This window comes from Pseudorca crassidens, chromosome 5 (genome assembly GCF_039906515.1).
Source record: "Pseudorca crassidens isolate mPseCra1 chromosome 5, mPseCra1.hap1, whole genome shotgun sequence".
Taxonomy (NCBI): domain Eukaryota; kingdom Metazoa; phylum Chordata; class Mammalia; order Artiodactyla; family Delphinidae; genus Pseudorca; species Pseudorca crassidens.
In genome coordinates this window covers 69,091,044-69,379,401 of record NC_090300.1, presented here as the reverse complement: position 1 = coordinate 69,379,401, position 288,358 = coordinate 69,091,044, and the positions used below count along the sequence as shown (strand labels likewise).

The 288,358-nt window shown below is 42.9% G+C and overlaps 2 protein-coding genes across 5 annotated transcripts; both read right to left on the bottom strand.

Moving 5' to 3' along the window:
* Positions 1-58,295: 58,295 nt before the first annotated feature.
* ST6GAL1 (ST6 beta-galactoside alpha-2,6-sialyltransferase 1) lies at positions 58,296-192,875 on the bottom strand. Of its 2 annotated transcripts, XM_067738370.1 has the most exons (8): positions 192,333-192,875; positions 166,859-166,997; positions 100,010-100,145; positions 89,380-90,001; positions 82,285-82,382; positions 64,977-65,075; positions 63,585-63,759; positions 58,296-61,150 (listed from the first exon to the last, which is right to left on the bottom strand). In XM_067738370.1, exons 4-8 carry the CDS (start codon positions 89,960-89,962, stop codon positions 60,903-60,905), a joined length of 1,203 nt encoding a protein of 400 aa, XP_067594471.1. In that variant the 5' UTR covers positions 89,963-90,001; positions 100,010-100,145; positions 166,859-166,997; positions 192,333-192,875; the 3' UTR covers positions 58,296-60,902. The 2 variants fall into 2 exon arrangements, with proteins under 2 accessions (XP_067594471.1, XP_067594472.1); XM_067738371.1 differs by lacking the exon at positions 89,380-90,001 and having other exon boundaries at positions 192,333-192,874.
* Positions 192,876-261,792: 68,917 nt separating this feature from the next.
* On the bottom strand, positions 261,793-284,450 carry ADIPOQ (adiponectin, C1Q and collagen domain containing). 3 transcript variants are annotated; one of them, XM_067738369.1, is made up of 3 exons: positions 284,349-284,450; positions 265,017-265,250; positions 261,793-264,101 (listed from the first exon to the last, which is right to left on the bottom strand). In XM_067738369.1, exons 2-3 carry the CDS (start codon positions 265,222-265,224, stop codon positions 263,581-263,583), a joined length of 729 nt encoding a protein of 242 aa, XP_067594470.1. In that variant the 5' UTR covers positions 265,225-265,250; positions 284,349-284,450; the 3' UTR covers positions 261,793-263,580. The 3 variants fall into 3 exon arrangements, with proteins under 3 accessions (XP_067594470.1, XP_067594468.1, XP_067594469.1); XM_067738367.1 differs by lacking the exon at positions 284,349-284,450 and adding an exon at positions 273,241-273,351 and having other exon boundaries at positions 265,017-265,232; XM_067738368.1 differs by lacking the exon at positions 284,349-284,450 and adding an exon at positions 273,241-273,299.
* Positions 284,451-288,358: the final 3,908 nt, after the last annotated feature.

Here is a 288,358-nt window from a genome sequence, read left to right as displayed (position 1 = left end):
CCTTGGAGTGTTGCAGGTCAGCCCCACCATTCACATGCCAGCCCCAGGGCTGTGTGTTCAAGCCTAGGAGGCAGCTGGAAGCTCAGAGGGCTTATGGACAAGCCACGACCTCACCAGCAAGGGAAGCAGCAAGCACCTGCAGATTCCTTACTTCAAGTCATAAGCCCAGAGAACGCCCTTGTACTTCACCCCTGCCTCATTCTGTCCGCCTGTTCCATTTCAGAGATCTCAATATTTTCTATTCACTAAGACTTTTTAAATCCAGTGCCTAGGGTCTACAGATCAGCTTTAAAGTCATCATCAAAAGAATTTCATTGCTCCTCTCCAGCTCCTCCTGTTAAAGCAAATCCATTTTTTAGAGCCTAATTCAAATGCCACCTTTTCCAAAACGTTCCCTGATTCTCCCAGTCACAATTCCTCTCTCCTCTGACCCCAAGGGTCACTTTGTGGTTTTCTGAAGTACCATAGTCACTTAATGATTCTTTTTATCTTGTGGGTTATAGTTACAATGCCAACAATGAACTAAGTTTCAGGAAAACAAGGATCTTGTTTTACTCACCTTTATTATACCCACCACCTAACACACACCCTGGCACGTAGCATGCTTATAATGTGTTCAAATGAAGTGAACAAAGGCAGAGAAGGGAAGATACAGAATTCTTAGAAGCAAAGAAGATAGACATAAGGAAAGAGAAATACAGGCAAGAGAGAGACAAAGAAGCAAAGAAATAAGTTTAAAAAGACAAAAAAATAGTGGAAATGGATCAAGGTAGAGGAAGGAGACAGAAGGAGCAAAGAACTTCACCTTGGTGACACCCAGGCACCTCTGGTGAACAGCTTCTGCTCAGCAGTGAGACCTGTATCCCATGGACCTCACAGGATGTGAGCTGCTAGCCTGACGCTCCTGGATGAGATGTGAGCTGTAATGAGTGACGGGGCAGGAGGAGGATCACAGAGACGTGCTGAGGGTTGAAGAGCTCACAACCCTCTGTCACCTTTGAGGATTTAATGAAAACCCTCTTGAGCCCAGCCTGACTTCTTCAAGCTTCACCTAATTTCAGCACCTTATTCCCAAGCAATAAACACTGGTTGTCACAACCATACCACTATACTGCTGGGGCACTAGCGATCTCAGCCCATGGCTACCTTCAGCAGATTGAAATTTTAAAAGTTAGTGAGGGGTGAGTATTTATCACATTAGATAAAGAAATTTGCCTCAAGGTACAGTAGAAGTAGGTAGGATGGATAAATGAATGCATCAACCAACCAATTCCCTTACGCCCTTCCTGCTGCACACCTGAGCGTTATTTCCTCCAAAGGGATCTCTCGGGAGTCCACTGCCTTGATGAACTAAAAATCTATCTGGATAAATGGTGAATTGGCTAAAGTAGCTCATTAAAAGCAGTGAGCATGGAAAATGGGGGAAAAGTTTGGACAGAATGACTTGCTTACCCAGTAATATCAGATGGAGAGGGACCATTCTGAGTATAACTCACTGCTGAGTGGTTTGTTATATGTTTTGGGGGATGGAGATGAAGTGGAAGGTGGAATGAAAATAAAAGCACCAGTTCACTAATCATTGTGTTGAACACTGAGGCACAGCATCATGGTTGCAGTGCCCAGTGACCAAATATAAAACACAAAGAAGAAGGGTGTTCTCCCCCACGGAATGCCATGGAGCTTTGGCACATGATAGCACCACTGCATCATGATCACCAATCCAAGTGGAAGCTGTGGTACCCAGGAGAGTATCAGCAATGCCCAGTGGGACAAGGTGGTACCTTATGGGAGATGGTGGTTCCTGAGAAAAGATAGTGGTGTCCAAAAGAAAGCAAGTAGCAAAAGGGTCCAGCAATGAGGACGGTATGCAGCTGAAAAGTGACAATGCAGAATCGTGAACAGCAGAATTCAGTGAAATGAACAGAACGCGTTTCAGCAGAGCCTGTGGTTGGCAGATAGAGCAATGCCCCGCAGTAGAGTGCCAGGACAGAAGCAGGAAAACCACAGCTGCCCTGATAACTCCCAAAGATGATTGTTGGGGAAGTGGTTCCTTTATTAAACTGATACTGCAGTCCCCCAAACTGTCGGGGGAGGAAGAATCTCCTCTTCGGGAGACACCGTTGAACCCAACAGTCTCTGGTTCTCATTCCTTGAGATCCACCCTCTGTATTGGTCAGGAACTAGCAGCCAACTTGCAATCAGGAGAAAAAGGTCAAAAGCATTAGATGGTTGCTTATACTGACATTTCTGACTTATGTTAGGAAAATAAACTCCATTTTATTTAAGCCAGTGCTGGACAAGTTTATATTACAATTATACTATTTCCAACCTTAAAAATAAGGTCACTCTCAGGATTTGCCCCAAACTTACATTTAATCAAATTAGACGTCTGGTTAGAAATGGCAGCAACCTAAATGCTTGCCTTTATTTCCACTCCCTTCCCACACCACATAAAGACAAGATTAAAGAATTTTTTAATTCAAATTAATTAGGACAGACAGAATGGAAAGTGAGACTACAGACATCAGGAGAATTTAAAACAATTTTGGAAAATAGAATTGGTTGTATGAGTATTTTAAAAAAGTAAATCATTAGTAGTCAGAAAACTGGAAGTGAAGTGACTGCAGGTAAAAGCAGAATGCATCACTCACCTGAGGCATCAGCATCACCTGGAAGCTTGCTAGTACTGCAGATACTCTGGCCCACCACAGACCTAGTGAATAACAGTCTCTGGGAGGGGGTGTCCAGATATCTGTGGTTCAACCGCCTCCTCAGGTGATTTTTATACATGCTAAGTTTGAAAAGCACTGCAATAAATAAGGTGTCAAAACCCAGAATTTGGGGAATTATAAGCCTCTGGTATCTCTGAGGACAGGGGTTCTGGGTGAGGCTAAACCTCAAAAGAATTGGCTGAAAGCTTGTTTGAAGAGTAGTTAGAATCCCAGATTTCCTCTTTCACTTCAAGCAGCCAGATAGCCGTACAAACAAGTTCACTTTCAGAAAATGATGAAGTGGGTAGACTGAGGCAGAAGGACCAGAAATGGCTAAGAGTAAAAATGAGTCAACACACTCAAAACAGGAAGGTTAGAGAAAAACCTACTTGTTAAAGTGCCTTCTTTTCTCTCTTGGCCTCCAAAATGTTGAAAATCAAGTGTGTTGTTACCTCTCTCCCCAGGCAGGACTTGGGAGGACTCCTCTGTAGGTAGACTGAGTAGCCTACAAATACTGACATGATGGGGTAATCCCCCCCACACAAAAAAAGGCTGCTTCTCTTGCTATCCAGCTACCCTACAGTGAGTCCCACCAGCCTACAAGCCCCACCAATACACTTCCAATCAGCATTTAGTGCCTCTCTTAAATTGAAAAGGCAGCCAAAGGTCACAAGACATTTGAAGAAAGAATATAATGTGAAAGCCACAAAAGTAGACCAAAGGAAAAAAAATGGAACTGAAGAAAGAAAGACAATGCAAGAAGCAGAGAAAAATGACTCAAAACTATCATCAATGCCCTCTGGAAAAAAAAAAAAAAGAGATATTGCATACATAAAACAAGAACAGAAAACTCTAAAAAGAGTATTCAAATCAAAAATCGTTCTTAGAGGGCTTCCCTGGTGGCGCAGTGGTTGAGAGTCCGCCTGCCGATGCAGGGGACACGGGTTCATGCCCCGGTCTGGGAAGATCCCACGTGCCGCGGAGCGGCTGGGCCCGTGAGCCATGCCCACTGAGCCTGCGCGTCCGGAGCCAGTGCTCCGCAGTGGGAGAGGCCACGACGGTGAGAGGCTCCCGTACCGCAAAAAAACAAAACAAAACAAAAAACAAAACAAAAAAATCGTTCTTAGAAAATTTAAGAGCCTTTAGGAGAAATTAAAATTGTAAGAAAAGAATTGGAAGGTAAAGTTGATTAGATTTCTAAGAAATCAGAACAACAACAACAAAAAAGAGAAGGGAACATAGGAGAGAAGAAATAAAGAAATTAGAGGATCAATCCAAGAGATTCAACCTTTTGAGAAACCTCCATGCTACTGTTCATAGCAGCTATACCATTTTGCATTCCCACCAACAGTGTACAAGGGTTCCAATTTCTCTACATCCTCATCAACACTTGTGAGTTTTTTCACTAATAGCCATCCTGACAGGTATGAGATGATATCACATTGTCATTTTGATTTGCATTTCCCTGATGACTAATCATGTTGAGCATTTTTAAGTATATCTGTTGGCCAATTGTATGTCTTCTTTGGCAAAATATATATTCAAGTCATTAGCCCATTTTTTAATTGGGTTATTAGTTTTTATGCTAATTGAGTTGTAGGAATTCCTTATATATTTTGAAGATCAAACCCTTAACTACTATGTGATCCACCAATCCTACTTCTCGGTATTTATCCTCAAGAATTGAAATTAGAATCTCAAAGACATATTAGCACTTTCATGTTCATTGCTACACTATTCACAATAGCCAAGTTGAAGAAACAACCCAAATGTCCATTGATGAATGGATAAAGAAAATGTGGGATATACATACAAGGGAATACCATTCAGCCTTAAAAAAAGAAGGGAATTCTGCAATGTGTGACAACATGGAAGAACCTTGCGAAAATTATGCTAATGGAAATAAGTCAGTTATGGAAAATGGTGCATGATTCCACTTATTTGAGGTATCTAAAATAATCAAATTCATAAAGTTAAAGAGTAGAATGGTGGTTGCCAGGGGCTGAGAGGAGGGAGAAATGGGTAGTTACTAAGCAGCAGGCATAAAGTTTCAGTTAAGCAAGATGAATAAGCTCTAGAGATTGCTGTATAACATTGCACCTGTAGTCAACAACAATGAATTATATTCTTAACAATTTGTTAAGAGGGTTGCTCTCATGTCAAGTGTCCTGACCACAGTAAAATAATTTTTTTAATCTAGGATTCAACATTTGAATAGTAAAATTTCCAGAAAAAAAAATTACAGAAAGAAATAATTTTCCAAAACTGAAAAACACAGATTTCTTGATTTAAGGGAACCAACAGGGGTGTAGCACATTAACTACAAAAGGAACCACAATAAGACATTATTATGAAATTTCAGAATAGTAGTAATAAAGAAAATATCCTAAAATTTTCCAGAGATGGGTAAAAGAGGTTACATACACAAGTTCAAGAATCAGTTAGTCATTGAATTTTTCCACAATCCTAGAAGCTAGAAAATTGAGTAAGGCCTCCAACATTCTGAGATAATATTATTTCCAACCTAGAAGTTTATACCCAACCAATTTTTTAATTAAAATGAGGGAGGAATAGATATTTTCAGACATATGATGTCTCAAAATATTCTTCTCCTCTCATGGACTCATTCTCAGCAAGCTGTCAGAAGAAGTGTTACAACCAAGAAAAAACAACAAAACAAAGAGAGAGAGAGAGAGAGAGAAAGATTTGAGCATACAGGAAACAGAAGATCTGACTCAGCAGAAAAAGGAAGGGAATTTTTAGTGTGATGATTTGGGGAAATCTGTTACCCTAAAAAGCAACCGAGGAAGGATTCCAAAGAGGAGCAATCCCTTCATGACAAGCAGATTGTAAGGCTTTGCTTCCAATGTCACAATCTAAAGTGTCCTTGTGTGGTTTCCTTTCAGGTGTTTCCAGGAGGTAGGAAACATTGAAGTCCATTATTGAGAGAAGATATGGGGTACATCAAGTTCATTTCTGAGGGCAGGGTATTTTCAGGTGGCTCACAAATAAGATGGGAACTAGGGAGACAACAAAGATTGAGATAACATGTATCACACAGGGAACAGGGAACCTTAAAAAATCATCCTTTATGTAGGCTATGAACTAGGACCATTTCTCTGGCTAAAAAAGGCTCATTGATAAGACAAAGATCAGGGAAGATTCACCATATAGATATTCAAAAGGAAATAAGCAGTAAGATAAATATCCACCATTGGAAATTTCTCACTGGCCACATTTCCCTCACATACTCCTGTCTCTAATGCATCCAGAAAATCTCCAGCAAGTTATCATGGCTGGAAGTTTCCATGGCTGGAAACTGCAATTGACTAAACTTCAGCAAAGTAAGAATTTAGTTTGAGGACTTCTGGTTTGACGATGGGGCATAAGGTTTCCATTTTTTCCTTTCCTTGGAAATCAACCTAAAGCAACCAGTAGGATGAGAAGCAGAAATGCAAACTCTTCCTTCAAAGAAACTAGGAGGTTGCTAAAACCTCTAGTCACAAAACTAGAGGAAACAGGATGGGTTAGGGAGAACATTGGAATTCTATGAGGAGTATATGAGAAAGAGGAGAAGAGGATGCCCACAGCTACAGATCTCAGAAAGAGATCATAAAGTACATAAAGTACACTTTTTAAAAACAGGTGCATACTCTGAGTTGCAAAATCTAATTTTTTTTGTAACTGAAGGGATATAGTGTACAGACAATGTCAGGTTCCCTGGACCTGGTTTTGATGTAAAAAGTGTAGAAGACAAGGTTGAATTACACTGGCAAGACATAATTTCAGGTATCAGTCTACCTATGTGGTTGGGGGAGAAGAGAGACTTGCAAAGTGAAAACCCCCATAGTTGCCTTTTTCCGTTAGTGGGAAAAACTAAAGGCTGTAAAAACTCATTAAACCCCCTTAAAATCCAGAATCAAAAGAAAACTTCTGCTCACTTAAAATGTAGGCCTGGACCCACCTGCATATGAATCTCCTGGAACTAAATATCTGATGCAGAAAAAACACCTCTGTCAAAAATGAGGTCACCAAAAGGAACTGCAAAGATCTATACAAAGATCCTATTAAAAACAAGTGAGGAAGGGACTTCCCTGGTGGCACAGTGGTAAAGAATCTGCCTGCCAATGCAAGGGACATGGGTTTGATCCCTGGTCCGGAAAGATCCCACATGCCGCGGAGCAACTAAGCCCATGCGCCACAACTACTGAGCCTGCGCTCTAGAGCACGCAAGCCACAACTACTGAGCCCACGTGTCGCAACTACTGAAGCCCGCGCACCTAGAGCCTGTGCTCCACAACAAGAGAAGCCACCGCAATGAGAAGCCCACGCATCACAACGAAGACCCAATGCAGCCAAAAACAAATTAATAGATAAATAAATAAATTTTAAAAAGAAAGAAAACAAGTGAGGAAAAGAAAAAACAAACAGGATGTGAAAGACATCTATCAGGGAAAAAAGTTGCTTTGGACAATTTGAAAACTGTGACTATTTCACCACGAAATTTTAAAAATAAAAGAAGATTTGATTGCAAAATTGCAAGGACACACGATGTCTCAGGAAAAAGTAACGCAGAAACATACTATAAACCAATGCTACTGAACTTCAAAGACAAAAAGTTCTTTGGGGAACTGTGCAAAAATACTAAATCATTTTCAAAAGAGAAATATAAGGCTGATCTCAGATTTCCAAAGAGCAAATTTTCCACAACAGAAAATAGTGGAGCAATGCTTATAAATCCTCAAGAGAAATTGTAACCAAAGAATATTTAAAAAACTCAAAACATCACTCAAGTGCAAAGGCAAAAAATAAACATTTTGAACATCTGATGAGCCCTTCTTGTAGAAAATACTAGATGATGAACTTCCATCAGCCAACAGATAAATGAGAAAGACAACAATAAGACTGGCATTGGGACTGATCCACTTTACTGTAGGACAAAGATTAAAGCAAATGCAGGGATTATGGTAACAATGCAAAATGTAAATGTAATAATCCTGACTATATGGGAACAACATATATAACAGATTTGAGAAGAGATTTGGGAGAATAAATAGGTACTAATATTTGCTGAATTCACTCATACTTTGTAGCAAGGGGTCAAAAGATATCATTGGAAGCTGATAAATCAAGTAAAAATAATAGAAGTTTATGTAGCAATACAAAGGTAAATGCTAAGAAAAATGGCAACTAAAATTGAATGGAGGGGTGAAAGGGAAGCAAAAGGAAAATACTAACTTGTGATTTGCTCACAGTGTGGATGGAGCTAGATTCTGTCTAGACAGACATAGGATTAAAGGTTTTAAGTTACAGTTATAACAATAACCTTTAGATCAAAAAGAAATAATTTTCAAAGTATTAGAATAAACACACACATTCAAAAAAATTACAAAACACATTGCATGGTAGAAATTAAAATACTAAAACACAAACTTAAATAATATGACAGAACTACGCTAAAATGTTTGCTCTGTGAAAGACTGTAAAAGGATGAAAAGACAGCTACAGAATGAGAGAAAAATATTTGCAAAACGTGTATCTGACAAAGAGCTACTATTTAGAATATATTTTAAAAACTCTCAAAATGCAACCATAAAATAAGGACAGGTTGGTAAAAGGGAACCAACTTTCAGTTATAAGATGAATAAGGTCTGAGGATCTGATGTATAACATGGTGTCTATAGTTGATAACACTGTGTTGTATCATTGAAATTTGCTCAGAGAGTAGAACTTAAATATTCCCACCCCCTCCCCCCCAAAATGTAAATATGTGATGGATGTGTTAATTAATTCAATGAGAGGAAAACTTTCACAATGTATATGTATATTAAACCATTTTGTTGTACCCCTTAAATATCTTACAATTTCATACCTATCAGAATAACTAAAATTAAAAATTGGTGACAACACCAACTGCTGGTTAGAATTCAAAGAAACTGGATGACTCGTAATTTGCTGGTGGGAATATAAAATGGTATGGCCACTCTGAAAAGCAGTTTTTCCGTTTCTGAAAAACTGAACATGCATTTACCATGCAATTCAGCAATTGCATTTCTGGGCATTAATCACACAGAAACCTGTACACAAATGTACACAGCAATTTCATTCGTAAAGGCCAAAAACTGGAATCAGCCCAGATGTCCTTCAGCTGGTGAATAGTTAAATAAATTGTGGTATATCCATCATGGAATACTACTCCGCAACAAAAAGGCACAAACTACTGATACAGGAAACAATGGGGATGAATCTCCAGAGAATTATGCTGAGTAAAAAAATGCCAATCCCAGAAGGTTACCTACTGTTTCCGTTTATATTACAATCCTGAAATTCCATGATTATATATAGAAATGGAGAACAGATTAGTAGTTATCGTGGATTAAAGATGGAGTGGGGATAGGTGGAAAGTGGGTGTGACCATTATGGAGCAACAGAAGGGATTCTTCTGGTGATGGAAATGTTCTGTATCTTGACTACATCAATCTCAATATCCTGGTTGTGATATTATAGTATACTCTTGTAAGATGTTACCTTTGGGAAAAACTGGGTAAAGAGCACAGAAGATCTCTGTATTATTTCTTACAACTTCACATGAATGTATGTACAATTATGTCAAAATATAAAGTTTAATTGTTAAAAAGCTGATAGAAGGTATTTTTATTGCCTTCAGAATTACTGACAATGGATACAATGGAGTTGTTAACATTTGATACACAAGTTGTTTCAAGGGAACAATTGATAAAACCCCATTTTGATGGCATCATTTTCGTATCAGCTGCAGTTGGTTAGTAATATGTAGCATCAACTGGTCACATCATGTATCAACACTAAGTCACCAAGACTCAAAAAAAAAATCACAACCCATAAGCGTTATAGAATTCATTACTAAAACTAAGAGAATTACTTGGAATGGTATTTTTAAATCTCACATTAACAACAAATAAGGTTTCTTTTTTTCTAACATCTTTATTGGAGTATAATTGCTTTACAATGGTGTGTTAGTTTCTGCTTTACAACAAAGTGAACCAGCTATACATATACATATATCCCCATATCTCTTCCCTCTTGTGTCTCCCTCCTTCCCACCCCTCTAGGTGGTCACAAAGCACCAAGCTGATCTCCCTGTGCTCTGCGGCTGCTTCCCACTAGCTATCGGTTTTACATTTGGTAGTGTATATATGTCCATGGCACTCTCTCACTTCATCCCAGCTTACCCTTCCCCCTCCCCGTGTCCTCAAGTCCATTCTCTACTAGGTCTGTGTCTTTATTCCCTTCCTGCCACTAGGTTCTTCATGACCATTTTTTTTTTTTAGATTTCATATATATATGTGTTAGCATACGGTATTTGTTTTTCTCTTTCTTACTTCACTCTGTATGACAGACTCTAGGTCCATCCACCTCACTACAAATAATTCAATTTCGTTTCTTTTATGGCTGAGTAATATTCCATTGTATATATGTGCCACATCTTCTTTATCCATTCATCTGTCGATGGACACTTAGCTTGCTTCTATGTCCTGGCTATTGTAAATAGCGCTGCAATGAACATTGTAGTACATGACTCTTTTTGAAACAAATAAGGGTTTGAATGTCTTAGCGTGCATAAGGAAATCAGGTCTATAAAGAAAAAATTTAAAAAAATATTTTGTTCACTATTTGAAGTGACTGGAATGCTTTATTTCAATCAAAAAAAGTAAAAGTAGAAGATTGACATATCTTTTAAATACATTTAAAAGTTAAAGTCCTTAAACTGCAAGAAAATAATATCAATCTCGTTAAATGAAGGAAATTATGGTGAGATTTAACAACAAAGTTAAATCATGTTAATCTCATTTACTAACACCTTTCAAAATTTCCATCTTTGCATGAGTTAAATAAGGATAGGCTTTTTTTTTTTAAGCTGATGAATTCTGACAACCTAAAACAATGATCCTCAAACTGAGAATCGTCTACTCGCATGATTACTAAAATGCAGATTCTTAGGCACCCAGTCCACCCCTGAGATTCAGAGTCATGGGTTTTTTGGTTTGTTTGCTTTTTTCTTTTTAACAACTATCCTAGGGGATTTTGATTAAGTGGTGTAAACTTTTTAAAGAAATATAATTCAGTAAAATTCAACCCTTATGTATTGGATTGGGCTCACAATTCTTTTATGAGTCAGGTTGGGGGTATGTAATTATTAACCATATCTTCTTAATCAATAGGAAAGTGACTTTTTAAAAATTAATAGACTATTTATTTTAGCAGTTCTAGCTTTACAGAAAAATTGAGGGTAAAATGTCCCTATATCCCTGTTTCCTCTATTATTAACATGTTGCATTCACGTGGTACATTTGTTACAATTGATGAGCCAGTACTGGAGAGTGACTTTGAAATGACATGTCCAAGGCTGCAAGTGTCTGGGCTTCTGCTGGGAACCTAAGCCACACCCACACCCTCACTTGAACAGGCTGCCTGGTACTTTCTCTTGAAAGATGTTGTATACAGATTAACACCATAATGACTGTAATTGTTCTGTGCCAGTATCTGAACACAGGTGGCAGCAGGACTCATTCGACTAAGCACTTTGGTTGGTGCCTGGGATGGTTGGTATTTATCCTGGCTCCATCTGATATTTCCAGATTTGTATGATGATTAGATTTAAAGATCTATGTGATTAATCCACTTGTGATTATGTAAAAACAACATCAGACAACATTTGCAGGATACCTGTTCTACTGTTGTATGATGTAGTCGGTGTAATTAGGAAGGGTTTTATATCTACAGTTCAAACTTTCATATCCACTTCTTTGCAAAGAAGATACACTTCTTATAATAGCATCTTCAACTACAAATATGTTTGAAAAAGGTTTCGATGTATCATTGCAGTTACCGCAAAGATGAGCAAGAGGTAAACTGCTAACAGGTAACAGAGGAGATCGGACGTTCCTTTAAATAGAACTAAATTGGCATAGATACTGCATTAGCAGGAATCTTATTAAGTTTGTCACTATTATTTTTAAATAAAGTACGTTTAAAATTTAGTTGCCTAAGAAATCTGTGATGCGAGCCTATCATCTTGACTCCCAGCATTGTGATCGAGGAAGCGGCTGACGAGAGGAAGAGCTGATGAGAGCCTGGAGGTTGCTCAACGGACGAGAGGGCGCCTTCTCGCTGGTTGAGGGCTTGTGGCCCTCCCCTGCCAAAGTGTGAGAATCTTCTACTGGTTTATCTAACATATGGGTATTAGTCCCTGTCGTGTGCCAAGCGCCCTTGCCGGGCGGCGGACTAGCGCTGCCGCCAAACTGAGAACAAACGAAGAGGAACCCCGCCGGCTTCCAAAGCGCATGACACCCCGGAATCCCCCCACCCTCCGGCTGCTCCTCAGGGGGTCGTGGCCGAACGTGCGGGCGGGGGCGGGGCCTGTCGCCCGGGAAACCACGGGCAGAGCCTTTGTGCTCTTACAGGCCCCAGTTTTGGTTGAACTGTTGCAGGTGGTCGCCCTGGGCCGTTGCTTACCCCGAACGCCAGTGGGGGAAGAAGGGTCTCTGAGGCTCAGGTGCACCGAGGCCCCAGCCGCCCTTTGCGACGCCGCCGCGGGCTTCGGGAACAATAGATGTAGTTTGGGTTGGTTTTGCCCAGACCTGGTGGTGCCTCAGTCAGGGTGGCCCAGAGGCCCGGCCCTAATCTCCTACGTCTCGAAGTCTGCGTGCCCCTCGTCTGGAGAAGCAGAAGCGCGGACGCCGGAAAGAGCCGCTGCTGGCCGTGGGGAAGAAAGTTCTCTCTTCATCCTCGGCCTGGGCCGCCCAAGTAAGGTCGGTGGCTACAAACCACGCCACAGCTCAAACTCCCATGCTAGTGGTAGCTTCTGGAGGGCACTCATCGTCACCACCTGTTTCTGGCTTGGAGAGTTGGAAAGTTGACTATAACGTAGCTTTGAAGGGATTCCTGCTCAGGCCCACAGGTCACCTTTGTAGATGTCAGTCTGTTGTTGCCCAACTAGGGTCCACAGAAACTTGACCTTCTGAACATCCGGCATGTGAGTGACACTGATTAATCAATGGTTTAATCAACAAAGGCACGTGTATTACCTACCTACTTTACCCCCTCACTACCTCTTCCCAAGGGGTTCTCACGGGCTCAGAAACTCTTCCACAGGGGCATCAGCTCTGACCACCTAGAGGTGGGATAAGGAAGGTGGAAGGGAGACACAAGAGTATATGGGGATATACGTATGCATATAGGGGATATATTATGCATATGTATGATATACGTGTAAGGAACGGCACCAAGAAACGGGGGAGAGCTTAAACAAGCTTTATTTGGGAACGCTCCCGGGCGAGGTTCACTGGTCCGAGAGAAGTCGCGCCCGGGCGAGGGTTTGGGCAGAATTTATAGGGGAAAAAGGGAAAGGGGTGTTGCGAATCCGGGAGGGCTCGGGTTATTCCTTATTTGGTGGTCTCTTCGGGTATCGTGGCAATATCCGGTGCCGGTTGCATCAGTCTTGGGACCGTTAGTCCCGCCCCTCGAAAGGCGGGAAGGCTGGGCCGGGTGGAAAGTCCCCAGGTCAGTTTCTGGAACTGGGTGGTCCGGAAAGTCTCCAGGTCAGTTTCTGGAACTGGGTGGTCCGGAAAGTTTCGGTCTGATGCAACCTGTGAGTCTCATTGCATTCCCCTGCCTCAGGCCAGTTGGCCTTACATCCCGACATCTTTGGTGTAATGGGGCGGCGTTCTGATCTCTGGCTACTTCTTGCTGAATGGGGGCGTCGAAAGGGCCACCAGAGGTCCGAGGCTTAAGGGAGACCAGTGGGGGGTTCTGTAGGAAGCAAGGTGTAAGGGCCGAGGAGCATTTGGTTTGTGGCCACCTGAGAGACTTCCTCCATGCGCCTGCGAAGAAACCTAAGAAAACAGGGAGCAAGCATGCTACGAAGAGGGTGCGGTCCGGGTTTGAAAGAGAGATGTCAAAGAGTCCCTCTCTCGGCGGGCTGAGGGCCTCTATGACTTGGGGGCAGGAGTGGGAAGGGGAGGTCCCGGTATCGGAGATAGGCAAGAGGGAGGCCGGGTTTGGGTGGGGGGGGGGGGAGGTCGAAGGAGATAGCAGGGTTTTCAATGAACAGCAGGTGGTATTCCTGGATGTGGGAGGGGCCCAGGAGGGAGAGAGACTTGTGGCCTAGGAGGTCGACCAGCCGGTGGGAGGAAAACACGGTTAGTGGGTGGGCCAGAGTCAGTTTGAGTGTTTGTTTGGTCAGTTCGGCTGCCGCTGCTAGGGCCCGAAGGCATGGTTGCCATCCCCGAATGGCTGGGTCTAGCTGTTTGGAGAGGTAAGTCACGGGGCGGTAGGAAGGCCCTACAGGCTGGGCAAGGAGTCCTGTGGCTATTCTGGCCCGTTCATCCTCAAAAAGGTGAAAAGGTCGGTTTGGGTTGGGCAGAGAAAGGGGAGAAGATATCAGAGCATTACGGAGTGTGAGAAAGGCCTGTCGAACGGCGGAAGGAGAGGTGAGGGGTCCTTGAGGGGTTTCTTTAGCGGCTAGATATAAGGATTTAGCGAGGAGAGCAAAGTTAGGGATCCAGTGTCAGAAAAATCCTATAAGTCCCAAAAAAGAGAGAATTTGACCCGCTGTTTCTGGAGGTTGGAGCTCACGGATAATCTGGGTGCGGTCGGCCGTCAGGCTCTTTGTCGTGGGAGTGAGGTGGATTCCCAGGTAAGTTACCGAGGATACAGACAGTTGAGCTTTGGCTGGGGAGACCCGATAACCGCGAGAGCCAAGGTAATTGAGGAGATCTGCAGTGTGTTGTCTTGAGAGGCTGAGAGACGGGCTACAAAGGAGGAGGTAAGCGAGAGATTCGGGTGGGTCGGCTAGTGGAGAGGAGTCATCGTCAAAGGAAATTAGGGGCTTGGATGTAGGAGATGTCTGTTTGGAAAAAGGATCTGGGAAGTGGAACAATTGACGCAGAGAGAAGGGCGGGAGCATAAATACCGGAAGGCCTGGACATGAGGGACCTCGGACCATTTGCCCGTCCTGCGGCAGTAATTATCTAGATCACGGAGGATGTTAAAATCGAAAGTCCCTTCAGGAGGCCATTTGGATTGATTGTCTAGAGGATATTGTGGCCAGGCCACAGTGGAATAGAAAATAAGCCGTCGGCAACGTTGATCTTGGGAGAAGCCGAGGGCTGTAAAATTGACTAGGAGACACCCCAGGGGCGTCTTAGGATCTGGTTTCGATTGTGAGGTTCCCATGACCCCCAGTTTGAACCTGAGTGAATGGAGAGGGAGAGAGGCGTCCCTGGTCTCAGTCTCCAATTCACAGCAGGTCGGAGGGCGGTCAGGCGATTGGGACGTCTCCACAGTTGCCCGAGGCCCGGAGAGAGGACGGAGGAGTCCCTGACGCGGCCGCGATTAAGGACAGGGAGTCCGGTGGGCAGGGACTCTGAGGGTCGGAGGGAACAAGGGAGGGGGACTTAACCCGTTTTCTGCCGGGTCGAGTGGATGAGTAGAGGTTCCCTGGTTGTCTCCTGGGGGAGGGGAGGAGCCGCCCGCGCGGTAAACCGCGGGGCTAGGTACCCCTCCCGGGTTTCGGCACCAAATGTAAGGAACGGCACCAAGAAACGGGGGAGAGCTTAAACGAGCTTTATTTGGGAACGCTCCCGGGCAAGGTTCACTGGCCCGAGAGAAAGGGGCCAGAGAAGTCGCGCCCGGGCGAGGGTTTGGGCAGAATTTATAGGGGAAAAAGGGAAAGGGGCGTTGCGAATCCGGGAGGGCGCAGGTTATTCCTTATTTGGTGGTCTCTTCGGGTATCGTGGCAATATCCCGTGCCGGTTGCATCAGTCTTGGGACCGTTAGTCCCGCCCCTCGAAAGGCGGGAAGGCTGGGCCAGGTGGAAAGTCCCCAGGTCAGTTTCTGGAACTGAGTGGTCCGGAAAGTTTCGGTCTGATGCAACCTGTGAGTCTGATTGCGTTCCCTTGCCTCGGGCCAGTTGGCCTTACAATACGTATGCATATAGGGGATATATATACGGATGCATATGGGGATATACGGATGCATATAGCCGATTCCCTTTGTTTTACAGCAAAAACTAACACAACACTGAAAAGCAATTATACTCCAATAAAGATGTTAAAAAAAAAAAAAACTCTTCCCCAGTGAATTCCAGTAGATAATGATTTTGGAGTCCCTTGGATGTCCATTTCCTCAAGGATAGTCCAGGGAATCTCACCACTTCCCTGCTTCCTCCAAAGACATAAGCCTCAACCAGGACCAGCTTCGTAAAGGGCCAACCTGTGCAGTCACAGGGCTCCAGGCTCAGAAGGACACCATGATCAGAGGGCCCTGTGCTTGCTTTAATGCTCTGTAGTTGAAATCTTCGAATTCTTCATTTTTGAACAAAGGGCCCCCATTTTCATTTTTCACTGGGCCCAGCCAAATATGCACCAGCTCTCCTCTTTTCCCAAAGGCTTTCTTTGGTGACATTCAATTATACAAAAATATAATTTCAAGGGTTCTTCTCTAGACCTCTCAGTAGCTACTAAGACATCCAGAGACAGAGGAGGGATGATTATAGTGACTAAACTGAGAGTTGTTGAAATGTTGAGACCTTTGTGATCCAGTGCTCACCCTCCACTCCTCATATTTTAGGGTCTTTGAAGAATGTGCAAAATGTGGAAATGCTACACCTCTGAGGGCAACAACGTTTGGCTCCTTGCCTAAGGAGAGAAACAGGTAAGGAATCAGCTAATCATGTATCGATGGGTGGGTGCTCTGGGACTGTTTTTACAGGTGCCCTGGAAGGGCTGGTGCAGGTGGGTGTGGGGGAATGCAGAGAGCAGAGGCTGCATTGTTTGACATGGTTCAGAGGAAGTAAGAGACTTGGAGACGGAGATCCTAAAGCTGGACCGTCCAATTCTGTAGCCACAAACTACAGGTGCTCCTGAGCACTTGAAGGGTGGCTGTCTGAAATACGATATGCTCTAAATGTGCAAAGAACTCCAGATTTCAAAGTCTCACTTTTTATAGTAACATATTCAATTGTTTAAAATAAGTTGCATGTTGAAATGATATTTTGGATATATTAAGCATTAACATGAATTGCACTTGTTCATTTTTACTTTTTTTTTTTTTTTTTTTTTTGCTGTATGCGGGCCTCTCATTGTTGTGGCCTCTCCCGTTGCGGAGCACAGGCTCCAGACGCGCAGGCTCAGCGGTCATGGCTCACGGGCCCAGCCGCTCCGCGGCATGTGGGATCTTCCCGGACCGGGGCACGAACCCGTGTCCCCTGCATCGGCAGGCGGACTCTCAACCACTGTGCCACCAGGGAAGCCCAAAAAAGGCTCTTAAGTAACATTTTGATTTTAGGTTACATACCAAACAAAGATGTGCAGAAAACTAAAAGAGGACATGCTAAGTAAGGAAATGGATTCAGCAAATTTTACAGTGGTGCCTTGAACTTACTACAAGTCAGTGGAATATGAGTTACACAGACCAGTGTGATCAAATATTTGGTGGAAACTTCCCGTTTTGCAGATAACCTGGTAATGTGGAAAAAACAACTTGCAGGAAGATTGCTACTTCTGTGTCAAGTATTTTCTGTATAAAATAATTGAATACGGGCTTCCCTGGCAAGGGACACGGGTTCGTGCCCCGGTCCGGGAAGATCCCACATGCCGCGGAGCGGCTGGGCCCGTGAGCCATGGCCGCTGAGCCTGCGCGTCTGGAGCCTGTGCTCCGCAACGGGAGAGGCCACAACAGTGAGAGGCCCGCATACGGCAAAAAAAATAAATAAATAAAATAAAAATAAATAATTGAATACTTTCAGTTTCAAAATTGAAGATTACTCGGAAGCTACTTGCCACATAGAAAAAAATTGAGGCTGAAAAATTTTATCAGTACCATTTATGATAAAGTGAGAATAAAACGAATGAATGGTATGTATAAAGAACTTTAGTTTGAAAGTGACAAGGACATCATCAACTCACAAGAAACACTATAAGATTCACAAATGACTAGAAGATCCTGCAATCTTCCAAACCAGTTCTGGTAATCCAGAGGACACATAGAGTAGGACAGTCAATAGTTATATCCACAACTTTTGATGAGTCTGTAGCAGGGACTCTGACTTTCTTGCAAGAGTAGGATGCTTTGAGGACTTATGATTGGTTTTCAAACCAAGTGATTATTATAACAAAGAATAGTTTAAAACCGTGGATGGGATGAAGTCTTAACCTAGCCTGACAGTAATCACTGATATCCTCTTTATACCTACGGGGTGAGCTAGATGACTTTATATAGCTCTTAAGTGGCACTCATTTATATATGAACCTGATATTCTCACAAAGGCAAAAATGATTGTATTTGCATCTTTTCCTCTTTGAAGTAGGAAGTTCCCCCTTTCTTTTCACTTAGGGAAAAAAGCAGTCATTTTTTATATTGTACACTTTTTTCTTGTTAAAAGTTTGATAGTTGTTTTTTTAGTTTTGTAGGAATTTAATTTTGTGAGCTAATTACACTAGGAACTGAAGTTGAGGAATTTACATCTCACAACTTTATTAACTTTTTACACTTTATACTTTAGAAATTGATTTTAAATGAGGGTGGCAGGATGATGATGGGTAAGATTAGTGCAGTGGCATTTGACGTATGTGACTGAATGGAAGAAGGACAGCCAGTGATCTCACTGTGCATTCAAATATAAACATATAATGATTACACCGTGTAATCACCACTGACATCAAGAAATAGAAAGTTGCCAGCATTCCAGGAAATTTCTGCATGTTGCTTCCAAATTACAGCTCTTCTCCTCCCCACAGGTGACCACTATCCTGTCCTGTGTAGTAATTCCTTTTTTCTATACCAGTGGTTCTCATAGGATGGTCTGGCATCAGCATCATCTGGGAATTTGTTTGAAATGAAAATTCTTGGGCCCTTCCCCAGACCTAATACACTTATACATTTTTTTGTAGGACGCATATTTATATGATTAAAGTATAAAGCATTGATTCTCAAACTTTAGCATATATCAGAAAAACCTGGGTGGCCTATTAAGACACAGATCCTGAGCCCTACATCTAGAGTTTCTGTTGATCTCTTTCTGTTGTCTGCTTTATTCACTAATTTTAATTTTCCTATATCCTGGGTATATTTGACTCTGTGCTAGTCATTGCACTTGAAAGGTTATTTTGTAGGAATAATTGTGAGGCCTATAATGAAAATACTTTGCTCCAAAGACTGTTTGCATTTACTTCTGCCAGGCACCCAGGGGCACTACCAGTCTGGGACCACCTGTTCAGAGTTTGCTATTTCCTAGAATACTCAGGGATTGTTATTCTGTTTTACTTCTCCCCAGGTTATTCCAATTCTTGTTCACCTTCACTCTGAGATCCTGGAACCCATATTGTTGTAGGGGAAGGTCTCCTGTCAGAGTCCCCAACTTGCATGGACCCAGAGTTTTGTTTTCTATTCCCTTCTGCACCCTGAAAGGCCATCAGAATGGAGTTTCTAATTTTCTGGGATTAGCTTCAGGCGTGTCTACTTCTCTAGATTCTTGGCTTCTCTTTACTTTGTGCTGATAATTCCTTCCTCTTTTATAATCTCTTTGATGCTTTTAAAAAGATTATTTTAAATACATTTTATCCAGTTTTATAGTTGTTTTCAGCTGTAGGCCTGATGTGAACAACCTAAACGACCATTAGCAGAAACGGGAAATCTGCAAAATACATCATTAATGCACAGCAGGTTTTTAAAATACTGTGGTTTTTCAAAACATTAAAAATACATGGATGTTGATATCCTTAAAAAAAAAAAACCTTCTGTTTTTAGCTTATACCTTTATCCACACATGGGACACACAAGATGATTTTGATACAAAAACTCTCCTTGTGAAAAGATTCCCAGGGTTGCATATTTATGACATTTAATCCAAAATGTTCTTTTACTAGTGGGTTCCAAGGAATGCTTCCCACAGTTTCAGAAAGCCTCACAAAATGCAGAGATGTGCCTAGTACAGGATCCATTTCACAGTGTGTGGCACTTTCTATGAGGGTTAGTTTTTCCATAGCTTTCACAAGTCTGGAGACATGAAATTTAGGAAGCATAAATGGTTTACACTCTTATCCCTATTAAGGTTTCTGTCTGGGATAGCACATGGAGTGCCCCAAACTTTATTTGCTGTCAAGTTCTAAGCATTTGATGGATATTTTAACCACCTCTCTCCCCGACCCCCAAAGTATATCACATCCCCTTTTTTTCCTATGTCAGGTTGATCCCTTGAGGTAGGCAAGATTCTCAAAGAGGAAATACCCCTTCCCAACTTGTTCCTGACAAGTCAGAGCACATTCTTTCTGGGTAAGGATGAGTCTGTTATGTTTATCTTTAGGTATCTTTTGAAGGGGATTGGAAATAGACATACACTAATCCTGCATTTGACCATTTGGAAGGTAAACTGGTAGGCATTTTAGAGGTCAGAGATTGTAAGAATTTGGTGAGATGCTTCATCTTGAGTACTCTTAATTAGTGCCTAACAATTGGGATTTATAACAATCCCTGTAGGCTAGGCTTGGGGTAGGAATGAACACACTCTGACAGCTATTTCTAGAGAATTTTAAGGATGTTTGACAGTCACTTGATGATGTCAGGATTCCCTGAAAGGGGGAACTGTTTGTTGTGGTAAGAGCCCATGACCCCTGGAAGCTGTGGGTCAGGATACATGTCAGGATTTAACCCTGGTGGTAGCAAGAATTAGCTTATCTCAGGTGAAGGCTATAACTCAGCTAGTTAGAGCAGAGAATGCCTTAAGGTAGGACAACAGGTGCTGCTCCCAGTGCCTTTCTTTTCTCTCCCTGAGATGTGCCCTGAATCTGTGGGTTTATGGGACTAATGCAGGATGGGAGTCCCGCCAAGTTAGAGGGGCACTGAGTCTCCTCAGTCTGTTTTTTTAAATCAGTTTAGAGGGTGATGTCATTGATAGGTAAACCAGTAAATCTATACTCTAGCTACCTTATTACTGGACCTAAAGCTCATGTTTTGAATACAGACCAAACTGAAACACAGAATGTAGGAACTCTCCAGTTCAGAGCTACAAATAACAAGGGGGCTTTCCATAGAGCTTTTTGCAGCCACGGACTTTTTAAATTACAAGTCATGACCCACCACAGTCTACCCCCTAGTTGACAACTTTTGTCTAGACCAATGTGATGACTCCAGACCAACATGATGCCATCATTATTTTCATATGTCTCATCACTTAGAAATAGAAATATTTAGTTCACAAATAATAAACTTCCTTAATATAAATTCCCACTTTATCACAAGGTATGGAAAACCAGGACCACATGAAATTCACTCAGCTTAGCCACTTCCTTATGGATATATCTTATCGAATCCCATGTGTTTGGGGAATTGTCTGGGATATAGGTATTTTTTCTCTTTAATAGCACATGGTCCTCCTTCCTAGCTAGAATATAATATTAAGGACATGTGGTTTTAGACCACTATATATCTTATGACTACCATTTCTTCAGCATTACTGTTGCATATATATAGTAGCTGTATCACAGATCTCTGAGTTGCTTTGTCAATCTAAACTTTGGAAATTATAAATTCTGTCCCGGATCTCAATAAGGATTTTAGGGAGCCATGTAGTGGCTCCCAGTGCTGGTCTAGTTAGTCCCAAATAGCAGCACCTACTGTACTTTTCATGCAGCCAGCCATTGGATTGGTCCTCATATCCAATAGGTAGGAGAACTAGGAGTGGGTGTACACTTTTTGCCAAAACCCAGAGTCCAGTTTTTGGTACTTAATATGGGTGTTGTAAGATAAGATCTTTATGAGCGTCCTTGATGTTACAAGTACTGGTGCCTATTCCCTTCAGCTCAGACTCAAGAGAAGCATATATGGACAGGATTGGGGACTGTGCTTAGGACAGCAGGGTCCAGGAAGTGTCTCAGGGTTTGGGGAATGGGTCATTTCTCTGACAGCTCCAGTTAAATGGCCAGCTACAGTTAACCCTGTTCCAGCTGATAGAGATTTCATAAGTTTAATGTGCTCCCATCCCCACATGTATCTTCTCTTATAACTGCAATAGGGCCTCCATTATCACTTTTAAATTTAGCCTTTGCATAAACTATCCAGGTTCTGAAATTTACCATGATTTCGCATCCTTCAGTTGTTCTGGAATGAAGTATGTATGTTCAGTTGAGATCTGTATTATTCTATATATGCAGCCTCTAGACTAATTAGATAACTTGGCATATGGCCAAATATATGCAGTTTAGTCTTTTCTTGAGAAAAGCCAATTATTACAGGTGTTCTGAATTACCTGAAATGTCTAGTGTGATCATTCCTTCAAGATAGAACTGCTGTTATAACCAGTGCTGTTGTATTATACTAGAATGAGGACCTCTAGCTTATTGGCTGTAACCTTATTTATACTGGTATTATAGCCAGACCTTCTAGAATTTATCTTCACTATCTTCAATGCGGGTACCAGATACCTCTTTGAATTTCTTTCCAAGTTTCCATGCAGAGTTAGCTCCAGCTAACAGCTGTATGTGTTGGCATTGAAATTTTGGGCAACACTGGGTAAGAGCTCCTAGCCCAAGAGCCCCAGAGGAGAGCCCTGTACTCATTCACTTTACTGGGAACTAACACCTGGAATAGTACAATAAGTCAATAAATATTTTTGTCCTACTGCACATCTTTGTCTTACTACAGTGAAGTCTTCATTGAGAAGACTTTCAAATGAGAGTGATTTCAAGAACCCTAGCCAGTAGAACCAGTGTTCTCAAGGGAGGGGATGGTCGTCTCATTGGGTTTGGTGGCAGCCCAGTCGATTTCTTCCCTTGCATCCTTCCAAGCTTTTTCTGAGTAGAAATGGTAGAAATTGTTACAGTAGAAATGGTAAAATCATCCAAGTCAGCTAGATGCTTTCTGTAGCTGTCCAAAGTCATCATTTGGTCAACCTAGGGTGAACTTGATAGGTAGCTAAAGGTTCTTTTTTTGTATGGGGAGAAGAGGAGAAGATGGGGCAGAGATAGTAGTTATGTCTTTCCTTTCTTTATTACCCATTAGTGTTTCCAGACCTGTCCGTTGTTATGTCTGTTAGCCTATAGACTCCTGCAGAGGTCCCTGTGGCTTGGTTTCCGTGGAACATTTGTGTCTCAACCACACCCCACTCTGTACCCCACGCTATGTACGTACTAGTCTGTTACCTGTACATAAAGCCTCCTGTTCCCAAGTGTTCCCAATGAGGAAAGTGTCCTAGTCTGAGGACACTGGCCTCCCCTCTAGGGCATTTGTTTCAGGACTGTCTGAAGTTTCGGTATTAGGGTTGAAGAGCAGACAGTAAGGTTGGTAATCGCTATTAGTTTTCTTGGTATTTCCTGACCATCACATTTATGGATTGCCCATCAATCTGGGTTTTTTTTACCCTATCTTTTAGTAGCCAGACCAGTAGGTCATTCTACTGAGAACTTTTTACATTTCCCCCCATTTTGCTTTGGTTATTTTGGGAACTGAAATTCCCAGAAGTCTCCTTAAGCCATCTTTTCCAAAACTGTGTATAAGAGACTGCTAGTTAACTACCTCTTTACTCTTTTCTTCTTCTTTATTAACAGAATCCTGATTTGCATGGAGGTGGCAATGTTCTCAGCTAAAAAACTACATTGTCCAGCCTCCACTACTGATAAGGATGACAGTGTGACACAGTTCTTGTCACTGAGGTGTAAATTAAAGGTGTGGAAGGGTTTCTAGTAAAGCCCCTTAAAAGGGGATACCTCAGGGCATATGCCCTTTTGCCCTAGTTTCTTCCCCTTCTTTCTACCTGCACCTTAGAGGAGATGGTGGACATAGAATAGACATCTAGCAACAAGATTATTATGGGAGGAAAGCCAAGAGAATAGCTTGGGTCACATGTGAAAAGGCTGGGTTAACAGGCAAATAGACGCTATGTGAACTCAGACAGACTCCATAATTTTTCCACACTACCACTACCCCTGCCACCTTAGGGTTGGGGAAATGAATTTCCTCTGTCACAACACATCCATACTGCTCCCATATCTCTAGCACTGTTTGCAGTAGGACTGTGCTGCCATAATGTACTCTCACTATCTGAGACCTAGACTTTTTTTGCATCTAAATCCACTAAAAATAATTATTTGGCCTCTTAACCCTAAGTTCAGAAGTTAACATTTCTTATTAATGGGAGGTCTAAGATCCTCCAGTGGAGTGGTGGCACACAATTTGAAAGAAGTTCAGAAGACAGCAAGTTAGACAATTTTGACAATTAGATTTTTTAAAAATTAATATCCACAGGTACTGGTTCTTAAAATAGTAGTAATATAAATATACCATGAGGTGGGTTTACAACACATTACCAGTTTAAATGTATATGTTCATATTTTAAGTTTTGTGGAAGTGAATTACTTTCTTTTTAGATTCCTATTTATTTTCAACCAGCTATTTCTGTTTTGTATTATTTGTAATAGTGTAACACTGGAACAGATTTAAGATCTCCAAATATAAAGGGTTATTGTGACAACTTATAAGGTTCCAAGAAAATTTGTGTATTAAGAATAGAAGTTACAAAATTGTATCTGTAAATGTCTCAGTTTATAGGAAGGTAACTTCTATGTGTACATATGTATTTTCTAGAAGGCTTTTATATCAAGCTGTTATTTTCTTTCTAGATAAATGGGATAATAGCTTTTTAGTGTTCTTTTTTCTTTAATTTTTCTGTAATGAGTTAACTTTTTCATAAGAACAATTTTTTTAAGATTAAAAAACTTCCTCATGATGGATAGTTAACAAGAGAAGCAGAAGAGTGTTGCTGAGAAATGAATAGCAGGAAGAAGTCAGGAACTGCAGGAACCAAGGGGCGCTTACTTTTGTTGCTGAGACACCATCATAGCTGCTGGATGACTCAGATCACTGCGGCTCAAGAACTGCTCCTGAGCTGCTGTGGGATCTGAATGGCGATGAGATGAGCCCTGGCTGTAATGCCAGGGATGCTCTTTCTTGTCTGCTTTTACTTCTCACTTCCTCATGTTACCTTCCCCCATCCCATGTTAATATGTCTCTGTGATCCTTAAAAACTGTACTTTCATTTATTCAATATAACACTAGAATCCAGGTTATATGCCAAACCCCTAAGTAACGCTGAGGATATACCAGCGAGCCAAACAGACCTTCGTGGAATTACTGTCCACAGGTAGAGATAGATGCTAATCAAATCATACAGATGTATAGATTGGGACAGAATGGGATGAGAACTATGGAAGAAAAGAATTGGCTGCTAGGAAGTAGAGTTACTGGGCGAGAGGGTGGACCCACATTATATTATGCACTCAGTATGCCAATCAGAACTTGAGTTAAGCTAAGAACTGTAGGAGAGGCAAGAGTCAGGTAAGTTGCGATTGTGGTGGGGGGAAGAAGAATTTTAGACAGAGGAAACAGCATGTGTGAATGCCCTGAGCAGCAGTGAGCCTCATAGGCCTAAGGAAGTGAAAGGATGGTGGCCAGAGCATAGAAAGTAAAGAGAATGCCTTGAGATGAGCGCGCAGAGGTAAGTAGAGGCCAAATCACAGAGGGCTTTGCAAAGCAGGATAGAATTTTATCTTTTTTCCTAAGCAAGAAAGACATTGAAAGATTTTGAACTGAAAAACACATTAATCAGGTTAGTTTTCATACTGGCTGTGGTATGGCAAATGGATTGGAGGAAGACACAAGAATGGGATTAGAAAAAACAGGAGGTAACTGATAAATTGTAAATATCACAGTGGTCCGTTAAGAACCAGTCACAGATTCAGTCATTTATATTGCTACTCTAGTTGAATGAGACAGTATTCAGAAGCAATTGTAGGTGCTAGCCCAGAATTTGTTAGCTTAGCTAGCTATTACAGTTAGCAGTCTCTGCTTTTGAATTGGCTGCCCATCTTCACTCTTCTCTGTAATGGTCCCCATGTTTGCCATAGATAAACTGTTGAGCAGTGGCCATGTCTGAGTTATAAAGTAAACTTTCTGCTTTGCCCAAAGAATTGAAGCCACAGTTATAAAAGGATTGAAGAAGTAATGAGTGCTTACTATTGTACCAGGCACTGGCATATGGAGTGAGTAAAAACAGAGTTCCTACCCTCATGGAACTAATTAAGTAGACTGGGGAGAGTATTAAATCTTGCAGATGTAATTACAGACTGTGAGATGACCATGTCTACTTGGCTTGTCAGCCACTAAACAAAACCTTAAGGTATATTCTTCATGGATCCCAGACCGAGGGCTACCTGGTATGATTGTGCAATTGGGGTGTGACACAAAGATGGCTGGCCAAGGAAGTTAGTGGAGACTAAAGCTCTGTCAGAATTTCCCTTGCCAAGCCCTTGTGCAAGGCTACATCTTTGCAAAGGAAGGGTATGTTTTTCTTTGTACTAAGGTGTCAGTAGCATCTTTTCCTCTGATATTAGAAGGGAATTCCCTATTTTCAAAATTGAATGGGAGGCTCTACCTTGTAATTGTGTAGCTGACTTGAGCACAGAAATGTATCTGAGGTGAATGTAAAAGACATGAGTGGGTATAATTGTAGACTTAGAAAAAATGGAAAATAAAACTGGAAGATGAAAAGGCCGAGGACATTGATGTTTTTAGGGCATAAATTTTTGAAAAATAGATCCTACGTCTGCAGGAATTAGAGCAATATTAAAGACCTAAGACAAAGTAGATAAAGACAACCCAGTGGTGGGACAATGGAGGAAAGAGCTGGACTATGCATTACAGTAGTGGTTATACTGGGTTGAATGAACTTGTAGGCATCACGTTGGGAAAAGCTGTGGTGGAGGAAAAAGGGATCCATTTATAAAATGATGTATTTCTGTATCCTGAGCCTAGCTAATTGAACAAATGTTTACTCCCAAATTCTAAAATGTCAGACTTCGTTCTGAAATCATGGACTCTGTTTGTAGAAATGGTCTTTGCTTCTGGGAAGAATCTTTTTTTTTTTTTTTAACATCTTTATTGGAGTATAATTGCTTTACAATGCTGGGAAGAATCTTGTCAGAATAAATCCAGAAACAAAAAGGAGAGAACAAGGAGCCTGGTGTCTTGAAGTCATGGCTCTTCCCAACAGTTTTATCATATTGGACAACTGGAGCAGACCTCTCTGAGCCTTAGTATTTCATCTGAAAATTAGAGGCTACTTTCCTTGGTAGGTTATGAATCTTGAAAGGTATTGAGGAAAAAACTCTGTAAACTGTGAGGCAATAAGAAGGGTAAGTTTTTCATTAAATGCTGAGTTTCAGTGGCCTGGCTCTGCTCTGGGTTTAGCTGGCTGGTCAGCAGAATCTCTACCTTGGAACAGTCTCTTTCTGAGTGGAGGTCTGGGCTGACTTCTGGCAGCTCCAAGGGCTTTGACTACACTCTGGCACTGATAATTGAAAAAAATTTTAGTCGTACAGATTCAAGACAATAAGTTTCCTAACTCAGGTTATGTTTTGAGCACAGGCCATATGTCTTCTAATGGAATCTGTGGTCAGTTAGGATCTTCTCTCCTTTTGATGAGGCCCATATAATCGAGGTAACTGTCACGCACCAGCACCAACCGTAACAGAAACATTAGAGAGCTCCGTCCCTCTCGGCTGCTGGTTTGTTGGACATCTGCAGCCTGCACAGGACTGGTCCACTCCTCCTCAGGATCAGTCCCTCACTTGCCTTCTTCTTCTTGACAGATATTTTGAGCTAGTGAGGATCATAGAAAAGAGTGGGAAGGTAAATAAAAGTATCTATCAGCTTTTTTTTCCTCTTGTGGTCATTGCTAAAACAATAGTAGCCAAAATGAAGTTTAATCCCTGTGTAACTTCTGACTAGAGCAAGAACCCTAAAAATAAAAGGCAATTCAATGTGTCTTCCCACATTGGTAGGAAGATTGCCCTCCACACTTTCTAAGTTGCTGAGACAGAAGTACAATGTTCGATTCATGCCCATCTGAAAGGATGTTGAAGTTCAGTTTGTGTGAGGACACTGGATTGGACACGAGAAGGTCAGCAGATTGGCAAGGTGGTCCAGGTGATAGGAAGATGTGTCATCCACATTGAACATGTGCAGCAGGAGAAGGCTTATATCCGTGTTGGTATTCACCCCAGGAAGGTGGTTATCGCTAGGACAAAACTGAGCTAAAACTGCAAAAAGACCCTTGAACATAAAGCCAAATGTCACCCAATAAGAAAGTAAAAGGACAACTGTAAGGAAGAAACAATTGAAGTGATGCAGGAATAAAATAATCTTATCTACAACTTCCATTAAGAAATGCTAAAATTAGTATGTGTATGTATATATATCGATCAACAGATAGATTTGTTTAATATAATTCATTTATGTACGTAAATATAAATATATATTCATGTCTATATTCATAAACATGTCTAATATCTTTATGAAGACTCATGGGAAGATTTCCTTATATACACATTAAAAATAATTTTGCTTTGCATAAATGACAGATTTGTCTAATTTTTGGAGACCCTGATCTTGTAACAGATCAAGTTCCTCATTTTCATGGAGTGTTCTGATGCCCAGAGCACACATATGACAGAAAAATGGGCAAAAGGTTTTAACAGACTACATATATACACAAGAAAGTTATAAAAAATGGCTCTTAAAACATATAAAAAGATATCTAGCCTTACTCAGAGAAATGCAAAGTAAAATTACAATGAAATACTATTTCTCATCTATCAGATTAGGGAAAGTTGGATAATATGATACCCCTTGAGTGTTTAGCTCTGGTGACCAGAGGGGAGTGTGCTGCAGGACCCCATAGGATGTCTCCTACATAAGGCCACTTCTCCAAGATCAAGGAGATGTAACTGACCTACCTAATACATAGAAATAAACATAGAGAATTAGGCAAAACGAGGAGATAGAGAAATATGTTTCAAACAAGATCAAACCCTGGAAAAAGAACTAAGTGAAGTAGAGATACCCAATAAGAGTTCAACGTAATGATCATAAAGATAGTCACCAAACTTAAGAGAAGAATAGATAGACACAGGATTTTAATAAAGAGTTAGAAAATATAAATAAGAACCAAACCCAGCTGAAGAATACAATAACTGAAATTAAAAATACACTAGAGGGAATTCCCTGGTGGCACAGTGGTTAAGAATCTGCCTACCAATGCAGGGGACATGGGTTCGAGCCCTGGTCTGGGAAGATCCCACATGCCTCGGAGCAACTGAGCCCGTGAGCCACAAGTACTGAGCCTGCACTCTAGAGCCTGTGTGCCACAACTACTGAACCCATGTGCCACAACTACTGAAGCCTGTGCACCTAGAGCCCGTGCTCCACGAGAGAAGCCACTGCAACGAGAAGCTTGCGCACTGCAACGAAGAGTAGCCCCCGCTCACTGCAACTAGAGAAAGCCTGCACGCAGCAACAAAGACCCAATGCAGCCAAAAATAAGTAAATAAATAAATATTAATTTATTTAAATAAACAAATAAAAATACACTAGAAGGAATCAACAATAGATAAAATGATACAGAGGATGGATCAGCAAACTGGAAGGCAGAGTAGTGGATATCACCCAAGCTGAACAGAAGAAAGAAAAAATCCAATGAGATATCACATCACATCTGTAAGAAGGGCTATTATCAAAAAGACAAATAAGTGTTGATGAAGATGTGGAGAAAAGAGAACACTAATGCACTGTTGGTGGGAATGAAAATTGGTGCAGCCACTGTGGAAAACAGTATGGAATTTCCTCAAAAAATTAAAAATAGAATTACTGTATGTTTCAGCAATTCCTGCATATTTATCTGAAGAAAATAAAAATGAAAACTCTAATTTGAAATGATACCCCATTGTTCATAGCAACACTATTTACAATAGCCAAAACATGGAAGCTTTTTATTTTATACATAGTAGTTTCTACCACTTAATCCCCTGCCCCTATCTTGCCCCTCCCCCTACTGGTAACCACTAGTTTTTTCTCTGTATCTGTGAGTCTGCTGCTTTTTTGTTTTATTCACTAGTTTATTTTTTAGATTCTACATATAAGTGATATAATTCACTATTTGTCTTTCTCTGACTTATTTCACTTTGCATAATATTATCCATGTCCATCTATGTTGATGCAAATGGCAAAATTTCATTCTTTTTTATAGCTGGGTAATAATAATATATATTATTTATTCATCTGTTGATGCATACTTGGGATGCTTCCACATCTTGACTGTTGTATATAATGCTGCTATGAACATTGGGGTGCATGTATCTTTTTGAATTAGTGTTCTTGTTTTTTTCAGATATATACCCAAGAGTGGAATTGTTGGGTCATATGGTAGTTGTATTTTTAGGTTTTTTTAAAACCTCCATACTGTTTTCCACAGTGGCTGCAACAAGTTATATTCCCAACAACAGTGTAGGAGGGTTCCCTTTTCTCTGTGTCCTCTCCAATATTCATTATTTGTGTTCTTTCTGCTGACAGCCATTCTGACAGGTGTGAGGTGAATATCTCATTGTGGTTTTGATTTGCATTTCCCTGATTATTAGTGATGTCAAGCATCTTTTCATGGGGCTGTTGGCCATCTGCATTTCCTCTTCAGAAAAAATGTCTATTCAGTTCTTCTGTCCATTTTTTAATTGGGTTGTTTGTTTTATGTTGAGTTGTATGAGCTATTTATATACTTTGGATATTAACTCCTAATCAGTCATATCATTTGCAAATATTTTCTCACATTCAGTAGGTTGTCTTTTCATTTGTCAGTGGTTTCCAATGTGCAAAAGCTTTTAAGTTTAATTAGGTCCCATTTGTTCATTTTTGCTTTTAGTTCCTCTGCTTAGGAGACAGATCCAAAAAAAATATTGCTGCAATTTATGTCAAAGAGTGTCCTGCCTATGTTTTCCTCTAGGAGTTTTATGGTTTCCAGTCTCACATTTAGGTCTTTAATCCATTTTGAGTTTATTTTTGTGTATAGTGTTAAGAGAATGTTCTAACTTCATTATTTTACATGTAGCTATCCAGTTTTCCTACCACCACTTATTGAAGAGACTGTGTTTTCTCCATTGTATATTCTTGCCTCCTTTGTTGTAGATTAATTGACCATGAGTGTGTGTGCCTATTTCTGGGCTTTCTCTCCTGTTCCATTGATCTATGTGTCCATTTTTGTAACAGTACCATACTGTTTTGATTACTGTAGCTTTGTAGTATAATCTGAAGCCAGGGAGCATGATTACTCCAGCTCTGTTCTTTCTCAAGATTGTTTTGGCTATTCAGGGTCTTTTGTGTTTCCATACAAATTTAAAAATTTTTTGTTCTAGTTCTGTGAAAAATGCCATTGGCATTTTGATAGAAATTGCATTGAATCTATAGATTGCCTTGGGTAGTATGGTCATTTTAACAATATTAATTCTTCCAGCCCAAGAACATGGTATATCTTTCCATCTGTTTGTGTCATCCTCCATTTCTTTCATCAGTGTCTTAGAGTTTTCTAAGTACAGGCCTTTTACCTCCTAAGGTAGGTTTATTCCTAGGTATTTTATTCTTTTGACCTGATGGTAAGTGGAATTGTTTCCTTAATTTCTCTTTCTGATAGTTTGTTGTTAGTGCATAGAAATGAAACAGATTTCTGTATGTTAATTTGGTATCCTGCAACCTTACTGAATTCATTGATGAGGTCTAGTAGTTTTCTGGTGGTGTCTTTAGGATTTTCCAAGTATAGTATCATGTCATCTGCAAACAGTGGCAGCCTTACCTCCTCCCTTCCAGTTTGGGTTCCTTCCTTTTCTATTTCTTGTCCAACCACTGTGGCCAGGATTTCCAATACTATTTTGAATAAAAGTAGCAAGAGTGGGCATCCTTGTCCTGTTGCCAATCCTAGAGGAAATGCTTTCAGCTTTTCACTATTGAGTATGATGTTAGCTGTGGTTTCATTTAACTTTTTACCTTCCAGTGTTCCTTTTCAGTAGTACCTCTGAACTCCTACCCAGTGTCTGTGTAATAGGTAGGATCTACTTTCATCTTTATCTCTTCTTGAAACTTGCATTTTTAAATGCATCATTTCTAATTTGTCAAAACATATATTATTATTCTCAACTCAGACTTTAAGTCTTAGATCTATAATTAAATATATTAAAAACTCACAGAATTCTGGTCCCAGTTGTGTAATAATGAGCTTGGAAGTCACCACTTTGTCCCAACAATAAGCAAAAAGCTTAACATACTGAAAAATTAACAACTCCTCTTGGATCTGTAAGAGGAGGTTGGACACAGGGCAAATGTTTGGATTGGACAGACAGATGAATACAGGGAGTCATGGCTTGCCTAAGCAGAAACCTCCCACAAGTGGAAAACACCATGGCAACTAGTACAAGAGTAGGAATATATGAACTGTAATTTGACAAATTACTAGAGGCTCAGTGTGGATAACTCTGAGAGTTAAGAACACCAGAGATACCTAGTCTTGGGGGGGGCGGTGGATGGTTAGGGGCGGGCACAGTTTTGTGAGTTTACCTCTAGGAGCTTGACCAGATTTTCACAATAAATATTGGAGAAAAGTCTCCTTACTCTTCCCTCAGGGGAAGGGGAAAGAAATCATTTCAAAATATGCCAGAGCACTCTGTTCTTTGTAACAAGGCCTGCCCTCAGAAGAAACTAGTTAAGCAGAGCCTAGCCTGCTAGGGTTTTATCAGACCTAACTGTCTCAGGGGAGGGAAAGTATACTATTCCAGCCCACTCTAGCCTTCTTGTTCCACCTAAAGGGGGGAGAAGAGAAACTGAGAAACCCTGTGAAGTTCGCAGTCCAGAGGTACAGACCCACTAAACAGCTGAGACGTAATCATAGGACTATAAATGCTTCCCCTTCCCCCACACCTTATCACCACATTTCTAAAGGCCTATTTATAGCAGTTCCTTTTTTTTTTTTTTTTTTGCGGTACGTGGCCGTCTCACTGCTGTGGCCTCTCTCCTTGCGGAGCACAGGCTCTGGACACGCAGGCTCAGCGGCCACGGCTCACGGGCCCAGCCGCTGCGCGGCATGTGGGATCCTCCCGGACTGGGGCACGAACCCGTGTCCCCTGCATCGGCAGGCGGACTGTCAACCACTGCGCCACCAGGGAAGCCCTAGCAGTTCCTTTTAACCAGTATATCACATTCAGCTATTGAGAAAAATTACAAGGTATATTAAAATGCAAAAAAACACAATTTAAAGAGACAGAGCAAGCATCAGACCCAGTCATGGCAGGAATGTTGGAATTATCAGCCCAGGGAATTTAAAATAATTATGAATAATATGCTAAGGGCTCTAAAGGATAAAGTAGACAGCATGTAAGAAGAGGGGCAGGGACTTACCTGGTGGCGCAGTGGTTAAGAATCCGTCTGCCAATGCAGGGGACACGGGTTCAAGCCCTGGTCTGGGAAGATCCCACATGCTGCAGAGCAACTAAGCCTCTGCGGCACAACTACTGAGTCTGTGCTCTAGAGCCCGTGAGCCACAACTACTGAGCCCACGCACCTAGAGCCGGTGCTCTGCCTCAAGAGAAGCCACTGCAATGAGAAGTCTGCACACTGCAACAAAGACCCAACACAGCCAAAAATAAATAAATAAATTTATTTAAAAAAACAGAAACAAGTTTGGTAGCTATCTTATAAACACTGTAATTTAGAAGACAATTGCATCATGTTTTTACAAAAAAAAAAAAGATGGGCAATGTAGCAGAGTGATGGAAACCCTAAGAAATAAATGCTAACAATCAAAAACACTGTGACAGAAATGAAGAATGCTTTTGGTGGGCTTATTAGTAAACTGGACACAGCTAAGGAAAGAATCTCTAAGCTTGAGCATATGTCAAAAGAAAACTCCAAAACTGAAAAGCAAAAAGACAAAAAAAAAAAAGGTAGAACAATATCCAAGGACTGTGAGACAACTATAAAAGCTGTACATGTAATGAGAATATCAGAAGAAGAAAAACAACGAACAGAAAAAAATATATGAAATAATGATTAAGAATTTCCCCCAAATTAATGTCAGGCACCAAACCAGGAAGCCTAGGGAATACCACCAAGTAGGATAGATGCAAAAAATACTATACCTAGGCACATCATTTTCAAACTATACAAAATAAAAAATAAAGAAAATACCCTGAAAGAAGCCGGAGGAAAAAATACTTTTTAAAATTTTGGCCACAGCGTGCGGCATGTGGGATCCCTGACCAGGGATCGAACCTGCACCCCCTGCAGTGGAAGCGTAGAGTCTTAACCACTGGACTGCCAGGCAAGTCCCAAAAATACTTTATTTATAGAGGAATAAAAATAAGAATTACATGCAACTTCTCAGAAACCATGCAAGCAAGAGTATGGAGTGAAATATTTATTGTTGAGAGAAGAAAACTACCACCCTAAAATGCTGTACCCTAGAATTCTGACCCAATGGAATTATTCTTGAAAAGTAAAGGAGAAACAAAGACTCTCTCAAGCAAACAAAAATTGAGGGAATTTGTTTCCAGTAGATCTGCCTTGCAAGAAATGTTAAAAGAAGTTCTTTAGTGAGAAGGAAAATGCAGGTCAGAAACTTGGATCTATATACAGAAAGGAAGAGCACTGAAGAAGCAGTCAGTGGAGGTAAAAGAAAAACTTTCATTTTTTCTTATTCTGAATTGACCTCACAGATAACAGTTTGTTTAAAATAATAATATAGCAACAATGTAGTAAATTACGTATGCTTACAGATATATCATACATAATATATGCACACACAAATATGCTTAGTTGTGCTTATATATAAGTGAAATGAATGACAACAGTGATACAAACAATCGGAGGGAGGAATTAGGATTATTCTGCTGTTATAAGGTACTGACACTACTGTTAAGTGATATTCAAAAGTAGATTTGCATAAGTCATAAATGTATATTGCAAACCCTGAGTCAACCTCTTAAAAAGTTAAAAAAGAAGTATAACTGGAAGACAAAAATAGGAACAAAGAACAAGGGCAACAAATAGGAAACAGTAACAAATATGGTAGATATTAATCCAACTATTATCAATAATCACTCTGAATGTCAATGGTCTAAATGCACCAATTAAAAGACAGAGATTGCCAGAGTATATTATTAAAAAACAAGACCCAACTGTATGTTTTCTACAAGAAACCCACTTTAAATATAAAGACACATATAGATTAAAAGTAAATGGATGGAAAAAATATAACATGCTAACATTAATCAAAAGAAAGCAGGAGAAGCTATATTAATTTCAGACACAGACTTCAAAGCAAAGAAAACTATCAGAAATAGAGAAGGGCAATACATTTGGACAAAGGGGTCAATTCTCCAAGAAGACGTAACAGTCCTTAATGTGTACGCACCTAACAACAGAGCATCAAACTATGTAAGGCAAAAACTGATAGATGAGAAATAGATGAATCAACTATCATAGTTGGAGACTTTTAACACTCTTCCATGAGAAATGGATAGATCCAGCAGGCAGAAAATCAGTAAGAACATAGTTGAATTCAACAGCATCATCATACTGGATATAATTGACATCTATAGACGACTTCATCCAACAACAGCAGAATACTCATTTATCTCAAGCTCATATGAAACATTCACCGAGATAAACTACATCCTGGGCCATAAAATACACTTTAACAAATTTAAAATAATAAAAATCATACAATGTATGCTTTCAGACTACAATGGAATTAAACTAAAAGTCAGTAACAGATTAGCAGATATCCCAAAATATATGGAGATTAAACAACACACTTCTAAATAACACATGGGTTAAAAAAGAAATCACAAGAAAAAATTTTAAATGTTTGGAACTAAATGAATATAACAACACAGTTCATCAAAATTTGTCGGATTCAGCAAAAGCAGTGCTTAGAGGAAATTTTATAGCTTCAAATGCATATGTTAAAAAGGAAGAAATACCTAAAATCAATAATCTAAGTTTCCACCTTAGAAAACTAGAAAAAGAAGAGCAAATTAAATCCAAAGTAAGCAGAATAAAAGAAAGAATAAGATTTAGAGCAGAAATCAATGAAATTGAAAACAGAAAATCAATAGAAAAAATCAACAAAACCAAAAACTAGGAGTTTTGTTTTTAACTATTTACTGTTGTTTTGCTTTTTTAAAAAAAAATTTTATTGAAGTATAGTTGATTTACAATGTTGTGTTAGTTTCTGGTGTACAGCAAAGTGATTCAGTTATACATATATATTCTTTTTCATATTCTTTTCCATTATGGTTTATTACAGGGTATTGAATATAGTTCCCTGTGCTATACAGTAGAACCTTGTTGTTTATCTATTTTATATATAGTAGTTTGTATCTGCTAATCCCAAACTCCTAACTTATCCCTCCCCACCCCCTTTCCCCTTTGGTAACCATAAGTTTGTTTTGTTTTTATTTTTAAAATTTTTTTATTGAAGTATAGTTGATTTACAATGCTGTGTTAGTTTCAGGTGTACAGCAAAGTGATTCAGTTCTATATGTATATATTTTTTTCTTTTTCAGATTCTTTTCCCTTATAGGTTATTACAAAATATTGAGTGTAGTTCCCTGTGCTATACAGTAGATCCTGTTGGTTATCTATTTTATATACAGTAGTCTGTATATGTTAATTCCAAACTCCTAATTTATCCCTCCCACCCCTTTCCCCTTTGGTAACCATAAGTTTGTTTTGTCTGTGGGTCTATTTCTGCTTTGTAATAAGTCCATTTGTATCACTTTTGTTAGATTCCACATAGAAGAGATATCATTTAATATTTGTCTTTCTCTGTCTGACTTATTTCACTTAGTATGATAATCTCTAGGTCCATCCATGTAGCTGTAAATGGCATTATTTCATTCTTTTTTATGGCTAATATTCCATTGTGTGTGTGTATATCCCACATCTTCTTTATTCATTCATCTGTCAATGAACATTTAGGTTGTTTCCATGCCTTGGAACAATAGTCTTGGAAACTATTACTATTGTAATAGTACTGCTATGAACATTGGGGTGCATGTATCTTTTCAAATTAGAGTGTTCTCCAGATATATGCCCAGGAATGGAATTGCTAGATTATATGGCAACTCTATTTTTAGCTTTTTAAGGAACCCTCCATACTGTTAAAAACTAGGTTTTTGAAAGATCAATAGAATTGATAAGCCTTTAGCCAGGTTAACTAACAAAAAGCTTACCAACATCTGCTTAGAATATAGAAATATGAAAATAAAAATCACTTTCATTATTACAGTTAGAAAATGCAGGACAGTGTACAAAATTGCAGCTTTTCTTGAACTCATTAGATAACCAAGGTTACAGAATGACTGGTTATCTTAACTCTAAGGAAATACAGGAGTCTCTAAAGAGACACAAACACTGACTCAGTTGTGGCAAAGCACAGGAAGAAAATGAGGCCACATCATAAGTAGAGAAGAAAAATTCAGCTAACATTTTTAACTAATTGCTAAAGTCTGAATATGACTGTAGGATAATCTGAGAGGACAGTATCCCTAGGAGCCATAGAAATAAGTGAGTTTGTCCCTACTTGGAAGCTTTTCTCCGTGGACTCCCAGAAGGTATTTATTCACAAAAAATACTGATTGGCAGGGCAGGAGATTAGAGGAGACAGCATCCCTTGAGGTACAAGCCTGAAGGAAGGGAGCAGTCACTACTACAGGAAAGGCAGAAACTGCTTTTAAACTGCTAAGGGCAGGAAAACTGTGGCTGGAGGAAGGGAAGGAAAAAAAATCCTGGGCTCAGACTACTATAGGTCTTCTACCACTGGGGGAGGGCAGGATCACTGAGAAGGTCTCACCTCCAAAACCCAGGGACATAGGGCCTACCTAAGACTGAGGTGGGAGCGAGACAAGAGAGAATCATCCTGCCCCAACCAGCCTACCAAGCGCTGGTAGTAAGTAAGAAGCGAGGCAACTACTACTGAGGGTGGAGAGACCTTCTCTCTGAAATGCAGGCAAAGGCAAACAGTAAAGGCCTAAAGCTGAGAGTGGAGCAGGAACACTGAGGGAGACGCTCAAGTAAACCTGTCTCTCCATAAGAACAAAGTAACACTAGAACTGGATGCCAGTGGTGAACTGAAAGTGAACATAGAACAACCAAACCCAACCCCAGCTCAATTCCTGACTACATTGACTCAACCCCTCCTATATTTATGGCCTAGTGGAAGAAGATCACCCAATTCCAGGCATAAATATACTTACCTTAATCTCTACTGTCGTACTCACAATGTATGGCTTTCAACCAAAATACATAAAACACAAAAAGCAAAAACAAAAAGAAACAAAAATATAATTCATAGTCAAGAAACAAAGTAATCAACAGAACTGGACTCATATATGACTCAGATTTGGGAACTTGGGCTTAAATAACTATAATATACTGAAGGGCCTAGCAGACAAGGTGGACAACATGTATGAACAGAGGGAGAATTTCAGCATAAAAATGAAAACTAGAAAAAAGAGTCAAATAAAAAACATGGTAAGAGACAAAATATTATATGCATTTATGATAAAAAAATACTCAGTGTATTTCTATTCCCTCTGTGATAAAGAAGTCTACAAAAACCCTACAGTCTTATACTTAAGTGGTGAAAGATTGACTTCTTTGATGCTACGATCAGAAACAAAGCAAGGATGTCTACTCCCAAAACTCCTATTTAACATCAAACTGGAGTTCAGTAAGGCAAGAAAAAGTAATTCCATACATATTGGAAAAGAAGAAATAAAACATCTCTATTCATGGATGAAATGATTTTACATGTAGAAAATCCCAAAGATTCTATGAAATATCCTACAAAACAGATACTAGAAAGTAATAAGAGAAGTTGTCAAGATACAATTGAATATATATATTGTAGAAATGATTAGAAATTAAAAATTTTAAATAGTACCAATTATACCAAAACATGAAAAACTTACATATAAATCTCAAAATATGTGCAGGATTATATGCTGAAAGTTACAAAACACCAATGAAAGAAAGCAAAGTCCTAAATAAATGGAGATATACACTGTATTCATAGATTAGAAAATTCAATATTGTTAAATTGTCATTTTAAAATTGATCTATAATTTCAACAGAATTCCAATCAGAAACATAGTAGGCTCTCTTGTAGAAGTAGACAAGTCGATTCTAAAATTTATATGGAAATACAAAGGACCTAGAATACCCAAGACAGCTTTGAAAAAAAAAGCAATGTTGAAGAACTCTGTACTACCTGATTTTGATACTTATGATAAAGCTATAGTAATCAAGCCAGTGTGGGCTTGGTGAAAAAATAGACATGTACAATGAAGGAATGAGATTGTTTTATTAGGTTATCTTGGAGTTGACCATTTCAGATTAACTTTCTTATCTATATAGCAAATCCTTTCAATTTGTAGATTCATGTTTTATTTCTGGGACGTTTTCTTCAACTATAATTTTAAATAATAGTTCCATTGTTTTATAATTCTTCTTCAAGGCCTCCAGTTATATCTAAATTGCATTGCCTGTCTTCTGTATCAATCATTTCCTTCCTGACTCTTTTTACTTTATCTTATTTCCTTTTCTTGGCTGATTATTTGTCTTTCTTCGGTGCTGCTTATTAAATTTCTGTTTGAGTCCATTCTCCCTTGGGTGCTGTAGTGAGTTAAATGTCGGCCTCCCAAGAGATATGTCCACTTCAAACCCATTAATGTGACTTTATTTGGAAAAGGGGGTTTTGCAAATGTAATTAAGTTAAGGATCTTGAGATGAGATCATCCTAGCTTAGCTGGGTGGGCCCGAATTCCAATGGCAATTGTCCCTAGAAGAGAAGAGAAGGGAAGGGGGAGAAGACATTTAGAAAAGAGGGCAATATGAAGATGGAGGTGGAGATTAGAATAATGCATATATAAACAAAGAACATCAAGGATTTCTGGCAGTCACCAGAAGCTAGGAGAGAGGGATGAAAACTAGGAGAGCACTTCCAGGAGAAACCAGCCCTGCTGACACCTTGATTTCAGACTTCTGGCCTCCAGAACTGTGAGAGAACCAATTTCTATTGTTTTAAGTCACCCAGTTTGTGGTAATTTGTTAAGGCAGCCTTAGGAAACAAATGCTTAAAATTTACTTTTCAATTTTGAGATAATTTTTCTTCTTGTTCTATTTATTCCTTGAGTTCAAGTAACTTTTTAAAATATCTTCCTATTTTTTTCCAAATCCATTTATGTTTTTAATTTCTGATTGAAGATAGCTTTTCTTATTTCCAAATACTCGTTTTAGGGTTATTTAGAAAATTGCACGGTGTTGCAATTTTCTTTCACTTCATGGTTGTTTGGGTTTTTTGTGTGTTTTTTTTTTAACATCTTTATTGGGGTATAATTGCTTTACAATGGTGTGCTAGTTTCTGCTTTATAACAAAGTGAATCAGTTATACATATACATATGTTCCCATATCTCTTCCCTCTTGTGTCTCCCTTCCTCCCACCCTCCCTATCCCACCCTTCCAGGGGGTCACAAAGCACCGAGCTGATCTCCCTGTGCTTATGTGGCTGCTTCCCACTAGCTATCCACCTGTTGTTTTGTTTTTTATCTTTCTTGGAATGGTGGAGGAGTTTCATTGCTTGAGATGTTTGATTCTGTCTGTCTTTCTAAGTAGCTTCGCATAGATTTATTCCATTTTCTTCAGTTGTTTTTGCAGATTTGTGATAGTTTACAAGATTCTTAGTTTAGTGATGCCCTCTTCTGTCAATATGGCAAAGTACAATTTCTTTAATGCTTGTTTTTTGTATGTTCTGTATTTGAGATCTAAGCCTATTATGTGCATGGAAGAATGTAAAGATTTATCTTAAGACCCTCACCTTTCCAATTCAGTATGATTGAAGCTTATTGCTGTCTCAGGAAGAGCAGAAGCACACAGTATTCTTGCATTACCCCAGGGTGCTATCTTCACATTTCCTTATGGGGATGCTTTCTCTAAGCCATCCCCAACTTTACTCCCTACTTCCTTCTCTCCTTCCATGTGCCCTCTGCCTCTGGAAACCACTGTTTAGGTATGTCTCACAAAAGCAAGCAGGCTTAAACCAACAATAAAGCACTCATAGGGAAAAAAAGGGACAGAATTAACAGAGAAGAAAGGCAAAGGGAATTCCTGAGATGATGATGATGAAATGAAATTCTATGGCAACACCTTGTTTAGTGTAAGATTAGAGATCACCAGCTCAGGAGGGATGACTCCCTCACAACCCCTCCTCAAAAAATGAAGGTAATAGAATGTCTAATATTTATAAATAAATATACTGAGAAAAGTTTTACAGCTCTGTCAGAATTTGGGGATAAACTGGTTATACTACCAAAAAAAAAAACCCACTAAGCAAGCAAAAATGTAATCATTAACTCCTGGGAGGGGGATAGGTTTGTTTCTTTTTTCTTTGAATTTTATTTTATTATTTTTTTATACAGCAGGTTCCTATTAATTATCCATTTTATACATATTAGTGTATACGTGTCAATCCCAATCTTCCACTTCATCCCACCACCACCCCTACCCTGCCACTTTCCCCCCTTGGTGTCCATACGTTTGTTCTCTACATCTGTGTCTCTATTTCTGCCCTACAAACCAGTTCATCTGTACCATTTTTCTAGGTTCCACATACATGTGTTAATATACGATATTTGTTTTTCTCTTTCTGACTTAGTTCACTCTGTATGACAGTCTCTGGATCCATCCACATCCCTACAAATGACCCAATTTCATTCCTTTTTATGGCTGAGTAATACTCCATTGTATATATGTATCACATCTTCTTTATCCATTCCTCTGTCAGTGGGCATTTAGGTTGCTTCCATGACCTGGCTATTGTAAATAGCGCTGCAATGAACATTGGGGTCCGTGTGTCTTTTTGAATTATGGTTTTCTCTGGGTATATGCCCAGTAGTAGGATTGCTGGGTCATATGGTAGTTCTATTTTTAGTTTTTTAAGGAACCGCCATACTGTTCTCCATACTGGCTATATCAATTTACATTCCCACCAACAGTGCAAGAGGGTGCCCTTTTCTCCGCACCCTCTCCAGCATTTGTTCTTTGTAGATTTTCTGATGATTCCCATTCTAACTGGTGTGAGGTGATACCTCATTGTAGTTTTGATTTGCATTTCCCTAATAATTAGTGATGTTGAGCAGCTTTTCATGTGCTTCTGGGCCATCTGTATGTCTTCTTTGGAGAAATGTCTATTTAGGTCTTCTGCCCATCTTTTGATTGGGTTGTTTGTTTGTTTGTTTGTTTTGCGGTACATGGGCCTCTCACTGCTGTGGCCCCTCCCGCCATGGAGCACAGGCTCTGGACACACAGGCTCAGCGGCCATGGCTCACGGGCCCAGCTGCTCCGCGGCATGTGGGATCTTCCTGGACCGGGGCACGAACCCGTGTCCCCTGCATCGGCAGGCGGACTCTCAACCACTGCGCCACCAGGGAAGCCCGGTTGTTTGTTTTTTTAATGTTGAGCTGCATGATCTGTTTATATATTTTGGAGATTAATCCTTTGTCCGTTCATTCTTTTGCAAATATTTTCTCCCATTCTCAGGGTTGTCGTTGTGTCTTGTTTGTAGTTTCCTTTGCAAAAGCTTTTAAGTGTCATTAGGTCCCATTTGTTTATTTTTGTTTTAATTTCCATTACTCTAGGGGGTGGATCAAAAAATATCTTGCTGTGATTTATGTCAAAGAGTATTCTTCCTATGTTTTCTTCTAAGAGTTTTAGTGTCCAGTCTTACATTTAGGTCTCTAATCCATTTTGAGTTTATTTTTGTGTATGGTGTTAGGGAGTGTTCTAATTTCATTCTTTTCCATGTAACTATCCAGTTTTCCCAGCACCACTTATTGAAGAGACTGTCTTTTCTCCATTGTATATCTTTGCCTCCTTTGTCATAGATTAGTGCTATGACAATAGGTGCGTGGGTTTATCTCTGGGCTTTCTATCTTGTTCCACTGATCTATGTTTCTGTTTTTGTGCCAGTACCATATTGCCTTGATTACTGTAGCTTTGTAGTATAGTCTGAAGTCAGGGAGTCTGATTCCTCCAGCTCCATTTTTTTCCTTCAAGACTGCTTTGGCTATTCGGGGTCTTTTGTGTCTCCATACAAAATTTAAGATGATTTGTTCTAGTTCCGTAAAAAATGCCATTGGTAATTTGATAGGGATTGCATTGAATCTGTGGATTGCTTTGGGTAGTATAGTCATTTTCACAATATTCATTCTTCTAATCCAAGAACATGGTATATCTCTCCATCTGTTCATATCATCTTTAATTTCTTTCATCAGTATCTTATAATTTTCTGCATACAGGTCTTTTTTCTCCTTAGGTAGGTTTATTCCTAGGTGTTTTATTCTTTTTGTTGCAATGGTAAATGGGAGTGTTTCTTTAATTTCTCTTTCAGATTTTTCATCATTAGTGTACAGGGATGCAAGAGATTTCTGTGCATTAATTTTGTATCCTGCTACTTTACCAAATTCATTAATTATAATCTAGCAGTTAATCTGTTAGCATCTTTAGGATTCTGTACGTATAGTATCATGTCATCTGCAAACAGTGACAGTTTCACTTCTTTTCCGATTTGTATTCCTTTTATTTCTTTTTCTACTCTGATTTCCATGGCTAAAACTTCCAAAACTATGTTGAATAATAGCGGTGAGAGTGGGCAACCTTGTCTTGTTCCGGATCTTAGTGGAAATGGTTTCAGTTTTTCACCATTGAGAACGATGTTGGCTGTGGGTGTGTCATATATGACCTTTAATATGTTGAGGTAAGTTCCGTCTATGCCTGCTTTCTGGAGAGTTTTTATCATAAATGGGACTTGAATTTTGTCAACAGCTTTCTCTGCATCTATTGAGATTATGATCTGGTTTTTATCCTTCAGTTTGTTAATATGGTGTATCCCATTGATTGATTTGCGTATATTGAAGAATCCTCGCATTCCTGGGATAAACCCCACTTGATCATGGTGTATGATCCTTTTAATGTGCTATTGGATTCTGTTTGCTAGTATTTTGTTAAGGATTTTTAGATCTCTGTTCATCAGTGATACTGGCCTTTAGTTTTTGGGGGTTTTTTTCCGTCACATCTTTGTCTGGTTTTGGTATCGGGGTGATGGTGGCCTCGTAGAATGAGTTTGGGAGTGTTCCTCCTCTGCTATATTTTGGAAGAGTTTGAGAAGGATAGGTGTTAGCTCTTCTCTAAATGTTTGATAGAATTGGCCTGTAAAGCCATCTGGTTCTGGGCTTTTGTTTGTTGGAAGTTTTTTAATCACAGTTTCAATTTCAGTGCTTGTGATTGGTCTGTTTATATTTTCTATTTCTTCCTGGTTCAGTCTCGGGAGGTTGTGCTTTTCGAAGAATTTGTCCATTTCTTCCAGGTTGTCCATTTTATTGGCATATAGTTGCTTGTAGTAATCTCTCATGATCCTTTCTGTTTCTGCAGTGTCAGTTGTTACGTCTCCTTGTACATTAGTAGTTCTGTTGATTTGAGTCTTCTCGCTTTTTTTCTTGATGAGTCTGGCTAATGGTTTATCAATTTTGTTTATCTTCTCAAAGAACCAGCTTTTAGTTTTATTGATGTTTGCTATCGTTTCCTTCATTTCTTTTTCATTTATTTCTGATCTGATCTTTATGATTTCTTTCCTTCTGCTAACTTTAGGGTTTTTTTTTTTTGTTCTTCTTTGTCTAATTGCTTTAGTTGTAAGGTTAGGTTGTTTATTTGAGATGTTTCTTGTTTCTTGAGGTAGGATTGTATTGCTATAAACTTCCCTCTTAGAACTGCTTTTGCTGCATCCCATAGGTTTTGGGTCGTCGTGTTTTCATTATCATTTGTTTTTAGATATTTTTTGATTTCCTCTTTGATTTCTTCAGTGATCTCTTGGTTATTTAGTAGCGTATTGTTTAGCCTCCATGTGTTTGTATTTTTTATGGGTTTTTTTCCTGTAATTGATATCTAGTCTCATAACGTTGTGGTCAGAAAAGATGCTTGTTACGATTTCAGTTTTCTTAAATTTACCAAGGCTTGATTTGTGACCCAAGATATGATCTATCCTGGAGAATGTTCCATGAGCACCTGAGAAGAACGTGTATTCTGTTGTTTGTGGATGGAATGTCCTATAAATATCAATTAAATCCATTTTGTTTAATGCATTATTTAAAGCTTGTGTTGCCTTATTTTTTCATTTTCGTTGATCTGTCCATTGGTGAAAGTGGGGTGTTAAAGTCCCTTACTATTATTGTGTTGATTTCCCCTTTTATGGCTGTTAGCATTTGCCTTATGTATTGAGGTGGTCCTATGTTGGGTGCATAAATATTTACAATTATTATATCCTCTTCTTGGATTGATCCCTATGATCAATCCATATTGATCATTATGTAGTGTCCTTCTTTGTCTCTTGTAATAGTCCTTATTTTAAAGTCTATTTTGTCTGATATGAGAATTGCTACTCCAGCTTTCTTTTGATTTCCATTTGCATGGAATATCTTTTTCCATCCCCTCACTTTCAGTCTGTATGTGTCCCTAGGTCTGAAGTGGGTCTCTTGTAGACAGCATATATATGGGTCTTGTTTTTGTATCCATTCAGCCCGTCTGTGTCTTTTGGTTGGAGCATTTAATCAATTTACATTTAAGGTTATTATCGATATGTATGTTCCCATTTTCTTAATTGTTTTGGGTTTGTTTTTGTAGGTCTTTTCCTTCTCTTGTGTTTCCTGTGTAAAGAAGTTCCTTTAGCATTTGTTGTAAAGCTGGCTTGGTGGTGCTAAATTCTCTTAGCTCTTGCTTGTCTGTAAAGGTTTTAATTTCTCCGTTGAAACTGAATGAGATCCTTGCTGGGTAGAGTAATCTTGGCTGTAGGTTTTTCTGTTTCATCATTTTAAATATATCCTGCCACTCCCTTCTGGCTTGCAGAGTTTCTGGTGAAAGATCAGCCAGTAACCTTATGGGGATTCCCTTGTATGTTATTTGTTGCTTTTCCCTTGCTGCTTTTATTATTTTTTCTTTGTATTTAATTTTTGATAGTTTGATTAATATGTGTCTTGGCATGTTTCTCCTTGGATTTATCCTGTACGGGACTCTCTGCACTTCCTGGACTTGACTATTTCCTTTTCCGTATTAGGGAAGTTTCCAACTATAATCTCTTCAAATATTTTTTCAGTCCCTTTCTTTTTCTCTTCTTCTGGGACCCCTATAATTCGAATGTTGGTGCATTTAATGTTGTCCCAGAGGTCTCTGAGACTGTCCTCAATTCTTTTCATTTTTTTTTCTTTATTCTGCTCTGCGGTAGTTATTTCCACTATTTCATCTTCCAGGTCACTTATCCATTCTTCTGCCTCAGTTATTCTGCTATTGATTCCTTCTAGATAATTTTACATTTCATTTATTGTGTTGTTCATTGTTGCTTGTTTCCTCTTTAGTTCTTCTAGGTCCTTGTTAAATGTTTCTTGCATTTTGTCTATTCTATTTCCAAGATTTTGGTTCAACTTTACTATCGTTACTCTAAATTCTTTTTCAGGTAGACTGCCTATTTCCTCTTCATTTGTTTGGTTTGGTGGGTTTTTACCTTGTTCCTTCATCTGCTGTGTATTTCTCTGTCTTCTCATTTTGCTTAACTTACTGTGTTTGGGGTCTCCTTTTCACAGGCTGAGTAGTTCCTGTTGTTTTTGGTGTCTGCCCCCAGTGCGTAAGGTTGGTTCAGTGGGTTGTGTAGGCTTCCTGGAAGAAGGGACTGTGTCTGTGTTCTGGTGGGTGAGGCTGGATCTGTTTTTTCTGGTGGGCAGGACTGAGTCTGGTGGTGTGTTTTGGGGTGTCTGTGAACTTAGTATGATTTTAGGCAGCCTCTCTGTTAATGGGTGGGGTTGTGTTCCTGTCTTGCTAGTTGTTTGTCATGGGGTGTCCAGCACTGGAGCTTGCTGGTCGTTGAGTAGAGCTGGGTCTTAGCATTGAGACAGAGATCTCTGGGAGAGCTCTCGTCAACTGATATTACGTGGAGCTGGGAGGTCTCTGGTGGTCCAATGTCCTGAACTCAGCTCTCCCACCTCAGAGGCTCAGGCCTGACACCTGGCTGGAGCACTGAAACTCTGTCAGCCACATGGCTCAGAAGAAAAGAGAGAAAAAAAAAGAAATGAAGGAAGGAAGGAAGAAAAAATAAATAAGTAAAGTTATTAAATTAAATTTTAAAATTATTAAAATAAAAATATAAAAAAGTATTAAAAAAAAACAGAGCAACCGAACCAATAAACAAATCCACCAATGATAACAAGCGCTAAAAACTAAACTAAGATAAACATATAAATCAGAAACTAGTCAGTCACATACAGCAATCCCCAAGTCTACAGTTGCTCCCAAAGTCCACCGCCTCAATTTTGGGATGATTCGTTGTCTATTCATGTATTCCACAGATGCAGGGTACATCAAGTTGATTGTGGAGCTTTAATCTGCTGCTCCTGAGGCTGCTGGGAGAGATTTCCCTTTCTTTTCTTTGTTCGCACAGCTCCTGGGGTTCAGCTTTGGATTTGGACCCACCTCTGCATGTAGGTTGCCCGAGGGCATCTGTTCTTCGCTCAGACAGGATGGGGTTAAAGGAGCAGCTGATCAGGGGGCTCTGGCTCACTCAGGCTTGGGGGAGGGAGGGGTACGGATGCTGGGCGAGCCTGCGGTGGCAAAGGCCGGTGTGACGTTGCACCAGCCTGAGGCATGCCATGTGTTCTCCCAGGGAAGTTGTCCCTGGATCACAGGACCCTGGCAGTGGCGGGCTGCACAGGCTCCTGGTAGGGGAGGTGTGGATAGTGACCTGTGCTCGCACACAGGCTTCTTGGTGGTGGCAGCAGCAGCCTTAGCATCTCATGCCCATCTCTGGTGTGCACGCTGATAGGTGGGGCTCGTGCCCGACTGTGGAGCTCGTTTAGGCGGTGCTCTGAATCCCCTCTCCTCGTGCACCCCTAAACAATGGTCTCTTGCCTCTTCGGCAGGTCCAAAGTTTTTCCCAGACTCCCTCCCGGCTAGCCATGGTGCACTAGCCCCCTTTGGGCTGTGTTCACGCCACCAGTCCTCTCCCTGTGCTCTGACAGAAGCCCGAGCCTCAGCTCCCACCTCCTGCCCCGGCGGGTGAGCAGACAAGCCTCTTGGGCTGGTGAGTGCTGGTCAGCACCGATCCTCTGTGCGGGAATCTCTCCGCTTTGCCCTCCGCACCCCTGTGGCTGTGCTCTCCTCAGTGGCTCCTAAGCTCCCCCGCTCCGCCACCCGCAGTCTCTGCCCATGAAGGGGCTTCCTGGTGTGGAAACCTCTCCTCCTTCGCAGCTCCCTCCCAGAGGGGCAGGTCCCCTCCCTATTCTTTTGTCTCTGTTTTTTTCTTTTTTCTTTTGCCCTACCCAGGTACGTGGGGAGTTTCTTGCCTTTTGGGAGGTCTGAGGTCTTCTGCCAGCGTTCAGTAGGTGTGCTGTAGTAGCTGTTCCACATGTAGATGTATTTCTGATGTATTTGTGGGGAGGAAGGTGATCTCCACGTCTTACTCCTCTACCATCTTGAAGGTCCTCCCCTATCATTAAATTTTTGATCCGTGTTCTTTTGACTCGTTGAGCATCTGTAGAAATATTATTTTGAATTCTTCATCAGACAGTTCCTGGAACTCCATCTCTTTGGGGCCAGTTACTGTAGGTTTACTGTATTCCTTTGATGGAGTCATGTTTTTCTGAGTCTTCATGATTCTGGTAGCCTTGTTTAGGTGTCTGTGCATTTAAAGAAGCAGTTGCCTCTTCCAAACTTTGTGGACTGACTTCGGTAAGGAAAGACCTTCACCTGTGGGTGGGTGCACACTGGAGCATGCTGTGATGTCAGGTCTAGTGGTGCAGGGTGCCAAGTTTGGGGGCATGTGGCAGCACACAGGTCCATCAGGGGCATTATGTCTCTTCAGCTCAGGCCACTGGGGTTCCCAGCGTCAACAATGGTATGTCCTTGGCAAGGACTGTGGGGAGTCTGCAATGGTTGCAAGAGCTGCTGGGGTCCTCAGTGGTGTCTGCAGGTCCAGCAGCTAGGGACCAGGGCAGGCAGTGGCAGTAGTATGCACACACTTGGCTGTAGGGGCCAGCTGCAGGTGCCTATATCATGGCAGGTGGCAGTTGTAGGCACACACAACATGGTGGGGGCCAGTGTAGGCAGCAAGGGTCAGGGACAACTATAATCTCACTGGCAGCTACTGGAGCCCTGGCTATCAGCATGCTCTCCCGTGGCTGTACAGTCCTCCCCTGGGTGTGTGAACTTCACGGTGAAGCGGATTGGGCTGGAGGTGCACAGGTGCACAGCTGGAGGAACTCTAGCTATAGGTAAGTACAGTCGTTCAGGCCAGTGACATAAGACAGGGCCTGATCTGGGCCCACAAGGAGCTATGGGAGCCCTGGCTATCAGCATGCTCTCCCGTGGCTGTAGTCCTCCCCTGGGTGTGTGAACTTCACGGTGAAGGGGATTGGGCTGGAGGTGCACAGGTGCACAGCTGGAGGAACTCTAGCTATAGGTAAGTACAGTCGTTCAGGCCAGTGACATAAGACAGGGCCTGATCTGGGCCCACAAGGAGCTATGGGAGCCCTGGCTGTCAGCATGCTCTCCTAGTGGCTGTACAATCTCCCCCAGGTGTGCAGCTGGGTGAAGGCTAGTGATGGATGTCAGGCTGGCAGCATAAAAGTGAGCTGGGGGGGCTGGCTCTGAGTGTACGCTCAACAGTGGGGGTCATCCGCAGGGGTCTAAGCTGGTGTTTCACACTGGTGCAGCCTCAGAGGCCTGAGCTAGCTGCCAGTGCAGTTCCCAGGCTCTGGAGGAAGATGGGATATGGGGTTGGGGAAGGTGATGGATCAGGGAGGGACTCAGGCAGCTGGCATCAGCAAGCACAGATACGTATAGGGCAAAAGCTGGTGCAATCTGCAGGGGGTCTGTGGCAGCTGTGCTAGCCATTGATTCTTCAGTGGCAAAGGCTCCTTGCTGGGTTTGTCTATAGAGCAGGTCACTGTGAACTGTGATGGCTGCCCCTCTATGACCACTTTTCTTTTTGTTCCTAGCCATCTCTGTACATCTCAGCTTTTCCTGTCTGTGGGGTGAAACCTAAGCAGATCCTTTGTGTGGCACCCAGAAAGGCTGGAGAAGCTGCTCACCTGACTGTTCCTTTCCTAGAAAGGAGAATTCTTTCTATCTGGGAAGTTCCTTCTTGGCACTAAGAAGTACCAGCTTGAGGGATGGGATGATGCAGGCAAGATGAGACTAATTTTCTTCTCTTCTTGTGCATTTATTCTCAGGGTTTTTGTTCCACTATGTGCGAAAATTTCTTAAGTGGAATCCAGAGGTCTCCCAGAGCTATTTTTCTTCACGGCTAGCTGTCTAATTATTGGTCTCTGGGCAGGGATAGAGCTTGGAGGCTCCTATATTGCCATTTTGGTGCCATCTCTCTCCTTATCACTATTGTCGTCAATGTTATCTGTGTAACTCCATCAGAGAACTGGGCCCATTGTAGGCACCAGTATTCATTAGTTGAATGGATGAGTGGATGGGTGGATGGATAGATGAATGAAGGAACAAATTTACTGGTTTTTTTTTTTTAAGTTCTAAAAGAAGAGGGTGCAAAGAGATAGCTGGCGGGATTGGTGGGCACTAGGCTCATAGAGTTTTAAGTGAACTTTAGCTCCGGGCTAGAGAGTCTGTCCTAAGTGAAGCTTGCTGAGTTAGGCCATAGTAGAAACTTCAGTGTAAGGGTAGATTTAGAAAGTGTTACCACTCTTGAGTCGTGGGCTAGCACTGTTGGTGTTCTTCTAGCTGGTAAACATGAAATACTGCTGTGTGGCTTCTGATGGAATTTACCGTGGTCTGATGAGAAATAACTCACATGAGTGAAACTGAAGGGAAAAAAGCTGAGATTACTAACTGCTAGCCAAGTATGGCAGACAGTGAGATCAGCATGGTCACCACAGGCCAAACCACCAACTCCCTTCTCTTGGTGAGCGCCGCCTGGAGCATTATGGTCTACTACGGTTGGATTATTTTATTGTAAAAGCGGCTGCTCAGGGTCTCTCTAAGCTTTTCCTTTCACCTGGAGCTCTCAGCTGAATACTACCTTATTACTCAGTGCTGCCCAGGGCCACCCACTTGCGCTGTGCAATATGTTCCAAGAATGGGATATTTCCTATTTGGAAAAACGGTATTCATGTAAAGGCCTAGCACACATTTCCCTTTTGATCTACTTCCACAGACATTCAAGGTTCACAGCCTTTGTCTCAACCTAAGCTGCAGAATTTAACAGACGTTCAGCTATTTTTGTGCTGTGCCTAAGACTGGTCCTTTTCCATTTACTTAATTATGCCTTGGGATAGACCTTTGACAAGTGGGTTTCAGAGCTTCCCGATAAAGAACTCAATGTAAGTTTTTCCCACCTGTTTTAAGACTCCTTCAATCGTTTTTGGCAAGTGGTAAAAACAAACCTCTGAGGAAGCAGAGCGAGAGCTTTGGGCTTTCAGCCCTGACCCTGTTTATTCCGCTGGAGAGGCCCACCTGTAGGCTGCCCAGGGCAAGGATGTAGTCATTAGAGACAAACACAGACCTCAGCACCACAGAAAGACCAGATCTCATGTCTGGAAAGAGTGGGTCACTTTGGTAGCTAAAGTCTTTGAAAATGCAGTTACTGAAAGCAGCCACACTACCCTGCGGTTCCCACGATCGTGTTGCCCCCCACCCCTCTCCTGGTTGACCTGTGTATGTACACACACGCTTATGTGGAACTTTTCTGTCAGAGGCCATTTTTGCTTCCCCAAATCTCGCTTCATGCTTTGGCCTTGGCCCTTTAATAGAAGCTCCAGCTACCACAAATCTCTACCGAAACAGGGCTGAGAGGAAGTGGATGTCTTCATGACAGCCATCACTCTCCTCTTCTTTTTTCTTCTATGAGCACCAGTGCCAGGCACCAGCCATTCTGGCTGCCTCTCCTTACGTGCTCATGCCACACTGCGTTTTCAGTATCCCATAGATATTTTGGGGAGTATGAACTTACAAGGTCTTCTCATACTTTCACTACAGTCCTCTCTTCCTATTCCATGGGACAGGGCTATAGAACAATCAGCATCTGATCCCCTCCTACTGTGGCCCCTTGACCTTAAGCCAGGCAGGTTCACCTCAGCTCTGTCCCCTCTTCTTTGGATGAGGCCCTTTTCTGGAGGCTCTTTACCAATGAGGGAAATAGAGGCCCATAGTATCCCTACTCCAGTCTCTGAGACAGAGCCGAATGAGTCCGGATTCAGCTTAAGTATAACTCTTATAACGTTCATTCACTTCAACTTTTAATGAAGAGATACTTCAATCTCTGGCCAAGATAGAGTAAAAGAGACTTGATTTTACCCTCCTGCATGAAACAGCTAAAGAACTGCAAAAAATGTAAAATACAGTTTTGAAGACATTGGAAATCAGATAACAAAGAACAGTGATCCCTGAGAAATGAGAAACAACAGAGCTTAGGAGCAGTACCTAAAAAGAACCATTGGTTACCAGGAAGCTTACTTGCATCCCAGAACAAAACTCAAGAATATTTATTAGACTACAAAAGTATCTAACACCCAAAAAGAAAATATTTATATCTGGCATCCAATCTAAAGTTAGCAGGACATTCAAAAAAGCTGGAAAAAGCTACCCATAATGAGGAGCAAAATCTGTCAAAACTGACCCAGAAATAAAAGTTGATATTATTAGTAGATAAGAACATTAAAAGTTGCTAAAAGTATATTTTATATTTTCAAGAAAGTAGCAGAAAGATGAAAACTGCAATATCTGATGAAGAATACTCTGGATAGGATTAACGGCAGATTTGACCTTGCAGAAGAAAAGTTTAGTGATCCTGAAGATGTAACACCAGAAACTATACAAAATGAAACAGAAAAAATAAGAATTATAAAAAATGGAAAGAGCATCAGTGAGCATTAAGCAATCTGTTACTGTATTAGAGTTTCCAAAGGAGCAGAGAGAGAGGAAGTGAAAAAAGGTTTGAGGAAATAATGGCCAAAAATTTTCCAAATTTGATTAAAACTATAAACGTACATATCCAAGAAGCTCAAATAACCCCAAGCATAGGAAACATAAAGAAAACTCCTGACTACTGTTGGTAGTCTGTTAGGTGTGGCTGGTCCCCGGTCCAGTCGGTTGCCAGGCCCTACCTTGTGCCGTGGCTGCCGGCCACTGGCAGGCGGGACCAGGTCATGAGCTGGCTGGTTGCAGAACCTCAGGGGGTCCCAGGGCTAGTGCCGGCCCACTAGTGGGCAGAGCCAGGTTCTGGGGTAGGTGGTTGCAGGGCCAGGGGGTCCTGGATCTAGTGTTAATCTGCTGGTGGATGGGGCTGATTCCTGACACAGCTGGCTGCCTAAATGATCTGGAGGCATTTTTATGATATATTTTTAAATTAAAAAGAAAAGTGGGATATGGTCTTTTTTTGCATTTTCTATATGTGTGTGTGTGTGTGTATGTATGTATTTTTAAATTTTACTGGAGTATAGTTGATTTACTGTGTTAGTTTCAGATGCACAACAAAATGATTCAGTTATACATATATTAACTCCTTTTTAGATTCTTTTCTCATATAGGTTATCACAGAATATTGAGTAGAGTTCCCTGTGCTATACAGTAGGTCCTTGTTGGTTATCTATCTTATATGTAGTAGCGTATGCATGTTCATCCCAAGCTCCTGATTTATCCCTCCCCACCATGTTTCCCACTTGGTAACCATAAGTTTGTTTTAGATATCTGCAAGTCTGTTTCAGTATTGTAAGTGCATTTGTATCATTTTTTAAAATTAGATTGCACATATGAGAGATATCATATGATATTTGTCTTTCTCTGTCTGATTTACTTCACTTAGTATGATAATCTCTAGGTCCATCCATGTTGCTGCAAATGGCATTATTTCATTCCTTTTTGTGGCTGAGTAATATTCCATTGTTTATATGTACCACATCTTTATCCATTCCTCTGTTGATGGACATTTAGGTTACTTCCTTGTCTTGGCTATTGTAAATAGTACTTCAGTGAACATTGGGGTGCATGTATCTTTTTGGATTATGGTTTTCTCCAGATATATGCCCAGGAGTGGGATTGCTGGATCATATGGTAGCTCGATTTTTAGTTTTTTAAGGAACCTCCATACTGTTCTCCATCATGGTTGTACCACTTTACATTCCCACCAACAGTGTAGGGAGGGTTCCCTTTTCTCCACACCCTCTCCAGCATTTATCGTTCGTGAACTTTTTGATGATGACCATTCTGACCGGCGTGAGGTGATACCTCATTGTAGTTCTGATTTGCATTTCTCTGATAATTTGTGAGGTTGAGCATCTTTTCATGTGCTTTTTGGCCATCTATATGTCTTGTTTGGAGAGATTTCTATTTAGATCTTCTGCCCATTTTTTGATTGTTTTTTTTTTTTTTTTTTTGACATAGAACTGCATGAGCTGTTTGTATATCTGGGAGATTAAGCCCTTGTTGGTCACTTCGTTTGCAAATATTTTCTCCCATTCTGTGGGTTGTCTTTCATTTTGTTTATGGTTTCCTTTGCTGTGCAGAAGCTTTTAAGTTTAATTAGGTCCCATTTGTTTATTTTTGTTTTTATTTTCATTACTCTAGGAGGTGGGTCAAAAAAGATATTGCTGCGATTTGTGTCAAAGAGAGTTCTTCCTATGTTTTCCTCTGAGGTTTATAGTGTCCAGTCTTACATTTAGGTCTCTAATCCATTTTGAGTTTATTTTTGTATATGGTGTTATTTTTTTTTAACATCTTTATTGGAGTATAATTGCTTTACAATGGTGTGTTAGTTTCTGCTTTATAACAAAGTGAATCAGCTATACATATACATATGTTCCCATATCTCTTCCCTCTTGCGTCTCCCTCCCTCCCACCCCTCTAGGTGGTCACAAAGCACCGAGCTGATCTTCCTGTGCTATGCGGCTGCTTCCCACTAGCTATCGGTTTTACATTTGGTAGTGTATATATGTCCATGCCTCTCTCTCGCTTTGTCACAGCTCACCCTTCCCCCTCCCCATATCCTCAAGTGCGTTCTCTAGTAGGTCTGTGTCTTTATTCCTGTCTTACCCCTAGGTTCTTCATGACATTTTTTTTTCTTAAATTCCATATATATGTGTTAGCATACGGTATTTGTCTTTCTCTTTCTGACTTACTTCACTCTGTATGACAGACTCTAGGTCTATCCACCTCATTACAAATAGCTCAATTTCATTTCTTTTTATGGCTGAGTAATATTCCATTGTATATATGTGCCACATCTTCTTTATCCATTCATCCGATGATGTGCACTTAGGTTGTTTCCATCTCCGGGCTATTGTAACTAGAGCTGCAATGAACATTTTGGTACATGATTCTTTTTGAATTATGGTTTTCTCAGGGTATATGCCCAGTAGTGGGATTGCTGGGTCATATGGTAATTCTATTTGTAGTTTTTTAAGGAACCTCCATACTGTTCTCCATAGTGGCTGAACCAATTCACATTCCCACCAGCAGTGCAAGAGTGTTCCCTTTTCTCCACACCCTCTCCAGCATTTATTGTTTCTAGATTTTTTGATGATAACCATTCTGACTGGTGTGAGATGATATCTCATTGTAGTTTTGATTTGCATTTCTCTAATGATTAATGATGTTGAGCATTCTTTCATGTGTTTGTTGGCAGTCTGTATATCTTCTTTGGAGAAATGTCTGTTTAGGTCTTCTGCCCATTTTTGGATTGGGTTATTATTTTTGTATATGGTTAATTTCATTCTTTTACATGTAGCTGTCCTGTTTTCCCACCACTACTTATTGAAGAGACTGTCTTTTCTCCATTGTGTATTCTTGCTTCCTTTGTTGTAGATTAATTGACCATAGGTGTGTGGGTTTATTTCTGGGCTTTCTGTCCTGTTCCATTGATCTGTATTTCTGTTTTTGTGCCAGTACCATACTGTTTTGACTACTATAGCTTTGGGAACTGCTAGTAGGGATTATCTTTGGGTGGAGATGGACTTTTTCCTCTTCATGATTTTGTGTATTGACAGTAAATATGTGTAACTTTTATAATCAGGAAAAGCATTTTCCTTAAAGAAAAAAGGGGGAATCCTGCCTGTCCCTCAAGACTGTCACCCACTAAGACTCCCCAGATCCCAGCCAAAATGAATCTTCTATAACTTCATTATTGTGCTTTTACCTTGTATGATCATATTCCTTCATATTTGGCATTTGCATAGTATTTTTCTTCTATGCAGTTATAAATTCATGCCTAACAACAATAACCATAATTTCCAGGCTTAGCTTTTCAAAAAATGGCAGCTCTCTCACTTGAACCTGATAATACTACACACAGACAGGGCAGGTCTAGTCTCCCAGGCTCTGATTTCTTGGAGGGCAGGTGCTGGGAGTCTTTGTCACTGTCTCCCAATGCCAGCCACAGTGGGTGCTCACTGTGCACTTGCTGGACTAAATAGAATTCCTCTCCCCATTATAAACTTGTTTTCCAGTCAATCCTGAGGATGACTGGATGGCAGCATAAATGCATTGGGTGATGGGATTTCATGGGTGCACGTGAGGCCTTTTCCTCTCTCCTGAAACTGATGCCATTACCCAAGCCCATAAGGATGAATTTTCTGGGTTAGGGTGTTCCTGCCCCAGTTAGAGTGGAAAGTGTCTCTGGGGCCATAATGCACTCCCCATCACATCACAGAACATCCTCGAAGGCTGCCGTGAGAGTCACAGACGAAGTAGAAACCAAAGCCACACAGGGAGCTGGGAATAGGGTGGGGGTGGCAGTCCCAGAGGCCCAGTGCACCGCTTCTCTGCCTCCTGCTTATGACTGGAGCCATTACTGGTGTGGGTAACGCACACTTGCCAAGGTGTGAAGCGTTCTGCAAGAACACAGAGCCTGGAGTTGGGCTTCAGTCAGTAAGGGGATCTGTGGGTGGGGTGGGCATGGAGGATGCAGGTACGAATCTCTCTCTCTATTGGCCTTTCTCTTTGTGACTTGTGTCTTTCTTCTCCTTAAGCAGCTGGTGAGGAAAAGAGAAGCCAGGGTCTCATTTTTCCTCCTTCACCCCTAACATACACACCTTAAAATAACCAGCAGATAGCAAAGTAGGAACCAGGGGAAAGGCAGCCTGGGGAGGTTGCAGAAGCTCCCCCAAGACCCAAACGGGGAAGCCTAGTGCCACCCCAAGGCCCAGCTCACCAGTTGAAAGGACTTTATAGAGATTTAAGGCCACTGTAAATTTGGCAAGCACAAATCTCAATTTCCAAACTAATTGAAATCTATTTTTCTTTCACTCCTCTTTTGAGCTCCTGTTCTCCTGAGATTCAGGCAGAAACCCAATCTCAGTCGAGATGGCGTTACATCTGAGTTCCAGGGAACTTGCAACGCTAAGGCATTACGTGCAGGGGTCGGGGAGTAGTCTTCCGTGTTATCTGACCTCTCAACACTACTCAGGGGTCCCTCATTCACGATCTCATCACTCAGCTGCTTCTTTGCCTCTCCAGGCACGGGAGCTCTTCAAGGCTGCCTAAGGTCCAATCTGCCTGGACTAGAGCCCCGTGAAAGCCTTGCTCTCCAAGGATTTGCTGGTCCTTCCTAGAGCTTTGGCTGGGGACACGGCACAGGGCCCTCTCTCCAGGTCCTGAGACAGCCTGGTTCCTCTCAGTGTTCTTTCCAGCCCCACTCCAGGGGACTCTGTTATAGGTAAGGAGTTATAAGCAGGGGTGGGGAAATATTTGTTTGCTAGGGCTGCCATAACAAAGCACCACGAACCGGGTGATTTCAACAGTAAAAATTTTGGTCTCACAGTCCTGGAGACTGGAAGTCTGAGGTCAAGGTGTCAGCAGGGTTGGTTCTTTCTGAGGGCTGTGAGGGAAAATCTTCCATGCCTCTCCTCTGGTTTCTGGTGGTTCACTGGCAACCTTTGGCTTGGAGAAGCATCACCCCGACTTCTGCCTTCATCTTCACATGGCGTTCTCCCTGTGTGCACGTCTACCTCTAAATTCCCCCTTTTGTAAGCACACCAGTCATACTGGATTAGGGGCTCACCCAGCTCCAGTATGACCTCATCTTAACCAATTGTCTATTTCCAAATAAGGTCACATTCTGAGGTACTAGGGGTCAAGACTTCAACATATGAATCTAGGAGGACATATTCAGCCCGTAACAGGAGGCGGGCAGGGCAGTTCATGGGGAAGAGGAATGATTCTTTTCTCCACTTACTCCTGCGCCTCCTCAGGATTTGTATGTAAACAATTTGGCTGTTCCCTTGGGACATCATTCCTTTAAGGGTTTTAGGCTTTTGAAACCAACCTTTTTTTCATTCTGCTTTCTGCCCTACTGCAGCCCTTCCCTGAGGTGTTGGATGAACCACACTTCATCATTTGAATCCCAGCAAGAGCAAAAGGAAGAAAATAAACCAGTCACTATCTCAAAGATGCTGTCCTGCCATGTAAGTAAGCATTCCTTTTCCTGGAGTGTTGAAAAGAGAGGCTAAGAGGCCAGAGGAGCTTGTGGGGGAGGATTTGGGGGTTTGGAATTCCAGTTGTGTCCTCTTTGGAGACAAGAATTGACAATGAGCAGTTGTTCCCTTAGCAAGTAAGAAAAGAGGGACAAGCTTTTTCAAAAACATTTATTTTAAAATTTTACATAATCTTTGGGTAATTCAGAATTAGCTTAGTCATGCTTCAGAAGTTTCTGAGACTGACGTCTCAACTCCAAACCAATATCAATAGCTTATCTGATTGATGGAAGGATTTCAGGACCTCATGGTATAGAATGAACAGATGGCTACTGAAGAAAACAGAACACCTTAGAGACAGTGGCTTTCCTACAGGACTCAGTCATAATTTTTAAATTACCTGTCACAAATATTAAACATCTTATCAGACTAATGATAATATCCACATCTTATTTGCATTCTACCAGTTTCCATGTAGAGAAAGCACAGAGTGAAATTAACTTGATCCCTTAATAACAACAACTAAAAGCTAGCATCTACCCAGTGTAGTCTTAGTGTCCACACCAACATCTCTCTCCTGATGATGGAATGCCACCTTCCTCTGCACTCAGTGCTCATGATTCAGAGATTGTGAGGAATTCATGGGCCCAGAGACATGGAAAAGACTCATGTTGCACAGCAGCCAGTGGCCCCAGTGCTCTGCCCATCCCCGAGCAGATCAGGCCTAAGCTGCAGGCAGGGAGGAGGAGGGGCACGTTCTGCACCCTCCACTCCCTCGGATGGTTTCCAGGGTGTTCTAAGCAGGGTAGGTGTAGTCTCCCAATAGGACATTAACTTCCCTCAGGACAAGGCCCCCTCTCTGGCCTTCAAAGCAGGGTCATGCCCAGATGTGAGCACAGAGAAGGTCCTTAGTAAAGAAGGGAGGAATGCAGCATGTACTGAGCACCTACAATATGCCAGGTAACCGTCACAGCACCTGTGAAGCAGGCTTGTCACCCACTTTACAGATGTGGAAACAGAGGCTCAGAGAGGAGAATTTGCCCATGGTGGCATATCGAGTAATAGGGGAACATCACTTTGAAAACCCAGGGCTTCTCACTCCAGAGCTCTTTCTACTGCCTCCTCAAGCCAGTGGTTTGGCAGCGAACGAGGATTCCAGCTCCAAAACAGCTGGTCTGGAGCTCAAACATTCGAGGCCCTTGAGCACACAGGGCTAGCTTTGGGAGTCCAGAAGCCTGGTCCAGTCCAGTGTGGCTCCCCATCGGGGGAGGGGACTTAGCACAATGGTCCAGGGAGTGAGTAGACAGACCACAGTGGGTAGGCCTCTGCCTGGAGACTCTGGTGTTGCTCCCTTGCAGGGAGGGGTGGAGGGTACAGCAATCTGATACACCTGGTGAGAATCAGTCATGATCTCCAGGGTTCTGACCTCTGAGAGCTACTTTTAAGTCCTAGGAAACCCCATTCCCAGTCCCTGAGAGACCTTTCACAAAAGGCCCGTGTATGTCCAAAAAAAAAAAAAAAAAAAAAAATGGGTGAGCGTATTTTAAAGTGGAAAATGCTTAAAAGTAATTTTGGAGGAGGAAGAGTAAAGGGAAAAACAAGATTGCAGGAGGAGGTGTGGGGGTAGGCAGCCAACAGGAAGACCTGGATATGGTGTGCACGCCCAGCGGGTAGGCTAGGCTCAGAGCAGGCGAGCCTGGGGAGATAGGGCTTTTGGCATCTGGCTTGCCTGGCATCTGTCACGGGGCTGCACTTGCTGCCTCAGACATGAGGGAGGGGCTTCCTCAAAAACTTAACTTGAAGCTCATGTAAATTCAGGCAGATCTTAGCGGATAAATATGGGTAATAAAGGCAGAAAGGAAAACACATCTCAGATGACTCGGACAGAATCTGCTTGACATGTTCTTCCTCTTCTAAAATCCACTCCACAGCCCCCAGCTCCATGAAGCCCTCTATGACCCACTGACACAGGAAGTGTGTGGCCCCTGCTGGTGCAAAGATGGCAGCACAGCAAACCCACCACCCTGCAAGCCCCCAGGGCACTGAGCACGCCGAATCCATTCAGTCACTCGCACTGAGCTGTAAGCAACTTGAGGATGGAGACTGTACCTTCTTTTCTGTACTCTCATCTCCTCACACATGGAGAGGGCTGTGGGTGCATCAAGACCCTTTGCTCACCAGCACCAAGGCCAAGGGCCGCCAGACCAGCGGAGTGATAGGAACACTGCCTCTCCCAGGGCGTGGACCTTAGGAGCAGCTTAGTAGTTCTGGAGGAACTGACTGTGTTTCCTATGCCTTGTGACACTTACTTGCCCCTCAGAGGCACCTTGTAATGGGCACAATCATAATATGGGAGAGTTTGTTTAAAACATGAAATCAGTGTCTAGGTGTAGATTTCAAGCGTGACAGAGCACTGGTTTGCAAGAATAACACCATTCCAGTTGGGAAAGCAGCCCAGCTTTGGCAGCCCTGCTGGGAAAGGTGGATCTCGCATTTACCTGTGCGGGGGAGGGGCAGAGAAGACTCTGACTGGAAGGAATCCTAGGCGTGTGTACGTGAGTGTGGTGGGAAGCTCTCGATTCACACAGCCCCACGACAAAAGGGCAGGCTGGGCCTGGGTCCCTGCCCTTGGATTCCTGAAGGTTCTTGCTACCTGGGCTGCAGGCGGTGATCATTCAGGAACAGCCTTCCTGGGCCCAGGGCGGCCAGGAGACCAGCTGTAAAATGCCCGATGGAGAAGGGTGGGGGGCCTGGCCGGGCAGCTTACGCTCCGCAGCGAATGCTTCGGAAGCCAGGCAGCGTGGCTTTTCCAAGCAGGTAAATGTCGTCGTCCGTGCCCCGGTTGAGGTGCTTCACCATGTTCTTCTCGAAGAGGAGCGGGTGGTAGGCGCCCATCGTGCAGGCGCTGTCGAAGAACTTCTGATAGTAGTAGCACACGTCGGTCTTGCGCTTGGATGGAAGAAACTCGTAAATGTCCACCTGGTCACACAGCGTCATCATGATGATGATGCCTGGAGAGGCGAGCAGAGGTGAGTCCTGCCCGGCAGCCCGCCCCAGCTCCCCAGAGTGCTGCCCAGGGAGCCCAGCAGCTTACGCCCCCACATCTGGGGAGGGGTCTGGCTGGAGTTCCTGAGTGTGATTCCCAGTCTGAGCTGTTCTGGGAAGCCAGTCCAGCAGGCTGTCCCTCTGGGTGCAGGGCCCTGTGCACCTTCGTAGGGGTTCGTGCTGCCCTGCTCAGCACCCAGGTCAGGGCCTGGTGCACAGCAGGTCCTCCCTGAACACTAATGGGTTGGAGGGCTCCATCATCAATGAACTGATGACTGTCCATAAGCTATGTGAAGAGACAGGACAACGTGACTGAGGAGACGGAACCATTCCGTGCAGATATTACCTTCTAGCAGCTCTGTAGATGGTAACTTGGGAGGCGTTTCTTATATCAGTACCCGGAGGAGCAGCGTGGGGAGGGAAGGCTTCGTGCCTCAGGTGGGAGGAGGGACCGTTGGCACAGGAGCATGCCGTGGTCTGTACTGATGCGCTCTGCTCAGTCAGGCGGGAGACAAGAGCCGGGAGGGTGTGGCCAGGTTGTGCTCTCAGGGAGGGTACAGAACACTCAGGGTGCAAACCCAGCAACAGGGAGGGTACAGAACACTCAGGGTGCAAACCCAGCAAGAGGTGGGAGACGCCTGCCACCACCCACGCTTGTCCCCACCTGGCTTGCTCATCTGCTTGGGGCCTCAGGTTCTTCATCTGCCCCAAGGGGGTGATTTACCCACGCTTCCTACCACATAGGCTATCGTTAGGATGCAATAACATCATGGCTCTAGACTGCTTTTGTCAACCATAAATATAGGGAATCTTTATGATGAACAGTCCTCACTAACAGCAAAACTGTAAACTGCTAGCAGCAACTCTGTTCTAGAAGAATCAGACATGGGAAAAGCCCCACCTCTGCCCTCTGGCTGCCTCCTGGTTCAGTGGGGGAGAAAAGACACCTCTGCAACTAACTGATGAAGGCACAGCAGAAGTGCTTCTAGAGATGATGGGAGGGAGCCCTCCATGAGAGAGGGTCCTGGTGCACCTCCCGGAGCACTGCTATGGGGCCTGGCAGGGGCTCTGGCCATGAGGGCTGGGCAAGGGGGAAAGCCTGGCGGTGGCGGGAATAGCATGGGCAAAGGCAGGCAGTAGGGCAATGAGAAAGTGTCCCAGGAAGCTCTCCATCTACTTCTGCTCAAAAGGGGTCCAGGGAGAGCCCCCTAATGCACCCATCCAAAAGTAGAAGAGAAAGGCATGAAGACGATGGGATGCTGAAAGCGCTTCCATCTCTTTCTATCAGGAAATGCCTCTGATAGTAAACACTTATTTGTTCGTTTGCTCAAGGAACGTTTAGCTCAGGGCTATCCTGCACCAGACCCACAAGGATGAGGCAAACGCAGTCCCTGCCCTGAGGGACTTTGCAGTCCAGTAGGGAAGATGGGTGGGCCGGGACCGTGAGGTGGGCGGGGGGGGCGGGGAGCCGTAGGCAGCCCTGGAGGCTCGTGGAAAGTGCCCGTGGTCCAGCTGAACTCAAAGTGAACGGGAGGGAAGGGCAGACGGGCCATCAGGGTGGAGAGGTGTGGAGTAGGTCCAAGAAGAAAGTCTGTAGCCAACATGCAGGGCCCCCAGCACTCTGACCCCAGCCCACCCCCACGTCAGCACCCACAGCTCCATTCGTGGCCCCCAAACCCGGCTAAGCCTCACCGCTCAGGCTTCTCTCAGGGCCACGACTAGGGTGGTCACTAGGGTGAACAGATTTTTGAAATTCTGAATAAAATATTATTGACTCTTCCTTTTTCCACAGATTTTAATATGGCCCAGGACAATAATGACATTATTATTGATCCTGTCTTTATCTAAAATTTTGATATTTTGTCTATCAAAATTTTGCAGTAATTGTGATTTTTTTAAAAAAGATACTGTATTAAGATATCATTTGTTTCTGAATTTCTTGGCACCTCCTTAAATCGACACCTGAAGCAAGTGTTTCGCTGGCCTCATCCGAGTCTCAGCCCTGCTCCTCCTGTTTTCTTGCCGCCTGTCGTCTGTGCTTCCCGTTTCTCCATCTCCACCTGCCAAATCCTCCCCTCTCCCAGGCCTGGGCCAAGTTCTCAAACTGTCCCTCTGGAAGGGGGTCCTCTCTCCTATGGCAACGGGCTGGTCACTCTTTCCTGGCACAAACTGAACGTTGCCGCAGACACCTGACTGAACTCTCCCACTGGACACCCTGAAATTAAGGAGGCGGAGTCTATCTTACCGACCTCTGTGTCTTAGCTGGAATTTGCCTCAGCGTACAAACACAGCCAAAACCTAGCAACTGTGTGGTGAACGAACAAACGAATGAGACCCCAGTAGAAGGCTAATCTGTTCTAGAATCAAGCACAAGAGGTCCTTCCCCAGACATGGACTCACCGAGCATCCCAGAAGAGGGGGGGTTTGGCTGAATCTGCTCGGGGGAGATTTCTTGAATGACGTCCCACAGCTCCCAAGGCATCTGGGGCTTGAGGATGTAAAAGGGCTGATCAGGATGAAGCTTACGATAACTCTTGAAGCTATCGAAGAAACTGTAGTCGGGATTCTTGTACCACTGAAAAAGAAGGAAGAGGTCTTCTCAAGGAGAGCAACGTGCCAATGCCACTGCTGCCCCCAGGGGGTCATCCTCGTCTGAGGACTTGAGGGGAGGTGGGGAAGGACCAAGGCAGACTCCTGAGGCACAGACAATTCCGGACTTCAAGCTCTCACTCGATAGTGGGGGAGCCAGCACTGTGCTCACCAAGCTTTGAGCTTGTTGACCCTGGAACGGCTTCAGACTTCAGGATCCTAGAATCTGGGAAGGATATCAGAGCCGAGAGGGCCTCTTGGCCCTATCTAACCCCACCTCTCTTTTAAAGGGGTGAAAACGGGGGCACAGCTTGCCACATCTGTGGATTCACAGTCCTTGACCTGACCCAGGCAAATTTCAGTTCTAAGTGAGATCAACACAAAACTGGAAACTGAGGTAGTGAGAGGACAGTGCCAGGGATACCAGAGCCCATCAGCTATTGGTGTGTCCAGCATAAGAATTAAGTGTCCCAAGAACAGTGCTCTCTGTCCCTCCTCCCTAAAGCCATTCTCCTGTGGCCACTGCCACAGCCAGTATCAGGGACAGGCCCGTATCAGGGAGAGGCCAACTGACGTGTGTAACGGTGAGAGGGTCATTCTGGAGAAGCTAGACTCCAGCAGGACTGAGACTCTTTCTCCTTCCCTGGAAAAGCTGATGTTGCAGATCTGGGCCCTCTGCTTAGCAATCAAGTCCCAGGGAAGGTGACCCCCCGACATGCACACACATTCTGTTTTCCTCCTCTGCACAATGGGAATAACCATGCTTCTGCCTATCTACTTCTTTATGTAGCTACGAGAGTGAAATGAGAAGCATCTGGAAATTGGAAGTGTGGGAAGAGTGTGGTAATATTACGTATAGAAGTGATAGTAACCACTGTCTATTCCTGCTGGTGCCCGTCAGGAATAATAATTGTATTACATGAACACAATCCACCCCAGATGGTGGGAAATCCAGCCACTGTTACAGCTGGTACAGACCATAATTGGGAGACAAATACATGGCAGTGCAGGGTGGGCATGGCGAGCACTGGTACAGGACAGGAATCCTTCTGAACTGCTAGTCCAGAAGCGGGGTGCCCTAAAATGGAAATAGCCAGCCCTCAGTGTGGTCCAGGTCAGCCGTGACTTTAAAACCCAGGACCTCAGGGAAATCTATAGACAAACAGGTGACTCAATCCCAATTTCCCATGGACACCCACTTACCTTTGGGATATCTGAATGGTAAACAGACGGGTCCCATACAATTAGGATTCCTTCATTGTACAAACTGTCTTTGAGGAAGCGCCCTTCTGTGGTGACCAACTGCAGGAAGAAACAGACAAGCTGTCACCTGGACATTTACATGTGACTGTTGGCTTGTAGTAATACCTGACACATTATAAGTACCACCTGAGGCCCCAGAGCCCCATGAAGCTTCTGAGTTTTGGTGCAGCACTTAACTTAAGAAGAAGGCAAAGATGCCAGCCAGAACTGTGTGGGCCTGAAAGGACATTTTGTCATAATTCATCAGCCATAGAGTAGAAAGGGTTCCACTCAGACTTTTGAGGTTGTTGGAGCCAAGGGTACAGTGAAAATGGCTCTGGGTATAGTCCCCTGCAGTCATACCTTATATGGGAGTCGGGGGGGGGGGTGAGGTTTAAAGTCAGAATCTCATATAACCAAAATGATCTCTGAAAAGCCCTTCAGTCACCTATAAAGTTCAGCACGTAGTTATTACAAAGCATGATGGAGACGGACACAGGACATCTCAGAATCTAATACAGGCCATGGTTTCTGCAGCACTGGACCAGATGCCAGTATCTGTGGTTGAGCACCAAATGAAGTAGTCGGCTCGTGTGGAGGGACCATGGCATATGCAGAAACATACGCTTAAATGTGAGAATCTCACCAGGCTGGGGCAGTGATCACGTGCACCGTGCTGGGGAACCAGCTACTGCTCCTCTCCTCCCCACACTCCCAGGCTCCCCTGCTGTCAGGCTGGCCTGGGCAAAATGTGACTGTGATAAGACTCCATGGAACAGATCAGTTTTGCAAAATCCATTAACAGCCTTTTAAAAAAGCAGAAACTAACACACCATTGTAAAGCAATTACACTCCAATAAAGATGAAAAATAAAATAAAATAAAAATAAAGTATTTACTGTATACCCTTTGACTCAGTAATTTTACATTTTGGCATTTATCCTAAGAGAAGCTAAATTTGGGAAAAAATTATGAACAGAAATGTTAATTAAAGTACTTATCAAAATATGAAAAGTGTGGCAGCAGAAGGTGAAAACTACTAGACTTATTACAGAAAGACCTGGCTCAGTTCTTGGCTTTGCCACTCGTCTGATGACCGTGAGAAGGTCAGACAGTCGCCCTAGGCCTAGTGCAGGTAACACTGCCCTGCTGTCTCAAACAGGAGGTGTCTTGAGGATCAAATGCGGCACAGGAGTGAGTGAGAGAGAGAAGGGGCCCCGAAGGCTTAGCAATGAAAGAAGCTGTGTCCCTCTTAAGGGACAGAGTTGTTTTGTGTGATCTGCTGTCAGTCACCTTAAAAAGCAGGTGGGAGATGATGTTGCCCAGGTGTAAAATGAACAAATGGCAGAAATCAAAACAAGAATTGACTGGAATTGAAAGCAAGAATCACAACAATAATCCCTCCCCAGGAATTCCCTGGCGGTCCAGTGGTTAGGACTCGGCGCACTCAACTGCCTGGGGGCCCAGGTTCAGTCCCTGGTTGGGGAACTAAGATCCCCGCAAGCCGCACAGCATGGCTCCCCTCCAAAAAAATCCCTCCCCACCTCGATCACTCACCATCACGAGGGGGCTGAGACTTAATCAATGTCCCTGCAGTATCTGAAGAATGACTATGGGAAGATGGGTGGTCTGTACAACCAAGGATGGCAATTTGCCAAGAGCCTCTAAGGTCATTCAGCTACCCCGTCCCCACACCTTCCCCCAGACGTAGGAAGGTCCTGGGAGCCTGAAGAATATCATCTCATTTCCTCAGTGTATCTTTGAAACAAGAACTATTGGTGGTGGGCCCACCCTGGCCAGAGATTGTGCAGTTGTACTGCGTGCTAAGGAGCCCCCAGGCAGTCACAGGGTGCCAGAGTGAGGATGGCCATGAGGTAAGTGAATGTTAAGGGACAAATAAGACTAGGCAAGTCAAGGGAGTGAGGAGGGAGAGGGAAGAGGACCTGGACAGAAGAAACGACGTGTGCAAATCCCCAGATGTGAGAATACATGGCAGAGACTGCTAGGTGTCACCCCATACCCATCCTCTCTTTCCTCCTTGGTAACAGATACCTCAACACATGGCTACCTAAAATAAAGACTACCTGAAATAAAAATTTCCCAGCCTCTCTTACAGCTAAGTATGGCCATGTGACAAAATGTTGGCCAAAGGTGTGTAAGCAAGTGTGACTTCCAGGAACTGTTCTTAGAGTCAGGGTTATGCCCTTCCTTGTTCATTCCTCCTTCCTGCTGGCAAAAAGTGGATGTGATGGCTGGCGCTTGAGCAGCCATCTTGGACCATGAAGTGCAAGTCACGTGTTAGAATGGCAGATGCACAAGGGAGTAGAAGCTTGAGTTCCTGACTCTCTGGAACACCATACCAACTCTAGACTTCTTTTACATGAAAAATACATTTTTATCTTGTTAAGCTAGTGTTGAGAGGCGGGCAGAGTATTCCTGTCACTTGCAGCCAAACCTAATTCTAATTAGTAGAGTGAATAGCTTTTTTGGGAATTGCAGTTTGTCCAGTGGCTTAGATACAAAAGGAGGGCCAGAAGGGGTCGGAGAAGTGTAGGCAGGGGCCACACCAGGGAGCTTAGCATTTCCTCAGTAGATTACAGGACGAGTGAAGGCTTGTAAGTGAGAAGAATCCAAACTGACCCGTGTTCTGGACTAGAGTTTTTACAGAAAAGGAGATCAGATAGAAGCTGCTGCTATAGCCTAAGTAAAAAATGATGGGGAAATGAAAAAGAGTTACAACTGTCAGCTGTAGGCTTGTAGACTAACTGGTTGTTGAAAGTGAAGAAAAAAGAGGTCAAGGTGACTCCTGGACCTCAGGCCATTTCCTAAAATGAGAACTTGGAAAGAAGAGCAGCTGGTATGTGCCTTTGGGAGTGGAGTGGGGATTTGAAGTTCAAGGATGAGGCAACTGACCTGGAGTCCCACAGGTGAGCGGCCATAGGAACTAGGAGGGGCCCCACACCTTCCAACATTAAGCACTGTCCTCTTTCTGTGGAGAACACGGTAACTCACAGCACAGGAATTCAGCGCTACAGTCCAAAGGCAGAGTGTGCATCCTGGCAGACAGGGCTTTGCAAGGTAGACATGTTTGAGCGGGTGACAGGGAGGCCCCAGGGGGAAGTGGGACACCCTCACACTATTTTTTACATGACTTTCATGACTGAACTCTACAATTTCACTCCCTGTCCCATCCCACTCCACCCCCCATTCAAAAAAAAAATCTGGTATATTGAAAGTCTAAGCCTTAAGCTATGCTTCTTTCTGTGCAGAGGACCTGACACCAGGTGATTTATCCCTACTCACTTACCTTCTCTGGGCCCCAGGTGCCTTATTTATAGGACATGACCATCCTGTAAGTCCCTGCCTGGGTGACCAGCCATGTCTGGACAACATCTCAGTCTGTCATTTGTCCAACTGCAGCACAAGTGACTTAAAAATAAAGCTCTTCTCAGATGCTCCTGTACTCACCCACATGCACAGTCTGACCTGAGTTCAGGGATCCCCAGGGCCTCATGATGAAGAAAGCAAGTCATTGCCAGAGCAACGGAGCCCCCAGGCAGTACATGCCAGGAAAAGACTACACTTGGGAGATGGACTGTTGCTGTTTAGCAACCTGTTTAAAGTAAACTTTGCAGTCATAAAGTAAGAAATAGTCACTGCAGAAAGTTAGAAAATACAGGAATCCACGTGCACGCGCCCGCACACACACACACACACACACACACACACACACACACATACACAATCTATCTACATACATATGGAAGAAAATAATCATGCATAACTGCATTCTTCAGATATTCCCACTGTGAATATGTGAGTCTTTTATCTTACCAGATCTTTCTTCCCCTCTGTTATGAACTGAATTATGTCCCCCTGCACCAAATTCATATGTTGAATCCCTAACCCCCAGTGTAACTATATTGGAGATGATAGGGCCTTTGGAGAGGTAATTAAGGTTAAACAAGGTCATAAGGATGGGGCCCTAATCTAATAAAACTGATGTCCTTATAAGAAAAAGGAAGAGACAGCAGAGATCTCTCTCCCCCCAACCGACATGCACATGAGATGGCATAGAGAGAAGGTGGCCATCCATAAGCCAGGAAGAGCCCTTGTCAGAAACCAACCTTGATGACACCTTGGTCTAGTATTTCTGGCCTCCAGAACTGAGAAAATAAATCTCTCTGTTTCAGCCACCCCATCTGTGGTGTTTTGTCATGGCAGGCCTAGGAAACTAATACACTGTGTGTGTGTGTGTATGTGTAGATATTGATATCTCTTAACTATAGAGCTTAGGCTTAGTGGTTTTGTTAAACTCAGACAACAGTCCAGTTCGATGTCTTCTCGCTTACCCCTCACAATATTTCCAAGCCCCAAACAGGGCTTGAAAAGGAAACTGAGAGGTTATGAAACTGGCCCAAGATCACACAGCTAGGAAGGGATGGAGCTGGGTTGCAAATCAAGGTATGTCTGACCTCCCACTGTACTAGGCAATCTTTCAAAAATGTTAAGGGACGATAAAGTAAAGTTTGTGTTCTGGCCACCAGATTTGCAAATTTGCCACAGTTGCAAAGCTAGCTAGTGCTCTAGGAAGACAAAGAGGTCTTCAAGGTCTTCCGTAGACCTGAAAAATGATATGAAGGCTCTGGGCCTTAAGGGAAGGCCTGACCATTGTAAACTGGACCTGGACAGGGAAGTGCTAAACAGAAGGGCACCACAAATTGAAACCCACCACAAACCCCAAATCAGAGGGGCCCGTAATTCTACCTAGAATCACAGGAAAGGTCATCCAAAGAACCATAATATATTAGAGGAAGTAAATGTTGGAAAGTACTTAAATGTTCAAGCAAAGGAGATTGAAAGAATAAACTGTGAAACTCCCCCACAAAGCAGTACTATGCAGCTGCAACAAAGAATGAGGAAGATTTCTATGAACTGATATGGAGTAGTTTCCAGAAGGTACTGGGAAAAGGCAGACTGTAAAAGAGCATATATAGTCTACTACATTTTTGTAAGGAGTAAGGTGAATTAAAACATATATATTTATATATATATTTGTCTTTACAAATAGAAACATATAAGTATAAATCACACAACAGTAGTGAGTTACCTACAAAGGGTGGTGGTGAAACAGGGTGGAAGGAATTCAGGAGTGAGTAACACTCACCTTTTTGGATACCTTTTTGGATAGTTTTGAATTTTGGAAGCATGTTAATATTCTGTGTTTTTTTTTTTTTAAGTAAGGAAAAGGAAAACCTAGAACTGGAACAAAATGAATACAGTTGAATTTCAAATGAATTCATAATCAAAGTGAAGAGAAACAGAAGGACTAATCGAGGTAACTTAGGGTTACCTCATTATTTGGCCATATCCCCTCAGTCTTGGGCAGGGTGTGAAAGAGAATTGCAAACAAATCCTAAACTTTGATAGGTTTGTTTTATGTAGAGATATGCAAAACAATTTTCAAATTACTTTAGATGTACTATAGATATGAGCAAATAAATCAGTGTGCTGATGTTGTTAGAAGGGGGATTCTCACTTTGAAAGAAGGGGGGGGTTACAAATACACAATGGGGAAGGCAAGGAATACCTTCATGTGGAAAGACTGAGGTATCAATTTAAGTCTGTCATTTCTAAAATAGGTATCTTTGCATGTATATACATGTGTCTATGTAGGTGTGTATACATATACATGTATGCATATGTGTAAATGAATGAATACACATGTATGAGTATTGTGTGTGTACATGCATATATTTCCTCTACCTGCTGAAAGGGCCAAGAAGCAAAGACAACCTCGTTAGGCATGAACATATCTAGTACCTAGATCTTGGTCTCTAATACCATTTTTCACTTAAAGGAACCAGGGCTCCTTGGGAAAAACTGGCATATCCCAGAAGTAGGGTAGGATAGTATGGGGAAATAAAACTTCCCAGGATCTCTCGGCACTCCTGCAGAAAGCCCCAGATTCCTGAGACTTTATAAACAATGAGAATAAAATCTATAGCTATTTGTCTAGTTAATTGCTCTTCTCTGACTCAAAACATAGTAAAACTTCGCTTATCTCCCCCAAGAAGCTAAATGGTTACAGCTCAGACTATATCTCTAGGTTAATACAAATATATTCTAAGAGACCAGGAAGACCGGAGCAGGAGGAAAGAGCCCAGGAACTTAGGGACAGCTCTAGGTAAGTTTATTTATATTCCAAAGGGCTGGAGTAAGAAGGGGACTCTTTTTCAGCTACCTCCTGCCTTTTATAAGCAAGGGAAAAAAATGACTTATTTTTTGTCCCTTGCTTATAGGGTACCTGGCTACTCATGTAGGATAATTGGCCTGGCTCTTATTGCATTGCACTAGGAATAAGAATGTAAGCGGAGACTAATGCACTTCTTACTTACTCTAAGGTATTTAAATAAGAAATCTGTCTCTGAGCCAGAACACTTTGTGCATTCAGGATAAAATTAATAAAGATGAAATATTAAAAACCCAACAGATAGGTTACAAAATGAACTGGAACATCTTGTTAAGCCAGAAAGTATAGAAGTATTTTAAAAAACGATGAGGGCATGCATGTCATGGGGAAACAAGAGCCAGCTTGACGGAACTCCCACTAGCCAGATCTGGGACAAGTTGAACACCTAAGTAGTTCAGAACCGTAATGAATTAGAAACCATTGAAAATATAGGAATCTCTGAGTTCTTACCAATAACAAATACAAAAAGAAAAGAAAGAAAGAAAGGGAGGAAGGAAAGGAGGGAGGGAGGGAGGGAGGAAGGAAATAAATGGAGGAGGAGAAGGGAGGCTTCTTGCTTATAATAAAATTCTGGGTGCCAGCTGGATTACATGGAGAAGGGAGAGCTGAAGTTAAAAGACCCATCATTTTTCAGCCATCATAGTAAAGGCTGGCTCAGGCAAAAGTGATCGATGAATGTTAAACGTAGGAGGGAATTTTGATCTGGAGAATAATGGCACAGTATTAAAAGTGTTCACTCATAGACCGCAAGGGAAAAATGTAATTATACAGTGGCCAAATCAAACAACACCATATCCAAGCTGAAGGGCAGATGGACACTGGATGCCTCCTGATATGATGCTCTTAGGAGGATACAGTGTCATTTGTGTAGTTTTCCAGCCAGAAATACAGAAACTGAATTTAATACTGAGAAAGCATCAGATAAACCCTAAATTTGAAAAAACTTTAAAGAAGGACTTTATTCTTCAAAAATGTCAGTGTCTTAAACGACAGAGGATATGGAAATATTCTAGGTTGAAGGAGACTAAAGAGGCGTAACAACTAGATGCAACACGTGATCCTAATCTGGATCTTGTGCTAGAAGAAAAAATATGCCATAAAAGACATTATTGGGTCAATTAACAAAACTGCAATGCAGCCAGATTAAGGTATGGTATCAGTGTAAATGTATGAAGTTGATAACTATATTTTGGTTACATAAGACATATTCTTAGGAAGTACACATTAAAGTATTATCTTGGTCAGTTCAGGCTACTATAACAAAATACCACAGACTGGATGCCTTAAACAACAGACATTTCTTTGTTACAGCTCTGGAGGCTGGAAAGTCCAAGATCAAGGTACCAGCAGATTCAGCTACCAGGTGAGGGCCCACTTCCTGGCTTGCAGATGGCTGCTTTCTCCCTGTGTCCTCACATGGTAAAAAGAGAGCAAGCTCTAGTCTCTCTCCTTATTTTTTTATGAGGACAGCAATCCCATCGTGGAAGCCCCTCCCTCAAGACCTCTTCTATACCTAATTATTTCCCATTTGTCCCGTCTCCAAATACCATCACATTGGGGGTTAGGACTTCAACATATGAATTTGGGGGAGAAACATTCAGTCCATAACGTTCTACCCCTGTATCCCCCAAAATCATGTCCTTCTCACATACAAAACACATTAATTCTACCCCAACATCCCCAAAAGTTTTAACTCATTCCGGTATCAACTCTAAAGGCTGAAGTCCAAAGTCTTATCTAAATATTATTATCTAAACCAGAAGAGAGCAAAACGATTCAACCTGAAGTTAAACTGTTCTCCTGCTGTGAACCTGTGAAACTGGATAAATTATGTGTTTCCTAAATACAGTGGTGGAACAGGCATAGAGTAGAGATTCTCATTCCAAAAGGGAGAAATTAGAAGGAAGAAAGAAGTGACAGGTTCCAAGAAAGTCTAAGCCTAGCAAAGTACATACCATTAGATCTTAAGGCTTGAGAATAATCCTCTCTGGTTTGATGCTCTGCCTTATAGACGTGGTGGGGCATCAGTCCCACCTGCGTGGCTCTGCCGGGTAGGAGTCACTCCCCCAAGGCCCTGGGCAGCTGCCATATGGCCTACTGAGGTCAAGGCAGTGCCCTGCCCCCTTTGAAACCAAGGAGGCAGCCCTGATGGTCTCTGAATCACCATTGGGTTCATTCTTCCCTTGTCTTGAAGAATGGTATATGTTTGCGGGCAAAGAGCTCTATAGTTTGGTCCTGTAGAATCTAAGTCTGACAGCCTGCCTTCATTTTGTCCTGTATCCACACTCGTTCAGTTCACACTAGCAGTGTTTCTGCTGGGGTGGCTGATTAGGTCTGTGGTTCACTCCCACACTGACCTTTTTATCAAATGCTTGTTGGGCCATCCTCTTAGTTTTTTTCAGAACAAGTTTTCTCATTTTTTGCAATATAGATAAGCTGAGAATTTTCCAAATCTTTTAAGTTCTGTTTCCTTTTTGCTAAACAATTCCTTCTTCAATTCATTTCTCTCCTCTCACATTTTACTAAAAGCCCCACCTCCCTCCAAATACTATCATATTGGATAGTTAGGGCTTCAACATAAAATTTGTGGGAGAGCTGTAAACTTTCAGTCTGTAACAAATATTTAGGGCTTGATGTCTGCAATGTATACAACTTACTCTCAAATGAAAAAAAATATGAAAGATGGATAGATCAGATGATATAGCAATGGGGTAAAATGAAAAAATAAGTGAATCTGGATAAACGGTATATAGGCATTCTTTGTATTTGTCATATTATTGCAACTTTTCTGGAAGTTTTCAAGTATTTTCAAATAAAAAGCTTAAAAAAACGAAGTTTGGAGGCAATCCACTGAGTGAACAGAAGGTTCTTTGGACTATATTTCATTCAACAAATATTTCTTGCACATCTACTACGTAATGGGCACTATCCTGGGCACCTGGGCATTGGGCATCAATGAACAAAACAGGCCAAAAATGCCTCCTCTCATAGTGGGAGAGCTAAGTGATAAATGAGATGGATAAATTATATGATGGGAGTGAGAAAACATGGACTTAGAACGTGTCACCAGAGAGCCAGGAAAGAGTCCTGGACAGGCCGTTACGAAGGCTTCAGCCTACATGGGCCTGCCATTGTGCTCTGTGCAACTGTACAGCTCACCTTCTCCTCTCAGGCCTCAGTTATCTCATTTGTAAAATGAAACAATCAGGCAAGACCCTGAGCTTCACAAAGGCAGGGAGCATGTCTGTTTCTGTTTTACTGCTGTTGTTGGCAGCTGAGTTCTAGCCCTGTTCACAAAGTCTGGCATGGAGCAGGTGATCAGTAATTCATTCTGAAATGAATGGCTAGTTGATCTCCGAAGTCCTTTTCGGCTCTGGGATTTCCAATACCATTTGGATCACCTTAAAGGATGTCATGTCACTTCTGACATCACATCTTATTCCACAGATATTAGAAGGATAATGAGGAAATATGAACAACTTTATGCTAACAAAGTCGATAACGTAGAAGAAATGAACAAATTTCTTGAAAGATATAGACTAACGAAGCTCGGGAAGAAGAAACAAGTGACGTGAATAACCCTGTGTCTATTAAAGAAGTTGAATTTGTAGCTAAAAACCTTCCCACAAGGTAAATTCTAGGCCCAGATGACTTTACTGGTAAACTCTACCAAACACTCAGGAAAAAAGTAATACCAGTTCTACACAAACCCTTCCAGAAAATTTTAGACGAACCATTCCCAGCTCACTCTACAAAGACAGCATTACTCTGATATCAAAAATACAGACAGACATAACAAGAAAGGAAAATTACAAACCTATATCCCTCATGAACACAGATGCAAAAATTCCTAGCAAATGACCTCAAAGTGTAGACATTTGATGACTGAGTGAGATTCTGATGTAAGCACTGGTTGTGCGTGGTGACTGAGCTGAAATGTGGTGTGAGGTCAGATAGCAGGTTATTTTAAAGATAGCTATTTTCCACAAATTAAATATAGGTTTTGAATGTTCCCTTCAAGATTCAGTAGTGCCCTCACAGAAAGAACTCCATGCCAAAGAACTCCAGGCCGGGGGTATCGGCCCCACACTGGAGTACACCCTGCTTTTTTTTCATTGCAGTAAGAACACTTAACATGAGATCTACCCTCTTAACAAATTTTTAAGTGCAAAATATAGTACTGTTAACTATCGGCACAAGGTAGAGCAGATCTCTAAGAACTTATATATCTTGCACAATTGAAACTTTATACCCATTGAATAGCAACTCCCCATCTGTCCCTCACCCCAGCCCCTGGCAACCACCATTCAACAATCTGCTTCTATAGAATATTACTCAGCATCAAAAAAGAAGGAAATTCTACCAAATATGACAAATATGGATGAACCTGGAGGACATTATACTGAGTGAAGTAAACCAGACACAGAGGACAAATACTGCACGATTCCACTTACATGAGGTATCTCAAATAGTCAAACTCATGCAAAAAGAATATACTCTGCTTCCGCACAGCACCTTTACTGGCTTTGTGTGTGTGTGTGTATGTTGGGGAGCGGGGTGTGTCTTCTTCTCTTCAACTAAACGGAAGCCCTTATGAGGAGGAGAGCGTTGCATTCTCCTGCTCTTCCCCCATACTAGGCAGGGTCTCGAGGGAGCTTATTCGATTGACTGAATGGAATCTAGGTAGCTGGCTGCACACCAGATGGATGGGCTACACAAGGAAGAGAAGACCAAGGGCAGCTCTGGCACGTTGAAAGCCACTTATGACCCAGAGGTTTGGAGTAAGAAGGCACCCTGTGTCCAATATCATCAAGTCGAGCCCCTTCTGTGTTTCTGAAAAATATCAGCGACCTAGAAACGCTTAAAGAAAGCTCAGGGGAGTTAATGTACCACCGGCAAACAAACCTAGATCCAGATCCACCTCTACTGCTTAGTTTCTGTGCTACCCTGAGTAATTCACTTCAACTCTTTGAACCTTAGTGTCTTTATCTAAAATGGTGTTTTGTGGCCACACCTCACAGAGTTGTCATGAAATGTGGTAAGACAGGTATGGCCCTTAGACAACAGAAGTATTTAGTAAGTGGCATCAGCTAATATCTCAAGCCCCATTAAGTGATCTGGCAATGCCCTGGGTGAAGTCCAGTCCACGTATCACTATGCACAGGGTGTAGGTTTTCTCTTCCCAAACCTGTACAAGAGCTTCTAAGGAAGCCACTGGGCCCAGCAGGGGCTCAGCTGAGTCTCACGAAACCTTTACACTTAGAGTCACAATTGAATTTGTTTAAAGACCCACATTTAGCTCTATGTGGTTTCCCTATGGAATCTCATAACAACACCTGGTACATAGATGCCTGCGTAGAGCTGCTGAAACTTCACGGTATGACACCATTCTCTTTAAAAAGCCATCTTCTCAATTAGAAACCACCTCTTTGTTTTCCATGGCTTTGTCACAGGCCAGATGCACAAAAGTCTGTCCTCTGCATGTGAGGAGGCTGGGAGCTGAACAAACAAAACCGGGCCCAGCTGCCGTCCAGAGGAGCTCTCCCTCTGGGAAGAAAATGAGCTGCTCAAAGGCACAATTTACCAAACCCACAGCTATTCCCCCAGGAACTCTGGGGTGCCCACTTGCCTGGGAAATGGGAGGGCACAGTGACTGCCCAGCAGACACAGGCAGGCCTTCACGCTGCACTAGGGACAACGGCCACCCTTTACACAGCCTTTGCTTCAGCATGAGGGCCTCTGAGTGACATGCTCCACGCTCAGTAATCTCACTGGATCCTACAAAGACCCAGCAGGGCAACTTTTCTTATTTCCCTTTACAAATAAGGGAACTGAGGCTCAGAAAGATAAGGCGACTTGCTCAAGTCACTCACGCAGTTAGGTACTGAGGGAGAAATTCGATCAAGGTCTGTCTCTTAATTCCCAGGCAACCTTACCTTGGCTTTATTTTCTTTCATTGAGGTATAGTTGGTGAACAGTATTATATGTTTCAGTCACAATATAGTGACTATGTTTAAAGGTTATACTCCACTTAAAGTTCTTATAAAATAAATGCCCTGTGCTGTACAATATATCCTTGTAGCTTTTTATTTTGTACCTAGTAGTTTTCTACCCCTTAATCCCCTGCCCCTATCTTGCCCCTCCCCACTGGTAACCACTAGTTTGTTCTTTGTATCTGTGAGTCTGTTTTTGTTGTTGTTGTTACATTGACTAATTTGTTTTATTTTTTAGATTCCACATATAAGTGATATCATACAATATTTATCTTTCTCTGACTTATTTCACTTAGCATAATACCATCCAAGTCCATCCATGTTGTTGCAAATGGCAAAATTTCATTCTTTTTTATGGCTGAGTAATATTCCATTGTCTACATGTACCACATCTTCTTTATCCATTCATCTGTGGATGGACACTTAGGTTTCTTCCATGTCTTGGCTATTGTAAATGGTACTGCAGTGAACATTGGGGTGCATGTGTCTTTTCTCAGCATTGTTTTTGTTTTGTTTGGATATATACCCAGGAGAGCAATTGCTAGAAATTAAAGTTTCAGAATCTTTGAGGATTGAGGGTTAGTCCTTCACTAAACACCTGGAAGAGATGCCCGAGAAGGGAGTGGCCTCCCGAATCCAAGAGAATTTCCAGGCCTCCTCCGTGCTCCCTCTCTTGCCTGCAGCTTCCTACTGATCTGCAGACCATCCCACCCCTGAGCAAACAGCTGGATTTCTCTCTGAATCCACGCTCCCCAACCTCGAAGCGGCTAGCACGGCCTGGAGACCCTACTCCATTCCTCTGGTTTACTCTTTCCTCAATGACAATTTCAAACCTTCTTGGCTCAAACCTCCTCTATTGAAACCTCTCTTCCCCTCAGCCTCCCTATGAAAAGCCTCCTTTTCTCTGTACCCTACCTTGCAGAGAAAATTGAAGCCCCGTCATCCTTCCACTAGAGACGGCCTCCAGCTACTCCCCTGCATCCTTCTTCCCTTCTGACCCCTCCTGACCCCTCCTGCTGGGGTTAATCCTCCACTAGGCTTTGGATCCACCACTCCCACCACTGACTTAATTATCTCCTCTTTTAAGTATATTCAGTTTCTCTATCAACTGGTTTTCTCCTCATTGACTTAAATTTGTGTGTGTGACAAAATATGTATAACATAAAATGCACTCTTCTAACCATTTTTGAGTGTACAGTTCAGTGGCATTAAGTACATTCATGCTGTTATACAACCATCACCACCATCCATCTCTAGAACTCTTTCATCTTCTTCTGAAACTGAAACTCTAGATCCATTAAACAAGTATTCCTCTTTCCTCTCAGGCCCTGGTAACCACCATTCTACTTCCTGTCTCTAGGAGCTTGACCACTCCAGGGACCTCATATAAGTGGAATCATACAGTGATTTTCCTTTTGTGACTGTCTTCCCATTGACTTTTTTTTTTTTTTTTTTGCGGTACGCGGGCCTCTCACTGTCGTGGCCTCTCCCTCTGCAGAGCACAGGCTCCGGACGCGCAGGCTCAGCAGCCATGGCTCACGGGCCCAGCCGCTCCGCGGCATGTGGGATCTTCCCGGACCGGGGCACGAACCCGTGTCCCCTGCATCGGCAGGCGGACTCTCAACCACTGCGCCACCAGGGAAGCCCCCCATTGACTTTTAAACATACTCAATTCTCTGCAATCTAAAAAATGAAAAGAACAAAAACTGGCCCCGGAACCCTCAACTCTCTATAGCTATTGCCCTATTTCTCTCTGTCCATCGGAGCCAGCCTTCTTGCAAGAACTCTCCACATTTTCCTCCCTCCCCACTCCTCCACACTCTCCAATCTGGCTTCACCGCTCTCCCCAATGGCTGTCGCTGAGGCCAACGGTGGCCTCCATTTTGCTAAGGAGAGAACGATGCTTTTCAGTCTTCATCTAAATTGGCCTCTCAGCAGCATCTGATGGCTCTCACCTCCTTCTCGCTGCTCTCATTACCCAAACCCCCTGCATGGACTTTTCCTCTCTCTACACTCCCTCTAGTGCCCTCAATTGGTCTCACTGTTTCACTGCCACATAGATAGAGACGATTCACAAACCCTCATCTGCAGCCCAGACCTTTCCACTGAACTCCAGTCCCATCTCTATAACTGCCTACTGGACCTCTCTTCACAGACACGTAAAAGGCAGCTCAGATCAACCATATGCAGAACCACGTTTTTGATCCCTGCCCGCCTCTCTGACCCTACCCGCCCCTCACAACCCAAAACATCTGCCAGTACTCCTTCCCCTCTCAGTGACTAGCTGGCCAGTTACGCAAGCCAGAAACCCAGGCGCACCTGTGGCCCCCCTCCCTTCACCTCTCACGCCCAACCACACACTACAGCCTGGTGGCTGCACACTCTGAGTAGCTCTCAAATCCATTCTTTCCTCACAGTCCCCTTCATTTCCACTCTGGCGCAACTGCCAGCATTGCTAGTCCACACGATTGCAAGAGCCCCCTAAGTGTGTCTGTCCATCCACCGCACCCACTGCGCTGATCAGATGGAAGCCAGAGGGGTTTACAAAACGCAAGTCTGGCTATGCCTCAGAGAAGAAAACAGGCACCATGGCCTGGCTCCTCCTCACCCTCAGCCTCGTCCCTCTCTACATCCCCACCACCCAGACTCACCTCTTCCCGGGTCCTGGTGCGTCCCAGCTCCCTTCCACACAGGCCTCACCCACGCTGCTGCCTCTTCTCCCACTTCTCGCCGTCTACCCTTACTCCTCAGGCGCGGTGGAGAATCACCTCCTCACTTCTTCCTGACTTCCCTGCCTAGGGAAGATGCCCCTTTATGGGCTCTGGTAGCACCTTAACCCTCTCCTCTGTAGCTGTCTGTTGTAACTTTATATTTGTTTGTATGACTATTGGATGGTGTCACGAGAACAGGGCTGAGTCTGTTTCGCTCACCAACGTACCCCCCACACCCACCTCAGTTCCGCACACATAAATATCAGAGCAGGTGACACTTATGCATAAGCGCCGGCCGCTAAATGCTTTGCGTGGATCTTCTCACTTACTCCTCACAGCAACCCTGTGAGGAGGTAGTTATTCTCCCCTCTCCCCTCTTCACAGAGGCATAAGGAGCTTAGGCGTGATCGTTTAGCTAAGAGAGGCAGAGCTGGTTTCAACGGCAGTCAGGCTAGCTGCAGTCTCTGTCCTCACCACTGTGCTCTGCGCAGCACCGTCCCCGTTTGTGTTAGGAAGCAAGGGTAAGTACACCTTTCTCCTGGGTATTTAGGTACCATCTTATACAGAAGCAGAAGTTAGGCATTTGCATTCCCTGGGGAGCCCTCCAGCTCCAGGTTTCTGTGACTGCGGCACAAGAAGGGACAGGAGAGAGAAGGGCGAGCTCATCCCAGCCCCTCTGCCTGATCTTCCAGACTCACCAGAGTCTGAGCAGCCATGAAGCCCCAGCCTCACCTCCCTCTGCGATGCAGCACGAGTCCAGACCCATCCCCACCCTGCCAGGGCTGTCTGAGTGCCCCCTCGTCTCCTGTGCGGCTCTGTCCTGCCAATCCCACTGTTTGGATGCCTTCCTAGTGCTGTTTCTCTAGATTCTGCCCATCTCTCAAAGTCTAGCTCAAGTACCACTTGCTCCAGAGACTCTCTTGCCGACGAATCTATTTTTTTTAACCTGCCCTCTTATAGCTTATCATAAAAGTAATGTAGAACCCCCAAACGTAAGGCTGAACAGAAACAGGTATTAGAAGCACAGAGAGGCTGCTGGAGGATGTTACAGTGTTAGAAAGTGACAACATCATCATCACCCAAATAATAACAGAAGGATTAGAAGAATCGAAAACAAGATGGTGGCCTCTTGAAAAGGAGTTAAGTCCCATCACGAAAAGGTTCCTAGGACTGTGGGCCTCAGATGGAAAGCAGGAAGCAGCTTCTGCCCAGGTGGTGAGTTCCTGAAGGTCAGGCAGTGAAGAGATTGCTGGGAGAAACAGGGAAGTGGAGGCCTGGCAGCGGGGAGGAGAAATGCATATTCTGCTGGGACGGTGCTGAAAGGGCACTTAGGGTCACTTCCAGGACCCAGTCCACACCCACGAGCCCTAGAAAGTGTACAGAGTCTAAACGCTGACATAAAACCCCCCAAGGCTTACACGTATACTCAGAAAAAAGACAGACATTGGTGGTCGGGAGTGAGGTGAGTGGGTTTATAGCCCTATCATGCTATTTTTGTTATATGTGCAATCCAGCTTTTTCCACTAATTCAATCCATTAGCAGAACTTTGTGGCAAGAGTACTTCTTAAGTTCCCATTAGTATAGAGAAATCAGCATATGCTACCTGGAAATACTTCAGGAAATGAATAGTCTAGGGGGATTCATGAGGTAATACCTGAATTGTAATGCTGTATTACACATAAATTACACTGTGATGCTGTCTTATAATACTTGGATAAGGTTTTACAGCATAGAAAGCACACCCACGTTCATTGCTTCATTTACTTTTCACGACAGTCCTCTCTCTCCCTGGATATCCTCTGTTTTCCCTTGGGCAACACTCTGGATGTGACCTGCGGCCACGGGGACAGCAGAACTCGGCTTTCTCTGGACACTGGACACCTCCAGTAATGCAGACTAATGCCACAGGGGCCTTCCCATGACCAAAGTACCATGCTGGATCATGGAATCACTGTCTTTTTCTCCATGAGGAATCCGGGACGCAGGAAGGGCAAGGGACTTAATTAAGCCGGTGGCTTTGATGTGCTCCTAGTAAATACATTCTACTTCAGAGCCCATGGATTTTCTCGTGTGTTCCTCACAACAACCCTGTGAGGAAGGTACTGTTATTCTCCCCTCTTTACAGATGAGTAAACAGAGGCATGAGTAACTTAGGCATGATCTTTTAGCTAAGAGAGGCAAAGCTGGTTTAGATGGCAGGCAAGCTAACTGCAGAGTCTCTGTACTGACCACTGCACTCTACTCAGCGCCGTCCACGACTGTGTTAGGAAGGAAACTTCTCTCACTGTACTTCTGCACAGAAGAAATTTTACCTGAGAGTTCATCAGGCGAATGGTGGTTCTCATGCCCACATCTTGTTGGAAGTTGGCTGTGGGTGCCCCATTAAACCTCAGGACTGCATCGTGATCATCTATAAACCACAAGGAAACAGAACACATCAGCAGTGATGACGATGCGAGCGTCAGCAATATGCAGAGAGCAGTCTGGAGAGAGAGAGGGCAGGAGGAAGGGGGGGGCAAGAGAATAATACATCCTAATCTTTATCTCATCCTGGTACACAGGGGACAACGATCATATTTGTACAGTGCAATCAGGTAAAGTTCACAGACAGAGGTGACCAACTCTCTGCCCAACCACTGCGAAGGCTAAAGAGGTCCATATGGTGGTGTTCCTGAAATCCACTCGATGATGCCAGTGTGCCCGGGCACAGGGGCAACGTGGACAGGGCCAGTGCACTACTCATAGTGGAATCACTATTCCAGTTACCAAAGGAGCAAATCAGATTCTCTTGGTATTACCAGTAGGTCATACTTCTATCCCTGTCAGAAAAATGAAGATCCTACCATAAGCTTGGTCTAACCCACAAGTGCAAAGTACCCCATGGCATTCTGAAAAGCTTGCAGTGCACGGCAAATGAAAGAGATTCACTATGGCATCCTGAAGTGTCCCATTTAGGAACACGAGCCCCAGGAAGGGTCACAAACCTGGGTGGTGGCAGAGGTGGAAAAGAGGTCATAGAGCTAAACTAAACCCCACATATTCTATTAAAAATTTAAAAAGCTCTTTGTCAGAAACAATGTCTCAAATCCAGCCAAGATCAAACAGACAATCTTTTTAAAGATCTACTCACTCCCCAGCTCTGGTTCTCTGTCCTTCTAGCTGTTTAAGCAGGGTTTGGAAGACTTGGAGAAGATTCTCTGCCTGGCAATGACCAATCTGATGGGGGAGGGAACTGATGACTTCTAAGATCCACCCTAACCCTGAGCCTCTGTGATCCTGTGAGAGCTCATCTCAAGCTTATTTGATCAAACAAGCTTCGGTTCACCACTGAAATCTGCACAAGATCTGGAGGTCAGCCCAAACCTCTGTTGTTCTGTTTCTCTCTGTGCGGGTTTGTTTTGGGTGGTTCTTCATGCACAAAGGTGGCATCAGGAGAAGAGGGGTAGGAGTGGATTTTAGCTCAATGTAAGAGGACCTAACGGAAAATACCCACAGAATTAAGGGAAGAAGGCCTCCCTCTTTATTTCAATTCTAACGTATATACCAAACCTCAGGAATCTAGACATCTCATTCACAAAAACAACCCTATCCTCAATCCCAGGACAAAATTTTTATCAAAATGGTTTAAAAGTTACATGAGATGCCCATAGTCCAAACATTATCAGATAACAGGACAGGCACACAGAACTGCAAATCGAGCGCGAAGTTTATCTTTACACAACTCGGATTGCAACAAGTTTTGTCAGAATCAGTCACTGATTTCAAAAGTGACCAGTAGTAACCACTAGAAATGTTGATTTATCAGAAACTCCACTTGGTCAACTTTCCCATTTCACAGGTGAAAAAACCTGAGAGTCCCAGCAGACAAAAATGACAAGCTCAAATGGAGTCATTGAGGGTCGAAATAAAAGGACTATTTACAAAGTTGTAGGTCGAGTTTAACAAGGTAGAGATGAACAAGGAAAGGGACCATACCCCAGGCTTGGCCACAGCAGGGAACCAATCCCACCCGTACACCTAAGGCAGCAGGAGGAGCAGAGACCTCCCCTGAGGAAGCCCACCTGGTGGGAACTGCGAAGGGAATCATTACCCCAGCCTCTCCTCCTCCCCTCTGACTTCCAGGCCTGGAGGGAAAAGGGGAGACACAGACAGGGCTGCCTGAAAGGGGCTGAAACTTACAGTCAAAGGAGAGAAGGAGCCCGTGGTTACAGGTTCCTTCTGCAAGGGCGGGGAAGAGGGGGACAGACACCCTGGCCTCACTCTCCTTCTTCTTCTCAGTTTTGTACCAGCGTTACTACTGTCCAGTCCCAAATCAAAGCCAGAGAGCAAGGACATCCAGTTGACACAGTCCAAATTTCTATTTCCCCGGGCACAGAGTCATAGGAAAGCATGGAGAGTGAATTTGCGGGGGGCAGATGGAGAACGCCCAGCACAGGAGGCTTGAGATAGGTCCTTGGTGTTGACCATGAGAAAGGAGAATGCTTTTATTCCTTCAATAAATACTGATAAAGCTCGTACTCTCTGCCAGACACAGTTCTAGGTGCTGGAGACAATGGTTGTGAGCATGAAATCAAGGTCCTTGCCCTTAGAGACCTCGAGATCTACTGCAAGGAGGCAGACAATAGATAAGCACAACAACCCACATTCGAGATAATTACAGATTGTGGTTAATACTATGGCACAAAATAATAACCTATAATGGAAAAGAATCTGAAAAAGAATACACACACACATATATATATACACACACACGTATAACTGAATCACTTTGCTGTACATCTGAAACATTGTAAATCAACTATACTTCCATAAAAAAATAAAAATTAACAAAAAATACTATGACACGAATAAACTGAGCTGTGTAACAGAGACCCCGAGGGAATCTCCTTTAGATAGAGGGATTGTTCAGGGACTGCGTCTGAGCTGAGACCCACAGGGCATGGGAAGGGCCCAGGAAAGTAAATTCCAGCCGAAGGACACAGCAGTGTCAAGACCCCAAGGAGGGTAAGGACTTGGCTGGGGACAAGTGAGTGAAGGAAAGAAAAAATAAAAAGTGCAATGAAAGAGGTCGGCAGGAAGCAGATCATGCAGGCTGTGGAGGCCAGGTATGAAGTTTGGATTTTATTCTAAGATTTTTAAATCAAAGAAGAGAACTTTAAAACAGACCACTAAATGTGAGCTTATAAAAAAAGGGATCAGATCCTTGTTTGCCAAACTGTCCTTTGCTATTGCTACTGAAAACTAAGACTTTCAACCTCAAATAGGTCTCCAGGAAATCCCTCGGAAAAATCCACAGCTACTGGGATCCCAGAAAACAAGCCTTGAAGGGGGAAGGCTGTAGAAAACAGGGGCCTCCACTTCTCTGTAACTTAGAATTAGCAGAAAAAGATGCAAATTAGAAAAGGAAGAAATAAATGCACCACGACATGCACATGATATAACTGCATGCCTAGAAAATTCAATAGAATCAGCTTGTTAGTAAATTCATAAATACATCAAAATCTACTGTGTCCAGGTATAAGAATTCTAAATAGCTAGAAATTGTGGTGAAAGAAATTTTATCATTATTTGGACCAAACATTTCTTACATTTTCCAGTCAGCTTAATGAATCATATAACCATGTATGGAAGACTGCATTCTGATTCTGGTCAGGAAAACTAGATATGATGCAGATCAGGTTTGGCAAACTATGGCCCACAGGCCAAATCTGACCTGCCTTGTTTTTGTAAATAAAGTTTTATTGGAACTTAGCCAGGCACATTCATTTATTACTGTGTAGGGTTGATTTTACACTAAAATAGCAGAGTCATTGTAAGAGACACTGTATGTCCTCAAAAGCAAAAATATTTACTATCTGGCCCTTTATAGGAAAAGTTTGCTCACCCCTGATATAAACAGTCATGCTCTCTGAGCTGCTCAACCCAGTCTTCACTCTGCCCAAGAACTCCATCTGCCCCCAAATATGCCCAAATTCCATCCCCCACCTTTGCCTTCCATCATATGGTACATGCCTACTTCTCTTCCAGCCCTTCTCACTGGCCCTTCAGAATTTGTATTTATTTATCTATCTATCTATCTTGTCCCTGTTCTTTCCTTGTCCTTCAAATGTAAACTTTTTTTCTATGTTTTCTCATCAGTCCTCTTCCCTGGACTACAGCTATCACCTTGATACAAATGACTCCTAAATCTGATCTCCCACCTTGACACTTTTTCCTGGAAGAAAATACCCAACTGCATAGATATCTATGAAGGGAAATCCACAAACACTTCAGACTCAGCACATCCAAGATGGAACCTGTCCTCCTCCAGGAGCATGCTCCCCTGTGATACAATATAGCCTGCTCCCAAGCCAGAGACCCTGGCTCCTGCCTCTCACTCGAGGTCATTTCTAGTTAGAACCGAGTTCTGTCTCTTCTACCTCATGATGCCTCTCATGTCAGACCATTTCAACCCACCTCCACTACCACTGTTCAACAGGCCTGGTGCTTCTCACTTGGATATGACGATAGTCCCTAACAGCAGAGAGGCTATGCAGCAGTCCCCATGGGGAAGGGGAGTCAGAGAAATGAGAAATCTCTCCAAAACACACATGATCCCATCACTCGCTTGCTCAAAAACCTTCTAGGGCTCTTTGTCGCTTAAAGAATGAAAGCCAAAGTCCTTAAGACCATCAACGTTCTCTAAGAACTTACCACCGGCTACCTTTCTGACCTCATTGCTCAGCCCTCTTCACCTTGTGGGGCCCTACGGCCCAGGCAAACAGGATTATCTGTGATGCTTAAACACACTCTGCACGTTTTTCCATACAGCCTTTGCTTCTTGCTTTTGCCTCAGTTCAGAACGCTCTTCTCCTCTCTTCCAGGGGAGCAAGTCAGGAAGAGTATCAAGGGATTATTTTAACCTGGAAAGGGATTCATTCATTATTACAAAGCTATAATCACCACGAGGCGCAAGAGCAGAGATAAGGCTAAGTGTGGGCCCCTTGGACTCAAACACCCCAGTTTCAAGTCCCAGTCTACTGTTAACCAGCTGCGTAACCTCTCTGAGTGTCCGCACTTAGCTCCTGAGTAAAATGGGAGCAATAACCGTACCTACCGCGTGGGATTACTGGGAGGATTAAGAGAGCAAGCTTGTTATACGCACAGCAGGTACACCATACATGTTACTCCTATTCATTCTAATATTTTAAAAATGTGCTACTGCTTGAAATGAATAGTCAAACAAACCTAAGATACTTTACATGTATGCGTATCAAAAACAATTGAAAATGACTGTGCCCACCATTGGCTGGTTTGTGGGGCTGCCGGAGACACAACACATTGTTACGGTCCCTCTGGTAAACACTTGTGTAATGGACCAAAAAAAAAGAGCCATAAAACATATCTTACTTTGGTCTTCTACCGCCACTCCTGAGGATATTTCCCCTCTGGAGGGCAGTAGTAGTCACTTAAGTTGTCTTCCCCACAACCTCCTTAGCAGTACTATTTATAAGAGCAAACAGTCTGAAAGCATTTGATATGTTCAACAGTTGGGACTAAGCTGGACAAATTCCAGGTGTGGTGGGAAGGCTGGGGCCTGTGGAGCTCAGAGGCTTTAACAAAGGGCCTTCCTCTCCCTCTCCTCTTTGTATTCTAAGTTCCTCTTTGGTATTGTTGATGAGTCCATGGCTGAATAAAAGAAAACATGAATGAATTCCTTAAAATTTTTGTTAGACTAAATGCCCAAAGGAAATAACCCTATCAAAGGCAGAACATTTGAAGTGTAGCATGCAATTTTTGTTAGATCTCAGGATCAAAATCCTTCCATGGAAATACATATTTGAAATTATAACTCTAGTCTATAGAGAAAGGTTATTTTAATGAATGTTTAGTTAAATCCATAAAACTCCAACGTTTTATGGAGTGCATAAAAATAAAGATTATAGTTCCAATTCATGGGAGTATTAAGCTCTGCCTGAAACTGCAACATGATTCCGGCCAGGCAGATTATAATGACTTGGGAAGAAAGAAAGAAATGTAGTTCCATTATGGATGAACAAAAACCAATTACATTTAGTTTCTAGAAAACGAAGTCCAAAAGAAACCAGAAAAGCAGAAGCAGAAGCAGAAGTTGGGGTGGGACTGGTTATCCTGGCAGCTCGTCTTCCAAAGTGCTGCCTATTTGGAGAGTTATGAAATATGATCTCACCACTTCTTCCTGCTCTAGAGAATCCAATTTGCTTCTCCTTTTCTTCTTTTGAGAGCCTGTGCTTGGTTTCAGACCATTTTTCCTGGCAGTCATATGAAGGAAATAAAAAAGGAGACACATGACCTCACCTGCTCCAGCACCTTCCAGAGCCTGACAAAAGAGCTAGGCTTCCTGTGCTTTGCTTTCTTTAGCCTGATTCATTTCGCAGTCAAGGAAAACACATTCTCTCAAAATAAGTGAACTAAGGAGCTTTAGGCAAATCCATAGCTCTGTGTTGTACACATGTTTACAAATCTGGATAAACTTTCTGGGTTTTTTTTTGTTTATTTTTACTGAAGTATAGTTGATTTACAAGGTTGTGTTCGTTTCAGGTGTACAGCACAGTGATTCAGTGAATCTTTTTCATATTCTTTTCCCTTATAGGTTATTACAAAATATTTAGTATAGTTCCCTGTGCTATACAGGAGGTCCTTGTTGGTTATCTGTTTTATATATAATAGTGTGTATATGTTAATCCCAAGCTCCTAATTTATCCCTAAATCTTTATTAACTGTGAAGAATTTCAAGAAAAGCAAATTGATATATTCTGACCAGTGATTTTTAACCTTTTTTGGGTCACAACTGAAAGCTATGGACACTCGCTTTGGAAAAATGCACAGATTTACACATATACACACATGTTATACACTCCTAATCAGCACATGATTTTAGGGATTCATGGACCTTCCTGAAGTTGGTCCAGAGTCCCCAATTAATTCTTTTCAAAGAGAAAAACTAAAAATTACCCAGGTAGTTGAGGCCAAAAGATACAATTAGTCGTTAATTAATCAGTACATTACAGAATTTCAGGACCTGAAGGAAAAGTAGAGATCTATGCTTTAAATATTTTAAAATGTCAATGTAGTGTTTTGCTTATTGGTAGCAGTGGAACTTTCTTTTCAAACAAAATCTTCTGTGGAACACCAATATTTAAGACAGATCAAAATAAAGCCATTCTAGTTGATAAAGGTGCTGGAAGACTGGATCCCCACCCTCTCCACTGCCCCCGTGCCACCTCTAACTCACGAAGGACAGTTGAGTAACACCGATCTGGGCCCGCTCCACCAGTCGGTGGAGCCACACTGGGACTCCTAGTCTCCAGTACTGTCTACATGCCCAGACGCTCCAAGTGAGTGAGCACTGGCTGCTCAGATAACAGTCTTAACACCCCAGAACCCACCTATTTCTTGACCCAGTTGGGAGGACTTCAGAGATCCCGCTGATGAGACGACAGCACACCTGCCCCACGGCCCAGCCTTGGTCCTAATGTTCTCCTTAGGCAGGTAACCCTCCCATTCAGAGGTGTTGAAGGGAAAATCTGTGGCCTCTACCATTGAAACGTTCACGTGGTCCCGAAGGTGGCAAAGCAGGGCCTCTGCACTGAACTTAACACCAGGCCCTGGCCCCTTGTAGGACACTTTGTACTTGTTCATGCTCAGATAATTCTTCCAGATCTTTTGCAGCCTGGGGATAAGGTTTTTGGTGGAGCTGTCCTTGTTCCACACCTGGAAGGTAGCCTCCGGCTTGGCCTTGGGACCACTGAGGGCCTGGCTGCCCCTCTGGGGGTTGTGGGTGCCACTTGAAGACACAGACTGGGAACCAGACCTCAACACCTGGAATTCCTTGGTTTGCAGTTTAAGGGACTCATAGTAACTCCCTTTCTTCTTTTCCTTCCATACACAGATGATTGCAAACAGGAGAAAGACCAGCACACAGCAGCTGAATTTCTTCTTCAAGTTAGTGTGAATCATAACGAAAGACATGTTCAAGGAAGCCACGCTGTCCCGAGCAGGAAAACAGGCCTAAAAAAAAAGTGAGACAAGGCAGAAAATGATGTAAAGTATATCTACAAGTAATGATGGGCTGAGCAATGGCTTTAGAGTGACAAGAATTGAATTCCAGTCCAGGTCTATCTCCCACCAGGTCTGCAACCTTCAGCAAGTCTTAAAAAAAAAAAAAAAATCACCCTCAGTTTGGGCTTGTAATGTAGAAAGTAGCGCTCAGACACTCCCGTCTTCCTCTCCGAGCTGTGAGCACTTTATGGACTCGCCCACCACTCCTTTGTACTCCCTGAACCTTAGTTTCCTGTCGTCTTGGTCTAGCTCCCTGACTGCTCTCTGAGCTGCTTGAGGTCAGGAATCACATTTGACACATTCGGTTTGTAGGGCCTTACACTATTTGTTCAGGGAAGGGATACAATGCTTGAAAAACTAAAAGAAAAAGGCAGAGCAGGCTGAGGGGTCTACATCACAAGAAGCCAAACTCCCTAAAAAGACCCAGCCTCCTTTTAAAATTGCCAGAAAGAGACCTCTTGCCATAGACAGTGTCATAGGTTTGTGATGCATCTCTCTAAGGCAGGGGTCCCCAACCCCCGGGCCGAGGACCGCTACTAGGAACCGGCCACACAGCAGGAGGTGAGTGGTGGGCAAGCGAGCGAAACTTCATCTGCTGCTCCCCATTGCTCCCCGTGGCTCGCATTACCGCCTGAACCAACCATCCCCCCACACCCCGCCCTCCCCCCCATCCATGGAAAAATTGTCTTCCACGAAACCGGCCCCTGGTGCCAGAAAGGTCAGGGACCACTGCTCTAAGGGCTCTGGTGCTAGACTCCTGCGTGAGAAGAAAGCCAAGGGTCAGCTTCACAATATAACATTCAGGTTTATGGAGTTCTGCATGAGTACTAGCAAGTGGCAGGAAACTGACTGACCTCACGGTGGAAGATGGGAACTCCTGATAAAATAGCAGATATGTGACCAATTAAGGAAATGAAAATAAAAATGCATTAAGCACACGAGGTTATTTCATTCAATTTCATCATAAACTGTGATGTACAACTTCAGTGAGCACTGTGTTTATAATAATCTAATATGAAGGGCATCTCCTGAGCTGTGCAGAAAGGCCCTGACCATTACCACCCATGAAGGTGCTATAATCTCGATTTTTATAGCTAAGCCACCTGAGGCTCTGAGAAATTAAGAGAAATGCCTAGGATCACAGAGCTGAGTGAATGGTAGCACTGAGATTCAAATCCAAGTGCACTTGATTCCCTAATCCATGACCCCTTTCACTGTACCCTGTACACAACTGCTGAAAGTTCTGGAAAATGGATTTCACTAAGCAAATAGAGCCTGAACAGGCCCCTTTATATCTGGGTAAAGACCTACTTAGTTTTCCCAGAATTTATTGTGAAACTGAACGGAAAATGGAAGTACTTTGAACTCAAACAATGTCTGTATCTTCTGGAAAACATTAAATTCTTCCCTAAGTATCTAGGTTTATTTACCGTAATGAGTCTAAGCAATCACCCCCAGGGTTTTGCTAACTGATTAGGAATCTCTACAACAGTAATTAATACAACACTGTAAATCAACTATACTTCAATTTAAAAAAATTCAGGAAAATAAAAATCTATAGCCCATATCAATGAAGCCTGCTCCTAAGGATATCAGGGATAAAGTGGTAGGAGTACTGAACTGGGTATCACAAAACCTGGCTTCTTGTCCCCATTCTTGGTGACCCTAGGCAAGCCTCTTCACCTCTCTGCACCTAAGTTTCTGTGTAGTAACCATCTCTGCCCTGTCTCATTCACTGAGTGCTGGGAAGACCAAACGAGAATGGTGTTCATGGGCTTTGAACTAGGTAAATGTAAAGTAAAGGCACAGAAGGTTAGAGCAGCCCCTAGGCATGAGGGCCACGTTGAGGCAATGTGGGACAGCAAACGATGGTGGAGTGGAGCACTGGCCATGGCTCATCAACCTGAACTTCAGGTCCTTCATCAAGTATAACTAAAGTATAATTATAATTGAAGTATAGTGCAGTTATAATATTAGTTACAGGTGTGAAACTTAGTGATTCAATGTTTTTATAGATTATGTCCCACCATTACAATATTATTGACTATAATCTCTGTGCAGTACATTACATCCCTGTGACTTATTTATTTTATAACTGGTAATTTGTACCTCAAATATCCTTTACCTATTTCTCCTATCCCCGCCATTGCCCTTCCCTCTGGCAACCACTAGATTGTTCTCTGTATCTGTGAGTCTGTTTCTGTTTTGTTTGGTTGGTTTTTTAGATTCCACATATAAGTGAAAACATACAGTATTTGTCTTTCTCTGTCTGACTTATTTCACTTAGCATAATACCCCTTAGGCCCATCCATATCTCAAAATGCAAGATTTCATTCTTTTTTATGGCTAATATTCATTGTGTGTGTATATGTATGTATATATCACATATTCTTTATCCATTCACTCAGGATGCTTCCATATCTTGGCAGTTGCAAATTATAAATAATTCTACAGTGAACGTTGGAGTGCATAAATCTTTTGAATTAGGGTTTTTGTTTTCTAGGATAAATACCCAGGAGTGGAATTGCTGGATTGTATGGTGGCCCTATTTTTAATTTTTTAAGAAAACTCCATGCTGTTTTCTGTAGTGGATGCACAAATTTACATCCCCACCAACAGTGTACAAGGGTTTCCTTTTCTCCACATCCTTGCCAACACTTATTTCTTGTCCTTTTGATGACAGCCATTCTGACAGGTGTGAGGTGCTATCTCACTGTGGTTTTGATTTGCATTTCCCTGATGATTAGTGATGGTGAGCACTTGTCTTCTTTGTCTGAGATTAACTGACCGTATGTGCATGGGTTTATTTCAGTCTCTCAATTCTGTTCCATTGATCTACGTGTCTGATTTTTTTTTGGGGGGGGGGGCCAGTACCATACTGTTTTGATTACTGCAGCTTTGTAGTATAGTTGGAAGTCAGGGAGCCTACCACCTCCAGCTATGTTCTTTCTCAAAATTGTTTTGGCTATTTGGGTTCTTTTGTGGTTCAATACAAATTTTAGGATTACTTGTCCTAGATATGTGAAAAATGTCATGGGTATTCTGATAAGGATTACATTGAATCTGTAGATTGCTTTGGGTAGCATGGACATTTTAACAATATTAATTCTCCTGATCCATGAGCAAGCACAGTATATCTTTCCATTTGTTTGTGTTGTCTTCAATTTCTTTTATCAATGTCATAATTTTCAGAGTATAGGTCTTCACCCTCTTGGTTAAATTTATTCCTAGGTATTTTAATCTTGTGATATGATTGTAAATGGGATTCTTGATTTCTCTTTCTGATAATTTATTAGTGTATAGAAATGCAAGAAATTTCTGTATATTAATTTTTTAGCCTGCAACTTTACTGAACTCATTGATTAGTTCTAAGTTTTTGGTGACATCTTTAGGGTTTCCTATACATAAAATCATGTCACCTGCCAATAGTGATAGTTTTACTTCATCACCTCCAATTTAGATTCCTTTTATTTCTTTTCCTTTTCTGATTTCAGTGGCTAAGACTTCCAGTACTATGCTAAATAAAAGTGATGAGAGTGGGGATCCCAGAGGAAATGCTTTCAGCTTTTCACTGTTGAGTATGATATTAGCTGTGGGTTTGTCATAAATGGCCTTTATCATAATAATAATTATTATTATAAATGGGATGTTCCCTCTATACCCACTTTGTTGAGATTTTTTTATCATGAATGGATGTTAAATTTTGTCAAATGCTTTTTCTGCATCTATTGAGATGATCATGTGATTTTTAGCCTTCATTTTGTTCATGTGGTGTATCAGATTGATTTGTGGATACTGAACCATCCATGAATCCCTGGAATAAATCTCACTAGATCATGATGTATGATTCTTCTAATGTATTGTTAAATTTGGCTTCTAATATTTTGAAGAAGACTTTTACATCTATGCATCAGGGATATTGGCCTGTAATTTTCTTTTTTTGTAGTGTCTTTTTTAGTTTGTGTATCAGGGTAAAGTTGGCCTCTTAGAAGGAGTTTGGAAGTGTTCCCTCCTCTTCTATTTTTTTTTTTTTTTTTTGAATAGTTTGAGAAGGATAGGTATTAACTCTTCTTTAAATGTTTGGTAATTCCCCTGTGAAGCTGTCTGGTCCTGAACTTCTGTTTGTTGGGTTTTTTGGGTTTTTTGTTTGATTTCTGATTCAATTTCATTGCTAGAAATTGAACTGTTCAGATTTTCTATTTCTTCCTGATTCAGTCTTGCAATACTATATGTTTCTAGGAATTTATACATCTCTCATAGGTTGTCCAATTTGTTGGTATATAATTGTTCAAAGTATTCTGATTGTTTGTATTTGTGATATTGGTTGTAACTTGTCTATCATTTCTGATTTCATTCAATTGGGCCCTCTCTCTTTTTTTCTTAATAAGCCTAGCTCAAGTTTTGTCAATTATATTTATCTTTACAAAGGACCAGCTCTTCGTTTCACTGATCATTTCTATGATTTTTTAGTCCCTATTTCATTTATTTTTCCTCTGATCTTTATCATTTCCTTCCTTCTACTAACTTTGAGCTTTGTTTGTTCTTCTTTTTGTGATTCCTCTGGGTGTAAAATTAGGTTGTTAACTTGAGATGTTTCTTATTTCTTGAGGTATGCCTGTATCACTATAAACTTCCCTCTTAGAACTCCTTTTGCTACATCCATAGATTTTGGATTATGTTTCTATTGACACTCATCTCAAAGTACCTTTTTATTTCTTCTTTGATTTCTTCATTGACCCATTGGTTTTTAGTAGCATGTTGTTCAGTCTTTACATATTTGTGTTTTTCCAGTCTTCCTGCAATTGATTTCCAGTTTCATACCATTGTTTGAAAAGATGTTTGATATGATTTCAGTCTTCTTAAATTCATTGAAATTTGTTCTGTGGACTAGCATGTAATCTATCCTGGAGAATGTCCCATGTGCACTTTAAAAGAATGTGTATTCTGCTGTTTTGGGATGGAATGTTCTATTAATATCTATTAAGTCCGTTTGGGCTAATGTGTTTTAAGGCCAGTGTTTCTTTATTGATTCTCTATCTGGATAATCTATCCATTGATGTAAGTGGGGTATTAAAGCCCCCTACTATTACTGTGTTACTTTCAGTTTCTCCCTTTATGTTTATTGATATTTGCTTTAAGCATTTAGGTGTTCCTATCTTTACAAATGTTATGTCCTCTTCTTAGACTGACCTCTTTATCATTATGTAATGCCCTTCTTTGTCTTTTGTTATAATTTTTGTTTTAAAGTCTATCTTGTCTGATATGAGTATTGTTACTCCAGATTTCTTTCCATTTCCTTTTGCATGGAATATTATTTTCCATCCTTTCATTTTCAGTCTGTGTGTCTTTAGTTCTGAAGTGAGTCTCTTGTAGGCAGCATATATATGTCTTTTTTTTTTAATCCATTTGGCTTCCCTATGTCGTGTTTTTTTTTTTTTTTTTTTGCAGTACACAGGCCTCTCACTGTTGTGGCCTCTCCCGTTGCGGAGCACAGGCTCCGTACGCGCAGGCTCAATGGCCATGGCTCACGGGCCCAGCCGCTCCGCGGCATGTGGGATCTTCCCAGACTGGGGCACTAACCCGCGTCCCCTGCATCAGCAGGCGGAGTCTCAACCACTGCGCCACCAGGGGAGTCCCCTATGTCGTTTGATTGACGTATTTAGTCCATTTACATTTAAAGTGATTATTGATAGGTGTGTACTTATTTCCAGTGTTACTGTTCCAAGTTGTTTTTGTAGTTCTTCTCTCTTCTTTTAGTCTCTTCTCTTATGGTCTGATGCTTTTCTTTGGTGCTGTTTCTTTTTTTTCCTCTCTTTTTTTTTTTCATGTGTGTGTGGTGTGTGTGTGTGTATCTATTGTAAGTTTTGTTTTATGGTTACCATGAAGTTCACATATATTTATATACAGACAGATACATAGATATAGATTTATTTTAATCTGGTAGTTGTTTAATTTTCAATATATTCTAAAAGCTCTATGCTTTTTACTGTCCAATATTTCATATTTTTGACGTCATATTTTACATCTTTTGTGTATCCCTTAACTATTATTGCAGTTACAGTTGATTTTACAAATTTTGTCTTTTAACCTTTATACTAGTAGTTGATCCATTGCCTTTTCTATATATTGCCTTTACCAGTGAGATTTTCTTCCTTTGTATATTTTTTTATTTCTTGCTATAACCTTACTTTTTCACTTAAAGAAGGTGTTCACTTAACATACCTGGTAAGGCCAGTTTAGTGGTGACCTCTTTTAGATTTTTGTTTGTCTGGGAAACTCTTTATCTCTTCTCCAATTTTGAATGACAACCTTGCCGGACAGAGTATCTTTGGTTGTAGGGTTTTTTCTTTCAGCACTTTACATATATCATGGCACTCCCTTCTAGCCTGCAAAGTTTCTGCTGAAAAATCAGTTGATAGTATTAAGGGGGTTCCCTTGTACGTTACTCTTTGTTTTCCTCTTGCTGCCTTCAAAATTCTCTCTGTCTTTAATTTTTCCCTTTTAATTATGACCTCTTGATATGTAACCTCTAATGGAATAAAATCTGAAAAAAATTAACTAAATCACTTTGCTATACACTTGATTTACAATATTGTATTAGTTTCAATTATATTTCAATAAAAAATTTTAAAAGTAATAAATCTCTATTGCAGTGTGAAAAAAATATATGTTGTGATATGGATCTTTTGGGGTTCATTTTGTTTGGGACTCTCTATGCTTCCTGGACCTGGATATCTGTTTCCTTCCCCAAGTTAGTAAAGTTTTCAGCCATTATTTCATCAAATATTTTTTTTTCCTACCCTTTTTCCCTCTCTTATCCTTCTGGGACCCCTATAATGCAAATGTTAGTATGCTTGATGTTGTCCCAAAGCTCCAGTAAACAATTCTCAATTTTTTTAATTCTTTTTTCTTTTTGATGCTCTGATTGGGTGATTTCCACTATTCTGTCTTCCAGGTCACTTACATGTTCTGTATCACCTAATCTGCTGCTGATTCCCTCTAGTGTATTTTTTTTTCATTTCAGTTATTGTATTCCTCATCTGTGACTGGTTATTTTTTATATTTTCTAATTATTTGTTGAAGTTCTCATATTCCTCTATTCTCCTGAGTTTGGTGAGCATATTTATGACCCTTGCTTTGAACTCTGTATGGTGTATGACGTAAATTACAATTACTTATGTCAGTTTCATTGTTTTTTTTTTTTTTTCTGGGGTTTTATCTTGTTTTTCTCATTTGGAACATATTACTCTGTCCCCAGGATGCACCAGCGGCCGCCATCTTGGGAAGTGCTGTCACTGCAGGGGCTAGAGTTACAGCCTGGTGTGGGCCAGGACTTCTCCCAGGGTGCACCAGGGGCTGCCATCTTGGCAAATGGGGGACAGTTGGAGGAGCCACGTACAGGCTGAGGGGTAGCCTGGGGTGTGCTGGTGTGGTCTTGGCTGGCCGGCTAGAATGTCAAGTGCTTTTCAATCCACAGCCTCTGCACTGGGACTGGGAGCAAGTTAAGTTTGTGCACAAGCTCTTTAAGAGCATAGTCTCAGTTTCCTACAGCCCTCCAGCTCGCCCAGCCGTAAGTTTGACTTCTTCCTGGTGCTGGTCCCCAGGGCTGGGGCCCCCAATGTGGGGCTTGAACCCTTTGCTCTTAGGAAGGACCTCCAAGTTTGTGATATCCTCTTCCTCTGTGGGTCACTTGCCAGAGGTGTGGGTCCTGACTGAATCACATCTCTGCCCCCTCCTACCCATCTTGATGTGTTTTTTCTTCATATCCTTAATTGTATAAGAGCTATTCTGCTAGTCTTCAGGTCGTTCTCAGAGAAAGTTGTTCTATATGTAGTTGTAGTTTTGCTGTGTCTGTGGGAGGAGGTGAGCTCAGGGTCCTCCTACTCCACCATCTTGATCCCACCTCACTGAGACTCTAATTTAAGCACCAAAGAGTGCTTCCTACCGCCACAGACCTCAGGAACCAGTGACTCTAGGGAGGATGGGTGCTTACCTTGGGCCACCAAAGTTTTGGAAGTGATGAAATGTACACAGAGGGAGAATTCAAACATGAGATCATGAAATGGGGCAGGCGCTTGTTGCATCATCAGAAAACTAAGCAATTCAATTTCCCCAGACACCCAACACAGCTAATCATAGGACACTAAGACAGCTGAGGAAAAACTAGAAAAGAAGGGAAAGTAGCATTTGAGAAGCGCCTACTGTACGGTAGGCACTCTACCTGCTTCATCTCATTTAATTTTTACTATACCACTATGGGATAGGTATTAACAACCCCTCTTGAGAAAATGAGGAAACAGGCTTAGCAAGGACACAGGGCTTCTCTGAAGTCAATAGCTAATCAGTGCTAGAACTAGGATTCGAACCCAGGTCTATCTGACTAAAAGTCCATGGTCTTTGGACCAAAGAACAGGCATTGTGAAAAAGCACAGTGAATAGTCAGTGTTGAGCAACTAGGACTCAGAAATCAGGATCTCTAGTGACACAACTGCTGGAAAGTTACAGAATAAACACCCTCACTATCAGCACTGACACTACTAATGTGCACTGTTTTACCAGTCAGGCAACTCTTTCACAGCAATTAGGTTTATGAGACCCAGTACGACCCTGTGAGATGAGCAGAGAAAATTTTATTAGTTCCATTTACAACTGAAGAAACTACGGTTTTGTAAATATAGATAATTTTCAAAGCTGCATGAGTGATTTGGAAATGATGGAGTTGGGACTTAACTTTTACGTGTATGAGTGAAATAAGACAGGAGTTAGGGAGGGGGCGCCCGGTTCACTGTCTCACTGCGCTGAGGCTCAGAGGGGTTTGTGTTTGACTACCTGCCAGCACCTACTCTCCAAGGTTGAGTTTCCCAGGAAAGAAGAATTCCCCAAACCTTCAACCGTAACACAGTCTTACAACTTTAAGAAAGCCTCAGCCTTCAAGGCCAGTGCTCGGTCGTGAGGGCATTCACGTGAAACCTCGTGTCAGGGCTCCCAATTCTCTTGACCACCACCCTCTGTTGAGGTTCCAAGTCTACCAGCTGGCTGGAGCTTCTGGTCATAGGCACTTAGAGCTTCACTCTCATCTCTCAAGCTGCTCTAGAGAGACAAGGACTTGAAGAAGTTTCATCTAAGCAGCCCAAACTGAAGGAAAGGAGTAGTAAATATTTCTCCCCAGATTCTTTGGGAAATCAGTCCAAGTTTTTAATTTTCCAGTCACATCCCAGATTGCCTTCTTAAGCCTCTAGGACTCTGCACTGCTGTAATCTCTCCCCTTGTCCATTTGCCTGGCAACCAGACAGCATTACCTTTCTGCTTCTGGCATCCTGTGGAGCCCACCTCCCCTTCTTGTTCTTGCTCCCTGCTGCTTGCCTCTAGTGTTTAGTAATGCTTGCTTTCATGCTGACCCCCTGCTAGAGGGAAACTCCTCCTGGCTCATTTCTGACACTCCAGTGCCCGGCACCATGCCTGGAACACAGTGGGTATTCAATAAAGGGTTCTTGAATTAATGGGACTGTATCAACGAACACTTACGAGCCCACCAGGTTTCCAGAAGAATAAGTAACAACTCACATTATCACGTACAGAGAACAAGCCAACACTGAACCAACAGAAAGAAAAATCCCAGCCAAAATAGGGCTCCCACCCTAGGCTACTCATCACTAGATGCCCAGTAGCAGATGCAGGGCTTGGCCATAGTAGGTGCTTTATAAAGGTAGACTGAATTACAGAATCACTTTAAATCTTATATTTATAGTTTACAGAAATAGGCAAAATAGGCAAATCACTTATCTCCACCCCTCATTGACTAAGGACTAAAAAAAAAAGAAGAAGAAAACAGCAAAGCTGTAGCCAGACCTGCAGCCCCTCTGTGGCTCCTCACCAGCGCACTCTGCCGCGCCGATCCCAAATAGAAAATGGACCCCGGTGCTGCCTCTATATCCCACGCCTCCAGGTGTTCCTTACCTGCTTCTGGCTAATCCCCCTGGGGCTGCAGGCCCTCCAGGTCCTCAGGAGCCAGCACTATTCCCCATGGGAGGAATGTTTGCTTTATTGGGTCTGGAGGCCAAGGCTCATTTTTCTCAGGATGATCAAAAAGCATCTACAAAGGAGAAAAAAAAAAAGATGAGTTAAGTGCCGTTTTCCAGCAGGGGCAGAGTTAAAGATTAACAAGATAGACAGGGACGTCTGCTACACTCCAGTGCGGGCCCTGGAAGCCCCAAGGGCTCAGAAAAAGAGAGACAAAAGCCAGTTACAGGTGCAGTGCTCTGGGTCCATAAACAGCACAGAGAGCCTAGAAATAGTCCGATACTACATAAGAACATGAGCAAGCACCACAGACCAACCTGGGAAGAAAGGATTGTTTAGTCACTGGTTTGAGCATAACATAAACAGCAATTTGGGGAAGAGAGGGTTCAGTTCATCCCCAAATGAACTCTAAACAAATTTTTTAAAAATTATTTTCAAAGAATATTTAATGATACGTGAAAATTCTATCAGTATAATGTTAATTGAAATTCAGAAAAAATACATTTTTTAGAATTCACATGTGAGAAAGAGAAAGGACAAAAAAAAAAAAAAAAAAAATACACCCTGGATGGTAGAATAAGGAGTAATGAGGGTTTTCATTTTTTATAATTTTTTTTGTATATTCCAAAATTTCTAAAGTGTACACGTGTTACTCTTAGAGTTGGAAAAAATTATAAAAATATAATTTTTGAAAGCTAAAAATAGAACTCTATTTGTTAGCTCTCTTCTTTCTGATGGAATGTAGAAAAATAACAAAGGAAAAGTTTAATAGTCAGTTGCATGAAAATTCCAACTTGTATACAATAAAAAATACTGTAATAAAAAGGAAGATAAACTCAAGGTGTGCAAAGGGTTCAAACAGTAAAAGCCTCTAGAAATGAACGGGCAATCAACATGAACAGACAAATCACAAAACAGAAAATACAATTAATGAGCATATGAAATTATGATTACTCTTGAGAGAAACTCAAAAGAGGCAACTGAACATTAAGATACTAGTTTGTAAAATTAACATTAACCAGCAGTTTTCAAAAAGATTAATACTCATTGCCAGGCAGATTGTAATGAAGTTGGTATATTTCAAGAGAGCAGTAGAAATTAACTTTTTTAGAAAGTAATCATGCCATAGAATTAAGAGCTCATGACTATGAACCAAGTTATTGTACTTCCAGGAAAAAAAAAACTGAATAAATAATTCAAAGGGAGAAAAGGTTATATTATTTCAGTTTCCTCATATATAAAATAATTCCCTACCTTACATGGCTGTAGTGAGAACTGGAAGAAGATTCATGAAGTAAAGAATGAATTTTATAAAGCAATATGCATGTGCAAAAAGAAAAATAGCTTTCAGTTTCAAAATGATTTATAATGGTGAAAAATCTACAGTTAAGGGACTTCCCTGGCAGTCCCGTGGTCAGACAGAACTTTGCCCTCCAATGCAGGGGGTGCAGGTTCAATCCCTGGTCAGGGAGCTAAGATCCCGCATGCCTCACGGCCAAAGAACTAAAACATAAAACAGATGCAATATTATAACCAATTCAATATCCCCAACAGTTTTGCCTAAATTACTCAACATGAAGAAAGTCAAACTGAAAGATGAGAATTTATCTCTTCTCAGTTTGCTCATCATCTGTTTTCAGGTCTCAGCCATGTACATTTTTTTCTAGATATTTGGACAAGCATAACTTTTAGTCGCAATGTGACTAAATATGTACAGGTAACATTCTGTGTTTCACTTTTTTTTTTATAATATTTTAAGCATTTTATTTCATGTTGCTACTTAAATTCACACACCATTGTGTATATATTCTATCTGGTGGATGTAGCGTATTATTTCCCTACTGCTGGAAGCTTAATTATTAACCTTTTATCCTTTTGAATTATTTATTCAGTTTTATTTCCTGGAAGTACAATAACTTGATTCATAGTCACGAGCTCTTAATTCTATGGCATGATTACTTTCTTAAAAAGTTAAATTAATTTCTACTCCCTGCCTAGCAGCCTCCTGGTAGAGTCCAAAAAAAAAAAAAAATGTCTCTGAAAGCTATCCCTCTTTTCATGCCATGTAACTTTCCTTTGAGGCAGGGGGTTTGTGATTATGCAAGCAGGATTACCATTTGTCTCCTCCTACCAAAAGTGTAACCTCTGTAAGTATTGGCCTTTCTTCACTACTACCCTCAGTGCCTAGATGCATGTCTGGCATATGGTAGGTACTCAATAGCTATTGGTTGAATGAATGAATGAGGGAAGTGTTGCCAGCCCTTAAGAGGTCTATGCTTACCTCAGGCACCATTGATGGACAGGGTTCTTTCTCAGCAGCCTCACTGAGAACACTTTGGGCAGTCATCGGCAGTTTGGATGCCGCCTCTTTCCTGTATGTGCTGCTTCACTGCCATTCCCTCAATGCATGAGTTGCTGGGGCATGAGACTTTTATTTGGGTTCAGTGCACAGACATCAGAGGAGTGCAGCAAACCCGTATCTTCCTCCCACATGTCGCATCTGCTCGGAACAACCTGCCCTCTAAGGAGATTTAAGATCACTCCCCACTGTTGATTTCCAAAAATCAACCAATTGAAACAAGTGGTATAACTGTTGATCTGTATCTGTTGTAGCTGATGAGGGCCTTCCAAAAATAGTCACCGCTGCTCATGAGAGTAGCAGTGGTGATCTTCAACCAGCTACACAAGTGGTAACAGAATCCTCAACTCTCTGGGGGAGAAACTTTAGCACTCACGACAACAACAGCTACCAAGTCTTTAATACGAGCTATGTTCAAAGCACTGACTATAGCTTAGGGGTTAAGAGTAAGAACTCTGGAATTAGACTGAGCTGGGCAAGAGTCCAAACTCTGCCTTTCCCCAGTTACATGACCTTGGACAAGCTACTCAACCCCCTAGGACTCAGCTTCTTTATCTGTAAAATGGGAATAATAATAACAGAGCCCATCTCATGGGATTAGTTAAATAATCAAGTTAGATAATACACCCAAAGGGATTGCAATAGGAACTGTGACAAAAATCATCCATGTCACTTCATTTACCCCTCCCCATCCCCTACTGTGTGGATACCACTACTATCCCCATTTCTACAAATGGGAAACTGAGACAGGTGTGATGAGCAATTTGCCCAGAGTAACTCACTCGTGACACTCCAAATGTCCCATGCGTTTTCATGCCTTTGTAGCCCTGCACATAGAATACCTTCTGCTTGAAATGTCCCTTCCTGCCCTGTTCACACAGGGCCATGACCACTCAGCCTCCTATACCAGCTCAAGTGCCCCTGGACGCTGAAGCCTTTCTTGACCCCCACGGAGATGGTCACAGCTCCGCTGTGCCTGTGCTGGCTCTCATCAGACCGCATGACACTTACTCGTTTGCAGGTCTGTCCCAAGCTTTAAGATTTATCTCTGGTCCCCTGCATCAAGCCAGGCTCTGCGCCCTAACTGGGAAGTGCTCGGTCATGTTTGAACGAAAGAATGAGGATAGCTCGGACCCCACTCCTCCCATTCCCCACGTCCTTCAGTTGTTAGAATCACCCCCACCACCTACCCACCCATCACCTTCAATTGCCGGAGTCCCCTTTACAGCACTGCCGTGGCAGGTATTCATTCCATCTGGTGAGTACATTGAGTGACAGGAAATTCACCACCTCCCCAGGTTGCACATGGCTATGTGAGCAGCTCTGCCTCTTAGAAAGGTCTTAAAATGAAAAGAAATCAACCTCCCTGTAAAAATAAACCCAGCAGTTTAAGCTCAGCTCTCTGGAGCCATATAGACTCAGAATGAAAACCAGTAACACTTGCTGAGCCTGTGCTCAGCCCATGCTCAGTGCTGGGAACTCCACGTGCACCCACTCGTTTCATCCTTGTGGCAACCCTGTGCAGACCACCTTGCTGCTGTATCTTCTCCTCCACCCAGGACAATCTTCCTCATTCCTCGAATATGTTAGCTCCTGGCTCACTAGAATTCTCTCCAACACTATTTCTGTCATAACTCTTGGTGGCATTAACAATCACTTATAGAATTATCCTAGTCAACTCCAATGACTGTGACATCAGCAACTCACCCCCAAGGTCATAGCTTTGGTCTTGTCATTTCCAAAAAATATACTCCCTTCATCAAGGGATACCTCGATTTCAGGCGTCCTTCTCTAATCACCACTCCTATCTCTGCAGCTTAGTCCAACCAGTACCCAACTCTAACAATCTTCTGTGTTTGATCCTACTACCTTCCTACTGTCTCTCACTTCCTCCCTGCCATCCTTTCCCTTCCTATCCAGCTTAAATTCCACGGTCAGTCATTCAGTTGACCTCTCTCATCACACATGTTTGGATAAACCCCAATCCTGGTTAAATCCAACTCTCTGTCCTACTCCACACCTGCAAGCAGGCAGCTGAACATGGCTAGAGAAAATCATGCAACGATGCTTAATGATGTCACTTCAAGTTCATGATCACTAACTGCAAATAGCTCCTTAATGCTCCACAGCAACGATATGCTACTTTTCCAGTCAATTCATCTGCCACTGTCCTAGAGGACTGTGTGACTTCCTCCCCACTAAAAACTCCTCTTATCCTCACCCTCGCCTGATGAACTTGCTACTTACTCATAGAAAAAAAGGAAGCTACCAGAGTAGAACTTCCACACGCATGCTTTTGTACCACCGCTACTCACCTTACCTGCACTTATGCCCAAATGATCTCATTACTATCAATTAATTGGCTGCGTCCAACACTTGCAATATCCAACATTTTTCCATAAATCCTACACACTCTTGTCTACTTAAGGACATTCTTAAAAGTCCCCCTGTTTTCTTCTGCATCAGTAGGTATCTTTCTCTCAGAGATCATGCTCATCAGCATAGAGGTATGCTATTATTTCTCCTATGTTTAAAAAAAAAAAACAACTCTCTCCTGATTGAGGCAGACACCACATGACCCAGATCAGTCTCAGCATCACTAACAATGGGACACCTAGACAGCTTCTGCCTTCTGAAGTGAGACAGTATGAAGCACACAGCACCACGAATGAAAAATTCTTGCCCAAAATGTTTAATCTGTAAGTGATCAAGCCTTTATAGGCAATTCCAGTTTTTCGGAAATACAAGAGAAAGAAGAACAAGTTAAAAGACACCCTAGTTTACCAGATGTATCCAGAAAGCAGGACATTCTACAGAACGATTGAACTAGTTTCATCAACAAGTCAATGAGCACAAAAAACAAATGACTTAAAAAACACAAAAAAACCCACAACAATCACATGCAGTCTGCAGACCTTTGGTTTGAACAGAACAACACTAGGGAGAAATGGGGGTATCTGAATATAGACTGGGTATTATATATGATATTAAGAAATCACTGTTAATTTTGTTAGGTTTAATAATAGTATTATTATATTATGATTATATATGTGGTCATGTTAGAAAAAAGTCCTACACATTTGAAGTAGAGATGAAATTTACTTTAAAAATACTTTAGCCAAAAATAAAGCAAATATGAAAAAAAAGCAGCATCATTTTTTTCAAATATATTCAAATTAAGCTATGTAAGGAACGAGAGTGATTTGCAGACCCTTCTTGACAATATCATTTGGGATTAGGGAGCGTTTGAAAGAGCGTGAAGAAAAAACTTACGTTGACAATGTTTTCGTGTTACTGAAGGAATTAACTGAAAAAGATACATGACATTACAAAAGTCACATATTTAGCCATTACATGAGGTCTAAAGAAACTCCATCTCCCTGTCCCTCCAACAAAACCTCTTGACCTCATTTCACTTCCCCTGCCCTTTTTCTTCCCTTTACAGTAAAACTCCTTGAAAGAACTATCTGTAGTCACTGTTTCCAATTTCCCTCTTCCCATTCTCCCTTGAACCAACTCCATCAAACCTCCCTCATCTCGATGAAACTGCTCTTGTCATGTCCCCAAAGACCTCCGTGACCTCCATGCTACCAATCAAATGGTCAGGGCTAAGTCTTTTTCTTACTCAGCCCATCAGCCGTACTTTACACAGTTGGCCACTTCCCCCTTCTGGCTTCCAAAACCCACACCCTTTTGGTTTTTCTCCACTCACTGGTCACTCCTCCTCAGCTGTCTCTGATGCTGGTTCCTCCACATCTCCCCTACCTCTACACACCCAAGCGCCCCAGGTTCTGGACTTTGTTCTAGTGACACTTGCTTCCTACTGGATGTGGGCACCTTGTGATCTGTTCCCCCTCTACTCAGCCTGTAGTTTGCAATCAAAACACGTTTGTTGACGTGCACTAAAATGAGTTCGGAAGCAGTTTCTGTTGCTGAGTTTCTACAGAAAGGAAGTCCCTAATAATTAAAAACAAAAACAAAATAGTAGGGCTGGGGTTGGGAGACAGTAGAATAAAACATTGTGTTCACTTCACTATTCAGACTACCCTCTATAATCTGTAGAGGGGAGGCAGCACTGCAGAGAACAATGCTGATCAGATATAGAGCACATTATTAAAATTACTTGTCAAGATGCAGATTCCTGAATTCTACCTCAGTCATTCTGTTCCAAGTGGTCTGGGACGGGGCTCGGAAACCTGCATTTAGCAAGCACCCCCAAGTGATTCTGACGCAATCAGAAGTGCTAGTCTGAGAAAGCTTTCTCTAGATCCAGGATGGGAAAAGCATAGAAATTGAGTGTAATCAACTTTTATAGGTATTCGAAAGAGTAGTTTTATGCCTGATGAGTCTAATAACTTTAAAAATATGGCTTGTATTTTAAATGTCTTTTTCATTTCATTATTCTAATAACTCCCTTTTATTGTATTTTTAAAATTATGGATGCGTGAGAGGTTGGGGAAGAAACCCAGTCCTTTACCAACAATAGTTTGAGAAGCTCAAGCTTTGGAGAAAGACCTCGGGCTCTGGCATCTCAAAAGCCCAGAGTCAAATCCTGACTTTTCTATCTGTCAGTTGCATGTCAGCGCCGTTTGGTCAACTTCTGTGAGCCTGTGTCTTCATCTGTGAAGTATGGATAATAATACTTTAAAATTTGCCCCTGCAGGGTTGTGCCGACAATTTACTGATAGACTTTATCACTTTGTTCTGGCTAAGAATTATTGTATCTTTACCACGTGCTGAGTATTTTACAAACGGTAAAGTTCCTGTAATTGGGTAAAACTCATTTAATCCCTGCGGCAACAATAGTGCTTGAGGTGGGTGCCGCTGGCTCACCTCCCAGGGGCTCCGGCGGAGCTGGTCCAGGCTGCCGTCAGAAACAGCCTAACAGCTCCTGGCCACCTACCAGTGGGAGCCGGCATAGGTCAAAACATTAGTAGTTGTATCAAAACATTTCTGACAAGTCCCAGTTTTACTCGAAAGGACAGAAAAAGTCAGATAAGCAACGGAAACCAATCTGTAGTTGGTGAATCTGAGGAGGGAGTGAAAGGAAACCATGAAAGACTTTGCCAGGTGCCTGAGTGGCCGCGTTGACAAGTGTTTACCTGAGGACCAGCCCGGCTGCCAGGCTAATGGGAGGGAGGGGGAAATCCTGCCACATCAGAGCCCTGAAGACAAAGGGGCCTTCATTCCTGCTGCCCCAGCTGTTCCAGACCCAGGCTGCAAAAAAAAAAAAAAAAACACGGTCTCTTAACAGAGATTAGATCTTTTACCCAGCCAGGCAGGCACTGAAGGAGAAGACTGTGAAACGGCCGAGTACATTTCCCTGAGGTTATCTAAAAACGTGGAGAACAGAACTTTTTCTGTGCGGGATGTTGAGTCCCCACCGCAGACAGGGCAGCTGCTCCATGGTCCTGGATCAGAGCCAGCCACTCAGAACAGGTAGGGAGAGCTCTGGACTCAGGACTCAGGGAGCCAGGGCAAAGAAAAACCACAGGCCATTGGCTTGTGCTTTGTCTTCAACCTTGCGCCTTTAGCGGACACGTACCTGTAGCGATTTTTGCCTTCCAATTTGACAGGTGCCTGGCGGAAAGCACGCACTTCACACCCCATCAGCTCCCTTTCTGTATCATGCGCACTCCCCAGTACAAGCAGTAGAAGCCCCAGCCCCAGCAGGCATCCCCCCAGTCTTACCAACTAAGACCACTCTGCTCCACTCCAACAGTCAGGGGTAAGCCGAGGAGGAAGGAACAAAAAAGGGCCCATAACGAGGGCTGAATAAACACCACGCCCCTCCCAAGCAATAGACCCACCCACCTCTCTCCTCCACACCCCACAGAGATGTAGAGAGAAAAGAAAATAGGCCTCTTTCCTCCTCAGAAAGAACTGTTTCACCTCTCCCTAATCTTGGGGAAAAAATGACATTTGTATTATGGAAGTTTTTACACATACAAAAAGGTACAGAGGGCTTCTCTGGTGGCACAGTGGTTGGGTATCCTCCTGCCAACGCAGGGGACACAGGTTCGAGCCCTGGTCTGGGAAGATCCCACATGCTGTGGAGCAACTAGGCTCACGAGCCACAACTACTGAGCCTGCGCTCTAGAGCCCACGAGCCACAACTACTGAGCCTACGTGCCACAACTACTGACGTCCGCCCGCCTAGAGTCTGTGCTCCGCAGCAAGAGAAGCCACCGCAGTGAGAAGGCAGTGCACCGCAACCAAGAGTAGCCCCCTCTTGCCGCAACTAGAGAAAGCCCGCGCACAGCAACGAAGACCCAACCCAGCCAAAAATTAAAAACAAAATAAAAAAATGAAAAGGTACAGAGAATAGCACGATGAACCTCCATGTTTTCATAACCCGGCTCCAGATATTATCAACATTTTGCTAATCTCATTTAATTGATCCCGCACCCCCCTTTCTTTCTTGGAATAATTTAAAGCAAACACCAGACTTCATGTCAGTTATCCCCCGCCCAGCTCTTCCCGACTGGCGTGCCATGAGAAAATTAAGCCTTAATGTCCTAAGACATCCATTTATGTAATGAATTAACTTACCTCCCTGGTATCTAGAACAGTATTAGCTATGCACCATCCTTGGGAAAACTGAGAACACAGGCCCTCAAAATCATTTTCTGCAGAGCTGAATTCTCTATAATAGTACTCCCCCCCACCTCCCACACGTTGGGTTCTGCCAGAGGATACATGGGAACACATACACACAAACACACGCACCCACATACATGACCACGATGCCGTTATCACCCAATAACCACTCCACTTGCAAATTTTTACCAAGTCTCTCAAAAATGTCTTTTACACTTGAATGAGGACCCAAACAAGGTAGGCACATTTTGTTTGGACGATATGCCACTCTCAACTCTCTTTTAATCTATAACAATTCCCCACTCCCTTATTTTTCTTTTTCATGATATTAAATTTGTTGAAAAAACTAAGTCATTTGTCCTGTGGAAGGTGCCACGTACTGAATCTGGCTGACGACTTCCTCAAGGTATTAACTTACTCCCCTTTGCTCTGTTTCCTGTGAACTTAGCGTTCGATTTCAAGGCTTCCTGAGAATCAGTGGTTTCAAGTTCAGTGGTTCTCCCAATGTTTTTATATCTAAGAGGAGCTAAGCCTTGGTCATCTAAGGAAGTTTGGGGTGGGGAAATGAACAGGGAGACCTCCGTGTTGCAGGCCCCAGAGCTTATAAGAACAACATACTCTGATACTCATAATAGTTTCATTCATCCAGCAAATGCTTATTTTCTATGGTGAGCCAAAGTGGAGATGCAGAAAAAGTTTCGACAGTGCAGAAACCAGCCAGAAATCTAACAGCCCCCAGAATATGCCTTCCAGTGACAGGGTAAGTGAAGAGGAAAACAAAATAAACACAGATGTAGTGTTTGTAAGGGGATAATTGCTACCCAGAAAATTAAAGCAGGGTAGATGGAGAGGGACAGCGGGGCTGGGGGTATGCATTTTAAATTACATATTCAGAGAAAGCCTCACTGAGAAGGCATTTGAGCAAACGTTAGAGGGAGGTGAAGGAGGGCTCATGCAGATTTTTGAGGGAAGAGAGTTCCAGGTGGAGGGAACAGCAAAATCCCTAGGCAGAGGCATGCCTGACCTGCTTGAAGAACAGGACGGAGGCCTGGAGGACAGAGGTGGAGGAAGAGAGCAGCGTAAGAGGAGAGGAGGGAAGTAGTAAGTACAGAGCATGGAGGGTCTTCGACTGGTGTGAGAACTCTAGCTCTCACTCTAAAGAAGATTTGGCTGACTTATGTTTGAAAGGGATCATTCTGGCTGCTACACTGAGAATCAACTGTGGTAGGTGGCAGGTTGGGGAAGGTTAAAGAAAGAAAGACCTTTCGAGAGGCTATTGCAACAATTCAGGTGAGGAAGGCCCAGGATCCCGTTTACTGAGCTCTTACTGGGTGCTAGCATTTTATGTTACCATATTTAATTCTTACCACCACCCAGTGGGGTGGGGTATTAATGATCCTCTTTTATGAGTGAAGAAACTGAGGCTCAGAGAGTTGAAGCCATATGCTTAAGATATTACAAATGGTCAAAACTGGGATGCAAGCCAGACTGTTCTAACTTGCAAGCCTGGTCCAGCTTTCCAACATATATCTCTCTACTCAGGGCCCCTGAAATGGCCCCTGAGCGCCTCTCTGCTCTACCAGGCCAACTAGAGTTGCCAGTGACCATCTTGGACCTTCTGGTGACATCGCTTTATATATATGATGTTATGGAAAAACCTGAACGAACTTTCTAGCCAACCCATACTTTGCCCCGATTCCCACCTCCTTAACCTCTCAGTGTGCAAACTTCACCCTCATCTGTACTTTAGGACCCAAATTTTCTGTCCCTAGTCTAGAAACTTTGACACCATATTGCCCTTGGCTAACCATAATACCTCCAAGAAGAAGCAGTCTGTGTGTCCCAGCCTCCAAAAACCTCCCTGTAGGGGCTTCCCTGGCGGCGCAGTGGTTGAGAGTCCGCCTGCCGATGCAGGGGACATGGGTTCGTGCCCCGGTCCAGGAAGATCCCACATGCCGCGGAGCGGCTGGGCCCATGAGCCATGGCCTCTGAGCCTGCGCGTCCGGAGCCTGTGCTCCACAACGGGAGAGGCCACAACAGTGAGAGGCCCGCATACCGCAAAAAAAAAAAAAAAACCTCCCTGTAATGGGTTCCTGTTTCTTTATGAGCACGAACTCTTAATTTGTGTCTCCTGAGTTGCCACTTAATTCTGCAATGACTCCTCTTCCTGTTTCCTCATGTCAGTGAGGAAACACTGGCCGCCTGACAGAAGATGTGCTCTCTGCCATATAGAGTTGTTGCTTAAACTGGTGGTCCAGCCGGGCATTATATTTTTCAGCAAGTGTGCATACACACACACCCTGCATCTCAGTGGAACTGGGACTGTCTGACTAGTTATCAGCAAGAAAGTGTGAGCAAAAATAACGTGTCACTTCTGGGCAAGGTAAGAAGTGAGTTTATTTGTTTTGAGTTTACTTGTTTACTGTAACTAAGTGAACTACTAAGTAGAGACTTTATTTCTACTGGTCTAAGTAGAATTCTGAGAATTGACCAGAATGTTCAATATAGATTTTTCACCATCCACACAGTTCTCTCTTCATCCCAGCGTGACGTTAGCACAGTGAAATAACAGAAGCGCCCCTTAACTTAGCCAAAGCCACCGGTTCCTAAATTCTTCCACATCTAGTACATCTTGTATTTGTTTCCCCCTGCTATGATCCCCAAGTTTTGAAAGTGCTGTCAGCCAAATTTAAGTAATCATCTGAGTTCTCGTTTGTTATCAAATGGACAAGGATGTTGCTGCCAGTAAGTGGTTCTGACCAGCATGAGATGCTCATTGTTATCACAATCAGGTGATACAAGTTCAGCCTTAATACAAAGAAACGTGATGATTTCCTTGGCCTGTGCAGGTTTGTTGGGATAAATGTGCTTCTCCTGTCTGGCATTCTGAAATCCTGAAAGTGTCTGGTGGGTCTCTGGAAACCCTGGGCAAGGAATTCTGGTTTGTCCATGGCCTGAAACTTACCCCAATAAAATTAGAACCTTCTGATCCCAGCTGGCCTCCTAACAAACAGGTTCTACTGGTTGGCTAGATATGGAAGGATGCTTTAAAAACAAAAAACAAAAAAACCCCACAAAATCTTGATAACAAGAGTCTGATGACCTACATCTCTCTCTTCAAACCCCAGTTTAACTATCTTTAGTGAGAACAATGATTCTGCTAATGTTGTCTTAAACGTATTTTCCTCCAGAAACTCCTCAGCTGGGTATTGTGTCAGGGGCTGTTTGTTATTTCCTTCCATGTAGTTTTACCTGTTCGGCAGGAGGAAGTCAGGGCCAGAGTTCCTTAACATTTCCTAAATACCAGTATCACTGAAGTGATTGGCCTCTCCTTAAGGTTACCAAGGTGACAACAATTTACCCCTCTCACCTTAGCAAACTGATCTCTTTCCTAGAACCAGTCCAAGGCCAAATAGGCCACATGCAAAGAGAAAAGGGAAGAGAATATAGAAGAGAAAGAGTTTGAGCAAGTCTGTCCTCAGAGGTGCTCCCCACCCCTAGTCCCATAGCCATGAAGTTCAGTGTGAGTGAAGGAAACCACTTAAATCAGTGCTTCTCCATCCTGCCTGAGCATTAACAGCACTTAGGGAGCATTTTAAAAATATAGATGCCTTACCCATGACATTTTTCACACAACTAGAATAAATAATCATAAAACTTATATGGAACCACAAAAGACCTAGAATTGCCAAAGCAATCCTGAGGAAAAAGAACAAAGTTGGAGGCACAACCCTTCTAGACTTCAGACAATACTACAAAGCTACAGTAATAAAAACAGCACGGTGTTGGCATGAAAACAGACCTATGGATCAATGGAACAGAATAGAGAGCCCATAAATAAATGCACACACTTAGGGTCAATTAATCTTTGACAAAGAAGGCGAGAATACATAATGGGGCAAAGACAGTCCTTCAGCAAGTGGTATTGGGAAAGCTGGACAGCCTCACATAAATCAACGAAGTTAGAACACACCCTCATACAGTACACAAAAATAAACTCAAAATGGTTTAAAGACATAAATATAAGGCATAACACCTTAAAACTTTTAGAAGAGAACATAGGCAAAACATTCTCTGACATAAATCTTAGCACTGTTTTTTAGGTGAGTCTCCCAAGGCAATAGAAATAAAAGCAAAAATAAACAAATGGGATCTAATCAAACTTATAAGCTTTTGCACAGCAAAGGAAACCACAAACAAAGCAAAAAGACAACCTACAGAATGGGAGAGAATATTTGCAAATGATGCGACCAACAAGGGCTTAATTTCCAAAATATGTAAGCAACTCATACAACTCAATAACAAAACAAACAACCCAATCAAAAAATGGGCAGAAGACCTAAATATACATTTCTCCAAAGAAGATATACAGATGGCCAATAGGCACATGAAAAAATGCTCAACGTTGCTAATTATTAGAGAAACGCAAATCAAAACTGCAATGAGGTATCACCTCATACCAGTCAGAATGGCCATCATCAAAAAGTCAACAAATAATAAATGCTGAAGAGGGTGTGGAGAAAAGGGAACCCTCCTACACTGTTGGTAGGAATGTAAATTGGTGCAGCCACTACTGAAAATGGTTAAAACTAAAAATAGGGTTACCATATGATCCAACAATCCCACTCTTGGACATATATCCAGACAAAACTATAATTCAAAAAGATACATGCACCCCAATATTCATAGCAGCACTATTTACAATAGCCAAGACATGGAAGCAACCTATGTGTCCATCAACAGATGAATGGATAAAGAAGATGTGGTACATATATACAATGGAATATTACTCAGCCATAAAAAGGAAGGAAATTGGGTCATTTGTAGAGATGTGGATGGACCTAGAGACTGTCATACAGAGTGAAGTAAGTCAGAAAGGGAAAAACAAATACCGTATATTAACACATATATGTGGAACCTAGAAAAATGGTACAGATGAACCGGTTTGCAAGGCAGAAATAGAGACACAGATGTAGATAACAAACGTATGGACACCAAGGTGGGGAAAGCCGGGGTGGGGAGGGGATGATGAATTGGGAGACTGGGATTGACATATATACACTAATATGTATAAAATAGATAACTAATAAGAACCTGCTGTATAAAAATAAATAAAATTTTTTTAAAAAGCTACATGCACCCCAATGTTCATAGCAGCACTATTTACAATAGCCAAAACATGGAAGCAGCCTATGTGTCCATCAACAGATGAATGGATAAAGAAGATGTGGTACACATACATACACACACACACACACACACACACACACACAATGGAATATTACTCAGCCACAAAAAAAGAATGAACTGTTACCATTTGCAGCAACATGGATGGACCTAGAGATTATACACTCCAGTCCACTTTTGCCCCACAGTCATTCCCTTCTAGAAGGCAAGGGCTGGTTTTCTGGGGTTTTTCACATCCACCTCCCTGCCCGCCTCCCATACAGAAAGACCACTTGATATGTGCACCTATGTTGGCAGGTGGAAAATTTGGATCTTTTTCTTTAGAGGCCAGATCTCAGCACTCACTGCTTAATCCCACCCCTAAACCTCCCTCGCTTCACTGTCCTCTGAGGTTGGCACTGCTATCCTTTCCATTTCATAGATAAGGAAGCTGAATCTTAAAGAGGTTAAAGTGCTTCTGGTAGTGAGTGGCAGCAGCAAGACTTAAATCCAGAACTGTCTGAATATAAGGACTGTGCTCCTAATGCCTGTGCTCAGAGGTTCATCTTGTTTGACTCATGACTCCCTCAGCCACGGCAAAGCCCACTAATGCCACTAGAAGCAAACGGTTTCAGTTAAAGGGAAAGCAACAGTGCTGCAGTTCCAAGCCCAGGGCACACTGAGAGCGCTGGACACGTGCCATATCTCACCAAGCCCTGGACGGTGGTTGTCCTCACAGTTGACCTTTGGCATGTACAGAGTCAACATTTGGGATTTTGACTATTTGAGAACAACCCCAAAGGTCTCCTGATTTTGCTCAGGAGTGAGGTATGTGCAACAGCAAGGTGGCAGGGGCCCGTCCCTTAGTCTGCGAGAGAGCTCTCCCCCAGGCCACGACCCAGGGCACAGGGAGTTCCATGCCCTTCATGTATCAGGACGTGATAGAAATAACCACTTGCTTGTGAGCTACAGCTCCCAAAGAAACCAGAGTGCTAGTGCATGTTCAGAAGAGTTTATACCCAACAATGAATTTATTTTAATAGACTTACAAACACCTACAGCTCCATATTCATGAAATCAATACAGAAGTCACTTAACATAGCTCGATTGTGCATGACTGCATAAATGAGGGAAATTATGTGCTCTTGTAGCGTGTGCCTCATGTCTTCATCTGTCAAATGACAGCAGAATGCCTCACCTTAGGGCCATTGTCAACAAATGAGAACTTGATAAGAATGATGAAGACCATTTGGAGAATTTTCAAAGATCTCCAGAGAACTCGCATATGAATGTCGAGTCTCCCGTTTCAACATCTTATACAAGAGGAAACTGAGGCTGGAGGAGGTCATATGACTTGCCCAGGAATGTCTGGCTCTAAAGCCAGTGTGCTTCCCTCCTTAGAAGCCAGTAGCAAATTGTCAAAAACAAAAAAGTGCCAAACCCTGCATGCTGACTCCATCACAGAATGTGTCTTAGGAGGATGGAGGGGGAGAAGGGAAGGCCACAGATGGGAGAAGGCTGCCCCTGGGCTCCCCACCCTCCTCGAAGCCCCCCACCGGTGCTAGCCGGGGCGTGCCAGAACTGTGAGCTTAACTTTGACCACATCTGTTCAGATCAATCAATTCAACCAAGACATAGGTAACTGTGAGCTCAGAACAGCGGGCCCAGAGGTAACTGGTACTCCCCCTGCCCTTGAGATGCTAATCGTCTTAAATACCACAAGAAATCAGACAAGGACCAAATACCTAATGCACTACTTACTTTGTCTGTTCCCCCCACTAGACAGTGGGCTCCTGAACCACGTAGTTACCTCTGTGTTCCCAGGACCTGAGTCAGGGCCTGCGGCTCAGCTTACTTTGCCAAATAAGTGAATGTTTTCTTCTTGAAAAGAAGTTGTTCAAGAATCTTAGCCCAGGAGGAGGGGCCTGAATCCAGTCTAGGATCAAAGAAGCCTTCGTAGATGGGAAAGACCTGTGAGATGGGAGGGAAATGGCCTGGAGGTGGGCGAGGGTGGGGCACTGGGGCACAGAGAGGGTCAGGTCAGCCCAAGCAGGTACGCAAAGCCAAGCATCGGGAGGTGAAGCTGAGAGGGAGCGTCAGGCCTCACTATGCGGCACCGTGAGTGTCAGGTGGGAGAGCCTGGCCTTCACCAGGGGCGCAGTGGAGAGCAGATCAAAAGTTCCAGAGCGGAGAAGGGTGCTGCGGAGCCGGTGGGGGGCTGTGTGAGTTCAGCAGCCTTGGCCCTCCCGCAACCCCCTTCTCCACTCCCTGAAAGTACGTGACCAACAAACAGATAAGAGCCACTTCTTCTTACGCAACTGCTAGGGCCAGGCACTGTGCCAAGCACCCGTTTAGTGTTCAGAATAACACCATGATTGCCGACCTTATTTTACAAATGAGGCAACAGGCTCAGAGAGGTTGTGGGATTTTCCCACAATCACCCCACTGTTAAGAGACAGAGCCAGGACTTCAACTCAGATATGACTCAGGGCCCAGAGGCCAAGAAAACCTAGGTGCGGCCCCCCTCCTGTACTCCCCCACCCCACGCACTGATGAGATGAGGAAGACCCCACACAAGGCCCCATTTGGAAGAGTGGTGCTAAATTTCCTGTGAACCAGCCTTGGAGTCAGACAAGTCTAGATTTGGATCCCAGCTTCCTTTGTCATCACCGTATGACCTTAGGCAAATAACATGAGTGCTCTGGACATCAGTTTCCTTATCTGTAAAATGTGTGCAAGGCCACCTACCTCACAGGATTGCTGTAAGGGTTAGAAAAAAGCATCCTGCCATGCCCAGAACATAGTAGGTGCTTATTAAATGGTGCCTGGTAATCCTGAACCTGCCAGGAATCGAGGAGGAGGGACCGGAGGCTGATCATGGCTTATCTGCTGTGGATGGAGGAAGTATTCATTTCTGAGAAGAGGAGATAAACCTTCCGGAAGTGCACGACTCAATATTTGTCTCGTGAAGCATGGGACCTTGATGTCCATCTCAACAAAACTGGTATCAGCCTCTTTCACTATTAACCATTTCAAACACTGCCCCACAGCAATGGGAACCAGAATCTGGGACTCTCAAAGGAGTCAGAGACAAGGGGGTGTTACTGGGAAGGCTGAACTCATGGAAAAGCCCGAAACTGTAACACAGATGTGAAGTCCCCCAGCCCTCCAGCCAAATCACTGCATATCCTTGGAAGTCACTCATCCTTTCTGAGCCACTGTTTCCTCATGATCAAAGGGGCTTAATAATCTTTACTTCACACGGTTGTGGTGGAAACACAAGGGAAATAAGAGATGAAAAGTAGCTTTAAAGCTCCAAGACAGCGTCATGAGTTCACCACTTCTGTAAAGCCATAGGAAACGAAGCTTGTGTTTTATCAAGCACCCTTCCATTTGAAAGAGGAAAAAGAAATGCTTGCTGTTTGACAAACCTTTACTTAAGATACCAATGGTTTTCTTCTACTAAAGGGTCATTCAACTATGAATTGATGTGAATTATAACTGGTATAAGAATCATTTCTCGATGATCATCAAAACGAAAACACAGAATGGTTCCGTTCTCTCCAAGCATGGATACACCTGAGAGCCTTCTGCAGACAAAAGCCTGGAGAAGTTCTACTCTCACAGCCACAGAGTAGAGGGCTGGCTTGCTGCCCGACACAAAAAAGTCAGTAGACCCGTATTCTCACAAGAAAGCCTGCTGACTTTTTTTCTGAATTTTCCTTCAACTGAGAAAATAAGCCAAACTCACTCCACCTCCCAGCTCGACCCTTAGGTCTCTTGCAAGTGGAATGTGCCCAGGTAAGAAAACGGGAAATCGATGAGGTATTTCCAGAGCAAAACCAGGGTAGGCTGATAGCACCGGGGCCTAGGCACCCAACCTTGATTTCAGGAGAAATACTTCTCAGCCCAGTCAGCCGCACTGAGCTGAGAGTGTGGTAGGGTTTTCTGGCCTCACTGTGAGCCTGGGTCCAGATGGCCTACTCATCCGGCGTTCAAATAACCTGAAGAGTAGAGCCCCCCACCACCAATCAAAGCAGTAGTAGAAGAGTGCCGTGGGTTCTCTCTTGTGCTGTGGGCGGACAGCTTATTTGGAGCCACAGCCGCCTCTTCTGTATCAGCTGCTCTTAACCTTCTATAGGTGCGTAACAAGAACATGTCCAGGGTTTCCCTGGTGGTGCAGCGGTTAAGAATCCGCCTGCCAATGCAGGGGACACGGGTTCAAGCCCTGGTCCGGGAAGATCCCACATGCCGCGGAGCAACTAAGCCCGCGCACCACAACTACTGAGCCTGCGCTCTAGAGCCCGTGAGCCCCAACTACTGAGCCCGCATGCCACAACTACTGAGCCTGCACTCTAGAGCCCGTGCTCCACAACAACAGAAGCCACCGCAATGAGAAGCCTGCGCACTGCAACGAAGAGTAGCCCCCGCTCGCCGCAACTAGAGAAAGCCCGTGCGCAGCAAAGAAGACCCGATGCAGCCAAAAATAAATAAATTAATTAATAAAAAAAAAGAAAAGAACATGTGCAGTTTAGATGAGGGGTCAGGGAAGGATAATGAATTGAGGCAGAGACCCAGCTTGGCTGGGCTGTCCTGGAAAGAGCATGCTCCTGTTCTGAATTCTGCTCCAGAGAATAAGGGGAGACACGGCCAAACAAACCCACCTGAAGTCCACCCTGGTCCCGAGCCAAGTTCTGAAAGGTGGATTCCCGCAGAACCAGATAAATACAATCGCAGTCAGAATTCACTCCCCCAAGGTCACCCAATTCCCCAGGATTAATTTCCTGGCTTGGGATAGATGCCTCCATGGCCCAGAGGTGATTAGAAGACCACCCCACAGGGAGGTTGCGATGAATGAAGGGGAAGAGGCGGTGACCTAAACATGAGCAGCAGTCCCTGCAGGGGCCGTCCCTGGACGGGAGAGCCAGCTCTGAGTTCCTCGCTGCCTCTGTGCACCAGGAGGTGCTTGTATATCCTGAGCTTCAGCTCCCCACAGACAACAAAAGCTACTGTCTTCAGATTGACCAGACTGCACACCAGACTCTTTCCTTATAAACCTCTATTACCTCACCCTCATGGAGGACAGGACGAATGCTCTATCCTTCAGTGAACAAATCTGAGGCTCAGAGAAGTGAAGGTTGCACAAAGTCAGGAGCTAGGAAGTTGCAGAGATACGATTTGAACCCAGGGCTCTCTGTGTCTGCATTTGCTTCTCATCTTCAAAGCGATGAATGGGGAGCGAGTCATAAATCTCTTTTCTTCTAATCTTCTCCCTGCTTTCTCCCGAAAAGGGTGGGGACCAACTCAGTGGAAGGCTGGGGATTCAATGTCACAGAAAATCAAAAAAATACACAGTAAAATAACAAGCTCGGGCCCGGGAGCAAATTCTTGCCCGGGACGCAGACCTGGGCAGCCACAGGTGGCCAAGCATTACATTTACTCTTCATGTCTCCATAGGCTCCTCTTGGCTGTGACAATTTCTCATACTTTCCTCATTTTTGACGACCTCGACAATGTTGAGGAGCACTGTCCTGTTCTAAAGCCTCAGAGTCTTCTGCTTCCGTTGGCAGAAAGGGAAAGAGACAGTGGAGGAGCCACGTCACATTCATAAAAACCCCAGCTTAGAGGTGGTTCCAATGTTTCCCAAGCCATCTCTATCACTGGTGGTGGCAGGGGCAGTGCCCTGAAATTTTCCCTGGAGGAATAGAATTTAACTTCGCATCACGGATAAGAAGACCTGTTCATCCTTTTTTATTTCTGGTGTGGAACGACGGAGATCTCCTCTAGCACCCGGTGCAAAGGTAATACTTGCAATTTGAATATTACATTGGTCAGGCTGCTGCAGGCAGCCCAGCTTTAAGAAGACAAGCCGGGTGGCTGACAGAGTCTTGGTGCTGCAGCCGGGTGTCAGCCCTGAGCCTCTGAGGTGGGAGAGCCAACTTCAGGACATTGGTCCACCACAGACCTCTGGCCCCACTTAATATCAAATGGCAAACGCTGTCTCAGAGATCTCCATCTCAACACTAAGACCCAGCTCCACCCAACAACCAGCAAGCTACAGTGCTGGACACCCTGTGCCAAATGACTAGCAAGGCAGGAACACAACCCCACCCGTTAGAAGAAAGGCTGCCTAAAACCATGCTCAGTTCACAGACACCCCAAAACACACCACCAGACGCGGTCCTGCCCACCAGAAACACAAGACCAGCCTCATCCTCCAGAACACAGGCACCAGTCCACTCCACCAGGAAGCCTACACAACCCAATGAACCAAATACACCTACTGGTGGCAGACACCAAAAACAACGGAAACTACGAACACGCAGCCTGCAGAAAGGAGACCCCAAGCCCAGTAAATTAAGCAAAATGAGAAGACAGAGAAATACACAGCAGATGAAGGAGCAAGGTAAAAACCCACCAGACCAAACAAAAGAAGAGGAAATAGGCAGTCTACCTGAAAAAGAATTTAGAGTAATGATGGTAAAGATGATGCAAAATCTTGGAAATAGACTGGAGAAAATACAAGAAACGTTTAACAAGGACCTAGAAGAACTAAAGAGCAAACAAACAATGATGAACACCACAATATATGAAATTAAAAATTCTCTGGAAGGAATCAATAGCAGAATAACTGAGGCAGAAGAATTGATAAGTGACCTGGAAGGTAAAATAGTGGAAATAACTACCTCAGAGCAGAATAAAGAAAAAAGAATGAAAAGAACTGAGGACAGTCTCAGAGACCCCTGGGACAACATTAAGCACACCAACATTCAAATTATAGGGGTCCCAGAAGAAAAAGAGAAAAAGAAAGGGACTGAGAAAATATTTGAAGAGATTATAGTTGAAAAGTTCCCTAATATGGGAAAGGAAATAGTCAATCAAATCCAGGAAAAACAAAGAGTCCCATACAGGAAAAATCGAAGGAGAAACACGCCAAGACACATATTAATCAAACTATCAAAAATTAAATACAAAGAAAACATATTAAAAGTAGCAAGGGAAAAGCAACATACAAGGTAATCCACATAAGGGTAACAACTGATCTTTCAGCAGAAACTCTGCAAGCCAGAAGGGAGTGGCAGGACATATTTAAAATGACGAAAGAAAAACCTACAACCAAGATTAATCTACCCAGCAAGGATCTCATTCAGATTCGATGGAGAAATTAAAACCTTTACAGACAAGCAGAAGTTAAAAGAATTCAGAACCACCAAACCAGCTTTACAACAAATGCTAAAGGAACTGCTCTAGGCAGGAAACAGAAGAGAAGGAAAAGACCTACAATAACAAACCCAAAACAATTAAGAAAATGGTAATAGGAACACACATATCGATAACTACCTTAAATGTAAATGGATTAAATGCTCCAATAGACTGGCTGAATGGATACAAAAACAAGAACAATATATATGCTGTCTACAAGAGACCCACTTCAGACCTAGGGACACATACAGACTGAAATTGCGGGGATGGAAAAAGAGATTCCATGCAAATGGAAATCAAAAGAAAGCTGGAGTAGCAATTTGCATATCAGGCAAAATAGACTTTAAAATAAAGACTATTACAAGAGACAAAGAAGGACACTATATAATGATCAAGGGATCAATCCAAGAAGAAGATATAACAATTGTAAATATTTATGCACCCAACATAGGACCACCTCAATACATAAGGCAAATGCTAACAGCCATAAAAGGGGAAATCGACAGTAACACAATCATAGTAGGGGACTTTAACACCCCACCTTCACCAATGGACAGATCATCCAAAATGAAAGTAAATAAGGAAACACAAGCTTTAAATGGTACATTAAACAAGATGGACTTAACTGATATTTACAGAACATTCCATCCCAAAACAACAGAATACACTTTCTTCTCAAGTGCTCGTGGAACATTCTCCAGGATAGATCATATCTTGGGTCACAAATCAAGCCTTGGTAAATTTAAGAAAACTGAAATCATATCAAGTACCTTTTCTGACCACAATGCAATGAGACTAGATATCAATTACAGGAAAAAATCTGTAAAAAATACAAACACATGGAGGCTAAACAGTACACTACTAAATAAGCAGGAGGTCACAGAAGAAGTCAAAGAGGAAATCAAAAAATACCTAGAAACAAATGACAATGAAAACACGATGACCCCAAACCTATAGGATGCAGCAAAAAGCAGGTCTAAGAGGGAAGTTTGTAGCAATACAATCCTACCTCAAGAAACAAAAAACATCTCAAATAAACAACCTAACCTTACACCTAAAGCACTTAGAGAAAGAAGAACAAAAAAACCCCCAAAGTTAGGAGAAGGAAAGAAATAATAAAGATCAGATCAGAAATAAATGAAAAAGAAATGAAGGAAACAATACCTAATATCAATAAAACTAAAAGCTGGTTCTTTGAGAAGATAAACAAAATTGATAAACCATTAGCCAGACTCATCAAGAAAAAAAGGGAGAGGACTCAACTCAATAGAATTAGAAATGAAAAAGGAGAAGTAACAACTGACACTGCAGAACTACAAAGGATCATGAGAGATTACTACAAGCAACTCTATGCCAATAAAATGGAAAACCTGGAAGAAATGGACAAATTCCTAGAAAAGCACAACCTCCCGAGACTGAACCAGGAAGAAATAGAAAATATAAACACACCAATCACAAGCACTGAAATTGAAACTGTGATTAAAAATCTTCCAACAAACAAAAGCCCAGGACCAAATGGCTTCATAGGCGAATTCTATCAAACATTTAGAGAAGAGCTAACACCTATCCTTCTCAAACTCTTCCAAAATACAGCAGAGGGAGGAACACACCCAAACTCATTCTACGAGGCCACCATCACCCTGATATCAAAACCAGACAAAGATGGCACAAAGGAGAAAACTACAGGCCAACATCACTGATGAACTTAGATGCAAAAATCCTCGACAAAATACTAGCAAACAGAATCCAACAGCACAGTAAAAGGATCATACACCAGGATCAAGAGGGATTTATCCCAGGATGCAAGGACTCTTCAATCTACGCAAATCAATCAATGTGATACACCATATTAACAAACTGAAGGAGAAAAACCATATGCTAATCTCAATAGATGCAGAAAAAATTTTTGAAAAAATTCAACACCCATTTATGATAAAAACGCTCCAGAAAGTAGGCAGAGAGGGAACTTACCTCAACATAATAAAGACCATAACTGACAAACCCACAGCCAACATCCTTCTCAATGGTGAAAAACTGAAATCATTTTGTCTAAGATCAGGAACATGACAAGGTTGCCCACTCTCACCACTGTTATTCATCATAGTTTTGGAAGTTTTTGCCACAGCAATCAGAGAGAAATAAAAGGAATCCAAATCGGAAAAGAAGTAAAACTGTCACTCTTTGCAGATGCCATGATACTATACATAGAGAATCCTAAAGATACTACCAGAAAACTACTAGAGCTCATGAATGAATTTGGTAAAGTTGCAGGATACAAAATTAATGCACAGAAATCTCTTGCATTCCTATACACTAATGATGAAAAATCTGAAAGAGAAATTAAGGAAACACTCCCATTTCCCATCGCAACAAAAAGAATAAAATACCTAGGAATAAACCTACCTAAGGAGACAAAAGACCTGTATGCAGAAAACTATAAGACACTGATGAAAGAAATTAAAGATGATACAAAGAGATGGAGAGATATACCATGTTCTTAGATTGAAAGAATCAAAATTGTGAAAATGACTCTACTACCCAAAGCAATCTACAGATTCCATGCAATCCCTATCAAATTACCACTGGCATTTTTCAAAGAACTAGAGCAAAAAATTTCACAATTTGTATGGAAACACAAAAGATCCCAAAGAGCCAAAGCAATCTTGAGAAAGAAAAACGGAGCTGGAGGAATCAGGCTCCCTGACTTCAGACTATACTACAAAGTCTGGAGCCTGTGCTCCGCAACGGGAGAGGCCACAACAGTGAGACGCCCACGTACCGCAAAAAAAAAAAAAAAAAAAAAAATGTGGGTTGACAATTCTGTTTTTCTACCACTTTAAAGATGTTCCACAGTACTTGAATAGGTTTCCCTTTTATATAATATATCATCTGTCCCTGGATGCTCTCAATATTTTTTTATTTTTGGTTTTCAGCAGTTTGATTATGATGTGGCTGAGTAGTTGTCATTGGGTTTATTCTGTGTTGGATTCACACAGAGATTCTATACTTTGTAAATTTATGCCTTTTACCAAATATGGGACACTTTCAGCCATCCTGTCTTCAAATATTTTGTCTGCATGAAAATCTTTCTTTTCACCTTCTAGGATGGGACCCCAATAACATGAATTTTCATCTTTTTGATATTGTTCCACAGATCCTGAGATTCTATCCATTCTTTCCAATAAAAAATATATTTACAAATATATTTAAAATATTGTATAATTTCTTTTGTTCCCTCTTCAAGTTCACTGACTTTTTTTTATTCTGCCACTGAGCCCACCCAGTGAATTCATTACTTCAGACGTTGTCTCCTCAATTCTGAATTTTCCATCTGGTTATTTTGTATCATTTCCATTTTTCTGCTGAAAACCTCGATCTTTTCATGTCTTTCAAGAGTGGAAAATGGTTCTAAGAGCTACATTAAGTCTCTGAGAGTTCTACCATCTGAGACATCTCAGGGGTAGCACCTGGTGATAGTCTTTCCCTTTGAGTATTGTTCAGATTTTCCTGGTACTTTTTAGATTTAGTAAATTTGAATTGCATCCTGGACTTTTAGATATTATGTAATGAGGCTCTGAATTCTGTTAAATTCTTCTGAAACGTTGATATTTTTGTTTATTTGTTTTAGCAGGCATGTAGCCCACTTAGGTTCAGATAGAAAATTCTGTCTTACCTTTTGTGACTGGTAGCTCTGATGTCAGTTCAGTTTTCAAAGGCTTTGCTAAGCCAGTTGGGTGTGCCGGTCACATAGGCAACTCAAGGATTTATCTGGGACTCGGCTAGTGGTTAATAACACAGATAGGTTCTCAAAACCTTTGCTGTGCTCCCTGGGATCTGTTCCACACATGCACACCTTGTAGCACACCCAGGACTTGTGCCAATCCATACACAGAACTAGTGGCTCCCCTTTGCCAGCTCTTTCCTCTCAGGAATTTCCTCACACTCTCTGGCTTCCAGCGGCTCATTTTCCTAGTTCCTCTGACTGGAAAGATGGGGTTATCTTAGAGTTTTAGCCTCCCAAACAATTGTGCAGTTCCACGTGACAAGGGCCATCATGGGTCACTGTTCAAGTTTTGACTCCAGTATCTTATCTGCCTATTACTTTTCAAGTTCCCATGCAGTTGGCTTTTGCATTCAGTCCAGTTTTTCATTATAAACAGTGGTAGACAGAGGTTGTAGTTGGATTATTTCACCTTGGCTGGTGCTATGTCCTTTGTTCTCAGCAATTTTTACTTCTCAAAATTTCACCCATCTCTCAAAGCTCCATTAAAATACCACTTCCTTCCAAGAAGCCATCCTTCTTCTCCCAGCTAGAAAAACTTCCTCCTTCCTCTGAATTAGGGAAGATTCAGATTTAGCAATATTGAGAATCAAGCTGACAGCCAAATCTTTTCATGACTATCTTTGTTCAAACATCTGGGTTCAAGGGATGAAATCAAACCTAGCCAAGAAGCATCATGGTGGTTAAGAGAGGGGACTTCACCTAAATTCCAGCTTTGCTAATTGCTGGATGTGGGACCATAAGCACATCACTTACTTCTGTGTACTTCAGTTTCCTCGTCTATGATATGGAAATAATAATAATTACCACATAGAATTGTTGTGAACATTGAGTTAATAGTTGTAAAGCACCTAGAGAAATTCCATGTTGTAAGTGTAAGTGATTATTATCAATCTCTCACAGTTACCATAACTTTACTCTGCAGATGAGAGAACCCTGCAGCGGGAAGAGGAAAGAACAGACAGCGCTTGCTCTATTCCCAACTCTCACTGTGTCCTGAAAGTGACTATAATTTTTGCTTTAGTAAATACTTGTAAGAGCCCAATATGTGTATCTGTGTGGATCTTCTGAGAAGCATGTGGCAGAGTGGGAAGATAACTACATGAGATGCGTTGAGAGATTTGGCTTCCAGGACCGGGTCTCCTTTGGGTCTGTGTTTTCTATTGTAAACCATGACTGTATAAGATAGGCTGGTCTACCTCCACATAGCTGATAGCGATCTTCGTAAAAGTCAAATGGTACAGGGTCATTTCTCAGTTTACCATGCAATGTCTTCCTGAAACACACAGAATCAATTCCAAATTCCTTAAGCTGTCCCGTAGACCTTTTGTGCTTTCTGCTGCTATCTGTAACCTCATCTCTGGCCACTCCTCCACAGCCCACACATTCTAGCTGCACTGACCTAACTAAGACTCACCCAGCCCACCTCACCAATTCCCACGTGCACCAATGCCCTCATCCTTGAGCTCAAATATCTCTCCTTACCATCTTGTCAACACATAAATGCCTCCTCTTCCATGCAAACTGCTCAAGGACGTCTCTGAGGCTTTCCTGGACCCTCCAGGACCCTGTTTGGTCAGTCCTTCTCTCTCCTTTGTGTCCCATAGCTCTCTATAAACACCCTAGTACCACTTTGGGGTGGATGGTAATCACTTATTTTACAGTCCTTCTCTCCCACACTATAGCAGTGTTTTTCAAAATACATATTATTTTACATTAATGAGTCTCAAAACCAATTTAAAACATCACTACCAGCTTTTTAAAAATAGAGTAAACTAGATTTGAAAGTATCAGAATTCACTGCATGTAATAACTGTGCTTCATGAAACTTCTGTCTGAAATAGATCATTAGAAAGATGGATATGGATGGATGACAGATAATGAACTCCCATGGACCCATGACCCAGATTCAATAATTATCAACTATGGCCAATCTTATTTTGTTTATATTTCTACCCATTCCTACCCCCTAGATTATTTTTAAACAAACCTCAAATAACATGGCATTCATTTGTAAATACTTCGGTATATATTTCTAAAAGAGAAAGACTTTTGGGACTTCCCTGGTGGTCCAGTGGTAAAGAATCCGCCTTCCAATGCAGGGGACGCGGGTTTGGTCCCTGGTCAGGGAACTAAGATCCCAAATGCTGTCAGGCAGCTAAGCCCGCACACCACAGCTACTGAGCTCGCGTGCCTCAACTAGAGAGCCCGTGTGCTGCAAACTACAGAGCCCACATGCCCTGGAGCCTGCGCGCCACAACTAGAGAGAAGCCTGCACGCCACAACGAAGAGCCCGCGCGCCACAAAGAAGAGCTGGCGTGCTGCTACGAAAGATCCCGCATGCCTCAACGAAGATCCCACGTGCTGCAACTAAGACCCAATGCAGCCAAAAATAAATAAAATAAATAAATAAATGTTTTTTAAAAAATAAAGTTTTGTTTTTTTTAAATAACTATAATAACATAAACTACGTTCCTTATTGTTGATGACAGTCCAGAAAGTTTGTAAGACTTTAAGTTCCCAGGGGGAAATGCCCCCTCATTTACCTCTGCACTCACAGGGCCTGGCACTTACTACAGAGGAAAGAGGAGGAGGGAGAAAGGAAGGAAACTGGAAAGGTTGTAAAAGGAAAATTAAAGGAAGAGAGTGTCTTCCCTTTTAGCGAATTCCCTTTTAATGAATCAATTTCTGCTGAACTTCTCAAAAGGAAAAAACCAAAATACTCACTAAATTAGGTTCGTCAACATTAATTAATTCCTGAATAATTAAGGCTTCTGTGTTTGCTGTTTTCTCTCTGGGATGCCACACATGACTGTGCAAGGTGTGCACTGCATACAGCCCTCACATTCTAGCTGCACTGGTGGAAGGGCATCTTTCCCAATAGACAAAAAAGTGCTCTATGGGCTGACGGTGACCCTGTCCTCCCTCCGTCATCTAGTGGTTTATAGGTACCTTGGTCCGCTTTTCTCCCTCTGCTGAATTCTTCCCTGCCTTCTACGCTGTCCTCAGAGGCCACAGGCAGAAGATTCTCCATAAAGCCAGAGGCCTTTGCAGTGCGTTCTCAATAAAAGGTCACCTTTATATAGAATGACTTTAGTATCAGGAGCAGGACCTCTCTCTTAGGAAAGTCCTGAGTTCTGGGGCTGGCACTGTCACTTGTCAGTCACAGGACCTTTAGATAACATCCCTGAGGCCAAATTTTCTTATATGAAAATAGGAATAATAATAGCTCCCCTGTCTCTTTCTGAGAGCCCTCGTGAGGCCCAAAGGAAGGAAATACTTTGGAAATGGTAAAGTAGCATAGAGATGAATAGGATATTTTAGTGATGATTTATGGTTACATCCAGAATGACAGCTCCTAAACATCACTGCTGTCTGACAAATTGGGAATTATGTTTCTTGCAAAAATTCTGTATTATTTAAAAGTACGAGTACACAAAAAATTGGAAAATATATCTTACATACAATTTATAATAACAAAACATCAAATGCCAAGAAGCAAATTAAATTAAAGATAGACAAGACTTCTTACTGAAAACTACAAACCTTACTGATAGACATTAAGGATGACCTAAAGAAATGGGAACATATACCATGTTTATGAATTGGAAGGTTCAATTTTGTTAAAATGTTCATTTTCCCCCAAATAGATTGTGATGGTTAATTTTATGTGTTAACTGGGCCACGGGTGCCCAGATATTTATTTGGTCAAACATTATTCTGGGTATGTCTGTAAGGGTGTTAATAAGATTAACACGCACATATCCTATTAGTTCTGTTTCTCTGGAGAACCCTATTACAGTGAACTATAGCTTCAGTGCATTTTCAATCAAAATCCCAACAGGCATTTTGTAGAAATTAACAAGCTAACTATAAAATTTATAAGAAAACTCAAAGGACCTAGAAGAGCAAAGGCAATCTGAGAAGAGAAGAACAAAGTTAAAAGACTTAAATTACCAGACTTGTTATAAAACCACAGTAATCAAGACAATGATGTAAGGACAAATAGATCAATGAAAAAGACAAGAATCTGGAAATACCAGTAACTTAAGTTTTTACAGTAACTTAATTTTTTTATCGTGGTATCAGTGAAATTCAATGGAGGAAAGAAAGGTCTTCTTAATAAATTGTTCTGGAGTGTCTGGACCTCTATATAGGGGAAAAAATGAATCTTGAACTGTCCTTCACCCTATTAATTTGAAGTGGATCCTAGACCTATATGTGAAAATTCAAACTATAAAGAAGCTATATATTTTCTTTATATAGTTTATATATATAAAGAACTATACAGTTATAAAGAACTATATAGTTATAAAGAACTATATATTTTTCTAGAAGAAAATATAGGAGAATATCTTCATGATCATGAGGTAGGCAAAGATTTCTTAGACCAGACACAAAAGCATTAATAATAAAAGGGAGAATAATAAGAACTTCAACACATTTAAAGGCCAAGTTATTTAAAAGTGGCCCTGACAACTGATTTCAGTTTTCAGTGTGAGAAAGACTTAAGATTCAGGCCTGGAAACAACTGTCCCAGGATAAATACTTGCAGCCAAGATGTTTCGGGACCTCACACAAGGGGAAAAGCTTCGTATCTCACCAATATGGTAGGCCCAGGGCTAGGAAGCATTTACGAGAACAAGGTTTTTGTCACTGGGAGATCAGAGTATCACTAGGAGATAGACTCACTCAGACTACCGAATTATATAATTCCAACCCACAATCCAAAATTCACTCAGGCAAAGAAGAGAGCAGGTTGGATTGGAGTCGACACACTGATGGCATGAAACAGAAGGAAATTTAAACGCATCTGATCAAACTCTCCCCATCCTATTTTCATAGCTGGAAAAACTGAGGCCCACTGCTACAGAGTATTGGTTTGTGACAAAACTAAAGTGGAACTCAGATTTCTTGGCTTCCGGACAAATTCTCCTTCTACCACTGAGTCTGTGTCATGCTGCTGGCTTCAGGGTCTGGCCAGGCTTCTCAGAAGTTGTAGGGGACTCACACTGGTCCTACAATTGTGAGCACCTGAGCCAGTATTTGTGAAGCTCTCAGTATACTGTCACCATATAGTAGATGCTCAGTAAAGAATACTGTTACTAGGTTAGATTTGACTTCCCAGATGAGCAGTGACAAAGCAGAAGGCCCTGAAGCCAACATTTGAATAGCAAAGGCTCATTTCATACCAAGACTATTCCTCCACCTGCCTAGCACCCCACGCCACCAGTTACTACCATCCAAGGAAGGCCAGGGAGGCCCTGGCCCTTCTCAAACCCACAGGGCATGAGGATTAAAAAAGGAAACATTCTTCCTTTCTGCTGGTGTGCCTGGAGTCCAGATTTTGCCCCCAAAAATGGAAGGATATAAATTGGACAGGAACAGAACTAGCCTCACCCCAAATCCTTGGCAAGGGTGGATGGAGCAGATGGGACTTGGCGAGATGTTGAAAGAGAGAAGCTGCTTAGGAGTGAGAAACAGCTGGGATTAGGGAACACTGATGCCTCACAGGGTCCAGGAAAGTGTAGGCAAGGGAAAAGTCCTTTGCATTTTCCAAATGTAAATATCACTGCGTTCCTTTTCCTCAGCCCACTTGCCTCACTTTGCAGATGCACCTGTCATTACTCTACACACACCTTCTAACTTCACAGGCAGATTTTCGCAGTTTCTCCACTTAGCCAACATAGACTTATGGAGTGCTATGCTGGTCAGGCCTGGCGCTAGGCAATGAGAAGGCAGGGGTGACTGCGGAGGGAGAGAGACAGGGAAGAAGGAATGACAGCCGCAGAGCATGTGCCACACGGAGAAGCCAGCCACCCAGTCTGGATGGTTCGAGGAGCCTGGGGATCACCTCCCATGTTTGATCTCAACTCAGACATGAAGAGGAGGAGGAATTGGGACGGACAAGAGGAAGGTGAACGGGATGAGCTGTGTTCAAGTACCTCCTTGGTCATTTTTTTGCATTTCCCTAAGACTGGGTTTTTACCTTATCATTTAGACAGACTTGATTTGTGTTGCTGAGCATAAAGAAACACTTGATACCTTCCATAAACCTGACAGTTTCCTTTGATGCCAACTGTAGGGGAAAGCCACAAAATTAATAAGCATATGAAGTATCATCCTTCTCTGTGAAATTATGCTCTCGCTAACCTTAAAAACAAGATTTCATTAAAACCTGTTAAAAGCTTCAGGGACATGAAACTGCCTCCCATTTGTTTCAGGATGGCCCCAAACCTACAACGTGGACAATAAAAATACACTGTAACCACACATATGTCAAAATCTGAGCTAATTACAATAGAACTGCTGCTTAGACCAATGTAAGGACAGAAAATAAAACTAAAAAGCAATGTTTTTCTTAATATTACATTCAGGGAGAGCCTCTTTGTGCAGGACTCTGCTAAATGCTCTCTATACATTATCTCACTAAAATCCCCTGATATCTCTGTGAGGCTGTTGTTAAATAATCCCAGTTTACAGATGAGGAAGCTCAAGGCCAGAAATATTAAGTAATTTGCCTGAAGAAGGCATCTAGAATGTGTTGAAACTGAGATTCAAACCCACATTTACAACATTTTATTGAGTACTAATTATGTCAGACCCTGCGCTTAGCACCTTTCAAGTACTGACACATTGAATCCTCTCAGCAAATTTATAGGGAACTACCACTGTTGTCCCCTTTAGATGAAAGGGAGATTAAATAATGTGCCCAGAGTCACACATCTTCCTGACTCCAAAGCCTGTGATAGATCCATGTGCAATCCGGGGTGTGGAAGAAAACAGGAAGGTCATCCCTTTCCCACAGGCTCTATGCGGTTCGGACTGAAGCTCTGTGCTTTTTGCAGCTGTGAGAGGTTGAGGCTGAGCTTTGGCGAGGTGCCGTGTCCGGACTTAAAGGCTGTGGGTATCTGGGGTTGGCCCTCACCATCAGTCTGCAAAAAAAGCTGTTTAACCAAGCTTCCTCCAAGGAAGCACCCTGCATGGATAGTAGCCTCACCTATTCCTCTGGTCAGTTACATCAGTGGTGTTCTAAGAAGCATGTGGGGAAGAACACACAAACACTTGACACATTTTGACCTTTGTGAAATTTAGCAAAACTTTAGGTAAATTTTCATACCCAGTGCTGGTAGTTTTGTGGCAAGACTGGTGAGCTCACACGTCACTTGTTGCTGAGAAAACAGAATTTTATGCTGTACATCTTAAACTTACACAATGCTGTATGTCAGTTACATTTCAAATAAAACTGGGGACTGGGGGGAGGCAGGAGGAACAGAAACAACACCTCAAGAAAACAGAAGTAATATGCCAGAAGAACCAATACATTTTAAAATGTTTGTAAGCCTTCTAGCTTAGAATTCAAAGGCTGGATAATTTCTTATTAAGAAATAGTTTTAAAGTTGTAATTATATCTATATTTATAAATAACATATAGTGACAACTATAAATTTATAATTTCACAATCTAATTATAAAAGATATAAAAGAAAATAAGCATGAGGCTGCAGGCAGTAGCATCAAATACAATCTCAAGAAATCCTGAAAAAACCCAAATATCTAGCCACAGGAATAAGCAAACTGTGATATAGAATTTAGTCATATTCTCTGAATCCATTAACATACTACATGCCTTATAAAGATGGAAAAATGTTTATGATAACAGGAGCAATAAAATAAACTTTGTCCATGTTAAAATTATATTAAAAAATTATTTTTTTCCACAAAAGGACAATGATTGCAAGGGAACACTGTAAAATGAACAGCAATGTGTCAGGATGCCAGGATTTTCAAAGTGTGTCTTTACTGCTGTTGTAATGTTTATGAATAAAACAAGAAAAACAAACTTAGAACCAACTTGGTTGCCCACAGGAGAAGCCCGTGGCCCTCCCCATTCAGTTTCTCCTGCATTAGGATATGGTAGTCTTCCTGGAAAAAGATAAAACCGGGCCTTCTCCACAGGACCTTCTGCTTTAGCACAGGGGAGGGCAAATACATTTACAGTAAGGCCCCTACATGCAAACCTACAAGTTGCAAACTTTCAGTGATGCGAACGTGCGTTTGCACGTCCAATCACGTACGTTAGTTCATGTGTCTGGCGTACATTGTCACGTGTGTGCATCCTCTACAAGTGGTTGTGCTTTTGTGTTCTTTACAGGACTGTATACGGTACAGTAGTACAGTATCTTTATTTGAACTCCAGGATGTCTGGAAGCAAGTGTAAAAGCAGCAGACATGTAGCTGCGACGGCTAAGAAGCACCGGCTGTCGTACTGTACTGCTGCACTTTTCAAGGTACTGTACTGTAAGATTAAAAATGTTTTTTTGTTTTTTGTGTTTGTTTGCTTTTTATGTATCATTTGTGTTAAAACTATTATAAACCTATTACAGTACAGTACTATATAGTTGATTGTGTTAGCTGGGTACCTAGGCTAACTTGGCTGGACTTAAGAACAAACTGGACGTACGAACGTGCTCTCGGAACAGAACTCGTTCGTATGCAGGCGACTTACTGTACTATGTACCTGATGACCCAGCCCTGGCTAGCTGAGCTCTATGTATTATAACAGACTCTTCACATAACTTCTAAAAGGAAAGTGTCCTTAATGACCCCATGTCCCGGAAGAGAGGCTCTCCACCTACTCAAAGGACTCCCGTAACTCTGGCATATGCATTTGAAGATGATGGTTCCCCTTACTTCCCTAGAATCTCTCAGCTACCTCCAGAAGCAAATTTAACAATGGTTTGGAAATGGGCTACTTCTGCTTTGCCCCTGGGCCCCCTCCCCCACCACTCGCAATACTATCCACACCAGCAGCAGCTCAATCACTCAGGGGTAACGTCACGACATCGAGAACACAGCTCACTTCCACCTATTCAATTCTGCCATCGTTCCAGGCCCGGATCAAGCACCCCTCCTTTTCTCTCTGCCTGAGGAGTGGCAGGCCACCACAGTGGGAAGCAGAGGGACAGATCTGCTCTATCAGGATCCAACTCTGTCACTCTCCAGCTTCAGGACCCCAGACAAGCTACCTAACCTCTCCCGGTTTCATTTCCTCAGTTCTTAGGCAGTACTGTAATAAATTCTTCATGTGATTCCTGAAATATGTATAAAATACCGCACTGCCCAATACAGTAGCCACTAGCCATATGTGCCTACAGAGCCCCAGCAGTGTGGCTAATCCCGGTTGAGATGAACTATAAATGTAAAATACACACCAGAGTCTGACAATTTCATGTGGCAAAAAAAAGCAAGATGTTGGATTAATACTTTTTCTATTGATTACATGCGAAAGTACATAATATTTTGAACATATATAGGGTTACATAAAATATACTATTAAAGTTAATTTCACGTGTACTTTTTTATCATGACTATTATAAAATTTAAAATTACAAATGTGGCCCACATTTGTGACTTGATTTTCATTGAACATAGTAACTGGTCAATGTTCTTTCTCTGTTTTTCCCTCCCATTCATTGGCCACATAGAGCACTCAGCACTGTCAGCACTGTCTAAAGTCTTTCATCACACCTGCAGTTCCAGGTGAGTCCCTTCTCCTTCCCAGGCTCCAGGTTACCAACCTAAGACTGGGGACCAAGAGCAAAAAGGAAACTAGATTTAGAATCAGAAGACTGGCCCCCAGTCCTGGTTCTACCATTACTAATTGGATAGCCCTCAGCACGTCATTTCACTCTCTGAGCCACAGTTTCACAAAACAGGGGCCAATGATGAAAACGCATGTGAAAGTGCTAGATAAACTGTAAATGACTGCATGGGCCAGGATTAAGTAGTATAATTTGCACAGGAAGGAGGTTGGGCCGTCCTGTCTGCCTCCCCTGCTATTCTCTGCCTTCCATTCTGTAATGTGATTTAACTATTTTCCATGTCTCAGGTCTCTGGAAACAAGTTTTCCCAAGAACACACCTCCTCCTTCTCATGTGCCCACAACATAGCCCAAGTAGAGTGCTGCAGGCAGACCCCCCCAAGCCACCATGCAAGCTGAGCGTATCCTGGGTACTGGGTAGTAAGCTTAGAGAGCTCAGAGTGCAGCAGTGCAGATGGCCTGGCAAAAAAAGAAACTGACAACGCAACATGGGACATGTGGGTCATGGAGGAATTGAATACGTGTAAGTGCACCAGGGACCAAGAGGAGGGTGCACCTTACTTGGGAGAAGCAGAGATGGGTGGAGGTGGGGAAGAGGTATGAAATGGCCAACAGGAAGGACCCTTGGAGGCATTTGCAAAACAGAAGGGCATGAAGATATGAGTGAGCATGGAACTCTAGAGTATTTAATCCAAAGTGAACATCAGCATAGGATGTACAATGGGCCATCTAACAATCTGAGTCTGATCGTGAGAGGCCCCTGGCTAAGAGGTCCTTTCTACAGATGGAAACACCATTGCCCTCCCGACTTGGCTACTTCAGGTTCGCCCAGCTCACCCTACGGTCCACTCAAGGAGGTGTGCAATGAGCTCTTAGGAACTTAAGTCCCACCAGCGGCAACTGCAGAAACCTCAGCTATTTGCAGAGAGAGGCTTGTGAGAACAGGAGCCCTGTTTCAAAACATCCTGTCATTATTTTTACCCAGAAATACCTCCTTATCGGCTACACTCTATCTACCTCCTCCTGAGGCCAGCAAGCGTACAAAGCTCCACCATCGTGTGGGAGGTCAGGCAGGCGTCTCTACATCACAGCATGCTTCTTCCCAATCCCAAGGTGAGATCCATGTTATTTCTAGTTAAGCTAAGCTGCAAGCTTTCACTTCATCAAAAACATGGCGTTCTGGGCTTCCCTGGTGGCGCAGTGGTTGAGAGTCCACCTGCCGATGCAGGGGACACGGGTTCGTGCCCCGGTCCGGGAAGATCCCACATGCCGCGGAGCGGCTGGGCCCGTGAGTCATGGCCGCTGAGCCTGCGCGTCCGGAGCCTGTGCTCCGCAACGGGAGAGGCCACAACAGTGAGAGGCCTGTGTACCGCAAAAAAAACCAAAAACAAACAAACAAAAAAAACAAAAACATGGCGTTCTACCTGCATGGCCCAGGAAAAGCAAATACGGAAAGCTTCTTGGGTGAAGATCTGAAGTTGAGATTTCGGCAGCTGAACTCATCCTTCAGATTGGTTTTCAAATATTTAAAGAAGAATCTCAAAAGGTCATCTTTTCATTTAAGAATGAATAAAAGATCAGGAAGTGGGTGTTTCTGAAAGGGACAGTTGAGCAATGGGAGTAAATAAGCGGAGGTGGCATCTGTGGGCCTCACATCCATCTCTGCGTAAAGAGACGGTGGAGCCACACGTCACCCAATGGTTGGTTACAAAATCAGTGCTGAGGCTCGAGAACGCCCCTCTCTTGGGAAACTACTGATTAAAAGCATTTTAAGAATTTTAAAAGTCGTATGAACCTACTGCAATGTAGTGACTTTATTTGGATCCTGATTTGAATAAACACACAGTTTCTAAAATTATATATATGTACATATATACACACATATAAATATGCATACACATCTGTGTACACACACACGTCCACATACATACGACAGTTGGGGAAATTTAAATACTGACTCCATATCTGATGATACAAAGGACTTGTTCATTATTTAAATGTGATAATAGTCTATTATAGTTAAGTTGCTTTTATTTTTAAAAAGTCCCTTTTAAAAATACATATTGAAATATTTATAGATAAAATGAAAAAATAAATTTGAATTAATAAATCCGAATTAGAAGTCAATTAAAATAAGCCCTTATTTTGTAAGGACATTCATGTGCAGTAAAAAAGAAAATAAGCCCTTATTTTGTAAGGACATTCATGTGCAGTAAAAAAGAAACAGACAAAAAGTCTTAAATCACCCATAAAATACAGAATACATAGTCTGTTTATACAACCCTGGAACACTCATATAAAAGTTCACTCAGTGAATCCAACACGCTGGATGATTCTCCAGCCCTGGAGAAGATTATGATTTCTTTTTCTGGGGACCAGAAGAAATACTTATCTTGAGTTTAGTAACATGTAGCAAGAAAAAGACAACTATTTCAACACTGGGATCATATCCAGCACAAGATGCTCACTCTACAGAGACTGAGGGAACCCTGGTTCATGTCTCCCTACCTGCACTTGTGCAAGCCTCAAATTAAGCTGACTGAGTGGCTGTCAGAACTGTGGGCACTATTTCTATTACCCTCTCTTTCCCAATGTCTCCCTTTTTAAAAATGTGCTGAGTAGAATTGACATGCCACTGGGTACCCATATGCTGCCTGAGAGGAAGCTATACCAAGCTTCCAGTATTAGAGTTGATACTTAGGAGAAGAAGATAATCACATCTTAACACGTGGGAATATATGGACGATAAGGAGGATGCAGAGTGATTCAGGTCCCAGAGACCATCTTTGATGAGGAAGCATCGCTACGTCTACCCATATGCATCACCATTATTGTAAGTTTCACTTCCTGAGCCCCTATTATGTCCTAGGCACTCTCTATTTTAAGTCTTCTGAATAACTCTGTAGGTTATTTTACAGGTGAGAAGGCTGAAGCTCAGAGCAACTGAGTGAGTTTCCAAAGGCCACACAGCTTGAAAAGGACAGAACCAAGGTTTCAGATCTCACTCCCCAAGTCTAGCCCTTTCTACCACGCTGCTACCCCTGCCTACAAATGAGGCCCTTAAGGCACAGTTATTTAACAAGGCCCCTTGATTTTCTAAAACATTTTTTAAATAATTAAAATAAAATAAAAAAAACACCTGTTGAGTTGCCTAACTGAAAAGCAGACAAAAACCCCACTCCATGATCTCACAGGATGACTTCTGCAAGTCTGCAGCCCTGGTGAGCTTTACTTCCAGTTTCTCTGGCATTCCCTTTGCTATTCCAGCATCTCTTCGCTCCATGTGACATACTTGAAAGGACAAAACAGGAAATGACTTCTTTGTTTGGAATGACAGAAGTCCCAGTGACCTAATAACCCTCCCTCCGGCATAAAACAGGCCCTGTACGACAATTTTTTTCTTTAAATCTCAAGTCCATTGGGTTATTTATGGCAACTTAATAATTGAGTTGGACTGGCTGTTCATGGAAGTGAACTGACAAAGGATGTGCCCTGCCCAAGGGCACATGGTTGGTTCTTTAGAGCGTGCTGACTATGAGGTAATTTAGTATAGGAGCCAAAGTCTCCCTGACCCCCAGTCTGAGATAGAAGCCCCTCCTCTGTGCTCCCACAGCACCCTGTGCAGACCCCATCCCAACATCCTCTCAGTTTCTACGTCTGTCTTCAAGAGGGTGTGACCTTCCAGAGTGCAGGAAGCATTCCAGTCCTCTCTGAAGCCCGGGCACCTACCACACTGCTAGGTCTAGACTGGGTCCTTAGCAAGGACTTCTGCATGCCCTGAGTGAAGGAGTCATGCATGAGGTGCCTATACAAGAATCACACTCCACCCAAGAGCAAATAAATGCCTGGCCTGACTGAAAAGCCAAGTCAGAAAACGTCCACGAGAAGGCGACTGGCTAGGTCCTGCCTACCTCTCCCATATTAAAAACTAAAAGCTTCAATGGAAAGGTCCCTTCCCACAAAAGGAAAAAAAAGGAATCCATCAGCTGAGTGAAGTTAGTCAGAGAGAGACAAATATCAGATACCGCTTCTATGCGGAGTCTAAAAAAGGACACAAATGAACTTACCTACAATACAGAAACAGAGTTACAGAGGTAGATTCAAATTCCAGTGCCCTGTAGTTATGCCGCCATTTTTTAAACAGTAAATGCTACCTGTGGGTACTTTAGAATTCAAATTTTTCGTTAATTGCCGAGAAAGTCAAATATAGGAAGGTTTCCATTAGCTCTTTGCCCAAAGCCCAAGCCTCAGGTACATGCTTATTTGGGTTCCCTCGTACATGATGTGTGGCGCCCGAGTGCTCTCTGAGGTGTAGCAGCCCCATCACAGTTGGAAATGACCTTAGTGAACAGTCATGTGGTCACCCCACCACCTGACGAATGAATTCCCTATTCAAGAGCAGCCCCAAAATGGCCAGCCTACCAGCATCTGCTTTCACACCTGTAATAATGATCAGCTCTTCTTCCAAGGCAGCCCATCTGCAGACAGCCAAATATTAGCTATAAAAAGCTTTTTACTTACATTGGACTCATCTCCTCCCAAGAGGAAAACAAATGTCTGTTCTTTTTTCCATAAAACAATCCTTTAAAACTATTACACCCCCTAAACCTTCTCTTTTTCGAGCTAAGCATTCTCATTCTTTGAACCATTCCTTAAATAACACGTTTTCTGAACTCCACACAGTGTCCAGATGTGGCCTGACTAATATGGAACAGGAGACCGACTATACGTCACCATGCAAATGTGGAGGGTTTCTGGTTAGTTTTTAGCAGCCTCATGCTAATGACTTCCTCAGTTAGTCGAGCATCCACTGAACTCAAGCTCACCAGACTTTCTTACAAGCCCTACTCCCTACCTCCCAGCTGGGCTGCCTTAGTGCGCCATTGGTATTTGGAGCTCACGTTTTATCCTCTATTTATCCTGGTGCTACACTTTATTTTCCCACACTCAGCTCCTCTTCTAGCCTGTGAAGCTTACAGAACTTTGACCCTGGCACACGCAACCTTCGCTACCCCTCCTGACTTTAAATTATCCATAAATGGGATCAGCAAGCCCTGTCTACGTACTGCTCTAAATCACGGGTTAGAGAGGCACTATCTTCCCAACAGACACAAATTAGCATTTGTGTCTGTGTCTGTTTTATAACTATCTTAAGTGATAGTTATAAAAGCAGTACATTCAAGCCAAATGAACCACCATCTAGTCCACATTTTCCATCTTGCTTATGAGAATATAAATCCTCAGTTATTAAGGATACAAATATGTTCACTGATAGAAGAGTTCTAAGTTAATTATCATCATAATCAACATAAAGTTTCTCTGTGCTTCGGTATCACACAAAAATGACTGGCCACTGAGCGGGTACTTGGAATGGTCTTTAAGATATAACTTCTGGGGCAATACACAAGTTTCCTCGTGCAGACACCACAAAGAGCTGCTAAACTGAGGGCAACAGGCTGGGACTGCCAACTGGGAAAGACATTGTCTTATATAATAAGACATTATGGATAGAGAAAAGCTATGGTGCTTTCCAATATGAACCCCAAATTGAAAGTGTCAGGTCATGGAACCCTATGTCTTGTGTCCCAGGGTGAGGAGAAGCAGCAGGATGTACTGATTTAATAATTACCTTACCCATCAGTTATCACTTATTGAGTGCTACCGTGTGCAGGCGTTTTACATAGGTCATCTTAGTGACTGCCTGATGCTTTGTAATTATTCCTTTTGAAAATTTAAATGTTTTTCTCTCCCTGGGTTTCTCCCATCCTCTAGAAGGTGTTGAAGGCTTCCAATAGCACTTTAGCAAAACTATTTGCAAGTTTTCTCAGGGCCCTGGTAATTCATTCAACCAACTAACTATCCTTTGATAAACATTTCTCAAGATTTTCCTGAGAATAAGACACTGTGCAGGGCACTAGGGACTCTGGCTGACTTCAAGTAGCTACATTTCTTAGATTCATCCCTCTTTAGACATGGGCTTCAATCCCCTCTTCCCTTTGTTGGCTGTGTGGCCTTGGGTAGGTTACAGTGAACACTGATATAATGCCCTTTCCCTAATCAGGATGAGTGTAATGTGCACGTGTGCCCAGCATAATTCCAGGCACATAGGATATTTCGTAAATAGTAGGGATTTTTTTCTTTCATTCTTTCCTACGCAGTCTGCCAATGTCTTTTCAGAGAAGGTAGGAATAAAACAGGAGTCTAATTCTTCCCCGGTGGTGCAGTGGTTAAGACTCTGCGCTCCCAATGCAGAGGGCCTGGGTTCGATCCCTGGTCAGGGAACCAGATCCCACATGCATGCTGCAACTAAGAGTTCACGTGCCACAACTAAGGAGCTCACGTGCCACAACAAAGACCCAGCACAACCAAATAAATAAATATTAAAAAAAAATAGGAATCTAATTGTTCTGCCTTCTCCCTGGACATCTGGGAACTTTATGTCATTTCCCACCATCTGGGAATTAAACCTGCATTCTTTGCATGTCATTTTTTTAAGAAGGAAAAAGAAAGACTTTAGTTCTTGATATATTTTGTAAGTCATAGTTCCTTTTATTTCTTCTTTTCCTGACACTATTCTATTTATAAAATCCAAAGAAGGGGCTTCCCTGGTGGCGCAGTGGTTAAGAATCCGCCTGCCAATGCAGGGGACACGGGTTCAAGCCCTGGTCTGGGAAGATCCCACATGCCGCAGAGCAACTAAGCCTGTGCGCCACAACTACTGAGCCTGCGCTCTAGAGCCTGCGAGCCACAACTACTGAAGCCCACGTGCCACAACTACTGAGCCTGCACCCTACACAGCCCACGCACAGCAACGAAGACCCAGCACAGCCAAATTTAAATCCAGCTCCCAGGGGTAGTACAACTTGGTGTGAGGTGGAGCTGGTTCAATGCTAGGCGCTGACCAGGAGTCAAATGGTCTTTCTGCCACCCTTGGCCAACACTTTTGTTTCCCTGGACTTACCATTTGCTATGGTCTGAATGTTTGTATCCCCTGCAAACTCATATATTGACATCCTAATCCCCAGATGTGAAGGTATGAGGTGGAACCTTTGGAATGTGATTAGGTCATGAAGGTGGAGTCCTCATGAATGGGATTAGTGCTCTTATTTTAAAGAAGACCCAGAAAAGCCCCATCACCCCTTCTACCGTGTGAGGACACAGCAAGAAGGCACCAGCTATGAACCAGGAAGTAGGCCGTCACCAGAACGCCAGCATGCTGGCGCCTTGATCTCAGACTTCTCAGCCTCCAAAACTGTGAGAAAGAAATGTCTGTTGTTTATAAGCAGCCCAAACAGACTAAGTCACCATTACATCCACACAGAACTCCTGGGTAACATGTCATTCTAGTCACCCAGGTGAGTCACCTGCAGATTTATCTCCTAAAAGCATAACCATGGTGCAGAAAAGAGGAAACAAAAATAGAACCACATACAGCTGCTCAAAACGCTAAGGAGAGGGCTGATAAGAGGAGAGAAATGCCACTTGCCCATAGTCAGTGGTTCAAAAAGCAGTCTCACTACATCAGACATGCCTGTTATTTTGTTATTGTTGATAGTGACCTGTCACTCAATTCTATTGTATTTTATATTGTATTCAATAAATATTGTGGGCCCACTATGTGCCAGGCCCTGAGCTTGGGGCTGGGACTCAGTAGCAACTCTTTGGCAAGGACCAGATATAATTTGCCAGTCTGGATGTTATTAGCTTACTTTTCACTTCCCCACCCCTTCCTGTGTCACTTCCTCACCTCTCCCACTGGCCCACACTCAAAATGTTGGTGTTTTTTTTACAGATTAAGAAAACACCCTCAAACAAACCAGTTCCTCAACCAACAACCTAATCTCTCCTTCCTCAGAGCAGGGCCTCTTGAGATGCTTATACTTCCCCCACTTTCCACTTGTTCCTCAGACCATTGAAATCAGCCCACGCCATTCCACTGAAGTTGCGTTTCTAATTGCAAAATCTAAAGACTCCTCTCCAGCACCTACTTCAGTGAGGCCTCCCTGGTTCTTTTTCTTCAAACTCCCTCCCTCCAACAGGCATCCTCCCAGCTTCCCTCCTCCCTCCCCATCCCAGCCTCCTCTGGTGCCCAGATTCCTGCCAGCCCTGAAGTGTCCACATCCCCAGGAGTCCAGCCTCAGCCTCATGGTCTCTCCTCACTCTGTACCCCCTTACGCACACCCATGGGCACCTCCCCCAGACTCGAGACCACATTTAAAAACAAAATTTAAACCAGACACCTGTACAGAAACTTTACACCCCACATTTACTCATTTTTTTTAAAGGTATTAACCACTAACTACGTGTTCAGCATAATTCTTAGTGCTTAAGATGCTTAACCAGATGAAGAACAGTACCCTTAGAGCTTTACATTCTAGCAGAGTGAGACACAAAATCATAAATGTAATGAGTGAATTATTTAGTCTCTGGGAAGATGCTAAGTGCTATAGGAAACAAAGCAGAGCAGAGTATGGGAAGAGGAGGACCACAAGTGCTGAACTGAGGCCGGTTTCCATTTTTAAAAGGGCAGAGTAAGCCTCATTGAGAAATGGACATTTGAGCAAAGAATCAAAGATGGCAAAGGAGTGAGCCCTGCAATCTCTCGGGAAGAGCATTTAAAGCAAGGGTAAGACCCATGCAAAGCCCCAAGGCAGGCGTGCACTGTTGTGTATTGACTGGAAGGAAAGGAGCAGGGGAGGGCACAGGGAGAGGGCATCCTAGAGGAACAGAGGCAACAGGTGAGGACTTTGGGTTTTACTCCAAGTAAAACTGGAAGCCACTGCAAGGGTTTGAGCAGAGGAGCAACCTAATCTGATTCAATGTCGCCAGGACTGCCTGTGGGGATAGGATAGGGGTCAAGGGCAGAAGCAGGCAGACCACCAGGCAGATCCCAGTGACAGCTGCCCGTGGCTCCGCCGCAGGGGAGGTGGTGAGAAGTGGATATGATTCAGATGTGCTTCAAAAGTCAAGCCCGATGGACTGGGCGTGGGCATGAGAGGAAAACAGCAAGGATGATTCCAAAGTTTGGGGTCCAAGCAACTGAAGGATGGTGCTGCTTTCAACGGAAGAGAAGATGAGGGAAGAGCAGATCAGAAGTTCAGCTCTGGGCATCCTGAGTTTGAGATTAGACCCTCAGGTGGAGTGGAAATAGGCAGTCTGATAGGAAATTACAAAGGTCAGGAGGAAGGTCCAGGCTGGAGGTATAAATGTGGGAGTTATCAGCACCAAGGGCCCTTTGGAGGTTCTTGATCAGCTGGTTGAGTTTTTCTCTCCCCAAGCATATGGGTGTTTACTCTGGAACAAGAGTCCACAGGTTTCAGCTTGACTCTACCACTTCTCAGCTGTGTGATCTTAACAGGCTACTCGACTGCTCTGATGATGTTTCCTCATCTGTAAAAATGGAGAGAACAGTACCTACCTCTTAGGGTTATAGTGAGGGAAAAATGAGGCAATTCATATTAATTACCTTGCACATGGTAATAAGCATGCAATATATGTTAGTAATTATAATCCTCTCCCTCAGTCTCTCCATCACTTACTATCTTGCTAAGCTTTTTTCCTTCTTTCTTATCCCCTATTCAACTCATTCTTTACTCAGGGTGCGCCTGGATCACGTGTTCATCCTGGTACCTCACTGCCCCTAGAACAAGCCCCTAAAGGTATTAAGTCAAACTCTATAGGAAACAAAGTTCTACTATTACTACTCTCAAACATTTCTTAAATCTGTCTCCATCTCTCTTGTCTCATTATTTCTCATGTGAGCTCCCAATAAATTTTACTTAAACCTCAATTATAGCTCAAATAAAATTAAAATATAATTTTAATTTGCTCACATGTCTGGCTTCTCTTAAAACTGTAAGCATTTCAACCACCAAGTAATGATTAGCTCCATAGCCCCAGTGCCTTTGTGTCCAATGCCCAGACCGTGGAAATTATCCAATAAACATCAGTTGCACAGATGAAAAAACAATTTTTTTGGCTACCTGCTGGACACTGAAATTAAAATCCAGTCATCACCACCTCCACATCAAGGACATTTCCTGCCCTCAAAGGGTTGAAAGACAAACTTAGTGCACCTGAGGCAGAAAACAAAACAGCTGAATAAATGTAATGAGATTAATGACAGAGCAAACTATATGATATCGACCATATTTACACAAAGAGCCCCAAGAAAAGATACCACCTTGGCTAGAGTTAGAAATGAAGACAGGTGCTGTTATTGAAATGGCTGGCTATAACCAGAAGGCTTCAAGAAGAAAGATGTGAGCAGGAGTTTTGAATAGAAGATTGAGAAGTGAGGCAGACCCCTGGGGTCTTCGTCAGTGGTCAGGGATAGCAGATGAGAAATGGTAGTGTGTAAGGGCGCCCAGCTCAAACTGGAGCCCAAAGGAGCTGCTGGAAGAAGACAATGGCAGATAGTCAATCAGAAAGGAGAGGGTGGTGAGGACCCTCCATCTTGAGTACTCAAATGTGTAAAACCAAAAATAACTGTTCACAGTTACGGAAAATAAAACTTGAGTTGGAGAAAGCCCTCAAATTCCTTCGCCACTCTTGGATGATTTTTGTTCTTCTAACACAACAAATCTGTACATCAGAAGATACAATCTCTTTGTGTTGGCCGACAGAGATGGCGGCTCAGATGGTCTCCTTACCAAAGTTAATACACACAGGTGCCCTTTGAGCTCAAGCTCAAGGTTGATGAAAGGACGCACAGCTCACGCTCCCTTCCTCTCACCCTCTCACTTCATCTTCCCACGTTTTCACTCCTCGTGAAAAATTACTGGACCTCAACGTACTTGCCTGCCGCAGAGCCCAACAGTTTGCAGACAAGCGTTCCCCAGCATAGTCGGCCACCATCCTTAGCATTAGTGGAGCCTCACGGAGAGTCACTAGTAACAGAAATCTCTCTCTGCCACAATCACCAAAAGATGCCTTGAGGAAGGTCATGGTTGTCCACATTAATAAAGGTTAGGGATGACTGCAAATGTGAATATAAGGGTCTGCCATCCCTGTGATACGCTCTGTATATAGCTTTGCTCTCTGTCACCAGTCAGGGTAACTAGTCCCTAAGTTTCCTCGTCAAGAGAAGCAAAACTTCCTATTATTCCAATAAGCCAAAATTATATATACATAATAAGTTTTAACTTGTGAGTCACACAGAGCTAGATTTGAAGTCCACCTCCACTGCTTACTGGCTCTGTCACCTAGGGCAACTTAGCTGAATTCTTGGGCCTCAGTTTATTCGTCTCTACACAGGGATAGTGTTACCTCTACCATAGGGTTGTGGGGAGATTTAAATGAGAAAAGAAACACCCAGCACACAATCAGTGTTCAAGGTGGCAGCTATTATCATGGATCTTAGAAACAGAAGTATCCTGGGCAATCATTCAGTGGGTTTCCTTCCGCTTTTAGCAGGGCCTTACCGACTGCTCTTAGTCTGGAAGAAAGCTTAGGCTGAGTTTTATCATCAAGGTTGAGGTTGGAAACAGAAGATCAATGGGTCAGGGTAGGGGTCAAGCCTTTCTCCAGGCTCTCACGGGACAACATTCCCTGACCATGAACTGTAATGTATGTGCTCACAGGATGGGCCTTGAGAACTTAAAAACAAAGACAAGGGGCTTCCCTGGTGGCGCAGTGGTTGGGAGTCCGCCTGCCGATGCAGGGGACACGGGTTCGTGTCCTGGTCCGGGAAGATCCCATATGCCGTGGAGCGGCTAGGCCCGTGAGCCATGGCCGCTGAGCCTGCGCGCCCAGAGCCTGTGCTCCGCAACGGGAGAGGCCACAGCAGTGAGAGGCCCGTGTACCGCAAAAAAAAAAAACAAAAAAACAAAGACAAGGGCTTCCCTGGTGGCGCAGTGATTGAGAATCTGCCTGCTAATGCAGGGCACACGAGTTCGAGCCCTGGTTTGGGAAGATCCCACATGCCGCGGAGCGGCTAGGCCCGTGAGCCACAACTACTGAGCCTGCGTGTCTGGAGCCTGTTCTCCGCAACAAGAGAGGCCGCGATAGTGAGAGGCCCGCGCACCGCGATGAAGAGTGGCCCCCGCTTGCCACAACTAGAGAAAGCCCTCGCACAGAAACGAAGACTCAACACAGCCCAAAATTAATTAATTAATTAATTAATTTCTTTTAAAAAAATTCTGACTTTCTAACTGCAAGGAAGTCAGAATTTAAAAAAAAAAAAACAAAGACAAGAAGACCTGGGAACACTGGGAAGAGATAGAAAGACATCTGCCCGCCAGCAGTCCCTGAGAAACATGAAGTGCCCAGCGCCCTGATGGCAGGACTGCGGGTCTAGAGGCTCAGAAGCTATGGAGGAGACCAGTGCAGGTTGCCCAGGACACAACACAGGAAGCTATGGCCCCAAAATATATACATGCTTTGGCCTCTGCTTTCCCTCCCAGAGTTGGGATCATTTCTGACTTTGCATAGCTCCTAAACTCAAGCTCCGCTGGAACCTTCACACACCCAAGTCCTCCCCAGCGCATGCGTGCAGAGGGCAGACACACACCTGGCCCCAGGTCCTTAAAGCACACCCGCTATGTGCTGTCACAGATTGATTGAACAGGAGCAACAGGGATCTTTGAAGGCAGCTCATTCCATGCGATAGTGCTGAGTTTATAGTTTTAGAATGTAGATTCACTGATCCAGAATCTACTTCCCTTGACTTCTACCTTTAAGATCTAGTCCTAGGACTAATGAATTTTTAAAAGATGAAAGTCTTTGCATGATATTTTTTCAATCAATTCATGTCATAATACTCACAGCTAATATTTATTGTGGGCCAGCGGTGTCACACCTTACAGGCAGGAAAGTACCATATAGTGTTTCCTGAACTTCCCAGATCTTAATATCATCCTGGGTACCTATTATATCCACTGCTCCCCAGGCCCCAGCCAGGCGGAATCAGAGAGCCCCAGGTGACTAAGATGAGGCAAATTGGAGACTGGCGGCCTAGTGGATCAGGTGAGGCAAACCTGGGTCCACTACCTGATTCCATCATTTACTCACTATGTGACCTTGGGCAAGTTATTTAGCCTCTCTGCGCTTCAGTCCTCTACCTGTGACTTCAGAATGATAACAGCATCTACCTTTAGGGTATTCAGAGGAATAAATGAAATGCCATAAACCACTTAACACAAACCCCGTCAATAGTGTCATCATCACTGCAACATAATAATAACAGCAACCCTGTTATTTTCGCTGAGTGCTACAAAATTTGCAGTTAAAATGGGTGAGACAAGGATTTAAGCTCAGATCTGACCATCTCTAAAGTATAAGTGCCTACACCCAGCCGCAGGGGAAGGAGGAGTTAAATGGGCAAGAGGCCCAGTGGCACAGAATGACCGGTCCCGGCTCCAAATTCACTCTCGGACTCAGCTCGACTGCATCCTCAGGAGCTAACATCAGGCAGGAGCTCTGGCCAGCAAGACGCCCCCAGCGCCACAGTAAGGAAAGAAAGGTTGCCCTGGACTTCCTCCTGCCTCTGCTTCTGCTCCCCCCCCCCATATGCCACCTGCCTCCCCTTCCTTTTGGGACCATTCAGAATGCCCACTTTTTCTCCAGGTCTGTACCTAGCTCTCCTGGGAGGCAGGCTGGGAACAGGGTTGAAGAGGCTGGCCTGGGGAGTCGGGCAGGCCGTGCTTCGCTCCTCAACTGCCAGGCTTTGCGTTATTACTTCATTCCTCTGGGACCCTCTCTCTCTGCAATGGGGTCCATTTGCAGGAATGCTCGCAGCACACTGCCTGGCCCACCTGTCAATCAGTTAATAGCACCACAGCCTTACCCTATCGCATCTCTTTCTCTAAAGTCCAGTGACCTTGCATTTCAGTTAAAGTGGGGCCACCTGCGACTCATACTTAAATAGTTTAATTAACGAGTCCTCATGCATTTGTCCATACAAATATGCCCCAAGTACAGGTGATATAGAAATAAATAGGGTCCAGTTCCTACTCTGAGGCCTTAGAGAAAGGGGAAGACCCATAAACTGACAGGTGGAAAGATCAAGTAAGGCATTAGGAACTAAGAGCTGGGGTGGTACCAACTCTGCTAGAGGAAGTCAGAAAAGGTAAAGTTCATCCTGGGTTTTGAAGGATGAATAAGAGCTTACCAGGCAGAAAGAGGTAAGCCCAACAGAAAAAAAGAAAAAAGAAAAAACCACAGTGCAAAGGCTCAGTCATGAAAGTGGGCCTGTTGTACTTAAGGAATGGTGAGAAGCTGTGAAGGGTGAGAGTATGAGAGCTTCAGGGATGGGAAATGGGGTTCAACAAGATTATCTGCCCCAGACATAAGTGTATCTAGTCCCAGTTTATCCTGGAAAAAAACTAGGACTGATGGAGGTTTTCTAAGCAAGCAAGTGATAGATTATTTTCTCTCAACTCTGAGTTGAGCTCCTAGCACTAAAAAGGAGCTTTGATGGGGCATGAAGAGGAGCCATTTCAGTTGACAGAGGAGAAGGTGCCAGAGGCCATTTCTCCTCAGCCCTGGGCTGGCCTGCAGCCTCACCATCTACCCCACCAAACCCTGACCCAACTAATACTAAACTCTAGTCAGGTCTCCACTGGAATACAAGCTCCAGAAGATCTTTACAGAGAGATGGGAAGCCACAAAGATGAGAGACAGAGGAGCTGGGACCAACTATAGGGATAAACCAGAGGAGGTCAGGGAAATATTTTATGTCTGCTGGCTCACGATGTCCTGAAAGGAACATGAGCTTTTTGGCCCAGATGGACCAGGGTTCGAATCCCATCTCTACTCCTTACCACCTGCATGACCTTGTGTAATTCATTTGACATCTCAGAGGTGGTTTTCTCATCCATTACATGGAGATAACAAGCGCCACCTCAAAGACTTGTTCTGAGGATTAAAACTACATCACTGATTTCAAGTGGCCAGCATATCACCCACTGTAAGACAGATCTCTAAATATTACTCAACTGATTTTAATATTTAATATTACTTAGCTGATTTTAAATCAGCTCATTTTTGTCTTATGGGGGAGGAGGACATCAGACTAAAAGACCTTCAACAAACCGCGGGTCCCACTGAAGCAGAATGGAATCAGCCCCATGAGACACTCTCTAAGCAGTTACGAATTCCTGGGTGAGACCCCGATCCACCCCTTCCAAGTTCCTCTCTACCCTCGGTGGCTGTTTGCAGTTTCTGTAGGATAGGATCACATTTCCCACCAAAGCCCCTGGGCCCAGGAGAGCTTGGGGCCTTGCAGCCTAGGGCTTTTCAGAGGGCTCACATGACAACCTGGCAGGGCACAGCCATTCCCGGCCAAGGCATTAATAATACATGGCTTTTTCCACAAACTCTGACAAACAGTCTAAAGCGAGAAGTGCAAACATTGAGTCCAAATTCTCACTGGGGCTGAGGGCAGAGGAGGCCAAAATAACTTGCCTTATCAGGGCTAAGTCATGGGATTGAGTCAGAGCTCTTTACACGGGTGGTGGCCAAAGGAAATGGCTGGTGATAAAAGCTAAGAAATGTAGGGGAAACCGTGTTCCTTGGAGAATAAACTGCCTATGTCACCTATGAGTGATTTCAGTGGAATGTTTCAGTGACCCAGAGGCACAGAGAAAGGAGTCCGTGAGACACGGCTGAGGAATGAATTAGGCCGCGGACAGTATCTCAGCAACAGCCCCAAACACAGCAGCCACCACAGGCAGCCCAGAGACCCCGAGGCAGCGGACCTTAAGAAGCACAGGTCAATCCCCTGCACAAGCAGGGGGACAAGCAGAATAAGTTTCAGCAGGATTTTTGTCTCCTTTGTACCATACCAGCACCAAACTAGTGCCTGGCCTCAAGGCACTCAGTTGTATGAATAACTAAAGAGATACGTGGTGGAGGAAGAACACGGGCTCTGGGTCCGGCAGCACCAGTTAGTAACCATGCAAATCTAAGCCAGCCCTTGTCCTCTCTGAGCCTCAGTCTTCTCATCAGGAAAATGGGACAATGACAAGTACTTTGAAAGTCCTTATATGAATACAATAATGAATGGGAAAGCCCCTACAAGAGTGCTTGGTAGGCAGCAGGCACTCTAGAAACAGACTTCTCAGAATTAGCCCTCAGTCCTCCAATATAGATGAGTCCTTGAATATCAACTGTTGCCAATTCTCACAGTTGGAAGAGGGAGGAGGAGATTGGGAGGAACAATGAAAAGAGAAGCTAAAGCAACTGAAGGTGATAAATCAAAGTAAAGAAGACCCCTAAGGTCACCCCTCCCTGTGTAACCTTGGACAAAGTCATGTACTTCTCTGGGTCTCAGAATTCTCTGGTAAGATGGGGGGCTAGGCTTAATCAGTGGTCTTCACATTGTGCTCCAGGAAGCCTAGAGAGTCCGTGGAGACACTGAGGGGCTGTCTTGGGGTGGGGAGAAAGCAGACAGGCAGGCCCCCAGACAGCTTCAGGAAGCTTCCTATGGAAGGTGTTCTTCTGAAGAAACCGTTCCACACCTGGTCCTTAACTTTTTGGGTTTTTTGGGTTTTTTTTTTTTTGCGATACGCGGGCCTCCCACTGCCCCCCCACCCCGCGTTGCGGAGCACAGGCTCCAGACGCACAGGCCCAGCGGCCGTGGCCCACGGGCCCAGCCGCTCCGCGGCACGCGGGATACTCCCGGACCGGGGCACGAATCCGTGCCCTCCGCATCGGCAGGCGGACCCTCAACCACTGCGCCACCAGGGAAGCCCGGTCCTTAACTTTTTGAAAGCTAATGCTTTCTCCAAAGTCACCGGCGTCCTCCCAACTACCGGTTCTCTCCAGGAACCTAGTCCAGGACCCTCACTCTCAGGGTTGTGCAAGCCGGGTTGGCACCCAGTGCCTCCTTAAATTTTGCACCCGAGGCACCCCACTCGCCTCACACGAGTACCTGAGTCCCCGGCCCGTCTTCAGCGCCCGCACTCACTCACCTCCTTCGCATCTGGCACCTCCCTCCCTGGAAATCTCTTGCCGCTACCTTCTACGGCGCTGCCTTCCAAAGGGACAGCGTTCCGCTTCTTTCTGGCTCCTCTCCTTCCTCCTGGGCAAGAGGAATGGGACAGGGAGAGAAAAGTACGCCAGGCAAGGGGAAAGCATGACGTGGAGGGGGCTTTGGACAGGCTGAGCCTGAGCGGTTGGTTGAAGTGCAAAAGGCAGCTGGGTAAGGCAGGTATGGAACCTGGGAGAAGGGGTTGGGACAGAGAGATTTTCTCCCCTACCTGGCAGGATCTTCTCTCCCACCCATTTCTTTTTTCCTTGCCGCCCTTCTCCTGCTCGCATCAGGTCCACGTCACCTAACGTTAAGACGCTCTCGATAGCCTCCTAACCCATGCCCACTTCCCATCTCTCAGCTCACGCGAGATTACTCTCCCAAGCCCAGCTCTGAATAGTCACAGCCCTCCTCCAAGACTTAAAATAGCATCTTCCCTGTTTGCTCCACCAAGTCCAAATTCCTCAGTCTAGCATCCAAGCTTGCACTCCCGCCTTACCGCCACGCCTCCAAGCAACACCCCACTGCACGCAGAGGCACCCCTAAGCTGTAGGCCACCTGGTGAGCCGCAACTCCCTGACTTTCCCCGCACTCTTTTCCTCCTTCAGTACACCTCACCGCTCACCCCAAGTCCACCTGTCGAATCTTCGCACTGCAAACAGCACACCCAATCCAATCCCCTCTCTTCCCAGATCCTGCATCCAGGCTTGCCAACGCCTACAGCAGTTTGCAGATGTTGGAGAGTACACTTCCCTCCTTCTGCTTGGCCAATAATTTCAGTACAATAGCAGGTAATGCAAAAGCAAGGCCCTTGCCTCATCAATTACGAGCCACAAGGTAGAAAATAATCACCTGCCCTGCAGCAGCCACAAGCAAACTGTAAGCTGCAGGAGGGTTACATTTAACAATGTATCTTCAATAGGAAGCTTGTCAGCCACAGGGAAGCAGCCATCTCCACTTGTTTCTCTCTTTATTGCCTTTTGCACCTAGCCCAGCTGTGGGCTCCAGCAGGCTCTCAGTAAATACTAATTGAATTAATTAATGAGATCCTCCTGCTGGGAGCACAGAACTAATTCCATAAAAAGGAGTTACGGAGCTATTGCCGTGAAAAATAATCCCTTGCCTTTTCCGTTTGAAGATGACCCAACCAATGATGGAAATGTTCTAAAACTGGATTTTGGTAATTGTTGCACAACCCAGTAAATTTACGAAAAATCACTGAATTTACACTTAAAGCAAGTTAATTTCATGGAATATAAATTATACCTCAATAAAGATGGTTTTTAAAAAATCTGTTTGACGAATAACTCTACCACGGTGGCTCACTGTGTAATAAGTTGACTGAGTCATGAGCACATTCAAAAACAAAGAAACAACAGAAAAGGATGACCCAGCCCTGTAAGGTGTGGCCCTGAGCTTAGTCTCGGTCCCCATGGGGTCAGCAGCAGCTGTGAATGGTTGGGGATGGGTAACCTCATGGAATAGTCTGGGTTGTTATGGGGGGGAGAGCACTGGGATGGCCAGGCATCAGGTCAGTCTATAGTCAGGACGCAGCTTAAAGTGAGCTGATCCTATAGAACATTCCACATGGGCCTCTGCAGTAGATCAAGGCTAAGGAATCAGACTCCAAGCCAGAATCACTTCCCCGAGGACGCATCCTCCGATGTCAGACTGGTTCACTCACACAGCACCAGAGAATTGCCTTTACAGAAATCCCACAATTCATGAGTTTACACTCAGTTGTGTTATTATTAAATTCATATTTGTCTCTCTCTGTAGACCACGTGCTGCATGAGGTCAAGGACTGTAGCTCTGGGGCTCACAGTGCCTAGTACAGAAGCAAGCACACAGTAGGTGCTCATTCTTAAAGTTGATTGGATGCTGAATGAGTGAATGGACACTCATCTTTGACTGAAGTGGAGCAAGGGATACAGACACCCACTTTCTTTCAGTGCAGCACGGCAGTACAGCTGGGTGTTCACGATTGTTAAGGGCCCCTGTAGAGGAGAGGGAACCAGTGTTCTCTAGGGGGGTAAGTCACTACACCACTCCTACTTAGCCCTCCCAATCTATCCACTAGGGATTGTTACCGCCCTGTTTACAGGTGAGGAAACTGAGGCTCTGCACCTGGAACCCAGATCTGTCAGGTTGTTGTGGGAATTAAATGAGTAAATATACATAAAGCACTTAGTACCTGGTACATCATAAGTGCTATATAATTCTCAGCTACCATTATTATTTTCCCCAGCGCATTAAAGCTGCCTCTCGATCTGTAAGTGAAAAGAAGAGAAGATTGTAGGCACAGGGAGGGCCCGAGGCCATGGCAGCTTCCCCTGGCACCTCAGACCTCCAAACACTGAGAAAAGTCATCCTGGGTCAGCTCCAGAGGTTTCTCCAGCTCAGCTGCCAGTAAGTACAGATGCTGGCACACAGGGACCAGGGAGGGACAGGGTGGAGGTAAAAAATCAACACTTACAGGTTGTTTGCTCCTCTATGGGAAACAAACAAACAAAAAAAACCTCCCCTGGAGAAATACTCAGCTCTATAAAATATCACTTTCCTGGAGCCACCCAGGACAATGAAGGAAGATCCTGTAGCCGGCTAACTGGATCAGAAAACAAGGGAAGCCAGCCTTCCAGGGCAGCTCCAGAAATGGTGGGAAGGGGCTATCAGCACTAGGGCCTTTTGCTTCTCACACTTAAAAGGTACAGGCTGGAGTCTAGATTCATACAGCCGACCTGACCTGAGAGCAGAAAGGCTAAGAGTCACACAACTATAGCCACTAGAGAAATGGAAATGAAGACCACAATGAGCTACCACTGCACACCTATTAGAATGGCTAAAATTAAAATAGGACACCCCAAATGCTGATGAGGACATGGAAAAAGTGGATCTTTCCTACACTGCTGGTGGGAACAGAAAACCATACAGTCACTGTAGAAAACAATCTGGCAGTTTCTTAAAAAGTTAAAAATACACTTGCCATACAACTCAGCATTTATCCTGGAAAAATACAGAAAAAATGTTTGGGCTTCTGTTTTTTTGGAAAAATTAAATTTATATGGGCTTCCTTGGTGGCACAGTAATTGGGACTCCACCAGCCAATGCAGGGGACACGGGTTTGAGCCCTGGTCTGGGAGGATCCCACATGCCGCGGAGCAACTGGGCCCTGTGCGCCGCAACCTCTGGGCCTGTGCTCGAGCCCGCGAGCCACAGCTGCTGAGGTCCGCGCGCCTAGAGCCCGCGCTCCACAACAAGAGAGGCCACTGCAGTGAGAGGCCCGCACGCTGCCGCAAGGAGTGGCCCCTGCTTGCTGCAGCTGGAGAGGGCCTGCGCGCAGCAACAAAGACCCAACGCAGCCAAAAATAAATAAATTTATTTTTAAAAATCAATTAAAAAATTAAGTTTATGTTCACATAAAAACCTGTACACAATTGTTGATAGCAGCTTTATTTGTTATAGTCAAAAACTAGAAACAACTAAAATGTTCTTCATTAGGTCAATAGTGAAACTGTGATCCATCCATACAACGGAATACCACTCATCAGTAAAAAAGAGCAAATTATTGGTACACTCAACAACCCAAATGGACCTGAAGTGCATTATGATGAGTGAAAACAAGCCAGTCTCAGAAGGTTGCATATCATATGACTCTATTTACAGAACACTCTCAAAATGACAAAATTATAGGGATGGGAAAAGGGAGAAAGGGCTGGGCCAGCGTGATGATGAATGGGTAGCACGAGAGAGACATTTGTGTGGAGGACTAGTTCCATACCTTGATTACCGCGGTGGCTCCGCTAATCTAAACATATGAGAAGATGACACAGCTCCACACACAGTTGTACTAACCTCAGACTCCTAGTTTTGATATTGTACTATAATTGTATAAGATGAAACCAGTGGAAGAAACTAAATGAAGGATACACCAGACCTCTCTGTACTATCTTCGCAACTCCCCCTGAATCTATAATTGTTTCCAAATTAAAAGTTAAAAATAAATAAATAAACGAGGTGCACAGCCAGTAAGAGGGCATCTGGGATTCCAGCCCATATCCTTCTACTCCAAAAATCCCAGGGCTCCAATCAAATGACTTACAATTTGGTATGCACCATGACATTCTGTATCTCCGTGCCTCTGCACATACAAACTTTTACCTAGACTGCCCTTCCCCTGCCTAGCTAACTTATAATTTCCTTTAAGACCCAAGTCACATACCTTTGCATCCTGAAAGCTTCCCTGTAAAGAACTCTTACAATCCAATCATAAGAAGACAATCCAATTTTTTTAATGAACAAAAGATCTGAACAGACATTTCGTCAAAGGAGATATGCAGATGCCAAATAAGCACATGACAAGATGCTCAACATCATTAATCTTCAGAGAGATGCAAATAAACCCATGAGCTATCACTACCCACCTATTAGAATAGCTAAAACTAAAAAGACTGACCACACCAAGTGTTGACAAGGAAGTGGAGCACCTGAAACTCTCATACGCTGCTGGTGGAAGTATAAGCTGGTACAACTGCTCTAGAAAAAAGCGTGGCAGCTTCTTAAGAAGCTAAACATACACCTACCATATGACCCAGCCATTCCACTCCTAGGTATTCACCCAAACAGAATGCATATGCCCCACAAAAGATTTTTCACAAATGCTTATAGTGGCTTTTTTTCAAACAGAACACCTTTTTATTGAAGTATAGTTGATTTACAATGTTGTATTAGCTTCGGGTGTACAGCAGTGATTCAGTTATATGTATATGTATATATATATGTATATTGTTTTTCAGATTCTTTTCCATTATAGGTTATTACAAGATATTGAATATATATAGTTCCCTGTGCCATACAGTAGGTCCTTGTTGTTTATCTATTTTACATGTAGTAGTTTGTATCTGCTAATCCCAAACTCCTAATTTATCCCTCCCCACGCACTTTCCTCTTTGGTAACCATAAGTTTGTTTTCTATGCCTGTGAGTCTATTTCTGTTTTGTAAATAAGTTCATTTGTATCATTTTTTTGGATTCTACATGTAAGTGATATCAAATGATATTTGTCTTTCTCTGCCTGACTTATTTCACTTAGTATGATAATCTCTAGGTCCATCCACGTTGCTGCAAATATATATATATATATATATATATAGGCTTTATTTTAACAGCCAAAAATTGGGAACAACCCCAAAACTCTGTCAACGGATGAATGGATAAACAAATCTTGGTATTTCCATATGGTGAGACACTATTCAGCAATAAAGGAATGAACTACTGATACACAAACATGGATGAATATCAAAATAATTATGCTGAGTGTAAGAAAAACATATGCTGTATTGTGCTATTTATGTAAAGTTCTAGAAAATGCAAACCAATCTATAGCAATAAAGCAGATTAGTGGTTGCCTAGGGATGGGAGGCAGGACATGGAGAGGGGCAGAAGGGAGGGATTAGGTGAAGGAAGAAACTTGGGGGGTTGATGGTTATGCTCATTAACCTGACTTGTGCGGAGAACTTCATAAGTGTATACATGTCGAAACTCACCAAATTGTACAATTTAAATATATGCAGCTTTTGTCTCTCAATTATACCTTAATAGAGCTGCATGGAAAAAAAATGGGTATCATTTAATAAGCATCTACTTTATGGGAAGAACATTATAAAAATAATTTTTAATCTTCACTCAAAGTAGGTATTATTCAGCCCATTTTACATATGAGGAAACTGAGTCAGAAGGGCGAGGTAGTCATGCAGCTACGGTCAAGCCAGGCTCAAACCCAGATCAAACGTCTTCAAAGCTGGGGCACTCTTCTCTGCATTGTGATGCCTTCCCACAATAGTGACTTTCCAGCGTGAAGACCCCTGTCCTAAGCAAGGCCTCGAGGAGGAATCTGAAAGAATCACTGGGATGCCAGGGGATCTCCGGCATCACTGAGATGACACCCTCTCCCTGCTGGGTTGCCATTGCCACAAATTCCTCTAACAGGCAAGCCCAGCCCATCACAAGTACTGGGCCAGACAGGCTAAGGCAGAGAGCGGGCTGTACCTCCTCCCCTGAACATTCTTCCCTCTACAGCCAGAGTGGTTTGGTGGGACAGACCCTGACCAGACATTCAGAACAGACTCCAGCTCCACTTGTGTCACAGACAAGGCCCTTTCCCTTTCTGGGCCCCCCTTCCTCAGATATAAGACGGGAAGGCCAACCTACTAGCTCTCCAAGGAACTCTTTCAGCCCTAATTCATATTCTGATGTAGGCAGCTCCTCCCGTGTCCCTTGTCACATCCATGTGCCCAAGGCTGGGCCAGAATCTCTTGCCCAAACAGGCCAGGATATTTGGCTGGGTTCACAGCAGGCTTTCAGTAAATATCTATAAAACTGAATTAAATCCCTCTTACCAGAGGAATAATCTCTTGTTTAAACATGGAGGAAAACCAAACAGACCTAACTCGGTACATTCCCCTGCAAAGAGCACTGAGAGTACAGAGGCCGAGAAGCGCCCCCCCCCCCTTCTCACTGTCTGAGAGGCCTGGGGCCAGGAGAATCCTCCTCACTGCCTGGGGCATCCCATGAATGAGGGGACTACACTTCAGCACTCTATGCATGCTCCCTCACTCTGATGCTATGTTACTGCACAGGGAACAGCCATTGGGGTTTGAAAGGAACAGTGAAGCTTTTCATAAAACTCCGAGCACTTTGAGCTGCAGCTGTTCCCATAGCTCAGAGATGAGGGAAAGGAGCCTGGGGGAACAAGTACTGGGGGGCAAGTACTTACTATAAAGAACACTCAGGAACTTTGAGAAGCTGCAGAGGGCACAGACAGGCTTAGTTTACATCTCTGTTACTTTTGAATTGTGAAATCTTGGGCAAGTAAGTCTCTTTTACCTCTGAGACGCAGTTTCTACATCTGCCACATGGGGATAGAAATACCCACCTTGTTAGGTAGGTCATTGCAGAATTAGAGACCAGATCGCAAGCACAGATCCTGGAACCACTGTGAGATCAGTCAACGCCCTTCTCTACCCTTCCTTGTGTATATATACTTTAAATATCCTCAGATAACATCTTCTCAATTGGTTTCACTGACCTAGAAAGCCAAGCCTCTGATGAGGAAGAAGACTTAACTCCAAGTGCACTGGAGGGGCACGTCATGAAGTGCACTGGGGCTGGGGCAGCAGACACAGGGGAGGGGCTGAGGAGGGGGACACAGGGCTGGCACCTGGAGAACACCCCCATGTCCCCGTGCCAGGGACACGCAAAGGTTCCGTGAGCAAGTGGCCTCAGGAGCAGTGCCCGTCTCACCAGCCCATGTCCCTCCCTCCCCTGGAGCACACACCTTCACCTCAGGCACCGATAACCATGGCTGTGTGAACTGGCTTCTTAAAATGAAAGTGTGGCACCAGGTGGCCCCTATAGTCCTTTCCACTTCTGTAATTTTACACACTACACTTCCACACAGTACACTGGTGCTTAACTGATGCCCTGCCTTCTCCCCATCCCCTCTTTCAAGATACTTAAAGGAGGTTGGGAAAAGGAGCCAGAAGGTTCAGAAAAAAGCAGAGGGAGAGGGCAGAGGCGGGGGCTCCATTATGCTAATTTAATTAGCGCTAATCTGCTGACAGCAGGGCCTTGAAGAAAGAGGCTTTTGTTTAACATTCACATTTGGCAGGAAGTGCCCCTGCTCCGCTGAACCTGCCCCTCCTCCTCCACCCCCACCCCACCATCAAAGCTTGAGTCCAAAGCTCTGATTTCAGCCCTGGCTCTCATACCCAGCAGGGCCAGGGCTTCCTTTTCACGCTACTCTTGACTTCTTGATTTTTCCAGGAAGGAAATTTGCCCCAGATGTCGGTCAGTAAATGGAGAGTTTTCATCTGCCCTTATGAAAGGGTGTCAGTAATTCACAGATTTCCCAAGAGGCGAGAGCCAAAAAGGGAAGTGTCAGCCAACTTCACTTCATCAATACACAAAAGGCTCACCAACCAATTAAAGCCCTCCCTCCACAGGCAGGGAAATTCACAATATGAAAAACACTTCATGTTCACTGTCTTATGGGACCTTAACTTATGGAATAATAAGAACAGAACCTCAGCCTTATTCATCTATTCAACTAATGCTTATTGAGCACCTACTGTTCACAGAAGAGAAATCAAGGGATGCACAGGTGAAGGGACTTGCCCCATGCCTCCCAGCATGTCCGGGGTAGAGCAAGCACTGGAACCAGAGGTGTGCTGGTAATCTGAATCTCCAAAACAAAAAAGCCCTGGTTTGCAGCAAAAGCTAATTTCTGTGGTATCAATTTTCCCACTATAGCCAATTTCAGGTCACCAACAATTTATTTTTTAAACATCTTTATTGGAGTATAATTGCTTCACAATGGTGTGTTAGTTTCTGCTTTATAACAAAGTGAATCAGTTATACATATACATATGTACCCATATCTCTCACCTCTTGCGTCTCCCTCCCGCCCACCCTCCCTGTCCCACCCCCCTAGGTGGTCACAAAGCACCCAGCTGATCTCCCTGTGCTGCTTCCCACTAGCTATCTATTTTACATTTGGTAGTGTATATATATCCATGCTAGTGTCTCACTTCGGCCCAGCTTACCCTTCCCCCTCCCCGTGTCCTCAAGTCCATTCTCTACATCTGGGTGGTTATGCCTGTCCTGCCCCTAGGTTCTTCAGAACCTTTTTTTTTTTTTTTAGATTCCATATATATGTGTTAGCATACGGTATTTGTTTTTCTCTTTCTGACTTACTTCAATCTGTATGAGACTCTAGGTCCATCCACCTCACTACAAATAACTCAATTTCGTTTCTTTTACAGCTGAGTAATATTCCATCGTATATATGTACCACATCTTCTTTATCCATTCATCTGTCAATGGACACTTGCTTCCATGTCCTGGCTACTGTAAATAGTGTGAAATGAACACTGAGGTACATGACTCTTTCTGAATTATGGTTTTCTCAGGGTATATGCCCAGCAGTGGGATTGCTGGGTCGTATGGTAGTTCTATTTTTAGTTTTTTAAGGAACCTCTATACTGTTCTCCATAGTGGCTCTATCAGTTTACATTCCCACCAACAGTGCAAGAGGGTTCCCTTTTCTCCACACCCTCTCCAGCATTTATTGTTTGTAGATTTTCGGATGATGGTCATTCTAACTGGTGTGAGGTGATACCTCATTGTAGTTTTGATTTGCATTTCTCTAATGATTAATGACGTTGAGCATTCTTTCATGTGTTTGTTGGCAATCTGTATATCTTCTTTGGAGGAATGTCTATTTAGGTCTTCTGCCCATTTTTGGATTGGGTTGTTTGTTTTTCTGATATTGAGCTGCATGAGCTCCATGTATATTTTGGAGATTAATCCTTTGTCAGTTGCTTCGTTCACAAATATTTTCTCTCATTCTGAGGGTTGTTTTTTTGTCTTGTTTATGGTTTCCTTTGCTGTGCAAAAGCTTTTAAGTTTCATTAGGTCCCATTTGTTTATTTTTGTTTTCATTTCCATTTCTCTAGGAGGTGGGTCAAAAAGGATCTTGCTGTGATGTATATCATAGAGTGTTCTGCCTATGTTTTCCACTAAGAGTTTTATAGTGTCTGGCCTTACATTTAGGTCTTTAATCCATTTTGAGTTTATTTTTTATACGGTGTTTGGGAGTGTTCTAATCTTATTCTTTTACATGTAGCTGTCCAGTTTTCCCAGCACCACTTACTGAAGAGGCTGTCTTTTCTCCATTGCATATTCTTGCCTCCTTTATCAAAGACAACGTGACCATATGTGCATGGGTTTATCTCTGGGCTTTCTATCCTGTTCCATTGATCTATATTTCTATTTTTGTGCCAGTACCATACTGCCTTGATTACGGTACCTTTGTAGTATAGTCTGAAGTCAGGGAGCCAGATTCCTCCAGCTCCATTTTTCTTTCTCAAAAATGCTTTGGCTATTCGGGGTCTTTTGTGTTTCCATACAAATTGTGAAATGTTTTGTTCTAGTTCTGTGAAAAATGCCAGTGGTAATTTGATAGGGATTGCATTGAATGTGTAGATTGCTTCGGGTAGTAGAGTCATTTTCACAATGTTGATTCTTCCAATCCAAGAAAATGGTACATCTCTCCATTTGTTTGTATTGTCTTTAATTTCTTTCATCAGTGTCTTATAGTTTTCTGCACACAGGTCTTTTGTCTCCTTAGGTAGGTTTATTCCTAGATATTTTATTCTTTCTGTTACAATGGTAAATGGAAGTGTTTCCGAATTTCTCTTTCAGATTTTTCATCATTAGAATATAGGAATGCAAGAGATTTCTGTGCATTAATTTTGTATCCTGCTACTTTGCCAAATTCATTGATTGGCTCTAGTAGTTTTCTGGTAGCATCTTTAGGATTCTCCATGTGAAGTATCATGTCATCTGTAAATAATGACAGTTTGACTTCTTCTTTTATGATTTGAATTCCTTGTATTGCTTTTTCTTCTCTGATTGCTGTGGCTAAAACTACCAAAACTATGTTGAATAATAACAGTGAGAGTGGGCAACCTTGTCTTGTTCCTGATCTTAGAGGAAATGGTTTCAGTTTTTCACCATTGAGAACGACGTTGGCTGTGGGTTTGTCATATATGGCCTTTATTATGTTGAGGGAGGTTCCCTCTATGCCTATTTTCTGGAGAGTTTTCATCATAAATCAGTGTTGAAATTTTTCAAAAGCTTTTTCTGCATCTATTGAGATTATCATATGATTTTTACCCTTCAGTTTGTTAGTATGGTGTATCGCATTGATTGATTTGTGTATATTGAAGAATCCTTGCATTCCTGGGATAAATCCCACTTGATCATGGTGTATGATCCTTTTAGTGTGCTGTTGGATTCTGTTTGCTAGTGTTCTGTTGAGGATTTTTGCATCTATATTCATCAGTGATATTGTCCTGTAGTTTTCTTTTTTTGTGATGTCTTTGTCTGGTTTTGGTATCAGGGTAATGGTGGCCTCGCACAATGAGTTTGGGAGTGTTCCTCCCTCTGCTATATTTTGGAAGAGTTTGAGAAGGATAGGTGTTAGCTCTTCTCTAAATGTTTGATAGAATTCACCTGTGAAGCCATCTGTCCTGGGCTTTTGTTTGTTGGAAGATTTTTAATCACAGTTTCAATTTCAGTGCTTGTGATTGGTCTGTTTATATTTTCTATTTCTTCCTGGTTCAGTCTCAGGAGGTTGTGCTTTTACAAGAATTTGTCCATTTCTTCCAGGTTGTCCATTTTATTGGCATAGAGCTGCGTGTAGTAATCTCTCATGATGCTTTGTATTTCTGCAGTGTCAGTTGTAACTTCTCCTTTTTCATTTCTAATTCTATTGATCTGAGTCTCCTCCCTTTTTTTCTTGATGAGTCTGGCTAATGGTTTATCAATTTTGTTTATCTTCTCAAAGAATCAGCTTTTAGTTTTACTGATATTAGGTATTGTTTCCTTCATTTCTTTTTCATTTATTTCTGATCTGATCTTTATGATTTCTTTCCTTCTGCTAACTTCGGGGGTTTTTTTGTTCTTCTTGTCTAATTGCTTTAGGTGTAAGGTTAGGTTGTTTTTTTGAGATGTTTCTTGTTTCTTGAGGTAGGATTGTATTGCTGTAAACTTCCCTCTTAGAACTGCTTTTGCTGCACCCCATAGGTTTTGGGTCGTCGTGTTTTCATTGTCATTTGTTTCTAGGTATTTTTTGATTTCCTCTTTGATTTCTTTAATGATCTCTTGGTTATTTAGTAGCGTATTGTTTAGCCTACATGTGTTTGTATCTTTTACATTTTTTTTCCTATAATTGATATCTAGTCTCATACCGTTATGGTCAGAAAAGATACTTCATACAGTTTCAATTTTCTTAAATTTACCAAGGCTTGATGTGAGACCCAAGATATGATCTATCCTGGAGAATAGAGCACTTGAGAAGAAAGTGTATTCTGTTGTTTTGGGATGGAATGTCCTATAAATATCAATTAAGTCCATCTTCTTTAATGTGTCATTTAAAGCTTGTTTCCTTATTTATCTTCATTTTGGATGATCTGTCCATTGGTGAAAGTGGGGTTTTAATGTCCCCTACTATTATTGTGTTACTGTCGATTTCCCCTTTTATGGCTGTTAGCATTTGCCTTATGTATTGAGGTGGTCCTATGTTGGGTGCATAAATATTTACAATTGTTATATCTCCTTCTTGGATCGATCCCTTGATCATTATGTAGTGTCCTTCTTTGTCTCTTACAATAGTCTTTATTTTAAAGTCTATTTTGTCTGATATGCAAATTGCTACTCCAGCTTTCTTTTGATTTCCATTTGCATGGAATATCTTTTTCCATCCCCTCAATTTCAGTCTGTATGTGTCCCTAGGTCTGAAGTGGGTCTCTTGTAGACAGCATATATATGGGTCTTGTTTTTGTATCCATTCAGCCAGCCTATGTCTTTTGGTTGGAGCATTTAATCCATTTACATTTAAGGTAATTATCTATATGTATGTTCTTATTCCCATTTTCTTAATTGTTTTGGGTTTGTTCTTGTTGGTCTTTTCCTTCTCTTGTGTTTCCTGCCTAAAGAAGTTCCTTTAGCATTTGTTGTAAAGCTGGCTTGGTGGTGCGGAATTCTCTTAGCTCTTGCTTGTCTGTAAAGGTTTTAATTTCTCTGTCGAATCTGAATGAGATCCTTGCTGGGTAGAGTAATCTTGGTTGTAGGTTTCTCCCTTTCATCACTTTAAATATGTCCTGCCACTCCCTTCTGGCCTGCAGAGTTTCTGCTGAAAGATCACCTGTTAACCTTATAGGGATTCCCTTGTATGTTATTTGTTGCTTTTCCCTTGCTGCTTTTAATATTTTTTTCTTTGTAGTTAATTTTTGATAGTTTGATTAATGTGTCTTTGTGTGTTTCTCCTTGGATTTATCCTGTATGAGACTCTCTGTGCATCCTGAATTTGATTGACTATTTCCTTTCCCATGTTAGGGAAGTTTTCAACTATACTCTCTTCAAATATTTTCTCAGGCCCTTTCTTTTTCTCTGCTTCTTCTGGGACCCCTATAATTGGAATGTTTTTTCTTTATTCTGCTCTGAAGTAGTTATTTCCACTATTTTATCTTCCAGGTCACTTATCCGTTCTTCTGCCTCAGTTACTCTGCTATTGATTCCATCCCGAGAATTTTTAATTTCATTTATTGTGTTGTTCATCATTGTTTGTTTGCTCTTTAGTTCTTCTAGGTCCTTGTTAAACATTTCTTGTATTTTCTCCATTCTATTTCCAAGATTTTGGATTTACTCTCCAAAATACTGTCATTACTCTGAATTCTTTTTCAGGTAGACTGCCTATTTCCTCTTCACTTGTTTGGTTTGGTGGGTTTTTACCTTGCTCCTTCATCTGCTGTGTATTTCTCTGTCTTCTCATTTTGTTTAACTTACTGTGATTGGGGTCTCCTTTCCACAGGTTGCAGGTTTGTAGTTCCTGTTGGTTTTGGTGTCTGCCTCCAGTGGGTGAGGTTGGTTCAGTGGGTTGTGTAGGCTTCCTGGTGGAGGGGACTGGTGCCTGTGTTCTGGTGGATGGGGCTGGACCTTGTCTTTCTGGGGGGCAGGGCTGTGTCCAGTGGTGTGTTTTGGGGTGTCTGTGAACTTAGTATGATTTGGGGCAGCCTCTCTGTTAATGAGTGGGGTTGTGTCCCTGTCTTCCTAGGTGATTGGCATATGTCCAGCACTGGGGCTTGCTGGCCATCAGGTGGAGCTGGGTCTTAGCACTGAGATGGAGATCTCTGGGAGAGCTCTTGCTGATTGATATTACGTGGTGCCGGGATGTCTCTGGTGTTCCAATGTCCTGAACTCGGCTCTCCCACATCAGAGGCTCGGGCCTGACACCAGGCTGGAGTACCAAGACCCTGTCAGCCACACGGCTCTTTTGGGAAGCCTGAGGTCTTCTGCCAGCGTTCAGTAGGTGTTCTGTAGGAGTTGTTCCATATGTTGATGTAGTTTTGATGTATTTGTGGGGAGGAAGGTGATCTCCACATCTTACTCCTCTGCCATCTCTCTCTGGGCTTCTATATTCCCTCAGGGATGCGGCTCTGGAGGGTGTGGGTCACTTCTTCCACGAGTCCGCTGTGGAGAAGCTTGAGGGCGCCCAGCATCTCTTGACGATGCAAAACCAGCACAGTGACTGTGCCCTCTTCCAGGACATGCAAAAGCTGTCCCAAGATGAACTGGGCAAAACCCTGGATGTTAAGGAGCCTGCCATGGCCATGGAAAAGAACCTGAGCCAGGCCCTTGAAGACCTGCATGCCCTGTATCCTCTATTTTATTTATTTATTTTTGGCTGTGTTGGGTCTTCGTTGTTGTGTGCAGGGTTTCTCTAGTTGCTGCAAGCTGAGGCTACTCTTCGTTGCAGTGCGCGTGCTTCTCATTGCGGTGGCTTCTCTTGCTGCGAAACACGGACTCTAGGCACACAGGCTTCAGTAGTTGTGGCATGAGGGCTCAGTAGTTGTGGCTCGCGGGCTCTAGAGAGTAGGCTCAGTAGTTGTGACGCATGGGCTTAGTTGCTCCGTGGCATGTGGGATCTTCCCGGACCAGGGGTCAAACCCATGTCCCCTGCATTGGCAGGTGGATTCTTAACCACTGTGCCACCAGGGATGTCCCTTAAAGTCATTTTTCAGTGAGCTTAATGGAATGTTTTCCAACAACCTCCCCACGTAATTTCTGTCACTCTATCTTCCTTGGATAGGAGAGAGAGAAAGAGAGAGAGAGTGTGTGTGTGTTTCCTGAAAGTTTGACTTCCCTTGCAGAACAGAGCAGCTGCACCAACGTTAAGCATTCCCCTGAATCTGGTGCAGTCTTACCTGGAGGATAAATTCATTCCCTTTGGAGTTCAAATTTCACCAGCAATTGAAAAAATACAACATCCTGTTAAGATTCCAAAAGACCTAGTCTGAAAAATCAAAACCTCTTTAGCCACCAAATGACCTTGCCTCCGATTGGGCTGAGATGGAAGCCGATGGTTTGAACCAGAAACGACTGCCCCTTCTTTCCTGAGCCTGAGAAGAGGAGGTTTTCACCACCCCACAACAGGAGGCATTCTGCCCTCTCTGTCCCCAAGCTGGGATTCGAGTGCTCTTACCTCAGCGCTGCGACAGAGGCCTTGCCCCAGGGCTTGGGCAGGTTCAAGTGGACCAGTTCATTTCAGCTGCGGTCCAGGACTTCACTGCTTCTCTCTAAGCTGCTCTTTGCAGATCTCTACACAGTTCACTCTACTCTGCCTGCAGGAAGTTAAAAAAGAAAACAAAGCCAAGTTGGCAGCTAAGCATCAGAGGCACATATGTTAACACACGCAGGAGGGTAAACACCCTCGCTCCTCCCACCCCTGGTCACTCCGGCCACTTCAGAACCCCTTCCAGAACTACAGCCTCCTTCCCAGGGCTCAACCTGGCCATCTGTTCACCCAGACCTACCCCTTCTGGGGCTGAGCAATTTCAGAGTGAGCTGCAGATGAAGCAAAGCAAACTCTACTACAATCACTTAATCCTTGTGCTACTTGCTATTATTGGTAAGAAAAGCAAGGGTAAGAAAGCAACAGTTCTGGCCCTGAGTCTTGTGTTTATCTAAGGCTTGTGGACAACTGATGTCCATTAACAAATGCATCCAACTTGGTCTCCCTTTGACCTGTAGTATTTTGTTTATAATTTTACAAATGTGAATTCAATTCCGAATTTATTGGAGGAAGATTTTTAACTGAACCTAAATTTTCAACCTGTGTATTATTGTGGTTGGCTGGGTGGATAGCGTTTGTTTTTAAAGCAACTGTTGTTTTTCTTAGTGCCAAAGAAACGTATGTTTAATCTAAAAATTTTAGAAAATATAATTGTCAAAAGAAGGAAAAAGTCACCCACTCTTCTCCACCCCAGATGACTACAGATAACACACCATTCCTGGTCTTTGTTTTTTAACATTTATTTATTTATTTGCCTGTGCTGGGCCTTAGTTGCAGCATGCAGGGATCTTCACTGCACATGCGGGGATCTAATTCCCTGACCAGGGATCAAACCCTGGCCCCCTGCATTGGGAGCACGGGGTCTCAGCCACCGGACCACCAGGGAAGTCCCCCCTTCCTGGTTTTATTTTGTTATCCAGATTTTTTACAAGGATCCAATAAAGCTAGACATGATTTAGTAGCCTTCTGCAGCATCATTTGATTAGCTGTAGTATATGCCCCTGTGCTCAAAGCCTGGACAATTAAGTCATCTTCAACTTTTTTTGCATATTACAAATAGTACGTAAAACTAAATCTTTGGGGGAAATCCATGGTTATTTCCTTAAGAATCAGTCTTAGAAATCAAATTGCAGGGTCAAAAAGTTTCCAAATTTCTCAGGCTTTTGAACAGTCTTGGCAGGCTATCTCCAGGACTACTATACCATATAAACTCCCAGCAGTGGAAAACTCTGCCCATTCTTCTAATGCTCCTCTCCTCCAGTCCCTCCCTCACACACATTCTTGCTCACCGTGTGTAACGTTTCTAGTGGAAATGAGTTAGAGTTCTGGGAGTCTGAGTTTTCATACTTCATGCTCACACTCAGCTCAGCCCAAGGTTAAGACAAGATCTATGATGAGAAAATGAGCTCCCCTAATCAAGTTTTGGTGGGGGGGTGTGCATAAGTAAGAATTGGTAAAGAGGGAAAAAGTGAGAAATCCACTAAGGAAGAGAGAAGGAGTGGTAATATGCAAGGATGGTGTCCAGGAGAAGGAGACCCTGAGATGCTAAGAGAAACAAGAGCCATCCCGTGAGACCACAGGTGCTTACGGGAACTGACATCAGATGAAACTAAAGGTGAAGTGAGCCATTTGAGGGGTTGCAAATGTCAAGATTTCACAAAGATTCAGGGCAGAATAGAGCAAACAACAAAGGCATCAGGTGAGATGGAAAAATAAAAAGTCACTTGTGGCATCTGGGCACTTTGCTGCTGTCTATAATTAATGCCAACAAAACACCAGGAGCCAGAGTCACTGTGGGGAAAGTGAGCCAGGCCAGGAAGAGGTCTCTACCTGCAAACAGAGCTGAGCTGGTGGCCACCTGGGAGGCTGCCAGTAAAGAGCCTTCCCCAGAGAAGAGGAGCAAAGTGCCCCCGGGATGGGGGGACTACGGGGCTGGTGACCCACCTGCCTCATTAACGCAAAGCAGGTCCCCACTCTCCATCTCTCTCTAGCCAGCCTCTGCCTTTTGCTCTAGGCCAAACCTTCAGTGAGAAATGGATAATTCCCCGAGTAATTTGTCTAAACAGACTGAATGGATTTCTGTGGCCCTGTGACCCAGGCAAAGACCCTGGGGACCCAAATCTCATGTTCCTTCCCAGCTGCCCCCCCACCACTCCACCCCATGTACCGTGCACTCCAGCCACACAGAAATCTGCAGACTAATGAGGAAATGCAGGGTCCCATTAGTGTTTCTTAAATCCTTTGGAAGATGGCCTGTAGACCTCCAATATTACTCAAATAGGCAAGTCATTCTACCTGCCTACCCTGCTGCTACCCCACCCACTCACACACTTGGGCTTCTGCTTATGGACAAAGGGTGGAATTCTGACCTAAAAGCAACTCAGTGTACAATGGAGAAAAGACAGTCTCTTCAGTAAGTGGTGTTGGGAAAGCTGGACAGACACACATAAATCAATGAAATTAGAACACTCCCTCACACCATACACAAAAATAAACTCAGAATGGCCTTAAAGACTTAAATATAAGACATGACACCATAAAACTCCTAGAAGAGAACATAGGCAAAACATTCTCTGACATAAATGACAGCAATGTTTTCTTAGGTCAGTCTCCCAAGGCAATAGAAATAAAAGCAAAAATAAACAAATGGGACCTAATCAAACTTATAAGCTTTTGCACAGCAAAGGCAACCATAAACAAAAGGAAAAGACAACCTATGGACTGGGCGAAAATATTTGCAAACGATGTGACCAACAAAGGCTTAATTTCCAAAATACATAAACAGCTCATACAACTCAATAACAACAAGAACAAAAAATAAAACCCAATCAAAAAATGGGCAGAATGGGCTTCCCTGGTGGTGCAGTGGTTGAGAGTCCGCCTGCCGATGCAGGGAACACGGGTTCGTGCCCCGGTCCGGGAAGATCCCACATGCCGCAGAGCGGCTGGGCCCGTGAGCCATGGCCGCTGAGCCTGCGCGTCCGGAGCCTGTGCTCCGCAACGGGAGAGGCCACAACAGTGAGAGGCCCGTGTACCGCAAAAAAAAAAAAAAAAAAAAGAGGAAAGGGGGGTGAGGGAGGGAGGGATAAATTAGGAGTTTGGGATTAGCAGATACAAACTACTATATATAAAATAGATAAATAACAAGGTCCTACTGTATAGCATAGGGAACTATATTCAATATCCTCTAAGAAACCATAATGGAAAAGAATATGAAAAAGGATATATATATATACACATATAGATGAATCACTCTGCTATACACCAGAAACTAATACAACATCGTAAATCAACTATACGTCAATATGACAAACAAATGAAAGCAACTCACCCATAAATAAGGGAACTGGTGGTAGACCCAGTTCCCTTAAAGGAAAGGTAGTGGGCACAATATGAGAAGCAAATGCCATGCACAAGATCAGGTGATGGGGTTGCGAGGCCCTGCAGAAGGAAAGGAAGCTGGTCTTACAAAGAGAACAGGGCAGAGGCCTGCGGAGAGGCAAACAGGAAACCGTGCAGCCCAGAGAAGGCGGATGGTTAGGAACTTTCCAGTGGCTTTGAGGCTCGTCTGTACTTCCTATTTTTGTTCCTGTAAGCATTCCCTGAATCCCTTCAATAGACCTCTGAAGAGCTTGGTTTAGACCGGCCCAAGGGTCCCAGCTGCCTCTGACTCACTAAAAGCCGTATGGGGCTGTGAGACCAGAGGGGCTCTCCCATGATCCAGTGCGTGGCTTTGTGATAGGGTGTTAGCCATCTATTGTGGCTGCTCAAAAGCCTTTTTTTTTTAACTTTCTTCCAAACATTGTGGCTGGGCTTTTGATAGATGAGGTAACGGGAAAGGACAGTTCTGGATTGCAAGTGTATCTTGTGCATTGCAGAAACATGAGAAATAAACAATAGCAGAGCTGTAGAAACTTCAGGTTTTTCTATTGTATTATAAGAATTTTCTATGAAGTGGCTTATGCCAACACTTCCTATCACCCTACGAGTGCTACACATTCGATCCCAGGGTCTTCTTGCATCCCCCTTGTCTCTGAGCCCCCTATGGACTCATGTGCTTCCTTGTAGTCTTAATACAGCACCCATTTAATGCAGGACACCACTTCTGCTCCCTGACCTCCCTCCTACCCTGCAAGGGTCACTGGCTTGACATCAAGATGTAGTTTCACTACTCTCCCTCAGCCGAAGTTTCACCCACCTCCTTCCTCATACTCAGGGTCTGTTCTCTGCTTGATCACCCCCTGCCATCACTCCTGCCCACAAGTTCTGCACACCTTATAGTCCCTGGCAGCTTCTCAGCTAATCCCCTTCCTCCTCTGTGCTCAGTCAGACCCAGAAGCACCCAAACATGACTCTAAGGAAGAGAGCAGACACATGAGAGGCTGCCTTGTCCTCATGAACTCCCTCATGCCCCCAGCAAGCATTTCCTTCAGAGGTACACTGTGTGAGGCCCTGACCCCAGACCAGAGCCAGGAGTTAGAGACCCCACCCAGATCCAAAGAAGTTCATAAAATGAGCCAAGAACACACACTAAGAACTTCACACCCTAGCATCCCCACTGGTAAGTATCCTCCTGGCAAGACCATTACTAAAGGACTCAGTTTTGAGTGAGAGAATGGGTTAACTTGTCACAGAGTTAGGGCCCTGGCCCCAGGTCCCTGGCTGAAATGGGCAATCACCACAAGCACACAGGAGCCTTGGGGTAAAAGATAATCCTGTTAACCCTGGATCCATCAATCCACATTATCTGAGATGTGAGCAATTGTTCTGATTGTGTTTGGACTTGGAAGCTAAGTGAGCTAAGAGCTTTTATCAATCCTTGGGCCTAAAACATTCCAGGATCTGGGTCACTACAAGGTTGCTGAGCCCTGCAGTCCAATCAGAAGGCACTACACCCAAGATGCTGTAAGAACTTCTGTTAAAATCAGCAGACTTCATGGATTATTTCCGTGGGTTAGGGGAGAGCTAGGCCAAGCTCTTTCAATAAAAGAGCTGAAATTAAATTTGAGTTGAGCACTGAATACACAGGTTCTGACAAAAAGAGAAATGGCGTAGGAAGTTATTTTCAAAGAACCAGAAAGGGGAAGTTCTTCTGCCACTGCCGTATGCAAAGTATCCAAAGGAGGGTGCTCTAGCTCAGAACTTTGACCGTGTTGTCACTATATCGTCTGTGGCGAACAGCCACTCCATTTTGACTGTGCTTATTTCTGGTGCCAGTGCGGATATGCGGGGCGACGCTAAGCCCTCTGCATACGTGATTTCAGGCCCTGTCCCACCCCTCCACCCCCCTAATTTCTGCTGCTCAAATGCAACAACTTTCAACTCCTTTATCTATTTCTGGGGTTACATCAGTGCGTCTAAATAGCATGCTTATATGGCTCTGTTTTTTCAATGTTAGATATTATCTACTGACTTCCTATTACAGAACAGGAGGATTTAGTTCTCTTTTGCCACACCCCACATAACTCTTCTCCGTCCCACATTCTCCTAATAGCTTTAGACTGTTTTTTTATTAAGTCAGCATCAGAAGTTACATTATTATGACCAGATAAATTGTTGTTCACACCTGAACCATGGAGCCATGTGGTGTGTTTTGATTAATTCCTTTCGTGTACATTCCGTGTAAGTCCTACTATTCAGATGTTGAACTTCTTAGAATGATCCTTTCTTATTTTTCACTTCATAGCCTTTTTTTGTTTGACTTCCTATAAGATTTCTTCAACTTCATATTCCAAACCCTCTCCCGATTCATTTATTTCTGCTAACATACTTTTAATTTCCAAGAGTTCTCTCTTATTCTCTGAATACTCCTTTTATTTCAGTCTTTATTTTATTAATGGAATATCTTCACTTGTCTCTATGATACTTTTATGTTGCTGTTGTTGTTGTTATTTGTCTCTTTTGGTTTCTTTCATGTTTCAAACTTTCTCAGATATCAGTTGATCTCTACCTTAAATTTAAAAGTGAGACACTGGGAACTCTCCAGCGGTCCAGTGGTTAGGACTCCACTCTTTCACTGGGAAGGGCGCAGGTTCGATCCCTAGTCAGGGAATTAAGACCCCGCAAGCCACACGGCCAAAAAAAAAAAAAAAAAAGAGAGAGAGAGAAGGAAAAAAAAAGAAGAAAAGTGATACACTAAAAAGTTGACCAGAAGCTCTGTGTGCTTGGGCAGGGCTGCTGGACTGGTGGGCCTTACCAGAGGGGGATTGAAAATAATCTCTCCATTTTATTTGAAGAACTGTAAATATCAATATCTATAGGCCTTTCCTCTTAGGCTGTTAAATTTAATCATAGACTAATCTCATGACTAGGGAAATCTCATAGACTAATCTCATGACTAGGGAAATCTCATAAGAGGCCTTTCCTCTTAGGCTGTTAAATTTAATCATAGACTAATCTCATGACTAGGGAAATCTCATAATCTCCAACAGTGTTGCCAGCACTGTTGGAAACAACAAAAAAGGAAGGTTGGGGAAGGGGTGGTCTCATTGTTCAGTATGTAGACTTTTATGCACGCCCTGTGTTTTAGAATGGCATCTCATGCATGCCCTCCTCAGCTTGGCCTGCTGTGCTTGATCTTAATCAGATCGTAAAATTGAGTCTCTTCCTGGAAAAGTCCTTAAAATAAATTGTAGTTACCAGGAAAAAAAATTTTAAATTTTTTTTTAGGCATACTTTCAAATGCCAGACATTTAGGAAAGCATGAACACAGGTTCACAACCACATATCAGGAATCTCTGGGGCCTGATAAGTGTCAGAACTCACAATTCTTCCTATTTTAGAAAAGCAATATGTTGCCTAAAGACCTGCAGCAGTAGCAGGGCAACTCTCCATAATTACATGGATTAATATTTCTGCAACAAAACAATAAATATTTTAACCAAGTACATTAAACAAGGATTTATAAATAGCCTCCCATTAGTCCAGATCAGGTTTTGCCACCAAATGGGTTAAGAATAAAATGCAGTTTTTCACAGATTTGGGGATTTGGGTATTGCAAATAAGGGATTGTGTATGCATTTCCTATACACCTCCTACACCTCCAGGCACATTTGTGGCATTTTCACAAGGATTTTGTCACTCTGTGGGGCTGCCTGCTTGCAATGAGATGTGGAAAAAATGAGGTAAGTTGAGCTGTGGGTGCTGGGGAAAGGCCAGGCTTAACAGGGAGACAGTCTGATGACACAGTCACTTGGAAGGTTTGAGTCTCTATGCTAGCAAGCTGTGTTACCTTGAAAAAGTTACTTGACTTCTCTGAGCTACAATTTCCTCATCTGTAAATCGTGGGTTATTCCAACTAATTCTGAAGTGCCGTTGTGTGGATTTAGTTGAATTTAGTCAACAATTAGGTATTGTGCCTACTATTCCTAAGGCATTGCTCTGGGCCCTAGGAGAACAATCACGAACAAAAGAGATGAAGTCCCTGCCCTCACAAAAACAACTTCCTAGTGAGAAGAGACAGAATAAATAAGTCAGATGACCATCTGTGCCATAGAAGAAACACAAAGCAGGATAAAAGGGAAAGAGAGAGCCAGGTGTGATGGGGTAAGAAACAGGCACCAGATTACTATCTTATGTAAGGTGATCAGAACGACCTTTCTAATAAGGTGACACTGAAATAGAACCTAAAGGAAGAGATGGAGTAAACAATGGGAATATATGAAGGAAGGGTGTTCCAGGTGAAAGGAACAGGCTCTGTGGTAAAAATGTGCTTTATGTTGAAGGAGTAAGGTCAGTAAAGTGAAGCAGAATTAAGAGGTGGAAAAGAGCAGGAAATTTAGCCTGGGAGGATCTGTGGGCTGCCTCATGCAGAACCGTGGAGGCCCTTCTAGGAACTTTGGCTTTGCAAAGTGCAATAGGAAGCCTTTGTTGGTTTTAAGTGGAAAAATGACACACTACCACTGGCGGCCCAGGTATGAAACTATTCTAAAAATTAGAAGCAGAGATTGATCTGTCTTGGACCAGCGTGAATTTGGTGGATCAAATAAGCAGTCAGTTTCTTGGTGTATTTTGCAAGCATGGCTGGCGTGGTCTGCTGACAGATTGGGTGCAGCATGAGAGAATCGGAGTCAAGGGTGCCTCCACAGTTTTAAGCCCAAGCAAATGGAAAGATGGAGCTGTCATTTACTGAAGTGGGGAAGGCTGTTTGAGAGAGAATGGCAGCATTTCAGCCATGGACTTGTCATCATTGAGATGTCTGTTAGACATGTAAGGAGGCTTGTTGATTAGATGGCTAAAATGAGTGTGGTGTTCCGGGGAAAGGTCTGGGATGGAGCTAAACATTGAGAGTTGTCAGCATTCAGATGGTAGGAGATCTCCAGGGAGTGAGGGGACAGAGAAGAGGCCAAGTCCAAGGGCTGCTCCCTGGAGCGCTCCAAAGTGAACAAGCAAAGATGAGCCAACACAAGAAACTGAGAAGGAGAAGCCAGTGACAGAAGAGGAGAACCAAAGAGGGTGATGTTCCAGAACCAGAAGAAGAAACTTTTTCAAGGTGGACAGAGTGATCAACTATATAAAATGCTACTGACAAATCAAGATAAGGACTGAGACTTAACCATTGGATTTGGCAATACCAAGGTCACTGGTAAACCTGACAGGTGTAGTTTTTATGGAGTGATGGAGGCAAAAAACACTGGTTAGACTGAGTTTGAATGAAATTGAGAAAAGAGGAACTGCAGGGATCAAGTGCAGATGACTCTTTCAAGGAGAAGAGGAATGAAGCAGTAGCTGGAGGGGTAGATGCGGTCAGGAGAAGATGTGTATGTGCATATGTGTGGGGTCAGTGGGAGAAACAGCTGCCACAGATAGACAGATGGTGTCGGGGGGCAGATGGGAGTGGTCCATAAAGAGAGGAACATTGGAAAGAGAAGGTAGAACTGCAGAGTCAAGTCCTTAACTAAGGAAGGGAACAAGATGCAATACAGAAGTGGAGGGGTTGGTCTTAAAAAGGAGCATCGGGCTTCCGTGGTGGTGCAGTGGTTGCGGGTCCGCCGGCCGATGTGGGGGACGCGGGTTCGTGCCCCGGTCCGGGAGGATCCCACATGCCGCGGGGCGGCTGGGCCAGTGAGCCATGGCCGCTGAGCCTGCACGTCTGGAGCCTGTGCTCCGCAACGGGAGAGGCCACAACGGTGAGAGGCACGCGTACCGCAAAAAAAAAAAAAAGGAGCATCATCCGTAGCAACAGGCAGAAAGTAGAATAAATGGGCATAGATTTGATGGTGGAAAGGTATGAAAGCACTCCTTTGCCATTATTTTCTCAGGTAAGTGGGAAATAAGTTTCTCGACTGAGAATAGAGATGGGAGAGGAGGTGTTAAAAATTTAAAGAGGGAAAAAAGTGTGAAATAGTCATGGAGATTGGAGAGGATGGCAGTGGTTCTCAACCAAGGCTGCCCACTGGAATAAATGAAGAGCTTTAAAAAAAGATACTCATACCCAGATCCACCCCAAAAGAATTTAGATTTCATTAGTCTGGGGTGGAATTCAGGCAGCAGTACTTTTTATAATCTTCCCCAGTTAATGATAACAGAAGCCAGAGTTGAGAACCCCTGGATCAAAGGAAAAGAGTAAAGACCTGACAACACCAAAGTCCACTTAAGGGTCATGGTCATGAATTAGAGTGAGACCAGTCAGGATGGTGGTGTGAGCTCAGTAAATGAAAGCTGCTATGTTTATTATATCACCAGCTAAGTGATATAAACCATCCTTGTAGCAAATATAATTTTGCTTTTATCTCATCCAAATGATTCACCCAATTAGTGTACATCATAGGGTTTTGAAGTCATTTGCAAATAACTAAAACCACAAATGTATATCCTTGAATCTCGAAGACGTCCCCTCTGGTTCTTTTTATGCAACACTGAGCACTGCACATGGGGTCGCTGGGCTTCCCAACAACTGTAGAAATCCCAGGTCATCCCTCCTACCCACGCTGCCAGTGTCCCAGTGTTAATACAACAGTTCTGTGCCAGCGTTTCATGAAGCCCCTCCAGTCCACGCCACCTGGAGCCTCTATTTTAGTAGGTTCCATGTTTGCAATTCCTGTCTGGTAATCATCTCTGCTCCCTCCAGGGAAGTCTACCCTTGATCCCAGCCCTGAGCCTGGAGAGATCTCTGTGAAGTTAAGTGCCCCAGTCCAGCCAGGCTGGGTCCCTGTCCATGTTCACCCCACCACTGGAAAAATAGATTGCAGACTCTATCTTGAGCCAGACTGCCCTGGCTCGAATGCCAGCAGAGGGCAGAAGCCCTGTGAGCTCGCCTGCTGGGGGAGCCCCTACTATTGGCTCTTGTCCCCCACTTACGGGTGGATCTACTGACTAGTCCCAGTTGTGAACCTCCTCCTATCTGCTGCTGCAGTTCTGGGGAGAACTGGCAGCTCCAACATTCCTTCCTGCAGCCTGGCATGTCTGAAACACCCTCCATTCTACTTGCCCGGCAAACGCCTCCTGCTGGGGTCTCACCTCTTCTTCCCTGACCCCACCCCTGCCTCCTGCTCCCAAAGCACCTCGTGCAGCTCCTGTTCATCTGGTCCCTGATCCCACGTGCCTGTCTGTCCTCCTAGATGGAGAGACCCAGGGAGAGACTGGGTCTCATGTATCCTCATACCCCCAGGGCTTAGCAGAGTGTCTGGCCCACTAGGTGACCAATAACTGAGAATAACTATTAAGAAGTGCTGCAATATTGAAAAGAGCTACCATTTATTCATCACTAGTCACATGCTGCCCTAGGTTAATCACTACATCGTACTCACACCAATGCTATGAGGCAGGAACGATGAACACAGATTGCAGAGGAGAAACTGAGGATCGGAGAAGTTCCCAAATTCACATAGCTGAGAAGTGGCACATCCGGAATTAAACCCAAGTCTGTCTGGCTGCAAAGCCTATGATTTTTTTCTCAACCTCGGGGCTTTCTGAGAAAGGTGACCCTACAGATGGTGATGGAGTTGCCTCCCAGCGTTCCCACTGTGAGTCCCCTGGACTGGCTGGGAGACAAGGGTGGGACCCTCCGAGCCCAGAAGCATTTCCCTAAGAGGCAGCTTTCATCCGTCTCCTCCCTACCTGTTATTTCCTCTCCTCCAAGTCTACAGGCCAGAATAAACTGTGCATTGTGTAGAGCAGAAAAGGAACCGCCACAAGCCCTCCAGCAGGAAACATCTTCTGGGGATTTATTCCTAACACCATCGTCATTAACCACCCCCACTCTCGCCCTGGGCCAGCATCCTCCCAACAGCATACAATTGACAAAGGCGATCCTGCAGTCTGCTCAGATACAAGATGATTCAGCCTAACTGCTTTTTTCAGAGCTCCCTCACCGCCTTCCTCCCTCTCACCCCTAGGACACACTCCTACGACCCTGGTTCCCAGCGGGATAAGAAAAGCAAGAGCAAGGTCCCAAACTTGATTGGCCGCCAGGGCTCAGCTCCACGGATCAGCCCAGAGGGCATTCCCTACTTCGCCTTGTTGCTTGTCTCTCACTCCCAAGGCGGGAACTGACAGGTAGAAGAAGGACTGTTCAGTGGGGCAGAAGGGCCCAGCGGAGCCCCAGGGTGTTCCTGCCATGTGCTCTCACCCTTGGCTTTACCTAGAGAGCACCTGCACTTGCGGACCGCATCCTGGTCTCAGCAGGTGGGTGGGGGCGGGGAGCATTGGGAAGGCTGAGCTCAGTCCACCAGGCCTCCTAAGGGCAGGGGGCTGTGCAGAGAACCCCCGCAGGGTCCCTGCCATCGGGGAGACACTGTCGAACATAGCTAACTTCATATAATCTAGTAAGTACAGTGTAGGAGATGAAAGGTCTTCTCTTTGCTTTGGGTGGCATGAATTTCAGGGACTCATCCTGAGCTGAGGCTGAGCTAAAAGGCCTGTCTGGGCAGAGCAGAGGCCAGGGGGGTGAGGAAGGAAGTGATCTCTTCGTCAGTAAGGCGTAGCTTGGCTCTCTCTAAAACCTCCACCACTGCCACCCCACACACGATACACGCAACAGGGCTTTTGGGCCCCCAGGAGGACACCAGGCCCCAACCTAGACCTTGGAACAATCCTAATCCTTCCTGGAGCACAAGTAACTTGCCTTGGGCCACTCTAGCCCAGTGCCAAGGGCTGGCTGCCCGTCCATTCTGACGTGTTGCATCAGAGCCCAATTTCTCTGGGGCCAGAGTCCTCATCTTGTCCTCATGAGTACTCCTAGCACTCCTAAAGTCTGCTCCAGAGTCCCCTGACGACTCTGTCCCTCCTGTCCCTTTTCCAGACCAGGAGCCTCTACCAGATAGACGTGGCAGGGGCCTGTTCGCCTGGCAGCTCCAACGTTCCTTCCTGCAGCCTGGCATGTCTGAAACACCCTCCTCTGCCCGGTATAAATCACCAAGCTGTTGACAGCCATCCTGACTCCACTCTGGCCCAGACTTACCTAGCAACCAGGAAGGGAGGCAGGAGCCTTCCCACACCCTGCAGTGGGGGGAGCCAGACAGACTGCTTGCCTCGCTCCCCTCCCTCTACCCCACCCCCCAACAGGCCGCCCCAGCTCCCTCCACAGCCCCCAGCTGGTTATCTGAACCAGGAAAGCACAGCTTCTGGCTGGCTGACTACATTGTTTGTTGCAGGCCTGAGGGACCATGTCCATGACTGTGAGAGTTTTTACACACACCTGTGGGTGCTCGAACAGATGTCTGTAAGCTCTCAGAAGAGCGAGGGGTGTGTCAGCAACAACAAACCTTTCTGTGTGGCTCTTTTGTACTTTTATACTTTCTCGTCGTTTCACATCTATGATCTAACTGGAACACAAAAACAAATCTGAGGGGAGGCGGCACCAGAATCATTATTCCCTTTTATGAATCAGGAAACTGGAGTTCGAATTGAGTAGCGTGCGACCACACAGCTTCTGGACAGTAGAGTCTGAACCACAATTTAGGATTTATATTTACCTAAAAATTTACCTAGAAAATTTACACGCAAAATATTGGGCTGGCCAAAAAGTTCTTTTGGGTTTTTCGGTAAGATGGCACGGAAAAAACCCGAATGAACTTTCTGGCCAAGCAATATATGGCTATGTCATAGGTCTGCGTGTATGGAAATCCATAAAACATATTTACCTATAAAAATGTTTTGATATTTATTTGTATTTGTATATGTTATGTTTCACAAAGGTGGCTAATTCAGATCTTCTGTGCACTGCAAATCACAGCACAGGAGAGAGACTATATGGGCTTTGGAGTGCAGACAGCTCAGGGGGTTCAATCAGTCTTACCCCTGAGTGACTTTGGACAGATAAGTCTCTCTCAGCTTCAGTTTCCTCATCGGCACAGTAGGGATGATTATCACCATTCTGTAGGGCTGTTGGGCAGCCTAGAGAGATCTGTGTGTCACACCTGGAACGCTGTGGGCACTTAATGAACAATAGCTATTCCTTCATTCACCCTCTGTTCCCTGACCACAATAGATTACCCAGGGTTACCCAGACACACCACATACCTTCACTCCTCCCTGCTGGTACTCCTGCTGCCTCCAGGCCAGGAATGCCCTGCCTCCCATCCTCCACCTATAGGGACTCTTCTCATCCTTCAACATCCAGTTCAAACACAATCTCCTTTGTGAAAACTTCCCCACTGTCCTCGGGACCCCAACACCCCAATTGTCCATCTAATTTACAAAGTGTTTTGTTCTGCCTAGAGTCCGGTGTTCACGTAACTGACTCACCAACTTCTCCGTGAAAAAACAAGGCCTTGTTCATCTATGTGTATCTCCCACCTCACTCCCCACACCCTGAGCATTAGTATTTAATGATGCCTTTTAAATTAGCCTTAGTGGTTTGATTCAAATAAGACCAGTTGGGGGGAAGGATAAATTAGGAACTTGGGATTAACAGATACACACTACTATACATAAAATAAGTAAACAACAAGGTCCTACTGTACAGCACAGGGAACTATATTCAATATCTTTTGATAACCTATAATGAAAAGAATCTGAAAAAGAATATATACATATATATACACATATATATATAACTGAATCACTTTGCTGTATACCTGAAACATTGTAAATCAACTACACTTCAATTTAAAAAAGAAAAAAAAAAGATTAAAGAAGTAAAACACTGAAAAAAAAAGACAAAAACAAATAAGACCAGCTCATTACTTTTTTAAATCAATCAATGCACAAAATTATACAGAGCTAAAAATCACCCAGGATCCCTGCATCCAGGGAAAAAAATTGATTCATATCCTTCCTTGCATGTCTCTACATTTACATTTGAACAGAAGTGTGGAGGATGGAAGAATGCATGAAAGAAGAATGGGTGGGACTGCTTAATACAACAGCTGGGGTTTTTTAATTTAATTTTAATTATACAGAAAAGTAAAATAGAGGAAAAGCTGAACTTTTAATAAATTTTTCTACATCCAAATGATGTTATTTCCTTAAAGACTCCTCCAAGTTTAAGAGAAAAAAAATAATTGATTTACAATGTTGTGTTAGTTTCAGGTGTACAGCAAAGTGATTCAGTTACACATGTGCATATATTCATTCTTTTTTAGATTCTTTTCTCCAATAAAATTTTAAAAAATAAAATAAAGGGTTAAAAAAACGAATTGAGAGGTTGGAGCCATGATACTAACACCCTACTTAGACAGTGTGAGAGAGGGAAAGTTAGCACCTAACGTCCTCCCACTCCCTCCCTCAGCTCTCCATTTCCATTACACTCTTTTCACTTCCTCCCATTCTGTTCCTTAGACTTACAGCCCACCCATGCTAAGGTTTTCTCTATTTGAGTAGAAGAAGGGCTCTCCAAATGACCTATCACCATGCCTTCCAAAGGGTGCTTTTGACTAATCTTTTTCATCATCAAGTAGGTTTTCCCATGAACGGCTCATATGTGTTATATGAAGAGATGAGAATGGCTACCTGCCTTATCGTTACAGAGTGATGTAATTGAGTGTAAAAGTCTTCAGTCACACGACCTTTCCCTTGGAACTCTGTAAATATTTCCTCTCCATGTTCTCAAGTTCTGCTTCTGCTGCAAATCAAGTCTGAGACCAACATGACTTTTTCCCTGGGGCAGAAATGAATTGCTCCCAATATCCATTTTCCTCAACTTCCTTTCAGTAATAAAAGGCCTTCCCCAAATCTGAGTTCTAAGAGGGTACACGGCCACCCAACTGGAGATGTTTTCCCAGGCTCCTTTGCATCCAGGCTTGTCTACGTGATTATGTTTAGGTCAATGGAGCACGAGAAGTGACCTGTGCTTCCACAGGTAGGCCAATTACCCTTCTGAGTGATCTTTTTACGATCTTTTTACAACCTTTAGATCTCTGATTTTCTCTGATGAGTTTCTTCATCCTTTTTCTCAGCATATACTGTGATTTTCCTCATGCCTTCTCTCTCTGTTAGCAATTTAGTTTTCAGTGGATTCTACTTTGTTCCTTTATTAACTTTTCCTCTAATGATGTAGTTTGTGTCCTCAATGTTTTCCTTAGCTCTGTAATTGCCCTTTTTATTTCATTCTGTAGTTTCATCATCTTGTCTTTGAGCTCTCAGTTGATTAGTTTTCAATAAACTTTATTTTGAATGAATAACTGAATGAATCCTCCTACTGCCTCTTCAGCCCAAGAGCCAACTCCAACCCAGAAATTATCTTGGGGGATGGGTAGAATAAGCCATTTATCACTGAGTGAGACAGAATAATATTACTTATGTGCCATGCCTTCCACCTTCCTGATCCTACCTATCCTTCAAGGCACAGCTCAAAGCCCACCTGCTCCAGACTCTTCCAGCCCACCCAGGTTGCTCCCTCTCCAGCCCCCAAAGGGCTTCTCTGAACTAAAGGATACACAGGTAATGCCTGGGCTACTTAATGAACTTGGACCTTTTGAGAAAGGGGGTGAATCTTCTCCTTCTCCCTTGTTACACCTGGTTGGGCAATAAAGGTTTTCTTTGAAGAGTTCTGGGCTACTGATTCTCTGAATGAAAAGGGGGATGAAAACTAGAACCGAGACTCAGAAGAGGTCTTCGACATCAGACTCACTAGTGAGAATACCATAAGGCAGGTGGAGGAAGAGAATTCAGCAAGGGTGTGATTTTTGAAAGATTAATAGAGACGGAAGGATCACCTCAGTCTTCAAGGCAGACCTTCTCGGCCCCTGCAGGCACCGCTGTGAGGGTTGAGCAGGCCTACATTCAAGTTCAAGCACCTCAACTCACTCGCTGTCTGACTTTGAACAAGTCACCAAACCTCCTTCAGCCTTTGTTTCCTCACCTATTAAACGGAGATGATAATAGTGTATGCCACCATAGAGAGGTTAAGAAAATTATATTTGATGATGGGTATAACGGTTCCAGCTTCATCTCCCAGCACTTCCTGCCTTATGTGTTCCCCTCTGGGAACATTAACCTGCTAGTGGCTCCCCCGCACATGCCATTCTCTACCCCACACCTTCACTCCTGCACTCCCTTTTCTCCTTCAAATGCTCTTTTCCCAGAGGCTAGCAGCTACTACACTCTACAACCCAGCTTAGGTAGGTCATAGGTCCTCCAGAAAGCTTACCCAAACTCACTGTACGATCTTCTCAACCTCTGTATACATCCAAATCATAATATTTATCACAGTATATTGTTATTAATATCTGCATGCCCACCTCCAACTAAGCTCTTAAAGGAAGAGAACTGGGGGGCAATTTGGGTCTATGTTCTAAAACTGAGCATTGTGCGTGGGCTACAGCAGGCACCTAGTGTTACCTGAACGAGTGGACAAAGCAAGGACTCTGAGAAAACAGGAAGAGGAGGACACAGAAAGTTTGTCTGCCACTAACTTCTAAGGCCCCGCCAGTTACACTGAACGCGTGTGTGCATATCTACAGTGTGTGTTCTTAGGGTAAATACTCCCAATGCCTAGCATAATGCCTAGCACACAACAAATATTGACTGAACAAAATAATGTTGAGTAAACTTTACAAGAGAAGAAATTGTTCAAGAGCCTCCAAGCACAGCTGCAGATAAGCCCTTAACAATGCCAATATTGAGCTCCATTTACCACCTAAAGGCATCGAAGGTAGCCAAGCAATGGTACCCATTCATCTGCAGCCATGCTCGCTACTGGTGGGTGTGTTTATTCCGGTTATAAACAGATAATGAGTACAGGTGCTTTAAAAGGCAGGTGGGGAAAAAAAAAAAAAAAAAAGGCAAACCAGGCTTGATGAAAATAACTCTTAAGAAAAAGGGGAAGAAGCAAATGTATTTTGAATCCGAATGTCAAGCTATTCACACATGGCTGTCCCATGAGTTCTTTCATTCATCTGTTCTTAGAGGAATGGTAGAAAGCTTTCATCAGCTCCATAAGGAGAAATTCAACCAAGCTCCCAGTGAAACACAAGGACGAAGGGCGTCTCAGCCCCAAAGGACTGGGAATGATTAGCAGTGGAAAAACCTGTAACATGATGTAGGGAATGAGCTACACCCAGTGCCAGCATCACTACTTAACAGCAGTGAATCTTGGGGTAGTTCCCTAGCCCTCTCTGAAGCTCAGCTTTCTCATCTGCAAAATGGAGCTGATGATACCAAGACCCCAAGGCTATGAGGACTGGATAAGGGAACAAACAGGGCCTTATCAGGGTCAGGAGCACAGCAAAAGCCTAGAAGATGGTAAACTTGCCACGTTTCCTCACTAAGACTTGGCTAAGACTTAAGTCCAAGAGGTTCTTCCTCATCCACAGGAAAGAAAGAGACAAGCATTTCAACTCCAGCTCAGAGGACCTTTGAGAGGTTGCAAAGGGTAGAGTGTTCCTAAAATTAAAGCTGAATGACGTCTCAGTCCTGTGCTAGGGAAACCAGGAGATGGATGCAAATTTAGAAAGACTGTAATAAAAAAAATAAAAATAAAATTACAATCATCCTCCTGGGACATGTAGTTCTTTTCTGGTTGCCAGATTTCCTGGTCATCTAAAGTGTATGTGATATATTTATTTCTGTGGAAATAATTTACGAATATAAAATCAAGTTGAGCTGAAGCCAAGGACTAAACAGGAGGAGGGCTGCCAAGATCCAGGGGAAACAATGGTCTAAGTCTCCTTTGAAGGCTTCCATTTTATTCCACCTTTTTAGAGCAGGTGACAAAAGCTCCACTCACGTTGTCTGTAACTTGTCCCACCCCCTCAGTCCGATTTTCCCTCTCTCCCACAGTCATAGACTCTCAGAGCTGGGAAGGGCCTTCCCAGGCATTTAGGTCAACCTCTCTGAAAAGCAAGAATCCTCTGATGGCAAACAAGTTGACTTGAGACTTCTGCTTAGATACTCCCATGGCAGGGAGTTCACTGTCTTGCGACCTAGTTTGTTCCCTGGTTGGGCAGTTCTGCTGAGTAAGTTCTTCCTTATCTGCCATTCTGCAACTCTGTACTGGTTTTCCTCCCCCCCAGCAGCAACACAGTATAACTCTAATCATTCTTCCACATGAAGAAACTGCCTCTTATTTTATCCCCTGCAGGCTAGAACACTCCAGTTTCCACATGTATTCTACCTCCAATATGGTGTCCTAAACCTCTGTCTTCCAAGTAAGCCCAATTCTGGGTGTGCTTCATTTTATCATGATCTGTACAGGACCCAGCGAAACACGAGTTTCCAGATGGGTCTGAACAACAAGGTAGAGTAGAACCGGCACATTCTTTCCTCCAGAGCCTGAGATCAATTCCTCCTCTTCTTCGCTTCTCTCTCCTCCCTCCCATCACTCAAGTTCCAGTCCTCCCACCAGATGCCACCGACCCTGGGAAGAGAAACAAATGCGGAAGAGCCAGGGATGGTGGAATGAGGAGGAGAAGGTGATGACGCAGTTCAGTTTCTTGCGCCCGCAGCCTAGGGCACCCAATCAGGCAGGCCAACTCCAAAAATAACCTCCCATCCCAACAGCTGGCTCTTAGTAGCTTCCCGGGAGCCCTTCATTTCAGCTTTCCGGGGCATGGTTCTCAGTGTTCCTGCACCCATTTTCTCGCCACCCTTTCCAGAGTTCGATGGACTGACTTCATTTAACCATGACATTTACGACCAGCGTTCCATATGTCCAAGGTCTAAATACACTTAGAAATATATTTTTATGGAAACAGATAAATATCCGTCAACAAAAGACTGGTTAAATAAACACATCCATGATGTAGGTTGTGATGCAGCTATGAGAAAATAATCTGTATATACTGATATGGAAAGACGTCCAATACCTATAGTAAAGTGAAAAGGGCAAGTCTGTAAAGTTGCAGTTACAATGTAATCCATTTACTGAGTTTTTTAAATGTATCTGCATATAACCATGAATACATACATAGGTACATCCAAAGGAGGCTGAAGGACCCACAACAAACTGCAAACAGTAGTCACTTTGCCAAGAAGTGGGATTGGGGGAAATGGCAAAAGGGAAGGTGGTTAATTTTTTACCCTATTTGAACATTCTAAAAGAAAACATTACACTTATTATTTGTGTGAAGAAGCCCCTAACTTTATGTATAGTTTCCTCTTTTTATACTTGTTCCCCATTTGATGATCTCAAAGCTGGAAGGGGCCTAGAGAGCTGCGAGCTGAATCCCTGTGGTGGCATGCGTCCTGCCCAAGGCCACACAGCTAGCTCGAGACAGCCGGAGGAGACCACAAGTCACAGTGCAGGCCCGGAGATAATGGGAGCCCCAGTGTATTAAAGAGAGGACTTTAATTTAATTACTAAATCAAATCAATTTTCTCCTTTCAGTTGAGTCAAAAATTCCTACTTGGGAGCAACAGTGAGTTAGGAGAGACCAAGACAACAAACTTGGAGGAGAGAGGAGAGCCTGGTGTCTTCTCATGGAGGAAAAGAGGCATCAGAGAAGATCTGTTTCTCAGGCATAGCTGGCAGGGCCCTACCTTTCCTGGGCTTCCTTGCCCTCATCCATAAATCAGAGGGAAGGGGTTGAGTGAAAGGAGATTCGCAAGCATGGGGTGCCAGCTACTCATCTGAGCGCAGACCTCATCTTCAGAACGAGACAGGCAGCAACTCCACTTGAAGTACACTACTACCACCAGCCCGTCAGTCTCTGACCTTCATTCCATACGGAAACTCTGCTTCTGGAGAGGGAAGGCTGGGTTCAAGTCTGATGCAGGGCCAACTAATGCTGAGTTGCTTGGGCTGTCACGTGGATTATTTCATTCGCTACTCACCAAATTTTTTATAAATGGGTTTAAAGAAATTCAGAAGTCACTTGCCAAAAGCATACAGCTGGTAAAGGGTGGGGCCTTTATGCAAAATCAGGCCTTCTGACTCTAAATTCAGTGCTCCTTTTATCGCATCTCTTTGTGACACGGGACACAGCAGGAAAATTCACTTGATCAGTAGAACTACTTAAGTTTTACTGGCTCTTTCTATCTCTCTCTCTCTCTTTCACACACACACACAAACACAGACACACACGGTTCCATAGGTAACAGTGACAGCAGACACGGGCTCCAAGAGCAGCACGACCCATTGCCTCAAATATGCAACTCAGTGAAATATTTATGGCTAAGCTGAAAAGATGTCTGGGATGTACTTCAAAGTCATGTGGGGTAGAGTGTGGGGTTATAGACCAGCCATGAGTTTTGATAATTGTTGAAGGTAAATGATTATAAATGGGGGGAAGGAGGTAATGACACCATTCTTTTTACTTTCGTGTGTTTGAAATTTTCCATAAGAAGACTTTTGTAATGCAGCATGTAAGTGATCATTTCTCTCTCCATTTGTCACCTAGTAGGAGGTACCACTTTAATTAACTTTCTGCCTGCTATCATGGTAAGAAAAAATATTAGGACCAAAAGTTTCTGCAGCTTGTGAAAATCCCAATTATAACACTAATAGCTATCACTTACGGAGGACTTCCTATAAACCTGGCACTGTACTGGACCCTTTAACTATGATTTTGTTTAATCCTTACAATGGTCCAGTGAGGTAAGGGCTGTTATGCCCATTTTACAGAGAAGGAAATTGAAGCTCGTCTATATTGGTGGTAATTGGTGAACAAGAATTCAAATCCTGAATTACTTATGCTCTTAATTCCTACTGTTCCCGCAATCCTATTGGAATTATCTGGACTATGGACAGAGATTTATTCACAAACATTAGTCATGGTGTCAATTACAGTAGAGAAGAATTAGAAGTAGTTTGACAGGCCCACAGTGGCCCTCATCCAGGAAGCCTTCCCCACTGCTCCGGTCTGGGGTGGTTGCCCCTCCTCTGCATTCCCAGGGTACCCTGAACTAGTCTCTTGTTACCGCATCTCCTCCATTGGACCATGAGCTCTTCTTATACAGTTTTGGTTTAGAGTGGGCCCTCAAAGATGGGAGGAATGAATTAATAAAGGACCTTGGAGTTGCTTATTTTAACACGTACGGAAACTGAAAACCTGGGTGTTAAAATAAATTGTCACAAGGGCAGGACTAGAACCCAAGGCCACAGACAGGGCCCTTCTCTTTCCATTAGACTTTAGGCTCTTCTAACATGAAAGATATATATATATTTTTAAATGGTATCTGGATGCTTGAGGCATGGTTGGGAAAGGGGGAAGAAGATGGAGATTCCTCCCTCTATAGGCCTTCACTGAAATGCTCACTAGAGTGATCAGATCCCATGGGACCATGTGACCTTGGAGATGCTGATATGGTGATGAATGAAAAGGTGCAGCTTTAATGAGGATATAAACTGTGACATGGGTATATGAAAAGGTTAAATAAGAAAGCCAAGAGTTACTGTACTTGCAGTATGTTCTCTACCACTTAGAAAAAACAAATCCACTAAAAAAAAAAAAAAAAAAGACGAGGGAAAATTGCCAATTGTTAAAAATGGTTGCCTTTGAATAATGGAAATTTTTGCTGTTTCTCTATACTTTTTTGTACTTTCCAAATTGTCCTCAATGGGCATGCTGTATTTTTATAATCATAATGACAAACAAAATTTAAATCACCAAGTTGATTCTAAAGGCTAACCTGACCCTTCTAGTAACGACTTAGAAAGTCACTCCAGTATTTTAATGTGATGATACCACATTGCTTACTATGTTACTGTAACATATACAACTATAAAAAGTACATCTATCCAAGTCAGCATATATGCAGTATACCTGCAGACAAGCAAGAAAAAAGGTATTTTTTTCCCCAATTCAGTTCTTACTGAATAAGTCACTGATACCAAGTCTAAGCAAATTCTCAGGACTCTAATGTTCCAGAATATTACTGCAAATTTCATTAATCAATTACTCCTGTCACTTTTTAATGCAACCACATCTTCACACTTACAGAGAGCCACATTCTCTTTGAAGCCTTCCCTCTTCCGCTCTCTCGTTGACCACCTGCTCTTGGTTTAACTTATGAAGAAAAGGGACAACCCCGCCACCACAGAGATCAATTTTGAGATAAATTAGATCTATTTTCCGTAGAGGCTATTTCTATCTTCTTTAGGGCAATTTCTTTTTATTTTTTTTATATTTTTTGAATTTTTGAATTTTATTTTATTTTTTTATACAGCAGCTTCTTATTAGTTATCTATTGTGTACACATCAGTGTATATACATGTCAATCCCAATTGCCCAATTCATCACACACACCCCCTCTGCGGCTTTGTTCTCCACATCTGTGTCTGAGGGCAATTTCCGAGGGGAGACCCAAATGTGTTCCAAGCAGGGGTGGGTGGGCAATGAGTGGCTCTGGCTCTTTGTAACTCCAGGTCCAGTACAGGAACCATCCCCACACTGACCTGCCTCTGCCTGTCAGTAAATACGGAGTGAATGAATAGAAAGAGCTTAGATTGCGCTCACCTGGGTGTGAAAGTTCTGGGTTCGGTTTTTTGATTTGTTTTTTACTAGGTTTATTTACCTTAGAGTCACACACACTTCACAACCCCCCAAAGGCCCTTTTTACAGTCTGACAGACATTCACCCCAGTTACTGACTAGGTTGGGTCTCTCATTTAAGCACAGGGCTTACCCCATGGGGTTATCCTCCAACCGTCATTCTCTACCACTAAAAAGCTAGTGAGCACCCAACCCTGACAAGAGGTCTGAAAAGGTGTAAGCATGAGTCACGTGACTTAATACCCACCCCAGCCCCAGGAGATGCATACATGTTCTTCCCCTTACATTATACCGCGTAGAGATGCAACCGCCTGGTCCTCAAGGAACACAGGAGAGGAGGGTTGACCCAAACCCGATCCTCTGCCTCTAAGGGCCAAGCAGCTTCCACTGCACCCGAACAGCCTGTGCAGAGACTGGGCAGGAGGGACTTTCATTGTACAAAGAAGGACACCAGAGCCCAAGAAATTAAGTAGCATGAAGAGCTAAGTGGGGTCTCTCTTCTGACTTCTTGCTGCCTTTCGTTTTACAATCATAGTTTAAAACAGCTCCCTACTGGGGAAGCACAAGGCAGAGGAAACCAGGGCAAGAGTAAAGTGAACCAGTTAGTACACACTAAAGAAAACCGATCCCCAGTGATAACTATCAATATAATACTCCTCACCATAGCTACCATTGGGATCCAGGGCTTTGTTTAACAACCAAAACCTATTTAAGTCCTTAAGGAATTCATCCTGTGACTTGAAGGGTGTTGTTATAACAACCATCATAACTTTGACTGTACTCTGGGGTACCAACAAAAACTCATTTGATGCAAGTTTCCCTTTCACGCAGAAAGAGGCACTAAAAGCAGACACCTTGCTGTGTGTCCTTAGGCATGTAATCTCTCCTCTCTGAGCTTCAGTTTTTCCGTTTAGGAAAACTGGCCAGGTGATTTCATAAGTTCCTTACAGGGTGAGAGTCCTGATGAGATCTCTAATCAAGTGCCAAGTGGAATTACCACAGAAATGAAACAGCCTGGAAACCCTAAGAAACAGGTGCAGTCAGGAGATAAGAGGGACAGGGTGAAACAGCACGTTAGCTTTGGGGAAACCCAGACTCAACATGTTTTCTTTGGTTTTCCAACTTTTCCTCTGCCAAATGCAAACATAAGTAGCTACTTCGTGGGACTCTCATTTTTAAACATTTAATTAAATACAATCAATGAAAACAATGCTTTGTTCTCCCACAAGTGACTCACGAGTAGCGTCCTAGGAGACACTTTCTTCCTGGAGTGCTTATGCCCAAACAAAGGCCTCCTGGCACAGGGATGACAGGCAAAACATCCAAGTCTCCACAGCTGGCCCGGCTCCAACTTTGAGGGGAAAGGGCAGCCAGAAGAGAAAACTAACTACGCTTATGAAAGGCTAGGAGAGTAAGGAATTACTAAATCTATCTTTTCTCAAATGGGTAAAGAACTCTTGAAAGGGATAATGGAAGGGTGCAGATTTCAATCTGAATTACTTTCTTTGTTTAACTCTATTCTGCCTAAGGCCACGGCCTTTTCAGCCAACCACAGAATCCCGGTTCTGCCTTTAGTTGACCGCATGGCAGTGTGCAGTGTGGGAGTTGGGAGACCGGGACTCAAGTCCTCTCTAGGTGGCCGATTTCACTCGGTTTAAACTTGGACAAGGAGCTGAACCCTCCCGGCCTCCGTTTCCCGGCCTGTAAAATAAGAGGGTTCACTGGATGCTCTCTAGACTCCCAAAAACCGGGGCGCAGAGCCGGAGGCCCTCCAGTCCCCCCCACTCGCCCGCCCCAGGGACAGGTTAATCTGCGGAGCTGGCCAAGGTGAAGCCGAAGCCCGACCGCTCCGCAAGCACAAGGGGGGCGGTGCCTAGGTTTCCGCGCACACCACCCACTCCCACAGCCTGACGGGCTTCCTTCTGCACCCACACCATCCCCTACCGAGCCAATGCACTCCCCCGCCCCCAACCACCTCACTGCTGCCTGAACAGGTCTGATGAACTAAAATCTGCAAAGCTGAGCTGAGCATACGTAGGCAAAGAAAAAGCAAAACAAACAAGAGGCCTCTCTTTCCGGACCTCGGAATTTCCCTCAAATAAACTCGGATATAACTGAAAATAATAGCCTCCCCACCTAGAACAAGAGTGCTCGGCTGGCCTTGTTTGTACAAACACACAACAAGCCAAAAGGGGCCAGTGACACCGGGGCTGGCTAGACCTACAAAGGCAAAGCGCAAGCGAAACCCAAGACTGCGCTGGGGGCCGTTTAAATCGAACTGTTCTTTCTGCAGGCTAAGGAGGCACTCGCCGGCCCCAACAGAGGCAGTGCAGGGACAATGGTGCGCTGGGCACGGTCATTTTTTTAGAAGGGGGACCCACAGACCTTTAATTCAACCCCTGTCTCTAAGAAACCACCGTGAGGTGGAAGTGAGGGGCGGTCCGGGTCATCTCAACTCATGCACCACGGCCGGGGACACACTCCCGGCCTGGGGTAATCTTTTGTAGCTTCCTTCTCTTTTCGTGTTTCCCTTTTTAAGTCTGGCAATTTGGTCTGATACCCAAGTGGTACCTTTTAAACGGGTCTGTCGTCTTCCTCCAGCAAGTGACGCCCCCAGCGCCGCTCCCTCCCCGGCAGCTGAGACAATGGCCGGGGTGCGCAGGGCGGCTCCTAAGGGCTAGCGGCGTGCCACGCTCCCAGCACAGGGCGCACGTGCATTTGTTATGGTACCTGTGCCCCCATCCCCGCCGCGGGCCTCAGTTTCTCCGTCTGTAAATCCGGCAGGCGAGATGTGAAGGAATCTGGACTCTGCAAGGCATCCCCCTCCCATGCTGACGGTGCAGTGGAGAAAGCGGGGTTCCCCGCGGCCGCGCGCACGTGGGTTTGTTGTGGGTCCGCAGGCTAGTGGAGCCTGGGAGAAGCCAGGGCGGCCCCTCCGCCCGGATTAATCCACAGACACCCGCAGCCAAAGAGTGGCCGGTCAGCGCGGCCAAGGCGTCTGAGGGGTGCTGGACACCGATTCCCTGCGCCCTAGGCGCGCCCCGGACCCCGCCGCTCCGCTCCCATCCTGTGCCCCTTCGCTCCACTCCTCCCGGGGGGCTCGGGCCGCGCCGCCGCCCACCGCAGCCCTACTCACTCGCTGCGCTCTCGGCCGCCGAAGCTGCGGCAGCTCAGCCAGCTCCACGCCCCAGCCGGCAGGCAGCGGGTTCCCTTTGTTAGCGCGGGGCAGTGCCCCAGGCGTTTTCCCCAGCCCGGCCCTGCGCGGGACTCCCCTCCCCCGGATGCCTCCGGACTCCTCGCCCGGCGGCGGCCAGAGAGCCCGGGAGCTGGGAGCCCCAACGCAACAGTCCCTGAAGGAGGGTCTTTGGGGAGGAGCGGGGGGACAGGGGATGAGGGGTGGCGCGGACGCGGGAAGGAGGGAAGAAGAGTGCGGCGAAGGGGCGGGGGAAACGAGCCGTCTCCGTTATGCAAATAGTCGGGAAGACGGGGTGGGTCCCCTCGCCACACCGCACCCCAAACCGGCCCAGCCCTCCGGAGGTCGCTAGCGAGCAGGCCTCGGGATTAGGGGTGTCTGGTTAGGTGGTGCACTTAGCCCCCGAGTGATGCTAGGATCCGGCTTCCCCGCCCGCGCCCCCCCCCCCCGAGGGCGGGCCGAGGGCCGATGGGGAGGGACAACGCGGAAGGGCAAGGTTCCCAAATCCTGGCTCTACCCTAGCCTCACAGGTGGCGGAGGTTTGAATCCAGCACTCTCCTAGCAACCAGGGACTATAAATCCTGCCTCTGCTACCGACTGTCTGCATGACCCTGAGCAAGTCCCTTAACGTCTCTGAAGCCTCGAATTCTTCTTACGTAGAATATGAAACAACAAAATCTATTTCACAGGGTGTGACAAGAACCTCCCACACACTACAGATACAGAAGGGAAGGAGGGTCAGCGAGTCCCTACCCGTGGAGATTTCCACGCCAAGCTGTCTGCAGGCTGGTGGGCAGGAGGCCTCAGGGAGGGTGGAAAAGGGAGTGAGTTTCCTTTCTTCCCTGGGGCTGAGCTGGGGCTGCCGGGAGGAGGCGAGAGGAAACCACTTGTTGAGCAAGCGTCATCACTAAACACTGACCATCCCTGGTGACCCCGGGGACCACTTTCCTAAGACAGAAAACCACCCTGTAGGAGGGCCGGAAGCGACCTTTGGCCACCCGTGCAGTCCCCGTAGAAAAGACGTGACTACCAGAGGCAATAATCATCTGCCGAAGGTCTGTGGAGGGCCCACTTGGCGCCCGGCTCTGTACTTGGAGGGAAGGAGTGGTGGGGGAGAGGAGACAAGGAGAGGGGGAGAGGAGACAAGGAGAGTGGAAGATAGTGCGGGTCCTCTGGGAACAAGAGTCCAGTTCACAATAGAGTGCGTGAAGCCCAGGCCCAGAACTTTGTCTCCAAATCGAATTGCCCTCTCCCCACCACCATCCTGGGAAAGGGAAGATGGCATCTTCATCTCATCCCCAACATCCTTCTTCCAAACACTGCTTCCCCGCACCCCAGATCCTGGACCCTTCCTGCTGTCACTGCTGGCCCTTCCCAGCTGCTGAGGATGCACTACTGCTCAGTACAAAGAGCTCCAGCTGGAGAGGGTGACAGGCAGAGTGAATTCAAATCTCTATGACCAACTAGCTATGCACTCTTATGTAAGCTCCTCAGTCTGTTTATGTCTGGTGTGGAGAAGGTGCTCATCACAGTAAAATGTATGAGTTAATGAGTGGAAACAGACACACTCTTAAGACTATTTCTGGGAGGGTGATATATTGACTTTATTTCGAAAAAAATGGAAACAAGACTTTGTGCAGGGGCATGACATACCCCTTTGTGTTTTACACTGGTTTCTCCGGCAGTGAGCCTCCTGGAAAATGGATGGCAGGATCAGAGATGAAAGCACGGAACACAGAGATCAACTTGGAAGTTGACATCAGTGGAGATATAATAGGAGTGGTGGCAATGACAGAGGGAATGAGAAAAGGACATCCAAACAATGGCCACCATTTGGGAAGCAAAAGCATTCTCTCCTCATCATAGGATACCTGGTGGCCTTAGCCTACCCTTAGCCCTATCTTGTGGATGAGAAAATTCAAGTCACTTGGAAATGGAAGAGCCCGAATTTGAACCTCTTCCACATTCATTGAAAGCATTCATCATTTCCATCCTCAGCATCACTTTTGTGTCAACACTACTTAGGAACCAAGAACAAGAAACAGGGGAGAGTTTTCTCTAGAAGGTTCTCATCACCAGAAGAACTCCAGCCAAGGTATGGAGAAAACAGGGGACAGGCTCACTCTGGAGGCTTGCCTTGCAGGACTGGGATGACCACAGAGGACAATAGAAGCCCAGGAAGATCCTGGGACTCCAAGGCAGATGAGGAGGCAAGTCGCAGTGCCGCTGGCAAATTTCCAGGCTGGGAGCAGCTCGGGGTTATTCCCTTTGGGGGCTGCTCCCTCAAGGTTGCTGTGTCTTCAGAGCCTTTGGGAACTTCTCACCCATAAGTGAGAAGCAAGAGTCTGGACCCTTGGATGGGGGATGGTCCGGTCCTCCCGAGCCTATATAGGAGGCTTCACTCCTCATTGTCTCTGGAGCCCCTGCCTTGGCAGGATGTTTTCCTGAGAAGTATAGAGACCTACTTGCCCTCTGGACACCATCTCAGCTCCCTGCCCACCGCTGGCCTCAGCCTTTGCCCATGAATAATATTTTTGGTCATGCCTTTCTCAGTCATCATTTTAGGCAGTTTACTGGCTAATGCAAATAATGCCCCCCTGCTTTTTAACATTCGTTTACAACAATCCACTGGCAAACAATATTTTCATAGCACTCTTGAAGTGGAGGTTGATGCTATTACAAAGTCTTGGGTGGGGGTGAAAGGAGACGCAGGCAGTTGAAAATAACCTTCTAAACTCTTCTTCCTCACCTCACTATAAATGTTCATCAAGCCCTTAGATAGCGCTCCCTCCTCTGCGTGCTTTTGTTAGGGGTACCACTGCCCAAAACTGCCCACCCTGGTCAGGCCCGATAGTAACCACTTGCACGCGTTATCTTTACAACAGGAGGTCCTGGTAAGGAACACAGAACTAACAAGCTACCACCAACTGGAAGAATTCGGAAAGGTCAAAAGGAGAGAGGAGACGCCAGTCCATATGTCTTACCAACTTGCCAGAATCCTTCTTGCTGGAATCCATCTTGGCTAAGCGATGCGCGCACCACCAGGAAAGACCCTGAGTCAGAATGATTGGCCAGAGACAACGCGGAAACTAACCCCATCACCATAAAACCTGAGACTGCGAGCCATGTGGCAGAGCGGTTCTCCTGGGTTCCCTTACCTTCCTGCTCTCCGCCCAGGCGCTCCTCGATAAAGTCTCTTGCTCTGTCAGCACATGTGTCTCCTCGGACAATTCATTTCCAAACGTTAGACAAGAGCCCACTCTCGGGCCCTGGAAGGGGTCCCCCTTCCTGCAACACTTTCAGCACCTATTGCCCAACATAAAGGTAGGCTCCATGTTAAAGGAACTGCTCTGTGGTCTGTCTGAGCCCCCTACCTTGGGCCTCAGTGCTGCCAGCTTCAAGGATGAAGATACCCAGACACAGCTAAGTCTCTAAAACCCAAGTCAGAAAATAGCAATAGAGTAACAGCATCTCTAAACTAAGCACCCAAGGACTGCTCCTGCTGTCCCTACATGGATGGTCCACTGGAGCATGGAGTGGGCCAGGGGAGAACGACACTAGAGGGCAGAGGCTGGACACTAGAGATAGGCCTCATGGGAGGACTGCAGCCACAGGACAGGGAAATGGCTGGTACAGCAAGCAGTGGCCTGGTGGCTCCACAACCTCAGAGTGGGGAATCGGCACGGTGTGATCAGGTTAGGTCAGAGAAACGGACACACTATGGGGGCGCATGTGTGGCTGGACTGCACTTCACCCAGTCAGCTCCTGTCCAGCTCTGGCCTAGAAGATACAATGAGAAACCAGGTCTCTTTTCTAAGTCACTTACATTTTAGCAAAATGTCTCTTGATTCATAATAATAATAATTGCTATGTACTGAACATCTCCTGTGTGCGAGCCAGTCTCTGTTGCGTGCTCTCATTTAATCCTCACTTGGGGGGAGGGGAATCATTCTGGAACCCTAGTGTGCCTAAGTCTTCTTGAGCTCCTTTTCCTATTCTTGCCTTAAGGCCAATCTTAGTAAGAGAATAATACATGGTGGGGGGGTGGGGAATGTCTACAAATCTCACTTCAAGAACAGTAAAAAGTGAGCGATGTCTTTACAGAAGTTTTCTGAAGGAGACAAAATGGTGTTATAGCAAACATCTTGAGGCAAACTTCCTAGATATCTGCTTACAACATTCCTCTCCCCAAAGTTCTACTCTTGACAGTCACCCTCTCACATTTTTACACCTCCCTCCTCAACATCCCTCCCCCTACTGTGATGCTCTTCCAGCGGCCTTCCCCTTCCCAGGTCCTTCCCTCTAGCAGGCTCCCTTAATTTTAATGTTAATTAATTTTAATTAGCCTCTGTCAGTGACTCCAAAAGGTATGAGAAAGTGGGAAACTACAAAAAGAAAGGGAGAAAGAAATTGAGAGAGAGGGAGAGGAAGGAAAAAAGGAAGGAAGGAAGGAGGGAGGGAGGGAAAGAAGGAAGGAAGGAAGGAAAGGAGGGAGGAGAAAAGAAAACTTCACATAACTATGGCCCTTTATATTCGCTGATGGCCTGTATATACATTCTCCCACTTGAGCCCTCTTCAGACTCACAGTAACCTGTGAGGTAGATTTGCCTCTTGATCATCCCCATTTACAGATGAGAACACTGAGGCTCAGAGGTAAAGTGAGTTGCTTAAAGCCCACTAGTGAGTGTTGAGCTGTGCTTTGAAACCAAGGCCTCTGTCCTTCATACTGTATCTGTCCCCAGAGCTGCAAAAGACCGGACAAGCCCATCAAACCGTTGCTGACACTTCACAGGCTGCAGCGGCCCAAACTGCTGCCCTGCTGCCCTGGGGGCAAGACTCAAAAACTATGCCCAGGAGACCAGATGCACCAGCAATGGCAGGAAATACAGGGGTAAAGGAGCTCTGAGGAATCGCAGATGCTTGCAATAAATTCTCTCAAAAAGATCCAGGAAATTGGCTTTTCCCAAGGGACTTCTACCAGCCCCAAAGTAGAAGCTGCCTCCTGTGTATTTATGACCTGAGGATGACCGTCAGAATAACCTGCAGGAATGGTCGGGCTTGGCGCAAGAGGGCCTGTGGGCCAATGAAACTGCTCTGAACTTAACAAAGGGTTTTGGCGGGGGGGTGGGGGTGGGGAATAACAAGTGTTTGATGCCTATTGGTGATTCGTCCCAAACCTGCCTCTGTACCGCCTCACTTTTTTTTTTTGCGGTTCCCGGGCCTCTCCCTGTTGTGGCCTCTCCCGTTGCGGAGCACAGGCTCCGGACGCGCAGGCTCAGCGGCCATGGCTCACGGGCCCAGCCGCTCCGCGGCATGTGGGATCTTCCCAGACCAGGGCACGAACCCGTGTCCCCTGCATCGGCAGGCGGACTCTCAACCACTGCGCCACCAGGGAAGCCTGGCCTCACATTTTTAAACATCGATTTCTAACAGGTTTTTTTCCCCTCTCATTTTACAGATAAAGTGTGCTTTAGGAAATTTACAAGAGTCACACAGGGACTTCCCTGGTGGTGCAGTGGTTCAGAATCTGCCTGCCGATGCAGGGGACACGGGTTCAATCCCTGGTCCCAGAAGATCCCACATGCCGCAGAGCAACTAAGCCTGTGCGGCACAACCACTGAGCCCGTGTGCTGCAACTACTGAAGCCCATGCACCTAGAGCTGGTGCTCTGCAACAAGAGAAGCCACCATAATGAGAAGCCTGCACACCGCACCACAACGAAGAATAGTCCCCGCTCTCCACAACTGGAGAAAGCCTGCGCTCAGCAACAAAGACCCAACGCAGCCAAAAATAAATCAAAAAAAAATTTTTTTTAATTGAAAAATACAAAAGTCAGACAGTGTAAAGAATCAAGTGGGGAAGATTGTCATCCCATCAGCCACAAGCAGAATCAACCTTTTGGCCTATTTTCTTCCAGTTATTTCCTGTACAGTTTTCTTTCCATAGTTGAGATCATAATGTATATAAAGGATATCCTGCTTTTCTATCCCACTTAGAGTATATCATAAGCTTTTCCCTTGTATATTGAACAATAAATGTATTCATTCACTTCAGCCCTTAGTAGATGCAAGGCAAATATTCTTAGGCAATTTATTAGCGGTTTGTTGCACTATTTGTTGTCAATATGAGAGATGGTTTAGTTTAGCGGCTGAGAATACTGACTCTGGAGTCAGGCTGCCTGAGTTTGAATCCTGACTCTGCTACCTCCTAGCTGTGTGACCTTGGACAAATTAATTAACCTCTCTGGTTCTCTTTCCTTACCCGTAAAATAAGAATAGTAATATCTACCTCACAAAGTGGTTCTAAAGATTAAACGAGTTAATTACACAAAAGGTGTAATTACTGTACCATGGCACAGTAAGCATGGGTAAGTGATAGCTATTAGCAATGTATGAGTGCATCATAGATTATTCAACCATTTTCCCACAGCTGGACATTAAGGTCATTTTCAATGTTTCCACTATTATAAATAGTCCTGCAGTAAACCATTTACAGCATGCATGACAGGAGGAAAAGTGAATTGAAAGTCCATTGTGAAGGCATGCCACGATAAGCCATGAAGAATTAAGAAAGTCAAGATAAATGACCCAGGGGAAGAGTATTTCTTGGAAGGAGGCATCAGATTAACTTGAAGAGATGATATTTAGTTCTACTTGACAAACATTTATTGAACACTATGGGCCAAGGAAGGGTCTAGACTAGATCAGGGAACACCAAGATGAATAGAAGACACCAAGATGATCAAGGGACAGGCTCCACCCTCAAGGAGCTTTAGTCAGATTTACAAAAATTCCACAACTGTTACCTCCAAGAGGATATTTTCACCATGACATGTTTCTACATATCACCTATGTGGACAGCAATCACAGAATGCCAAATTCCAAAAGACCAATGCAGCCAAAGGTACAAGCCCAGTCAGTCCTTCCCCCAGCTGCCCATTGGGAAGGCTTGATCGAGAATGCCTGCTTCACAGAACGGCTGGACCTTGGGAATGGCAGCCATCAAGCTCTTAGTATAGTGTCTGCACATAGTAAACGCTCAAAAAATAAAGCTAACCTAAAGCTAAGCACTTCCTACGTGCCAAGTGCTCCGTCAAGCACTTTTCAGACATTCTGTCATTCATTGAACCCTTGCAGCAACCCTATTAGGTAGCTACTATTGACTTTATTATTCATATTTTGTAGACGAGGAAACTGAGAGGTAAGTGACTTACCAAGGGTCACACAAGCAGTAAGTGGTGAAGCTGGATTCTTAACCGAGTTTTAATTTCTTGCAGTAAGCTAATGGCCAGTGTTAGGTTCTGGTGACTTAGACACTCAGAGGATTATGCCATCGTTTATTGTGTTTCACCAAGTGTATTTTACACATCTCTCCCCAAAGACAGCTGATGTTTTTTTGAGAGAAGCCACACAACACACAGGATCCCAACGTAAGAACCAACAGACTTGAGTTTTACTCCCAGCTCCCGCGATTCAGCACGCAGACCTCAGCCAAGGCACTACTTTTGTGAAACGAGGGCAGTTGGACTAAATAAGTTGTTTCCAAGCCTGGCTGACATTTGGAATCACCTACAAAAATCCTGTAAAATGTAAGTTTTAGTCCCTCCCCCAGTGGTTCTGGGGCTGGATTCTGGGTGTCTGTAATTGTTAACACTCTCCCCAGGCAATGCTGAAGATCAGCAGAATTTGCAGACAAAGCACTAGGTTACTTCTAAGGCTTTCTAGGTTCCTTAGAAGAAGTTCCTCCACAGGGTAAAAGGCCACCAACCATGGCTGACCATGTGGTACTCCATGAGCAGGGGAGCCTTCTCTCCTGGCACTGCCTCAAGCAAGGGACCCTTCGCCATGGATTATGAACTTTAGACAGCTGAGATGTGGCAGCAGCCTCAACTGCTATCTCATTAACCGTCATCACCAATAGTTAACTGATCACAACCAGCTGGACAATGACCTTTGTCCAGGTCATATTTCCCCACTGCAGGGATAGTTTCTAACATACAGATGCCTCCTGCAAAGCTACATTAATTTCCCAACCCCTCTTTGTACAGCGTACAGCACAAAATCTCTGGTAACTTCCCACAAGAAACCTGAGTGTAGAGCTGTAGCGTTCACCTACCAGGAGCTGGTGGGGAGATTGGTGATTTGAATTAGCCGGTAACTATCTCTGCTTTGGCCTAAGTGTGTGGGCAATTAGATAAGCATTCGGGGAGCACTGACAAAGTTCAGTGCAGGAAGTAGCCCCTGAATGAAGAAGCATTATCCATTACATGGCGCTATAATAAAGCACCAACTGTCTAGTTCAATTAGCAAGCAGGGGGTCTATAAAGCTAATAACAGCCTGCATCTCTCTAACCTAAATGGCTCAGAGCATCGCAAGGTCATGAACTGAAGGCCTTAGAATGACTCCATCCAGAAGGCAGGGACACCAGGGCAGGCCCACCGGGGCCGGCCGAAGATTTGTGTGTGTTTGTGAATGTTTGGGGATGAGGATTACAGGCACTTGTATTCAAAGGGTTGTATCAACTTCAGCTCGGGATCCCATCAAGTAGGCTGTATTTCCAGGGAGCGACGGATATCATCTACAGTATATCTTTGGCAGTTCCTCTGTGAGGTCTTTCTCAAACTTACAGGCAGGATGAATACTAGGAAACTCATTTCCTTGCCCAAGAAAGATGCGAAGGTCATAAGGCCACATTCAGGAGGGATTTTTATTTGAAGAATCTGGGACTCATCTGATGGTTGAGTTCAAGAGAAAGGGGCACAGCGCACCTGCTTGATTTTTTTAAAATTAATTAATTTATTTATTTTTGGCTGTGTTGGGTCTTCGTTTCTGGGCGAGGGCTTTCTCTAGTTGTGGCAAGCGGGGGCCACTCTTCATCGCGGTGCGCAGGCCTCTCACTATTGCGGCCTCTCTTGTTGCGGAGCACAGGCTCCGGACACGCAGGCTCAGCGGCCATGGCTCACCGGCCCAGCCACTCCGCGGCATGTGGGATCTTTCCAGACCAGGACTCGAACCTGTGTCCCCTGCATTGGCAGGCAGATTCTCAACCACTGTGCCACCAGGGAAGCCCTATCTGCTTGATTTTAATTTCCCCACTTAAATATGTGTTACTCATTTGGAGACGCCCAAGGCACTTTCCTAACATATCTTTCAATTGATCTCTATTTTGCAGATAAATCAACTGAGGTCAGGAGACTCAAACGACCTATCAAAGAGCACCCAGCTAATAAAAGTTTGGACTAAAGTCCACATCCAACTCTGTTGTAGATGATAATCAGGGGCCACAGGGCAGCCCAGAAAGTATAGAGAGAACAAAAGACTTGAGAAAAAGCAGAAATTGCTGTGGGCCAGCCTCCCGGAACCTGAAGCCCCTGAGAGGAATCGGTACCTGCTAATTGTCTTCTGACTTTTCTTAGTGGTCAGGGCTGGCTTTTCAGCCTGTCTCTTCAAGGGGCTAAGAAAAAAAAAGAAAGTGATAAGAAGAGATTGTAGGAAATGAGCAGAAGACTGGTGTAATGTTACTGTTGTTGCTGGGAAGAAGGAAGTCCCTAATCTGAGATAGCTTTGTGTGAAGCTGATCCTCTGATAATACATTTCCTTCACCCAGGGTTTCGGCACAGAGGGGGAGGTGGCTTTACTGCTTCTTAGATCTCAGGAGGCAGAAGAAATCGTAATTCTTAGTTATTGATTACTGAGGTGAAATAAAGCATGTTCCAGAATGATCTGAGAGATAATAACTTCCTCAAGTTACTGAACCAGGAACTAAACTATGCGGTTAGTAAATCCTCACAAAGCCCCTGTGCAGGGTGCATCATTAACTGCATTTGGAAATGAGATAACTGAGGCTTCAGGAGTTTAAGGAATTGGTGGAAGGCCGCATGCCTCATAATTGGCAGAGCTGGGGATTGAACCAGCATGTATATGACTTCAAAGCCGCTCTTTAACCACTACGCTCATCAGTTTTTCCTTGAAGGCAATGTGATGTGAGGATGACCTGACTCATCTCCCCATTATCTTTCCACCTAGGACTTGCTTATACTTTTTCATTCCTCTGAAATGCCTCCTTCATCTCGCCTCCACCTGCACGAACACAACCCGTCCTCTAAGGTCTAGTTCAACCCTAAGCTGCTCCAGGAAGCCCTGAGTCCAAACTGACCTATTCCTTCTCCAAAGTCTTATTAACACCTGCAGAATTTCCTGGGGCCATTTTTTTTTTCATTCATTAAATGTATAACTAAGTACTCTTTCAAATAAAATGCATTAGATATTTCATAGAAGCACTCTTTGTCTTAAACAAATAAATCTACAGATCAGGATAAATTTTTCATAACACATTCAGAGAGGTGATTTGAATTGGTTCAGGATTTTTTTCTCCTCACTTAGCCATTCCCCAAACTTTGATCCAGGATCGCAGGGGTAAAGAAGTAGGGGTCCCTCCTGGCTCCATCCATGGCCAGGAAACAGACTTGCTCCTCTTAGCTGACATTTGCCTCTCTGATCCCCTCCAAGGTCTTTGATAAAATTCCAAAAAGGCCATACGTCTGCCGTGTGCCTCTCCATCATGTTGATGACACAGCTCGTTCCCTAAATAACTAATGAGGCGGTAGCTAACTCTGTCGTAGTGGCACATCAGTAGGCTTTGGGATCGAGCAAAACAGAGTTTGACTGCTGCCTTGCTTTTTGCTGGGCAGGTGGCTTTGAGAAAGGCCATTAATCCCTCTGAGCCTATGAAACGGAGGTACTATAGTCCTTGAAGGACCACAGTAAGTATCAGCGATAATGCTGTTATGTGCTGTGCGAGGCATCTAATAGGTACTCAAAAGGTGGAAGCTATTATAATTATTAGATGTGAACCCGATCAAAAAAAGAAGAAAAACTAACTTTTTTTAACCTTAGGGCCAATTAAAACACACACACACATACAAATGCTTATGACCTTGCGTAAGAAGCCTCCTTCTTCTCCTCTTCTTTTTCTTCTCTTTCTTCTTTTAATCTCATTAAAAATTAAACATTGTAATTATGATTATTTGCTGTTATAGATTGAATGCTTATGTCCTCCCAAAATTCATACGTTGAGAAAAAAAACCTAGGGAATTCCCTGGCAGTCCAGTGGTTAGGACTCCGTGCTCCCACTGCAGGGCGCATAGGTTTGATCCCTGGTCAGGGAAATAAGATCCCGCATGCCACATGGCGAGGCCAAAAAAAAAAAAAAAAAATGGTATTAGAAAGTGGGATCTTTGGGAGGTGATTAGGTCATGAGGGTAGAGCCCTCATGAATGGGATTAGCACCCTTATAAAAGCTGCCTGAGAAAGTCCCCTTATCTCTTTCTACCACACGAGGACACAGAGAAAAGATGAGCATCTATGAACAGTAAGCAGACCCTCCACCAGACACTGAATCTGCCAATGCCTTGATTGTGGACTTCTCAGCCTCCAGAACTATGAGAAATAAATTTTTGTTCTTAATAAGTCACCCAATCTATAGTATTTTGTTACAGGAGCCCAAACATCTAAGATACCTACTTCATGAAATAGACAAATGTCCGTGAGAAAATTAGCACTTCATTTTGGCTTCTGAAGATGCCTGCTCGCATCTGGGCATATGGAAAAAGAAGCAACATGGAGACAATTTTCTCATGTTTAACCCTGAAATTATAGGCCTTGGACTAAATCAGAGAGCTGGAGGCCACGGTAGGGTCTTGTGCTAGTGGTTGCTCATCACCATGTGAGAAAAACTCAAGGTATCGCTGGGAGATTTTTCTACATTCATAGGATGTCAAAGATTATCTCATGTCCCTCATGAGGAAATGGACTCCAGGGTGATAGAGAAACACTGCCTGCACAATGATGGAGCCCAAAGCAAAACCTGGGCTCCAGGTGCTCAGACCTCTGTCGGCTACCGCCATCCATTGGCTTAAAGGCATTACTGAGCAACACTTGGTACTAGCTGTGTGCTTCTTGGGGGTAGAAGGCAGGAGGAGACAGGGCTCCAGCCCTGTAGGAGTTCACAGGATGCAGAAGCAAGAGTTACCCTCAGACAGCCATGAAGGAACAGCTTCATGATTCAGAGCTCAGTGGGGCACACCCAAGCCCTAAGTAAGCTCCACACTACAGGACGTATACTTGCTTTTTCCCTAGAACCGTCCACCTGAGGCAGCATATATCACTGTTAATGTAGTTAATAGACTCTGGTGCCAGACTATCTGGAATTGAATCCTAGGTCACCCAAAGAATAGCTGAGCAACCTTGGGCAAGTTACTTAATCTCTCTGTGCCTCAACTTTCCCATAGGTAAAGCATAGACAGTATTGTAAACGTGAGATTATACAATGTAAAGTAATTTTTTTAAATGTCAGCACAAGGACTTTCCTGGTGGTCCAGTGGTTAGGACTTCGTCTTCCAATGCAGGGGGTGCAGGTTCGATCCCTGGTCGGGGAGCTAAGATCCCACACGTCTCGCGGCCAAAAAACCAAAACAAAACAGAAGCAATATTGTAACAAATTCAATAAAGACTTAAGACAAAATAAAATAATAAAATAAAATAATATGTCAACACAGGGCTTCCCTGGTGGCGCAGTGGTTAAGAATCTGCCTGCCAATGCAAGGGACATGGGTTCGAGCCCTGGTCCGGGAAAATCCCACATGCCACGGAACAGCTAAGCCCGTGCACGACAACTACTGAGCCCATGTGCCACAACTACTGAAGCTCTCACGCCTAGAGCCCGTTCTCTGCAAAAGAGAAGCCACTGCAGTGAGAAGCCCACACACCGCAGCAAAGAGTAGCCCCTGCTCGCCGTAACTAGAGAAAGCCTGCACGGCAACGAAGACACAACACAGCCAATAAATAAATAAATAAATAAATGAAATACACTTACTTAAAAGAAAAAAAAAATGTCAGCACAGAGTAAGTACTCAATGGATGTTAGCCATAATTATTATATAAGTACTCACATTATTAGAGGGAAAATTTAATATTTGATGAATATTTACATATACATACTTGATATGCCATCAAATAATATTTGATGAATGAATGAATGAACAAATTAATGCAATTGGAGTCAGAGAAGGAAGGGAGTTTTGCAGGCTGAAGTGCTCAGGGAAGTTTTCCTCATAGAGGCCAGACCTGATCTCTGCATTTAAGGAAGTGTAGAATGTGAGAAGCATGAGAGAGGAAGAAACGAAAAATGTTTACACTTTCAAAGGATCTATTAAACGAAGACATGTGTTGAAAGATGATTATTGCAGTGTTCTTTTTCTGCAAATATTGGAAACAGCCTAAAGAGCCACCGAGACCATCAAATACGATTTGATGAATTCATACGATGAATTACTTTGAATCCATTAAAATGATATTTTCAAACAATGCTTAATAACAGATATGCTCAGATTATAATAAATTACCCAAAAAACACACACATTATAGACAAGTTGTATATAAAAAGAAGGAAAGGAAATTACCAAAATGTTAGAAGGAAGGAATAGGGATCATTTTGTTTCTTTCAATCTTGCTTAATTTTTCAAATTGTCTACAATGGGCATGTATTATTTTAATAATTTTCTTTGCTTTTAACTGTGGTAATATATAACATAAAATCTTCCATTTTGACCATCTTCAGGTATACAGTTCAATTAATAATATTTTTTATTTAAAGTCTTGTGTTTTTCTCAGGTGAAGAAGGTTCCCAGACTCAAGACCTTGCTGATGCTGCCAGCCTGTCATGGTGGCCCAACCAGCGCTCTGAGTGGAAGCATGACCACTGCTGGTACCCAAACACTCCCACCCCTCTGCCCTACTAAACACCATTATGATCCTGGAGTATGTAACCGCCTGCTGAGAGTTAGCACTTCGGCCCTCCAGTGTGGGGAATGATTTCTCCCTAAGTCAGAGTGTTAGCAGGCTTCTCATGTCTGGGTAATGAGGGGCCTCTCCCATCCCCAAGCCTCTTCATTTTGTCTCTGATATTGTTCTGCATAAATGTGGTTTTCAGGTATTGCCTCCCATGCTCACAAATCTGGGGTGTGTGTCCCCCTCTGGCTCCAGAATCCCCCCAGAATTCCTTTGTACCTCCTGGAAAGTGTAAAAAGCAAGAATGTGGAGACTCTTCACCTAGTTCGGAAGGCTTGGCCTCGTGCTGCAGCTTGCATGATGAATCAGCACACAAGTTAGAGAGAACACCTTGTGTAACAGAAGCCTGGCCAGAGGGAGGAGCCATCTGGCCACAGGCCTATGTGTCTGCTACGTGCCCAGGGCCAAGGGGGAAATGCCAGCCTTGAAGTGTCTCTTCAGTTTTCCTGTGATTCCACCATTTCTTATATCCATTCTCTTCCTTCTCTATTTTTACATTCTAATTCATTTATTCAACAGTCATTATTAACCTCTAACCATTCCCCAGGCACTATGGTAGGGATGAGACATGGACACCAAAAGTAGTGGTAATAATCTATTAACTGCTAGCACGATGTTAAAACGCTTTCTCTGCACTGTCCCATTTAACACTTACAATAACTCCACAAAGAAGACACTGTTTCCTCCATTTTATACATTATAAAGCTGAGGCTAAGGAAGGATAAGACATTTTCACAAGAGAACTTCTGGGTAAAAATGGCAAAATGCCTCTAGATTAGAGGATCTGCCTCACACAACACCCAACACCCAACATTTTACACAATGAATGGCAGAAGAAAAAAACAGCAAAACGTTAAAAAAAAAATTACCAGCCATTTCCACTTTTGGTATGGACAAATAAACACCTACCAGATCCTGCTCTCCCAACAGATAACAGCTATAAACACTAGACAAAATACAAAAACCTGCAACCTGAAGGTTTGCTGAGAGAAAATAGAAGCAGACAGAATCTGGAGGACAGTCACACCTTGGAAGAAGGTAATGACAAAAGGTGAGTTACCATTTTTCGTAGTTTTTAGCCTGGGAACAGGGTGAGGTCAGCACCATCTGTGGTGGCTAAGACTCGGATAAAAAAAATTCATACTCCTTCTGGCCTAAAGAACCAAAGAACAGAGTATGCTGGAAAGTAATGGTAGAGGGAAAACATTGAAAAGGAGTGATCTAAAGAGAGAGAGAGACCACAAATTCTGTTTATAAACTCTCACCAAGTTTCTCTCAGGTTCTGAACCACACAAGCGTAAGGCAGACTCAAAGCAGTAGATCTAAAGATAGAGGAAATGAGCTGAGACTTGAGCTGCTCCCCAAAGGGCAGAGTATTGACTTTGAATCGACCTAAGTGCATTTACTTGCTAAAGCCGAACACTTCAGAGGACTAGAATAGGATGTGGAATCTCCATAACATTAAATTCATAATGTCTAAGATATAATTCAAAATTAGTCAACATACAAAGAACCAGAGAATATGATCCAGGCTTAAGAGAAAAGACAATCAACTGAGACCAAGCCCAATATGATCCAAGTGTTGGAATCAACCTAAAGATCGCCAAGCAGCTATTAAAATTACACTCAGTGAAGTCAAAGAAAAAAATGCTTTCAATAAACGAAAGGCAGGAAATCTCAAATGAGAAGTAGAAATTATATTTTTAAAGAACCAATGGGAATTCTAAAACTGAAAAACTAGAATATTTGAAATTAAAAATTCTCTGGATGGACTTGATGAAAAAAAGAGTCAAAGGGCTTCTCTGGTGGCGCAGTGGTTAAGAATCCACCTGCCAATGCAGGGGACATGGGTTCGAGCCCTGGTCCGGGAAGATCCCACATGCCACAGAGCAGCTAAGCCCGTGCGCCACAACTACTGAAGCCCGTGCACCACAACTACTGAAGCCCACGTGCCTAGAGCCCGTGCTCTACAACAAGAGAAGTCACCGCAAGGAGAAGCCCGTGCACCGCAACAAAGAGTAGCCCCTGCTCGCCATAACTAGAGAAAGCCCACGCACAGCAACAAAGACCCAACGCAGCCAAAAATAAATGAATAAATTTATTAAAAAATGAGTTAAAAAACTTGAAGACAAATCAATAGAAATTTTCTACCTGAAGAACAGAAAGAAAAAGAGACATCGAAAAATATAAACAGAGCCTAAGGGAACTGTGGAACAATAAAAAATGTCTACATACATGTAATTTGAATTCCAAAGGTGGAAAAAAGAAAAAATGAGGCCAAAAAATTGTTTTGAAGGAATAATGGCTTAATTTTTTCCGAATTTATTGAAAGACAAATATATAGATTCAAGAAGTTCAATGAACCCGAAGCAGCATAAGTATACATAAAGACACACATTGGTATATCATAGTCAAACTTTGGAAACTAAAATAAGGAGAAGTTTTTGAAAGCAACCAGAGAAAAAAATGATGCCTCACATAGTGGAAGAGCCATTTGAATAACTGCTGAATTCTTGTTAGAAACTATAGAGACCGGAAGACAGTGGAACATCTTTAAAGTGCTGGGGGAGGGGACAGGGGACACCCAGAATTCTATGTTCATTGAAAATATCCTTCCAAAATAAAGGCCAAGTAAAGGCATTTTTTAAAATCCACCAGCAGTAACAAGGAAAGAGTTTCAACCTTAGGCCATGAATCTTTAAAAGTAGTTGTCCAAGAAAGGAAAATAGAGTTCTGATGTGGTTCCACATGTTTCATAATCTCATACTTACCTTCCCGAGAAGTAGTATGGAGGAAAATAAATGAAATGGAAAAATCCTGATAATTTGCAGGAATTGCAACACCCCCTATTCCAATTTGGAAAGAATAAGACTGAGAGGGTGAAAAGGCAAGTTGGAGAGAAGTCAAGAGAAAGCACCTGGGAGCAGCAGTACTGAACACCGTGGGACCATGGTAGAGTGAAGGAGGACACCCAAGGCTTGACAGTTTCCGGATCACTGCTGGGTGGGACAAGCCCACAAGAGCGGTACACACACCCAGCTGGGTGGCATGGGTACTGGAAATACAGATTTTAATGGGATCTCGGAAAAGCACAGGTCAGGTCCTATAACAAAAGCTGGATGCAGCCCTATCCCCTCCCCGTGCCCTAAAACTACAGAAAAGTGGACAGCAAGCAACTCACAGACTTGAGCTATAGTTCTGATGGGAAGACAACTGAATTTTAGATAAGACAGGATAAGTTTCAAGGAGAAGTCACCCAGATTCTGTATCAAACCAAAGGAGATTAAAGTGTCAAAGAGACAAGATGTGTAGCAAAATCCTGCTTCGGATCTGACATATAACTTAGAAAAATAAACAGGTAACAGAATAGATGCAGCTAAACATCAAATTATTTTCATAGAGGGGAGACTTGAGATAATCATGATGAATATTGAAGAAAGGACATGAAATTTAAAACAAAGAATAGATGACAAAGACTATCTAACATAAGAATTTTTGGTGTCCTGGGAATGAAGAGCTACAATAATTAAGTTGAGAAACTGTAGAAATGTAATAGAGGAAAATTTCTCCAAAATGTAAGAATTCAACCTTTTAATCCAAAAGATGTGCTGTTTTCCAATAATATTGGTTTAAAAAGAGAGAGAGAGAGAGAGAGAGAGAGACATCTAGACATGTGCTTGTTAATTTAAGTTAAGGAAAATTTTTTTAAAAGGTTTCCTTAGGTATTTAGGAAGAATAGTCCAATCACCTATAAGGGTGAAAAAAAAAATAGATTTTCTATTGCAGTGTTCAGTGGCAGAGGACAGTGGAGCAATGTCTACAAAGTTCCAAGGGAAAGAAAAAGTGACCCCAAAATATTACATCCCTTCAAAATTCCATTCAAGTATAAATGCAAAAGGCAGATGTTCTCAAATATGCAAGGAATATAGCATGCATGCCTGAGCCCTTCTTGAAAACATAAGCTCTACCTGACCAAGAGTTGAATAAGAATAAAACACTCAGAAATAGAAATGCTGGGGCAAAAACCCTAGTGGTGAGCATAAAACCCATGTAAATATCAAAGCAAAGTTGAGTAACAGGGGAAGTTACAGGACAGAATGGATTGAAACTGTCACAACCTTTGCAAAGAAATAATACTGACCAGTGAAAAACAGTAGGAGGGGAGAAAGAGGTGGGAAGAAGTGTAATAGTGCTGGTCTCATATTTTCTAGGAGGCCATCAGTTGGTGATATCCAAAATTAAAATACGATGTTTGAAAGCAAATTAACTCCAACTTTTAATGGTTTTGTTTTTACTTTTTTTTTTTTTTTTGCAATACACGGGCCTCTCCCGTTGCGGAGCACAGGCTCCGACGCGCAGGCTCAGCGGCCATGGCTCACGGGCCCAGCCGCTCCGCGGCATGTGGGATCTTCCCAGACCAGGGCACGAACCCGTGTCCCCTGCATTGGCAGGCGGACTCTCAACCACTGCACCACCAGGGAAGCCCTTAATGGTTTTTGTAATCCTTTTTCTCCTTAAACTTAGCACAGAGCCAGATAGCAAGTAATAATAGCAAACATTTACTGAATGTTTACCATATGCTTACTGCTCTAAGCTCTTTACACATATTAATTTATGTAATACTGTCCATAACCCCATAAAGTACAGTCTATTTTGAGCCCCATTTTACAAAGAAGAAATGAAACACAAAGAAGTTAACTTACTTACCCAAAGCCCCAAAGCTAGCAAGTCATGGAGGCAGAATTCAAACGCAGACAGTCTGGCTCCACAGGTCATATACTTCACCCCACCCTTTCCTATAGCTCATTACCATGGGAGGTGGCCAGGGTGAGATAGCAAGGGATGAGCAGAAATCCTACGAATGAGCGTGTGTACACCCCTGCTCCCACAAAGGCACTGAGCTCCTATTTCTTTAAATAAACTGTACACAGCCAGGTAAAGCCCTTCTGTGGGTCAATATGCAGCCTGCTGGCCCAGGCTGGGCCCTGCTTCAGAGGGATTTAAAGAAGCTGCCAATATCCCAATATCCCTCGTGGTGAAGCAACTTTTCTCTGAAAGTCAGCAATCCTTTGAATTACACTCATTTTTTATTATTGTTGTATTTTTTTAACTTTCAAGCAATAGATTATGGAATACAATCCAATGGCTTCTTTTTTTTTTGTTGTTTATTTGTGTATCATTCTAACATACGGATCCACTTGGAAATATCTACAATCATGCTCACAAGTAATTTTCTTTTCTGAATGGTGGGATTTGGGGTCATTGTTTCGCTTTCTTCCTTGTACTTTTCTACAGAACATATAGCGCTTTGGTAAAAACAAAGATTTTTAAGAAAAGAAAATGAGAAACTTACTTAACTTCACATCGCTTGAAGCTAAGATGTAAACTCTTATCTCCTAGACTTTAAGAACCATGTACTTAACCATTTTGTTGTCTTACCTCCTGCACCCTGGAGTTAAGTCTTAATGCAAGTAATAGATAAATGTGCTACAAATGATGAGGCATTTGAAGAGCTTGACACCATGTCCAGCAAATAATAAGTAATAAATAAATGTTTGTGGTTATAATAATGATGATTATTATTATTCACTACTACTACAGTACATTATTAGAAATGCTATGATGACTCTGGGAGGGCTCACGCCAAGGAGTACTTCCTAGAACTTCTGCTGCCAGTGTCCTTGTCCCCACGGTGAGCCACAGCCACCGCCCGCCTCTGCAGGAGACCCTCCAACACTAGCAGTTCTTTCAGATTTTCTACTTGGATGATCATGTCACCTGTGGGGGGAAGAAACAGGTTATGTCTTCATGATTGTTCCAGCACCATTTGTTGAAAAGACTATCTTGAGGGGAGTTGAGGAAGATGGCGGAAGAGTAACACGTGGAGATCACCTTCCTCTCCACAGATACATCAGAAATACATCTACATGTGGAACAACTCCTACAGAACACCTACTGAATGCTGGCAGAAGACCTCAGACCTCCCAAAAGGCAAGAAACCCCCCACGTACCTGGGTAGGGCAAAAGAAAAAAGAATAAACAGAGACAAAAGGATAGGGACGGGACCTGCACCAGTGGGAGGGAGCTGTGAAGGAGGAAAGTTTTCCACACACTAGGAAGCCCCTTCGCGGGTGGAGACTGCGGGTGGCGGAGGGGGGAAGCTTCGGTGCCACGGAGGAGGGCACAGCAACAGGGGTGCGGTGGGCAAAGCGGGGAGATTCCCGCACAGAGGATCGGTGCCGACCGGCACTCACCAGCCCGAGAGGCTTGTCTGCTCACCTGCCGGGGCGGGCGGGGCTGGGAGCTGAGGCTCGGGCTTTGGTCGGAGCGCCGGGAGAGGACTGGTGTTGGCGGCGTGAACACAGCCTGAAGGGGGCTAGTGCACCACAGCTAGCCTGGAGGGAGTCCGGGAAAAGTCTGGACCTGCCGAAGGGGCAAGAGACTTTTTCTTCCCTCTTTGTTTCCTGGTGCCCGAGGAGACGGGATTAAGAGCGCTGCTTAAAGGAGCTCCAGAGCCGGGCGCGAGCCGCGGCTAACAACGTGGACCCCAGAGACGGGCATGAGACGCTAAGGCTGCTGCTGCCGCCACCAAGAAGCCTGTGTGAGAGCACAGGTCACTATCCACTCCTCCCCTCCCGGGAGCCTGTGCAGCCCGCCACTGCCAGGGTCCAGTGATCCAGGGACAACTTCCCCGGGAGAACGCACGGCGCGCCTCAGGCTGGTGCAACGTCCTGCTGGCCTCTGCAGCCGCAGGCTCGCCCCGCATCCGTGCCCCTCCCTCCCCACGGCCTGAGTGAGCCAGAGCCCCCGAATCAGCGGCTCCTTTAACCCCGTCCTGTCTGAGCGAAGAACAGACGCCCACAGGCGACCTACATGCAGAGGCGGGGCCAAATCCAAAGCTGAACCCGGGAGCTGTGCGAACAAAGAACAGAAAGGAAAATTTCTCCCAGCAGCCTCAGGAGCAGCGGATTAAATCTCCACAATCAACTTGATGTACCCTGCATCTGTGGAATACCTGAATAGACAACGAATCATCCCAAATTGAGGAGGTGGACTTTGGGAGCAAGATATATTATTTTTTCCCCTTTTCCTCTTTTTCTGAGTGTGTATGTGTATGCTTCTGTGTGAGATTTTGTCTGTACAGCTTTGCTTTTACCATTTGTCCTAGGATTCTGTCCGTCCGTTTTTGTTTGTTTGTTTTTACTTTAAAAAAATTTTTTTCTTAATAATTATTTTTTATTTTAATAACTTTATTTTACCTTACTTTATTTTATTTTATCCTCTTTCTTTCTTTCTTTCTTTCTATTTTTTCTCCCTTTTATTCTGAGCCAAGTGGATGAAAGGCTCTTGGTGCCCCAGCCAGGAGTCAGTTCTGTGCCTCTGAGGAGGGAGAGCCAACCTCAGGACACTGGTCCACAAGAGACCTCCCAGCTCCACGTAATATCAAATGGCGAAAATCTCCCAGAGATCTCCATCTCAACACCAAAACCCAGCTTCACTCAATCACCAGCAAGCTACAGTGCTGGACACCCTATGCCAAACAACTAGCAAGACAGGAACACAACCCCACCCATTAGCAGAGAGGCTGCCTAAAATCATAATAAGGCCACAGACACCCCAAAACACACCACCAGATGCGGTCCTGCCCACCAGAAAGACAAGATCCAGCCCCATCCACCAGAACACAGGCACTAGTCCCCTCCACCAGGAAGCCTACACAACCCACTGAACCAACCTTAGCCAATGGGGACAGACACCAGAAACAATGGGAACTACGAACTTGCAGCCTGCAAAAACGAGACCCCCAAACACAGTAAGGTAAGCAAAATGAGAAGACATAAAAACACACAGCAGATGAAGGACCAAGGTAAAAACCCACCAGACCTAACAAATGAAGAGGAAATAGGCAGTCTACCTGAAAAAGAATTCAGAATAATGATAGTAAAGATGATCCAAAATTCTTGGAAATAGAATAGAGAAAATGCAAGAAACATTTAACAAGGACCTAGAAGAACTAAAGAGGAAACAAGCAACAATGAACAACACAATAAATGAAATTAAAAACACTCTAGAAGGGATCAATAGCAGAATAACTGAGGCAGAAGAACGGATAAGTGACCTGGAAGATAAAATAGTGGAAATAACTACTGCAGAGCAGAATAAAGAAAAAAGAATGAAAAGAACTGAGGACAGTCTCAGAGACATCTGGGACAACATTAAACACACCAACATTCGAATTATAGGGGGCCCAGAAGAAGAAGAGAAAAAGAAAGGGACTGAGAAAATATTTGAAGAGATTGTAGTTGAAAACTTACCAATATGGGAAAGGAAAGAGTTAATCAAGTCCAGGAAGCACAGAGAGTCCCATACAGGATAAATCCAAGGAGAAACATGCCAAGACACATATTAATCAAACTATCAAAAATTAAATGCAAAGAAAACATATTAAAAGCAGCAAGGGAAAAACAGCAAATAACACACAAGGGAATCCCCATAAGGGTAACAGCGGATCATTCAACAGAAACTTTGCAAGCCAGAAGGGAGTGGCAGGACATATTTAAAGTGATGAAGGAGAAAAACCTACAGCCAAGATTGCTCTACCCAGCAAGGATCTCATTCAGATTTGACGGAGATATTAAAACTTTTACAGACAAGCAAAAGCTGAGAGAGTTCAGCACGACCAAACCAGCTTTACAAAAAATGCTAAAGGATCTTCTCCAGGCAAGAAACACAAGAGAAGGAAAAGACCTACAATAACAAACCCAAAACAATTAAGAAAATGGGAATAAGAACATACATATAGATAATTACCTTAAATGTAAATGGATTAAATGCTCCCAACAAAAGACACAGACTGGCTGAATGGATACAGAAACAAGACCCTTATATATGCTGTCTACAAGAGACACACATCAGACCTAGGGACACATACAGACTGAAAGTGAGGGGATGGAAAAAGATATTCCATGCAAATGGAAATCAAAAGAAAGCTGGAGTAGCAATTCTCATATCAGACAAAATAGACTTTAAAATAAAGACTATTACAAGAGACAAAGAAGGACACTACATAATGATCAAGGGATTGATCCAAGAAAAAGATATAACAATTGTAAATATTTATGCACCCAACATAGGAGCACCTCAATACATAAGGCAAATACTAACAGCCATAAAAGGGGAAATCGACAGTAACACAATCATAGTAGGGGATTTAACACCCCAGTTTCACCAATGGACAGATCATCCAAAATGAAAATAAATAAGGAAACACAAGCTTTAAATGATACATTCAACAAGATGGACTTAATTGATATTTATAGGACATTCCATCCAAAAACAACACAATACACATTTTTCTCAAGAGCTCATGGAACATTCTCCAGGATAGATCATATCTTGGGGACAAATCAAGTCTTGGTAAATTTAAGAAAATTGAAATCATATCCATTATCTTTTCCGACCACAATGCTATGAGACTATATATCAATTACAGGAAAAGATCTGTAAAAAAGACAAACACATGGAGGCTAAACAATACATTACTTAATAACCAAGTGATCACTGAAGAAATCAAAGAGGAAATCAAAAAATATCTAGAAACAAATGACAATGGAGACACGATGACCCAAAACCTATGTGACGCAGCAAAACTGTTCTAAGAGAGAAGTTTATAGCACTACAATCCTACCTTAAGAAACAGGAAACGTCTCAAATAAACAACCTAACCTTGCACCTAAAGCAATTAGAGAAAGAAAAACAAAAAAACCCCAAAGGTAGCAGAAGGAAAGAAATCATAAATATCAGATCAGAAATAAATGAAAGAGAAATGAAGGAAACGATAGCAAAGATCAATAAAACCAAAAGCTGGTTCTTTGAGAAGATAAACAAAATTGATAAACCATTAGCCAAACTCATTAAGAAAAAAAGGGAGAAGAATCAAATCAATAGAATTAGAAATGAAAAAGGAGAAGTAACAACTGACACTGCAGAAATACAAAGCATCATGCGAGATTACTACAAACAACTCTATGCCAATAAAATGGAAAACCTGGGAGAAATGGACAAATTCTTAGAAATGCACAACCTGCCGAGACTGAATCAGGAAGAAATAGAAAATATGAACAGACCAATCATAAGCCCTGAAATTGAAACTGTGATTAAAAATCTTCCAACAAACAAAAGCCCAGGACCAGATGGCTTCACAGGCAAATTCTATCACAAATTTAGAGAAGATATAACACCTATCCTTCTCAAACTCTTCCAAAATATAGCAGAGGGAGGAACACTCCCAAACTCATTCTACGAGGCCACCATCACCCTGATACCAAAACCAGACAAAGATGTCTCAAAGAAAGAAAACTACAGGCCAATATCACTGATGAACATAGATGCAAAAATCCTCAACAAAATACCAGCAAAAAGAATCCAACAGCACATTAAAAGGATCATACACCATGATCAAGTGGGGTTTATTCCAGGAATGCAAGGATTCTTCAATATATGCAAATTAATCAAAGTGATACACCATATTAACAAGCTGAAGGAGAAAAACCATATGATCATCTCAATAGATGTAGAGAAAGCTTTCGACAAAATTCAACACCCATTTATGATAAAAACCCTGCAGAAAGTAGGCAGAAAGGGAACTTTCCTCAACACAATAAAGGCCATATATGACAAACCTACAGCCAACATCGTCCTCAATGGTGAAAAACTGAAACCATTTCCACTAAGATCAGGAACAAGACAAGGTTGCCCACTCTCACCACCATTATTCAACATAGTTTTGGAAGTTTTAGCCACAGCAATCAGAGAAGAAAAAGAAATAAAGGGAATCCAAATCGGAAAAGAAGAAGTAAAGCTGTCACTGTTTGCAGATGACATGATACTCTATATAGAGAATCCTAAAGATGCTACCAGAAAACTACTAGAGCCAATCAATGAATTTAGTAAAGTAGCAGGCTACAAAATTAATGCACAGAAACCTCTGACATTCCTATACACTAATGATGAAAAATCTGAAAGTGAAATTAAGAAAACACTCCCATTTGCCATTACGACAAAAAGAATAAAATATCTAGAAATAAACCTACCTAAGGAGACAAAAAACCTGAATGCAGAAAATTATAAGACACTGATGAAAGAGATTAAAGATGATACAAATAGATGGAGAGAGATTCCATGTTCTTTGATTGGAAGAATCAACATTGTGAAAATGACTCTACTACCGAAAGCAATCTACAGATTCAATGCAATCCCCATCAAACTACCAATGGCATATTTCACAGAACTAGAACAAAAAATTTCACAACTTGTATGGAAACACAAAAGACCCCGAATAGCCAAAGCAATCTTGAGAATGAAAAATGGAGTTGGAGGAATCAGGCTTCCTGACTTCAGACTATACTACAAAGTTACAGTAATCAAGGGAGTATGGTACTGGCACAAAAACAGAAATATATATCAGTGGAACAGGATAGAAAGCCCAGAGATAAACCCACGCACATATGGTCACCTTATCTTTGATAAAGGAGGCAAGAATATACAGTGGAGAAAAGACAGCCTCTTAAATAAGTGGTGCTGGGAAAACTGGACAGGTACATGTAAAAGTATGAAATTAGAGCACTCCCTAATACCATATACAAAAATAAACTCAAAATGGATTAAAGACCTAAATGTAAGGCCAGACACTATCAAACTCTTAGAGGAAAACATAGGCAGAACACTCTATGACATAAATCACAGCAAGATCCTTTTTGACCCACCTCCTAGAGAAATGGAAATGAAAACAAAAATAAACAAATGGGACCTAATGAAACTTAAAAGCTTTTGCACAGCAAAGGAAACCATAAACAAGATGAAAGACAACCCTCAGAATGGGAGAAAATATTTGCAAATGAAGAAACTGACAAGAGATTAATCTCCAAAATATACAAGAAGCTCATCCAGGTCAATAACAAAAAAAACAAACAATCCAATCCAAAAATGGGCAGAAGACCTAAATAGACATTTCTCCAAAGAAGATATACAGATTGCCAACAAACACATGAAAGGATGCTCAACATCATTAATCACTAGAGAAATGCAAATCAAAACTACAATGAGATATCATCTCACACCAGTCAGAATGGCCATCATCAAAAAATCTAGAAACAATAAATGCTGGAGAGGGTGTGGAGAAAAGGGAACACTCTTGTACTGTTGATGGGAATGTAAATTGATACAGCCACTATTGAGAACAGTATGGAGGTTCATTAAAAAACTAAAAAGAGAACTACCATAAGACCCAGCAATCCCACTACTGGGCATATACCCTGAGAAAACTATATTTCAAAAAGAGTCATGTACCAAAATGTTCATTGCAGCTCTATTTATGATAGACAGGACATGGAAGCAACCTAAGTGTCCATCATCAGATGAATGGATAAAGAAGATGTGGCACATATATACAATGGAATATTACTCAGCCATAAAAAGAAACGAAATTGAGATATTTGTAGTGAGGTGGATGGACCTAGAGTCTGTCATACAGAGTGAAGTAAGTCAGAAAGAGAGAGACAAATACCGTATGCTAACACATATATATGGAATCTAAGAAGAAAAAAGTCATGAAGAACCTACGGGTAAGACGGGAATAAAGACACAGACCTACTAGAGAATGGACTTGAGGATATGGAGAGGGGGAAGGGTAAGCTGTGACAAAGTGAAAGAGTGGCATGGACATATATACACTACCAAATGTAAAATAGATAGCTAGTGGGAAGCAGCAACATAGTACAGGGAGATCACCTCGGTGGTTTGTGACCACCTAGAGGGGTGGGATAGAGAGGGTGGGAGGGAGGGAGATGCAAGAGGGAAGAGATATGGGGATATATGTATATGTATAGCTGATTCACTTTGTTATAAAGCAGAAACTAACACACCATTATAAAGCAATTATACTCCAATAAAGATGTTAAAAAAAAAAAGGAAAAAGGAATTCATGTAATCTTCCTAGGACTGTCATCCAAATTATCCTAAAAAGAGACTTTCCAAATCAGGCAAGGAATGTTACCATTAAATCAAAGTTTAAAAACATGTTTGAGCTAAAAAAAAGAAAAGAAAAGAAAAGAAATGCTATGATGGAATAAGTATTTGATGGCATGGAAACATAGAGGAGAAAAACCCGCTAATCCAAAATGGTAGTCAAGGAAAGCTTCCTGGAAAAGGTGACAGAAGGTGACTTTTAAGGAGTAAGACAGCCTGGTAAGAGGTGAGGAGAGCAGGCCATTCCAGGCAGGGGAACAGCATAATGGATTAAAATAACCAGTGGGGCTGGATTGAATAGCATGTGGAAATGCAGCTGGAGAAAAGGTGGTAAATGTAAGTCATTGTTAGATCAGAGATGACCTCCTATGCCATAGTATGCTAAGGAATTTATACTTAAAATCCATGGGAACTACTGAAGGGTTTGAAACAGAAGAATGTCCCAATGACATATGCCTCTCTAAGAGCTTACTGGCTGCCACGTGGAGGACAACTCTAGAGCCAGGCACTGGTTATGGTTATTGTCATAGTCCTCCTAAGGACTGATGGTCTCTAAGGCAAAGGCAGAGTCGGGGAGAGCTGTCCAGGACTGTGCTTCCAGAGTGTGGTCCACAGACCAGTAGCTGTCCTTAAAGCCCTTTCGGGGGGGGGGGGGGCTGTGAGGTCAAAACTGTTTTCACAATAATTTTAAGGCAATATTTGGCTTTTTCACTGTGTTGACATTTGCACTGATAATACAAAAGCACGACGATGGGTAAAATGGCTGGTGTCTTAGCACAATCAAGAAGGCACTGAATTCCACTGAGTTCTGCATTCTTCACCACCATGCACTCACAGAGAAAAACAAGTCAGTTTCTCTTTTAAATATCCTTGATGAAGCAATAAAAATTATCAACTTCATTAACTCTTAATCTTTGAGTACACCCCTTTTTAATTAATACTCTGTATGATGCAAAAGGAAAGATACCTAAAGCACTTCAGTTGAAGACAGAAATATAATGATTGTCTAGAAGAAAAATACTTTTACAAGTGAGTTGGGAGTCAGACTGACCACTTTTTTCGTGGGACACCATTTTCACCTAAAAAAAAAAAAAAAGACTAACAGGTTATTCAGACTTGAGAATTTGGGAGACATTTTCTTGAAAATGAGCAATGTGAACCTGCCACTTTAGAGAAAACAACTGTTCCTTGTTTCTGTTATAGTATTTGTTCCTAGGTGCAATTATTGCTGATGGTGAAATTTGAGTTTTCAAGCAAAAATTAGAATTTTTGGAAAGCTTGTTTCGATGACTGTGAATGTGACAGCTTCCCAATTCTTAAAGATTTTTCTGATGAGGTGGTTGCTTTGGGTTGAATTGTGTCCCCCAACGTTAGAACACGTTGAAGTTCTAACTCCTGGTACATGTGAATGTGACCTTATTTGGAAAGAGAGCTTTTGCAGATGTCATTAAGTTAAGAGCAGGTTATAGTGCATTAAGATAGGCCCTAAATCTAATGACTGGTGTCCTTAAGTAAAAAGAGATTTGGATAAATAGACACAGACACATACATGAAAGGAGGCCATGTGAAGATGTAGGTAGAGATTAAAGCAATGCAGCAACAAACCAAGAAGTGTCTGTTAAGCCTCCAGTCTGTGGTACTTTGTTACACCAGCCCTAGGAAACTAATACAACGATGATAACATCAAATGTGATTATTTGATATTGTAGCAGGAAATGTGTCAACATTTGAAAGATGTGCATAACTTAGTGAAGCAATATTATCAAAAGCCCAGTGTATAATGTCACAAAATGATGGATGGGTGAAAGGTCCATCCAAAGTGTAAAATAACCAATAGATTTTCATAAAACAGAGCAAAAAGTTCTCTATAAGGTTTCAGAATCCACATTGCAGCTAACCTTTAAGAAACTAATACTTGTGCTTAGGTGTAGTATCAAAGAAAATTATTTACAATTATCTGAAAAAGCTATTAAAACACCCCTCACTTTTCCAACTGCTTATCAGTGTGAAGCTATATTTTCTCATACACTTCAACCAAAATAATATATTGCAACAGACGGAATACAGAAGCATATATGAGAATCCAGCTGTCTTCTATTACGCCAGACAGTAAAGAGCTTTGTAAAAATTTAAAACAATGTAACTCTTCTCATTAATTTTTTTTTGTTTTGGAAAATGGAGTTATTTTCATAAAAATATTTTATTCATGTTAATATGTGATGAGTCTACTGTTATTTTAGATAAATATTTTGAAATTTCTTAGTTTTAATTTCTAATACAGAAAATATCTCTAAATACAGCATATATACATAGCAGCTTTGGGAGCTCCTCAATGATTTTTAAGAGTGTAAAAAGATTTGGAGACCCCAAAATTTCACTAGTTTAAGAGGTAGAAACAATAGGATTTGGGGAATGATTAATGGGGGTTGAGAGAAAGAACAGTTTTCTCCCAATGGGAGAAATGTCAAGAACAGGATTTTAAGGAGACACGATGTGTTCAGTGTTGGAAACGCTGAGTTTAGGTTGCCTGAGGGATGCCGTGATGGAACAGACTATTAGGCAAAGATCTATGGGTTTTAGTGCAGCTGTCTGAATACAGAGTACACATAGCTGCAGTAATTGAAAGCCCAGGAAAAAACAGAACTATGAAGGGAGAGAATTGCCCTGCTTCTCAGGATGGGATCCAGGGTTACACCTATATCAAGGCACAGCAAGAGAGCTGGCTAGAAACCAACCAGAGTCTGATAGAGTATCCAGGGGGAAGATAAATCTCACAGGAAGAGGTATCATAGAAAGGAAGCAAAGCAGAATTTTCAAGAAGAGAGGGGTCAATAGCAGCAAATCTATAAAGATATCAACTGGGTCATTACTGACTTGGTGGGAGCAGTTCTAGAGAAAGAGGAGAAGCCATAGCGGCAGCAGGAATGGGCTACTCTTTAAGTGAAAAGCTTGAGGTCAGGCAGAAGTTAGAAGAGTCATGTTATGTGGGAAGAAGGCCAGAGGAGAAGGGGTAATTCAAAATCCAGAAAAGTGGGGTATAAACCATAGAACAAGACCCCCCTCCCCCCCACAGAGGGTAGGATTTTGCTCAGGAGACAGTGAGTATAGAAGGCAAGGCTGTAAGGGGTTTGGAATTAAACTGTCTGCTTCAGTCTTGCCATTTGCTAAGTGCATGTCCTCCCAACATTTATATTTTGGAACTCTAATCCCCTCTAATCCCCAATGTGATGGTATTTGGAGGTGGGGCATTGGGGAGATAATTAGATCATGAATGAGGATAGAGCCTTTATGATGGGATTAGTGTCCTTTTAAGAAGAGAACAGGGAGGTTGCTCCTCTCCCTCCCTCCCTTACTCCCTCATGTGAAAAAACACAAGGAGAACACGGCTGTCTGCAAACCAGGAAGCAGGTCCTCACCAGACACCAAATCTGCCAACACCCCGATCTTGGACCTCCTAGCTTCAGAACTAAATGAGAAATAAATATCGGTTGTTTAAGCCACCCAATCTATGGTATTTTGTTATAGCAGCAGGAGTTAACTGAGGCAGTAGATAACGAACTTACAAGCTACATAAGTACTCTGTGTCCTAACTTCCTCTCCTAAAAATATGGAGAGCAATCACATGTACCTTACAGAGCTGTTTATGAAGACAACATGAGCTAATTCACAAACAGAATTTAAAATGCTGTCTGCCATCAGGAAACTCACAAGCCTCTTAGATAGCCTCATCCACCAGAGGGCAGACAGCAGAAGCAAGAAGAACTACAACCCTGCAGGTTGTGGAACAAAAACCACATTCACAGAAATATAGACAAGATGAAAAGGCAGAGGGCTATGTACCAGATGAAGGAACAAGATAAAACCCCAGAAAAACAACTAAATGAAGTGGAGATAGGCAACCTTCCAGAAGAAGAATTCAGAATAATGATAGTGAAGATGATCCAGGACCTTGGAAAAAGAATGGAGGCAAAGATTGAGGAGATGCAAGAAATACTTAACAAAGACCTAGAAGAATTAAAGAATAAACAAACAGAGATGAACAATAAAATAACTGAAATGAAAACTACATGAGAAGGAATCAATAGCAGAATAACTGGGGCAGAAGAACGGATACGTGACCTGGAAGACAGAATGGTGGAATTCACTGCTGCAGAACAGAATAAAGAAAAAAGAATGAAAAGAAATGAAGACAGCCTAAGAGACCTCTGGGATAATATTAAATGCAACAACATTCACATTATAGGGGTCCCAGAAGGAGAAGAGAGAGAGAAAGGACCTGAGAAAATATTTGAGGAGATTGTAGTCAAAAAATTCCCTAATATGGGAGAGGAAATAGCCACCAAGTAAAGAAAGCACAGAGAGTTCCATACAGGATAAACCAAAGGAGAAACACGCCGAGACACATAGTAATCAAATTGGCAAAAATTGAAGACAAAGAAAAATTATTGAAAGCAGCAAGGGAAAAACAAAAAATAAAATACAAGGGAACTCCCATAAGGATAACAGCTGATTTCTCAGCAGAAACTCTACAAACCAGAAGGGAGTGGCATGATATACTTAAAGTGATGAAAGGGAAGAACCTACAACCAAGATCACTCTACCCCGAAATGATCTCATTCACATTTGATGGAGAAATGAAAAGCTTTACAGACAAGCAAAAGCTAAGCGAATTCAGCACCACCAAACCAGCTCTACAACAAATGCTAAAGGAACGTCTCTAAGTGGGAAAAACAAGAGAAGAAAAGGACCTACAAAAACAAACCCAAAACATTAAGAAACTGGTCATAGGAACATACATATTGATAATTACCATAGACGTGAATGGATTAAGTGCTCCAACCAAAAGACACAGGCTTGCTGAATGGATACAAAAACAAGACCCATATATATGCTGTCTACAAGAGACCCACTTCAGACCTAGGGACACATACAGACTGAAAGTGAGGGTTGGAAAAAGATATTCCATGCAAATGGAAATGAAAAGAAAGCTGGAGTAGCAATACTTATATCAGATAAAATAGACTTTAAAATAAAGAATGTTACAAGAGACAAGGAAGGACACTACATAATGATCAAGGGATCAATCCAAGAGGAAGATATAACAATTATAAATATATATGCACCCAACATAGGAGCACCTCAATACATAAGGCAACTGCTAACAGTTCTAAAAGAGGAAATCGACAGTAACACAATAACAGTGGGAGACTTTAACGCCTCAGTTACACCAATGGACAGTTCATCCAAACAGAGAATTAATAAGGAAACACAAGCTTTAAATGACACAATAGACCAGATATATTTAATTGATATTTATAGGACATTCCATCCAAAAACCTCAGATTACACTTTCTTCTCAAGTGTGCATGGAATATTCTCCAGGATACATCACATCTTGGGTCACAAATCAAGCCTCAGTAAATTTAAGACAATTGAAATCATATCAAGCATCTTTTCTGACCACAATGCTATAAGATTAGAAATCAATTACAGGGAAAAAACTGTAAAAAGCACAAACACATGGAGGCTAAACAATATGTTACTAAATAACCAAGAGATCACTGAAGAAATCAAACAGGAAATCAAAAAATACCTAGAGGGCTTCCCTGGTGGCGCAGTGGTTGAGAGTCTGCCTGCTGATGCAGGGGACACGGGTTCGTGCCCCGGTCCGGGAAGATCCCACATGCCGCAGAGCGGCTGGGCCCGTGAGCCATGGCCGCTGAGCCAGCGCGTCCAGAGCCTGTGCTCCACAACGGGAGAGGCCTCAACAGTGAGAGGCCCACGTACCACACACGCACAAAAAAGACACATGGACCCCAATGTTCATTGCAGCACTATTTACCATAGCCAGGACATGGAAGCAACCTAAATGCCCATGGACAGACGAATGGATAAAGAAGATGTGGTACATATATACAATGGACTATTACTCAGCCATAAAAAGAACGTAATTGGGTCATTTGTTGAGACATGCATGGATCTAGAGACTGTCATACAGAGTGAAGTAAGTCAGAAAGAGAAAAACAAATATCATACATTAACGCATATATGTGGAACGTAGAAAAATGGTACAGATGAACCAGTTTGCAGGGCAGAAATAGCGACACGATGTAGAGAACAAACATATGGACACCAAGGGGGGAAAGCAGCGGGGGGTGGTGGTGGTGGTGTGATGAATTGGGAAATTGGGATTGACATGTATACACTGATGTGTATAAAACTGATGACTAATAAGAACCTGCTGTATAAAAATTAAATAACATTAAATTTTAAAAAATTTTAAAAATAAATAAATAAATTACTGTCAAGAAAATTGCTGACTCTGAAATAGGCAAAAAAGATTATTTAGTGTCCAGTGCACCCTTCTGGATCATCTGTGCCTTTCATTTTCTTTGAACTATTGTACAATGTGGCAAGTTATAGAAAAATGATAAGAGTGGAAGTGATTCTTATTCATAGAAATACAAATTAATTTTGTCCAGTGGAGGTACTATTGATTGCTCTCAAGAAACCAGTTTTATATATATTAACAAATTTATTTCAACACTCCTGATGTGTTCTGTGTGTGTTCTTTGTAATCTCTTTTGAATCTGTTGTAATATCCTTCTGGTTCCCTGTTTAATTAATGAGCTAAGTAAAATCTTTGCTATCTGTTCAAGAAAAGAAAAAAAAGATAAATGTTTCTTTTGTTTTAACATCTTTATTGGAGCATAATTGCTTTACAATGGTGTGTTAGTTTCTGCTTTATAACTAGTGTTTGTTTCTTATACCTACATTGAGCACCATACCAGAACATATTAAATTTTTTGCTCCCACCATAAAAAAAAAAAAAAAAATGCCGTCTGCCAAATGGGAACCGCTCAACCCAGCACCGTCACTGCTGAGACCACAGGGAGGGGGAAATGCTGGCATCCACAGTCCACTAAAGTCCCTAGGCTGGAGGGACAGAGCAGAGGTGGCTCCTGCCTGATGTCCTCAACCTTTTCTGGAGTACATATAGGGTGGCAGACAGTTCAGTTGAAGTTTAAGGAGGGTGGCGCAATTCTAAAACATTTAGTGGGACTTAAAAAATTGTTCAAATTGTTTTCTTTCTCAATTACTCTCTTCAACTACACTCTCAAATCCTCCTTTCTGGTTAATTAAAAGGTAGTTTATATTTTCAAACTCACCTGTACTGGAGCTGGGATTCTGATGATGACCAACACTTCCAGGCAGGGGTGGTCAGGAGGGAGGGGGATGGGAGAGGATGTCACTCTCCCTAACCAGCCATTCGGTCATCCTCTCTGCAGTCACTGCCTCCCTGACTGATACTGGCTGACCCACCTGTCCTCTGTGTGACAGGTGTCCAGGGCTGGTTGGCCGCAGACTCATGTGAGAACTGTTCTGAGGGCCCCCAGATGGGAGATCCAGCTTGGCTCAACATATCCACTTGACCTTCACCATCCTGAGCAGGATACTCTGCTGTCTGCCTTTGACAATCCCCCATCTCTCCACCACCCTCTCTCCTCCTCAGGCTTGGTGGGGGGAGGAGGTATTTGTGGTGGTTGCTGGGGCAACAGGGCTGGTTCTGCCACCTCTTAATAAGCCCCGGAAAGGTGGCTGTACCTAAATTGTCAGCTCTCTTTAGATGGGGGGTACTACTGCCCGTTGTTTTCAGTTGTGGGCTCTGGTGCCTGAAGCAACAGGAATAACCCCCCTCAGCCTATGGTTAGGTAGCTGGTAGGAAGTGGGGATGGTGTTTACTGAGCTCAGAGTTGCAAGAGAGGAAAAGACAGGCAAAGGAGCCAGATCTCAAGGTGCTCCCCATCTCCTGACCCATCTCACAGATCGGGTTTTCCAGAAGTAGACCCTGAAATGGAATTTGGGGGTGCACTATGTTTATTAGGGACAACACCTATGAAAGGAAGAGGGAGGAAGCAGGACCAGGCCCAGGAACCAGATGAACTGTACTGCAGGTGTGGTGGGGAGCTCTGGATTCAGGACTGCCTGTGGGTGTCTCAGGTCAGGCACAGAGGTCCAGGGCTTTATACCTCTGCTTTGCTCAGTCGCTGGACACAGGTCACCCTGGGAAGGACGTGGCCACCCGTGAGGCCACTCTACAGCTGAGGCTGAAGCTGACAGCACTGACCACTGGAGCCTGTCTGCTGAGCAGTCCCGCAGCCGGTCAGCAAGGCTTCCTTGGAGGGGGCTCTAGCCGATGCATCCCCATGACTACAGTCCCGCACTCCCCTCCAGCACCCACCTCGCTTCAGCTTGAGGACTTTGTGGTCAGGTCTGCTCCTTCCAGCCTGCCTCTTTTCACCTCTGCAGAATCTGACAGCCCAGGCAGTTTGCCAGCAGGGCACTGAGGAAGGAAGTAGGAAGAACTTTAGATTTTGGAAATGCTACTTATCCGTAAGTGTAGCTCTAGGCAACCATAATTAGGAAGGTGAATTTGCTTTTAAAGAAATTGCATAACACCTTCCCCTAAGCGACATTTGGGAGATTTCCTGCTGTGCTTCATGGTATCTGACTCACACCCCGACTTGAAATAATCTGAAATCAAGAGTGCTAACTGTCAATAGGATGGGGGTTTCCGGAGCCCTGGACATCCCCTTGCTCATCCAGATTTTGGGCTGACCCTGACCAGGTTTGCCCTTGCCCAGGAAAACTTGAATTACATTAGAGATGGGGTTTGAGGAATAGTTTATATGCTTATTTTCAAGTTTCCTTGAGGGTCATCTTAAGAATCCAGAGACCAGAATGTTGCCAGGTGCCTAGCAGGAGCTTCATAAATGTTTCTGGGTTTTTTTGGTTTTGTTTTAAATTTAATTAATTAATTTATTTATTTTTGGCTGCCTTGGGTCTTCGTTGCTGTGCGCAGGCTTTCTCTAGTTGCGGCGAGTGGGGACTACTCTTCGCTGCAGTGCGCGGGCTTCTCATTGCGGTGGCTTCTCCCGTTGTGGAGCACGGGCTCTAGGCACGCAGGCTCAGTAGTTGTGGCGCACGGGCTTAGTTTCTCAGCGGCACGTGGGATCTTCCCGGGCCAGGGCTTGAACCTGTGTCCCCTGCATTGGCAGGCGGATTCTTAACCACTGCGCCACCAGGGAAGCCCCATAAATGTTTGTTGAGTGAAACTTCTGCGCAAATCTAACAAAATTTATGTGAGATGAGCACAGCATTCGGTTAACCTCCCCACCCTCACTCGTTAAATTCCTGTTGAAGGGGAAAGCAGATTTTATTTTTAGAAAGGTGGATAGGCAGGCAGTTAGTGACAGAGAGGATGAGGGAAGGGCAGAGGCACTTCCAGGAAAGGAGTTTCTGATCTCAATTTATGACAGGAAGTCTTATGTAAAAGCCCTGGGGCTCTTGCTTAATTGTTGATAACCCTGAGCTAGCTCTTTATCATTTATAAGTCTTAATTTGTAAAATGAGCATATTCTTAACACCTAAATCACAAGGTGTTGTATGGATTAATGCGATAACAGGTAAAGTGCCGCCTAGCAGGAGGCTTAACGCTTGAGATGAGGTTACTACAGTTGTTCATCCTAATAAAGAGAGGCGTGTGTTTTGCAACAGAAGGAGGATGGCAGGAGAGGAGGGGCAGTGAAGCCTGGGACACAGAGGTACAAGGAAAAACACACTGCACCCATCATTCATTTGTTCAATCATTCATTCAAGATATTTACTGAGTGCCTACTATGTGCCAGTCAAAAAGGAACAAAATTTAAAACATTGCATACTTGGAACATCAAATAGTCTTGTAGGACGTCTTAAGGAAAGTAGGAAAGAATGTGGTTGGAAAGCCTCAGCTTCCTGTCCAAGTCTGTAAGTGGGGATAATCACACCTACTTCTGGTTTATAAGCTGAGGCTTCTCTCTGACACCCACAGGTATGACCCACCCCCATTCCTCTCCTGACTTTCCTCTCTCCAAGCAATTTGCTCTCATAAAGATTGATAAAATAAACAAAAATGACTTTTAAATACCTTTATTAATTATATGATTATAGTAGGAAATTTTGCAGAAAATTCAAGGCATACAGAACACTATGAAAAAATGTAAAAGAACAAAATACTAATCTCCAGAAGCAATCACTGCTAATATTTTGTTGGAAATCTTTACAGAGATTTCCATAAACACACACACATATACATAATGTTAATTTTACATATATATATGTACATATATAGAGAGAGAATATGCATATACTCTATGTAGTATATGTAATATCTATATATTTCATGTAAATTATATAATATTTTTCACTAAAAATACTTATAGAAATTTTTCATGCCAATGAAAATAGAACCACATTACCCTAACTACTGCCTACATAGTATTCTATTCTGTTAGAGCTACTGGAAATCATGGTCTAATTCTCTATTAGGGACATTTAGGCTATTATGCAAACATTGCTACAATGAACAATTTTGTATATTTGTGTCCATCAAAGTTATTACATTTTTGGTGTAATGATACATTTTGATTAATCAGTTGGTTGTTGAACTGACCCCAGGGTGACCATGTCTTCCTGAGAAACAACATCTAGTCATTGCCTCTTAGATTCATTTACCTCCCTCCATCCTGGCACAATTTTCAATTTAAGAAATTCATTCCTCATATCATCCTCATCGCCAGATCTCCCAGGTTTGTCCTGGGCAGACTGGGCACATCTCCCTCTCAGTGGGTAAAAATGGGGATATTGCTGAAACTATAATTGATACATTTACCTTTCCTCTCTAAGCTTTTGTGATGTTATTAGGATCTGAAATGTTCCCCTTGGGCTCTTTCTTAGAAATGTAGACATTTCATCCTGAGCCCCCAAAGACTTGAGACTTATAACCCCTTTCATCTTCTACTCCACATAGCTGACTGTATATATATATATATATATATATATATATATATAGAGAGAGAGAGAGAGAGAGAGAGAGAGAGAGAGAGGTTGCTGTGTTGTACTGCAGATTCTTGTCAATGAAGAAGGTAACATTGAAAGTGTCATCTAGTCACTAAGATTGTCAAAGTTCATTCAATGTCATCAGTAATTGGCCTTTTGCTGGATACCAAGATCTACCCCTGTAGATCCTACTATAAATCACTTTTCGAATCTGAGCCTCAATTTCCTCATTTGTACGATAAGAAAGTTGGGCCAGAAGATTTCTGAAGTCCCTACTGCACTTAAGGTTGTAATGGGGACTCCCCTGGTGGTGCAGTGGTTAAGAATCCACCTGCCAATGCAGGAGACACGGGTTTGAGCCCTGGTCAAGGAAGATCCCTCATGCCGCAGAGCAACTAAGTCCATGCACCACAACAACTGAGCCTGCGCTCTAGAGCCCGTGAGCCACAACTACTGAGCCTGTGTGTCACAACTACTGAAGCCCGTGCACCTAGAGCCCATGATCTGCAACAAGAGAAGCCACTGCAATGAGAAGCCTGCGCACCGCAACGAAGAGTAGCCCCCGCTTGCCACAACTAGAGAAAGCCCATGCCCAGCAACGAAGACCCAACGCAGCCAAAAACAAAAAAAAGAAAGTAAGACTAATGATGAATGGACTCAGCTAAATGAATGAATGATCATGTTACTTGAGGGAAAACTTCTCATGGTTTATTTGGAATCCGAGCTATAAATTGGTGAAAAGCTCAACAATTTGTTAACCTCAATAACAGCTCAGGACCACAGCGAGAGGAGTCTCCCAAGGACATCTTGAGTAATTATGACAATAAGCTCAGTTGAAGGTCTGAGAAGGTAGGTATTGAAGAGGTCAGAGGTGGCAAGTAAAGGTAGGCCTCAACCTGTTTATAAAGAAGAAATGTTACCCTTAATCCTGTCTCTAGTTACATCTGCAAAGTTTCAGTTTCCCTAGACTCTTTGCTTCAGTACTCTGTCCCCAGATCACCCTGTCAGTATTTGAATTGTCAGTCTATTTCTAACCTCCCCCCTACTCAGTGGACTCCCCACCGTGATTGGGCTAGAATTCACATTCACACATAATGAAGGTGTGAATAGAAGTATTAACAGTTTCACAGAGGAACCTGGCAATGGCAGTGACCGACTGCTAGAGATAAAGATCTGATGGGGGATTGTAGGCACTGGCACAGTCCCATCATGGGGAGGCAGCATGATGGTGGGTGTTTATATTGATGCTACCATACTTTATATTAAAAAGCATAGAGTGCTCTCAGAAATGAAGGTTTCAAGGAGATCTTAAAGCAAAATGATAAATTATCAAAGAGTATGGAATTCTGATTCTCAAGAATTCTGATTCTCAAAATTTCCTATACAACCACCTTTTTGAAGTGTCAATCACTTCGACAAAACTAAAAGTCAGTTCTGATTTGCAAGGAGCAAAATGTTGATTCCTCCAGGGCTTGAGTTCCCTGTTCCCTCAGACTCTTCTCTTCACTTTCACTACCTACCTCTCTCATTGGACCTAGTCTCCACTGGTTTTGCATGTAGTCCTGCCCTGGAACCTAGGCTGTCATTTGTTGGCAGGTTGTATCATGTCCCTCATAAGCCTGATGGCTGTTCCAGTTAGCTAATGCTGCATAACCTATCACCCTAAAACTTAGTGGCACAAACCATTTTATTATTCTTACAGATTCTGTGGCTCACGAATTCAAAAAGGGGCACAGCCAGGATGGCTCTGCTCTGATCCATGATGTCTGGGGCCTCAATTGAGATGACTCAGATATCTGGGAATAATTCAAATGGCTGATGGCTGTGACAGGTTGGGCTGGAGAATTCACTTGCAAGATGGTTTCTCAACTCATGTGTCTGGCCTCTTGGCTGAGATGGCAGGAAAGCTGGGCTCAGCTGGCATTGTCTACCAGAGTGCCTACACCTGGCCTCTCCAGCATGGCAGTACCAGGGGACTGAGTAACAGGGGAAATGATGCTATGAGGAAATAGACAAACATAAAATACGAAACTCTCCACACTGGCTTGGTGCCTTTAGCACGTCAATATCATGCAGGGAGGAAGATAACTGTTTTTTTATTAAATGAGACTAAAAGGACATAATAAGACATACATCTTGATTAAATCTTAATTAGAATAAAAGAATGTAAAAGAGAAACTTGGGGATGATTGGGAAAATTTGAACATCGATTGGATAAAACTGATATTAATGAATTATTATTAACTTAGGTATAATAAATATTAATAAATTGAATCATAATAATAATAAGTATAATTTTTAATTTAATAGTTTATTCCAGTGTGCTTGTATATATATATAAACGTGCTAAAATTTTGCCATATTTGCTTGAATAATAGTTATGTCTAGATAATGCATGGAGGATATAGAGGGAATAACTGTACTACTCTTTCCATTTTTAGTATGTGTTTAAATTTTCTTTTTTAAAAAATAATTAATTAATTTATTTATTTATGGCTGTGTTGGGTCTTTGCTGCTGTGTGCGGGCTTCTCATTGCGGTGGCTTCTCTTGCTGCGGACCACAGGCTCTAGGCACGTGGGCTTCAGTAGTTGTGGCTCGCAGGCTCTACAGCGCAGGCTCAGTAGTTGTGGCGCATGGGCTTAGTTGCTCCGTGGCATGTGGGATTCCCGGACCAGGGATCGAACCCGTGCCCCCAGCACTGGCAGGCGGATTCTTAACCACTGCACCACCAGGGAAGTCCCTGTTTAAATTTTCTAATTAATTTTTTTAAATGTACCTCTTTTCATGTTTTTATTGTAAAATAAATATACATAACATAAATATACATAACATAAATATACATAACATAAAATTGACCATTTTAACCATTTTTAAGTGTACAGTTAAGTGTCATTAAGTACATCCACAGTATTATGTAACTCATTGTGTTCTTAATTTAGTTTATATCAAGGTAAAATTTACATCAAAAAAAATGCACACATTTTAAAGTGTATGATGGAATGACTTTTGAAAAATGTATACTCCCATGTAACCACCACTGCATCAAAATATAAATTTTCTTCATGTCCCTTTGCAGTCAGTCACCCCTCACCACCACCTTATGCAGCAATCACTGATCTTATTTCTCTCATCATAACATAGATCTATACCTTAATATAAATGGAATCATATAGCATGAGTCTAGCCTATTTTTCACTCAACATAACATTTTTTAGATTGACCTATGCTGTTGCAAGTATCAGAAATTTGTTCCTTTTAATTACTGAGTGGTAGCCTATTGCATGACAATTTGTTTATGTATTTATCTATAAATGAAGATTAGGGTAGTTTTCAGTTTGTGGCTATTATGAATTGTGAATAAAATAGCTATGAATATTCATATACAGCTCTTTTTGTAGACAGATGTTTTCGTTTCTCTGGGTTGTGTGGTAAATGTATGTTTCGCTTTATAAGAAACTACTGAAATGCTTTTCTATAGCGGTTGTACCATTTTACCTCTCTAACAGCAAAGTAGGAGGGTTCTAGTTACTCCACATTCAACACTTGGTATTGTCAAACTTTTTAACTTTAGCCATTCCCATGCTTATAAGGTGGTATTTTTCATAATTTCATTTATGTTTCCCTGATTATTAATGATGCTGAGTATATTTTCATGAGTTTATTGAACATTCATTTACCTTTCTTTCTAAAATATCTGTTCATGTTTCTCCCTTTTTTTAAAAAATTTAGGGTTATTTGTCTTCTCATTCTTGAGTTGTTAGGGTACTAATGTGTGGGTCTAATCCTGAATTTTCTACTCTGACCTACTGATCTATGTGACTATCTTCCTGCCAATACCACACTGTCTTGATTTCTATAGCCAAATAATAAGTCTTGAAATCAGGTAGCATAAGTCTCCAACTTTGTTCTTTTTTACCAAAATTGCTTTGCCATTCAAGCTCTTTTACATTTCCAAATAAATTTTAGAAACAGCTTGTCAAATTCTACAAAAAGGCCTGGTGGGTTTTTTTTTCTTTGTAGTTATTTTTCCCATTGATTTCTAACCTAATTTTACTGTATGATTTAAAGCTTATGAAATTTAGTGAGATTTGCTTTGTGGCCCAGCATAAGATTATTTAAAAAAATGTTTTATGTACATTTAAAATAGTGAATTTTGGATGTAGTGCTTTATATATGTTGATTAAGTCATATTTTTAATAATATTATTCAAATCTTCTCTATTCTTATTGATCTCTATCTGTTAGTTATCCTATAACATGAAATGTATATTAAAATCTTTTGCTTGGAATATAGATATTTCTGTTTCTCCTTATAGTTATACTAATTTTAAATTTACATATGTTGATGTTCCGTGTGCATACAAATTTAGAATTGTTTTACCTTCCTGGTTTATTGAATATTTAGCTCTAAGTAACGCTTTTTGCCATAATGCTTGCACGCTGTAACTTTCCCATCCTTTTACTTTTAATCTTTCTAAATGTGTACCATGTAAGTAACATATATTTTAAAAATCCATTGTGTTAATTCTTGACTTTTGATTGGGGCATTTAGTTGGACCAGTCATTAATATATTGATGTTTAAATATGCCATCTGACTATTTGCTTTCTATTTGAGTCACTGCCTGGTGGGATTTTGACTGGGATTGAATTTGATCTATAGATAAATTTGGGGAGAATTACCATCTTAATAATGAACTTTCCTGTCCACGAATATGGTATATAGCTCCCTGAACTCAGATTTTGTTTTAATTTATCAACATGTTCTATAGTTTTCAACATGGAGATTTTATATGGTTTGATGTTATTATACACTGTATTTTTAAATGACATCTCATTGTGGTTTTAATTTCTTAGATTACTAATAAGAATAACAACCTCTTCATATATTATTGACCAATTATACTTTTGCTCAATTTTTTTTTTTTTTTTTTTTTGCCACACCACGCAGCATGTGGGATCTTAGTTCTCCAGCCAGGGATCGAACCCACATCCCCTGCATTGGAAACATGGAGTCTTAACCACTGGACCACCAGGGAAGTCCCCCTCTTTTTTTTTTTTTTTTTTACCAACTTAACCACTTTTTTAAAATTAATTTTTATTGGATTATAGTTGCTTTACAATGTTGTGTTAGTTTCTACTGTACAGCAAAATGAATCAGCTGTACATATACATATATCCCCTCTTCTTTGGAGTTCCTTCCCATTTAGGTCACCACAGTGCCTTAAGTAGGGTTCAGGGAAGTCCCTTTTGCTCAATTTTTACAGAAGTCTTTTTTAGTTCTTTATAATTTCTGAATACTAATCCTTTATCATCAGTGTTATGTAGTGCTAATAACTTCTTCCAATTTGTGGTTTGTTCCTTTCACTTTCTTTGGCAGTATTATGTGATTAATAGAAGTTTTTAAGGTCACTATAATAAGATATAAATATGCTTCCTTTATTGTTTAGGCCTTTTGAGTCTTGTTTATAAAATTATTCCTTCTGTTTGTATTTTCTCCTAAAATTTTTCAGTTTACTCTTTCATATTTGAGTCTTCAACTTTCTTGGAATTAACTCATGTATACAGTGCAAAGAAGAGATTCAATTTCATGGGTTTTAAAGTCTGTATAAAAAATTATTCCAGCATTATTTATTGAATTATCCATATTGTTCCACTGGTCTGTGAAGTAACCTTCATTGTATAATAAAATTTTCCTATATTCATGGATTCATATCTGATTGTATGTATTTCTCTCTTCCTGAATAAACTACATTGTCTTAATCACTATAGCTTTATAATAAGTCTCATTATCTGGAAGGACAAATTCCAACCATTTTCTTCTTTCAGAGACTCTTAGCTCTTCTCAGCACTTTGCTTTTCGATATAAATGTTAGAATCAGCCTGTCAAGTTTCATGAAAACTGTGTTGGGATTTGACTGGAATAGCATTGACTTTATAGATCAATTTGGGAATAAGTGACCTCTTTGTAATAGTGAGTCCTTCTGTCCATTAACCATGTCTTTTTTCCAATCTCATCTTTTGATCTCCATGCAGCAACCCAAAGTCAGACCCAGAGGAGAAACTTAACATTTTCTGTTGAACGGCTGATTAATTAATGAGTGGGATAAATCTACCTAGAATCTCTGGGAGCTCTTCACCACTGTATTGCTACCAGGTAGTCTTATCTGCAGTAAAACATCTCCAACATTTCCTAACAAGGGTATAGTAGCTCAAAGAACAGATACAGGGAGAGAAGAAACGCAAGGGTAAAGGGTTTCCAGATGATGCCCACAGAGGTTTATTGCATCACATCATTTTATTTTATTTTTTATACTGCCAAATATTCCCCCAAAGTGGTAGCATCACTTTCTTTTTTTTTCTGGAATTTTATTTTATTTAATTTTTTATACAGCAGGTTCTTATTAGTCATCCATTTTATACACGTCAGTGTATACATGTCAATCTCGATCGCGCAAATCATCACACCACCAGCACCACCCCTCGCTGTTCTCCCCCCTTGGTGTTCATACATTTGTTCTCTACATCTGTGTCTCTATTTCTGCCCTGCAAACCAGTTCATCTGTACCATTTTACTAGGTTCCACATATATGTGTTAATATATGATATTCATTTTTCTCTTTCTGACTTACTTCACTCTGTATGACAGTCTCTAGGTGCATCCATGTCTCTACAAATGACTCAATTTCGTCACTTTTCATCATTGAGTAATATTCCATTGTATATATGTATCACATCTTCTTTATCCATTTGTCTGTCGTTGGACGTTAAGGTTGCTTCCATGACCTGGCTATTGTAAATAGTCTTGCAATGAAAGTTGGGTTGCATGTGTCGGGCTTTTTTTTTCCGTACACAGGCCTCTCACTGTTGTGGCCTCTCCCGTTGTGGGGCACAACTCTGGACATGCAGGCTAAGCGGCCATGGCTCACAGGCCCAGCTGCTCCGTGGCATGTGGGATCCTCCTGGACTGGGGCACAAACCCGTGTCCCCTGCATCAGCAAGTGGACTCTCAACCACTGCGCCACCAGGGAAGCCCGCGTGTGTCTTTTTGAATTATGGTTTTCTCTGGGTATATGCCCAGTAGTGGGATTGCTGGATCATATGGTAGTTCTATTTTTAGATTTTTAAGGAACCTCCATACTGTTCTCCATAGTGGCTCTATCAATTTACATTCCCACCAATACTGCAAGAGGGCTCCCTTTTCTCCACACCCTCTCCAGCATTTGTTGTTTGTAGATTTTCTGATGATGCCCATTCTAACTGGTGTGAGGTGATACCTCATTGTAGTTTTGATTTGCATTTCTCTAATAATTGGTGATGTTGAGCAGCTTTTCATGAGCTTCCTGGCCATCTGTATGTCTCCTTTGGATAGATGTCTATTTAGGTCTTCTGCCCATTTTTGGATTGGGTTGTCTGTTTTTTTAATATTGAGCTGCATGAGCTGTTTACATATTTTGGAGATTAATCCTTTGTCTGTTGATTCGTTTGCAAATATTTTTTCCCATTCTGAGGGCTGTCTTTTCATCTTTTTTGTAGTTTCCTTTGCTTTGCAAAAGGTTTTAAGTTTCATTAGGTCTCATTTGTTTATTTTTGTTTTTATTTCCATTACTCTAGGAGGTGGATCAAAAAAGATCTTGCTGTGATTTATGTCAAAGAGTGTTCTTCCTATGTTTTCCTCTAAGAGTTTTATAGTGTCTGATCTTACAATTAGGTCTCAAATCCATTTTGAGTTTATTTCTCTGTATGGTGTTAGGGAGTGTTCTAATTTCATTCTCTTACATGTAGCTGTCCAATTTTCCCAGCACCACTTATTGAAGAGACTGTCTTTTCTCCATTGTATATCCTTGCCTCATTTGTCATAGATTAGTTGACCATAGGTGTGTGGGTTTATCTCTGGGCTCTCTATCATGTTCCATTGATCTATATTTTTGTTTTTGTGCCAGTACCATATTCTCTTGATTACTGTAGTTTTGTAGTATAGTCTGAAGTCAGGGAGTCTGATTCCTCCAGCTCCGTTTTTTTCCCTCAAGACTGCTTTGGCTATTTGGGGTCTTTTGTGGCTCCATACAAATTTTAAGATTTTTTGTTCTAGTTCCGTAAAAAATGTCATTGGTAATTTGATAAGGATTGCATTGAATCTGTAGATTGCTTTGGGTAGTATAGTCATTTTCACAATATTGATTCTTCCTATCCAAGAACATGGACTATCTCTCCATCTGTTGGTATCATCTTTAATTTCTTTCAACAGTGTCTTATAGTTTTCTGCATACAGGTCTTTTGTCTCCCGAGGTAGGTTTATTCCTAGGTATTTTATTCTTTTTGTTGCAATGGTAAAAGGGAATGTTTCTTTAATTTCTCTTTCAGATTTTTCATCATTAGTGTATTGGAATGCAAGAGATTTCTGTGCATTAATTTTGCATCCTGCAACTTTGCCAAATTCATTGATTTGATCTAGTAGCTTTCTGGTGGCATCTTTAAGATTCTCTATGTATAGTATCATGTCACCTGCAAAAAGTGACAGTTTTACTTCTTCTTTTCCAATTTGTATTCCTTTTATTTCTTTTTCTTCTCTGATTGCCATGGCTAGGACTTCCAAAACTATGTGGAATAATAGTGGTGAGAGTGGATATCCTTGTCTTGTTCCTGATCTTAGAGGAGATACTTTCAGTTTTTCACCATTGAGAATGATGTTTGCTGTCGGTTTGTTGTATATGGCCTTTATTATGTTCAGGTAGGGTCCCTCTATGCCCACTTTCTGGAGAGTTTTTAGCATATATGAGTGTTGAATTTTGTCAAAAGCTTTTCCTGCACCTATTGAGATGATCATATGGTTTTTCTCCTTCAATTTGTCAATATGGTGTATCACATTGATTGATTTGTGTATATTGAAGAATCCTTGCATCACTGAGATAAATCCCACTTGATCATGGTGTATGATCCTTTTAATGTGTTGTTGGATTCTATTTGCTAGTATTTTGTTGAGGATTTTTGCATCTATATTCCTCAGTGATATTGGTCTGTAATTTTCTTTTTTTGTAGTATCTTTGTCTGGTTTTGGTATCAGGGTGATGGTGGCCTCATGGAATGAGTTTGAGAGTGTTCCTTCCTCTGCAATTCTTTGGAAGAGTTTGAGAAGGATGGGTGTTAGCTCTTCTCTAAATGTTTGATAGAATTCACCTGTGAAGCCATCTGGTCCTTGACTTTTGTTTGTTGGAAGATTTTTAATCACAGTTTCAATTTCAGGGCTTATGATTGGTCTGTTCATATTTTCTATTTCTTCCTGGTTCAGTCTTGGAAGGTTATACCTCGTTAAGAATTTGTCCATTTCTTCCAGGTTGTCCATTTTATTGGCATAGAGCTGCTTGTAGTAGTCTCTTATGATGCTTTGTATTTCTGTGGTGTCTTTTGTAACTTCTCCTTTTTCATGTCTAATTTTATTGATGAGTCCTCTCCCTGTTTTTCTTCATGAGTCTGGCTAATGCTTTATCAGTTTTGTTTATCTTCTCAAAGAACCAGCTTTTAGTTTTATTGATCTTTGCACTTGTTTTCTTTGTTCCTATTTCATTTTTTTTTTTTTTTGCTCTTATCTTTATTATTTCTTTCCTTCTGCTAACTTTGGGTTTTGTTTGTTCTTCTTTCTCTAGTTCCTTTAGGTGTAAGGTTAGATTGTTTATTTGATATTTTTCTTGTTTCTTGAGGTAGGCTTGTATAGCTATAAACTTCCCTCTCAGAACTGCTTTTGCTGCATCCCATAGGTTTTGGATCATCGTGTTTTCATTGTCATTTTGTCATTTGTCTCTAGGTATTTGTTTACTTCCTCTTTGATTTCTTCAGTGATCTCTTGGTTATTTAGTAACATATTGTTTAGCCTCCATGTGTTTGTGCTTTATACATTTTTTTCCCTGTAATTGATTTCTAATTTTATAGCATTGTCGTCAGAAAAGGTTCTTGATATGATTTCAATTTTCTTAAATTTACTGAGGCTTGGTTTGTGATGTGATGTATCACAAGATGTGATGTATCGTGGAGAATATTCCATGCGCACTTGAGAAGAAAGTGTAATCTGCGGTTTTTGGATGGAATGTCCTATAAATATCAGTTAAAGCTATCTGGTCTATTGTGTCATTTAAAGGTTGTGTTTTCTTATTAATTTTCTGTCTAGGTGATCTGTCCATTGGTGTAAGTGAGGTGTTAAAGTCCCCCACTATTATTGTGTTACTGTCAATTTCCTCTTTTAGAACTGTTAGCAGTTGCCTTATGTATTGAGGTGCTCCTATGTTGGGTGCATATATATTTATAATTGTTATATCTTCATCTTGGATTGATCCCTTGATCGTTATGTAGTGTCCTTCCCTGTCTCTTGTAACATTCTTTATTTTAAAGTCTATTTTATCTGATATGAGTATTGCTACTCCAGCTTTCATTTAATTTCCATTTACATGGAATATCTTTTTCCATCCCCTCGCTTTCAGTCGTATGTGTCCCTTGGTCTGAAGTGGGTCTCTTGTAGACAGCATATATATGGGTCTTGTTTTTGTATCCTTTCAGCAATCCTGTGTTCTTTGGTTGGAGCACTTAATCCATTCACGTTTAAGGTAATTATCAATATGTATGTTCCTATGACCATTTTCTTAATGTTTTGGGTTTGTTTTTGTAGGTCCTTTTCTTCTCTTGTGTTTCCCACTTAGAGACGTTCCTTTAGCATTTGTTGTAGAGATGGTTTGGTGGTGCTGAATCCGCTTAGCTTTTGCTTGTCTGTAAAGCTGTTCATTTCTCCATCAAATGTGAATGAGATCGTTTCGGGGTAGAGTAATCTTGGTTGTAGGTTCTTCCCTTTCATCACTTTAAGTATATCATGCCACTCCCTTCTGGCTTGTAGAGTTTCTGCTGAGAAATCAGCTGTTATCCTTATGGGAGTTCCCTTGTATGTTATTTGTCATTCTTCCCTTGCTGCTTTCAAGAATTTTTCTTTGTCTTTAATTTTTGCCAATTTCATTACTATGTGTCTCACCATATTTCTCCTTGGGTTTATCCTGTATGGAAATCTTGCACTTCCTGGACTTGGGTGGCTATTTCCTTTCCCATGTTAGGGAAGTTTTTGACTATAATGTCTTCAAATATTTTCTCAGGTCCTTTCTCTCTCTCTTCTCCTTCTGGGACCCTTATAATGTGAATGTTGTTGCATTTAATGTTGTCCCAGAGGTCTTTTAGTCTGTCTTCATTTCCTTTCATTCTTTTTTCTTAATTCTGGTCTGCAGCAGTGAATTCCACCATTCTGTCTTCCAGGTCACTTATCCATTTTTCTGTCTCAGTGATTCTACTATTGATTCCTTCTAGTGTAGTTTTCACTTCAGTTATTGTGTTGTTCACCTCTGTTTGTATGTTCTTTAATTCTTCTAGATCTTTGTTAAGCATTTCTTTTTTTTTTTTTTTTTTTTTTTTTTGTGGTACGCGGGCCTCTCACTGCTGTGGTCTCTCCCATAGTGGAGCACAGGTTCTGGACATGCAGGCTCAGTGGCCATGGCTCACGGGCCCAGCCGCTCTGCGGCATCTGGGATCTTCCCAGACCGGGGCATGAACCCGCATCCCCTGCATTGGCAGGCGGACTCTCAACCACTGCGCCACCAGGGAAGCCCTATTAAGCATTTCTTGCATCTTCCCAATCTTTGCGTCCATTCTTTTTCCGAGGTCCTGGATCATCTACACTATCATTACTCTGAATTCTTTTCTGGAAGGTTGCCTATCTCCCCTTAATTAGTTGTTTTTCTGGGGTTTTATCTTGTTCCTTCATCTGGTACATAGCCCTCTGCCTTTTCATCTTGTCTATCTTTCTGTGAATGTGGTTTTTGTAACACAAGCTGCAGGATGGTAGTTCTTCTTGCTTCTGCTGTCTGCCCTCTGGTGGATGAGGCTATCTAACTTGTGCAAGTTTCCTGATGGGAGGGACTGGTCCAACACATCATTTATGTTGCCTACTGCAAGCTTGGCTTTGTGCATTACCTGTGTAGCACAACCTGTCTCAGCAGGCATAACCAGTTCAGTCTCTGTGTGTTTAATATTAAAAGAGGAAAGGATGATTTGCCGGGACTACCAAAGCCATTTTAAAGAAAGCAAAGGTTTTCCATTGTGTTTAGTATTCAGGGTAACTGCCAGAATCACTTATATTTCTACTCCTATAAGAAGGTGACCAAGAAAAGTGTTTACCTTAACCTCATGCTAAATTGAGCTCTTACACCTCTTACAAGTTTTAATACAGTGCAGCTTTAAGAAAGGATTAGTGTATGGTGTTAGAAAGTATTCTAATTTCATTCTTTTACATGTAGCTGTCTGGTTTTCCCAGCACCACTTATTGAAGAGGCTGTCTTTTCTCCATTGTATATCCTTGCCTCCTTTATCAAAGTTAAGGTGACCATATGTGCACAGGTATTCCTCTGGGCTTTGTATCCTGTTGCATTGATCTATATTTCTGTTTCTGTGCCAGTACCATACTGTCTTGATTACTGTAGCTTTGTAGTATAGTCTGAAGTCAGGGAGTCTGATTCCTCCAGCTCTGTTTTTCTTTCTCAAGATTGCTTTGGCTATTCGGGGTCTTTTGTGTTTCCATACAAAGATCCAAATATAAGGCCAGACACTATAAAACTCTTAGAGGAAAACATAGGCAGAACACTCTATGACATAAATCACAGCAAAATTCTTTTTGACCCACCTCCTAGAGAAATGGAAATAAAAAACATAAATAAACAAATGGAACCTAATGAAACTTAAATGCTTTTGCACAGCAAAGTAAACCATACACAAGATGAAAAGACAACCTTCAGAATGAGAGAAAATATTTGCAAACGAAGCAACTGACAAAGGATTAATTTCCAAAATATACAAGCAGCTCATGAAGCTCAATATCAAATAAAACAAACACCCCAATCCAAAAATGAGCAGAAGACCTAAATAGACATTTCTCCAAAGAAGATATACAGATTGCCAACAAATACATGAAAGGATGCTCAATGTCACTAATCATTAGAGAAATGCAAATCAAAACTACAATGTGGTATCACCTCACACAAGTCAGAATGGCCATCATCAAAAAATCAACAAACAATAAATGCTGGGGACGGTGTGGAGAAAAGGGAACCCTCTTGCACTGTTGGTGGGAATGTAAATTGATACAGCCACTATGGAGAACAGTATGGAGGTTCATTTAAAAACTAAAAATAGGGCTTCCCTGGTGGCGCAGTGGTTGAGAGTCTGCCTGCCGATGCAGGGGACAGAGGTTCGTGCCCCGGTCCGGGAAGATCCCACATGCCATGGAGCAGCTGGGCCTGTGAGCCATGACCACTGAGCCTGCGCGTCCGGAGCCTGTGCTCCACAACAGGAGAGGCCACAGCAGTGAGAGGCCCGTGTACCGCAAAAAAAAAAAAAAAAAAAGACACATGCACCCCAATGTTCACTGCAGCACTGTTTGCAATAGCCAGGACATGGAAGCAACGTAAGTGTCCATTCACAGATGAATGGATAAAAAAGATGTGGCACATATATACAATGGAATATTACTCAGCCATAAAAATAAACGAAATTGAGTTATTTGTAGTGAGGTGGATGGACCTAGAGTCTGTCATAGAGAGTGAAGTAAGTCAGAAAGAGGAAAACAATACCGTATGCTAACACATATATATGGAATCTAATAGAAAAAAAAATGCTTCTGATGAACCTAGGGGCAGGACAGGCATAAAGACGCAGATGTAGAGAATGCACTTGAGGACACGCAGAGGGGGAAGGGGAAGCTGGGACGAAGTGAGAGAGTGACATTGACATATATACACTACCAAATGTAAAATAGGTAGCTAATGGGAAGCAACCGTATAGCACAGGGAGATCAGCTCAGTGCTTTGTGACCACCTAGAGGGGTGGGATAGGGAGAGTGGGAGGGAGACAGAAGAAGGAGGGGATATGGGGATATATGTATACATATAGCTGATTCACTTTGTTATACAGCAGCAACTAACACAACAATGTAAAGCATTTATACTCCAATAAAGATGTTTAAAAAATTAAATTAAAAAAAGAAAGGATTAGTAAACTTACTGCTTAGCATTTTACATCAACAAATAGTTTGAATCCATTATCAGTTTTCCTACTAGACACTAGTTTATGACATCATAATAGAAACAATGTAACAAAAGCATTCAAAACAAAACAGAACAACAAAAAGAAGATTTATTCTGCATATAAGAAAAAGAAGCTATCAAATCTATGCTCACTTAGGAGAAGACTCTTCCCCTAACAAAACTGTTAGTAGCTCAAGAAAATTTACAGCAGCATGAAGGAGGCAACAGACATGTATTTACTTTGAAGCATTTTTAGCCTTCAGTAGTGGAGAAGATCGCTATACTAATTAGGACATTCTGCCTGACGTTCTGACATTCTGAAATGAGAAATGTTTATTTCTGATCTTAATCCTCCTCCATTTTAGAATAGGGGCTTACGTGCTATTTTTCCACAGGGCTGTATATAGAAACTTTCATGGAGAACTTTTCATCCCTAACAGTCTCCTATCACTGCAGACAGTCCTGTGGGGAGGGAATGGATAGCAGGCTGAGGACATTCCACCTTCTTCTAATTCCTGAACTTCCCATAACCCAGACATATGCTGGGACTTCAAAATCTCTTGCCATGGCAGGCCTTACTAATTCTTCCCGCTTGATTTCATATTTGATCTCAGTAAGATTTTTCTCAGAAACAGGAAATCATTAGGAAAGTGCCGACTTGGAGGAAAAACAGGGATAAGAAAAGGATGTTTACCCAGTAGAGGAGGAAACCAGGCTCAGCGATAAAATGACAAAGGGAAGTGGTGTCTCTGTTTAAACTGACCAACTGACTCCAGTGTTAACTCTTCCTGCTCTTCTCTGAGAAACCATAAGCAACCTGAAATTTTACTTAGGTAGACTGAAAAGTGAATCCAAAATCTCATCAGAATTGAGGGACGAGGCTCTTATCAACAGTCATCTGCTCCCAAAAGCTCTTCATCAACCAGCACCCCTCAGCTTTAGAAGACATTTTTGTAAGGCTCATGCTTACGTAAATTCCAAACACCTCACCTGTTACTACTCATAGCATCATCCCTCAACATAGATAGATGTGCCGTGTGTTAAAATAACTCACAGTACAGAATGGAAAGTTTAGATGACAAAATAAATGTGTTAAAAGGTAATAATTCTCAACACAGAGGTAACATCAAAAGAGTCCCTTTAATGAAATAGACTTCCTAGGAAAGAGTGGCCTTCTTGTAACTTCAAAATGTCCAAATGTTAGGGAGGACACAGAGAAGTTCTCTGAATGAACTTATGTACACACCACTTCTTCAAGAGCACAACCTGAGTGTCATAGGATGGATAAGTGTGCCAAAATCTATGCTTGTTTGTTCTCTGTGAGTAGAGACTGAGACATACACCCGTATGTAACACACAGTCTTACTTCTCCTTTCACTGGCTCCTTCCGACACTCCACTTGATTAAGCAGAAAAAGTTGGTCTAAATTATGTACATTCTAACTTTATAATTCTAATATAGAAATATCTCTAAAATTGAGGCTTTCCTCTTCGATTCAACTGCTACTGCTTTTGTCTTCACCTGCTGGGACCCATAGCCTCCAATCTGATCTTTCATCATCAATACTACCAGCAAGTGACCTTCATACAATGCCAGTCTGATGTTATTATTCTCCTGCTTAAAAGATTTTTTTGGCTTCCCATCACCAAAAGATGAAGTCCAAACTCTCTACTGTACCCGTCTCTACTTTGCCTGCTCTTGCCACACCCAACCTCATCTCTGCTCTTTTCTCTTACATATATTTCTCTCCAGTCACATTGAACTTCTCACCTTCCCTTATTAGCCCATTTATGCTTCTTTGACTTTGTATCTGCTCTTCTCTCTTATTGGAATATAGCAAATTCCTTCTCATCTTTTAAGAATAAGTTCAAATGTTATCTCCAATACACAGATTTCCTGACTTCTCTGGCAGCCTAAAGCATATTTTATCATTTTGATGGAAACAATGATTACATTAAAGGGAAATTATGAATATTGTATCCATCTTTTTTCTAGATGAATGCTGTCCAGTGAAACTTTCTGGATGATGGTAATGTTCCTCTGTGTTGTCCAGTAAGATAGCTGCTAGTTACATATAGCTATTAAACACTTGAAATGTGGTAGATATTACTAAAGAACTGAATTTTTAATTTAATTTATTTTATTTAGAGTAATTTAAACTTAAATTTAAAGAAGAGTCCGCACATTGTTAGAGGCTGCTAAGTTGGACAGCACAGTTTCTGCATAATAGTTGGTGGTCAATACAGTTTTGTTGAATGGATAAGTGGATGACCAGAAAAAATATCACTATGTTACATTTCAAGGCCATCTAGTTATTATATGCCTGTCACCCTGGGAAGAAGACAAGGTTTCTCAAAGGTATCTAAGAGACATCTGAAAGTCATAGTACTAATTTCAGAACACAATGAAATTGATATGTTTAACTTAATTGTATAAATCAAGAATCAGCAAATGTTATCATAGTATATTCCCAAAATAGTACATAAAGTATCTTAAAGATCACTTTTTAGCAGGATAAATCTTTTTACCAAAGTTATGAGAAAGTTGAACAAAAAACTTGATATCAGATCTTTGACAAATACATGTTTACTTCCAGGACTGCATTCAAGAACTTGCTGTATTTCATCTTGAGGAAACGTGGAGGGAGTATTGAGTTTACCCGGGAGTGACAGTTTAAATGAGAAGTTGGCATCGATAGGAATAAGAAATGCTAGCAGCAGTAATAAATCACCCCTAAAATTTCACAACACAATAAATCTTAGTAAAGGTTTCTTTCTTTTTTTTTTTTTAAATTTATTTATTTATGGCTCTGTTGGGTCTTCGTTTCTGTGCGAGGGCTTTCTCCTGTTGTGGCAAGCGGGGGCCACTCTTCATCGCGGTGCGCGGGCCTCTCACTATCGCGGCCTCTCTTGTTGCGAAGCACAGGCTCCAGACGCGCAGGCTCAGTAGTTGTGGCTCACGGGCCTAGTTGCTCCGCGGCATGTGGGATCTTTCCAGACCAGGGCTCGAGCCCGTGTCCCCTGCATTGGCAGGCTGATTCTCAACCACTGCGCCACCAGGGAAGCCCAGTAAAGGTTTATTTCTTACTCATGTCATAGTCTGATATAAGTTGGGGAGCTCTCTATGGAAGCTCTCCTCCAAAATGTGGCTCTGGGGTACAGAATCCTCCATCTTGTGACTCTACCATCATCCATCCATCATTAACCTTTGGCCTCTACTCCCACTATGGAGGAGAACACAGCGTGTGGGAAGGTACATGAGGCACTTTATTATTTCAGCCTGGAAGGGGCACCCATCTCTGCTTACATTCCATTGGCCAGACCTCCTCATAGGTCCAAGGTAGTCACAAGGAGCCTGGGAGATACAGAGGAGCATGCAGATATCAGTGAGTTCCAGTAGTCTCTGTCACAGTGCTGAAGACAATAGCCAGATTCTTTAAAATTACCCTTGACAGTCCTTTTTTTAAGAATTTTGAGTATATCCAAAATACTTGGCTTGCATCAGTGTCTATACTGAAGGGAAAATATCCATCTTCAGAGAGTGGATGATACTCAGCCAGGGGAAAAGCTCATGTTCAAGAAAGATAACTGAACACCAGCAAAGGAAACAGATTCACATCTCAGTTCTCATGTTCACTGTGAGGGCTGTAACTCCCTACACATTTTAAAGACGTCCCTCTTGGGCTTCCCTGGTGGAACAGTGGTTAAGAATCTGCCTGCCAATGCAGAGAACACAGGTTCGAGCCCTGGTCCAGGAAGATCCCACGTGCTGCAGAGCAACTAAGCCTGCACACCCCAACTACTGAAGTCCGCGCGCCTAGAGCCCATGCTCTGCAACAAGAGAAGCCACCGCAATGAGAAGCACACGCACCGCAACGAAGAGTTAGCCCCCGCTCACCGCAACTAGAGAAAGCCCACGTGCAGCAATGAAGACCCAACACAGACAAAAATAAATAAATAAAATAAATAAATTTATTTAGAAAATAAATAAATAAAGACATCTCTCAATAAATATGCATTTTTTATGACCATGCACTATAGTAGGAAAAGATGGGGGACAATGGTAGCTTCTTTTGTTGTATCTGGGAAAGCAGGCATATTTCTATCTCTGTTACACCTGAGTTCCAGTCAGTGAACCTTCCCTTTATTACAGAAGACAGGGAGTATGCTATTGCCTGGACTGGGTCACAATTTCCATTTTCCAGAGAAAACATTCGCTCGTTGAAAGCAGTTTGGCGTGCAGACATTTACAGCATTGTAGCATTCCTCGTAGAACCATCCATCATGAAATTGTTCTCTGAGAGAAAGTTTTCCAGGGTGGGAAAATAACTCAATAGAACTTTTTCTTCATTTGAATACCAGAGTTCATGCTTCCCTTTTGTAGCTGTAATTTTGTCATGAATAAGGAAGACAGTAAGGTCTTTGTCTTTAGGACTCAGATTTAAGGTATTCCTATTTACTAAAATAAATGTGTCTGCCAAGTAAGCAAGACTATGAACCAGATAATATCTTGCTGCCAATAAGTCAAAAGGAATGTGTGAATCTGAGAAAGAGCTGCTACTTCAACTCCTAACTGAATACTGACTCACCCTGTGCCAGACCTCAGACAGTCAACAGCTGTGTGTGTGCAGCAGTGGAATATTAAGGAAGTTTTTTACAAGCTCAAATTATAGAAAACAGTTAAGCTTTCATAAGCCTGGATTTTATAAAGTTTACTCGGTTAATAACATCATTCAAACCCATGCATGGGTCTGTGAGGCATTCTTCTCATGTCCATGTTCTGGCTGTAATTAATACTGAGACAACCAGCCCAGAGTTGAAGTTTCCAAGTTATTTGGGCCCTGACAAAATTCTCCAAAAGAGGCAGACATTTTGCTCCATTTATATACACATCTGCCAACATGTTTGATTTCTAGGTATAAATATTATGCAGATAGATCACTGTGATACCCTGCTATGGACTGCATGCTTGTGTCCTCCCAGAATTCGTATGTTGAAGCCTACATCCCCAGTGGGATGGTATTTGAAGGTGGGGCCTCTGGGAGGTTATTTAGGTCATGAGGGTAGAGTCTTCATGAATGGGATTAGTGCTCTTATTAGAAGAGACAAGAGAGATGATCTCTCTCTCTCCATCATGTGAGGATCCAGCAAGAAGACGGCCATCTGCAAACCAGGAAGAAGACCCTCCCCAGACCTGACGACCATGCTGGCACCCTGATCTCAGACTTCCCAGCTTCCAGAACTGTGAGAGATACATTTCTATTATTTTAGTCACCTGGTCTATTGGCATTCTGTTACAGCAACCCAGACCACTATATTTATTCCTTGCTTGGCCTTGCGATAAATGTTGCACTTTCCTTCACCACAACCTGGTGTCAGTAGATTGGCTTTACTGCCTGCAAACAAGTGGACCCAAGTACGGTTCAGTAACAAAATCAGATCCAGCAATATACCAAGGCTATTACAACATGATCAAATGAGGTTTATTCCAGGGGGAAAAAAAGTTGGTTTAACATTTGGAAAGTAATCAGTGCAATTTACCATATTTACAGAGAGAGGAAGGAAAATCATATGATCATCTTAAAAGATCCCCTGCCCCCTAAAAATATCTGCAAAAATGCAACACTTGGGCCTTCCCTGGTGGCGCAGTGGTTAAGAAGCCACCTGCCAATGCAGGGGACACGGGTTCGAGCCCTGGTCCAGGAAGATCCCACGTGCTGCGGAGCAACTAAGCCCATGCACCACAACTACTTGAGCCTGCACTCTAGAGCCCGCAAGCCACAACTACTGAAGCCCGTGAACCTAGAGCCTGTGCTCCACAACAAGAGAAGCCACCACAATGAGAAGCCTGCGCACCGCAACAAAGAGTAACCCCCACTCACCACAACTAGAGAAAGCCTGAGAGCAGCAATGAAGACCCAACACAGCCAAAAATAAATAAATTTGTTTTTAAAAAATGCAACACCCACTCATGATTTAAAAAATAACTCTCAGCAAATTATAAATAGAAGGGAACTTCCTCAATCTGATAAAGGGTTTATGTAAAAAAAACAAAAAAACCAAAAAAACTGCAGCTAATATCATCCTCAATGGTGACAGAATGAATGCTTAATGTTTCTCAAGAACAAGAGAAATGTATCCACTCTCCCCATATCTATTCAACATTGTACTAAATCAATATAGGAAGAAAAGGAAAAATAAAGGCATATATTAGAAAGGAAAAAATAAAATTAATCATGATCCTGTACACAGAAGATCCCTGATAGTCCACGACAAAAGCAACTAGAACTAATAAGTGAGTCTAGCAAGGTCCCAGAATACAAGACCAATATACAAAAACCAATTTTACTTTCATGTACTAGCAACGAACAGCTGGATATTGGAATTTATAGAAACAATGCCAATTATACTATTTAAAACACGAAATACTTAAAAATAGATATAACAAAATCTGCATAAGATGTGCTGAAAATTCAATACCATTTGACCCAGAAATTCTACTTCTAGATATATACCCAAGAGAAATGAAAACATATACCAACACCAAAACATGTACATGAACATTCATATATAGCAGCAGCATTCACAATGGCCAAAAAGTGGGAACAACCCAAATACCCATCAATTGATGAATGTGCGAATAAAATAGGCTTATATCCATACAATGGAATATTATTCCATAATAAAAAAGGAATAAAGTACTGATATATGCTACAGTATTGAGGAACCATGAAAATATTATGTTAAGTGAAATAAGCCAGTCACAAAAGACCACAGGTTATGAGTACATTTACATGAAATGTTCTGAATATGCAAATCTATAGAGACCGAAAGTAGATTATTGTTTGCCTAGACTGGGAGGTATGAGAGATAAGATTGGCTTGAGATTAAGGAATGACTGTTGATGGTTACAGGGTTTCTTTTAGGGGGAAGGAAAATATTCTAAAATTAGATTGTGGTGATGGTTGCACAACTCTGTGAATATACTAAAATATCATTGAATTCTACTCTACAGTCAGCGAATTGTATGGCATATAAATTATATCTCAATAAAACTATCTTAAAAAACACAGGAGAAAGTTTTTTTCAACATTGGGATAGGCAAAAAATTCTTAAGGATTCAGTACATATAAAGAAACTATAAAACTATTTTTTAAAAATGATAAACTGGACTCCATCAAATGTTTTAAGTTTTGCTCTTCAAAAGACACAATTAAGAAAATAAAATAGCAAACCAGAGGTTAGGAGAAAATATTTATGATGCATATATCTGATAAATGGCTTGTATTTGTAATATATAAACACAACTCAATAATAAGACAAACAATCCAATTTTAAAATGAGCAAAACAGGACTTCCCTGGTAGCGCAGTTGTTAAGAATCCACCTGCCAATGTCGGGGACACAGGTTCGAGCCCTGGTCCGGGAAGATCCCACATGCCACGAAGCAACTAAGCCCGTGAGCCACAACTACTGAGCCTGCACTCTAGAGCCTGAGAGCCACAACTACTGAGCTCGTGTGCCACAACTACTGAAGCTCATGTGCCTAGAGCCCATGCTCCGTCCACAACAAGAGAAGCCACCATAGTGAGTAGCCTGCTCAACACAATGAAGAGTAGCCCCTGTTCGCCGCAACTAGAGAAAGCCCATGGGTAGCAACGAAGACATAAGACAACAAAAAATAAAAATTAATTAATTAAAAATAAAACAAAAAGACAAGGTGAACTCTCACTTCACACACACTAATCTAGCTAAAAGTAAAAAGACTGAAAATAAGTGTTGACAAGGACGTGGAGCACCTGGAACTCTCATATGCTGCCTGCGGAAATTTAAAATGGTAAAACTACTTTGGAAGAGTTTGATGGCTTCTTAAAAAGTTAAATTTTCCCTTACCATTTGGCCCATAAATTCTACTGCTAGGTATTTACTCAAGAAAAATAGCAATATATGTCCACAAAAAGAAATTGTACACAGTTTCATAACAGATTTATTCATAATAGCCAAATACTGGAAAAGTCTCAAATGGCCATCAACAAATGGCTGGATAAACAAATTGTGCTATATCCATGCAATGGAACGTTACTAAGCAATGAAAAGAAAAACTACTGATGCAATAATTAACATGAATGATTCCATGGGGTAAGACTGTCCTGAGTCTTGGCCTCCAGTACTGCTTACTTACCTAATAAGCCTTCAGCTACTGTTCCCATGAGAATAGCAGTTCCCTTGGCAAGAAAATGCTATGCAGAAAGCCTAGTGAGTGGAATGGTCCCCAAATACCTATCAGAACCCCTAACACTGTGCTGCTGGACAGAAGCCCACTCTCCTGTTTTTTGTTTTGTTTTGCTTTAGTTTGATTGGTTTGTTTGTTTTTGAGGATGGGTCAGCATTTTAGCTAGAAACTTGGTTTTCCTTTATCAGAACTCAGGACTTAATTTTTTCTCCAGTATTATGAGCTTTACCTCTAAATAGCTTTTCACTTTATTGCTAGGTTTGACACTTCCAAACTTATAACTGTGTATCCCTTTCATTTATAAGAATTATTGCTTTTTTGTTAATTTAATGCATTGGTTTTGTTCCTTGAGTTTAGATGCCAAAAATGACATACTCTTACCAGTCAAATCTGAATAATGCTGGATTTTTTTTCCTTCAATGAGGAGAGAGTGGAGGTGGAAATGGGTGGGTGGTGATAGTTTGCTCTCAAAAATCAAGGGTTTTTTTTTCAATTTATTTAAGTGATACTTGTTGGTTATACAAAAAATGGTGTCTTTCCTCACATATTAGAAGCACTCTTTCCGTGGACCGTGCACTGAAAGTGATTCAGGTGGGACTAACTCCAGGCACACGTTTTCCCTGACCCCACTATGAACAGCAGAGGTGGGTATGTGCGCCTTAGATCAAGGTGGGCACGTGGCCTAATCAAGATAATCACAAACTACAGAGGAGCTAGATCTATATCCATCAGAAAAGGAAACATTTCTTTAGCTCTGGAATAGAGATCTATAAGAATGACAGAATTAGAAATTTTTTTCAGTCAACTTATCTGGTCTCACAAAAGAAGCCAGGGTCTGCAGCAAGGAAAAAATTTTATCAATAGCTAAACGAAGCAGAGATAAGATAAAATGAGAGGACAGTTAGACTCATGACCACGTCAATGGAGTCCCTGGATTTAGACTCAAGAATGCTCTATCCCCCTAATTTTTGGTTACTTGACAAATAAATTCCTATTTTTGCTCACGCTGTTTGGTATTGGGTTTCTCTTACTTGTAACTGAGAGTCTTGACAATAAAAAAGTATAAGAAGGAGAAACGAGTACTGTTAAGTACTGTCAATTACACCACCAAAAGATAACTGTATTTTTTAGTATTTTTGCGGGTTTTTCTTCCACTGTTTTTCTATACATACTGTATTTATAATCATACACCACAACCTATATCCTTTTTTTGCTTAATACAATTATATAAGCATTTCTTGGGTAATTAAAAATTATTTGAAAATATCATTGATTATGGACGTAAAATATCTCATCATGCAACCATACTATAATTTTAACCATCCCTCCATTTTTGAATATTTAGCTTGTTTCCAATATTTCTCCTTATGAATAATACTGCAATAAATATCTTGGCACCTAGAGATTTTTTTTCTACATTTAGGATTATTTCCTTCACACGTAATCTCAGGAATTTAATTACTGGGCAAAATGTATGAACATTTTAAATGTCCATGATAAAATGTGAAAAATTTGTTTCTAAAGAGCTGTAAAATTAATAACCTCAGCAAAATTATATAAAGATATCAAATTCATGTCTCCACATCCACATTAAATATTACCACTTAAATCAGTTTATTTTTGGCCGCTCGGCTTGTGGGATCCTAGCTCCCAGCCAGGGGTCAAACCCAGGCCGCCTGCAGTGGGAGCTCAGAGTCCTCACAACTGGACCCCCAGGGAATTCCCTAAAACAATCTTTTATTGGTTGTATAGTTGAAAATGTTATGGCATAACTTTGTTGTTTTAATTTGTATTTATTAGAGAGAAAATGCATGAGCATAAATTTATAATTCATTTATTTTTTCCATCTTGTGGCTTGTCTCTTCTTGTTCTTGTCCATGTGTTTATTGGCGACATTATGTTTTTCTTACTAATTTGTTTGACCCCCTCATAGTAAAGGTATTAACGTGTAACATTTATTGCAAATTGATTGTCTTGTAATTCTGTTGAAAATAATTGCCTTATATATTTTTTTAAAAAGCACGTTTAAAGCTTTATGCATCACATCTGTTTATCTTTTCCTCTATTGTTTCTTCTCTCATCTCAGAGAGTCTGTTTCCCCATTTAGAGACTTGATAGCCACTTTTATGTACATTTAGAGTGTTTTTAATAGTTTTGTGTTCTACTTTCAGTTGATTTAACTATCTGATCTTTTTGCAATAGTTTTCAAGCATGTATGAGGAAAAAGCGAAGAATATTCCTTTGCTCTAAATAACCAAAATGTATAAAGCTTCTTTTATCACATATTAAACTTTTTATTTTATTTTGTTTTAAATTTTATTTTATTTTTTTATACAGCAGGTTCTTACTAGTTATCTATTTTATACATATTAGTGTATATATGTCAATCCCAATCTCCCAATTCATCATACCACCATCCCTCTGCCACTTTCCCCCCTCGGTGTCCATACATTTGTTCTCTACATCTGTGTCTCAATTTCTGCCCTGCAAACCAGTTCATCTGTACCATTTTTCTAGGTTCCACATATATGCGTTAATATACGATATTTGTTTTTCTCTTTCTGACTTACTTCACTCTGTATGATAGTCTCTAGATCCAACCACATTACTACAAATGACCCAATTTCATTCCTTTTTATGGCTAATATTCCATTGTATATATGTACCACATCTTCTTTATCCATTCGTCTGTTGATGGGCATTTAGGTTGTTTCCATGACCTGGCTATTGTAAATAGTGCTGCAATGAACATTGGGGGGCATGTGTCTTTTTGAATTATGGTTTTCTCTGGGTATATGCCCAGTAGTGGGATTGCTGGATCATATGGTAGTTCTATTTTTAGTTTTTTAAGGAACCTCCATACTGTTCTCCATAGTGGCTGTATCAGTTTACATTCCCACCAACAGTGCAAGAGGGTTCCGTTTTCTCTACACCCTCTCCAGAACTTGTTGTTTGTAGATTTTCTGATGATGCCCATTCTAACTGGTGTGAGGTGATACCACATTGTAGTTTTGATTTGCATTTCTCTAATAATCAGTGATGTTGAGCAGCTTTTCATGTGCTTCTTGGCCATCTGTATGTTTTCTTTGGAGAAATGTCTATTTAAGTCTTCTGCCCATTTTTGGATTAGGTTGTTTGTTTTTTTAATCACATATTAAACTTTTTAATCTTTCTATTCATATGCCAGCAATACTCTATTTTATTTATTTTTTTAACATCTTTATTGGAGTATAATTGCTTTACAGTGGTGTGCTAGTTTCTGCTTTATAACAAAGTGAATCAGCTATACATATACATATATCCCCATATCTCCTCCCTCTGGCTTCTCCCTCCCACCCTCCCTATCCCATCCCTCTAGGTGGTCACAAACCAATATTCTATTTTAATTGCTATAATTTTGTAATACCTTTTATCACCTGGTAAGGCTAGCTGCCCATCCCACTGATAAATTATTATTTTTGAAAATGTGTTCTTATATTGTCTCACCTGTTTGCTCTGTCAGATGACCATCACACACACACACAAAACTAGCACCTCTGAAAATTCACTAGCAGCAACAGAATAGGAAAAGGGGTATAACTACAAGTTATAAACTTCAAAATGTGGCTATTGAGGAAAGAGACAAAACATTCTGACAGGTCAAAGCTCAGCTTCTGAGCCCACTGCAGCCCTCTACCCGCCACGACTGAACCCAGAAAGAAGGAGATTGGACAAATTCCTGAGACCTCTCACTAATACTCCCCAGCCTGTGGTTAAACAGACTCAAGAAATAAGTAAGCAGCTCAAAGAAACACTCCTCACAGTGTAGACTCCAACTTCAAGATCTCGCTAGAAACAGGAAGAGCCCCAGGGAACTATCAGGAATCCAGTGGTATCTCACCATGAGAACAGGAGGCATGGCCAACAAGGTGGATTAATTCCTGGTACCAGATTTGTAACATCATTTCAGGAGAGTAAAACCTAGGTTACAAAGGCTGCATACAGCCGCAGTGGAGGTCTGCTCCTACTCTTTCTGCCCTCAGTCTCAGAAGGGTGGATGGAAAGCAAATTTTAGCTCCACCCTGTAGGTTGGAGGTGAGACATGCAAGCGTCAGGGATGGAAGAAGTCATGGAGAATTCACCATCAGTGTCTCAGAGAGAACTGAAGGTCTCAAAAGACCTGTCCATTGGGGCTTCCCTGGTGGCACAGTGGTTGGGAGTCCGCCTGCCGATGCAGGGGACATGGGTTTGTGCCCTGGTCCGAGAGGATCCCATATGCCGCAGGGCGGCTGGGCCCGTGAGCCGTGGCCGCTGGGCCTGCGCGTCCGGAGCCTGTGCTCCGCAATGGGAGAAGCCACAGCAGTGAGAGGCCCGCGCACCGCAAAAAAAAAAAAAAAAAGACCTGTCCACGTTCAACACAAGCAAGCTAGAATCAGCCATGTACACTACAGAAAACAGAAAGAGAAACACAACATGCCAAAGAGAAGCTGAGAACCCAGTCTGCGAGAAAAAAATATACACCAAGCAAAAAAAAATTTTTTTAAATTCCAGTGAGTGCCTGTTCTATGGAAGATTGTGATAAGTGCATGAATAAAATAAGATAGATCTCAAAGATAAGAGGTAAAACAACAGAACTTCCAGGACACTGTTAAGTGAGAAGGGTGAAAGTAGGCACCCTTGTAAACAATTTTGTTGGGAATGCATTCTGTGTTCCACTATTTTATTATAATGCTGGACATTGTTTTGAATGTGTTATTCTTTATCATGTTAAGAAAACAGCATTGTATTTCTCATCCACAAAATGTTGTAATAGCAAATGGTTGAACATCTATTCAGCCTATTGCAGCTGGCATAAACAAGCTCTTTTGCAAGACCTTTCTTTTTTCTTGCATCACACTTACAAAGAACCTCAGTGCAGTCCTCAGAACTTGTCCACATAAATGATGAGTGAGACATTTCATCATATTTCCTTTTAACAACCAGACTTTCTGTCATTTAGCAAACTCAGTGACTCATTTTTCAAAGGCAAGATTTTCCACTGCTGTTATTTACAGGATTGCCACTATTAGGGCTACAGGTTGTACAAATACCCCATCGCCCAAATGTCTTTGGGTTCACTCTTTCTACAAGCATAAGCTTTAGAGTCAGACAGCTCTGAGTATGAATCCTTGCTCTACAATTTACTAATTGTGGCTTTGGATCACAGCTTCACCAGTATTCTTATATGAAATTTGGGTCTAGGCTATTTAATGTACAGGGCGTTATAAGGATTAAATAAAAGAGTGTGTTTCAGGCAGGTACTTCAAATGATGACTTATATTATTATCATTGTTATTTTTTAAATTATTATGTGTTTGGCACGTAGTATATACTTAATAAATATTTACTGAATGAATGAATGATCTCTAGAAAGAATTCAAAGATGAACTAGGAAGTCTCTGCCCATAAGAAATTTCCAAGCTAGGAAATTAATTGCCAATAAAATAAATATAAATGAACTTGAGTTCTAGGTTTGATTTCATGGGGCCTGATGACTTAATTCTGTTACCCCATTACCAAATATTCTTCCTAACTAGACCTCAGCCTGGTACCTGGGCACAGTCATAGATTAACTCCTGACCCATTATACTCTTTGAATATAGACAGCAGAAATCAACTCAAGCTAGCTTAAGTTAAAAGAGAAAATTATACAAAAATCCAGGAACTGATGTCTCATGTGACCCATGGGCAAGTATACAACTGAATGTCAAGAAGGACTGGAACCAAACGGTGGAAAACTTTTGAGAACAAGAGTTTCTCTCTCTCTCCCTCTCTCTTTCTCTCTCTTTCAGTTTTGTTTCTCTCTGAGCCTGCTTTTTTTTCTGCACAGCTGGCCTTCTTCTATCTCTAGACTGCAGGGCAGAAGGTGGCCACCCCTGAGTCTCAAATCTGCATATTTTACATCCATCCTAATTCATATTCCTGGAGGAACTCTGGATGGCCCAGCTTAGATCAAGCATCTGCCTTGGTCCATTCAATGGCCTCTAGGAGAAAGGGATCAGATTGGACTATAGGGCGGCCTGAAGGGTGTGGCCATAGGGTGGCCCCATCATGAAGGGAGAAATGGAAGAACACCCAGCAGGTGTCCACTACACTCAGTACAGACTGACGCTTGACCTCTTTATAGCCCTAACTCTCAGCGCAAACTGAACTGCACATTAAACCTTAATCCTGGGCTTCCCTGGTGGCGCAGTGGTTGAGAATCCGCCTGTCAATGTAGGGGACACGGGTTCGAGCCCTGGTCTGGGAAGATCCCACATGCCGCAGAGCAACTGGGCCCGTGAGCCACAACTACTGAGCCTGTGTGTCTGGAGCCTGTGCTCCGCAACAAGAGAGGCCGCGACAGTGAGAGGCCCGCACACCGCTATGAAGAGTGGCCCCCACTTCCCGCAACTAGAGAAAGCCCTCGCACAGAAACAAAGACCCAACACAGCCAAAAATAAATAAATAAATAAAATTTAAAAACAAAACAGAAAGAAACCTTAATCCTTGTCCCGGAATTCCACTTACACTGATCTTGTGAAACACACATAGCAAATAAAGGGAAGTGGTCTCTGCATTTTCATTGTTTCACCTACTTTTGGGAAAATGTGGTTTTTACATAGTGAATTTCATTCAAAATCATGTTTACTTGCTGTAAAATACCTGAGTGAAAACTGAGAAGGTCAAAGGAAAAAATCTAGTTCTTTCCAAATCTCACTAAAAACCTGTATGTTTCCAAACATTCCTAAGTAAAACACTAAATGAATAAAATTTCTGAATTTGAAGGTAAATATTTCTGCTTTGATGCCTGTGGTGGAGTCATGCTGACTGCTTTCATCACTGCACAGCATGGGATGTATTCTCATCGGTCACTCCATGCACAGGAAGAATTAGAGGCTGGGGTTATAATCAAGACCATACTTGGCCCCAGCCTCCCTTGGTTAAGGAGTTTTTGGCACCTTCCACCTTCTTTCTTCAACAATGGTCTGTCTCAAGATTGGACTTATTTTCTTTGACTTCCATCAACTTCAGCGTAATGTATGTGCATTCTTGGGCCTCCTGCTATCCCTCAATTCCTTCCCTTTATCCTTCTTCAGGACTATCATGGGACATCGGGTGCCTGGTACTAGCCAAACTGAACTAACTACAGTCTACCTTTCCCACTGATTACAACCAAAAACTCTAGACAAAATGCAAAAAACAAATACCTGAAGAGTCTAAACAGTAAATAACAGCAGGCAGATTGAGGACTAAAGTCAAAACGTGAATAGCAACTCATAGCCTGGGTGAAATCACCTCTTGCTAACCAGACCAGGAACAGCAATTCCTGAATGACAGACGTGTAAGAGAAATCCCACTTCTTTTTTTAACATGCTTTCTTTTCTCTGTTCTCTCCCAGCTCTGCCCTGAGATCAGCCCCAAGCACTGGGCTGCATTGTCACAGAAGCAGCGGCAACACAAGCATCTAAAATTCACCCCCCGCAAAATCTTTCTCTCTGACCAGAGAAACCAGTGAAATGGACCACCACTGTTCAAATAGTGTGGGTGATCCCTGTTATTTTTTTTTCTTTCTTTTCTCTTGCTGCTTTATCCCCAAAGACAGCCCCAGTCACACAGGACAGCACAATAGTGCAAGAAAATAAAACTCAGAGAGAACGCTAGCTTCCTGGCATTAAGAATCAAGAAAAAGGCTTCCCTTGTGGCGCAGTGGTTGAGAGTCCGCCTGCCGATGCAGGGGACACGGGTTCGTGCCCCGGTCCGGGAAGATCCCACATGCCGCGGAGCGGCTGGGCCCGTGAGCCATGGCCGCTGAGCCTGCGCGTCCGGAGCCCGTGCTCCGCAACGGGAGAGGCCGCACAGTGAGAGGCCCGCGTACCGCAAAAAAAAAAAAAAAAAAAAAAAAAAAAGAATCAAGAAAAGGAGGGTCCCTGAGGGCTGGAGAATATAGGGACATGCCAGAGAGGAAAGAGCTGGGAAAGGACACCTTCTAATTCTGTTCGGGACCCTACGTAAGTCCCAGACTCAACTCCCAGTGTACACATGCAGAGCAGACCCAAAGAAGCATAGCAAAAGCTTCAAGAATTAAACTACTAAAGTCCCAGACCAAACTCGGAGTGGTGCACGTGACAGATAGACCCAATAGCATAGCAAAGTCTTGAAAACTGAGTTAACACTGGAATTACCACCTTAGAAGGTAAGACACAACTTGTAGTCTGAACTTAAGCCAACCCCTGTTCCAGAGAGCTTAGAGTATGTGTGATACTGTGTCCAGTGCTGTGAGGATCCCACCCGAGCCAGATGTGGGACTGTGAGCATGGCCAGACATTAGCTATTTGTTGAAATTTTAGAAAAAATCAATAGCAATTATAGCAGCAATAAAAATAGCAAAAAAAAAAATAGCAGCAATGCCTCTCTGAGAAACCTGAGAAAATTCAAACATAACATTAAAAGTTTGTTGTGGACAGCTGTTGTTTTTGCATTCATCATCCATTCCCCCACTCTGGTAACTGTGTCCAGATTTTGCTTTAATGAAAATACCCCTTCTCTAGCTTAACCATAACCAATTAAGTAAATAAATATATTCCATCCTCCTGACTCCAGTGATTGGTCAGAGATGCAATGGAGCCAATGAGATGCGAGGAAATCTCATTCATCATTCACAAAATAGCGTCTTTATTGACACACGGTTTACCCCTTCATCCCTCTCTACATCCCACGTATTTCTCCAAAAATGAAAACAAAAGCCACATGATACAGGTGCTTCTACTTTTAATGCTGAACGACAGTATCTTTACTTGTAGAAAATAATGATATACAAACATTTTATAAACCAAAGCTTTATAGGCAGAAATAATAATCACCTAAGGAATAGCCATACACATATAAAAGAAAATCATTCAGAATTTAAAACTGGAAGCAAAAAACTAAGTTTTCCATTTCTACGTTTATACAGAATGGTATTAGCTCTGCTTTGGCTAAAATCTTTGAAGAGCAGCTCTCAAGCTATTGTCTCCTGAGAGGATGTTTACCACCATCAATCATCTGTAATCCACCCCCCTTTTTCTTGAGGAATATTTGACAATTAAAAATGTGTATATTTAAGGTGTACAATTTGATGATTTGATATAGTTATATGTTGTGAAATATTCACCACAATCAAGCTAATTAACGTATCTATCACCTCAGACAGTTACCTGTTCTTTTTTCCTTTTCTTTCTTTCTTTATAATTCTTAAAGAACACGAGTAGATTCAGGAAGCCCAGGTCTTCCCAGACCCTGTTGGTGCTCAAAGAAAGAATGGTTTCCAAATTCCTTCATGGGTTTTGCATTGAAGGCTCAAGCTACTTCCTTGAGGGAAAATTCTTTGAGTGTTCTAGAAAGCACAGTCATCCCGAACCTCAGTGGAAATCAAGCTGTCCAGTGGAACAAAGATTGGGTGTTTAAAATCAAGGAGTTCCTAAAATGAAACTGTTTTCTTAGATAGGGATTAGTTATATGGAGAGACTGAAATGGAGTTAACTCTGGGTAGATATGAGGTTCCAGTGCTTGCTCTTCATGAGGCATTTATCAAGGACCTACAAGGGGACTTGGGATGAAGGAAGCACAGTCCTTTCTAGGCAGTTGTCCCTGGTCTGTGGGAGGATGTTTCACAGACCTAGGACTCTTATCCAGGGTAACATGTAGAGGGACACAAGTGTGAGGAAGGCTTGCAGGAAAGAGACATCACATCAGAGAAGCTTCCTGACCAGGTGGACTTGAGAAACAAGGAAGATGTCAACATATGGAGATGGAGTCGACTTGCTGGGCCAGAGAGAAGAGCATGAGGAAAGACACAGAGAAGAGGAAGTACGGAGTAGTGCAGGAGCTGCTGAGTAGTCCATTTGGAAAGGGACGTAGTCATAGAACCACCTTCTCCGAGGGAGCACTACTGGGGAAAGGTTTAATGCATGGTGAAGGCCAGTCCAAAGGCCCTCAGGCAAGCTGGGTGAGAGACCCCTACCAATACCCTCCAAAAGGCCATACACTCCTTAAAACGGGCACTGTATACTGGAAAAGGCCCACGGCCCTGGGTTGGATCTCTAACTCTGCCGCTCAATGCCTGTGTGACTTTAGGCATTCACTTAACTCTCTCATCCTCAGGACCCCAAGTGTAAAAAGAGGAGAATAGTATCTTTCCTGTGTACTTCACAAGATTGGCATGAGCATAAGGAAAAACAGTGGGCACAGAGTAGCACTGTCAAATACTTTCTTGTAGTTCGTTATCTTGTCACGTTTTGAAACTCCCCAGTAGATGTTACCATCCTTCTAGTATTACCACTACATGATAGATTTTTGAGGCCAAGGGATGTGTCTTCTTCAGGACTGTCTGGGAATACGGTATATGATTTTTTGAAAAGGTACTTGATGAATGAATGAATGAATAATGTTCAGAGTCCTCCAACTAGTTAATAAAGTCAGTCTCCTAACTACACTGAAGACCTGTGGACTGTTCTTTGACTCCAGGCTGCTTGGCCCAGTTGAGGCTCTGAGTTAGTGGTGATCATTCAATGTCATGGTAGAGAAGGAAGCCTGTGAAGGTGGAGTCATGGACATTATCTGCATAGACCCCATTGTTCTCTCCATCCCCATACACCTGGAGCCAGACCTGGTCACCCTTCTCCAGATAGAGGAGCACAGAGCCAGAGGCCTGGTCCACGTTCTTGTCCTGGAACTGGTCATAGGTGAAGAGCACGGCCTTGTCCTTCTTGTAGAGGCTGACCTTCACATCCTTCAAGTAAACTGTGATGTGGTAGGAGAAGTAGTACAGCCCGGGAATGTTGCAGTAGAATTTGCCAGTGGTACCATCATAGTGGCTTTGCTGATTGTAGAAGATCTTGGTAAAGCGAATGGGAACGTTGGGAATGGTGACCCGGGTCTCCAGTCCCACACTGAATGCTGAGCGGTATACATAGGCACTTTCTCCAGGTTCTCCTTTTCTGCCTGGGATTCCTGGAAAGCCTCGGGGACCTTCAACCCCAGTCACTCCAGTTTCACCGGTGTCGCCCTTAGGACCAGCAAAACCTAGAGAACGAGAAGACCTTAGTGACCACAAAAACAGAACTCCCGTTTAGGTTGGTTCCAGCCTAAATCACTGTCCCTGTGGCCCCCTACCTACAAACTGCTTGACTGACAGAGCAAGGAACCAATGAGAGCTCCCAAAGGGGACAGCTGTTACTTCCCCCTCCACATCCCCTGCCCCACAGCAGCCTCCCATAAATTCATCTCCAACCTTATCTCCTATACATCTCCATCACTGATGCTCCACCCTGCCAACACTTTATGTGCCAGCTCAACCAACTACACATCTGCTTTTCTCTGCCCTCCGTCTAGGCTGCCCTCCCTCCTTTATTCTGTCCACACACCCTTCAAGGCCTCGCTCAAGCCCCACCTCCTCCTGAAAGCCTTCATTGTTAACCCAGGTCTGCATTGAGGGCATTTTCTCTCTGTTCCACTGTTTAGGCACTTGTCCACATTCACTTCAGCATATTTGGAGTAGACTCTCTTGCAGTAACCTCTAACAGTCCTGTGCACCAGAGCAAGAGTTCTCCAAGAGAAGGACTGTGGCCTGCAGGAGGTACCAGGAAGTATGGTTGAATGCCACTAGATGGAACGGGAATTAAGGGAAAATTAAGGGAAACAGGAATATGAGCAGACTGGGAATAGGGATGGATGAGGGCGGGGATGGAAAGAGGATGCAGAAGGTGGTGTGGGTAGAGCAGAGTCAAGGGTACTTGGTTTTAAAGGTACCACGTGTGTTTACCTTTGAAAGGCCAATCCAAAATCCACTTCATGTTGCTTATGGGTCACATTAAAAAGCTTCGTTTCTTCCCTGTGTGTAGACCTTAAGTTAATAACTATTGCCCTCCTATAGTGCTAGAAGCCCTCTTCTACCCAGGAGAAGTCTGTAACAGAGGAGACTAAAGACCTTATTCTTACCTGGATCTCCTTTCTCACCCTTCTCGCCAGGGGTGCCATCTCTGCCATCACGGCCTGGAGTCCCGTTGTGGCCAGGATGCCCCGGGATGCCTGCCATCCAACCTGCGCAGGCCCCCTTGGGGATGGGAAGGACTTCAGGCGCTTCAATGTTTTCCTGGCCATGACTGGGCAGGGCTAGTAGCAGTAGAACAGCTCCCAGAAGCAGCATCCTGAGTCCTGGAACCCAGACCTGTGCTGTCAGACACAGAAGAGTGGACCCCACATGGCTCACCCAGTCAGAACCCAAGCAGGACTCTGGCCAGTTCCGCAGAGTCTGCCTCTGAGACCTGCTCTCTCAGTACTCACCTCTTCCAGGGAGACTCAGATTCTGACTCTTTCAGCCCACCTTGATTTCTCTCTGCCCTGAAATTTGCAGTATTTAGCATTATTCTTTGTGTGTGTGATCTCCTTTCTTCCACCATCAGTGATGGTGAGACAACACTCCTCCAATTCCTCATATCTGAGCACAGTACAAGGCACAGGGAAGGCTCCAAGAGTCAACTTGTCATGAGCCTATCCCTTGAATTGTCCAAGAATGATGATTCAGATCATCCCATTCAACTCTAACCAACTTCCCTCTCTCCGGCTCCTTCTTTTTCTTCTCTACTTCCCTTTTCCTCATTTTCTATGTCTGTTCCTCCTCCTTTCTTTCCCATTCTCTTTCTTCCTCTCCCCATTCCCTGGGCCACATGTTAGACCATTTGGTATATTATGTACGTGCACACACACGTGCTCACATATGCACATATACACATGTATACCCATACACACACATGCACAATGCACACGCACACACACACACACACACACACACACACACAGCCTTAGTCAGACAACCAGCGACACACTGTCGCATGAGAATATCCACTGACCGCTGCCTGGGCCACACTTAGCTGCACCTCGTCACCTGCCTGATCCCCACGCAGCCTTCAGGACACAGTGGGCTGTCCTCTCTTTTAGGAAGTCTTCCCGGTCCTCCTTCCCCAATCTGGTCTGCCGTTCCTCCTCTGTGCTCCCCCAGTGCCCTCGCTTATCTAGCATTGGCACATCTTGCACCATATACTATAATTCCTGACTTGCTTACCCATTTCAGCCATTAAACTACAAGCACCATGGGGCAAAGTCTAACCCACCACCAGCACAGAGTAGGGACTAAATAAATAGTTCTGTAGGAAAAAAAAAAAAAAAAAAAAGAGCAAGAGAGCCAGAGAGAAGGGAAGGAGGAAGGAAAAGAGAAAGGAAGGGGGAACGAGGGAAAGAGGATGGAGTACATTTAGAACATATATTCTGGGTACCCTAACAAAAAGCTCAAGCGACACAGATGGCCAAGGTGCCTCCAAACCATTAGAAGGAGTGAAAAGTCAGGTCTCTAGAGTTCTCTGGTTCCTCCTCCTCTTTTAAAAATAAATGTGCTCCCTGTCTCAGAACTGGCCCTCCATATCCCCTCCCGGAAGACAGTCCTTTACATGCACAGGGGCTCTGGTCCCCATCCATCCCTGCCTGTTATTAGGTGATCTTAGCCCCCCACCTCTGATTGCCAGGGTGTTAGTCTTCCCATCCCTCTCTCACCAGGGAGTGGAGAGAAAGCACCACAGAGGGGAACAGGGCATAGGATCCTGGATCACAGGCATCACTAAGACCCTCTGTGGAGTTTGAAAGGTAGCTAATCCCAAGAACTTGATTCTAAATAAAACATGGTCCATATGTATTTTTTTACCCTAAACACGCAATATTTTTCATCAGTTTGCTTGTCTCATAGATTTCACAAAGCCTCCAGAATTGAGTTTGGCTTCAGGAGGCGTTTCCTCTATGAAGGATGGAGAAAAGACCCTGATGAGAAATCTTACCCTAAAGACATGCATGGTGTCTGGAATCCCACCTCTATGGCCCATTGCCTGGGGCTCTATAATGCCCCCTCCATGTGACACAACCCACTCATCTTTCATATGTATATGTGAAACATCATATATATATATGATAAGTTTATATATGTTATATATAAACTTATATATATATGTTTACTATATATATATATATATATGCTCATCTTTCATACACACACACGTGTGTATTCATTAAAAATAGTAAGAGAGGGAATTCCCTGGCAGTCCAGTGGTTAACGGACTCTGAGCTTCCACTGCAGGGGGCACGGGTTCAATCCCTGGTCGCGGAATCCCACAAGCCATGAGGCACAGCCAAGAAAGGAAAATAGTAAGATAAAAAAAAAAAAAAATAGTAAGATAAATACTTTGAAAACTACAGAAAACAAAACAACCCCCACTCCCAAGAATCCATCTGTTTATTTTTAAACATGGTGGAAATAATACTTTACATAGAAATTTTATTCCCCAATTTTTGCCTTGCAATTTTCTAATTTTTATAATCGTCATTTTAAACGTGTGTGTGCTCTAGTCCATCAAGTGGATATAGCCAAGATATATGTCAACGTTCCCATTTTACTGAACTTTGAACATATTTTCATTTTAAAACATTTTAAATCTGTAACAAACATCCTTAGGCACATAGTTTATCCTCAAATTATTGTTCTGCTATGACATATTCCCAGAAGTAAAATTTCTGGACCAAAAGGTATGAACATTTTTAAGGCTTATGATGGATATTCCCAAATTACAGTTTGTCATGCTGTTCCCCGGTAATACGTCAGTGTGTACATAGAGAGCCTATCTTAGCTACCCTCACCAGCTTTGGATATAACGATTACAAACATTTTTGTTGTTCTTAGTTTAGTGAGCATTATGATCATTAGTGAGTTGTACATTTTATTAAAGGCCTATTTCCTAATTTAATTTCCTCATTTTTGATATCTCTGTTAAGTGTTCTTTATCAGTTAATTTATTAGGGACACAATGTGCTTTTTGAATTAATTTGTGTGAGTTCTTTATGCCAACACTTTGTCATATGTGCTATGACTATTAACTCTAGTGTAAAGATTATTCTTTTGTCTTGCTTATCCTGAGTTTTAGGTGACAGAAGTTTTAGTTTTTATATAGCCAACTCTGTTGGGTTTTTTTTTTTTTTTTTTGCTTCTGAGTGTTAAACGGTCCTTCTCCATACTAGAGTTTGGTGAGTACTTTATTTTCTTCTATTGTTTGGTGTATTTTAAATTTTACTCTTTAATCCATCTCTGATATTTTGTGTTGGTGTAAACTGTGATCTAAGATACTCAAATGATTTCTTCCTATTTGAAAACTGTTTAAAAGACATTTAATTAAATTAACCTTTTTTATCTCTGTTGGTCTGATGCATCAGTTATCAAATATCAAGTTCTAATATCATCTTAAGCAGAGTGAGAATTGAGAATGAGACCAGCAGACAGAGAGGAGGAGAGACAGGCAAGATAACTGAGACAGGTGCCGATAGGGATAGATGCTGCCCCCTGGTGGTCATGAGTCCCTAGTCAAGGTTTTCTTTTACCATTAACATGTACCTTTGTCCCCCTCTACTGGAATTGGAGGTCTCAAGGGGTGTTCTCAATAACAGCCGGAAATAAAATGAAAATGAGAGATCGTTTAAGCTTGGCTTTTCCCAAGATGAGAAGAAAGAGGGGAGTTAGACGAGAAGCCAAGGAGAAAAGACCAGCCAAGCCCCTTTTGTGTTTAAGGAGAATACTTGTTCTGAGGTTTTTAAGGCTTTATATGTCATCCAAACTTCCCACAATTTGTCATCTCCATCCTTTTCCTCTATGGGGTTAGCAGTAAAACTCCTAAGAAGACCACCGAGAGGCTCTGTGCTTGCTTCTTCCAGAAATGAGGAGGGCTATGCTCTTTTCCACAGGGAAACAGAAGGAGAGAATCCAGAATAAAGAACCAGGGAAGGCAGCTACAGAGGGTCCCAAAGAAGAAGGGTGACTGGGGGCTTCCTCCAAACCATTAGAAGGAGTGAAAAGTCAGGTCTCTAGAGTTCTCTGGTTCCTCCTCCTCTTTTAAAAATAAAAATTCTATTTTCCTGGGCTTCCCTGGTGGCTCAGTGGTCAAGAGTCTGCCTGCCAATGCAGGGGACACGGGTTCGAGCCCTGGTCCGGGAAGATACCACATGCCGCGGAGCAATTAAGCCCATGCACCACAACTACAGAGCCTGCGCTCTGGAGCCTGTGCTCCACAACAAGAGAAGCCACCACAACAAGAAGCCCGCGCACCACAACGAAGAGTAGCCCCCGCTGGCCCCAACTAGAGATAGCCCGTGTGCAGCAATGAAGACCCAACACAGCCAAAAATAAATAAAATAAATAAATTTGAAAAAAAAAAGATTCTATTTTCCCAGCCCAAGGGAAGGCATTCTGTGCTCAACACTACAGTGTTATGGACAGATCTCTCCATTCATAGGGGCAACCAATCTGGGTTCCATGACAGTAACATGGGGCGACAGTAATGGAAGGAGGGATTGGGGGCAGATGGGCACACAATCCTAGGATGTTTCTGATGCTAAGAAGCGATTCTGATTAAGAAGAAGGTTGTCGTCTAACCAAGTTCTGGATGGAAAAATTAGCAATTGATAATAATTGAAGGTCAGTGCAGAGATGCCGAAATTTCAAACAATTTATTCCAAAATTATCTGTGCTCTCTGTTTAGATATAGCAATTTTTACAATTTGATTTTGAAAGACCTCTCTTTCTAAAGGGGAAAACATTATTAAATAAAACTGTAATCTAGAACTATATTCTAAGATTCAATCGTGCCTACAAAGAAACCATTTACATGGGTCATGAAGCTAATCCCAAGTACCACCTATAATTCCTTGTCTTTGTAGAATGCCTTTTGTAAAGTCCTCACCTCACTTAATATCCCACCTAATTCTCAGAATTTTGAGGGACAGGTTGAGGTAGAATACAGAGCACAGGTTCTATGACCTCAGTGGTTGGGTGAAAATAATTTGTTCTTCCGTGTAACATGTTTCAGTCATATGGCTGTTGGAGGATTAAAAGGCACAATCCACGTAAAATAATACTTCAAACAGTGCCAGGCATGTGTCAGCGCTCAATAAATGTCATCTGTTGTATGAATGTACCCATTCTAGAGATGAGAAAAGTGGGTTTCGGGGTGGTTAAGTGACTCGTCCAAGATCCCAGAGCTACATGTAGAGGAGCTGGAAATCAAATTCTGGTTTTCTGAAACCCAGCAATGGACCCTTAGGCATATCCCAAAAGAAAGGAAAACAGCATCAAGGTCACACATCTGCCTTTTAATATTCCACTCCATAGGATGGGGGATAGAAGAGAAAATAATGTGAAGGAACCTCCAGACTATGATGCAGTGACCTGGCTTCTAGTCTGGGCTCCACCAGTGACTTACTGGGTGACTTACCCGTCCCCACCCACTTTCCAGACCTCATGCTCTTTGCAGGCAAAGGTGATTATTTCTTTTTTTTAACTTTTTTTTTTTTCTTGGCGGCACCATGTGCAGCTTGCGGGATCTTAGTTCCCCGACCAGGGATCGAACCCATCCATGCCCCCTTGCAGTGGAAGCTCAGAGTCCTAACCACTGGACCACTGGGGAATTCCTCAAAGGCGATTATTAATGAATTTATTCTTAGCTTATTTCATAATATTGTTGTGAGAACCAGTAGACTAAAATTATGAAGAAGTATTTTAAAAACTTATAAAGTGTTCCACACATATAAGTGAAGAGAAGCAAGCAAATATTTATGGACGACTCGCTGTGGATCCCCACTGTACACTCACCACCCCTTTAATCTCATTTAACCTCCACAGCTCCTGGGGGTTAGGACTCAGTTCCCACACGAGAAATCCGAGGACCAAAGAGGTTTAGTAATTTCTGCTCAAGGGTCACAGGTAAAAGAGTGCAGAGGTGAAATTTGAAATCCAAAACCTGAGTTATTTCTATCGTACTAACTTTCATGGTGCACTGTGTACAGGCATGGCTCTCCTTGCTTTCAAAATAATGCAAGGGGATGACCATGATGATCTCTGGATCCTAAAGGGCCATATTACAATCTCTCGTTTTCATTTGTTAAGTGTATGAGAAATTCCACTTTGACCTGCTGGAATGCCAGTAACAACAGCAGAATCTTGTGAAATGCAAGGATGGGGTCTCCTCTGGGACAGGCAGGAGACAGAGTGGGATGGGGGAAAAAGGTCACCAGACCCGGTGCCAATTCCTCCAGCAGGAAAGGACATTAAAGCATAGATCACATAGTCCCAGAGAGCTGAAAGGTACCCCAGAAATCATCTCACCCCTGCCCTGCTTTTACAAATGGGAGGCTAAGGGGGAGGAAAGGGATGCATTTATTGCATCCTCATAGAAACCAGCTCTCACACTAGGAAATTTTACACATTACTTATGCTATTTGTTATTTATTTTAATCTTTACAAGAACTCCATGAAGCAAAGAAAATAACCCCCACTGTAGAGATGGGGAAACTGAGAGATTAAGGAGAACATCCGCGAGAGATTCCCATCACATTACACTGCCTCGAAAAAGGCTTCTCAGGCTCACCTTCATAATCTGCTAAATGAGATCACGAGGAACATGAGAACACTTTGAAATTGGTAAGCGTTCTTTGCAGTATAAATTGCATAAGGCAGTTTCAGACTGTATTTTGTTTAATCCTTCTCATAGCCCTGCTTTTGACTCCACTCTCTAGAAGAATCTGAGACTCAAAGAGACCAAGATGCTGGCTTAAGATCATGCAACTCTTGGGTTGAATTCAATGAAATTGCCATTTTTAAAGGTCGAAAATGGTAGAATATTGGCAATTTCACATGGTGCAACCTAATGATAAATGGCAGAACCAGGAATCAGCTAGGCTCTGCCTGGCTCCCAGGAGGATGACATGAAAGCTTTTATTCAGCATCCTTGTGCCCAACACACACACACACACACACACACACACACACACACACACACACATTTTGGCATCAGTCTCTCTCCACTTGAAGGAGTTCCTGACTGAAAGCTTCTAGTCTCCAAAGCTTCTACCTCCTGACCTCAGCAAAGTGTCTGGGGCCACAGGTCCCCAGCTTGACAAGGAGTAGGACGGAAGTCTGTCCCCACAGCCACCTCTGAAAGGACAAGAAGCAAGTCCTGTGGCCCTCTTTACAACTCCTCAAGAATGGAAGGAGGGAGGCAACAAGGATAGACAATTAAGCTGCAGGCTCCCTTTCCACTGCTCAGCTTCAGGAGCAAAGCTGACACCCTCACGCTCCTTTGGACATATTCTGTCAGCGTCAAGGCCTCCCTGTTTCCAACCTTGTCAGGAGGAGGTGGCCTTACCCCCAGTGGCAGGAGTCACCAGGAGTGAGGTAGCTGCACCCCTCGTAAGGCTTGATCTGAAAACCAGAACCTCCCCAGACCAGGGACCCGCATCCTCAGACAAGGGCTGGCCTGATCTCTAAAATCCCTCCCACTCAGGTCTCTGCATCAATGGCTGGAAACAACCAGGAGGCCGCACGTGCAGTGCTCACTGGGGCAAGCAGGATTGGGCTTGACCAAGACCAGGTAGATCCAGTTGTTTCTGTCAGAAGATGTCTGCTAAAAATAAGATTTTTCATAAGCTGCCAGTATATGCCAGGCCCCTTGCTCACTTTACCTCATTTGCACTTCTCAATCATCCTGTGAGATATCCCCACAGCGGGGTAGATATTCCCATATTTACAGATACCCCCAAATCTACACGTACTGACCATGCCTCACCCATCTTTGTACCTCACGGACACTACCCAGTGTCTGGCCCGTGGAATCTGCTCAATAAATATTGCTGAGTAGAATCCAGCGTTGGAGTTGGATTCCAAACTCAGGCTGAGATCGGAGCTCAGGCTTTCCCCAGGCTGCTTCTTTCTCCGCCCTACCTGGTCAAGCTAAGTGATTTGTCCCCTTCTCCTCTTATCTAATTGGACTTTATCACTGGACCATCCCTCCAACTTCACTGACCCCAAACTTCTCTTTGGTTAGGCATCTAACCACAGAGTGAATTGGGCAAAATTCAGGATGGTCCCAGGCATTTTGACCAGAAGGAACAGTCCCTTTTCTCTTGGAGCCGTGGGAGAATCGAGGAAGAATCCCAAGGCCTGTCTGCTACCCTGGCCAGGGTTTTGCCTGTATCCCTCCCTACCCTGCTAACAGGACAGTGTGGGCACACCCCAGTCAGGGGCTCCACGGCAGGGCAGCCACTTCCCCTCCAGCCTAGAACTTGAATCAATTGTCCTTACCCTCAGGTTTGGAATCAGAGCCACAGACTTCGGTCAGGATGGAAGTGAGGAGGAGATGGCCCAGTCTCAGCAGCCTGGTACTCATGGGGGCAGGTGGTCCCCACCTCACAGTTGTCCTTTCCTATTGGCCAGCATGGTGAGGACCAGAGACCAATGGGCAGGCATGTGCCCCTGGCAACTGCCTCAGGTCCACCCTGGGGAACCTGGTGCAACCAGCTTGGGCTTGGGAAGCCAAGTGGAGCTTCAGTCACCACAGTCTTGTCTCCAGACTTTGGCTCTTGTTTTCGCCTCTTACAATGGCGACGGGGCCAAGGGTCAAGACCAGAAGCAAGAAAACAAGATATTTCCTTATGTAAAATGAATTGCCCTGTGGTCCAGGAGACCTCTGTCTTCCCGGAGATTTGCCCTAATGAATCTGGGGCACCAATTACCACCATCACCTCCTGCTCACAATGCATGATAGGGAACTGCAGTATAACAAGGAATATAACACATCCTCTGTTCTCCGGCCTGAACCCCAGATCGGGGAAAGACTTTGCCTGCCAATTTTGAGAACTGAGGTGAGGGGACGTTTCTGGGCTGGTGTAGGGCAGATTAAGACCATTAAAAGCCCTGAATCCCAAATGATTTTGAAGTCCCCACCTGTATGTGATTCAAATTCAGTATATCAGAAAACATATTAACTAGGAGAGAATACCAACTTTCAAGGATTTTGTGGTTTCAAAATTCTGGATAAGTTTTTGAAAACTAACTTTTTATGCATGTGTGAGTCCCCATTTTGCCAGCACCTTAAACGTGTGCCTGTTCCACCTACTGGCGAACACTGCTCCGGGCTAGGAGTGGCCTGGAGCGGCTGTAACCCACAGAGGTGTTCCTAGAAGCCTTAGGCTAAAAGTGGCAGTGCTCATCACCTTGGACTCTTTCTTGGCAAACCCACGTTTTGTTTTTGAAGGACAGGATCGGGGCCAGTTCCTGCTAGCCACAAATTCTGATGCATTAAGTCATGACCCCAGCAAGGGCTCAGGATCCCAGCAATAACTTCTGCAAGACATACAGAAACAGAATGTTCTCAGGCAGAGCCTGGGCAAGTATCTACCTGGCCCTAAATACCACCTCTCCTGGCCACAAAAAACCTAAAAGCCCACCAGCAAAGTAAAGTAAAAATCTGATCTAAGGTTTAACCTCTTACTAATATGCAAATATTTCTAGAGAAGTTACTTTAGGCCTTTGAGATTGGAGTCATGAGTCTCTTCCCAAGGGCCCACTGACTTAGGCAAGGGGCTTATGAAAATGAGGTTCTGGTTTACTAGATAGGTTGGACCGAGGAGAAAACACACAGAGACTACAGCAACCCTCAATTACTTCAGCATTTTATTTTTATTGTGGCATCTTTTATCGATTTGGGGTTTGTGTTACTATCTGTCTCTCCTTACTAGAATGTAAACTTCACGAGAGCAGGTGCCTTGCCTGTTCAATGTTTTATCCTCAAGCCCTTAGAATAAGATCCGGTATAAGGTGGGCAATGATAATTGCTGAATCAAAAATAAGGGAGTGATCATATTTACTCTTCCCCTTGGAGATAGCTCTGACTGTCTTCCAGTTTACAAATCAAGTATCTTCAGTTCAATGAGGTTAAGTGATTTGTCCAAGGCACAGATCCAAGATTTGAACCCAGTCTGTCTGGCTATAAAACCTGCTTGCTTTCTAGTACCTTATGTCTCTCACCCCTCCTGATGGACTATAATACCCTAAGATTCATGCGTGTACTTCAGGGTAGCTTTGGGGTTGGCATGAAAAGCAGTTTCTTCCGATCTTATGGGAATACAGCTGGTTACAGCAGGCTTTAACTATCGCACAAGGTGGAATGACTTTAGCTCCAAAATCACACGAAGACTGTGCTGGTCTGGCTGTCTGCCAGTGGCACTGCGAAAGCCTGTCATCTAGAGGCCTCAGGGAAATCTGCCATTCACCACAAAGTTCATCATGTGGAAAGAAGCAATTCTGTGGCATACTGGTTTAGAGACTGCAACTGAAAAACATTCAGCCAGAGGTAACTTGAGGCTAGTTTTTTTTTTCCCAGGATAGAACTGTTACTATCTAAAATAAAATAATCAAATAAACATCATCGTTTCCTCCAGGGTATCATGGCTACTGTTCAATCCCCTGTCAGCATGGGAACTGGGATATTGAAACAGCAGGTCACATGATTTCCTTCCCATAAATATGTTTAAGTATTGCCATATATTTCTGCTTTATTGTGATTTTTTAAAAAAAATCTTAATTGAAATAACTAAGTATAACCTGTGTGTTTTGAAAAATAATCTAGAAGATTAGAGCAAGACATAGAGGAAACACACCCGGCAGCCTTCCTTCCACTCCATCCCCAAATTCCTAGAAATGGCAAAAAAAAAGTTTTAATTCCTTTATCTCTTCCAAAGACTCAACTACAATTGCACTTTATCTAAGGCACCCTCAGATACAAATATAAGAATCTGTTTTGTCACTCATTCTTTGGACTAACAGCAATCCACTTCCACTGGCAAGGAGGCCAGTTCAGATAAGCAACCCTAGATTCATATCTTTGAGAGCCCTATCCTTCGACCACTCCTCATACCAAAATACTGTATCAGTCAAAGAATTTCCCACAATCATTTTGGAAAGGCTGGAGAAACAAAGAGATGGAGATGGTGTTGCTCAGAGTTCAGGAAGTGGTTACTGCCCCTGGGCTCTAGCCTAAAAGCCTGCACTCACTGCCCTGAAAAGAAGCCTGGCTACTGACACTGCCAGGGGCACTGCCTGAAACACAATAGCTTCTCCCATCATCCCCCTTCAATCTTTTTTTTTTTTTTTTTTTTGCGGTATGCAGGCCTCTCACTGTTGTGGCCTCTCCCATTGCGGAGCACAGGCTCCAGACGCGCAAGCTCAGGGGCCATGGCTCACGGGCCTAGCCACTCTGCGGCATGTGGGATCCTCCTGGACCAGGGCACAAACCCATGTCCCCTGCATCGGCAGGTGGACTCTCAACCACTGCGCCACCAGGGAAGCCCCCCGCCCCTTCAATCTTGCACCATTGTCTCCCATTTGCAGAAGCTAATTGGAACTTATCCAGTAAGGGAGTCTAGGATATGTCGTTTCAGACACCAGCTTCAGGAGTACAAAGGGGATTACAGAAAAGTGGATATAGGGCTAAGTATCGATAGACATGATCAGACATAGGCCACAACTTTAATAAATAGAAGAATTCACACCCAAGGAAGCAAAGCTAACAGAAAAAAAAAAAAAGGGAGGGGGGAGCAAAACTTTAAAATAAGTATAATTATTATATTTAGAGAGATAACAGGAAAGAACATATGTGAAAATAATTAATGGATATCCTGCCACAGTAGGAGATGAAAATAATTTTCTCTTCTTTAAGTCATCAAGCTTGTGGTGATTTGTTATGGCAACCCTAGGAAACCAACATGGGGAATTAGAGCTAGGCAAATTCTTACACACAGCATCAAGGCAGGATCCATTAAAGAAAAAGCATGGTAAATAAGACCTCATCAAAATTAAAACTGTTGCTCTATGAAAGATCCTGTTTAGCGCTCCAGACTGGGAGAAAATATTTGCAAACCATACATCTGACAAAGGATTTGTATTTAGATTATATAACAAACTCTCAAAACTAAACAGTAAAACAAAGAACAAACAAACCCAAGTAGAAAGTGGGCAACAGACATGAAAGATATTTCATGAAATAGGATATATGGATGGCAAATAAACACATGAAAAAACGTTCAACATTATAAGCCGTTACAGAAAGCCATTATAAGCCGTTACAGTAGCCATTCTACTAGAATGGCTAAAATTAAAAACAGTAAGAAATACTAATATAATAGTGGAAACACGTCATTATACATTTGTCAAAACCCATAGAATGTACAACACCAAGGGTGAACCCTAATATAAGCTATGGACTTTGGATGATATTTTTAAAGGTGGGGAAAATAGCACACAATTTTTTAAAAATCAAAAAAATAGTGAGAATACTAAATTTGGAAAAGACGAAAATGGATCACTCATAATTTGCCAGTGGGAATGGAAAATGGTACAGCCACTCTGGAAAATAGTTTGGCAGTTCTTAAAAAATTAAGCAGCAGTCACACTCCTGAACATTTATCCCAAAGAAATGAAAACCATGTCCAAACAAAAACCTGAATATTCATGTACATATATACCTTTGCTCATTTGTGTGAGTAACTCTTAAGGGTAAATTTCTAGACATGGAATTGTAGGATCAAGGGGTATGCACATCTTAAATTTTGATAGTTGTAAATTGACTTTCAAAAATTCAACAATAATTTATAGTGCTCCAAAAATGGTATGAGAGTACCTGTTTCCCTATACCCTCACCAATATTGGATACTGTCAAATATTTAAATATTTGGCTGTCTAATAGATTTTTTAAAGTTATCTCTTTGGTTATGTGTGAGGAGGATATCTTTTCAAATATTTATTGGTTGTTTGTATTTATGTTCCTGTGAATTGTGTGCTAATTTCTATTTGTCTATTTTTCCTACTTTGTCTTTTTTATTAATTTTTTAAAGTTCTTTGTATATCAAGGAAATTAATCCTTTTGAAATTTTATTTAGCTTTTGCCTTTTAAAAAACGTTTTATACAAAAATTTTTGCTTCCCATTTGGTTAGCCTAATTTTTTAACATTTTCATTTTGGCCTCTAGATTTTTCTGTGTTGCCTGAAAGATTCCTCCCATTTTAAAGGTATTCTTTAAAATATGTTTTCTTCTAGAATGTTCATGATTTTTTTTCCTTTTAATTCACTATTTGACCAATCTGTAATTATTTTGTCAAAAGGGCAAAGACCATATATAGAGTTAATCAAGGGCTGTTTATTCAAATCTTACTATTGTAAGGGGGTCACTACCATCACTTTCATTCCAGTAGAGATTGGAAGGGGGTTGAAAGGAGAGTGAATTTTATAGGCTGAAAGAAGGAAGTCCTACGACAGTCTTTGGCGAGTGTTCTTTTAGGATGGGATTTTCTAATTCTAGCAGGGTGGGATTTTTTGAAAGTGTGGGAAGCTTTCTGATTGGCTTTCAAGTACATTTGGCCGTCTTCAATTGGTCCACTATCTACCTGTATATAAATGGGGGCTTTCCAGGCTGGGTAGGGTCATATGGGTTATTCTGCTTCACCTGAAAGAAAATCTGGTCCCTGGCTTTGGAGTCTTACATTAGCAATTCATGTTTTAAAAAATAAGATAAAATCCATTTTTTTTCTGTATTCTTACTGAACCCAGTACCCATTTTAATACACATTTATCTTTTAAATTCTAATTTTAAATGTCTTTTTCATATACTTTTCAAATGCATGGGGGGGCAGTCTATTTCAGGATTCTCTACCCTGTTCATTGTGTGTGTTTATTCCTCATCAGGAGTAAGTATCCTCTTGGCCAACGAAAGCAGCATGATGCAAAGCTCTAAGATATAAGTATTAAAGTCATATCTGAAAGTTTATCCATTTATAAAGCTTGATACAAGAGTAAATATGTAATTGGGAGACTGTATTTAATAAAATTTTCCAACGTCGTACTCTGACATGGAGCCTGGCATACAGGAGGTCTTCATATATGTTGGCTGAGTCCAGAAATGCTAGTGTGGCAATGAGGACTCTGGACCAGGAGTTGGAAGACCTGGATTCCAGTCTCTGCTTCACTGCAGGCTGGTTGGGTGACCATGCTACACTTTAATGGCCTGGTAGCTGGGAAATGGCCTCCAATGTCGGGGACTATAATTCCCATCACTCCTTAAAGCTAGGAGTTACCATATGACAAAGTTTTCACCTATAAAATATGAGAGACTCAGCTATTCCAGGCTGAGTCTTAAAATATTACACATGTGATCTTTCAATTTCTTCCCTGTGAACAAGAGTGCAGATATGCCTGTGACCCAGTTTTTTGGGGGAAGCGTTTTTCTTTTTAAGAACATATTACTTTTTTTCCCAAGTTTATTGAGGCATTATTGAAAAACATAATAGTATATATTTAAAGTATACAATGTGCTGATGTGATATATGTATATGTATACATTGTGAACTGATTACCAAGATCAAGATAATTAACACCTCCATCACCAGAGATAGTTAACTCTTTGTGTGTGTGTGTGTGTGTGTGTGTGTGTGTGTGTGTGTGTGTGTGGTGAGAATGTTTAAGATCTACACTCAGTAACTTCCAAGTACACAATACATATTATTAACTATAGGCCTGTGACCCAGTTTTGATCATACAAAGATGATGTTCCAGAGGACGCTGGAAAAACCAGAGGAAAGAAACCTGGGAGTCCTGATGGCCGTGTGGAACAGAGTAGTCTTCCAACCTGCCCTGGACTGTTACTTGAGATAGAAATAAATCTATCAAGTCATTATATTGTTGGGTCTTCGTTGCAACAGCTTACTATTCTACTTGGCACAGGTATCCCACAAAGGAAACAGTTCTGCAAAGAGTCTGGGAAATAAAGGGTGTACTAAAAGTATGCAGGTTCTCTTCCTATAGGACTTCTCTGCACCTAGATAAATGTTTCCTTTTCTCATATATATCACAGCTTGAGGGAGAAAATTGCTGATCTCTTGTATTCTCTTACTGTTTCTGAAAAGCACATCTGGAAAATGCTGATTTAGATGATTTCTATTTTCTCTAAATATTGCATAATGCATGGCCAGTGTTAGTATGCATTCAGAACACCACCAAATTTTACAGAATCAAGGCTGCCTTTGGTCCAACTACTTCAGTCAGAGCATGTTATCTCTAGGCACAACAGGCAATATTATGAAACCATAGAGAATATGAATAATTCTTCCAAAAGTTTTAGGAAAAAAAGTTTTAGGAGATTTTGATCTCATTGTTTTGTATTCTTTCTCATCTAATCAAATGGAAAGATGACAAATGTTTTACCCACAGAGGAGTATGGGGTTTTTTTCTTGGTTTTTTTGTTCTTACTTTCAAAGGGCTTGAAAAAGGTACTGCAACCACAGTTCGTGGCTACTGTGTGTAAGGCCCTGGAAAAGCAGGCGCAGTGCCCACGGGGAACGGTGGAAGTACAGAATGGACCTGTCCCAGAACACCTGGGGACAGCATCCTCGAACATCGGCAGTGATGACTGGTATTGAAATGGCTCCTCTGGCAGCCCAGGAGATTTGTGGAGAGGTTCTTCCTGGGAGGCCTCGGAGGTTTGAGCACTTCGCATTCTGCCAGCACCATCAAGTGTGGCCATTTTTGTAGATTCATAAAATGAGGTGCAAAAGATTGAGGAAGTTTGGGGCTATTTCTGTAATGGGCAACTGGCCAGTCAATGATCAAGAGTATCTGAGGGGATCCAAGTGATGTGTTTCCTAAGGCTACTAGTCAGAATCCTGAAGATTCTTCTGTCCAGATGTAGTTCTTACATATTCTCATTGAGAAATGTATTATTGTGATTGATAAGATAACTGGACAGACCAAAGGAGAGAAGTCCACTGGGAAATTTATACATTCAAGACTGACTATCTGAATGTGTATTATAAAAAGTGTGAAAACATGCCATCCTAGATTATGCAGGACTAACCTTCTTTTGACCTGGCAGATTGATTTAGTAGATTAGACATGTCCAGTGCTGTTAATGCAGCAAAGGGCTCTGCGTGCTTAGAAAATCCCAATCTGTTGATCCACAAGCTTGGATTGGATCTAAAACAGGTTCCCCCCTTTGGGAAAGGACTCCACACAACCTGTCAAGGGTTTCTGAATGCAGGTGGAGGATGTTAGGATTGGTTCGCCAAGAGTCCACTCCCACCATCTTGGTCTGCAGAACTCCCCTGAGAGATCCCGCTGCAGGTCCCTCTGCTCTGCTCTGCCTCTTCTGCAGCTGCACTTCACAGCTGACTGGTCTCAACCCTCCTCCTTCCCCGCAGATGTTTAAGAAGCAGCAACCGAAAGATGGAGGGGGAGGGACTCACCCCTCAAGAGTGAGTGGGAAGGAGTGAATGGACCAAGGAATGAGCTGGAGAATTCCAGACATGGCAAGTCAGAGGGTCTTGTAAACTGTGGTTGGAACAGTAAGGTCAGGAAGAGCACTGGCTGTGGGGTTGCCTCCTAGCCTCTTGCAGACTGGCTATGAGGACCAAAGGAGGCCATATCTGTCAAGCACTGGGGCCAGCCCTTAATGTTAGTGCCTTTCTGAACCCTGTGGCCCAGCAGCCTCTGCCAATGCATCCTCCCTGCTGTGCATCACTTCTCTGTGCCTGTGCACAGGATGTCCTTCTCCTTCCTCTCCACCTGGAGAAAATGCTTGCTCAGACATCACCCCTTCCTTGACTACATCAGGAAGAGTCAGTGGCACGGTGCTGTGTCCCCATAGTATATGTCATACCATGTTATCTGATGATCTGTTTCCACATTTCTCTCCCACAATCGGACTGAGAGCTTCTCACTCATCTTTATACCTCCCTGGTCTCTCCTGGTGCCAGCACCTTCCTTAGGATGGGGGTGCCCAGGAAATAGATGTTGAATTAAATGAGTGAATACGTATGTAAATAAATAAATATTCTTATGGTCAAAATGGAACAATGTGGATTGGAAAATAATGTGGGTAGAAGGAAATAAAATTTCCCAAAGATTTGGGGAGAACTTTATTTTAGTGCGCAAATAATAAATATTTTATCCTACCAATTTGAAACACTCTACCAAGACAGATACTTTGTTGTTAAGAAAGGGGACATGAGAGCGTGGAACTACCACATAGCTTAGCTTTCTGAATAATTTCGAAGAAGAACACTCTGTTGGACAGTCGTGCCAAGGAGCCCCTCCCTGACGGTGTGTCCCTCAGTCTCTGCCCTTTTTTGGCCACACAAAGGGCTTCTTCGTGGACACACTATTTTGGTTTTCTTGAATTCTACAATTATGGTCCTGAGTCTCATGGGAGACACTCCCCAGGTGCCTGCTGACCCACTCCATCCCAGGAACGAATCAGGGGACAGAAGACTCAGCCAGATCCCTGTCCAGTGAAAAGTTAAAATCAAATCATCTTAACAATTCCCAAACTAAGTAAATCCAAAACTACCTCTAAAACTAAACAACTCCAGAGTTCAGGGTGCTGGTTATTAGCCATGATCGCTCAGCTCCCTGCTCACCCTTCTGCTCTCTGCTTTGTGGTTGGGGCCATTCGCCTCCTTTACCAGCTGCTCCCTGTCAGCCTGGGCCAACAGGGCAGAGGAGCAGAGGCTGGCAGAGGGGAGAGGGCTTTGCTCCTCCCTGTGTGCCTGGGTCCCTCTCAGCATTGCCCTAGCAACTGGCCTTCACCTCAAGAGCCCCAGTGGGTTCCAGGAGCTGCAATTTACCATTTTCCCAACACTTCCACAACCAGCCTCATCATGCCCCTTCCTCTAGCACCAGCTGGCAGCACCCCCTCCCTAGAGTTCTGTATCCAGTTCCCGGGCTCGTCTTTGAGTTCCTGGGGCACCTGTCCCATTGGGCAGTGCCACCCACTCAGAGGGCTACCCCCAGCCATATGGGGCCACCAACCTCTTCCCTTTGTTCCCTCAGCTCTTGGGCTGGTAGCTGCTTCTTGCAGTTAAAATTTCCATTATACTCCAATATTGGGGGGTGGGTTTTTTGTTTTTTTTGCCTTTTTCGTTCTCCAATAGCCAAGTAACAATTCTTTATTTAAATTTTTTTTTTCTTTATTATCAGTATTGTGTCTCTAACAGTGTTTGGACCCTGACAGTAACTCTAAAACTAAGCAATTTTAAAAATAAATAAACTTGGTCTTCCCTGGTGGTGCAGTGGTTGAGAGTCCGCCTGCCAATGCAGGGGATGCGGGTTCGTGCCCCAGTCCGGGAAGATCCCACATGCCGCGGAGTGGTTGGGCCCGTGAGCCATGGCCGCTGAGCCTGCGCGTCCGGAGCCTGTGCTCCGCAACGGGAGAGGCCACAACAGTGAGAGGCCCGCGTATCGCAAAAAAAAAAAAAAAAAAAAAAAATTCAAAAAAAAAAAAAAACTTTAAAACTAATTAAGTAAAAATAAAGAACAGAAAAAAATTTCATTAAAAAAGTTAAGAAATTGACAATAAATAGCTCTGAAGATAACTTAAAACTAAATATGACCAAATTTTGAGGAAATAAAAAAACTTAAATAAGTCTGAAAATAATTCAAAAATAACAAAACTAAATCATTCAAATCTAAATAAATGTAAAACTATATAGCTAAAATTACAGTAACTAAACAAGTCACACTGAAAACTAACAAAATTAAATAAGTCAAAAGTTAAATAACACAAATAGATAAAAAGAAAACTAAAAATAAATAACTCAAAATTACAACTGAAGAGTAACTGAAAAACTCACACACCAAGTCTAAAAATAAATAACATTAAGTAAATAATTCTCAAAGCTAATTCGAAAATAACTGAAGATAAGTAACTGAAAACAAACTCTGAAAAAAAATAACTTTGAAAATAAACTGAAAACTACAAAGTCAAATAACTGGAATACTAAACAGCTAAATAGAAATGAAAACACAGTCCGGCGGGATCGATCGCCTGCTGCCGCCCGGAACCACTTCGGGTTCCTCCCGGGCGCGGCCTCCGCGGGGTCTGCACCCGCGTCGCGTGCCCTGCGCAGGAGCGCGTCAATACCTCCGGGTTCCGCGCGACGTCTGCGCCGAGTCCCTGCGCTCGCGCTTGCGCAGGTAGGACAGCGCGAGGTTCGCCGCGGGGCTGTACCGGGAGGCGTGGGCTCCGCGGCGGACGTGGACCGAGCCTCAGGCCCCACTAGGACGGCCTAATCGCCCCCGGGCAGGGCAGCGGATCCCCAGGCTCCAAGGCCCCTTTGCTGCTTCTGCTTAAGGGCGGGCCGGCCTCCGCATGCACAGCAGTGGCTCCCCGGAATGCAGGCGAGTATCAGTTCTCTGCGCAGGGCGGCCTCAGGCCCCCTTCCCGCGCCCGCACTGCCTCTGCTCGAAAACCGGTCTCCCCACTGGGGGCGAGCAAGCCAGCGGACATCCCAAGGCTCTCCTCAGTTTTGTTTGTGGCCCTGAAATTCCAAGAAGAAAGAGGAGCAATGGCTAACAAGTTCGCTTACTTTTCTTTCCGCTTCTAAATCACGTGTCCTTCTCTTCGCTTCCCTCTTTCTCTCCCTGGATGCTCCCGTAGGCCTAGTCTTTATGGGTGAGAATCATGAAAAGGAGGGAGAGGGAAGGAGGAGAGGAAGAGAGGACAGGAGAAGCTGATGAACAGAAATGAGGGAAAATATGAAAAGAGGTAAGAAGGATTCATTGCAGCACTACTTACAATAGGCAGGACATGGAAGCAACCTAAATGACCATCTATGGATGAATGGATAAAGAAGATGTGGTACATATATGCAATGGACTATTACTCAGCCATAAAAAAGAATGAAATTATGACATTTGCAGCGACATGGATGGACCTAGAGATTGTCACACTGAGTGAAGGAAGTCAGACAAAGACAAATATATGATATCGCTTATATGTGGAATCTAAAAAAAATGGTAGAAATGAACTTATTTACAAAACAGAATTAGAATCACAGATGTAGAAAACAAACTTATGGTTACCAGGGGGGAAAAGGGGGAGGGATAAATTGGGAGATTGGGATTAACATATACACCCTACTATATATAAAATAGATAACTAATAATAACCTACCGTATAGCACAGGGAACTCTACTCAGTACTCTGTAATGACCTATATGAGAAAAGAATCTAAGAAAGAGTGGATATATGTGTATGTATAACTGATTCAGTTTGCTGTACAGCAGAAACTAACAGAACATTGTAAATCAACTATACTCCAATAAAAATTAATTTTAAAAAAAGAAGGAAATAAATTTACACTCAGAGCACTGCTCTCCTTTTCCATATCTTCTGCACCTTCACTATCATCAAAGGTTTCCATGGAGATAAACTCCCTACTGGAGCAACCTTAGGGAAAGAAAGGGAAGAATTTGGCCGGCCGTGGGGGAGAGGGCGTGGGAGGACAGGCCACGCAGCCTATGGCAGGACGGAATGGGCAGCGCCGGTCTCCAGGAACCCATTCTCGCCATCTCTCCCTCCTCTCCCAGGACTGCACTGCTTCACCTGGGCCGGGAGGAGGGGGCCTGTGATCTCCAGGTTCCCTTTTCCAGCTCAAAATTCTGTAACTGTGAGAAGACATGTCCACATGGTGTTCACAGTCCTACCTCCTTGTCCTCCAAGAAAACAGTCATTGTCTTTTTGTGCTTGACGACCTTCCTGCCTTGCCTCCTTCCCGCCCTCCTTTCTTCCTTACCTCCTTCTCTCCCCTTATTACTGCCCATTTCCCATTTCCTTGGCAGCCTCTGCCCAAAGTCACTGCTCTCCCCGTGGGAAAATCAGAGGGATGAATACATCGTGCCTCTCTCGCCAATGAACTGATTAATTAACCAGCCACACCATTGTGCGCCTGTCACGTGCCAGGGCTGTTAAAGACACTGGGGGGGGGGGAACAGCAACGCCCACCAAATTCCGACCCTGCTCTGTGCCTGCTAGGATGTCAGTTATTTGTCAAAAGTTAAGTCTCACCCAACTGTGTAAGGACCTTAGCCCCATTTTACAGATGAGAAACTCACATGAGGGAGGATTAATCACTTGGCCAAGTTCCCTTGGCCTGTAAACACCGCAGCTGGAATCTACCCCACACTAAAGGCGTGGTCTCCCAAGTCAGCTTAGGGAGGCAAGCATCTGCAGAAAGATTTTGATCTGAGGGAGCCCCAGGTTGAGCGTCAGCTGAGTCCAATCCATCCCGCAGGAATCTGAGCACAGGAGAGTTTCAGTTCCGCTGAGAATTCAGGGGGAGGGGCCTTGTGGGGGCGCAGGAGCGGAGCGGAAGTAGCCTGAAGTTGGGGTGGGTGGGGCACAGTATCTCCGGGAGCAGGCATCCAGCAAGAGGGAGCTCCCGACCTGCCGCCCAGAGGGCCCCCCCCCAGCTGCGTTCGGGGCCCGGGGTCCTCCCCGGAGCAGGGCCGTGAGGGCTGTGCGAGCACGACGGGGAGCCGCCGGGCAGCCGCTTCCTGGAGGCCTCCAGAAACGCCGCGGGACGACGCAGGGGCAAAGCGTGGTTTAACTCCTGCTCCTGGGACGTGGTGGGGCGAGCGGAGGGAGCGCGGAGGCGAAAGTGGCTCTGGGAGGCGCTTCCCACCGCCCTACTCCAGGTGTGACTGCGGGGCACCCGCGGTAACCCCCAGAGACGCCTCTTTAGGGCGGCCATCCCGCGTGGGTCCCCTTGGACCAGGAGCAGACAGTGAGGACGGAGGGACGGCCGTCTTGCTGGAAAGCTCTTAGGGAGGGACAGAGCAGGAGCTGTTGCGCCCTTGACCAGCCCCTGCGTGGATAGAAGAGCTGTGTCTGCAGGGGCCGTGGCCTCAGTGCCCCAGGCAATGCCCGGTGCCAGGGGCCCCGGAGCCGCCCGCTGGGAGGAGCCGGGGGTGGTAGCGGGGCTGGGCGGCAACCTGGGAACTGAAAGACGCGAGGACGAGGTCCAGCCATTCCTCGAGGTAAGTGAAATGATGACCTGGTGCCGGGGCTGCTTTCCCCTCTCTCTTGTGGACCCTGCGGGCTGGGGAGTGTGCGGGGGCCTCAGCCGGGCACAGGGCTGGCACAGAGGGGCCCTCGCACACTTGGCCACGCGTTGACTGCATTATTTCAGGGTCATCCAGGCCGTCATCCCCTGCCTCCAGGTACGGATTTGCCTGAGCTGGCAAGAGGACCAATCCTCCGAGCACAGTCAAGACCCAGACGCCACCTCCCTGCTGGGGCCGGCGGTGCACATGGGCTCCTCACTGGAGAGGCCACAGCTGGGGGTGGGGCCCCCATTTTACTCTAGAGCAGGGTTTTCCTAATGTGGTAAAATAAGATGTAAAGTTTACATCTTGATACAGTGTACACGCATGCGCAGACACGTTAAAACGAGTTTTATGCACTATTACCCTCACTGTGATTGATACTCTAACAGTTTGTATTGTGTCCATTCATTTTTATTAATGCTGGTCCAGACGCACTGAGTTGATTTTATGATCTACTAATGAGTTAAAACCCACAGTGAGAAAAGCACCTTTCTAGGGCAAAGCGGAGGGAGAAAGAAAGAGGAGCAGAAAGGAAATGGAAGGGACACGGGAAAGGAAGAACAGAGAAAGAAGACAGGACAGAATGAAGAAGGGGGTGTGTGAGAGGTGGTGGGAGGTCACACAGCTGCCTGCCATGATGTGCTTTTGAGGCCATCTGCTCTTACACAACGTCCCACTCTGTGTGTGCCCTCAGCGCTTCATTGGACCCTGGGCTGCTTGGTGGCAGGGACAAAATCTTTTCACTTCTGAAAACCTCACAGCTCCTAGCAGAGGAATTCTTTAGAATCAGGCAAAACCTGAGAGAATGTCTCTTAGTCAAATCTTCTCATTTTCCAGGGGAGGAAGCTGACCTGGAAGGGTCAGCCAGCCAGTCAGTGATTATTCACTCCAGTCAGGCCCTGGGCACAGTCAGGATTTGCTCCTGGTGGGTCACAAGCATCAGTTTTTCATCCAAAGTGAAGATAACAGTATTTACTTTAGAGGTTTAGTGGGAGGATTAACATCATGTATATCCATCAAGAATGGTGCCTGACACATCATAGAAGCTTAATAAATAGCACCTGCTATTATTGTTAGTAGTAACAGGAGTGAAAAACAGTCTCGGAACAGCATTGGCCACTTCAGGTATGCTGCTGTCACTAAATTTGGGGGGGCAGTTTGGCTGCCAACGTCTTCATCCCAGACAAAATAGAAATCCTCATAGACACCTAAGGAAATGACTTTAGAAATAAAAACAGGAAATTTGTGCATACATACACCAGCAAAAAACTAATTCAAACACACGGGCCTTAACAAATATTCATCTTGGTTACACCAACATTTTATGTTAGTGTACATTTTTTACGTGAATGGAGCTATTTTATTTCCCCACTGATTTCACCGAGTATTTTGGGGAAGACATAAACCTCAGAGGCTCTGGGCTACTCCCAGTCTGTGCCAAAATAAATGCAGAGTGCTTTGCAGAAATGAGTCTGATAAATGGGAACGG

Coding starts and splice junctions, on each gene's coding strand:
- ST6GAL1 (XM_067738370.1), bottom strand. CDS start 89,962: ATGTCTTTCGTTATGATTCACACTAACTTGAAGAAGAAATTCAGCTGC. Junction 65,076..82,284: donor TTCGCCTGATGAACTCTCAG/GTAAAATTTCTT, acceptor TTCTTCCTGCAG/TTGGTCACCACAGAAGGGCG. Junction 63,760..64,976: donor ACCATTCAGATATCCCAAAG/GTAAGTGGGTGT, acceptor CTTCTTTTTCAG/TGGTACAAGAATCCCGACTA.
- ADIPOQ (XM_067738367.1), bottom strand. CDS start 273,325: ATGAGTACCAGGCTGCTGAGACTGGGCCATCTCCTCCTCACTTCCATC. Junction 265,233..273,240: donor CTCTGATTCCAAACCTGAGG/GTAAGGACAATT, acceptor TCTGGGTTCCAG/GACTCAGGATGCTGCTTCTG. Junction 264,102..265,016: donor GGGTGAGAAAGGAGATCCAG/GTAAGAATAAGG, acceptor CTCGTTCTCTAG/GTTTTGCTGGTCCTAAGGGC.